At 45.1% G+C, this 242,601-nt stretch overlaps 1 protein-coding gene across 3 annotated transcripts; it reads right to left on the bottom strand.

The window, feature by feature from the left end:
• Positions 1–5,650: 5,650 nt before the first annotated feature.
• LOC115082041 (F-box/LRR-repeat protein 5-like) lies at positions 5,651–200,541 on the bottom strand. Of its 3 annotated transcripts, none has more exons than XM_029586305.1 (11): positions 200,281–200,541; positions 173,853–174,068; positions 146,817–146,912; positions 127,879–128,065; positions 103,905–104,087; positions 77,267–77,392; positions 68,020–68,168; positions 48,097–48,179; positions 44,687–45,397; positions 13,497–13,598; positions 5,651–5,945 (listed from the first exon to the last, which is right to left on the bottom strand). In XM_029586305.1, exons 1-11 carry the CDS (start codon positions 200,362–200,364, stop codon positions 5,666–5,668), a joined length of 2,217 nt encoding a protein of 738 aa, XP_029442165.1. In that variant the 5' UTR covers positions 200,365–200,541; the 3' UTR covers positions 5,651–5,665. The 3 variants fall into 3 exon arrangements, 2 of the variants coding, with proteins under 2 accessions (XP_029442165.1, XP_029442166.1); XR_003854059.1 differs by lacking the exon at positions 13,497–13,598 and adding an exon at positions 28,961–29,038 and having other exon boundaries at positions 5,821–5,945; positions 200,281–200,537; XM_029586306.1 differs by lacking the exon at positions 13,497–13,598 and having other exon boundaries at positions 200,281–200,537.
• Between the last annotated feature and the right edge of the window lie 42,060 nt (positions 200,542–242,601).

Consider the following 242,601-nt stretch of genomic DNA (forward strand, 5'->3'; position numbering starts at 1 on the left):
GTTCTGAATAGATCGCAGTGACTTTGCACTGCTGAAATCCGGAGCATTTTATCTGCTGAAAGTGCTGCTGGACATAGTGTCGGTTTCTAAATGTTGTACCGTTCATAGGTTAACTTTACAACATTTTGATGAAGATTAGCATTCACTATGCAATACCCCTGATGCAGCCCTATTGAAAGAGGGCGAAACTCAGCTGGAGTCTGGCTCATTGCATATATTGATTCTACACAAATTTTCACAGATTGGACATCTGGCTGCTTATTGTGTATTTCTGCTCTCACGGGCGGATTCGGCCACCACTGACAGGTGGGGCAGCAGCTCCTTAAGGAGCTTGTGCACCAGGACCGCCACGATATCCTTAGGAGGCTCCACAAACTGGAGGATCTCAAGCACTTTTGTGCCATCCTCCTCCATTAATAACTGAAATGGGATGGCTTCCATCATCAGCTTCATGTACCCTGCGAAGGTCAAGCCCTCAGGCAGAGTCTTTCTTTGCTCCTCTAGAGGAGAATAGTCTTTTGGGAGACCCTCGGAAGAGGACTCCAAAGCATCATCCCCCCAGGGTCATAGGGGTCCTCATCCTCTGCCTGGAAGGGATAGACTGTGGTTGGTCTTCGTCGCCCCTATCTGCCAACAGCACCAACAGAACAGACGGTCTCACTGATTTTGATTGCTCTGCGTCCATCGGTGCGGCTCCTTGATCCTTCGATGCTGCTGCTAGTTCAGACTTCAACTGAAAGAGCTGTTCCATCTTGTCAAGTCAAAGCAGATGTTCCTTTGGGGTCATCTGGGTGCTTCAGCAGCAATCCCAGATGTCATGTGATGCCCCCAGGCAGAAGCACATATTTCATGCGGATCAGTGATGCACATGGTCATCGGGCACTGCATACATCTCCAAAAACCGAATGTGGCCATGTCAGACAAAGCAAAAGGGGCACAAATCAAAAAAGATGACAGCGGGCGTCGATGGCTGGTGGGCACAGAGGCACCGCTACCACTGGGAATCGACCTCGAAAGGAAACTTACCAGAATAACCAAAAACCTCGACTAGGAACAGTATGGGAATACACGAAAAATCTGCAAAAAACCATGAGACAAAGAAAAAGCTTTCCATAAGGCAAAACCAGCCAAAAGTAAGTTCACTCACACTGCGAGGCTTACAACTCCATGGAAAAGAGAGACTGGAGAGGGACCCTGCATGGATGTGTAGTATAGGGCATGCTGGGCATACTCAGTGTGTTTAGTCAAAGTTCTAGAAACTTTGACAAGTTTTATGCATCAAGGCGCCATCTGATGATGCCACCCATGTTTGAGGACTAAAAGTCCTGCTTGTCCTCAGAAAATCCTTTGATCCATTGCCTGGCTGCCTTCAGACTATGGAGATTCCCATTTCTCCCTTGGGCTATACATCAGTTTATTTTCATGCCAATAAGAAGATTCTGCAGGTGACTTAAATCTTCACATTCAAGTTTCTTGTTGGATATTCTTGAAACAGAAACAATGCTGCTGGGTGTAACTCCTCCCAGCCTTTTTTATGTTTGCCAGGCATGCTGCAAGCATAAAAACCAGCTGATTCTTCTAACCTAACAAGAACTAAGCATTCTTGCACTATGATGTCCACCCCTGTACTAGATTAACACTAACGAGATGTGCATTCCATTTACAATCTTTTATCATCACTGTACAAATTACTAGAACAGACATTTTACAAGCTAAAAGGAGCAACAAAAGTTAATCTGACCACTAATGCAGGTATGAGAGTGCCAAAACAGTGCCAATGCCAGGTCTGTTGGCTGCCTTCTGAGTGGGAAGCATTTCTTTTTAACATTTATTAGTTTGGATATGGATTCTTCTTTTTAAAATTCACATTAGAATTGGCTCTTAGGGCTGCCTTCTCAGCAATGTTTTGTTAAAATTAATTAACCTGGGTATGAATTTTATAAGATTTTCTTCACTTTTAAGATTCACATTTAAAAATTATAAAAAGTCCTTGGGTACATGATTATATGTAAGGAATCAATAGCACTGTAGGGAAAATGCCAGTGGACCTAAAGAGGATGTACTTTATGAACCTGAGGGCTAGTGCTATACAGTCTGAGTAAATGTGCAGGCTTAAGCAATGCAGACATGAAGTTTTTCAGTTATGCAATATTTTTGGCAACTTTATATGAAACTATTTTACACAAAGGAGAAAAGACCGTTTCTTCATATCAGAGAATTGTCATCACCTCCCAAATGATAGAACAATTTTGGTCCCCAACGAAGAAACTTTGTATCCTGCATGATACCAGCTATGAAATGGATATTGTTTTAATACTTGTTTAACTGATGGATGCTAATGAGCATGAGAATATTCATATGCATTGGTGCCCAGACATCATTTGCATACCACCAATCCTGTATATCCATAACAGGTGGCAATATCCATAAGAGGTAGCAATATCCAATCCGGATCAATGCTGGACCCTTATAGAACTGAATATTCAAGAGAGACTAGAGAAAACGACCAAGTTACCCAGATGGATTTGGGATGTCTGAGATTATCTGAATGGACATTATCCCAAAGAGCCTTTACTAAGGGCTTTTCCCCATGGCTTCTCCATGGATTCCCCAAGCTCTGCTTAGTCAGTTTTGTTAATAGAACTTATTGCAGGTCACTATAATCATGATTTGTCAGCTAAGACTGGGCTCCTAGCCTACTGGACACTACAGTGGACATTTCCAGGAGAAGAGGGAACCACATCTGTCTCGGCCAAAACAGTACTATGAACATTATGGATCCCCTGTCCCTTCTGAGTTTTACCAAGTTTTTGGCTAGCAGAGGTATGACAGAACACCCATACAGCAGACTTTTCCCCCAGTAAAAGGAATAAGCCTCTGCTGTTCGCCTGCCTTCTGATCTCCTCCTGAAGTGGAAGATTGATACCTTTCTGTACATTAAGACTGCAAACAAAGCCACCTCTTATAGTTCTAACTCAAAGCAGATTCTTTCAGCAAACAGACTAATCTGGGGTCCACTCATGGGGATCTAGAAGGTATCAACTTTGCTATGTTGCTTTCCTTTCCCATCAGGTATGTGACCCTTAGGAATATGTAATCAAATCCGAAGAGAGCTAGCTGTATCCCATTTCTTGACATATGAGGTGGAACCCATTTCTCCCACCTTGTTCAATTAATATGTGACCACCTTGCTGCCAGCCTGAACTAGGACAATTCTGCTGATCATCAATTTCTGAAAGCCTTTAGTGCATTCAGTATAGACTAATCTCCAAGTGGTCAATGTAGCATCTTTGGTCTTGGAAGGACCAAGCACCATGGGTAGAGTTTATCCAGGAGAGCTCCCAAGCCTAGGTCTGATTCATCTGGGACCCGACTGTGGAATCTGAAAGGGTACGCCTTTTATCTAACTGGAGAACCACAAATTGAGTTTTCTGTGGCCTTTATTTAGTCCTGGAGTCCCTGAGTGGCCAAGTATCATAGGGACTTTAGGTCAAATACCCTTGTATCATGAGCAGAAAAACAGGACATTTTCCAAACATCTTAACTAGTGAGCTAAAAGAGATAAAACAAGAAAAACCTGACTGTAAAATATCAAATTGCTGACAAGTCACATCATCTGAATAAACAACCAACATGGCAGCACCTTTGGCTTGGAGGGGATATCCTACTGCAATATGTACAAATCAAGCTGAGGAGGAATGGGTCCTGCCCTGCACAGGAAATCCCCACAAAAGCTTAAAAACAGTCCGAAGAAGCAATGAAAAGCACTCCAACCCAACAAAGTAGGTCACATGAGGCAGTGTGGCTCATTGTACTTGCCTGTCAAAGAAAAAAAGAGGCTTATATTCAGGCTTTAAAAGTAGGATAGAGGATGTCAAGAAAAATAAATTCTGGTGTACCTCAAGGCTCTTCTCGTCCATCTTGTTCAACATATATCTAATACTTCTCTGTTGATATGCAAGCCTTTTCTCTTCTGTTGGCAAACCACGGAAGCTGAAGGGCCTGCATCAGCACTCCTCACTGAAAGGCCTACATTAGCACTTTTTGCTGAGTTTGCATAAACAAACATTCTCAGTATTTTGCTTATCTCGTTCTGAACAGACACAGAGTCTGCATTTCTTAAGCTCTTGTTTTTACAGACTTTACTCTTAGCCTCTTGCCCTAGATACAGTATGCTTGCTTGACACAGAAACCGGCACAGCATGATAGATTGTAGCCATAGCAACGTAGGCATGCACGCAGACAACGTAGGCATGCATGCAGCATGTAGGACATATTAACCAATCATATACTGTATAGTAGATGCTGTGGAATTCTGTAACTCGATATAATAAAAACAACATCCTCAGACTGGGATCAGATGATGATCAGAGGATGATGGCCCCATAAGAATCCTGTCTGACGTGTCTCTCCTTTCCCTGCGTCGCTACACTTCTCTGTCATCTTCTCACCAATCTCAATATCCAATTCAAAATTTATGCAGATGATATCCAGTTTTTCATACCATATTCCATATCATTGTCAAATACTCTTGCAACTGTATGTCTCTATATCAAAACAATCAATTCATGGTTATCCCACCACCATCTTAAATTAAACACTGCCAAAACTGAAATCCTGCACTTATCAACCATCCCTCACTCTACCTGTAGTCCTCCCCCTCAATTACTCTTAGATGATGTACCAATTCTCATTGGGTCTAAAGCTCGAAATCTTGGGAGTAATTATCAATTCACGATTATCTATATCCCATCAAATCTCTGCCACAGTAAGAAATTATTTACAAACTTCACATGTTAAAACGTCTCCATCCTTTGCTATTTCCCAACAACTTCCATACTGTTCTCCAATCCCTCAATCTTACAGGAATTCATTACTGCAATGCCCTCCCCTCTATCTTGGTCTCCCTGACAATGCATTACACCAATTCAAAACAAAGCTGCACACATCCTGACAGGCACCTCCAGGAAAGAACACACATCCCCAGTTCTACACTCGCCTCACTGGCTTCCAGTCAAATATAGAATACAATACAAAATCCTGTTTGTTATACATAACCTAATTCATAATGACTCTTCAACGTGGCTATGCACATTTCTTCGTATTTATCAATCCAGCAGACAACTACGCTCTTTGCACAAAGCTCTCCTTGAAGTCCCATTTATCTGCCTTGCCATACTAGACATCACAACACGACACACATTCTCCGTTGCAGGCCGCTTAGTCTGGAATTTACTAACTGACCAGTTAAGGTAAATAGTATCACACAGAGATTTAAAAAAAACAAAAAAAAACAAAACTTAAAGACCTTATTCTCCAAAGCCTTCAGCTCCCTCCCTACTTCTCAATAGATCCCATCACTGACCCTCCTCCTCTGACCCGCTCCTCAGGTTTTTCCAATTTAAATAGTTTATCTCATTTAAGATTTTTGTTGCGTTTTTATGTTTCAATTTTTAATTATGTATATTTTTATATGTAAACCATTCTGACCGAACATTCTAGTTATAAAAGCGGTATATAAACCCTTTTAAATATATAAAATAAAAATAATGAATTTAAAATCAGATAAAAAAAATTTAGAAAGACTGAACTACAAATTCCAAAATCAAACGTAACAGAGAACAGACTGTTTTAGGCCTTTAGCAATTAGACATGTGTAATATAACTAAGTTGCCTTATGAACCAGAAATGAACTTGTAATAAACTGATAAAGTATTTTTAAGAAGAAATGAGGCATAGAACCATCCACTATTAAAAAATATTGCCCAAACAGCACATTCCATAATAAGGCATTACCATTAATATTGTCACAGTAGTAGAAGTGTTCATCATTTAGAGAAGGACATGCTGAAACCAAATCCTGCAGGCCTGCTCCAGTTACAATAAGACAACCAGAAAGATTAAGGTGTTCCAGATGAGGCAATCCTCCTCCCAGAGTCAACGCCCTGTTATTAGAGACACAAACAAAACCATGCATTGTTGTTACAAAGATCAAATGCTGCACGTATGTCACAAGCTAAGTCTTTAAAAATATGTTTCTCTAAAAAGTAGCCTTTCATGTTTCTCACTGGATGAGTTGTCAGCTAACCCATTTGACACCTGAAGTCAAAGTTAAATAAGAAAATCCTTTTGACATCCAGGCATTTATTTCCAAGCTGATCCCAGTTTTTGAGGAGTTTGATAAGTATTTTCTCTCCCAATTCCACTGTACATTTTTTCATTTCTACTTAACTGAATTACAATGTTACTATATTTGTAACAATACTGTGTTTTGTAATTGTTTTCTATAAAATATTCTATATAAAACTGCAGTGCATTGTATTATTCAGCATATACAAATTATAGTTAAGATCATTGTTAGCAAGTTTGCGCTGTCCAATTTGGATCAAAATACGTTTTTGCCATCATTAGGCTTTATGAAAAAACAAAAACAAATGATAGCAATGTAGGAATATTCTAGCATAGGGGAGGGGGGGTGATTTAAACTTTACAATAAAGTAAAACTCAAATCTCCAGGCCTGCCCCCATGCTCCTTACACCCACTCCTACAATCATGGTACAAACTCAGAAAAAATTCCATAAGTTAGATGCAAAGATAAGTTGCTTTCTTTTCGTATGTCAATGCATCCAAAAAGAAATGGAGGACTAGTCTAATGGTTAGAGCAGTTAGCTATGAACCAGGGAAAATCCCACTGCCGCTTCTTGTGACCTTGGGCAAGTCATGTCATCCTCCATTAGCTCAGGTACAAACAGAGTGTGAGCCCTCTAAGGATAGAGAAACACCTACAGTACCTGAATGTAATCTGCTTTAGAGTGCCAAAAAGTGGAATATAAATCAAATAAACAAACTTAAAAAATGCAGCTTACAGACTAATACTGTTTACTAAGAGAAAACTTTATGGTTACCAATGGTGACCAGAAATATGAAGAGGACTTGCTGGTGCCTCATACTTTCAAAAGACTACAGAGAGAACGCTTTCCACAGAAACTACCTCTCCACCTCCTCTCTACTGCCCCTTCCGGTTATCAACAAGAGTTATTCTCTCCAATCGGCAGCAGGAGAAAGTGGTAACAGCAGTACTTAATAGAAGTACTCCCTGCACTTGCTGGCATGATAGTGCAACAACTTTCAGTGTGAAAGGGAACACCAAAAAAATAAGCAAAGCCGAGGGAAACAACTAAAAGAGAAAAGGGTATTGGAGAAACAGAAAATGTGTTACTACATGTTACTGTATTTCAGGTGCCCCTACCTACACTACACTAGCTAACAATATTACCTGTTAGCTTGACCACCTACACTGTTTTACCTCTGGTCTTTACCTTTTCTTGCCCTATCATTTCCCATGGTGCTAAAGATATTTCCCATTTGTCACCTGTAGAAATATGACCGCAAGTAGAATATCATTCTGTACCTGTGAGGGAGAATATAAGAAACTCCCTCAGAACACCTTAAAGGACCAGCACAGCTAACTGTCCCAGTCTTCCTTAAGTCCCAAGCTAGCAAGGGGTTTATTTGTTATATTTGTATACCGTCATTCTATTATCAATCACAGCGGTTTACAGCAAAAACTTAAAAACATGTCAAAATAATAAAATCAATTAGTGAACAATCAGTTTACATAAAAAAGTTAGTAATATAACAATTTAAAACAAAGTCTCTAACTTTTCTGGATTTCTTAGTTAAAAGCTAATACAATACAAAATAGCATTTTTCAATTAGTTCTCTCTCTCTACATTGCCATATTTCTGATAATTCTCTTAGTTTGCATTACTTTTATAAGCCAGTTTGAACAGCCATGTTTTGAGTTTTTCTTGAATGCCGTAAAATTTCTCTGCGCTAACTCACTAGGGGGCCGATGTAATAAGACCTGCGACAAAACAGGCACTATTTATGAGCGCGAGTTTTGATCACCGCGCGGGGCTGAAGCTGCCGTTTCCATGGGATAGTAAAAAAAAATAAAAAATTATGCAAATGATTTGTGCACAGAAATCCGCGTACACACGAAGAAATGTGCATACCTAAGTGCAGTTAGGCCCAATGTAATAAGTGGCTGCATCCACGCTGAAAAGCCACGCCAATAATCCACACATAAAAGCGAGCAAGCGAGTCTCCCTATTAGTGAAAGTATGATCCTGGAATGTATTTTTAATTTTCTGAATAACTCTGTGCTGAAGAAAAAAAGAGAATTATTTTCATGGGTGGTAATATTGCATGGCAGCGAGACAGGTACTCAGCACCCAGATTCGCATCCAGCTGACCGCCTACCTCAATGCCCGAGCGGCCAGAGTCCTGCTTAGCTAGGCACCTGAGCACCCTGAAAAGTTAGCAAGTAGCACATTTAAGACTAATCGGAGAAAATTCTTTTTCACTCAATGCACAATAAAGCTCTGGAATTTGTTGCCAGAGGATGTGGTTAGTGCAGCTGGGTTCAAAAAAGGTTTGGATAAGTTCTTGGAGGAGAAGTCCATTAACTGCTATTAATCAAGTTTACTTAGGGAATAGCCACTGCTATTAATTGCATTAGTAGCATGGGATCTTCTTAGTGTTTGGGTAATTGCCAAGTTTCTAGTTGCCTGGTTTGGCCTCTGTTGGAAACAGGATGCTGGGCTTGATGGACCCTTGGTCTGACCCAGCATGGCAATTTCTTATGTTCTTATGAAAAGCACCTAGCTGAGTGCCTATCTCAGTTCCCAACCAGCAAGCTTAGCTAGAAGCCTTTCTGGGTGCCCAAGTGACCAGAAAGGTGCCTAGCTAATTGCCAATCTTGCCACTCGGGTGCTGAGCTAGGCGCTCTTCTGGCCATGAATCTGGCTGCTCGGGTGCTGAGATAGGCACTCAGCTGGTCACGAAACTGGCAGCTCAGACACCGAGAAAAGTGCCTAGCGATGCTGGCCATTTGGGAGCCCAGAAAACCGTCTACCTAAGCTGGCTACTAGGACACCGACATAGGCGCTTAGCTAGGTGCTTTTCACGCCACCACGGTCAGGATACTTAACTCGTGCCCTGACCGTGGTAGTTTAAAAAAAAAAAAAAAAAAAAAAACCTGCATTAAAAAATCCACACTAGCATTATCACTGCTCCCTGCATTGCCTATGATTAGATAATTGCCTCCTTTGCATGCCGTTAGCATGCATTCATGCAGGAAAAACCGCGGGTCAGTAAGCGCATTTGTATGCGCTTTTTTCCCTGCACACAGAATCCTTTTTTATTTATTTAATTCTTTTCTATACCGACATTCATGACATGTCATATCACATCGGTTCACATCAAACATGGGAGTTTAACTCAACAATAATCATAGCTAGAGAGCCATCGTCAGAGTTAAGGGAAGTGGTAAGTAGTAAGTTACAAAGAATAAGGGTTACAGGAACTTGGAGGTTGGAAGAGAGTAAGGAGAGAGGAACAGTTGAGTTACAGTAAATATATGGAACAATAACAGTAAATATATGGAATAACAATGGTAAGAAGAACAGTTAAATGATATATGTTATGACAATCTACTAAATAAGGGAGCCCTGACCGACGTGCCGCAAATTGCGCAGTAGAGAGCAGCTCTACCGCGCATAAGCGGGCGAGCACGTCGGCCAGAGTGCCCGAAAAAAAAAATGGCGCTGGGTCGCTAGGAGCAGGAGCGGCAGCGAGCAGGAGCGGGAGGAGCAGTATCAGCGGCGACGACGAGCAGGAGCGGTGGCGGCACACGAGGGAGGGAGGGAGGGAGGGAGGGACGGACAGCCCCCATCTGCTGGTTGTGGATGAGCTGAAAGGGGAGGGGAATGAGAGAGGGGGAGTGAGTGAGCTGAGGGGAGGGGAGGAGAGAGTGAGGGGAGGGGGGAGGCAGGAGAGAGTGAGCTGAGGGGAGGGGGATGGAGGAGAGAGTGAGGAGAGGGAGGGGGGAAGGTGAGAGGGAGGGAGAATAGAGGGGGGAGGGAGGGAGGGAGGGAGGAGAGAGTGAGGGGGAGGGGAGGGAGACTAGAGGGAGAGAGGGAGAATGAGGGGGAGGGAGTGGGAAGGAAATGGACCGAAAAATGTTTTTAAATGCGCCGGCGGCAGCGGCAACAACGAGCAGGAGCGGGAGGAGCAGTAGCAGCGGCAACGAGGAGCAGTAGTGGCGGCGCGCATGAGGGAGGGAGGGACAGCCCCCGTTATCGGTTGTGGATGAGCTGAAAAGGGAGGGGAATGAGAGAGTGAGGGGAGGGAGGAGAGAGTGAGGGGAGGGGGAGGGAGGAGAGGGGGGAAGGTGAGAGGAGGGAGAATAGAGGGGAGAGGTGGGAGGGAGGGAGGACAGAGTGAGGTGAGGGGAGGGGGGAGGGAGACTAGAGGGCGGGAGGGAGAATGAGGGGGAGGGAGTGGGAAGGAAATGGACCGAAAACATTTTTTTAAATGTAGCCCGTTGTTACGGGCTTAATGGCTAGTATTATATAAAATAAATATGTAGAACAATATATAAAATATAAAATAAAGAATACAGAATGTAACTTTACCGCTTATATGGTTATTGATAGTTTGTGCTAAATATAAAAAAAAGGAGATAGAGCAGCTTTTAAACTAGAACAAAGGGGAAAGCAGACAGTCGCTCAGCAGCGCATAGGTCGGAGAGAGGTATCTTTAAAGGATACTAATGATGCATTAGAATTAGGGCATCCCGACAGTGAGGTTCCAATAATTAGAAAAGTAGTCCAAGTGCCTGTAACTAAAAACTCACCTGAGCTAAAAAATTCTAACTTATCCCTATCAATTAAAAAGCAGAATGAAAATACAAACAAAAAACTAACTTTGAAAAGTTTGTATGCTAATGCCAGAAGTCTAAGAAGTAAGATGGGAGAATTAGAATGTATAGCAGTGAATGATGACAGACTTAATTGGCATCTCAGAGACATGGTGGAAAGAGGACAACCAATAGGACAGTGCTATACCGGGGTACAAATTATATCGCAATGACAGAGAGGAGCACTCGGGAGGCGGTGTGGCGCTTTATGTCTGGGATGGCATAGAGTCCAACAGGATAAACATCCTGCACGAGACTAAATACAAAATTGAATCTTTATGGGTAGAAATCCCTTGTGTGTCGGGGAAGACTATAGTAATAGGGGTATACTACCGTCCACCTGGTCAAGATGGTGAGACAGAGAGTGAAATGCTAAGAGAAATTAGGGAAGCTAGTGCAGTAATAATGGGAGACTTCAATTACCCAACAACAATGGTGCAGGAACAAATCTTCTATTCCACAGTGTTCTCAATATTTTATATCTTTATTAATTTCAAAGAAATATATACGGCAACTCCAAAGGTAAATCAAGGTAAATTTCTACAGGTCTACAGGGGAACCTGTAGAAATTTACCGTGATTTACCTTTGGAGTTGCCGTATATATTTCTTTGAAATTAATAAAGATATAAAATATTGAGAACACTGTGGAATAGAAGATTTGTTCCTGCACCATTGTTGTTGGACACTTGCTTATGTGCAAGGATTTTGCTTCGGGTCTTGTTTGGTTGTATACCTTATTTATTGAAGCATTAAATGGCTACTGATGATCAGACTTTTAGTTATTCTGAGGCAGCGGTGAATGCGGTGCTTACAGAGGTCCCGTTTTTCGCTGATTCATCTACAGAACCGCTTTCTGTGACTTCATGGACTGATGTTATAAATGTCCAAAAACGCCTGACACGGGCTGAACTTCACTCGTCTACACTCATAGAATACTGCCGTGTAAGACGAATTCCGAGAGGCCTCCGCATACAAAAAGAGCCTCGCCTCCACACTGAAAACTCTTCCTTCCTCACTCGCTGGAATCAGATTTTAAATAAATGTTCTTTGGACCTGATGGTGCTGATTATTGAGACTAACAAGGATCTACTGGAGTCCCTACAGGAGGAACTAACACAGAAATTGGAGTTGATTAAACATTCCGCCACAGTACAAGTTTTTGACCAACAGCATAAGGAGTTTCAGGAGAACCTCACGAAATTCCGTAGTGATTTGAAAGCTGTGAAATACAGCAAATTTCAACGTGACAAGCCTGATTACAGGACTGGTTACGTATATAAATGGATGCAAAAGAAGCCACAGAAGAAGGTAACGTTTGCACAGGACACCTCGTCCTCAGAAGATTCATCGGGAGAAGAGATACAACGTGGCCGTGGGCAAGGCCGAAGAAACCGCAATTTTCCAATGCCGGCCCCGGAAGACTCTTCATTACCATCTGCTCCCTCCTCTGCACGATATGCCTCTATTGCGGCTTCTTTTTTAGACTCTGGTCAGACATCCCGGGAAACTCGCAGCACGCGATCTCGTCCGGTCCAGTCATTTCAGAAAACTACACGAACACCTCGTCCTCCTCCGGATCCATGGCAGTAGTCCCTGAAACTGTTTTCAACCTGTCTGCACGCCAGCTAACGGACAGTGAACGGGGGGTTTTACATAAAGGATTATCCTTTGTTCCAACTAAGAAATGTGACTCTTTTGATGTACAGGTACATCTGCATCGTTTCTTGCGTACACTTAAACTGAAACTATTTTTCACTAATTTTCCTTCTCTTCCAGATGTGTCGGTAATTTCTAAAAAATCTCGGTGGATGCCTCCCGGGCCAGTGGACCCACTCGTAGAAGCCTTTGAATGTTTGGTTAGAAGAGATGCTCAAATGTTGGCATCTAGACAACAGTATATCCGATATTATTTGTCAAGACAGGAAGCCATTGCTATTAGTAACTTAGCCAATGATGACTCCATTGTGATAAAACCTGCGGACAAGGGGGGCGGGATTGTTATTTTAGACAGGACAGCATATGAAACTGAAGTATTACGGCAATTGAATGACTCTTCTTTCTACACATTATTGACTGAAGACCCCACTGACCAGCTTTTGAGGGAAATAAAAACGTTGGTTCAAGGGGCACTTGACTGTAACATCATTACCAATAGGGAAGGTAAATGTTTGGTAACACACCCGATTATGCCGGTTTTTTATACCCTCCCCAAAATCCATAAAACTTTAAATCACCCCCCTGGCCGCCCTATCGTTTCCGGTATAGGCTCTTTATTAGAGCCTTTATCCAAATTTGTGGACATCTTTCTAAAACCATTTGTGCCACACATTAGATCTTATCATATCATCACCATACTCTACTGTGTCATATTGATTCTCTTGTTTATATTACCGCTCATATTTATGTACCTTCACATTCATGCAAATAGGCTTATTTACTTACTCTGCTGCACTATCACTTTAATTGTGTTAAATGTAAATATTGCATTGTTTAACCTCTCCCCTCTTCCAGTTCCAAGTTAATTTTCCCTGTTATATTGTAACTTTCTCACACCTTTTAATTGATTCTCTGTATTTAAAGTTCAAATTTGTATTGGAAATATTTATTACGTTACGCTATACTTTGCACACATTGTTATTTGTAAACCGGGTTGATGTGATCCCTATCATGAAACTCGGTATAACAAAAATAATAAATAAATAAATAAATAAATGTGAGATTCATCGCACCTGATCTCCATCTTGTCCGAACTAAGAGTACCATCGGAGAAATTCTTTTTTGTTACTCTAGACGTCATTTCCTTATATTCTAACATTCCCCAAGCGGATGCCCTACGGGTTATAGAAAATGTGTTAGACTCACGCCCAGTACCCCACCGAGTCCCCACATCTTTTTTGTTAGAAATTTCAAAATTGGCACTTACAAAAATTTTTTTTAGTTTCAATAAATACTACCAGCAGATTAAAGGCACTGCAATGGGGGCCACTATGGCCCCCAGCCTAGCATGTCTGTATATGGACCATTTCAAGACCTCGTTAATCTACCCTTCAGAGTGGTCACCTTTCATATACCTGTGGCTCCGATTCATAGATGATGTGTTTTTATTATGGGTTGGTACTGATATTCAGTTTTATATGTTTGTGGACTGGGTCAACTCCCTTAATCCTCATTTACAATTCAACTTCTGTATCCATCCATTGGAAATTTCATTTTTGGATATACTTATTTCAGTGGCAGAGGATCATTTTGTGACCACCTTGTATCGGAAGGACACTGACCGTAACACATTATTGACATACTCCAGCTGTCATCCGAGGGCACTCCGCAATAATATTCCAACGGGCCAATTTCTACGTCTGCGTAGACTTTGCTCATCCAGGTCTGAATTTGTGATACAATCCAAATACATTACTGATAGATTCCTTCAGAGAGGCTATCCGGCCCGGATTGTCAAAAAAGCGTTTAAACTAGCTTTATATTCAAAGAGCTTTAATAATGTCCACACTACTAATTTTATTTAAAAGATTCTTATATACCGCATATACTCACAATGGTGGATCTAGGCGGTTTACAAAATTAACACACACAAAATCAATTAAAATTATATAAAGAAAGGACAATTATATAAAAAAGAATAGTGGGAAAATAACAAAAAAATACAAACCAGTTTAACAGTCGTTTACAAGAAATTAACTCTGGGGGTTTGGAAAAGCCAAAACAAAATAAGTAGGTTTTTATTGCTTTTTTGAAGTCATGCTTGTTAATAAGTTCACGGATATGGCTGGGTATAGAATTCCATAATTTGGGACCGGCAACAGAGAAAGCACAGTTTCTAGTTAAATCCAGACGAGCTGTTTTTTATAGTGGGTACTTGGAGAATAATTTTTTTCAGAGGAATGAAAATAGCGTGGTGGTTGGTACAGTCGAAGTGTGGAACATAACCATATGGAGGAAGTATTATGGAGCAAAGAGTGAATTATTGTCAGGATTTTATATTGAATTTGTTGTCGAATTGGTAACCAGTGAAGTTGTTTAAGTACAGGAGTTATGTGGGCTTTACGTATTGGTAAGGAGTCAGGCGGCACAGTTTTGAATTTGTTGAAGAGGTTGTATCAAGTATTCAGGGAGACCGATGTACAGAGAATTACAGTAATCAATTCATGTTAGGACTAGTGATTGTAGTACTGAGTGGAAATCATTGGGAAAAAGTAACTGTTTGAGATTCTTTAATAAGCAAATTTTGTAGAATGCTGATTTCATGACAGATGAAATGTGCATAAAGGTATGGTGTGGTTATGAAAAATGAAGACATGGGGTGGAGCACATGCAGAGTTAAGGACAGTAGATAAGTGTACAATCTCAGTTTTTGCTGCGTTGAGAGTGAGGCGATTATGTGTTAACCATGTATTGACTGTCTGTAAGTAGAGGGTTGCTAGGGAAAAAGTGTGTTTCCAAAATGTGTCATATGGGAGGATAAATTGAATGTCATCTGCATATATTTTGTAATTTATATTGAGACTTGATAAGAGGTGGCATAATGGAAGGAGACATATATTAAATAGAACTGCGGAGAGAGCAGATCCCTGTGGGATGCCAGAATTGGTAAAATACCAAGCGGTGCAATGCTGTTTAGATTAATCTATTGTGGACAATGATATATATAAGATCTAAACCAGTTGAGAACTTTGCCATTGATACCTATATTTTTGAGATTGGTACAGAGATTATTATGGTCTTGGGTATCAAAGGCAGCAGAGATGTCAAGAATGAGAATATAATCGTTAGAATCAAAGCCACGGATTAAAGAGGTTTCCGTATTGTGACCTTTCCGGAAACTGTATTAATTTGGGTGTAAGATATTATCCTCAATATATTTGTTCAGTTGGTGTAAAACAACAGATTCAATGATTTTGGCTGGTATGGTTAATGATGCGATTTGACGGTAATTATTTAGTACAGCTGAATTGATGGGTTTTTTCTTGGGGACTGGAAGAACTGAAGTTTTTTTTTAGGTTTGTTGGGAAGATGCCGGAAGACAGGGATAAGTTGATTAAGTGAGTTAAAGGTTAAAGATGGAGAAATTGATTCATGGATGTCTCAGAGTTTACCAGGACATGAATTGTAAGGGTTATTGGAAATTTTTAATCTTTGAGAGAATGTGAATTGTAGTGTCAACTGAAAAATTTGAAAATTCAGTCCAGGAGTAGGCAGGTGAGGGTTGGAATGGGTAAATGATCAAATTTTGATGAGAGATTTTGAATTTTGTTTTTGAAATAGTATGCAACACCATTACAAAAAGAATCAGATGGGGGGGGGAGGGTTGAGTGGTCATTTTTTATTGTAGTTGGTGATTTCACAATATTAAATAATATGTTACTGTTACCATTAACAGCAAATATTTTATTTGCATAAAATGTTTTATTGTAATTAATTTGTTTAGGCAGGGATTATAAGCATTTTTCCGCTCAGCGATGGGATTTTTCCTCCAGCGTTGCTCAAGACTGCGCAACGCTGGAGGAATTATGCGCAGGGATTATGCGCAGGGGAAGGTGTTGGAAAAGGCAGTCACTAAAAGATTTTCAGATGCCATAGGTCTGAAGTGTACAAAAGTGCGTGGGTACATGATCGTACAGGACAGAGTTTTATAGGGGCTATTCTATTGCAGTGATTCAATACAGTAGTTAACCAATTTTCAAATTCATTGTCTATCTCTATTTGGGATTCAGGGATTATGCGCAGGGGAAGGTGTTGGAAAAGGCAGTCACTAAAAGATTCTATGTCTATTTTTGTTCTTTTATGGATTAGATTTGTTGTAACATCTGAATGTATTTTATGTGATAGAAGGGATCCTTTCAGAGTTATGAGCGAATGGTCAGACCACGGGACTGCAGCAATATTAGCATCAAGAGAGACTAAGGAGGTGTTGTAAACAACTCAATCGAGGGTTTGGCCGAGTTTATGAGTGGGGTTGTTTATTAGTTGGGTCCAGCCTAGGCCGGAAAAGGTTTAAATAATACCCCAAATCAAGCCCTGAATGCCATCTTCTGACTTTCTGGTTCACAGAAGGTGGTTAACTGACAGGTCACAATGAACTGGTATATAGGCTTATGTGGCTATGAAGGACATCAGTTGACCATTCAGATTGCAAGGTAAGTTTGAACGAGAAAAATGTAGGTAATCTAGTGTAACAACTTTATACAGATATGAATAAAGCAAAGTTGCAAACCTACAACAGGTGCTCTCCATAGAAAGCAGAATAAATCAACCACTCAAGGGGATAAGACACTTAAAGGGATCTTGATTTTTATGTATGCAGACAGAAAATCTTTTCTATTGAAAGTTGTAAGATGTTCTATAGGAATATTTTCTTGATGCTAGAATTACTTTACAAACTGTCTATAGGCAAGGTATAGAAAGGACCAATTCCCTTTCAAGATCTAGGCAATGTGGTATATAAAAGAAAAGATTGCGAGTTCAGGTGGAAAAGATTCTCATTGTACTGAGTAACCAGGGGTGGGAATATTTTCAACTTTATTGGTTTTTGAACGGCTAAGCACCGATAGCAATGAAATCAAATTTGATGTGTCCAAAAAGGGGCCATCAAAATCATTAGGCTCTTTTCTCCTCTTAATTTTTGAATCTTGGCTATGAGAGGAATTGTGGGAAATACATAAAGAAGTCCTTGATTCCATGAGATTGAAAAACTATCCATCACTAGACTACTCTTTTCTGGTATTTTTGAACTGCAGGTGAAAAATAATGTTCAATGGGGCTGTAAAGAGATCTATTTGCAGTGTTCCTAAATTTGAAACAATTATTTGGCTATACATTGGTCCAACAACTATTCGTTCATATGGTTGTAGCTGGTGACTTTACATGTCTGCTATCTGGTTTTGGGTTCCAGTAAGATAGACAGCTATCAAATACATTCTTTAAGAAGATACCCATTTTAAAAATCTTGCAAGTGTTCAGAAGGATGAAAGAGCCTATTCCTTAGTGCACATTAACGTACTACATTGCTATTTGGCTATCTTCTATGAATTAATGTCACTCTCCCTTTTAACCAGGGACTGAACGTGTTTAAATCATTGAAAATTGCTCCACATAAATCAATTAGCATTGAGAATAATTTTTCCTATGGAGACAAAGTTCCCTGAGAACCAAGGTTGTTTAGATGGGATTACCATCCTGAATTGAAGTTATCGATTATTGTGAGCTGAAACTGAGGTTGGTGAAAAAAAACTTTCCTATCTGAGTTATAGGATTCATCCACCAAATTAGAAATTGAAGGTATTGGAAATATGTACTTTGCACAATAACGGCTGTAGATGCTGTGTTCACTGGAACGTTAAATGTCATTGAGTTTGTCTCACGTGGAGATGTGCAAATGATGTAACTATTGCTGCCATATGACCTAGCACTTATATGAAACTTTCCTTTGGATTATTTTGGTGAAGACATGTATTCTGTTGAGGGAGAAATGCTGCTCACTGTGCGGTATGCAGGCAAGCTCCTAAGAAGCCTATTATGTGTGCGAGTTGCATATTGTATTTCAGGAAATTGATGATGAGTCTTATGGACTGAAGCATGTTTATTGTACAAAGAATGGTGGCATGTGCTTCCTGAAGTGTACTGCTAGATATAAGCCAATCGTCCAAAAACTTGGATGCCACAGAGCCTGAAAGTAAGAACCCAATACTGATAATGCTTATTGACTATGGTGAAAAGTAGAAAATTCTTGTCATGCTTGTGGATTGAAATGTGTGTGTAGCCAACTCGTCCAGGGTGGTCAACCAGTTGTTTTCTAAATGAGGGAGAATGATTCCTAGAGTGTTCACCCTGAATTTTCTTTAGATGTTTGTTGAGATCTGAGGTCAAAACTGGATGAAGACCACATGTTTTCTTCAGAATGAGGACATATTTGAAATAGAATCTTGTGTTTCTTTGTGTTATTAGGACTGGCTCCACCATATTTCTTTTAAAGAGGGCTATTAGCTCTTGTTGAAGGAGCTGGAGCTGCTCTGCATTCATGGAGTGATTCTTTGGGGAACTGTTTGGAGGCAAGGTTTAGAAATGTGAACAATATTCCTGATGTATCAAATACCATAACGAACTGAAATGTTGATGCCTTCCCCTCCACTGGAAGGCTTTTCAAATCTAATTTGAGAGCTTTCTTGATATTGAAGACAAAAGCTGGAATTAGATTTTTTGAGGTTACTAAAAAAAAGAGGTAAGCTTGGTATCTTCTTTGTGAATAGAAATTACTGTCCTTTGTAATGGATGGAATCTAGAGCTTTCCGAAAAAGTGAAAAACCTTGTACTGGCTATGAGAAAGAGATCCCATGCTGCAAGGCAGCATTATTGGTCCCCTAGTTCCATTTATTTAGCTTTCATTAGAGGAAGAACTCAGAACAGGAGGTGGATGGGTTTTGTCTGACTGGTGACATCATCATCCCAAAACACCTGTTAAAGTTAAATAACTGCTTTCTTGGATGACAAGCAGCTTCACCTAGTTGCACAAGTGAGGATCCCTCGCTAAGGGTGGTCAACAAAAAGAGGAAACAAGAACTGACAACAAGCAGGATATATTTTTGTTATTTTTTTTACCTTTTTTTTTTTTTTTAAACAGGGAAGAGAAGAAGAAAAAGTGCACCTTGGGTTTTTGCTACTAGGGGTATATGGATACAGAAAAACTTTGCCCCAGTGAAGGTAGAACAGATTTGCTACTTGTCTGCCTTATGACCTCCCGAAATAAAATACAGACCAAATACTTCTTCAAAGATAATAGAGCAGGCAAAGGTGTTTTCCTCCATGAAACAACAATCTCACATCTGGCAGCAATTACAATCTGAGACAATTTTAGCTTGCCCAAAGAGATATTAGAAGGATATAAGGATAATAAATTTTAGGATTCAGTACTAACTCAATGTCCATTATCTGTTGAATCAGGCATGTTATCTCTTTCCAATATATCTAGACTGTATCACATGACCATCATTATGGAAAAAGGTACCAGTATGGCCAAATAGACACCAACATGAGCTATCAATTGTAGAATAAATTTTGTGGAGCTTCTCTGGAGTCAAGTCCCACTGTTAAAGTATTTTATATCCATTTTCCACTATAAGGGTAGATAAAGAACTTTTGGCAGTCCAAGTAAAACATTTATCCCAATCCCACTATCTCACCCCTCAGATTTCCTTCTGTAATATGCATAGGTTAAGTGGTTAATTCTGAGGTTTTTTTTAATCTGTGGAGTGTTTAGAGCAGAGAGCTTCAAATGTGGACAAACCATGTGACACCTCTAATCAAATAGTCTTGTTCATCAAGAAATTACATACTTGTATGTAATTGTGGAATAATTTTGAAATGCTGAACAGTTAACATTTTCCCCCGTCTCTGCTAGAGACCTCTGAAATAAGTCTCTCAGTGACAATCTCCAGCAGTTTCTTTAATCCACAGCTAATGACTTTGGAAAAACAACTTCATAATGGCAGTATTTTGGTGGTACCAAACTTTTTCCACTTTACAATGATGGCCCTGACAGTGTTCCAAGGGATATTCTAATAGACAGAAATTTTTCTTACCGCTTTCCCCTTTGAATAACATTCTGGAGTTCTTTCAGAAGCATCTTGTTCAACATGTTTTGACATTTGCTTCAAATTCAAGTCATACAACAGGAACAGCTTGATTCTTAAGAACATAAGACTTGTCACGCTTGGTCAGACCAAGGTCCACTGAGCCCAGCAACCTGTCTCTGACAGTGGCCAATCCAGGTCACAAGTACTTGGAAGATTCCATAAAGTAGATCTAATTTCTATTATTCACTCCTAGGGATAACAGCTTTTAGTTTACCTGGCTAAATGTATTATGAACCTTTCCTCCAGGAACTTCATTAAGGAGTATGTGAATCTGCTCAACTACTGTGAGTGGACACAGGGGCCGATGCAATAATCTTCGCTTCATGCAATATGTAAATTAGGGGGTCACGCTAGGAAGGAGGCGCTAGGGTCACTTGCGCAACCGTAGCTCTTCCTTGCTAACACGACCCGCCACGGCTGCTGGTTATGAAGACCGACGCCGGTAAACTCGGCGTTGGTTTTCATAACCTGCCTGTCTGCCAGTAATGAAAATGGCCGCACAGATAGGCTCTATTTAAATTATGAGCTTTGATAAAGCAATTCTTTTGAACTAGAGCTAATTTGGATTTGATATGACAGAGTGTAAAAATGTCTTTTATACAAAAAAGACATTTCTTTTTATTCTTTACTTTTAGAATATTTGTATAATTATTCATTCTGAATGAAAGTGTAGAGTATGTTGTGCAGATCAGTGAAAAACTCCTACTTTAATGCATTTTGATTTGTAATTTTTAGATACCAGAATGTGAAGGGTATGAAGAATTTTACAAGGCACTGTACAGCTACCAGTACTCCATCAGTAAGCGGAAGACAGAAGTAAAAGCATGTTATATTGATTACACAGAAATTGGACATAATTAATCATCTGGAGAAAGGAGAAAACAGAAGCAGGTTGATGCATGAATTCAACATCTGTTCATCTACATATTTTTCAAGCAGTGTGCCTTCAGACATGATGAGATGTTCCACAGGAAAAAAAATTACACTGCTATTTAATGTTCAGATCTAGACCAGCATCTGGACTCTGCTCTCAGCACCTCACAGCAACAAGATCATCAATGGTGGCTCAAACATGCAAGAGCTACTTTCTGAGAACAAATGTAATCAACGGGCGCGGAGACTTATGGATAAATGGGTGATAGGTAAATTGATGGGGTGATCTAGCTATTGGTTTTTTTTGGAAGAATTTGAGCCTCTTTCTTTATTAGTACTTAAACAGTTATTTAAGATCTATTAAGGCTTCATATTTTATGCTTGACCAATGTCCTTATCTTATTCTAAGCTTGCCTGATAAGGCTCTGGTGGGGCTCTTGAATTTGGTGAATTCATCTCTGAAGGCAGGAACTGTACCTGCTGTTTGGAAGAAAGGAGTAATCTCTCCAACTGTAAAGAATTCTAAGTTGGAGCCTGCAGCTTTGGTATTATAGGCCTGTATGTATTCTGTTACCAGATTTATCAAGTGCTTTTGATTTAGTTGATCATGCTATGTTGACTAAGATGTCGTGAGCTGGGAATGGGAGGAAAGGTATTGTGATGGATTTCTTTTTTTTTTTTTATATATATAAACAGGACAGATAGTATATAATTGTGATTCAAGGAGATAAATCTGAAACTAAAAAATTTTCACAGGAAGTTCCACAGGGTTCTTCTTTATCCCCTTTACTTTTTAACATCTATTTGTCCCCGTTAGATGCTTATTTTCATTATATTTGGTTTATGCTACATATATCTATGCGGATGATATTCTGTTTGTAGTCCCTTTGGGTTGAGACCTGTCTGGCACTATTTATTTATTTATTTAATACTTCTTATATCCTGCCTATAGCGAAGCAATTGTGCTAATATTCGGGTTAACAGGTGTCTAAAGTGGATGAATGATTGGCTAAAGACAAATAAATGCAAGTAAAAGTTGCTGCAACTTGAGTTGGGGGTTGCAGACTGCAAAGAAGGGAGATTGCTGGGGGTTATACTGGATTCACAGTTGGCAACTGATAAATAGATTGCCTTGATGACAAAGAAAGCTTCTTTGAGCTTAAGACTAGTTAAACAACTGAAACCTTTTTTTGCAATTGGATGCACTGAAAAAGTTTATTATGCTTTACTGTTGTCAGAACTCGATTACTGTAACGCACTTTATCAGGGGACTCTATAGCAGATTGCAGAGTATTCAGACTGTGGCAGCATGGATACTAACTGGTAATTCTTGGCAAACTCCAGCAATACCATTGTTATTCCAATTATATTGGCTACCTATTTCTTTGTGCTACCAATTTAAACGCTTTGTGCTAGGTTTTTAAGATTCTGAGAGGTTAATTGTCCACTGCATTTGAAGGGGCGATTACAGTGGTATAAAAGTGTGTTATTCAAACTAATCAAAGTCTTTATTAAAACTGTCATCAGTAAAGGCATTTCAGCATGCAAGGTTGCAAAACAGGGCTATTTCTACTGCTCCGCCTAGTCTTTGGAATCCTCCCCCCTCTGGCACTTAGAGAGAAAGATAATTTATTGCGATTCCGAAAGGGCATGAAGACTTGGTTGATATCTAGTATAAAGTGATGGGTGCAGATGAATTTTAAAGCAGTTTAATTATGCAAAGTTGTTATAGTTTGGGGATTTAAGTATGTGTGTTTTGTTTTAACTATTTTATATTTTGCTTTATGTATTTTATATATGATTTTTTTAATATTTTGTACATCGCTTTTGATGATTTTATCTGGAAAGCAGTTGATAAATTAAATCAAATCATGCATGTTTCTTCTTCCTAGCTACAGCATAAGCCTGGTTGTTTACCAAAGTCTTTCAAGACACACAATGACACTCCTGTATCACCCCCATCACTCCTTTTTTACAGAGCCATACCATTCTTGGTTATCTCAGCCGTGATCACCTGTGCATTCCTCTATTATCTTTATGCTTATTATATGTTATGTGAATTTTATGTTCTTAACTGTACTATCTCACTTTTATCACAATGTTTGTACCACATTTTTAAGATTGTCAACTAGATTGAAACTTGTAAACCATTGTGATGGCAAAACCGAGTGACGGTATATAAAACAACAAATAAATAAATAAGCAAGCCCTGGAGTGTGGTCATTTATATGCAGCATGCAAAACATGGATAGCAGAATTCCACTTTGTGAAGCACACAGAATGCACATAGCATCTTTCCCCTCCTAAGTCTCCCTCTTTGAGTCCTCCCACCCACTATTTTATCCTCCAGCAGAGTGTGAGAGACAGCATCCATGAAGGGCTGGATCTGACTCAGAGTGTTGAGAGGAACATTAGCAATAGAAAAGTTCTGACAATCACATCTGGCAAGCCAAGGTAACTGAGCCAGCTGCCTGTATCACACCAACTTTTCACTTGTCCTGCATTTGTGTATAGAGGGAACTGGCCCATTAGGATGAGTTCAAATGTGTCTCCACTCTGTTTTGGAATTCGGAAAAGGCACTAGTGGGTCTTTGTGCTTTCCTAACTTTACTTTTGACTATACGAGTCCTCTCTATGTCCGTCCTGCCTGACTCATGAAGGTTGGTGTGCCACACATTTTTATTAATGTATGCGTGCCCTAGGCTTTAAAAGTTTGGGAAACACAGAGTTTCTTTATGATCTAAGTACAATTGCATTTTTGTTCTATGGAGATATGCAATGGTAAGTTCAATAACTTTGTTAAAACAAGTAGAACAGAGCTAGTGAGAGTCACCTGATAATGAGCTAGTAGGCCATCACTGATTGTATAAGAATCAACTAGTATGGCATATCCTGCTTCACTCTTCAGTATGTTTGCCTGTGTGAATGGTAAACATTATAAAGACAGCAGGATCTCAGTTACACTCATGTCCTGCATTTTTACAGGAATGTTCTTGGGTGTGATCATAATTTTTTTTTGGGGGGGGGGGGAGGCAGCAAGAAGGAGAGAGAGGTAACACCATGGACAGTAGAAAGAGAACAGTAGATGGGAGAAGGTACAGGCAGATTGGGCATTGGAGTAGACTGAAAAAGGACCTGTGATTGGGATAGGGGTTTGAGAAAAAATAGAGGGGTACCTGGATTTGGGAGAAAGGAATCCTGGAAGATAATGGAGGAGGAAGGGGGTTGAGGGAATAGAGGGGAAAGGAGGAAGAAGAACAGGGAAAAGGAAAGCAGGCAGGAAAATGAGAAGGTCAAAACCAAAAGTAGACAGAAGAATTGAAGGAAGAGCAAGTATAGCAAGTTTGCTCACTTTAAACAAGGCTCTCCGTAGAGAGCAAGATAAATCAGCCATATCACGAGTGATATTATCTAATGACACTAAAACAGTCCCAGCTCTCAGAGCTCAGATAAAATGTTTCTGTGCATGTGTGGGAGCTCCCATGCTCAGTCACTACCTCATAAGTCCCTTAATCTTTTCAGATATAAAGCTTTAGTGATCTAGTCTATTCTCCAGGGAGGCATATGGGTATTAAGCATGGCTGAAACATCAAGTTGTCGATGGAGAATCCTATTCTGTCAACAAGCAGCCATAATGCATGGAGTCCCAAGATGAGAGATGCATAGCAGAGCAACTAGTCAGTCAATTCAGTGGAGTGGACTGGTACTGGGTGAACAGGCTGCGCAGAACTGCTTGTCCAAAATTACTGTCTCTGACATGCTGACCAAAGAGTAGAGTGATATAAAAGTGTGAACAGACAACCAAGCATAAGCTTTGCATATGTCTTCAACAGAAGTGCTTGTGAAATGAGCCACTGAAGCTACCGTGGCTCTCACTTGAGTTTTGACAGAGCATAAAAGTACACTATACAGTCTGCTAGCCTATTAGAGTTCTTTTGGCAATTGCCTCCAATTTATTGGGATCAAAGGACATGAACGGTTAAGAAATTTGATGGTAAAATCAAGTTTTCCTCAAAAAACAGACCAGGGCTCTTGTGCAGGAATATATGTTCCCTCTACAGGCTCCCCTTTTCGCAGCACATACAGTATAAAGTGGCGGTTATGCATAATCTGAAACAATTTATCTTTACCTTGGATCTCCTCTACACTTAGATCCTCCAATCAAGGCCTTCTAAATATCCCCTCAAAGGCTGCCTTTCTTAAAACTACAGAGTGGGCATTTTCAACTGCAGGCCCTATTGTGTGGAATTCTCTCCCAGCTGTTATCCAGAGTATAAAAGAACTGTAAAGCCTTTAAGAACTCTTAAGACGCATTTGTTTTAAGCAGGTGTACAGTAACGCAATGTAATCCAAAACCGCTTGCCTTTTTTTTTTTTTTTTTTAATTGTGATGTAATTTTATTTTTATGTTTTTATTTTATTAATGTCATCATGTTGCTTGCTGTATATTTTATGGATTTTGTATCCTGCCCTGAACTATGGAGTGGCGGGTAACATTTAAAATAAATAAAAAATAAGGAATGAACAGCCCATTCTCCTTTGTGTGCATGTAATCTCAGAAAGAAAGTTAGCAGCACAACAGCTTAATTAATATGGAATGCAGATACCACATTCAGAAGGAACTTAGGTTGAGTTCATAGAAAGATTCTGTTATGAAAGAACTATAGGTATGGCAAATAGGAAACTACAGATTGTAATTTGCTTTACTCTTTGTGCCGAGGTGACAGCTACAAGAAACACCACCTTCCAGGTGAAAAACTTGAATTTCACTGATTGAAAAGATTTAAATGGTCGTTTCATGAGTTGAATCAAGACCACACTGAAGTCCCAAGTCACTAGAAGTTTATTAATCGGAGGCCTGAAGTTCCACAATCTTTTCATTAACTTGATTCTAAAGGGTGGAGAGAAATTGGAGTCCCAGCCACCTACTGATGTAACACTACAATAGCACTAAGGTGTACTTTAACTGAAGAGGTGCTGAGGCCTGAGGACAATGGGGACAACAGATACTGAAGCAAGTACCTCAGATCACAAGAGAAGAAGGGATCCAACTACTGGTCCCGCAACACATAGTAAATTTCTTCTACTTGAAACTGTAGGATTTTCTGATTGAAGGTTTCCTGACTGAAATAAGTATGCTTCACCTCAATAGGAAGGCGTAAGATGGGACAATTACTATACATCTATTCTGTAAGGGTTAACAATAGCAGGTTCAGATAGCAGTCTCCCAGTCTCCTGGATGATGAGTACCTGCCAAGGGAATAAGAGGCTGAGCTGACTGATGGAGGATGGACGGATGCCACATTTGTACTGGCCAAGCCAGGCTATGAGGGATTACCCTTGCCTTAACCTGAAGGATCTTCTGGACTGTTCTGGCAACAAAAGGAATTGGTGGGTTGGCATAGAATAGACCAACACTCCAGTTTAGCATAAAAGCCTTGGGAACTAATTGGTAGTTACCTGGATGTATGGAGCAGAACTTCGAGCTTGCAATTGCCCTCCAAGTTGAACAGGTCAAACTGGTGCTCCCCAATGATGGAAAGAGTTGTTTAAAACCTCCTGGTCCAATGAACACTTGTTCAGTTGTAGAACTCTGATGAGATGGTCAGTGTATTCTGGATTCCCAGTAGGTAGGTCATCTGTAGATAAGTACTGTGACAATAGGCCCACGACCAGAATCAAAGAGCTTCATTGTGGAGAGCATATGAGCCCATGCCTCGATTGTTTACACAGAATATGGCCATCTGGTTGCCTGTCTGGATCAAGATTCTCTTGCCTGAGAGCAGGTGGGAGAAAGTTCTTGGAGTATAATGGGTGGTTTATAGTTAACTCTCCACTAGGGACCATATCTCTTGGGTCCCTGCTGCACCAGTGTGTGCTCCCCACCCTTTGACAGAGGCATCAATAGACAGGGTCACTTGATGTGCTGGGAGCACAGTTAAAGACTCACCATCAGAACTTCTGGATTGATTCACCACATGAGGGATATTCGCATCCCAGTTACTGAGATTTGGTGGGATAATGGTTGGACCAATTGATCCAACTGGTCTTGGAGGGTCCAAGACCTTGCATGTGCAGATAAGTCAGAGGAACCACATGCATGTGCCTACAAGAACAAGGATACACTTTCCTGATGTACAGTCTTGAGGTAGAAGGGACCTCACCAGGCAACTCCAGCTGTTTCGACAGAAGAAACCCCTTCCTCCTGAAGTGAGTTTATCCAGGCTTCTATGAACTGTGTCATTTGGCACGGAACCAAATTGGACTTTGAAAAATTGACCAGGAAACCCAGGGACCAGAGAAGCTGAATGTTCTGCTGAGGATGCCCGCCAGAGACACAGCCATCATCAACCAATCATCCAGATATGGGAACATGCAGACATCCTGCCAACGAATCTGTGCAGCTACAACTGCAAGATACTTTGTGAACACTGTCAGATCCACCAAGAAGCTGAATCCAAAAATCTTGTACTGATAGTGTATACCCTTCGTCATGAACCTGAGGAACTTTCAATAGGCAGGATGAATGGAAAAGTGTGCATAAGTGTTTTTCAGATCCAGTACACATCAAATCCCCTCAGATGGACAGAATTCATCTTAAACCTCTCTCGAACCAACAATCTGTTTATTTTTCACAAATCCAGAATGGACTTCAATCGCCCTGACTTCTGGAGGATTAAGAAGTACTCTTCCTCATATCCCTCTGACAGCTCCGACCCTGCAACACACAGTTCCCTTAACCCCTACCTATTCTCGGAACTGCATGCTGCTTATGCTATTTCCCTTCTTACTGTAAATATTTGCATACTGTATATAACTTGAATTGTAGGACAAACTTTTACATAGCTAATGCTCCTAATTTTAGTTCTCAACTGGTTAATTACCATTTCCCTGTAAAGCCATTCGCTGCATAGTTCTATATAAATGCCCTCTTCATTTTATCTCTTTGACAGTGCCTTACCCTCAACACACCCTTCCCTTAAACCCAACCCATCCTTAGAAATGCTTATGCTATGTCCTTTTACTGTAAATGTTTTGATACTATATATACACACCCTGAATTGTTTGACAAGCTTCTCACTCAGTTCCTGTTCTAAATTTTAGTTCTTAGCTGTTTAAATTCCAGTTCCCTGTAAAGCCTTTTGCTCCTTTTTGTTCTGTGTAAACCGATGTGATGTTCCCAACGAATGTCTATCTATAAAAAAAAATGTTAAATAAATAAATAAATAAAATAAATAGTAGAAACAGAACCCCTGGCCTCATTCCCAAAAAGGAATAAGCTCCATCGGCTTCTGCTAAAGAGAGGTTTCTTCCAGCTGTAGTTGAGTTGATTGAGAGGGTCAGAACTGAAAACTGATCTCTGTTGTGCCAGAGGTGGGTGACAGAAGCACAAGTGATAGCCATATGCCACAATTTTCAGAACATACTTGTCCTTGGTGATATAGATCCACACCAGAAGAATAATCTGGACTCCTCCATCCAACAGAAAGGACAGGCCTCAAGGTCATCAAAAACTGGCCCCAGGCTTAGGTTGCAATTGCTGCTGAGCTTTTGGCAGTCAGTTCTCCCTTTATTGTACCCTAGCAGGTAATTGCTGCAGCAGAGTCGGAGCAACTCACTGTCATGGAAAAGGACTGAAGGGCCACCTCTGGAGAAATGGACATTTGTAGAAGTACTGACCTCTGGCAGCAGCAGGATGATCTCCCGCTCCTGGAGAAGACTGCAGAGTGGAGTGATGCTCCTTAAGTCCATTGTGTCCTAAGAACATAAGAAATTGCCATACTGGGTTAGACCAAGGGTCCATCCTGTTTCCAACAGTGGCCAATCCAGGCTACAAGTACCTGGCAAGTACCCAAAAACTAAGTATATCCCATGCTACTGATGCTAGTAATAGCAGTGGCTATTTTCTAAGTCAACTTGATTAATAGTAGGCAATGGACTTCTCCTCCAAGAATTTATCCAAACCTTTTTTAAACCCAGCTACACTAACTGCACTAACCACGTCCTCTGGCAACAAATTCCAGAACTTAATTGTGAATTGAGTAAAAAAGAATTGTCTCCGATTAGCTTTAAATGTGCTACTCGCTAATTTCATGGAGTGCCCCCTAGTCCTTCTATTATCTGAAAGAGTAAATAATTGATTCACATTTACCCGTGCTACACCGCTCATGATTTTAAAGACCTCTATCATATCCCCCCTCAGCCATCTCTTCTCCAAGCTGAACAGCCCTAACCTCTTTAAGCCTTTCCTCATAGGGGAGCTGTTTCATCCCCTTTATCATTTTGGTCACACTTCTCTGTACCTTCTCCATTGCAACTATATCTTTTTTGAGATGCGATGACCAAAACTGTACACAGTACTCAAGGTGCCGTCTCACCATGGAGTGACACAGAGGCATGATGACATTTTCTGTTTTTTTTTCACCATTCCCTTTCTAATAATTCCTAATATTGTTTGCTTTTTTGACTGCTGCAGCACACTGAGCCAATGATTTCAATGTATTATCCATAATGACGCCTAGATCTTTCCTGGGTGGCAACTCCTAATATGGAACCTAACATCGTGTAACTACAGCATGGATTATTTTTCCCTATATGCATCACCTTGCACTTGTCCACATTAAATTTCATCTGCCATATGAATGCCCAATCTTCCAGTCTCGCAAGGTCCTCCTGTAATTTACAACAATCAGCTTGTGATTTAACTACTCTGAACAATTTTATAAACTCATTCCCACTGCTGGAAGTCCATGAGGCGAAGTCTGAAGCCTCCCAAGGGCTCCACTATATGGGAAAAGGTCTTCCATACTGGACAAGTGAAGCACCAACTTCCCTCTCTGGTCTCCTAGTCTTCAAAATGTAACAAAATTCTTCACCAGCTCCCAAAGGTGGGCTCCAACTGATTGAAAACCCTCTGCACTGGAGTAGAAGAGAGATCCTCTTTCACACATATATGCTCATCCTCTCTCAGTGCCACAGTAGCAGGTAGCACCAAGGCTGCAACTGCAGAAGCACTAGGCTCTGATGCATTTAGCACCAGCTACACCAATGTGTCCAGCTGATCAGTACTAGGTCTAATCATAGGTACCAGAAGGAATACTTTCTGTGCCAACATTCTATACGCCAAATTAGATAGATGCTTGTTCCACTGCGTTGCAGCACTCCACTCTGATATTACCAAAGGCACTGTGGAACTCAACATCAAGGGTGCTTACTGTGTCCTGGAATGCTCTGTGCCAATGAGACAAGACAACACAAAGATAAACATCCAAAAAGAAAAGGTTGCTTGGTGCCATGGGGGATCATCCGGGCCAGGAAGGACGAGGATAACTGCGCTAAGAGAACTACCTCATCTGTGCACAAAGAAAAAAAATCTGCCTTGGCGGAACCCTGTGCAAACAGTGCTGATTTCTTTGGCATTGAGGGAAACTGCATTAAAAGGGAACCCTCACTTCACTTGGATACTCTTCTTAGTACCTCATTCAGCACTATCTACTTCTGCACACCTTCTCAAACCCAGACCAGTAAAGGATTCAGAAGCCAGCGGCATGGTTGGGGAATCCTTCTCTGATCTGTGGGAAAAAGAGGAGGCAGAGTCCCAACATGACTGCTGTTTCTTATGGAGCCAGAAATACCTCACTCTAGAAAGCGAAGCAGCTATGCAAGGCTTCAAGATCTTATCGGACAGCATCTTTCAAAAAGCCTCCATCTTCCAGACTTGATACTGCTGTGCTAGCAGAGACATTCAACCACAACTATAACAGTTGGGAGCATCATGATCTCTGCCCAGGCAAAGTAACCAGACATCAGACAGAGGGAGTGTCTGTGACAGATATGTCAAGCTCACACCCACAGTCTTAAATTTGACTGCTGGCTTTTTTGCTTTGATTTTTTTTTCAAATATATCTTTATTGAAAGGTACATTATCTGTAACTCCTTTCAAGTCCACATCAAGGAAAAAGGATAAAGGTTTATTAACTATGCAAAATTAATATTTATTATGACCTCATGTTCCTCCCTTCTCATCTTATTCTATAGATTTTTGGAGATGGGTACTTTTGAGTTTGACCAGAATGTCAAGCCCAAAAAAAAATAAACCGTGCTTTCAGAGCTGAATTAAAGATATACACTTTCCTTGAAAGACCGTTTTCCTAATTGCATTAATCTCAATACCTCTAGTCTCCATAGGTAATGAAGGATTTATTTTGTGGTAAGACTTATTTGAAGGTCTCTGCGATAGCCCTAAACGGGGTAAGAAAGTGCTTTCTAAGTTGTATTTGTAATTACTAGAAAAGTTATCTTACAAACCAATGCACTTAGAGGCATGGGAGAGAGACTGGGGTGCCTCTGTAAGACTCCATCTGGGATTTATGAGTCTTATCTGTAGGGAAGAGCTCCATCTCATCTCTTTTGGTAGAACATGGTTACAAGCTTATCTATTGTTGGTATCTTACTCTGGAAAATTGCATAGGATATACAAGGGTGTTTCACTAGCTTGTTAACTGTAACATTCACAAGTATCCTAGGTATTTTCTGTTAAATGTACTATTTGCCAGATGTTTCTAAATCAACGCAGACTCTTTTTACTCAGTTTGCTCTAGCTGCCAGGTTGTCTATTGCATCAAATTGGGGAAAAAAGTGCAGTTGCTTACCCGTAACAGGAGTTCTCCTAGGACAGCAGGATGTTAGCCCTCACAGATGAGTGACATCATCAATGAAGCCCGGCACGGAAAACCTTTTGTCAAAGTTTCTAGAAGCTTTGACCAACAGACTGAGCACGCCCAGCCTACAGTTATCCGCACGTCAACGCAAAGTCCTCCTTCAGTCTCAGAGAAAAATACGAGCGAAAAAATAACACAAACTGGAGGAGAACCTAATTTCATAGGGAGGAGGGTGGGGTTCCTGAGGACTAACATCCTGCTGTCCCAGGAGAACACCTGTTACAGGTAAGCAACTGTGCTTTCTCCTAGGACAAGCAGGATGGTAGTCCTCACATGTGGGTGAGTATCAAGCTCCAGATTGTCCCTGTGAATAAGAGAGGCCAACAGCGACCGAACAAGGTGCTAACGGGCACAACAAAACTGCAGCGCTGTAGGCAACAGGGGACTGTCTGGTTCTCACAGAAGCACGAAGAGTTGGGTTCAGGTCTGGAACAGGTTGCGGAGGACGGATTGACCAAAGGACCTGTCTTGATGTCAGTCTTTGTCCAAGCTGTAATGAGCCGCAAACATGTGAAGAGAACTCTAGGTTGCGGCCTGGCAGATCTCAATGACGGGGACTGCACGCAAATGTGCCACCAATGTCGCCATAGCCCCTTTACTCTGCCGGCGAGCGGACGGCCTGCCTGCGCGTAACAGAAGGCGATGCAAATCGCCAGCCAGTTCAACAAGGTATGTTTACCCACTGCCAACCCCAGCTTGTTGGAATCAAAAGACATGAAGTGCTGGGTGGACTATCTGTGGCCAGCAGTGCGATAGAGGTAGAAAGCCAAGGCCCTTTTACAGTCCAAGGTGTTAAGAACCCGCTCCCCTGGGTGAGAATGGGGCCTCAGAAAGAAGGTGGGCAAAACAATGGACTGATTAATATGAATATCATTACTACCTTGGGTAGAAACTTCGGATGCGTACGCAAAACCACATGATCGTGAAAGAACTTAGTGTATGGTGCGTACATAACCAGAGCCTGAAGCTCACTCACCCTATGAGCCGAAGTAATCACCATCAGGAATGTTGAGATTACTTACCTGATAATCTCCTTTTCCTTAGTGTAGACAGATGGACTCAGAACGAATGGGATAGTATCCGCGTGCTAGCAGTTGAAGACGGATCTGACGTCAGTACGGGGTATATATATCCCCACAGGAAGCGTAGCAACTTAGTAATCTTCCTTGCAAAAGCTGTTATGGATGTGTGTTCTGACGCTCAGTGAAAAGTGAAACAGGATTCCCCTGACCGATTGACAGTGGCTGGAGACCGCCAGCATTCACAACCGGAAGGCGTTGACACCTGGTAGAGTGTACGCTCTTATGTAAACAAATGCCATGGCTTACCTTGAATCGGTGAAACCCATGTACACAGGCAGCTGGGCGGGATGCTGAGTCCATCTGTCTACACTAAGGAAAAGGAGATTATCAGGTAAGTAATCTCAACATTTCCTGGCGTGTAGCCAGATGGACTCAGAACGAATGGGATGTACAAAAGCTTTACTCCCAGCCTGGGCGGGAGGCTGCCTGAGGCCCATGTAGGACCGCCCTTGCAAATGCTGAGTCCTCCCTGGCCTGGACATCCAGATGGTAGAACCTGGAGAAGGTATGGAGGGAGGACCACGTCGCCGCTTTACAGATTTCTGCAGGCGACAGCATCCGGGATTCTGCCCAAGATGCCGCTTGTGCTCTGGTAGAATGAGCCTTGACTTGTAGAGGCGGAGACTTCCCAGCCTCCATGTAAGCTGCTCTGATAACTTCCTTAATCCAGCGGGGGATGGTGGGCCGCGAGGCCGCTTCACCTTGCTTCCTCCCGCTGTGCAGGACGAACAGATGGTCCGTCTTTCGCAGTTCTTGTGTCACTTCCAGATATCTGGGCAGCAATCTGCCAATGTCGAGATGGCGTAATAAACGCCCTTCTTCAGATTTCTTCAAACCCGCCGTGGTAGGCAAGGATATGGTTTGGTTAAGATGAAACTGTGAAACCACTTTAGGTAGAAAGGAGGGAACCGTACGAAGATGGATAGCCTCAGGAGTGATTCTGAGAAAGGGATCACGGCAGGACAGTGCCTGTAGCTCCGAGATGCGGCGTGCCGAACATACCGCCAGTAGGAACACCATCTTCATGGTTAGAGAACGGAGAGATAGTCCCCGAAGGGGTCTGAAGGTGGATCCCGCGAGGAAATCCAAAACAAGATTGAGGTTCCATAAGGGCACAGGCCACTTTAGTGGCGGACGAATATGCTTGACTCCTTTCAGGAAGCGAGAAACATCTGGGTGCTTGGCGATGGTCTTGCCATCCCCCCTGGGACCATAGCAAGACAGCGCAGCCACCTGAGCTTCAATGGAGCTGAGGGAGAGACCCTTCTGAAGTCCATCCTGCAGGAATTCCAACACAATAGGGATTGTGGTCGCATGTGGATTGGTGCCGTGAGTGTCGCACCATGCTTCAAATACTCTCCAGATCCTTACGTAGGTGAGGGACGTGGAAAACTTACAAGCTCGGAGGAGTGTATCACGGGCTCCAAGTAACCTCTTTTCTTCAGTCTAGCCCTCTCAATGGCCAGACCGTAAGAGAGAATTGAGCTGGATCCTCGTGGAGGATGGGACCTTGACGTAGAAGGTCCCGGAGAGGAGGCAGGGGAAGAGGCTCCCCTGCCAGTAGTCTTCTCATGTCTGCATACCAGGGTCTTCTTGGCCAGTCTGGTGCCACTAGAAGAACTAGGCCCCGGTGTTTCTGAATCTTGTGGATGATGGCGCCCAGCAAAGGCCACGGAGGAAAGGCGTATAGCAGAGTCCCTGGAGGCCATGGCTGGACCAGGGCATCGACTCCATGCGAGAACGGGTCGCGCTTGCGGCTGAAGTATCTGGGTACTTGAGCATTGGACTTGTCCGCCAATAAATCCATGTCCGGAATCCCCAGTGATCCACAATCATCTGGAAGGCTGTGGGTGACAGCTGCCACTCTCCTGGATTTAGGCTTTCTCTGCTGAGGAAGTCTGCTGTGGTATTGTCCTTCCCGGCAATGTGGACGGCGGAGATGTCCTGCAGATTCGCCTCTGCCCAAGCCATCAGTGGGGCGATCTCCAGAGATACTTGTCGGCTTCTGGTTCCGCCCTGTCGGTTGATGTATGCCACCGTGGTGGCGTTGTCGGACATCACTCTGACTGCTCTGTTCTTCAGTCTGTGCGCAAACCGAAGGCATGCAAATCGGACTGCCCGGGCCTCTAGACGCTGACTCTTCTCCGTTCCACCGCCCTTGTGCGGTGAGTTCTTCGCAGTGTGCTCCCCAGCCGCTCAGGCTGGCATCTGTGGTGAGCAAGATCCACGTGGGTGAGGACATCTTCGACCCCCTGCTCATGTGGTTGGACTGCAACCACCACCGCAACTGGGTCCGCACTCTGGCTGGCAGATGAAGGCACGTGGAATAGTTCCGTAGACGGGGGCTCCAGCGAGAGATCAGGGAGTGTTGTAGAGGTCTCATATGGGCCCTCGCCCAAGGCACCACTTCCAGGGTGGATGCCATGAGACCAAGAACCTGCAGATAATCCCAGGCTATGGGCCGACTGGCTCCCATCAAATACTGGATACGCTGCCGAAATTTCAACTGTCTCTTGGTAGTGAGACTGACTGTGTCTGCCCGGGTGTCGAACTGTACTCCCAGGTATTCCAGAGACTGGGAAGGCTGTAGGCAGCTCTTGCTGAGGTTGATTACCCAGCCCAAGCTTTCCAGAAGGGCAATCACTCTTTTGGTTGTCCGAAGGCTCTCCTCTCGAGATTTCGCCCTGATCAGCCAGTCGTCTAGATAGGGATGGACCAAAATTCCTTCCCGCCTGAGTGCCGCTGCTACCACTACGATCACCTTGGTGAATGTCCGTGGTGACGTGGCCAACCCGAAGGGCAGAGCCCGAAACTGGAAGTGGCGTCCTAGAACCTTGAAGCGTAGGTAGCGCTGATGATCCGGATGGATCGGTATATGCAGGTATGCCTCTGACAGGTCTAATGCCGTGAGGAATTCTCCTGGCTGTACTGCGGCCTTGACGGAGCGCAGAGTCTCCATGCGAAACCTCGGGACCCTTAAGTATCGATTGACTGACTTGAGGTCCAGTACTGGCCGAAAGGTGCCCCCTTTCTTGGGTACCATGAAATAAATGGAATAGTGTCCAGAATTCACTTCCCAGGCAGGTACTGGGATGATTGCTTTCAAGGACAGGAGCCTCGCCAGGGTAGCTTCCAATGCTGCCTTCTTGTGTATGGGACAGGACGACTCCACAAACTTGTCCGGAGGGAGGTGATGAAAGTCCAGATAATATCCCTCCCGGATAATGGCAAGGACCCACTGGTCCGACGTGATCTCGACCCATCTGGGGTAGAAGAGGGTTAACCTGCCCCCTATGGCTCCGTCCCCCAGATGAATCGGCGGATTCTCATTGGGAGGTGCGGCCGGGACCCGAGCCCGGGCCTGCTCCCCTCTTGTGCTGCTTGGTCCGAAAGGACTGATTCCTGGCCTGAGGACGTGGTGCCTGGTAGCGACCCCTGTAAGGAACAAAGCGCTGGGAACTCCTGCCCCTGGAGGGCCTTGGAAAGGCGTGCTGGCCCCTTCTGAACCGATCTTCCGGCAGTCTGGGCACAGGAGAGGCACCCCATCTACTGGCCAGTTTATCAAGGTCGCTGCCAAATAGGAAAGAGCCCTTAAAGGGCAATCTGGTGAGGCGTGTTTTGGAAGGCGCATCAGCTGACCATCTCCGGATCCAGAGCTGCCTCCTGGCAGCTACGGAGGATGAAATCCCCTTAGCTGTTGTCCGGACCAGGTCAGATGCAGCATCTGTGAGGAACGAAAGAGCTGACTCCATGTCTGCTGCTGGAGCGTTGTTCCTAACCTGTGACAAACAGGCACGCGTCACCACTGTGCAGCAGGTCGCGATCCGCAAAGATAGAGCTGCCACCTGAAAGGTCTGTTTCAGAATGGCGTCCAGTCGCCGGTCATGAGGCTCCTTGAGGGCCGTCCCCCCTTCAACTGGAATGGTAGTGTGCTTGACCACAGCGCTAATCAAGGCGTCCACCTGAGGGCACGCCAGCAGGTCCTGGATAGCCGGTGCCAATGGGTACATGCCCGTCAGGGCCCTGCCCCCTTTGAAGGAAGCCGCTGGTGCCGCCCATTCTAAATCTATCAGTTGTTGTGCCGCTTGCAAGAATGGAAATGGCGGGCTGTAGGACGAAGATCTTCCAACAGGGGGTTCTGCGCAGAGGGTACCGAAGCGCTGGGACCTGTAATATCCAACTCCGCCAGACACTGAGACACCAGGTCGGAGAGATCCTCCTTAGGGAAGAACCGCCTCATGGTTCTATATGGCTCAATCCCTGGGGGAAGTTCCCCCTCGTCCAGGAGTTCGGACTCGTCCGGTGAAACCTCCTGGTCTGATTGATCCGGACTGTCCAGCAGCGGGAGGTCCCGCTCACGATAAGGGCGTGAGGGTCCAGGAACAGGATCCGCAGGAGCCGCCACCGCAGCAGCAGCCGCAGCAGCCGCCGCAGTTGCAGCCACCGCAGGAACAACAGGAACAGCAGGAACCGCAGGGCCTGGAGAAGAAGCCGTTTGCATCTGTACAAAGGCATGAATCCCCTTAAAGAGATCCACCCAGAAAATTGAAGCAGCCTCTAATCTCCGGGGTACAAGATCCCCCGGGATTCCCGATTGGTCGAGACTGCCCCCTAAATCCGGGGTAGCCCCTGGGGAACTATCAACAAATCATGGCTGAGACCGGTCCTGGCCTGAGGGTCCCACGGCCTCCTCACATTGGGCACATAGGGAGTCTGGCTCTTCACTGCGCGTGGCTCTAAGCTGGCATGCAGAGCATAGGCCAAGGGCTTTAATGCCTGAGGCAGGCAGCGCCGCCGAAGACGCTGCTGCGTTCTGATCCATTGAAAAATATGCGCTGAATGCTTAATACAACAGGCGCGCAATAATAATAATATGCGGCAGCAATAGGCGCACAATAATAATAATATGCGGCAGCAATACGCACAATAATAATAATATGCGGCAGCAATAGGCGCTTAATACAACGGGCGCACAATAATAATAATATGTTCTCAGCAATAGGCGGCCAAGAAAACGGCTCAATTGTATGCAATATGCACTCAGCAATATGCAGTTAGCAATACACGCTCTATGGCTTTCAATAGGCTCTCAGCAATAAGCGGTCAGGAATACACGCTCAATGGCATTCAATAGGCTCTCAGCAATATGCGGTTAGCAATACACGCTTAATGGCATTCAATAGGCTCTCAGCAATAAGCGGGCAGGAATACACGCTCAATGGCATTCAACAGGCTCTCAGCAATATGCGGTTAGCAATACACGCTTAATGGCATTCAATAGGCTCTCAGCAATATGCGGGTAGCAATACACGCTTAATGGCATTCAATAGGCTCTCAGCAATATGCGGTTAGCAGTACACGCTCAGTGGCATTCAATATGCTCTCAGCAACAGGCGGTTTAGCAATACACGCTCAGTGGCACTCACAACAATAAGGCAATATACGCACAAGGAGGAATAGAGCCGCGCCTATTACGGGCGCTCAATACCTGAACAAGGCCCCAAAATGGCGTCCTCCACGGCGTGCCACGCCGCCGATCCTCTGCTCCTCGGAGACCAGAAATAAGAAATGTACGCCTTACCTGATCCTCGGCGCTTCCCGGCTGGAACCTGGGCAGTCTCCGGCTGCGGGGGGAGAGGGCAAGTACCTTCACCGCCGCGTTTGAGGATATGCACCCGCTGCCTCATCCACGCTGGGACAGAGGCGCCTCGAAGCCTCACCCGAACCTCGCCTGGGGGCTATGTCCCTGCCGCGATTCGGCCGGACTGAGGACTTACACCTCCGGGGTGATCACGGAAATCACCCCGGGAAACTCAACTGGGGGAGGGACCTTAGGGTATCACCGCAGGAGTGCGGGGCTCGATGCTATAGAAGTTTTAATAAGTAGAAAAAGAAAAGTAAAGTAGATTTGGAAAACACGCTCAGCTAGCGTGCAGGCTCTCCAAACTGCTTTGGAGACGGAAATTACTAAGTTGCTACGCTTCCTGTGGGGATATATATACCCCGTGCTGACGTCAGATCCGTCTCCAACTGCTAGCACGCGGATACTATCCCATTCGTTCTGAGTCCATCTGGCTACACGCCAGGAAATATGACTTTTCAGGTGAGGAACTTCAGGTCACAGGATTGCAGTGGCTTAAAGGGAGGTCGCATGAGCCATGCCAGGACCACGTTGGAGGTCCCAGGATGCAACCGGAGGCCAAAGAGGGGCTTCAGCTTGAGTAGGCCCCGCATGAAACGGCCCACTAAAGGATGGACAGAGACAGGCGTGCCCAGCAACAACTCAATGGTACTCGCTGACTGCGCTGAGATGCACCCTGACTAAGCTGGTCTGTAGCCCAGACTCGGATAGGTGGCATAGGTAGTCCAGCAGCCGAGGAAGGGGGCATGAGAAAGGATCTAAATCATGAGCCGCACACTAGATGGAAAATAGTTTCCACTTCAGGTTGTAGGACTTCCTGATGAAGGATTTGCAAGACGCCACCAGAACTTGGGAGACGCAGTCCAAGAGCGCCAAGGGCTGGAGGACTATGCACTCAACATTCAAGCCATGAGAACCAGCGCCCAGAGGTTCAGGTGGTGCAGTGTGCCCTGATGCTGCGAGATGAGATCGGGTGCCGTCCCCAGCCGAATGGGTGGCTGCATCGACAGATTCTGCAGCAGCATAGCCACACCTGTCAGGGCCAAGATGGTGCCACAAGTATCATGCTTTGAGACTAATTTCAAATCGAAAAGAGTTTAAGAAAGCATTAAAAACTCATCTGTTTAAGGAAGCATTTGTGAACATAGAAACTATGAATTAATAATTTTACAGCCATGAAATTAGCTCTTTCAACTACTACCCTTATTATAATACTTGCTTCTTCTTTTCTTTCTTTTAGTTTTGTAACGTAGCAGCCAATTAACTACTATTCTAGTTCATCAAAAAATTTTATGTTATTGATCATGTCACTAATTGTATTTTTATTCAAACTTTGGTTACATGTTGATTTTTACTTTATTTTATTTTATATTTTATTTTTATTTAGTTTAGTTTTATTTTAGTTTTTATAAATCTCTTCGATTATTAAATACACTGTTGTAAACCGTTTTGATCGATATCTGTATTGGTAAACGGTATATAAATACGCTAAATAAATAAATAAATGGTCCCCTGGTCCTGCTGAAGCTTTAGCAGGGTCCTTGAGAGGAGCAGTAAAGGGGGGATACGCATACAGAAGGCCCCTCCCCCAGTGGAGGAAGAAGGCATCGCAGGCAGGGTGGCCGTCCCCCAGCACCAGAACCTGCTCACCTTCAGATTGTGTGGGGAGGCGAAGAGGTCCACATCTGGTGTGCCCTATTTGCGAAAGATCCTGGCCGCTACCTCTGGATTGAGGGATCACTCGTGTGGCTGGAAGGAGCGGCTCAATCGGTCCACTAGCACGTTGAGATGGCCCGCAGGTAAGTCGCTCGCCCAGTTCCACACATGTACCGCTTCGTGGCAGAGGAGGAATGAGCCTTGCCACCCTGTTTTTTGACTTACCACATTGTAACCTGGTTGTCCGTCCAGATCAGAACCTCCTTGGATGACAACTGGTCTCTGAATGCCCACAAGGTGTATCGGATTACCCGAAGCTCCAGAAAATTTATCTGGCAGCAGGCTTCGGCGGCGGACCAGAGACCCTGCATGTGGAGTCCGTTCACATGGGCTCCCCAGTCCTGGGGGGCAGCATCGGTAGCGAGGATCACCTGAGGTGGAGAGGGCTGAAAGGCAAGTCCTTTTTCCAGGTTGGAAAGAACTTCCCACCAGGAAAGGGACACTCGTAGAGAATCCGTAATTTCGACAGGAACCTTGAGATCCTGAGATGCCTGCCGCCACTGGGACCCAGGGTCCACTGGGCTCTCCTCATGCAGAGGTGAGCCAGAGGAGTCACATGGATGGAGGCTGCCATATGGCTCAGTAGGAAGAGCAGAAGGCGGGCTGGTACCCTCCGACTGCTGCGGACAAGGGAAGCCAGCGAGGCAAGGGCGATCGCCTGGTCCCTGGGCAGAAAAGCTTTCTCTTGTGCCATGTCCAGCCTGGCGCCTATGAAGTCCAACTAAAGGGAGAGGCAGAGATGTGACTTGGGTAAGTTTATAACAAACACCCCACAGTCTGCAGGGTCTGCACCGTCAAGGCCAGAGCGTGCAAGGTTCCGGAGTGAGAATCACTTCTGTCCAGCCAGTCTTCCAGGTAGGGGAACACATGGACCAGGCGATGTCTGAGGTACGCGGCCACCACCACTAAGTATTTGGTGAAAACACCGGGGGCCAATGCCAGCACTTTGTACTGATAATGTGTTTTACCCACCATGAAGCAAAGGTACTTCTGGTGGCTGGGGATAAACGCAATGTGTGCGTAAGCCTTCTTGAGATCGAGGGAGCAAAGCCAGTCTCCACCTCTGAGAAGCGGGATCAGTGTGCACAGAGAAACCATCTTGAACTTTTCTTTTACGAGAAACTAGAAGCGTCGAACTGGAGAACCTCCAGCATTTTATGTCACGCATCCTCCTCTGTGAGAAGCTGAAAGGGGATGGCCTCGGCCATGGCCCTGACAAACCCTGCAAAAGACAAATCCTCGGGGAGATTGGCGCTGCTCCTCTGGAGGGGAGGGCTCCGAGAGGGGCTCGTATGAATACACGAAAGACGAGTCCATGGAGTCATCACCCCAAGGGTCAAAGGGCCCTTCCTCCTCACTGGGACCAGCATGCCGTGGATAAGGTCCATGAGGGGAATCAGCTCGGGGCTCCGATGTCCTCGAGGGCATCGATGGTTCCCCTGGCATCGAGGGGACCAGAGGCCGTAGAAGGCCGGAAGGGCCCGGTATGGGCTCGGGGAACCATGGTCTGGAAAACACGGTACCAGCCATATCTTCCTCGGAGGACCCGAGAATCGGGACGGCTCCGGTGGAGGGTAGCGGTGGCTGCTGGGGAACTGAAGGTCCCTCAGGCACTGGCTGCGTCGGAAGAGCGCCCAGGACGACATCCAGACACTCCAGCGGGGGCACTAGCATAGAGGGCGGAGGCTCAGGCATGGGGGTCAGTGGCGCAGGCAGCTCAATGCTCTGGAGGGTTTTAAGCACCGCAGATTAAGCACCGCAGGGCTTTAAGCACCGCAGATTGCAACTCCTCTTGAAAATCCGGGGTGGCCAGGACAGAGAGGAGGAAGAGGATTCGCCGGCCCTCTCGGGTCTCTGAGCCGGCTCGGTGCCCAGTACCAGTGGAGAACGCCTAGGATTACCACGGGCATCGAAGGATGGGGCTTCCGATGGCCAGTGTTGCTTCGATGGCAGCTCGGCAGCTGACAATGCTGCCCGGAACACTTGCCGATGCTTACGGGACTTCCTTTGGTGCTTGGCCCGGTCTTTCTCCTGCACTAAGGAAGCAGAAGATCTCGATGTCCGGGAGAGTGGTGAGACCATCGAGGATCAATCACAATCCCCTCGATCCTTGGAGGTACTAGTGAGGGGAATTGCCAGGGGAAGCGTGTCTGACAACTCCCCACGACCTCTTGGTGTCGATGGAACAGAAGCAGGAGTAGAAGGAGAAGATTTTGGAGCCCCAAAAAGTTTCTCCATTTTATTGAGGTGCACCTGACATCCTTTGGGGGTCATCAGATCGCACAGACGGCACCCACAGATGTCATGTGAGGCCCCCAGGTAGAGGTTGCAAACCTCATGCGGATCCGTGATGGACATGGTCCATGGGCACTGGAGGCACCGATGAAAGCCAGTCGACGCCATAAAATACCTGGTACGCAGTCCATGACCGCAGTCACCATGAGATGAGAGTCGGGAATTGATCGCAAAGGAGGAAAAATAAGAAAAAACCTACCAAGCCAAGGGGGCACCAACCGCGAAGAAGGACCTTACGAGGGAAACACCGAATTCGAAACTTGATTGATGAAAACAAGAAAAAGAGAAGAGCTCCACTACCGCAAGGCAACTACACCGCAGAAAAGAAGAGACTGAAGGAGGACCTTACAAGGAAGTGCAGATAACGGCAGGCTAGGCATGATCAGTCTTGTTGGTCAAAGCTTCTAGAAACTTTGACAGACGTTTTCCATGCTGGGCTCCATCGGATGATGTCACCCACATGTGAGGACTACCATCCTGCTTGTCCTAGGAGAAGCATGATTGTCCTACTTTGAAAATAATCAAAAAGAAATTACTTTTTTTTTTTTTTTTTTAAATTCGGATGCCTTACTGATACAGGACAGGAATTTCCATAAATGCTGGCTACCTTATTTATTATGGACACAAACAAAACAAAATTGACTCTTTGAAGATTCTTACAACTTACAGTTCTGTTAGGTTTCAGGCCCAATCTGCTAATAATAATAATAATGTGAGTAATAGAAAAGGGGGGTGGGAGGTACATACTGTGGGACAAACTGTAACCATTGACCTTTTGTTGCTGAATTGATGATATGCTGTTTGGAACATAATATGTTGAGGTCAATAAACTTTAAACTGAAAACAAAAGACACAAAAAAACTTTAAAAATGTGTTTAGGTATATTTTGAAAGTTGAATACTACAATGTTCCCTGGAGACAGTCCACTGGACTGGTGGGAATGGTGAACAAGTGTCCCAGATTCACTCACTAGAAGTTCTCCCTTCTTTCCACCAGCAGGAGAACAGCACCCATTACCGTGTGTTCCTCTGCTGATTTCAATCTACCACCTGAATGCACGGGAACCTGCTGGTTCTGCATGTTCAGATGTCAAAATAATTTCAACAGAATGAGGCACACAGAGGTAAGAAGCATTGGTATCCTCCTGCTATTGAGGATCATGCAAAATTTGACTCACTATGCCACAAGGACTGAGCAAACTTGAAAGTGTTCCATGAAATAAATGTGAAGAAGTGCTAGACCAGAAAACTAAGAGGCGAACGCCACCTGACTTTTTTGGGATTAGAAAATACCGAGAGTAGAATCTGAGGCCCTGTTGGGAGTAGGGCACTGGTTCTATCGCTCTGGACTGGAGGAGGAGGGAAATCTCCTTTCCAGGAGCGGTGAATGATCTGATATTCCCCACGTCAGTCGAGGTGGGGAGTCTGGTGGAACGGCAAGAAAGTTGAGATGATAACCTTGAGTTATTATAGTGAACACCCACTGGTCTGTGGTGACTGAGTGCCAGATGTGGCTGAAGTAGCACAATCAGCCTCCCACTGGTACATGGTTTAGTGGAGTCTGAATGCTGTTCTCTAGGAAAAAGTCAAAAACCAGATGCTGGACCTGGTTGAGGAGTTGTTTGAGGCTTTTGCCTGCGAGGTTGCCTGGACTGGCCTTTCTGATAAGGCTTAGTAGAGTGACCTTTGGACGGAGGAGAATAAGATTTCCTGGGCATGCCCAGTAGGTGCCAGTCAAAGTTCTAGAAACTTTGACAAAAGTGTTCCATGATTGCGTTCCATCCTGTGATGTCACCCATATGTGAGGACTACCATCCTGCTTGACCTGTGAGAAAAAATATTACCAGCTTTTACCACAACATCAGTTTACAATTATCCAAGCAACATTCTCTCATAAGACATTTATACAAACAATAAGATAATCTATAGATAAGAGCACTCAAACTACCTACCTGAGACCACTGTCCGTTATCTGATGACATCCAGACAGACTGAGGAACTTAAGCATACGTGCAGTCTCTTGGTCTGATTTTGCACTCCCAGAGCAAGCCAAGTCTTTTACCTCTGACTGCCGAGTCCTTGTTGCAATTTTACACAGCCGAGAGGTCTCTGGGAGTGCTTGTATAGTCCGTAGTGCTGTTCCAGCACAGCAATATGAATGACCACAATATGCCAAGGCGGTAGAAGTGCAATGCCGTTGCAAGCAGATACTAGTCCTTAGTCCAATTATGTCCTTATTGCAACAACCAGAGCCAAAACAATGGAGGCCAGATGTGGTTTCCACCACACAAAGTCCATCAGCATTTCTGTACCTCCATTCAGCAGCATCTTCAATATCAGCTAAATCTTCTGCATCTAGCATCCAGATGTAGGCAGAATTAAAATGTCCGGAATTAATAGGCTTTGTCCAGTGATGTTCATCATTTGCTCCCTTGATGGGGCTGTCATCAGTAATCTTATGCAAAGAATAGGTGGACTGAGTAGTAATGTCTTTGTTTTTGTTCTTTGTGATCTTGTTTCTGCAAGATGTCAGAATGCCTTTCTTGTGAGATGGTAGAATTCCCAAAGCTATGGACATCTTTTCTAAAGCCACATCTGTTATTTTCTCACAACCAGACAGATCAAGATGGCGGAGACTCTGGCAGCCACCAACTAAAGACCATCTGTAATACAATTCAAAAAGATTTAGTTAATGAGAGGTCGGGTAGGCTTCATGCCTGCCCGTCCAAGATAATATGGTGCCAGGGGGGAGGGGAGCCCCGAGATGGCCGGCCGGTCACCCGTGCTCCCTCATGTATTAGGATAGGTGGTTCTTTTGAACCACTCCGGGGTGGGAGCCGATTGGCTGGAAGAGAGACCAACTGATCCCTCGGGGTTCGTCTCTTTTTCCAGCCTTGCTTCTGGCGCTGCATCCCACCCGCCCGCCCTTGTTGCTATCGTTTGTTGTATGGGGCTTTATTGTTGTCGCAGCTTCAATGGGGGGGGGGGGGTTGGCAGGTAGCCCAAGCCGATTGGTGGGGGGTTGTGCTTTGGTAACTGGTGGCTGTCCTGACAGGGGGCAGGTCAGTGGTCCCTAGCCAAACAACTGGATGCAGTTGTGGCTGGTATGGCTCCTTGCTGAACGGTGGCTGGGATAGATTTATTCGGCTCCTTGCTCAACGGTGGTGGGGGTCGATTTATTCGGCTCCTTGCTTAATGGCGGCGGGAGTTTTGGGGGACATAAGAAAGGTGAGCACTTTATACAGGCTGGGATAGCCTGGGGGGCGCCCACCCAGCAGGCTGGGATAAGGCTGGGTTTGCACTATTGGCAGGCTGGGATAGCCTGCGCTGCCCATCTTGCTGGCTGGTGGCAGATGGGTGCAAATGGGGGAATTTCAAGATTATATGTGTACGGCTCAGGCTCCGGGGTTTTAATAAAGCTGTGGCCTGTTGACTCCCAAAATTGTGTTGTGTATTATGTGGTGGTAAAGGGGCAGGCTTGGGCAGAAGCGTCAGTCCTGGCTGCCCAGATGTTTAGGGATATCTATAAGAAAATCTAGAACTCCATGTCCATAAAGAGGAGTTCAACAATAGTATTCAATAAAAGTTTTGAAACAAAGGTGCATACAATACATTCACTATTTGAGTCCCTTCTGGTAACCTATGATAGGTAGACACTTTGAACCAATTAATTCCTTAGAGAGCTTTTGGGTCAGTTTTAATATTCACTTAAAGCATGGTGGTAACCAGCAGAGTAGCAGTTACTACCTTTAACCAATAAGCCTTAATGCTTTTGATGCAACTGCAACTTCGCTCTCTGCTTTGATGGCAGTGGAGTGGGTAGTTGGGTATTTATTTATTTTATTTAACAGTTTTTTATACCGACCTTCATAGTAAATAACCATATCGGATCGGTTTACATTTAACAAGGGTATAACTGGAGTAACAATTCAAATAAACGATAGATAACAATAGGTAGGAATAAGTCAAAGTTACAATCAACAGGGAAAGAGAACTTGGAAGCTTGCAACAAGCTGGAAAGAAGATAAGGCAGGAAATAAATGTAAAGTGTTACCATAGAGCGTACGGGTTAAAAGCTTAAAAGGTGCTTTAACCTGGAAGGGTAGAAGAGGAATTGGATTCAGACGACAACCAACAAGGGCCCTGACGTTTAAGGTCTGGGGTACAAATACGTAGACAAAGGGGAAAAGCACAGGACTGCTTCTAAGGCCAAGTCCATAAGCAAAGCATGTCAAGCAGCACTGTCTGAATTTTCAAGAGGAGTCATCAACCAGTAAAAATGTTGCTAGCAGTAAATTTTTATGGATTATCATAATGCTTGGGGATACTGCATGTTGTGGCAGTGGCTACCATAAGAACATTGCTGGGCAGACTGGATTGACCATTTGTCCTTTTCTGCCATCATTACTATGTTAAAGTAAAGCACAAATAATATAGCCTTATTTACTGTTATACAAGGTAATATCCATACCAGAGTGTTTTTACACACAAATTAAAAGGCCTAGACTGGACATAAGCCATAATTTGACTACATAATACTGAGTACCACATAGAAGACTAGGGCATTTGATGGAGGGCAGACTCCTCTTACTTCATCAGCAACACTGAAGGGCTGTCAAACCTCAGGAAACTGCTCCCTCTGCTCTGAATTCCCCAACATGGTAATTTCAAGACATTGAGGGCAAAGACAGAATATTTAAGTCAGGAATAAAAACAAAATCTCCTTGAGGCATTGTTTTGCTAGCTTGGACAGGTTATTTTACATACAAAAGTCATTCAGCACCTGCAAACTTATCAGAAAAACAAAGTAATCAAGATCTGATAACTAAAGGTGGTACTGGTTTACAAGGAAAATGATGTTATAAAAGATAGTGAGTCATAAGACCTCTCAGATGGCTCAGGCTGACTCCTGAGGGGGCATATTTAAAAACAGCTACACACTAAGTCCAGGAGATCATTTAATTCATTAAATGGTCACAGCTTAAATATTATGAAAAATGTTGGAAAAATAATACTCCCCTCTACCCAAATAACCCTAAAAAGCTACAGATTTGCTGACCAATGGCCTAATGATAGAAAGTGGTAGATAGTAGAAGTGGGTTTAATTCCTAGTCCCGCGAAGGACTGAGGATGTTATGACGGCATTAATCGCAGCCCATGGAGGAAAGGAATTCCAGCCATTGCACAAAAGGAACATGTAGGTTGGGATTCAGTGGGCATATATACCAAATTCCCAACGGAGTTGCAATATGTGGCCTCTTACCAGGACTGTCACCTTTAGTTACACAAACACACACATACACCTGTAGACTTAAGTCAGAACAATTCTAGAAAAAGAATAGTGCATCTTAGAACAACTAACCCATCAAAAGCAGAATCACAAACATTTGTTTGAGTGAGATCTAAATATTCCAAGTTAGGGCAAAGTTCCAGCATCTGTCGAACCTAGAAAAAGAAAAAAAATATACACTTAAGAAGATTAACACAATGCAAAAAAAGAAAAAGCAGGATGTCATTAAAAGTAAACTCAAAAGTTAGCTATGCTGAAAGGCTTTCAAAATATTATATAGCATTATATACCAAAGGAAAATGAAAAAAGTTATAATTCCAGAGCTATGGCATTCTCAGACTGTGTTACACCATATCAAGGAGTCTGTACAAAACATTTTGACCTCTTGATGTGGACCAGTAGGACTTTGGGTATGGCTGAGAGCACAGACATAAAAAAGGGTGAAAAATGTTAGAGATAAATTTCCTATACCTCCCTCCAAATTGCCAAATCGTCCCAGAAGGCACTACCTGGTATATCCCCTCCATCAAAGCAAAATTAGTATGAAAAGGGAAGAGAGCTTTTCATGTTAGCCTCCCCAAACTGTGGAATTCTCTTTCTCATTAAGTCTGTATGGAGACTAATCTGGCTTTCAAAGGTCTGATTAAAACATGATTATTCCATCAGACTTTTAGTTAAAATGTGTTGTATGTTTTTATTGTGCAATGCCTTTTAATAAACTGAATAAATGTACTTGGAAGGATGAGAGAACTATCAAAGATCGCTCAAGGCACTTTACAGTAAAATGTAGAAACAGTCAACATGCAAAAGAAAGACACACAAGACAGAACTTCTCAGCCTACCTCACTGCTATTCGTGGTCTAATGTCTAGTTAACATTTATGCTAAATGAGTAAAGCAGACTATATGCATTTGAAGAGCCAGAATGATTCATATTTACTTTACTACAAAAGAACTTCTATACCACCTTCTTGTTCACAAATATCATCCAAGGTGGTGTACAATCAGGATGCTACAAATATACGAACAATAACAAAAATGAACCCCCAAATATCCAATATTACTATAACATGTCTCATTTCTAGAGTCAAGAGCCTACTGGATGGAAAGATGGTTCCATAAAAGAAGGATACATGCAAATTTTATGTATTAGTGGATGAACATTTGTCGATGCAACTGCAAGTCCATTCAATAAGGGCCTGTTTTCATCAGTTAAAGGTCTTAATTGCCAAATAAACCTAATTTAGAACAGAGTGGACTGATTAAGATAGTACTTGCCTTAGACTCACAAGACTATGGCAATGCTCTAATAGTGGGTTTGCCAAAACATATGCCCATCCTTTGCAGTTAGCGCAAAAATCTGACAGGAGAGGATGATGCCAATTTTGAAAGCCCTTCACTGGCTATTGGTAGATTGCAGGGTTCAATTTAAGATTCTATGCCTTGCATTTAGATCTCTTTGGTCAGTGTTTTTTGTTCTAAAGCATATGGGGACAAGCTTAAAGATCTAAATATGTATACCCTAGAGCAGGGGTCAGGAACCTTTTTGGCTGAGAGAGCCATAAACGCCACATATTTTAAAATGTAATTCCATGAGAGCCATACAATATGTTTAAAACTAAATACAAGTAAATGTGTGCATTTTATGTAAGATCACACTTTTAATGTACATAAGTCTCTGAAAATATTACACCAGGCCTTAAGACACCAATACATCTCCTATTAGGAAAACGGACCAAGTCAGGCTGCTATAGAGTCCTACACAGAAACAACACGCCAGCAGAAAACCTCACCTGAATCACGTGCTGACCCTCACCTAACATAGAATAAAGAAACCAAAACGCATAACAAGAAGCATGCAGAAAAAACTGAATTGGAAACTGCAACAAGCCAGTGTAACAAAGGATAAAAAGAAACATCACCCATCCTTATAAAACAAATCAAGAAATATAAAATCATCAGCAGTAAAACTGTACTAACAAAAAGAACATATTTCGAAACAGCTGATGAGTGGAATATCCAATAATTAAAAACTCATAAAACATTTCCAGATACCAACAAAATATTTCAAAATAGCAGACACAAAGATCCAGTAATGAAAAATAATAAGGATACAAAAATGTTTTTGCTCTGCATACCTGGGAACGTTTGATATCCAGGTGTCCTGAGATTGTTCTGAATTAGCAGGAGGCGGGGTGGTTTGCTTGGAACTTTCTCCTCTCTCAGTCACATACCAGCGCTCTCTCTCACACTGGCTCTCAGTTACACACCTATACACACATGCTCTCAGTCACTCACATATACACATGCTTTTTCTCTCTCACTTATATAGGCTCTTAATTACACATTTACACACATGCTGTCTATCTTTTCACGCTTACACACACACACACACAGGCTTTCAATCACATAAATACATGCTGTCTTTTTCTCTCACACACAGACTCTCATTCACATGCTTACAAACATGTCCTCTCTTTCTCTCATTTACACACAGGCTCTCAATCACATACTCACATGCTCCCTCACCTAAACCAGCTCTCAATCAGACACAGACACACATGATCTCTCTCTTACTTATACACACAGGCTCTTAATCATACATACACATGATTTCTCTCACACACAAAGGATCTCAATCATACACACATACTCTTTCACACAAACAGGTTTTCAATCACAAACTTACACATACAGGTTCTCAATCATACACTTACATTCATGCTCTCTCTCTCACAGGCAGGCTCTCAATCACAGACATACTCTTTCACATATACAGGCTCTCAATCATTCACATACATGCAATCTCTCACTCACACACACAGGATCTCAAACACACATGCTTGCTCGCTCATTCACTCTCTCTCTCTCCCCCACCCCGGGAACTCGCGGCAGCAGCAGCCTCCTCCCAACGCTAACCTCCTTCATTTTCAGCCCTCGCGGAGGCGAAGGCGGAGTCCCATCGGCCTCGGTTGAAACTCTCCATTTTCCTCCGAGCCGCGCTGCAGTCTTCTTCCCGTTGGACACTAGCGTGGCCTCTTCTTCCCGCGCAGGCACCCGATGCTCACCACTTCCTCATCCGGGCCGCGGGAAGAAGAGGGCACCGGCGTGCTCTCTTCTTCCCGCGGCCCGGAAGAGGAAGTGGTGAGCATCGGGTGCCTGCGTGGGAAGAAGAGGCCCGCGCAGGCACCCGATGACTCCAGCGCTGGCACCCGGCTGACTCCAGACGTGCCGCTGCTGGCGTGCTCTCCTCCTCCCCCGCCCCCTGCGGCCCGGAAGAGGAAGTGGAGAGCATCGAGTGCCTGCGCGGGAAGAAGAGACCACACTAGCGTGGTCTCTTCTTCCGCGCAGGCACCCGATGCTCACCACTTCCTCTTCCGGGCCGCGGGGGGCGGGGAGAAGAGAGCACGCCGGTGCCGCTGACTCCAGCTGTCCTGCCGCGTTCCGCCCGGGCTGACAGCATTTTAAGCCCGGGCGGCGGAGGACCAGGGAGCAGCTGGGTCAGCGGGGAACCGCGAAGTGTGGCGACACTTGTCTGCGAGCCAGATGCAGCCCTCAAAAGAGCCATATCTGGTTCGCGAGCCATGGGTTCCCGACCCCTGCCCTAGAGGAAAGGCAAGATAGGAGGATGATAGACTTTTAAATACCTCCAAGGTTTCCATGCACAGGAGGCGAGCCTCTGAGCCTCTTTCACAGAAAGGGGGCATGAAATGAGGGTAAAGGGGGTAGACTCAGAAAACAGAGTTGCTTACTTGTAACAGGTGTTTTCCTAGGACAGCAGGATGTTAGTCCTCCCACATGGGTGACATCATCAAACGGAAAACGTCTGTCAAAATTTCTAGAACTGACTGGCACACTGAGCATTCTCAGCATGTCCTAATCCACACATCCATGCGGGGTCCCTAGTATCGTAACATAGAATTATGAAAACATAAAATAAAGACAAAACCCAACTCCACGGGGTGGTGGGCAGGTTTCATGAGGACTAACATCCTGCTGTTGTAGAACACCTGTTAGTAAAGGTGTCTGTTGGTCGTTATTGTCTTCAGGGACAGCCTGGAGCTAGGGATTCACCCATGTGTGAGGACTATCAATTCTGCTTGTCCTAGGTTAATAAACACAAGGAAAGATTGTGCAGCGACTGAAAGGAGGGCCCTGCCAAAAATTCCAGTACTAGATTAAGACTCCACAAGAGACCAGCCACTTTAGGGGTGGCCGAAGGTGCTTCACCCCTTTCAGAGAATGGTCCATGCCCCGATGAGCTGACAGGGAGGTTCCGTTCACCTCGCCCCTGAAACAGGAGAGAGCCGCTACCTGCACCTTCAAGAACTTAAGGGCCAAAACTTTATTCAAGCCATCCTGCAAAAATTCCAGAATAAGTGGGATTTTGACCACTCAAGGGGGGACATCGCATTCCTTGCACCAGGCCTCAAATACTCTCCAGACCCACACATAGAGAACTTCCAAGCGCTGAGTAAGGTGGCACTTACTGCTGCAGAATATCCTCGCTTTATCAGGCAAGCCCTCTCAAGGGCCAGACCGTAAGACAGAATGGAGTTGGATCCTCATGAAGGACTGGTCCCTGCTGTAGCAGGTTTCTGTGCAGTGGGAGGCACAGGGGGGGTCTCTACCAGGAGTCTCCGCATGTCTGCATACCATGGATGCCTGGGCCAATCTAGAGCTACTAGTAAGACTAATCTCCCGTGGTACTCGATTCAGCAAATGATCCTGCCCAGCAGGGGGTCACAGAGGGAAGATGTATAGCAACTCTTCTTCAAGCCAGGTCTGAACGAGAGAGTGTCGAACCCCAGGGATCACGGACCTCTTCTGTGACTGAAGAATTGGGGAACCTTCACATTGTGAGATGCAGCCATCAGGTTGATGGCGGGAGGCCCCAGCGATCTATCAGTTGAAAGACTTCGGCCAACACCACCCACTCTCCCTGCTTTAGAAAATCTGCTCGGATGTCTTTTCTTACGATGTGCGAGGCTGAGATAGACCTTCTTATGGAATGGGCAGAAATACATCTACAGACTATCTCCTGAGACACCTGCTGGCTCTTGGTTCCTCCCTGGCGGCTGATGTTGGCTACCATCATTGCGTTGTCCGACATTATGCAGACTGCTTGACCCTGGAGTCTGTGGCTGAATTGCAAACATGCTAGCGTCACTGCCTGGGCTTCCAGGTGATTGATGTTCCAGAGGGCCTCTTTCTCCATCCAATGTCCCTGGGCCATGAGTTCCTGACAGTGAGCTCCCCAGCCCCAGAGACTCACATACTTTGTAAGAACCAGCCTGTTTGGGGAGGCCAGGGATACCCCCCCTGCTCAGATGAGCCTCCTGCAACCATCACTTGAGGTGAGAGCAGACTCCAATCGGTAAGTGGAGCCAAATCAAATAGTCTTGAGACTGTGGGTTCCAACATGACAGCAGCGAGCATTGAAGTGGGCGCATGTATGCTCTCGCCCATGGTACTACTTCTAAGGTTGCCACCATCAAACCAAAAACTTGGAGATAGCTTTACACCATCGGGTATATTGTGTTCATCAAGTGACGTATCCGTATCTGTGCCTGGTGTCCAACCAGAATCCCAGATACTCCAACTGGGAAGGCTTGAGACTGCTCTTGTCCAGATTTACTACCCAACCGAGTCCCTGAAGAAAGAAGGTCACCCTGTTGGTCACCTGGAGACTTTCTTCCACAGACCTGGCCCAGATCAACCAGTCTTCCAAGTACGGGTGTACCAGGATTCCTTCTCTTCTCAAAGCTGCAGCCACGACCACCATAATCTTGGAAAATGATCTTGGGGCAGTGGCTAGGCCAAAGGGCAGTGCCTGGAACTGATAATGGTGACCCAGTACAGCAAAGTGTAGGAAGCGTTTGTGTTCTTGATGGATTGGAATATGTAGGTAGGCCTTGGATAGGTCCAGGGAGGTTAGGAACTCTCCCAGTTGTATGGCCATTATCATGAAGCGTAAGGTTTCCATGTGGAAATGATTCACTCATAGGTGACTGTTGACACTCTTGAGGTCCAGGATAGGGCAAAAGGAACTTCCTTCTTGGCTACGATGAATTAGAAGGAATAATGCAATGTATTTTCCTGGGGCCGAGACCTCTGAAATGTCGAGCTTCTGAAGGGGTGGATGCATTGGGGTGCCCTGGACCAGCCCCTCATAGGTTAGAGGCGCTGCAACTGCTTCCTCTTATCTTCCAGTAGCCAGAGTACTGGAAATTCGCCCCATTTACTGGCCAGTTTTTCCAATTCATTTCCAAATAGGCTTGATCCTTTAAAGGGCAACTTTGTAATATTGGCCTTGGAGGTTGTGTCAGCTGACCAATTCTGCAGCCATATCTGTCTTCTGGCCGCTACCTCTGAGGCCACTCCTCTGGCTGAAGTACGGACTAAATCCGAGCCCGCCTCTGCTAAAAAGGCAGCGGCGGGTTCCATAGCCACACTGGGGTTCACCCCTGAGTTATCCACCTCCTGAGAGAGAGAAGGTATGAACGAGCGACCAGGGCACAAGAAGAAGAAATCTGTAAGGTAATTGTTAATGAGTCAAAGGCTTGTTTAAAGATAGACTCCATCTATCCAGCGCATCCTTTAAAGCCGCTCCTCCCTCCAATGGGATAGTTCGCTTAGAGACCGTGCAAATGAGTGCATCCACTTTAGGGAAACACAAACGTTCTCTCACTGCTGGATCCAGCGGGTAGAGAGCTTCTAACACCCAGCCCCCTTTAAAACTTGCTTCTGGGGCATCCCATTCCAGGTCAATGAACTCCTGGATGGCTTCCAGTACTGGGAAGTAGCAAGAGGCTTTGCGCAAGGAAATCAGAATGGGATTCTTCTTTGATTCAGTCACAGATTCCACTCCAGGAACTCCCTGCATTTTTCAGGATCTTGGAAATCAAGACCGGCAATTCATCTCTATGAAAGAATCGTAAAATGGTTCAATACTGTTCTAATCCGGGGGGGGAATTTCCACTTCTTCCAAGGGATCTTGCTCTTCTCTGTATCATCAGGGTCCCCACTTGGTCAGGCGGGACATGCCTCAAAGTCTGTCAATAGGAATGGGAGAGGGGGCCGACTGGGGTTCCATCCGGACAGAGGCAAGCGAGGAAGTAGCCTGCAGTCCCTGGAAAAATTCCATCCAAGAAAAGGCGACCAGGTCCATGCCTAGCTCGGGGGGCAGGGGAACTGGGGTGGGCCCAACAGAGTTTCCCCTCTCCCATGGAAGACCCAGCCAAGGGGTTACTCAGATTTGGAGTACTTCCAGTTAAGGCTGAAAATCCATCATCTGAATAGGAAGAGTCGGGCTCAGCAAAGTCCAGAGAGGCCAAATCCCCTTGGGCTTCCCTACAGTGCTGACATACGTTGGAATCTAGATCAAGCTGGGAAGCCCTAGTATGACAAGCAGCATTGAGAGCAAGGCGCTTATGTTTACTGGCTGCTGGTGCCATTGGCAGCGGTAACTGTGTGTTCGATTGGCTCACGCTTAAAGATTTATGTGCACAAATTTTGAATGCCTAGGAGGGGCATGGCGAGACACACGCAGAATCTGTGCGCCCGGCTTTTCTTGTATCCTAAGCTTACTTTATTGTGTGCGTGTGCGCATATTATGCATGCAGTGCTTGCGCAAAGCCAATGCACTGCACATACTGACATCCTATGGTGGGCAATACGTACAAAGGCGCATGCAAGATGGCAGTTCCGGCCTACCACGCGGTGTGCAGACCAAGTTTGAAGCAAAGCCTAGCCCACCGGGAGGCTGCTCAACTCACTTGTAAGCCCACTTTCCTATGCCCCAACGGGATTGGGAACAATGTTGGTATGGCGCACCGAGCAAGGAGAGCAGAGGAAGGCTTACCGAAACCCCTCTTTTCTGAAGGTAAATCTTCTTCCTCTGGAAAAAAAAAAAAAAGTACCTGGACTCAGCGCTTACCGGCTGAGTACAGAGGTGGTCTCCGGCTGCGGGGGGGGAGGGGGCTTTAGCTGTCACCGCTGCACTCGGCTTCCTGCACCTGTTGTCTTTCAGCTGCTTAAGCAGCAAAGTTTACACTGGGAACCAGCTAACGGACCAAGGCACACCTCTGAGGGACCTCGGAAATCACCTCAGGAATTCTCAACTGGGGGAGGGCCCTTTAGGAATCACTGCAGGAGAGAGGGGCTCAATCTTTTCTCCAATTTAAAAGTAGAATTTCTTCTTCCAAAGGTACAGTGATCCCCATAGGGAAAGCATGTCTACATCTGCTGGAGACGGAGAAATATTGAAGGGCTGAGGTCATTGCAGGGGTGTATCTAGGGTGACATCACTTTTGAAACCTGACTCAGTCTCCATCTGCTGACAGGGGAGCACAACCCATTGGTCTAGAATCCATCTGGCTTCACGCTAGGAAAATGGTCTTTCATAAGAATCTTGTTTGAACCTTCTTTATGTCGAGTTTTGGTGAGATATGAGAAACTGCAGGGCTGTATTTTGATTTCTCATTGTTTCTACAGTCTCCTTTACCTTGTCCCCAAAGAGGCTTCTCATGCACAAGGTGTATCCACTTGATTTCGTGGACATCATCCCCAATGACTGAAGCCCTAAACCATGCTAGCCTCCTTACTGCTATGGCTGTCAGATACACCTGCTGTTGTACCAAAAGAATCTTAATGGTATATTGTGCTTTGCACAATCTTTTGTCATCTGCCATGATTTTGTTGTAAGAATGCTATTCTTCCTTTGGTAACTTCAAAGAACATTCCTGGAGTTTGAGGTTATTTTTGAGATATTGAATTATCCTGACCTGATATGCTGCAATTCAGGCCTGTAATGTTGTTCTTTAGTATGTCTTTATTTCCGACTGTATCTATAGTCCTTGGATTCTTACCTGGAGGCGTGTTTGAGTATGTTTTTGTCTTCTTGGCCTTCATCACTAATTCAACAATAATGGAATCATGAAAAAGCTGTACTTTCTCATGCTCTAGGCATTTCTGTATTCTGTACAGAAAAAGTAATTTCCAGATTTTGTTTTGCACTGTTATGAACATATCAGGCATAGGTAATGCTTTGTACTGTTTCGGAATCTGAATGAATCTTAATACATCTTGCAAGTCTGTTATATCTTCTGCATCCTCTTCTAAACTGAATGGGATGGCATCTGACAATTTTTGGAGAAAATTTAGGTATGAAGAGTCCTCTGGAGGCTTTAGACTTCTAGACTGAACCTGAAGACAGATCTGGGGACAGTATATCTGATTCTAATATGCAGAATTATTTTGAATAGTAAGCATCATCCAATATAATTTGTATATATATGAAATAGTTTCTCCAATCTTGTACTGTCATCTTCCTTTGGAAAATAAGATAATAATTTTGATTGTAGATGCTCACATTTCTCTAGTTCAGGTTGTGTTGAGTTTTTTTTGTTGTTCTGGTAGCCGTTTCATGTATGATCTTATGAAGTCAGTCAATCTTTGCACAAACACGTGACATTCTTGCACAGGTTCTTGTGGTAGAATGTCTGGTTGCTCAAGCTCTAATGATTTGGTTTGGAGTTCCAGTGTGAGTGGTGATGTCATACTTCCTTATGAATCTGCATGCTTTATCTTTGTGTGTTTCCTTCCTACTTGAATCTCTGGGGAACACTCTGATGAAGCACATGGAGCATAGAGTCGTGTATGTTGTTAATTTAATTTATAGACTGCACTTTTATCACTGAATAGGATGTCCATACGCTTTTGTTTGGGTGATAACGTTTTTCTGTGCTGGTACTTTGGCGCTAGAATTTTCTGCACTGTTGTTTAAGGCACTGGCAATTGTGCGTGCCAACATCTCTGTGCCAGGAAATCTGCGCTCTGTTTTGGCACCGGCAATTTTGTGCGCCAAAGCTTCAGCACCAGCAATTTCTCTTGGCTCTGTAGCTTCGGCTCTAATATCACAGGATGCTTTCTCTGCGCAGATGGCTCTTTGCTCTGACCTGGTTCAGTGCTATCTTGCTACAGCATAGTTGAGACCAGTTTCTTTGATGATATAGTACATTCTCAGCTTACCTAGACAGGATATGATTTTGCAATGGTCTTTGATGAGCTCCAGTACTTATATTTTAAGTGGATCTCTCTGTAAGAGTGCCTTCAAGGACATCTGTCTGCAAGGGCCATAATTTAGCATTTTAGACACAAGGAGTGCAGGTCTGTAACCGTCTCTAAAAGCCAGAAAGGAGGCCCAGACAACTGATCCGTAAAGATAGACTTTTATTGCCAGCAAGATGCAGCTAAGACAATGGCTTAGTACAACTGCATGCCCCTCCCCCTCGGGAGCAGGCTCTTATACATTCTACAATTCTTATCTTTCACACATGCGTTCTGCGCGATGCTGAGCAAGCATATTTCAACTGAGGATTTAAAGTAGGTGTAGCTTATAATCAGACTATTGTTTCGTCATTTAATTGACGGGACAGGTTAGACATTTTATAGCATCTATCGTATTAATACAATACAAATTATTATTTCAAAATGGAGGTGCGTTCCACTGAATGTCAGTACGTAACTACGTTACTACGTAATGCATGCCATTGCGTCCAAATGTTAGTACATTCAAGGTCCAGTACAGACATCTCATGACCACACTGTTGACCGTTTTTAAATGGACTCATCTCCTTTTTCTCAGCTGACATTATGGAAAAACTGCAGTGACTAAGAGAAATGGAGACATCAAGCCATTCGCCAAAGCAGATAAAAACAGACAGAGGAGACTTGTAGATGGGGACACTAATGTGGAAAGGACCGCACATGCTCAGAAAGCAAAACAAACTGAGCTATGAGAGAGAAACTGCCAGACTTAGCGCTGTCGGATTACGTCGCCCATCTGTGGAGCTGTTTGGGATACTTGTCCACGGAGAAAGAAGAGGAAGGGGAAGCCTCAACCTCCCAAGTGTCAAAGGGAGCATCCTCCTCACTCAAAGCGCCCAGGGACACCGGAGATGGAACCCCTATGCTGACCCTAAGCCTAGACTCCGAAGGCACCAGGAACCCCAAAGGTATGAATGCCGGCATCGGTAGCACCAAGGGAATCAAGAGGTCTATTGGCACCAAACCTGATGGTCCTTCCTCAATGGAGGAATCAGCCACCGGAATAGCCTCTGGTAGGGGCCACTTTAGTGCTCCATGCGGCATAGAGGGTGGCCGGGGCACCGGGATGGGCTGCATCAGCAAGGCACTGAGCAGTAAATCCAGTCGCTCTAGCAACAGTGCGAGCATTGATGGAGCCGGCTCTGGCAGCGATGGTGGCCCCCGAAGGAACCCGTGGCCGACTACCAACTGTACACTGCACTCCAACTCCTCCTCGAATGCTGACAATGAGAGGACAGTTTGAGGAGGATGTGGAACCGAATTCCCGGAGCCCTGACGGGGATAGCAAATGTTGCTTACCTGATGTAACACGTGTTCTCACAGGACAGCAGGAAGTTAGTCCTCACAAATGGGTGACATCGAGGATGGAGCCCACCACGGAAAACTTCTGTCAAAGTTTAAACAGAACTTTGACTGGCCCCTACTGGGCATGCCCAGCAAGGCACTGACCCTGCAGCCAGCAGGGGTCTCCCTTCAGTCTGATGTTCAAAGCTACAGGCAGTGCCTAGAAAGTAAAAACAAAACAAACCCAACACCGCGGGGTGGCGGGCGGGTTTCGTGAGGACTAACATCCTGCTGTCCTGTGAGAACACCTGTTACATCAGGTAAGCAACATTTGCTTTCTCACAGGACAAGCAGGATGGTTGTCCTCACAAATGGGTGAGTACCGAGCTGAGGATGTCCTGACTTGCACCAAATGCACCCAACGACGTGCAACAGGCACTACAACTGGGGTGGAATTTGGTAAAGGGCATCCGCACCCTACCGGGAAGGTGGAAGGGTGTTGGTACATCACGTTGGAAAAAGGTTACGCAAGACAGATTGGCCGAAGATGGAGTCCTGTCTTCCAGCTTTGTCCAAACAATAGTGGGCTGCAAAGGTATGGAGAGAACTCCAGGTTGCAGCCTTGCAGATGTCAGGAAGTGGCACCGATCGAAGGTGTGCCACTGACGTAGCCATGGCCCTCACAGAGTGTGCTTTGACACGGTCTTGAAAAGGGATGCCCGCTTGCTCATAGCAGAAAGCAATGCAGTCCGCCAACCAGGAGGAAAGAGCCTGCTTACCCACAGGTTGTCCTAACTTGTTAGGATGGAAAGAGACGAATAATTGAGTGCTCTTCCTGTGAGAAACTGTACGGTCTAGGTAAAAGGCTAGAGCCCGTTTACAGTCTAGGGTATGCAGGGTCTGTTCTCCAGAGTTGGAGTGGGGCCTGGGAAAAAAAGATAGGTAGTATGATGGATTGATTAATATGAAACTCAGAAACTACCTTAGGTAAAAATTTAGGGTGAGTGCGGAGTACCGCCCGGTCCTGCAGGAGCTTAGTGTAAGGCGGATAGGTAACTAGGGCCTGTAATTCACTAACCCTGCGAGCTGAAGTGATAGCCAAAAGGAATAACACTTTCCATGTGAGATACTTTAACTCACAGGAGTGCAGAGGTTCGAAAGGAGGTTTCATTAGACGACCAAGAACCAGATTAAGGTCCCAGGATGGGGCCGGAGGCCGTAAGGGTGGCTTCAGATGGAGCAAGCCTTTAAGAAAACGTGTTACTAGGGGTTGTACTGAAATAGGGACACCCTGTACACCTTTATGGAAGGCGGCTACCGCACTGACATGCATCCTAATGGAAGAGGTTTTAAGACCTGATTCAGAGAGATGCCATAAATAGTCCAAGAATTTGGAGATTGGACAGGAAAGGGGATCAAGGGACTGAGAAGTGCACCATGATGTGTACCTTTTCCATTTGTATGAGTAAGACTTTCTTGTGGAAGGCTTTCGTGAAGCTATCAGGACTCGAGAAACGGAATCTGAAAGGTTGAAAGGCTGAAGGACTAACCTTTCAACATCCATGCCGTCAGGGACAAGGCTTGGAGGTTGGGATGGAGGAGGCATCCGTCGTTTTGAGTGAGCAGATGCGGGTCCTTTCCCAGAGGAATGTGCCTGCGGATGGAGAGATCCTGGAGTATTGGAAACCATACTTGGCGTGGCCAGTAAGGTGCTATCAGGATCATGGTTCCTCCGTCCTGGCGTAGCTTCACGAGAGTCTTTGACACAAGAGGAAGTGGAGGGAATGCGTAGAGCAGACCGGTTGTCCACTTGAGGGAGAATGCATCCCTCGGCCGAGAGTGCTGGCTCCGAATGAGAGAGCAGTAATTGTCCACTTTGTGGTTCTGAGGGGACGCAAAGAGGTCTATGCGGGGAGAACCCCACTTGTGAAACAGAGAGGTCGCTATCAGAGGATCGAGTGACCACTCGTGCGGTCGGAAGACACGGCTCAGCCGGTCTGCCAATACATTGTCTACTCCCGGCAGGTAAGTGGCCCTGAGGTACATGGAGTGGGAGAGGGCTTCCGCCCAGATCTGCGCAGCTTCCTGACACAGAAGGAAGGAGCCTGTGCCTCCCTGCTTGTTTATGTACCACATGGCCACTTGGTTGTCCGTCTGGATTAAGATTATCTGATGAAAGAGATGATCTTTGAAAGTGCGGAGCGCATAGCGGATTGCTCGAAGTTCCAGGAAATTGATCTGGTGTTCGGCTTCCTCGTTGGACCATAACCCTTGGGTTTGAAAGTTGTCCACATGGGCTCCCCAACCGATGTGAGAAGCGTCGGTGGTTAGGATTACTTGCGGATCCGGTGGAAGAAAGGGTAAGCCCTGAAGGAGGTTGACCTGAGTCGTCCACCAGGTTAAGGATAGGCGCAGCGCTTGTGTGACTGTGACTATGGAGGACAGAGGCTGAAAAGCTTGAATCCATTGGTGTCGTAGAGTCCATTGTGTTACTCTCATGGCTAGTCGGGTCATGGGAGTGACTTGAACCGAGGATGCCATGTGTCCTAGGAGAATGAGGAACTGGCGAGCCGTGGCCGTATCTTGAGACTGGAGCTGGTGAGCTAGGGACATGAGAGTTTGGACCCGTTGAAGCGGAAGGTAGGCCTTTGCCTGTAAGGTGTCCAAGTCTGCCCCAATGAAAGATAAGGTTTGAGATGGGACGAAGCAAGATTTCTCGTAATTGACAAGAAACCCTAAGGAAAGGAGTGTGTTGATTGTCAATTGTAGGGAGGACCGGGCAATCTGAGGGGTGGAGGCCCTGATTAGCCAATCGTCCAGATAGGGGTATACGTGGACACCTTCCTTCCTGAGGAATGCTGCTACAACTACGAGGCATTTGGTGAAGACTCGTGGAGCAGATGCCAGACCGAAAGGTAGTACTCGGTATTGATAATGGTCGCGGCCTACTAGAAACCGCAGATATTTGCGATGGGATTGTGTTATCGCAATATGGGTATAAGCTTCCTTGAGGTCGAGGGAGCATAGCCAATCCCCTCTTTGCAGCAAAGGGAGTAACGTGCCCAGGGTTACCATCTTGAACTTTTCTTTTTGAAGGTACTTGTTGAGGGCCCGAAGGTCCAAAATTGGACGTAGCCCTCCTGACTTTTTTGGAATTAGGAAGTACCTGGAGTAAAATCCCTTGCCTCGTTGAGAGGGAGGGACAGGTTCTATAGCATTTGATTGCAAAAGAAGGGATACTTCCTGTTGTAATTGAGTCAAGTGGCTGGATAGACTCCATGCTTGAAGAGGCGGGGAGTCTGTCGGAAGAGTTATGAAATTGAGGTGGTAACCCTGTGCGATAATTGCCAGCACCCACTGGTCTGAGGTAATCCGTATCCAATGCTGCAAAAAGTGGCACAGACGACCCCTACAGGGATGTGGGGGAGTGGGATATGGCATGTGCTCCGTATCGGGAAGTCAAAGGCCTGCCGCAGGCCCGGGAGGTGGGGCTACAGCAGGTCTTTGTTTCCGAGGTTGGCGTAGCTGAGGTCTGGTGGAGGATCGAGCCGGACGAGGCCTAGTCGACGGAGGGTAATAACGACGTGGCCGAAAGAATGACTTTTTAGAGTCCTTCTTAGGTGGTGGTTTGGAGGATACCTCAGATGGAACAGACGAAAGTTGTTTCAACGTCTCGTGGTGATCCTTCAATTCCGCCACAATCTGTTGAATCTGTTCTCCGAACAGATTGTCCCCCAAGCAGGGTAAATCGGCTAGACGATCCTGGACCTCTGGGCGAAGGTTGGATGATTTTAACCAAGCCCAACGTCTGGCTGAGATGGCAGTAGCTGAGACTTTTGTGGAAGCATCGAAGATATCGTAGGCCGTTCTGATCTTGTGCTTCCCAGCTTCAAATCCTTTGTGAAGGAGGGCTTGAAGCTGTGGCTGGTATTGGTCCGGTAATGTGTCAGCGTAGTCCTGCATCTGTTTAAGGATAGCTCTGTTGTATTGAGTCATATAAAGTTGGTATGAAGCTATGCGAGATATCAACATAGCCCCATGATACACTTTCCTGCCCACACTATCAAGGAATTTGTTGTCCTTGATAGGGGGAGTGGAAGAGTGTGGTTTTAGGCGCTTGGCCTTCTTTTGCGCAGACTCAACTACAACAGAGCGATGATCCAGTTGAGACTTCTGAAATCCTGGTGCTGACTGAACGAGGTATGTTGAGTCAGCTTTTTTATTAACTGGTGACACAGATGAAGGTGATTCCCAGTTTTTCTTTAAAAGATCCAGAAATACCTGGTGAATGGGGATGGAAGCGATGATTTTTGGGGCATCCAGAAATTGGAGCAGCTCCATCATTTGGTGCCTGTCATCGGTCTCAGATTGCAGCTGAAAAGGCACAATTTCTGACATCTCCTTTACAAAATTTATAAAGGAGAGATCTTCAGGAGGAGATCGTTTTCTACTCTCTGTAGGAGATGGTGGGGATGGTAAATCTGTATCTGAAGATGTATCATCACCCCAGGTATCATAAGGATCATGTAGGGCTTGCAGTCCTGAAGGACCTGGTAGAGGATCCAAAGGCATCGATGGAATCGGTGCTGCAAGCGGAACTGTGAACGGCATCGAGGGCTTCGGGGGGTACCGATGGAATCGGTGCCGATCTTGGAATCGATGGAGCCGAAGGATAAATCGGTGGAAAGGTATGTGAAGGCACCGATGGAACGACACCGGACGGGGGAATCCGGAACGGTGTTTCTCCTGTCGATGAATGTCCTTCCGGAGATGATGGTGTAGTCGGTGCTACTGGAATCACCGATGGAAGGGCGCGCATGAGTGCCTCCATACGATTTAGTATCGGTGCCAACGCTTCCACTAGAGGCTCGGTGGTCGGTTCCCTCCTCGGTGGCAGAGTCGGTGCTGAGGTCGGTGCCTGAGGCGGTGCCGGAATCGGTGCCGGAGGCGGTGCCGGTGGAGGCTGGAATCTTCGCATCGCATTCTCGATGGCCTCCTGGACTAGCCGGTCCAGTTCTGCCCGGAGACCAGGGGTAACCATACCCGGCTCGACGGGAGAGGGAGGCTGAGGCAGGGCCGGAAGTACCACCGTAACCGGTGGGATCACGGCCCCCGCACCCCGGGAGGGGAAGGGTTTCCTCGGTGCCTGCGAACGAGACGTAGACGGTGCCAGGTCTGACCGAGGCTTTTTCGTCGGTGGCTCGGCCTGTTCAGAGGTCGATGGTTGTGGATCCTCGACGGGCCGAGACTTGTGCCGTCGATGGCGATGCTTATCCTTCCGATCTCCTCGCCCATCCGGGGAGGGGACAGGAGTCGACGGCCGAGAAGTCATCGGTGGAGGACGGTCACCGGAGGGTTGACGATGGTGGTGCAACTTCGACGGTGCCGGTTCCGATGACGTCGATGCTATCGATGGCGTTGGGGTGGGTGCATGGAAGAGGAGCCCCATCTTCTCCATCCTGGCTTTACGACCCTTAGGTGTCATTAGGGCACATTTAGTGCAAGTCAGGACATCATGCTCACTTCCCAAACATAGAACACAGACCCGATGGGGATCTGTGATTGACATAGTCCGGGTGCAATCCGGACAACGACGGAACCCCGTCGCCATGGCCTAGGGCCAAATTTAGCCGCGGGATTGGTAAGTGCCAACAGGCCTCTAGGGCCAAAATCGACGGCAGTCGATGAAAATCGGCAAAAAACTTACCGGCTTTCGCGGAGGTGACAAAAATTTGTCGAAGGGAGACCCCTGAGGGGCAAATTTTCTTCGGAAAGAAAAAAACCGAATTCCTGTCAGGAACGTGGTAAGAGAGCTCCTTTCACCGCGTGGCAACTGCTGCGCGGAAAAAAGAAGACTGAAGGGAGACCCCTGCTGGCTGCAGGGTCAGTGCCTTGCTGGGCATGCCCAGTAGGGGCCAGTCAAAGTTCTGTTTAAACTTTGACAGAAGTTTTCCGTGGTGGGCTCCATCCTCGATGTCACCCATTTGTGAGGACAACCATCCTGCTTGTCCTGTGAGAATGGTGACTATCACCAAAACCGAAGGGGATCGCCTCTGGCCCTCAGGCTCAATGGAGGATGGAGCCTGCTCGGACCCGGGCCGCTTCGGGGGCAACTCAGTGGATGCCGATGCCTTCCTGAGCTTGGAGCCATGGGAAGATGGCGATAGAAGGCAATGCTTTGACTTTTCTCGATGCTTGGCCCGGTCCTTCCCTGGAGCAGAGGGCGATGGCGAAGATCCAGACCTGGAACGAGAAGAAATAGAAAGCAGACGATCCCCTGCACCCAGTTCCACCTGAGAACTCAGCGGTGGAGAAAACGTGGGAACAGGGGCCCTTGACTCAAATTCCCTGGGGCGTCGATGCCCCCGATGCCGAAGTTGAGGGCTCTGACTTTTTGGTGCCAAAAAGTTTATCCATTTTGTCAGGACGCACGCAACGGCCCTCAGGAGTCATCTAGGCAAAGAAGGCGCATGCATCCCCAAACGTCGTGCGATGCCCCCAGGGCACAAAATACAGATCTCATGGGGGTCTGTGATGGACATGGTGAGGGGGCACTGAAGCATCGGCGAAACCCAGACGCCGCTTTAGGAAAAAGAACCCGGCGCATGATCGATGGCCAGCAGATACCGGGAAATGGCCCCGTCTGTAATCAACAGCGAACAACATAAAACATACTGTGATGCCTAGTCACTAACCCCAGGAGACAGAGGGACCCAGCATGAATGGGGGGGGAAAAAAAAAAAGGAGACACACATTTTTCCCTAAAAGTTGCCACAAGATCAACAGCAGCGATGCGAAAGCTTTACAGAAAAAGAGAATAAAGAGGGTCCCTGCGTGAATGTGTGGATAGTGGCATGCTGGGCATGCTCAGTGTGCCAAAGTTCTAGAAACTCTGACAACTCTTCCTTGCTAGGCTCCATCTGATGTCACCCATGTGTGAGGACTACCATACTGCTTGTCCTCTGAGGACTGTATTTTACTGTTCAAGGAGAAGAGATGCTTAAGAGGATAATTTTCTAGGAAGGGGAATTAGTGACTATCAAGGGGAAGTGGGGCATGAGAGCCAGCAGAAATTGGAGGCGAGACTCAGGGACTCTGGGTGGGGAGCTGAGGACTCCTGAAATAAATTGTGGGGTTTGGAGGGGAAGGGACTTGGGATGAATAACCAGGATCACAAGGGCAGACAAAAAGGGCTCTATTCTTTCTACACTTCTCTTCCTCCTTACTTCACTAACCCTCTATCTGCAGCCCCCAACAGTGTTCAACTGCCATTTGTCCTTCACCCACCAGTGCTTACTACTGAGCACAGATGGACTAAGAATGGCTGAGGTTTGAGCACTGGTGAGGGCTGGGGATGAAGAATCACTGGGATAAGGAGGAGAAAAAAAAGCATGTACGGGTGTGTTTTTCTTTAGAACAGGGAGTTCACACCAGGCCCTGGTCCTTATCCTCTCCTCCATGAACAAGTTGCTCCTTTCCCCAGCTGCACCCTCCCACTGCACCTTCCCTTCCCCCACCTAGTTTCACTTCCTGTTTATCTACAAATTAAGCCCTGCCCCCTGCCACACAGTCACACCAACTTCCCATAAACTCTCACTCAACTCCCACCCATACACATACTTCAATATCTTCATACATACATGGATATTTTATACCACACACCCACTACAAAATCACAATCCACAAGCTCCTATACTCCCCCCCCCCCCCGCGCAAACCAATTCACTACATACTCCATCAGTTGTCATGCACCTACATATGTTCACCCACCTATCTTCCTATTCTCTACAGCCACTCCACACACACACACCCCTAAACAAACCCATTTCTAAAATTCTTACACTCATGTCAGCGTACCCCCCCTACACATGCACGAAATCCTCCCCATACACAGCTCACATGCATCCCTACTTATATCCATAGCCCACAATTCTGCACCCCCCCCCTCCAAAAAACCCCCAAACATACACACCTTCACTGGAAATCTATGTTGGAAAGCATTCCCAAAGTTATGCCTCTGGTTGCTTTCCTTACTTATTTCTTAATTGAATAATTGTGTTTAATTTTATACTCTGAAACTGAGATACGTTAAGAGTATAATTTTGTATTTCTTTGTAGATTATATTATTTTCTGCTATTCATTGTTATATTTTTAATTTACTTTATAAGTATTTTTATGATTTTTTCAATGAAATTTGTTGTATCATGCCTTCAGCATCATAGTATAAAAATGACTTATAAATCAAAAAAACAAACAGCATTTACAACAGCTTCTTAATGAATTACCCCATCTGTGGATTTATAGCATTTATAATAGAAAGCACAAAGCAGAAGCTAGCACAACTAATGTACAGATCAGCTCTGACGAAATAGTGCTTCACTGTGAAGAGCGCATACAAATTCATGCATAATAAAATGCCCCATTTCTAACAAACCACCAAATATTATGAATTTAAGTCTCATCTCCATGTCTAAATGTAAACATTTCTCAGTGCTGTTTTTGTAAACCATTCTCTCAGTGCAAGGAAATCAATTAGATTAATACAAATTAAGAACTGCACAACCAGAGTCACTAGGTATAACTGATGCAGGCAATACATACCGTCTTGCTGCATACAGCAGAACTGTATGCCAGTACTAGGGATTTTACTGAAGTTCCCACATAGGGAAGGACATTATGTATCACACCATGAAGTAAGTGCTTCTCCCTCTGAGCAATGCTAATAGCTGATGATTCTTTCGTAGCATCTTCTGTTAAACAATCAAAGACATAAAATGACTGAATTTATATTTTTGTATTACTGAGCAGCAGAACAGCACTTTTCAGAGGACAAAAAAAAAAAAAAAAAAAAGAATAGCTAGTTTTCAATTTAAGAAAATACTTTATAAATTCAAATAAAATTTGTAATCAATAACCAAGAAAAATGAAAGGTAGATAAAATGAAGAAGTGCAGTTTATGGAATCCTACTTTCCCTGCTCTATCTGAAGGTTTCATAGAAGGCAGGGGTGTGAAAGTCTTCCTCCAATATTCTAGTTTACTAAGGGGCCAATTTTAAATGTTGTGCGCGCTACCCGGCGCGCACAAATGTACACCCTATTTTATAATATGCGTGCGCTGCCATGCGCGCATGTTATAAAATCCTGGGTCGGTGCGCGCCGAACCCAAGGGGAGCCCAGATGGCTTTCCCGGTTCCCTCCAAGGCCGCTCCGATTTCGTAGCGGCCTTGGAGGGAACTTTTTTTTTTTTTTTTTTTTTTTTTAGCTCCCCCCCCTTTCCCCCCCTTTCCCTTCCTTCCCCTATCTAACCCACCCCCCAACCCTACCTAAATCCACCCCCCCCCCAACCTTATCTTGCTGCGTTACGCCTGCCTCTGCCAGGCGTAACTTGCGCGCGCCGGCCAGCACCTGCTGTCCCTTGCTCCTACCATGTGACAGGGGCCGACCAATGGCACCCGGTAGCCCCTGTGACATAGTAAGGGCAAAGGCTATCGGCGCCATTTTGAATACTGGCAGCCGATGGCCGAAGTGCAGGAGATCGCTCCTGGATCTCCACTGGACCACCAGGGACTTTTGGCAAGTCTTGAGGGGGGGGGGGGGGTCAGGAGGGTTGGGGGTTGTAGTTAGTTTTTGGGGGTTTTTTTTATATTTGCTCCATAAGATGCACAGACATTTTCCCCGCACTTATGGGGGGGAAAAGTGCGTCTTATAGAGCGAAAAATACGTTACCTTTATGTGGCTAAGTAGCAGCAAACTGTGGCAGATAGCTGCATAAGTCAGTACTTATCCAGTTATCCAGCCGCCACTTTCCTGGATGCAACTTTCTGCATCAGCCTGCAACTTTCTTGCAGTTGGGGCACAGGAGATGGGGTTTTCCCACATTCTCATCCACAGCTGCTGTAGAATACTGTAAAACAGTATAACTGCCCGTTCCGCTGGCTATTCCAAAATTTGGAGGAAACTAAACATCTCTGTGCAAGGATCTTTATCTTTGTGCAAATGTACTCCAAGTGCTCTTCCTAGTTTATCCTTTAATTTTGAGTAAGAAAAGTCTTCCAGAGGGGAGGAATGTTCTGGAAGCTCAGGTATGGCAGTTAAAGGGAATTCCTGTCAATTCCTCTTCCAAACCTAAGGGTGTAGAAACACTAATCTGGGACCTCAATGATGAAGATGGTGACTTGGGAGGGGATGTCTTGGTCGCTTTGGAGGGGGAATAGTCCAGATGTTTGACACCTCTGTACTGCTGGACTCCAATGCAACTGAATTAGGTAAAGAAGAACTTCATGACGGGGTTCCAATGGCATTTTGATGAAGAAGCATTAACGCGCCTGCAATAGTGTGGAAGTGATCACTACAAGCCGGTACTAAGTGGATAGTGATGGTGGTGGTTCACACTTAGAAGTTGTGTATAAGTTAGGCATTTAAATATTTTGAGTTAGGTTGTTGACAATGGGATCATATTGATTGTATTACAGATATCGTTGTAACATGGTGGACTACTTTGTGCTATTAGATGATTGGTGATTATGAGAGTGGGCAGGAAGTTAATGTACATAGAAGCATTTGAGTGATAGATGTCCTTGAATTAGCCCTGAGTCACAGGGTGAAACGAGGCTCTCGTCTGATGAATGTACAGTATGAAAATATATTGAATACATCAAGTAAAATAATTATATTATCATTGTACAATACAACTGCACATTTTTCACACTGTTATAGCATCCCTGGAGTAAGAAGAATTGCAGAATACAATTGTATATTTGTTATATGGATTGTTGAAATATTCATATATTAAGAACAGCATGTGATATTGAGAATAAGATGTTTTAATAGGAATATGGTTATATATGTTATGTGTATGAATGGTATGAATGGAATGAGTGAAGGGTAATGCATGTATTGGGTTATAATGGGGAATTTTAGGCAAGAGGGTTAGATTAATGATAATTTCAGTACAATGTGGTCTTACGTAAAAATGTATGTTTGATAAAGGTTATAGTTGCATTATACAAAATAAAAAAATATATAATTGGCAGGTAAAGTTTCCTAGTACCTCTGATTCTATATGTGGATTTTTTCTTCAATGCCACACTACTCCAACCCCGATGTTCTGGCACGCTCTGCCAAAGGGGGAAATTTTGAGGAACTCCACCTCAACTCTTTTCCCAGTGAGGCAGATGACACAGCACTGAGGTAAGAGAAGTGATTGCATCTTCTAAGAGACTTATAGTTCAGCAAAATTGCTTACCTTGTAATAGGTGTTATCCCAGGACAGCAGGATGTAGTCCTCACATATGGGTGACATCAATAATGGAGCCCTGTACGGAAAAACTTCTGTCAAAGTTTCTAGAAACTTTTGACTGGCACTGTGTACCCACTAAGCATGCACAGCATGCCATGATCTTCCTGGCCACAGGGGTCTCCCTTCAGTCTCGTTTGTAGCAATGAGCGTTAGCCAAAAATAAAACAAAACGTATCGGACCCAACTCCGCGGGGTGGCGGGTGGGTTTCATGAGGACTACATCCTGCTGTCCTGGGATAACACCTATTACAAGGGTAGCAATTTTGCTTTATCCCAGGACAAGCAGGATACGTACTGTTGGGAAAAATGAGGCAGCCTGAAATCACGAAAGGTTGGATGTGGTAGGAGTTGGATTATGCTGGAAACAAGTTCTTTAAGACAGATTGTCCCATAGGCTGAATCTTGTCTTCCTTCCTTGTCGAGACAGTAGTGGGCCGCAAAGGTGTGACGAGAACTCCATGTTGTGGCTTTACAAATGTCAGCTATCGGTACTGAACGATAATGTGCTACTGAGGTTGACATTGCCCTTACTGAATGAGCCTTTACTCGACCTTGGAGAGGAAGGCCTGCTTTTTCATAGCAAAACTGTATGCAATCTGCTATCCAATTGGATAAAGTTTGTTTATCCACTGCTTTACCAGGTTTGTTTGGATCGTAAGATACAAAGAGTTGAGCGGATTTCCTGTGGACTGCAGTGCGGTTTATATAAAATGCTAGTGCACGCTTACAGTCCAAGGTATGTAAGGCTGTTTCTCCTGGATGGGAATGAAGCCTTGGAAAGAATGTGGGTAAAACTATGGATTGGTTTAAGTGGAATTCCGTAACTACCTTAGGAAGGAATTTTGGATGTGTACGGAGATCCACTCTGTTATGTAGGAATTTCGTGTAGGGTGAGTACGTGACAAGTGCTTGCAACTCACTAACCCTTCTAGCCGATGTAATGGCTATGAGAAAGATAGTTTTCCATGTGAGAAATTTGAGATCACAGGAATCTATGGGTTCAAAAGAATGCATGAGTCTTGTTAAAACCAGGTTTAGGTCCCGTTCTGTGACTAGTGGCCGAATTGGTGGTTTTATGTGCGTTAAACTTCTCATAAATCTGCTGATGAGAGTTTGCGTGGAAATTGGTGCATCTCCCATCTTATTATGGTAAGCTGAGATTGCACTTAAGTGGACTCTTACAGATGAAGTCTATAGGCCAGAGTCTGAAAGATGGTATAAGTATTCTAGTAGAGAAGTTATGGAGCAGGAGAAAGGATCAATACGTTTTTGCCTGCACCAGAAGGTAAACCTTTTCCATTTGGAAGAATAGTTCTTACGTGTTGAAGGTTTACGTGAAGCTAAAAGCACTTGAGATACATTAGTGGAAAGATTGAGTGGTTGTAAAATCAAGCTTTCAACATCCAAGCTGTCAGGGATAGGGATTGAAGGTTGGGGCGGCGCAACCGACCCTGATCCTGAGTTATGAGAGTGGGAGCTACTCCCAGACGAATTGGATCCCTGATCGAGAGGTCTAGAAGTGTGGGAAACCATACTTGTCAAGGCCAATATGGGGCCCCTTGTCCTGTTGTAGCTTCACTAGAGTTTTGGTGATGAGCGGTATCGGAGGATACACGTACAGTAGGCCTGAGTTCCAAGGGCGAGCAAAGGCGTCCTTGGCTGGTTGGTTTCTCTGTTTGTGTAGAGTGCAGAATTTGTCCACTTTGTGATTCACGTATGACGCAAAGAGGTCTATTGTTGGTTGTCCCAACGTTGAAATATCCTGGCTGCTACTGAGGGATCCAGGGACCATTCGTGTGGTTGGAATTGACGGCTGAGTCGATCCACTATCACATTGTGAATGCCTGCCAGATAAGTGGCCTGGAGAAACATTGAGTGTGTTAAGGCCCAGTCCCAAATCTGTGCAGCTTCTTGACAAAGGAGATACGAGCCCGTACCTCCTTGTTTGTTGATGTACCACATGGCAACTGTGTTGTCTGTCTGTATGAGGACAGTCTTGTGTGAAAGGCAGTCTTTGAACGTATGTAGCGCATAACGTATAGCTCGAAGCTCTAGGAAGTTTATCTGAAAAGTTGCTTCGAGTTTTGTCCAAGTACCTTGAGTCTGCAAATGGCCAATTTGTGCTCCCCATCCTGAGGTGGATGCATCTGTAGTCAATGTTACTTGCACAATTGGTTGTTGAAAAGGTAGGTCCTTGAGCAAGTTGTCCATATTTGTCCACCAGAGGAGCGAGGAGTGTAGTTCTTGAGTTACTCAGATAGGAAAAGATATTGGCTGAACGGCATCGGTGGACTTTTGAGTGTCCATTGAGTGAGTCTCATAGCTAATTTGGCCATAGGAGTGACGTGGACTGTGGAGGCCATGTGACCTAAGAGGGTGAGACATTGATGCGCTGTTATTTGTGTGCATGCTCGAAGAGAGGCGGTTAACGAGGCTAGTGTCTGTGCATGGTCCCTTGGTAGGAAGGCTTTTGCTGTTATGGTGTTTAACTCTGCTCCGATGAACTGTAACCTGTGAGATGGTGTGAGGTGGGATTTTTGGTAGTTGATGAGGAATCCCAAGGAATGGAGAAGATTTATTGTGAGCTGGAGAGAATTGAGAGTTCCTTGCTGTGATTGACTCCTGGTGAGCCAATTGTCTAGATAGGGAAACACGTGCACACCTTGCTTGTGTAGATGAGCCGCTGCCACTGCTAGACACTTTGTGAATACTTGAGGTGCTGAGGCAAGGCCGAATGGTAGTGTCCTGTATTGGTAATGTTGAGTACCCACGAGGAATCATAGATACTTGTGATGAGGCGGGAATATGGGAATGTGAGTGTAAGCGTCTTGAAGATCCAGAGAACAGAGCCAATCTCCCTTTTGAAGCAGTGGTAGCATGGTGCCTAGAGAAACCATCCTGAATTTTTCTTCTCTCAGGAATTTGTTGAGATTTCTGAGGTCTAGGATTGGACGTAGGCCTCCGGTTTTCTTTGGAATGAGGAAATAGCGGGAGTAGAATCCTCTGCCCTGCTGAGGTCGGGGAACTGGTTCCACGGCCCTGGCTCTCAGAAGGGTGGATAATTCTGTTTGTAGACTTGTGGATTGGTCTTTTATTGTCCAAAACGAAGTGGGAGGAGTGTTGTTTGGTATGGTGAGAAAATCCAAGTGGTAACCCTGAGATGTGATGGAAAGTACCCACTGGTCTGTGGTTATGAATTCCCAATTGTGATGGAAGAATGTGATCTGACCACCCACTGGTATGTGTTGTGCCGGATTGGGAGAGCAGCTGCTGTTCCCTGGAATCACTTCAAAACCCCGACGTGGACGCTGTCCGTGGAGGGGGTTGAGGTCTGGTTGTCCTGGATTGTCTAGGTTGTGAGCGTTGAGGAGGCCTAGATGAACGCCCACATGTAGGAGGAGGATAATATCTTCGCGGCCTGTAATAAGGACGCTTAGATTCCTTCCGTGGAAGTCTCTTAGATGATTAAGACTCTTGAGGTATAGCTGACAATTGTTTCAGAGTTTCGGAATGTTCCTTCAACAAAGAAACTGCTTCCTTAACTTTATCACCAAATAAGTTCTCCCCTACACAAGGGAGATCTGCTAGTTTGTCTTGTATTTCGGGCTTTAGGTCAGACGCCTTAAGCCAGGCCCATCCTCTAGCATTTATCCCAGTGGCCAACATCCTGGATGCAGTTTCAAATGAGTCATACGCTGCACGAACATCATGTTTGCCTGCTTCAAGGCCTTTATGAATAATAGTTGAGAAGGATTCCTGAAGTTGCTGGGGGAGATTCTCAGAGAGTTCCTGGATCTGTTTCCATAGGTTACGCTGGTATTGAGTCATATATAATTGGTAGGCAGCAATCCTGGATACCAACATAGAACCTTGAAACATTTTCCTACCAAGATTGTCTAGCAACCTATTATCTTTGCCTGGTGGGGTTGAAGAATGAGTTTTTACTCTTTTTGACTTTTTCTGTGCTGACTCAACTACCACTGAATGGTGAGGTAATTGAGTTTTTTGAAACCATGGGATGTGTTCGACCAAGTATGTTGCGTCCACTCTTTTGTTGACCCAGGGGTATGGAGCAGGGATGTTCCCATAACCTGTGCAATAACTCTACCAGGATTTTGTGGACTGGAACTGCCAAAACCTCCTTGGGTGGGTCCACAAATTGTAGTACTTCTAGTGTCTTTTGTCTGGAATCATCCTCAGTGTGTAATTGGAAAGGGATGGTGTCTGCCATCTCTGACAAAATTGGAGAATGAAAGGTCCTCCGGAGGAGAACGTCTTCACTCTTCTGGAGGTGATGGTTCAGAGAGGACTTCCTCTGAGGATGTGTCCGTATCTGTATCTTGCCAAGTGTCCGGTGTATGAGGATGAAGTGGAGTAGAAGGTGTGTACTCCTTTGGCCTGGATGGGTGTTCCAGCAGCTTAGATGGAAGCAATGGTGATATTGGTGGATGAGGGCGTGGAACCCCTGATGGACCGGGAATTGGCTCTGAAGGTGGAAGGTCCTTCGGGATATCCTCTCTAGTGGGTGGTGGCATTGTTGGTTCTGGAGATATTATTGGAATGGCACCGATAATAGTGTCTAGTTTGGCCAAAATTAGTGCAAAGAGAGACAAATCTGGTATTGGCATCGAGGGCGATGGTGCTATTGGTATCAACGGAGGTATTTATTTAACAGTTTTATATACCGAAGTTCTAGTAACAGAGTTACTAATCACTTTTTACATTACAACAGTTACAATGACAGTATATAGTATGTCTTACAATGGGCAAGGTTATGGGTTCTGGCATCGATGGTATCGGCAAGGATATGGGTACCGGCATCAGTGGAATTGGCGATGGCGGTATCGGCAGGTTCATGGGAACCGGAGTCGAAGGCATCGGTGGTGTCTATGGTTTTGGCGATGGCACCGCAGCTAGGAGTGCATCCTTTACTGCCTGGCGAATATATTCGTCCAGTTCCACCCACATAGCTGGTGAGACTAGAGCTGCTATGGGGGGAGGCGGTACTTCCCCAGGGCCCTGAGGAAGTACGGTTCCCGGCACCGATGGCGGTGGGGATCGCTGTGGTTTAGAAGGCCTTGGTGATGTTTCGGTCCTGCGAGGTTTCTTAGATTGGGACCCAGGAACCCTCGATGGATCACCGGGTATCGGGTCGATGTCCGGGTTGTGCGGCCTCCAATGCCGATGTTTCTGCTTACTTTCGGCGGTCTTTTCGATGATCGATACCGACCTGAACGACGATGTAGATGGGGTTGGCGATGCCCTATCCCCTGCCTCATCGGGTGTTTGCTTTTTTAACACGACCTTGTGGATCGCTCCAGCCGGAGACTATTGGGTGGATGTTGACGTCGAAGGCATCAATTGTAATTGGAACAAGTGTTCCATTTTCTCCATCCAGAGTTTTCTCCCTTTCGGCGTCATTTCAGCACATTTCACACAAGTTAACACGTCATGCTTTTCTCCCAGACACAACACACATTCTAAGTGCGGGTCTGTGATGGACATATTCCGCAACAGATCGGGCATTTTTTGAAACCCGAGGCCATAAGTAAGTCGGACAGCCGTCGACAACTTGAAGGCTGAAGTGCTGTTGGGGGTGCTACTGAGGCAGAGACACAATTTTATAGTGGAAAAAACAATGAAAACTGAAGAGAATTGAAGAAAAAAATACCGAGACCATACATGCGCGTGCTATGCTCACAAAAGACTGAGGAGGCTCACAAGTTAACACCTGCTTGTGAATTCCCATACTTGCTGAGTAGAGCTAAAAGCTCTACTAGCTAGGAGAGACGTGTCTATTCAGTCCCACTGGATGACATCACCATGTCATGGTTAATTCAGCTGTACATATCGACAGGAAAAAAAAAAAGATACTTATTAAGAGAAGGAAAAAAAAAGACAGAAAAACTTTGGCAAGTGACGAACAGAAAAAGCAAAATGCAGAAAAAAGTGGCAGAAAAAAAAAGTGATGAGATCTGAATGGTGGTGGCTACATGGGAGCACCTGCAGATTTTCAGAAAATCTATTCAGATTTTTTGAGCTCAGAGAGCATTTTTCTGCTTTGATGCCATCAAATGACATCACTTGAGTGGCCAATTACTGTACTGCTTATTATTTCAACCAAAATGTCAGTCTAAACAAAAGCATACCCAATACATTCTAGCATCACATTTAAGAGAAAATATTTGTCGTCACAACCTCTAAGTGTGAACCACAACCATCACTATCACTATTGCAGGCGCAGTAATGCTTCTTCATCAAAATGCCATTGGAACCCCCCCATTATGAAGTTCTTCTTTACCTAATTCAGTTGCATTAGAGTCCAGCAGTACAGAGGTGTCAAACATCTGGACTATTCCCCCTCCAAAGCGACCAAGACACCCCCTCCCAAGTCATCTTTCCAATTGAATTCATTTGCACAAGAGTATAACAGTTTACTGTTCTTCCTATAACATTTACTTCTAAAAGTAGTTCTGCAACATCTAGATGGGAAAAAGGCTCCAGAGATCTTTGTGAACAGGAGACAAATAGTATTTTGCTTTCTCTCACCAGACTCATCAATATCAGCATCTTCATCCCACTCTTGGTAAGCACGGCTCTCATCCTTTCTGCTCTCTACCCAATCCTCATCTGGTTCTGTCTCAAGGTCGGTAGCAGGTCCATTATACCAGTCACCTACCCATGCATAAAACAAGAATCAATCCTTTGAAAATATATTTCCCATTAAAATTTCACAACAATATATTAACGTTTAAGGATTGCTACAAATAATTGTATATATTCTAATGCTGCAAGACAGTATAACAACATTTGCTGGGTTTTTAAAAGTTCCAAACTACAGTACTATACTAGACTTAAAATTGGGAAGACAAGAAAGCTGTTAGGAGGTAAAATAAAAAAAAAAAAGCAGCAGAGAGAAAGGGCAAGAAGCAAAGATGGGGAAAAAAGCAGCAACAAGGCTGGAAATGAGGCAGAAAAAAAGTAGTAAATATAAAAAGGTGGCTGTCTACAGGAAAAAAACAGATTGGAGAGGAAGACAGAAGTGAAGAAAATGGGAGGGTGAAAAAAAAAGGAAGCACAGAGGAAAACCAGAGTGAAACAGGTTGAAGAAAATACACAGGTTGAAAGGGAAATAACATGTAGATTTTTTTTATATGGTTTAAAGTTTTATTATATTGTATTATTGTATGTTTTGAGTATAGAGAATCCTGTGGGTTCCTACTAAGAGAAATGTCTTATCTGTATAAGGGGAAAGGAGTAGCTTATTGTGGGTTGTAGCTCCCCCATATGGGAATCTGAGATGGTGAACTCCTAGACTATATAAACCTCTGCCACTATCTTAAGTTGTGAATCTTTTAGTTGACCCTCCTAGGGGCAGCATGTCCCTTTGCTGCTCTATTATGGTTCATTTATCCTAGGGGGTCTCTAGTATTGAGACCTAGGTGAAGTAAAGTAGATAGGATGCTTTCTGGAAACTTTTTGTTAAAAGGAAAAAGTTTTTCCATCCTTCTTTCCTCTGGTTTTGGTTTCTCTTTTTCTTAAGAATTTTCCTTTTGTATTTTACCTTAGACCCTAGGGCCCAGGGACTCAGCTTCTTTTTTTTTTTTTTTTTTTAATCATTTTGAGTAAGTGGTGTCTCTTACAAAGAGAGAACCAATGGACCATCAATGCCCTTTTGGAGGAATTAATTATTCATTCATTCCAAGGGTGAAGGAGTAGGATAAGTTGTAAGAAGACTAGTGATTCCATCATCAAATCAGGATGTAGCAGAGAGGAGCATGGAGGTACCATTCAGGTACAAACACAAAGAAGTGAAGAGAATATGGAGATACTGGATTAAAGGTATGAAAAAAATGGACCTTCACATTAACATCTACATTGGGTTAAAATCCTATCTGCCATCTATCAGGAAAAAGCTTAAAAACTATCCAAATGATTGGAAAAGACAAGGAACAAATTAAATAATTGGAATTAGCTTTAACCATTTAATAAGTTAACTGGAAAATTGGTTCTTACCTGCTAATTTTCATTCCTGTAATAACACAGATCAGTCCAGACAGTGGGTTTTGCATCCCTACCAGCAGATGGTGGCAGAGGACAAAACTTTGAGACACGGCTACATAACAGAGTGCCACCTGCAGTCCTCTCAGTATTGACCAGTATCCAAGCCAAGTTTTGTCTTAAAACCCCTTGCAAGGGCAAATAGATCTAAAGGGCTAGAAACCCCCCAAAACTGCAGACTTTACTCATCCACAAAAAAACCCACTGGAACACCACAGATCCTACCCAAAAAATAATTTATTTATTTTTTTTAAATAAAGGTAAAACTTTAGTATCAACATGGCAGGAAATTCAGTCTTTCGGCATCAAAGGGGTAGATCTCTGGACTGATCTGTGGTATTACAGGAACGAAAATTAGCAGGTAAGAACCAATTTTCCTTTCCTGAACATACCCAGATCAGTTCAGACAAGTGGGATGAGCCCAAGCACACCTAAACTGGGCAGGAACCCAAAATACCCACGTGTAGAACACTCAAAGGACGCCTCGTCTTGTGCCCTTACATCTAAGCGTGATGTCTGGTGAAAGTATGAATCGAGGACCACACTGCAGCCCTACAAATCTCCTGCCTGCGCCCTTGTGGAATGCACTCTCAAACCCACAGGAATCTGGTGACCTTTACAGATGTACGCTGAACAAATTGCCTCCTTCAGCCAATGAGAAATGGTAGCCTTAGAGGTTTTGTCCCCTTTCTTCATTCTGCCATATAAGACAGATGATCTGACCAGCAAAAAACATTCGTAACCTCCAAATAATGTAATAGGATCCGCCGCACTTCCAAGAGAGGTAACTCACTGTCCGGTGGAGACTCTCTCAACCACTCTGGAAACCCTGGTAGCTCCATCGTCTGCGATGACATGAAAAGACGACACCACTTTTGGCAAAAAGGAATGCACTGTGCGCAACATAACCCTGTCACTGTAAATCCGCAAAAACAGATCCCTACAAGATAGGCGGATTTTGGAGCTGCAGGCCCTTTCAGAATGGCCACCAGAAACATTGCCTTCAGCGTCACTCTCCTCAAAGGCTCAAACGAGGCTCCACAAAGGACCCAAAGAACTAAGTTTGGGCTCCAATCTGGGCAAATCCTTTGAACCGGGGGGCGCAAATGCTTAACCCCATTCAGAAACCTGACTACATCCAGATGAGCGCCATGTGTCAGACCACGACACCTGCCCCTGAGTGAACCCAACGCAGAGACCTGCATGTGAAGCGAGCTGTAAGCCCACTTACCCCCTTTGCCCTTCCTGGCCAGGAAGGCTTTTTGCATGAGAAGCACAAACTCCGGGGAAAAATCCCCAGGATCATCCCCAGGATCATCCCGCTCCGTGAATGCCACAGAGGCTTTCACGGAGCGGGATGCCAGTGGCCAGTAGTTGGTGTTCCACCTTCACGGAGCGGAAGGATGGAGGGCTGCTATTTCCAAAAATAAATAAATAAATAAATAAATAAATAAATAAATAAATAAAACAAAACAAAAAAATAAAAACAGGGGTGGGTAAGAGTATGGGGCAAGGAGGTGGCCTGCTTGTTGCAGCGGTTGCTACCCCCAATTGAGCTGGATGTCACTTGGATGCAGATACAGAGCTGCTCTCTAGATTGGGTGGAGGGGATTAGGGCTGGAGGGTACTGGAAGCCAATAGTAACAGGTGGGAGAGAGAAAAAGGGAAAAAAAATGGATAAAGTGTGTAGCTTGCTGGGCAGACTTGATGGGCCGTTTGGTCTTCTTCTGCCGTCATTTCTATGTTTCTGTTTCCCCGGTTCCGGGGAGCTGACATCCGAATCCTCCCTGCCCCACCGGGGAAAGGGGAGGAGGGGAATCACTGCCTCTCGTGGCTGAAATCTCCTGGTCTCCATTGCTTGGTCAGCTGCCGCTCGAGGAACCCCCGATCCCCTTAAAACGAGCCCGGCCAAACAGAGGCCTTGTTTTCCTTAGAGGTCCCCTGCCGAGGAACCCTCCCGTCCCAACCTGCATTCCACACAGAGGGACTGGGCATTCAGCCGTGCCACATACAAGCCACAAGCGTGGCACACTGCCACCCTTCTGCTTTGGAGCCATTTTGGCTCGCACTTGCCACGCGGCGCACAATCCAGCTAGGCCACATACATGGTGCCGGCGTCGCACAGCACACAATTCCAAACCCTCACAACTGCTGCTGCACCGAAGCTGGCTCCCACTGGCATGCTAACAGGGCTGCGGTCACTTCACCAGTCATTTGCCACCAGCCCTCTGAAGCCGCGAGGGAAAACACAGCGCACTCTTGGGGGGGGGGGCCCCGAACTTGTGCCTGTCGCCACACTCAACCGGGTCCCCAGGCTGTCGGCACACCAGTGAAAGCATTGCTCTCTCCTCCCAGCACAGACCAACAGCTCCCGCTGTCCAGTCCCACCACCATCAGGGTCAAAACAGCCTTCCTTCCCTGCTGCTACAGTACTGTTTTGTTTTTTTTAAAGAAAACTTTAATGATGGAAATACTTTCCTGGCAGGACCAGTGGCACCAGAAAGGGAAGAATAGAGGGAGCCAGACCCCTGGCTATCAGACCCTCCGGCACAATGCAGATGAAGTCCAGCCAGGGGTATCCAACCCCCTGGTCACCCGGCTCCACCTGAGGGATGGCCCACGAAGGCGCCCAATATCTCAGGGAGCTTCCATAGTTCTCTTCTGACCTAAAACCTATTTCTTTTTCCTTTTTTTTTGTTTTTTTGTTTTAACTAGACTGCAGGTTTGCACCTCTACCATCTGCTGGAGTCAGAGAAATACTGAGGGGACTGCAGGTGGCACTCTTATGTAGCCTCAAAGTTTTGTTCTGACGCCATTTGTTGGTTGGTGAGCAAAACCCACTTGTCTGGACTGATCTGGGTATGTTCAGGAAAGAAAGGTTACAAAAGAATTGGAGATTTGAAGCTGTATATATCAAGAGCTGTGAGGAGCCTGTTCATCAACTTTTTCATCTTTAATTAATACATGTTTAAGTTGGAAACCACATCAGTTTCCAGCATGATTATTCATGCTGTTTATGAGAGACTTTAATGCTCAAGGCGAAAACACACAGGACCTAGAAAAGAAGCTTTCCTCCGACAGGGAATCTTGGACATCAAATCTGAATTAACATCAGGAGAGGACTGTAACAAATTTTGACATGTTTTGAGGGTCCTGTGATGGGTCATTAGCCCAGGTATTATGTAAATATTGTAGGACTACCTAAAATGCATGCCTACCTAGGTGGAATAGAAATAAATTATAAATATAAATACAATAAAGTACAGCTAAAAATTAGATAAAGGCTGTAGAGGATTTAAAGATTTAAAAAAAAAAAATGGAGGCAGACAGGGCTGGAAAAATTCCCCCACACCAAGGCACTTGTTGCCTAAAAAACAACACGTAGACTCAGCCAGGGCCAGGGAGAGAGACTGCTGCCACCACTGTGGCTAGTCCAGGCTCAAGGAGGGATACAGCAAAGTTAGCAGAGATGATAGGAGATATGATCAGTCTAATCCCCAAGAGAGATGCCACTACGGCCTGAGCAATGAGTGGAGATGAGGCCAGGAGCTGCATTCTGCCATCAGCTGACATAAATTTGGAGAAATGGATATATGGCACGGGGGTGGAGAAGTGGGAAGGAAGAGGAAAGGAAATCAGAGGAAGGGAGAGCAAAGAAATTCCAAAAGAAGAGTAGTAAAATAAAACCATATAATGGGGCCAGCTTGCTGACTCAGTGGTAGCACTACCAAGTATAGGATATGGGTTTAATTCCCAGGTCAGGTCCTAAACATCCCAGGCTGTGGAAGCAGCATTCACAGCCTCAGTGAAAGAGTCCAGTCATTACACAACCGTGATACCTAGTAGCCAGATTTAGGGCCCATGAGTGCAGAGTTCCAGAAGCAGCCCTGGTGTATGGCACCTGGTCAAGGACTGTCCATGCAGTGACTGGGCTGAGTTTGTAGGGGTATCAAATAAGGTAAAACTCAATGGGTAATTGCAAATGAAGGCTCATGGTTCTGGATCAAAGACCTGATTCCAAATAGTTGCTGGGCTCCAAAAATGCAAGATTAAATGGAAAAAAAAAAGAAAAGAAAAGTAGGAGAGCATAAAAGCAAAAAAGGTAAAGAAAGAATTTTCTGGCAACTCAAACTTTTTGACTGACACAAATGTGGAGATTACTTACCTGATAATCTCGTTTTCCTTAGTGCATGCAGATGGACTCAAAACAAGTGGGTATAGCGTGCTCGTGCTAGCAGCTGGAGACGGATCTGACGTCAGCACAGGTACATATACCCCCACAGGAAGTGCAGCAAATCAGTAATTTTCCTTGCAAAAGCTTTATGGATATATGTGTGACTGACCAATCAATGAAATGAACAGGATTACCCTGACCGATTTGATAGTAGCTGGAGACCGCCAGTGTTCTCAACCGGAAGGCGTCGACACCCGGCAGGGTGGATGCCCTACATAAGAAAAACATGGCTTACCGTGAATCAGTGACTCTTCATGTATACCGGCAGCCGGGCGGGATGCTGAGTCCATCTGCATACACTAAGGAAAACGAGATTATCAGGTAAGTAATTTCCACATTTCCTTTCGTGTAGCAGATGGACTCGAAACAAGTGGGATGTACAAAAGCTACTCCTGGACTGGGCGGGAGGCTGCCCGAGGACAGTTTAGGATTGCCCTCGCAAATGCTGTGTCCTCCCTGGCCTGGACGTCCAGACGGTAGAATCTGGAGAAGGTATGGAGGGAGGACCAGGTCGCCCCTTTACATATCTCTGCAGGCGACAGCATCCTAGTTTCTGCCCAAGAGGCCGCTTGTGCTCTGGTAGAATGAGCCTTGACCCGTAGAGGCGGTGGTTTTCCTGCCTCTACGTAGGCCACCTTGATAACTTCTTTGATCCAGCGGGTGATGGTTGCCCGTGAGGCCGCTTCCCCTTGCTTCTTCCCGCTGTGAAGGATGAACAGGTGGTCCATCTTTCGTACTGCTTCTGACATTTCCAGGTATCAGGACAGCAGTCTGCCGATGTCGAGATGGCGTAGCATTCGGCCTTCTTCTGACTTCTTCAAACCTTCTGTGGTTGGCAAGGATATGGTTTGGTCGAGGTGAAATTGTGAGACTACTTTGGGTAAGAAGGAAGGAACCGTGCGAAGATGGATAGCCTCTGGAGTGATTCTGAGAAACGGATCACGGCAGGACAGTGCTTGTAGCTCTGAGATGTGGCGTGCTGAGCCTACGGCCAGCAGGAATACCATCTTCAAGGTTAACAAATGGAGGGACAGGCCTCGAAGGGGTCTGAAGGCGGGTCCCGCTAGAAATTCCAACACTAGGTTGAGGTTCCACAGGGGCACTGGCCACTTCAGTGGTGGGCGAATGTGTTTGACTCCTTTCAGGAAATGTGAAACGTCTGGGTGTGTGGCAATGCTGTTGCCGTCACTCCAGGGACCGTAGCAGGATAGTGCTGCCACCTGAACCTTGATGGAACTGAGGGACAGACCCTTCTGGAGTCCATCCTGCAAGAAATCCAAAATGATAGGGATTTTAGCGGCGTGTGGATTGGTGCTGTGAGCATCGCACCAGGCTTCAAATACTCTCCAGATCCTTATATATGTTAGCGATGTGGAGAACTTGCGTGCTCGGAGGAGTGTATCGATCACCGGTCCCGAGTATCCCCTCTTCTTCAGTCTAGCCCTCTCAATGACCGTAAGAGAGAATTGAGCTGGAGCCTTGTGGAGAATGGGACCCTGTCTCAGCAGGTCCCTGTGCGGAGGCAGGGGTAGTGGATTCCCTGCCAGCAGTCTTCTCATGTCTGCGTACCAGAGTCTTCTTGGCCAGTCCGGGGCCACTAGAAGAACTAGGCCTCTATGTCGCTGAATCTTGTATATAATGGCACCCAGCAGGGGCCAAGGAGGAAAGGCGTATAGCTGGATCCCCTGCGGCCATGGCTGGACTAGAGCGTCGATCCCGTGGGAGAGGGGATCTCGTCTGCGACTGAAGTATCTGGGTACTTGAGCGTTGGACCTGTCCGCTAGGAGGTCCATGCCCGGGGTCCCCCACTGATCCACAATCATCTGAAAAGCTGTGGGCGACAGTTGCCATTCCCCCGGGTTTATTTATTTATTTATTTATTTATTTAACAACTTTTAATATACCGACGTTCGTGAGGCACATCACGCCGGTTTACAAGTAACTCAGTTAAAGGAGGAAATTACAATGAACAGGGGGCCGGGGGATGGGAGCAGGCCAGAAAGGGGGGGGGGGTAAGGGAGACAGGAAGAAGAGAGGGAAAGATAGGTAGCATGAGTGAGAGTATAAAAAACAACCGTTAACATAAGAAATAAAAGGAACTTATTTACAGAAAAAGGAATATTTACATTAGTGACAATTAGCATAGGATTGATTATATCGGACTAAATTGAACAATTTTGTAAAATTGTGGGAAGATAAGAGGGGAAGGGCGGGCAAGGAGAGGCGAGAGGGAAAGCCTTGGGAGGGGGGGAAAAGCCTAAGGAGGGGGGAAAAAAGGGGGGGAAAAGCCTAAGGAGGGGGGAAAAAAGGCCTAAGGATGGGGAAAAGAGGGAAAGAAGGGGAAGCCTTAGGAGGGGGGGGGGGAAAGGGCGGGTGGGGTGGGGGGGATGGAGGCTGGGAATCTGAGTGGGGGGGGGGGGGGATTATGTGGGAATGTATAGGTTTGGTTGGTTTCGGGGTAGATTATGTGGAAATGTTTAGGTTTGGTTGGTTTCCGGGTAGGCCTTTCTGAAAAGCCACGTTTTTATGCCTTTTTTGAAGGTGGCCAGGCAGGGTTCAAGGCGGAGAAAGGTAGGGAGAGTATTCCAGAGTGAAGGGCCCGCTATGGTAAAGGCCCTTTCTCTCGTGGAGGTGAGATGGGCGATTTTGAGGGAGGGGGTATGTAGGGTACCTGCGTGGGAGGATCTGGTAGGACGGTTGGTTATGCGGAAGTGGGGTGAGTCCTTGAGCCAGGGGTTAGGTTTGTAGAGGAGGTTGTGTAGTATGGTGAGGGTTTTATACTGTATACGGAAAGAAATGGGTAACCAGTGAAGGTCCTTCAGTATGGGGGTGATGTGGTCTCTTTTTCGTGTGTTCGTTAGGATTCTTGCCATGGCGTTCTGCAGGATTTGTAGGGGTTTGATGGTCGACTCTGGAAGGCCAAGGAGGAGGGAATTGCAGTAATCCACTTTGGAAAGGATAGTGGTCTGCAAGACTAGACGGAAATCTTGTGTGTGGAGTAGTGGTTTTAGCTTTTTCATGATGTGAAGCTTGTAAAAGCCTCCCTTAAGAAGGGATTTAATGTGGGCTTTGAAATCGAGGCGCTGGTCAAGTTCGATGCCAAGGTCTCTGACAGTTGGAGATGAGACGTGGGGGGAGGATGTAATATTGGGGAGGGTAAGTTCAGGTTGATTAGATATTATGAGTATCTCAGTTTTAGAAGCATTGAGGGCAAGGTGGAGGTTGGAGAGGAGAGAATTGATGGATGTAAGATAGGAGTCCCATAGTTGAAGGGTTTCATTTAGAGTATTTTGGATAGGAATGAGGATTTGAACGTCGTCGGCATATAAGAAAAAGTTCAATCCTAGGTCAGAGAGCAGGTGGCAGAGGGGCAGTATATAAATATTGAACAGAGTAGAAGAGAGTGAGGACCCCTGAGGAACTTCTTGTGTGAGGGGGATGTGAGAAGACTCAGCTTTGTCAATTTTTACTATGTATTCTCTATTGGCGAGGTATGAGGAGAACCAAGATAAGGCAGTGCCTGCGATGCCTATTTCTGCTAGTAGGGAAAGTAGGATTTGGTGATTGACTGTATCGAAGGCAGCTGAGATATCAAGGATTGCGAGGAGAAAGGATGTCCCTTGGCCCATACCTATGAGTATGGTGTTGGTGATTGCTAGCAGGAGATTTTCTGTGTTACGCTCCTTGCGGAACCCAAATTGAGATGGATGTAAAATGTGGTGGTCCTCGAGGAAGTCTGAAATTTGGGAATTGACTACCTTCTCAAGTACTTTGGCAATCAGGGGGAGGTTGGATATAGGACGATAGTTTGCTGGGTCAGAGGGGTTGAGGGATGGTTTTTTGAGGAGGGGTTTGACGACCGCAATTTTGAGTGGGTCTGGGACCATGCCCGATGCTAACGAGCAGTTTATTATGTCAGCTAAGGATTTAGCAATAGAGGTGGGAATAGAGAGGAGGGTTTTTGTGGGGATAGTGTCTGCTATATGGGATGCTGGTTTTATCTTTTTTAGGATAGACACTATATCTGATATGGATGTAAGGTCTAGTGATTTCAGCATTGGGCCATTGTGGATAGGGAGCAAGGGGGTATGGATAGGCGTAGGGAGGAAGCGCTTGATGATGTTTGCAATTTTATTGTGGAAATACTTTGCGAGCTCTTCACATTTTTCCATGGGGTTGCTTTCATGGGGTGTGGGAAGGGAGGGCTTTGTGAGATCAGCAACATAGGAAAAGAGGGCACTTGAATTAAATTGATAGTCATGGATTCTAGCTGAATAGAAGTCACGTTTGGCTTTGAGGGTGGCTTGACGGTAGTTGTGTAGGGTCTGTTTGTATTTTGTAGTGTGTGTGTGTGTGGGTTGCCGACGCCAGATGCGCTCCTTGGATCTAAGGGTCTGCTTGAGTATTTTTAGATCATTGTTGTACCATGGTTTTTTATCTTTCTGAGGGGGGATTTCTTTGTGGATCAAAGGGCATAATTCCTCGGCTATGGTGGAGGTGATATTATTCCAAGAGTGGAGGGCTGCATCCGGACTTGAAAGGTCTAGGGTCTTGGTGGCTGTTTCGATCGCTTGGGATATGGCCTCAGGGGGGCAGGGTCTTCGAAAGGTGATCGTTTTTTTTTTGTGTGTGTGGGGTACAGGGGCGGGTGTTGAGTGTGCAGGTGGTATTAATGATATAGTGGTCGGACCAAGGGACAGGGGTGGCAATGGGGGAGTTGGGAATTGAGATGTGGGAATTGACAAAGATAAGGTCAAGGGTGTGACCTGCTTTGTGCGTCGGGGTAGTAATAGTCTGTTTGAATCCTAGTGCTGAGAGGGAGATCAGGAGGGCATCACAGGCAGAGGATTTGGGGTTAGCATCCATGTGGAGGTTGAAGTCTCCGAGGATAATTGCAGGGATATCAGGCTTGATATTGTCTACAAGGAGCTCAATAAGAGGAGAGGGGTCATGCTCCAGAAGGCCAGGGGGGGCATAAATGAGGCAGACTTGAAGGGTGTTGGATTTGAGTAACCCAATTTCCAGTTTAGGGGGTGGGGAGGTGGGTTGGAGTTTAAGGTTAAGGTGTTTTTTAGTGGCCAGGAGTAGCCCTCCACCTCGTTTCTTGGGTCTGGGGATAGAAATAATGTCGTAGGTTTGGTGGGGTAACTGGTTAAGGAAAACGTGGTCTGAATCTTTTAGCCATGATTCAGTAATGGCGCATATATCAGGATTGTCATCAGATAGCAGATCATGGAGAATGGGGGCTTTTTTGAGTATGGATTGTACATTGATTAAGGTAATAGCTAGAGATGCAAGGCCTAGAAATTGGGTGAAAGGGGAGATCATGATTGGAATTAATGATTTCCGGGAGATGGGGGGATGTGTATGGAAAGGGAAGGTTTTACGCAGGTGGGGGTGGTAAGATATAGGGATGGGAAGATGGCACATAGCACATATAAGGGAGACAATTTTACTAAAAAAAACAAACAAACTGCAATTGAGGAAAATATATCCCAGTGGGCAGTAGTAATAAGGCAATTCAAGCAAGAGTAGCACTTAAAAGAACAGGTACTGAAGCACATGTGATATAAATTTGTTCCAGTGTGAAGAAAGCAGAGGTGCGAATAGTACGATCAAAAAGTCCCGGTGTGTCCCGGTGTGTCCCAGAGTCAGTGTGTCACAGAGTGCAGTAGTGCCAGAAACAGTGTTAAAACGTGCAGATAGGTAGCTTACTGTGGGATGATGGGGAGATTATTTCTTTGATTTCCTTATTTGAATTAATATTGTATTGGATACAGTGGATTTAACTAGTAAGCCAGCTACTAGTGACAGGCTGAAGCTTTGCTGACTTCGCATTTTGCTCAGAGATGCTGGATTGGAAGATTGACAACAACGTATGGAGTCAGTTAAAATAGAGTACATTTGGAGTCTGTCTAGCAACCGGAGCTGAAGTCCTGGATATAGTCATTGCTGTAGTCATTGATTGGTTGGGTCAGAAATAACTCCAAAACAACTGTTTCTATAATAGAAAGGAACAACTGTTTCTATAGGGAAGAGCCATGCTAATAAGTGAATCTTAGTTGGCTGGGGCTATTCTGGCACAAAACCATATATGACAAGAGAACTTGGTTATTCTGGTACAAAACCATATTTGAGGAAAAGAGCTCCAATTTGTGACCAATCAGAAAAGAACATTCGTCTTGGATTTCACTTGGGACATTATAAAACAGGGTAAAACTTTATCATCGCTTTGGAGGCAGAGAGAGAGAAACACATGCCCAGAAGATATCCTGTATCACAGTGCTACATTCCCTCCCCACTGTGAGTATCAATAGCCTGGCCAGCTACAACTTACATCGTAAGTATTTGATACAATATTAATCAAGTATAGATATCAATGGGAAAGTCTCTACGTTTATTTCATTATCTCTGAAAAGATCCCTAGAGATAACTGGATAAGGAATTATATACTTTACTGTATATTCTAAGTGTATACTAAAGAAACATTAAAAAGGATATAGCAAATCAACTTTTACCAATTTGCTTATTAAAAATTATTATTAAATTGGTGTCTGTGAATTATTCCTTATCAAACTAAAACAGTTACAAATTGGTGGAGAATGCGGGCAGAGATAGGAATAAAGGCAGAGATGGGAATAAAAGCAGAGTTTTAAATAATTCTCTCTGATTGGTTGTATATTTGTATGTTTGTGTTATGTGGTGCACCATTAAATATTTTGGAAATTATTTAGACAAAGGAATTTGAGGAATTCTACTAGTAACACCTTGAGATGGTTGGGGCTTGTTGCTCTTTAATTAATCAAGGAAGGTTCTGGATCAGTTCCGTAAAGGTTACAGTAAGAAGGGGGAGTTATATGAAAGTAAGAGAGAATAAATAAGACCCCCCACCTATGTTCTAAATATAAGTAGTTCCTTGAAGGATATAAGGGGAACTTATGTTTGTCTAGGAGTTCTTTGAAGTATAAGGAGAACTTGTGTGTCTGGTGTTTCGTTTGAGTTAAAATTATTGTTAACTAATCATGTTTAAGCGTAAGAATCTTACAAAACAGGAACAAAAGTTAAATTATCCAGGAGTAGATTCGCCCCTCGCTCCTGAGACAGATTATACAGAATTCAGGTCCATGTCCATGGTCGGATTCATGCACCGACGTAATCAATTCAGTTTTTGATCTGGAATCACAGCTTGAAGCATATTGCAATCTGTATTCAGTAAAGAATAATCAGAAACAAACATCTAGCTGCTTATGGCTTCTGTGGAATTCGGCTAGTAAATTATTTAAAGAAAATGCAATATTAAAAGAGCAGGTGACAGCTTTAACACAGGAGACAAAAGATTTAAAAGATAAGCAGGAACACTGGAAATTACTTGCTCATTCTTCTCAAGCAAACGGAGAACATTTAAAAATAGCATACAGAGATGCACAAGCTCAGATTTCAAATTTAGAGCAAAAGACAGGGGATCAGGAAAAACTCCAGAATGAAAATTCTGTATTACAGGGACTTGTAAAGAAGTTATCTTTAGAACAGGGACGTAATCCTGTAGATCATGAGCGCTGTGAGTCTCGTCTTAAGAAATTGACTCAAGCAGTGAATATGCATAGAGCCCAAATAGCTGCTATCTCTTGTGAGGATGGCAATTGTGATGGTGATTTTGCAGACAAATGGAAGGGTGATATCTGGAGCTGGGATCCAGATAGTGCATGCCACCCTGTTGCAGTGGTCACCCGCACTTCTATTGCCACTACTCCAGGTGGAGATGGGGAGAATGATGCCCCCAGCACCACCACTACAACAACCACTCAGAGTTTGTCACCTGTAGATATGCAAGCCTTAGGGAAAGAACTAGGACCCCTTACAATTCGCACATGGTCAGATTGGTTAATAAAATTTATGGGAACTGTTTTTAGGGAGAATTTGGATAGTAAGGAAGTTCAACGTTTAATGTTAGCATGTGCAGATGATTCTATAAGGGGCATAGTGGAGAGAATTGCTGCAGTCCCTGGGCAACCATTGTTACAACTAATGACACAATTAGGATGTTCAATGGGTCAGAAAGATCTTAAAATTAAAGCAGCAACTCTAGTTCAGGGAGCAGAGGAAGACCCAGATAATTTTATCACCAAGTGGGGTCTTTTACAAGTTATGGCAGGGAATACCCGTCCAGTCAGGAACGGTGAAGGAAATGTTCCTGCAGAGAATTTAGATGAAGTAGCTTATGGCTTTTCTGCCTTAAGAGACTGTGTAGCTAGTTTGCATCCCCATTATAGTAATAGATTTTCTGTATGGGAGGATAATCATCCAGCTACAATGACAGAAGTGAGAGAAAAGGTACATCAGGTTCAGATGTACTATGGCTTACCAAAAGGGTGTAAGAAACAAGGTGTAGCTTCAGTTGGGACTACAGATATTACATATAGTAATGAGGGTGGATGGAGATCACAGTCAAGAGGCAGAAGTCGAGTCAGAAATAGAGGTGTGGTAGGAAGAGGCAGAGGAGATTTATATCCTTCTCTCAGTCAGTGGCAGGATAACAAAGTGTATGAAAATACTACACAGGAAAATGATAATAGAGTACAGGCTTGGAAAATTCTGATGCAGCATGGGGAGAATCGTGATTATTGGAATGGGAAACCCACTTCCAGTATCATTGCTCGAGCTCTCCATCTTAATTGTAAACAAATTCCAAATGCTGCTGTGGATTTTTCTAATTCTGTGGAGTATGGAAAAATTTTGAAAGAAGATTGAAATGAGGAACCTGAGAGTCATGATAGCACAAAATGTTGTAAGTGGATCCAGTTGTGCCAGTTACAGTGGGATCCTGGAGGCAGACCAAGAGTGACTCTCAGGCATGGAACTAAAGAAATAAATGCTTTACTAGACACTGGTGCAGCTATTACATTAATTCGTAGTAAACCAGAGGAAGGAATTAGAGTTAGATCAGTACATTTACGGAGTTTTCAGGGCCACGATTCAAAGGGTATTTTATGGGGAAAAGTACCAGTGAATATTGCAGGAAAACAATTAGTTGGTCCTACGGTTCAGAACCCTGATATGCAGGATGATATGATACTAGGAATAGATTGGCTTAAGAAACATCAATGCATAATAGATATTCCCAATCGGGTACTCTGGAAGATTAGTAACAGAAATGATTGGTTTCCAATTAAAGATGTAGATGAAGGGATTGATATTACTGAAGTATGTGGAATTATGTGTAAGGAAGATAGGGAATATTGGCAAAATAAATTTCCTAGTCTATGGACAATAAAACCCACAGATTGTGGTAAAATTGAAGCTTGTGTTAAAATTGTAGGAGATTTTGTGCCCCCACAAAAACAATATAGGTATCCCTCAGAAGCTCATAAAGGTCTAAAAGAAATTATTGATGACTTACTAGCACAAGGGGTAATTAGGAGAACAAATTCACCATTTAATTCACCTATTTGGCCTGTTAGAAAAGCTGATGGAATTAATTGGAGAATGACAGTTGATTACAGGAGAGTAAATAAAGGTACTCCTCAAATGGCACCAGTAGTAGCTAATATTACGGAATGGGTACAAAAGATTCAAGATCGATGTAAATGGTTTTCAGTGATAGATTTGGCAAACTGTTTTTTCAATATCCCAATTCAATATGAGAGTCAGGAGCGCTTTGCATTTCAATTTGAAGATAAACAATACACTTTTTGTAGAGTCCCTCAGGGATTTCATAATGCACCTGCAATAGCTCATGCACATGTAACTCAAATGCTGTCTAACTTAGAAGAGTCAGACAAAGATCATGTATATTCATATGTGGATGATATTATCATTACGGGTGTTAATAAACAGGAAGTACAAGAGAGGACAGAAAGGGTACTAGAGCTTATTCAAAAGACAGGATTTAAAGTTAACCTGGAGAAGGCTCAGCTAGTTCAAGAACAAGTGCAGTACTTAGGTACTCTTGTAGGTAAAGAAGGAAGAAAAGCTGATCAGAGAAAGGTCACAGCATTAGTGGAAGCTCCTGCTCCAACTGATGCTCATTCTCTTAGAGTTCTATTAGGAGGATTTAATTTTTTGAGATCGTACATTTTTCAATATGCACAAATAGCAGCCCCATTGTATAAACTGTTAAAGAAGAAATCTCAGTGGGAATGGGGTCCAGAACATGATCAAGCTTTATCTCAATTAAAACAAGCTGCGCTAAGAGCTCCAGCACTTAAATTCCCAGATAGTGCTAAGCCATTTAGTATTAGACTTGCAACATCTGATGTAGCTCTTGCTGCTGTACTTTTACAGAGAAATGAAGATGATAAATTGGTTCCAGTTGCATATGATTCAAGGAAGTTGCAGGGCACAGAATTAAATTTTAATCCTTGTGAAAGGGAATGTCTGGCTGCAGTGTGGGCAGTTCAGACTTTTGAACCACTGACAGGTACAGCTGCTATAACAATTCAGTGTCTGCATACTCCTTTGAAGTATATTTTGTCAGGACAGTTGGTAGGAGGTAGAGTTTCAGGAACTAGATTAGCACAATGGACTCTTATTTTGCTTAACAGAGGAGTTACTAGTGAAACAATAAGCAAACCTGATTTGATGGCACATGCACTTATTGAAAAAGGAAATGATCATAATTGTGGAGAATTGGAAGATACTCACATGTCACAGTGTAAAGTAGCTCCATTATTGTCAGAGATTGATTCTGCAGATTTACATCCACACATTTGGTTTACTGATGGTAGTTCATTATGGGAAAAAGGGGTGAGACATACTCAGTATGCAGCCATAAATTTGGCTGGAGCTGAGATAAAAGGAAAAATACACACACATGTATCTGCTCAAAATGCAGAAGTTGAAGCAGTTAAACAGGTTTTACAGTTCTATCCTAATCCACCTCCAGCAGTGTATGTATATACAGACAGTGATTATGTGGCTAAGGGCCTACAATATTGGATGTTAGATTGGGCAAAACATGGATGGCATACCATAGATGGGAAAGAATTAGCTCAGCGTAAACAATGGGAATATTTGTATACTTGGACAAGTAACCATCCAGGGATTTTACATGTTAGACATGTTAAGGCACATCAGAAGAATCAAGATAAGGAATCATATTGGAACAACAAGGTGGATAAACTAGCTAAGGAATTTATAGCAGCAGTTACCACAAGAAGGCAAGCACAAGATCAGTCACAAGAATCAGAGGAGCCTATATGGCATCCATCTACTATTGAAAGACAGGAGTTAATTTGTCTTGCACATTCTTACCTTCATGAGGGAATAGAGGGTACTTTATATAGAGTTAAACAAGTTGCACAGTGGCCTCAGATGAAAGATCAGATCAAAGAATGGGTAGCTAATTGTATACCCTGTGCTCAAGAAAAAGCTAGACAAGCTGTAACTTATGATAAATATCTTTATCATCAGAGACGTGTTGGTCCTTGGCATCGCTTACAAATTGATTTTATTGATGCACTCCCTATTTCTAAAGAGGGATATAAATATCTTTTAGTGATCATTGATGGTTTCTCGGGCTGGGTAGAAGCGTTTCCTACCAGAACTCACACCGCAGAAACCGCTGCTAAGAAACTGTTTGAGGAGGTAATTTGTAGGTTTGGTATACCACATATTATTGATTCAGATAGAGGTCCTGCATTTGTAGGTCAGATATTTACATCATTATTAAAAGCTTTAGGTATTACCCAAAAGCTACATATACCATACCATCCCCAGGCAGCAGGCCAAGTGGAGAGAATGAATCGTACTATTAAAGAAGCTCTTCGTAAAGTTGTTTGTGGTACTGGCAAAGATTGGCCTCAAAAGTTACCATTGATTTTGGCCTCTATTCGAAGTACTAATCGATTGCACACAGGTTATCAACCTTATCAAATTCTTTTTGGTCATGTTATGCCGCTAATAATTACTCAAGACTGGATGTGTGAAGGAGATGAACAAGCCATGGATTATCAGGTAATTCAGCATATTAAAGCCCTTTTACAAGATAAAACAACTATGCAGTTTCGAATGGATCAGGCTTTGCAATCTATTATAAAGGCACGAAACAAGAACAGCCCTGATCAAGACAAATCAGATGGATGGGATGTTGGTGAGCAGGTTATGTACCTTAATTTGAGTAAAAAGAAGCATGTTTTAGAATCTAAATGGTTGGGACCTTGTACGGTCACTAACCGTATTAGTCCAGTTGTTTATCAGATTGTTTTACCCAGTGATAAGCTTAAATGGGTACATATCTCACAATTAAAGAAATTTTCTTGAGTTTTCTTGTTACAGGATGGAGCCATGGAGACTTTTTTGTGGAGTGAAGCGTCCGCGTCAGAAAGTGATACTGCCTCCTCGAAGATCACCTTTCCAGCCTACCTGGCGTCTTTCCTGGAAGAAGATGTTTTGTCTATCTTATGTTTCCTGGTTGTTTGTGTTGTTTGTCCATTTATCATACACTCATGCTGAAGAGGTTTCTCTTCATCCTTATTGTTCAGATGAGTCACAATTGCAAGATGGTCAATATAGGAAAGTAAAGTGGAGTTCTACAAAACAAAGTGGAGCTATAGCTTGGCAATGTACATGTGAATATTTAGGTAGTCCTTCCCCCCAATATTATGTCTACAATGATAACACTACTCATTTTCAGAACTGTACTGTTTCACAAAGTGAGATGTATGCCCGTGATAATAGATTTCAGTTTGATGAAAGGATAGTTTACTGTGTTTCTTATTGTGTTCCATACACTATACGATGTGATCTGACATACCCTATTGAAACTGATAGTTGCTCCCATGATACACCTTTTGTCTTAAGTACACATCCTTTCCAAGTTAAATATGATGAACCCCATGATGTTTTATATCATGTAGATTATCATTTTGTTACGTGGCATTTACGCCCTCATTTATTTTTAGTGAGTTACACATATCCAAATTGCTCTAGTTTCGTTGCTAATCATGTTCAATTACTTGAATCTTGGTTTTCTCTTCAAACTACGTATTCTCCAGAGGAAACTATTCGACATAAACGTAGCATATTAAATACTATCTTAGGTGGTGCTAATACAGTACTAGGCACCGTGAATACAGTTAATTTAGAAGTACTTCGTAACAAAATGACTTCTACAGCTCGGCATAATGCTGATGGTTTTAGATCCCAATATAATATGAATGAAGCTTCCTCTCGTTTATCTAATGTTATTGTGGATACTACTAGTCTTGTATCATCCATTTTGGAGAAGAAAATACTTATGCTTGCTAAAAGTGAGTATGAACTTTCTAACGATGTATCTTGGGCATTAGCTTGTAGCCAAGTACAAATAGAACTTAACACTATTCTTAAAGAAATTCTAATTACTGCTCGTCTAGGTCATTGGCCCACTTCACTCATGCAACTTGCAAGTAAGCATATACCTCAATTTGCTCTTGAAAATTTAGACTGGTGGACCGTTAGTGTTCCTTCTTGTTCTTTTACTGGTTGTACAATTGGTACTTTGCTTCCATGGCAGGGTGAACATATTGTTATTTATCCTATAGTTAACATTGGTATTCAATTACATAATGTGGTTGTATATCCTCGTGATGTTTTGAATTGGATTTTACCTCTTGATAATGCATGGAATGAGTTTCAACCTATTGATCCAAGTTTATGTAAATCTTTTCCTTATCATTTCTCTTGTTTTGATGGTCAACTACTGAATATGTCATCACCTTGTTTACTTAATGTATCTCAGTGCTTTTTAGAGGCATCTGTAGAATACAATCCTAATGAAGATTTTATGGTGTATTATTTGGGTGCTGGACATTTCTGTTTTCACTTGTTTACACCACAAACTGTTTTCTTCACTACTACTCAAAGTTCTGTTCCATTTTCTGTGGACCTTACCAATGACACATGGTGTTCTAATCAGTCTCAAATTTTAACTTCGCTTCGTATCAATGGGACTGTATTTTCTACTCCTATCATCTTTAAGCAGTCTGTGGACATCACAAAGGACTTTCTTTCTTTTTCTGTTCATCCTTTACCATTGGGACTAGGTGAAGATATCTATCATCACCTTGTAAACTTTACTGCTCTTCATCACTACATTGCTTATTTGACATCAAATAATACTCAAGTCCAACACACTATTCAAATTGAAAATGAGAAAGTTTCACGCACTTTCTTAAATAAACCTGTTCATTTCTCTTGGTGGGACTCATTGTTCGGATTTTCCCCAACAGCCTCTCATGTTTTTGATTTTCTAATTCATCCAATTGTTATTATGTGTGTTGTGCAAGTTATATTCTTTTTCATTTTATTGTTTATGTGCTATTGGGTACGTAAAAAGACAACACAGCTTTCAGTTATGCTTGCAGATTTCCATTTACAATGGAAGTTTTATAAGAATGCATAATTTTGCTGTGCTATGTACTTAGTATGTGATTCCTTGTTCACTGATGAGTTCTCATGGAATCATTTGAGGGAAATGTGGGATGATGGGGAGATTATTTCTTTGATTTCCTTATTTGAATTAATATTGTATTGGATACAGTGGATTTAACTAGTAAGCCAGCTACTAGTGACAGGCTGAAGCTTTGCTGACTTCGCATTTTGCTCAGAGATGCTGGATTGGAAGATTGACAACAACGTATGGAGTCAGTTAAAATAGAGTACATTTGGAGTCTGTCTAGCAACCGGAGCTGAAGTCCTGGATATAGTCATTGCTGTAGTCATTGATTGGTTGGGTCAGAAATAACTCCAAAACAACTGTTTCTATAATAGAAAGGAACAACTGTTTCTATAGGGAAGAGCCATGCTAATAAGTGAATCTTAGTTGGCTGGGGCTATTCTGGCACAAAACCATATATGACAAGAGAACTTGGTTATTCTGGTACAAAACCATATTTGAGGAAAAGAGCTCCAATTTGTGACCAATCAGAAAAGAACATTCGTCTTGGATTTCACTTGGGACATTATAAAACAGGGTAAAACTTTATCATCGCTTTGGAGGCAGAGAGAGAGAAACACATGCCCAGAAGATATCCTGTATCACAGTGCTACATTCCCTCCCCACTGTGAGTATCAATAGCCTGGCCAGCTACAACTTACATCGTAAGTATTTGATACAATATTAATCAAGTATAGATATCAATGGGAAAGTCTCTACGTTTATTTCATTATCTCTGAAAAGATCCCTAGAGATAACTGGATAAGGAATTATATACTTTACTGTATATTCTAAGTGTATACTAAAGAAACATTAAAAAGGATATAGCAAATCAACTTTTACCAATTTGCTTATTAAAAATTATTATTAAATTGGTGTCTGTGAATTATTCCTTATCAAACTAAAACAGTTACATTACTTATTGGGATGATCCAACAAACACATCATGCTCATTCTCCGTTGCTCCGTTGCTGGGCACCTGTGATGGGGTATGCAATGCACTTTGCTGTCGTTGGTCTCTGGGCTATAAAAACGGACAGTGCCGGTCCACCTTGAGACTAGGCTTCGATAGTGTGGTTGTAGGCTGGTGAAGTTTCAGGTAGCTGTAGTTATGCCCAGGTGGGTGGTGTTGTCTGCATGGGGCTTTGTTAATTTGCAGGAACTCACTGGAAGGTTAACGGGGCTCCTCGGGGCTACGCCGAAGGGGCGAGACAAAGGGGCAAGCCCCTTTGTCGTGCTCCCCTTCGGCGTGCGACGCACGGCGTGCGACGCCTAGGCGTAGTGGTCGCTTTAAAGGGCTCCTGGCCCTGCTGCTATTGGCGGCTGTGCGGGCTGGGATTGGCTGCTTCGCGGCCCGGAGGAGGGCTGAGGGTGGTGCCTCAGATCGCGGCTCCGTGCCGCGTGGTCGGCGCTGGGGGCCGCCGGGGGCAAGGGTGCGATTAGGGCCTTACCCCGGTGGGTCTCGGCGCCGGCTGCGCAGGCCTCGCACGGTCGGGGACGCTGGCTGTAGCAGGTAAGAGGCTGATTCACGGCGTCGCGGTCGCTTTAAAGGGCTCCTGGCCCTGCTGCTATTGGCGGCTGTGCGGGCTGGGATTGGCTGCTTCGCGGCCCGGAGGAGGGCCGAGGGTGGCGCCTCAGATCGCGGCTCCGTGCCGCGTGGTCGGCGCTGGGGGCCGCCGGGGGCAAGGGTGCGATTAGGGCCTTACCCCGGTGGGTCTCGGCGCCGGCTGCGCAGGCCTCGCACGGTCGGGGACGCTGGCTGTAGCAGGTAAGAGGCTGATTCACGGCGTCGCGGTCGCTTTAAAGGGCTCCTGGCCCTGCTGCTATTGGCGGCTGTGCGGGCTGGGATTGGCTGCTTCGCGGCCCGGAGGAGGGCTGAGGGTGGCGCCTCAGATCGCGGCTCCGTGCCGCGTGGTCGGCGCTGGGGGCCGCCGGGGCAAGGGTGCGATTAGGGCCTTACCCCGGTGGGTCTCGGCGCCGGCTGCGCAGGCCTCGCACGGTCGGGGACGCTGGCTGTAGCAGGTAAGGTTTAGGCTGTAGCAGGTAAGGTTTAGGCTTTCTCTGCTGAGGAAGTCTGCCGTGGTGTTGTCCTTCCCGGCGATGTGGACGGCGGAGATGTCCTGTAGATTTACTTCTGCCCAAGACATCAGGGGGGCCATTTCTAGGGATACCTGTCGGCTTCTGGTTCCGCCTTGTCGGTTGATGTAGGCCACTGTGGTGGCGTTGTCAGACATCACTCTGACCGCTCTGTTTCAGAGTCTGTGGGCAAATCGCAGGCATGCTAACCTGACTGCCCGTGCCTCTAGTCGGTTGATGTTCCACCCCGACTCTTCTCTGTTCCACCGCCCTTGGGCGGTGAGTTCTTCGCAGTGTGCTCCCCATCCATTCAGGCTGGCATCTGTAGTGAGCAGGGTCCAGGTTGGGGAGGACATTCTTGACCCCTGGCTCATGTGGCCGGGCTGCAACCACCACCGTATCTGAGTCCGCAGCCTGGCTGGTAGAGGTAGGTGTACGGTGTAGTTCTGTGATCGTGGGCTCCACCGAGATAGGAGGGCGTGTTGTAATGGCCTCATATGAGCCCGCGCCCATGGTATCACCTCCATAGTGGATGCCATAAGGCCGAGGACCTGTAGGTAATCCCACGCTGTGGGCCGGGTGGCGCTCAGCAGGGCCTCCAGACGATTCCAGAGCTTTGCTCTCCTCTTGGCGGTCAGACTTACCCTGTCTTCCTGGGTGTCGAATCGGACTCCTAGGTATTCCAGCGACTGAGAAGGTTGTAGAGAACTCTTGTTCAAGTTTACTACCCATCCTAGGCTTTCCAAAAGAGCTATAACTCTCCTTCCTGAGGGACGCCGCCACTACTACTATGACCTTGGTGAAGGTCCGCGGCGCGATGGCTAACCCAAAGGGCAACGCTCTGAACTGGAAGTGTTGGTTCAGGACTTTGAAGCGTAAATAACGCTGGTGATCCCGATGGATTGGGATATGCAAGTAGGCTTCTGACAGATCTAGGGATGTGAGGAACTCCCCTGGCTGTATTGCATTTTTGACAGACCGCAGAGTTTCCATGCGAAAGCTGGGGACCCGTAGGTGTCGGTTGACTGACTTGAGGTCCAGGACGGGCCTGAAAGTGCCCTCCTTCTTGGGTACTATGAAATAAATGGAATAATGCCCAGAACTGATCTCCCCTGCAGGCACTGGGATTATGGCTTTTAGGGACAGGAGCCTCCGCAAGGTAACTTCTAGTGCCGTCCTCTTGAGGGGGGAACAAGGAGAGTCCACAAACTTGTCCGGCGGGAGCCGAAGAAAGTCCAGGTAATATGCTTCTCGGATGATGGCGAGGACCCACTGGTCCGAGGTAATCTCGACCCACCTGCGGTAGAAGAGGGTTAGCCTGCCCCCTATGGCTGCTACCTCCGGATGAGTCAGCTGATTGTCATTGTGGGGTGCGGCCGGGGCCGGAACCCGAGCCGGTTTTCTTCTTGTTGTGCCTGGTCCGAAAGGACTGGTTCCTGGTCTGAGAACAAGGTGCTTGATAGCGAGTCCTGTAGGGGTTGAAGCGTTGAGAGCCTCCACCTCTGGAAGGCCTAGGCAGAGGACGCTGGGTCCTTCTTGACCTGTCTTCTGGCAGACGGGGCAATGGAGAGGCGCCCCACTTGGTAGCCCAGTTCTCGAGGTCGCTGCCGAACAGAAGAGATCCCTTAAAAGGCATTCTGGTAAGGCGTGCCTTAGAAGAGGAGTCGGCCGCCCAATTCCGTAGCCAGAGCTGTCTCCTGGCTGCCACTGATGAGGGCACTCCCTTGGCTGCCGTACGCACTAAGTCGGAGGCAGCGTCAATGAGAAATGAGAGAGCTGATTCCATTTCTTCCCCCGGGGTGTTGTTTCTGGCTTATGACAAACAGGAACGCGTCACTACGGTGCAGCAGGTCGCAATTCGTAGGGACATAGCGGCCACCTCAAAAGCTTTCCTCAGGATGGCGTCCAGGCGCCGGTCATGCGCATCCCTGAGGGCCGCCCCTCCCTCAACTGGAATGGCCGTGCGCTTCACCATTGCGCAGACTATGGCGTCTACCCTAGGGCACGCCAGCAGCTCCTTAGTTGCCGGGTCCAGGGGGTACATGCCGGATAAGGCCCGCCCCCCTTTGAATGAGGCCTCTGGCGCATTCCATTCCAGATCGATTAACTGCTGTGCTGCTTGGAGGAGGGGAAAATGGTGGGTCGTCTGACGAAGGCCCTCTAACAGGGGGTTCTCATACAAGGTTCCCCTGGGGTGCCCTGGCCCGGGATAGCCAACTCCGACAGGTATTGAGAGACCAGGTCCAGGAGATCCTCCTTAACGAAGAAGCGTCTCATGGTTCGATACGGCTCAGCTTCCGAGGGAGGTTCACCGTACTCGGGAAGCTCACCTTCTTCCTCAGAGCAATCTGAATCCCTATAAATGGGGCTCCCGGGTGGCGAGTGGCCGTGCCTAGGCCTCGAAGGTCCAGGGGCCAGGTCAGCAGGTACATATGGGTCCGGTCGAGGAGCAACCTGCATTTGGACAAAGGCATGAATAATTCCACCCAGGAGAGGGAAGTAGGGTCTGGCCTCAGGGGCACCAGGTCTCTAGGATTCCCCGGCTGCTCCCTTCGGCCTGCTAGATACGGGGTGGTCCCTGAGGAACTGGCACTTAGCAGGGGCTGGGATCAGCCCTGCCCTGGAACTCTCAAGGCCTCCTCACATTGGGCACATAGGGAATCTGCTTCCTCGCTCTGTGTAGCTCTGAGATTGCATGCTGAGCAGAGGCCTAGAGCTCTAATGCCTGATTCTGGAGGCGCCAGCTCCGTGGGCGCCTGGGCTCTCATATGCTCCATTGCGTATCGTATCGCTATGCGCAAAAGCTGTGCGCCTATGAATGTGTGCCTGTCAGCGAGCGCCTAACCCAGTGGCGTGCGCGTAGAAACGTGCACCCAACTTTGTGCGTGTAGTAATGTGCGCGTAACAACGTGCGCGTAACTGCGTGCGCATAACTATGTGCGCACTACGGCCTGCGCCTAACCAAACGCTGTGCGTAACGATGTACGTGTAACAGCGTGCGCGTAACAACGTGCGCGTAACTATGTGTGCATAACACGGAAGTGAACAGGCAGGCAAAATGGCGGGCCGCAACGGAGGCCGACCCTGCTGATCCTCGTCCTCCAGAGACCAAAGAAAGATGTACGCCTTACCTGATCTTCGGCGCTTCCCGGTTGTGACCCGGGCGGTCTCCGGCCGCGGGGGGAGAGGGTAAGTACCTTCACCGCCACGCTCGAGGAAGTGCACCCGCTGCCTCTAAGCCGCGCCCGAGCCCTTCTCACTCGGGGGCTAAGTCCTCACCGCGCACGGGTCGGGACCGAGGCCGCCTCTACGCCGCGCCCGAGCCCTTCTCACCTGGGGGCTAGGTCCCTGCCACGATTCGGCCACCGGACCGAGGCTCTCACCTCCGAGGACCCACGGAAATCACCTCGGGAAACTCAACTGGGGGAGGGACCGTAGGGTATCACCGCAGGAGTGCGGGGCTCGATCTTCAAATGGAAGTCTTCAAGAATTTAGTCGAGTAGAATTTGGATGAACGCTCAGCGAGCGTTGCAAGCTCCAAACTGCTTTGGAGATGGAAATTGAGTTGCTGCACTTCCTGTGGGGGTAATATGTACCCGTGCTGACGTCAGATCCGTCTCCAACTGCTAGCACGAGCATGCTATATCCACTTGTTTTGAGTCCATCTGCTACACGAAAGGAAAGCTATTTTTTTTTGGTGGGGGGGGGGGGGGGGGGGGGGGGAAGGGGACAAATTAGTTTCCTTCTGCTCCTTTGTACTTTCAGTTAAGTTTAGAAACAGGGCTGGGATCTAGTTCTATAAGCCTTCAATCATTACAGGAGAGTTTTCCTTTATTTTATTTACCATCCAACATACCTAATCCGGTCATCGTCGCAACAATCTTGGGTCATGCACCTCTTTTTGGAGCCCTGCAATAAAGGGCCCTGAATGCAGCCACTAGTAGTCACCCTTAAGTAATGACCTAAGGCTCTCCTCCTCCTCCAAGCAGCTGTAAATGCTACTTCTACATTATCCTCAGCCCAGCCAAACTAGAAGCAGATGACCCGATTCAGGGATCAAACTATAGAGATTTCTGCAGAGCAATTCACAGCACTGCCACTTAGCCACAGCACACTAGTTTCCTTACTAATTTTACTTTACTGCAGGAGGACCAAGAAGAAAAGTATCAAAAACGAATTGCTTGTCACCTCAGTAAATGTACAGTTTTACAAATTTTGTGAATATTTGCATTTTTGTGTAGAAAACATTTGGAAAGACAAGCCCAAACATTTCCCCACCCATAAATAAAATACTTTTAGGTAGAATACATGGAGAAACAGGAAAAACAAGTTACCAGCGTGGAGCATGTACAATTTTTCAGATGGTATGTTTTAAAAACAGTTTAAAACCTAAGCCCTTCTACCTCTGGCCCAAAGAACAGGATAAAGATGTTTCCAAAGAGATCCAGTTTTAGTCAGTTGTGACCATTTAGTGTTTACTTGGCTGCAGCGACACAAGTCCTGAGGGTTTAGGTAGGTAAATATTTTCAACATTACTTCAGGAGGAAGATGGGAAATATATGTGGTATTGCTCGTCACCTCGATTTCTGTAAAATAAGATAATCAAAAGTCAAGATTCAGTGGAAATACCTTCATATATAAACATTTTATTAAGCAAAAGGCATAGGATGCATTACTACAGGAATAATGATAAAGCTGATGGAAAACTTTCAACAGTTAATGTCCTACCATTAGGGTTTAGTTTGACCTAAAATTCATTACATCCATCCCAAATCAAAATAAGGTAAAAATTATGAGCAGAGAAGCAAGAACTGAGGAACATTTTGGGGAAGGAGGAGCCTATTCTGGCGGATTGGGCTCCACCTTAACCAGGATGGTACTAATACTGAAAGAAGATAAAGCAACTTTTAAATTAGATCATGGGGGAAAGCTACAGTTGTTCAGGAGTTCATTGTTCAGAGTGAGGAATCTCCTAAAGATACTGCCAAAATAGGAAAGAGCAAGTCTGCTTACCATAAACGATGTTCTCCCTAGATAGCAGATGAATTAGCTGTGCTGTCTGGGACGTCCTCCGGGCGGCTAAGAGGCGGAGCTCTCTTAGAACACAGTCTTTTCAGTGTAGTGCACCTGCGTGGATCTTCCCGCCCTGCCCCAATCTCCCTTCAGTCCGTGTCCAAGCAAGAGGAAATGGAACAATAACTGACCAGGGAGGCGGGAGGATCAGCATGACTAATTCATCTGCTATCTATGGAGAACAGTTTACGGTAAGCAAACTTGCTCTTTTCCCGTAGATAAGCATTAGCCATGCTGTCTGGGAGTCCCCAGCTGATGTTTTGAGCGCAAAAATCTCTGATCAACTCCTAATGATGATTTGAGGTAGTGCGCTCAAGACAGTAGAGAAGATAGGCGGACAGTTCTTATCTGTTGTCTTCACAACTTTCAAGAAATGCCCGATCTGAGAACTGTTTTGCCCATGTATGTGTCAGCTGCGGTCTGCTTGTCTAAACAGTAGTGTGCTGTGAACATGTGCAGCGAGGACCCGGTAGCAGCTCTGCAAATGTCTAGAATGGGCACCTCATGAAGATAAGCTATTGAAGCAGCCATAGCACGGACTTGGTGAGCCTTAGGGGAGGCAGACAAGTTCTCCGAACGCTTCTGATAGCAGAACTATATGCAATTTGAGATCCAGGACGAAAGGGTTCTTTTGGAAACTGGAAGTCCTAGGGTGGCGTTTATAGTAAGCGAGTGCAGGTTACGCTCGCCCTCATTGCTATGTGGCTTTGGGTAAAAGGATGGAAGGGCAATGGATTGGTTGAGGTGGAAAACTGAAACCAATTTAGGAAAGAAGGCGGGATGCATACGCAGCATAACTGTCGTGATAGAATTCCAGATAGGGTGAGTACTGCACCAGGGCCTGCAACTCACTGACCAGTCTCGCAGAGGTGAGGATAAGCAGAATGAGGACCTTCCAGGAGAGGAACCTGAGATAGCAAGTGTCCAGTGGCTCAAATGGTGGTAGTATCAATTGCTCTAGCACTACATTTAAATCCCATGGAACTGGAGGTTTCTGAATTGGAGGCCGGAGGCATAAAACCCACTTCATGAATCTTGAGATGAGCGGGTGACAAGAGATTGGGGCTTCGTTGTGCAGAGAATAGTAGGCTGCTATGGCACTGAGGTGGACTCTGACAGAAGCTGTGGCTAGTCCCTTCTAGTAGAGCAGACGGAGGTAATCCAATATTCGCTCAGGTGGACAGGTGAATGGGTCCGTTCCGTTTTCTGAGCACCAGGAGGAATAATGGGCCCATTTCCTTTGTTAATTTTTTTCTTGTGGCGGATTTCCTGGAGGAAACTAAAATATCCTGAAGCTAAGGAGAAAGGTTCAGGCATGGAGTCCCAGCCTTTCAATCTCCACGCAGTGAGATTCAGAGATGAGTGAAGCGGATGAAGCAGGGAGCCTACCTCCTGGGTGAGGAGGCTTGAACTGCTGCCCAGGGGAATCGGTCAGTCCACCGATAGTCGAACTAGATATGCGTACCACACTGGAACGATGAGAATCAGGTCTGCATTGTCTGTGATGCATTTCTGGACTGTGCGAGAGATTAGAGATATGGGAAGGCGTAGAGTAGACGACCCCCCCCCCCCCCCCCGTCCAGTCGATGAGGAACGCGTACTGCGCTAGTCATTGGGACCTGGGATACACCGAGCAGGTAGTCTGTATCTTTCGATTTTGTTCTGTAGCAAAGAGATAGACTCGTGGAAGACCCCAGGTTTGAAAGAGTCTTTCCGCCACGTCCTGATTGAGTTCCCACTCATGGGGATGAAAGAATCTGCTCAGTCTGTTGGCTCTGGAGATGTTGATGCCGGTTAGGTATGTGGCCTGTAGAGTGATGGATCTGTTCTCTGCCCATTCTAGGATCCCCACAGCCTCCCTGCAAAGGTTCCAGGAACTGACCCTCCTTCCTTGTTGATGTAAAATATGGCAACTTGGTTGTGTGTGGACCATGACAGTCTACCCTTTGAGTGCTTATTCGAAGGTTCGAAGAGCGTTTTGAATGGCACAGTGCTCCAGGAGGTTGATCTGTTGCGATGGTTCCCAGGCAGACCACAGGGCTCGAGTCTGAAGGTGGACTAGGTGAGTGCCCCACCCCTTGGTGGAAGAGTCTGTGGTGAAGACGGTGTGATGTACTGGGTCCCGCAGAGGTGCTCCTATTGTGAGAGCAGATGGTGTCAGCCACCACTCCAAATCCCATTTCATGCTGGACGTGAGGGTGATAGGAGTGGAGAGAGGATTGGAGAACTGGTTCCATTGTGACTTCAGTCCCCGTTGTAAACAATGAATGTGAAAGCAAGTGTGGGGAACGACAGGGATGCTGCCATGTGACAGAGGACGGTCAGGATCTGGCAAGCAGGAGCAGTGGTGGCTTCTTGGAGGCGGCCGGCGAGGGATTCAGGGCAAGGGCCCAAGATTCCGGGAGGAAGGCTCTATCCTGAATGGTGACGATATGAGCCCCAATGAGTTGTAAGACCTGAGTGAGTTACAGATTCAATTTCTCGTAGTTGACAATCAGTCCTAGGTTGTCCAGAAAGTATATGGTTGCGAGAAGATTGTTCTGTAGGAGGGACAGGTTGGGGGCCACCAGCAGCCAATCGTTCAGGTAGAGGAATATTTGAATACCCCATCGGAGGTGAGCCACTGTTACCTCTAGGCATTTCGTAAAAACTCTGGGGGCTGAAGAGAGGCCAAATGGGAGCACCTTGTATTGGAAGTGGCGGCCAGTGGCCGTGAAGCATAGGTACCGCCAGGACATGAGATGCATCGGTATGTGCAATTAGACATCCTTGAGGTCCAGTGAGCACATCCAATCGTTGGGGCAAAGGAAGGGAAGGATGGACTTGAGTGACTTCATTTTGAATTTTTCCCTAGTCAGGTGTCTGTTGAGAGAACATATCTATAATGGGTCTTAAGGCTCCCGACTTCTTGGGTATGAGGAAGTATTGGGAGTAGAAGCCCTGGTGGAACTGTGCAGAGGGTAGCTCGCGAATGCACTGTTGAAGCAAGTTGTTGTTTTCCTGTTGCAGGGGTCCGCAGCGTGCAGTCAGGTGTTTCAGGTGCACCAGGTGTGGAATGGATGGGATAGCCTTCCTGTATGATTTGTAAAATCCAAAGGTCGGATGTGATCGCCTTCCTTGCTGGAAAAAGGTGGGAGACCCTGCCCCCCACTGGAAACGGTAGAAATGGGTTCACCCACCCTAAAAACCCTGAGGGGGCTTAGGGGATACAGCTTTACAAATTTTGTCCTGAGGTGGACGAGGCTGCCGAGGAAGGCATTGGCGTTGTCGAGTCCCCTGTTGTTGGGAAGGCTGAGGACAACTTGGTATGTATTGTGCAGGCCGGTAGGATGGGTAAGGCTGCTAAGAACGTCGTTGATAATAAGGCTTCCTATAGAAGGAGAAATATCGTCTAGAGCAGCGCTTCTCAACCGGTGTGTCGCGAAACACTAGTGTGTCGCCAAACACTGGCAGGTGTGTCACGTCTCCTGGTATCCCACTACCCCGTTCTATTTTCCTTTTGCCTTTTTCCAGCCCCCACGGGCCAATTGGAAGCCTCCTTTCTTCCTACCCCCACTGCCCAATGGGAAGCCTCCTTCATTCTGCCTGCCCCTGCGCAGGCCAAGTGGAAGCCTCCTCCCTACCAGTGGGAGTAGGAAGAAGGGAGGAAGCCTTTGATAGGCCGGTGAGGGGGAGGAATAGAAGTTTTTGAACTCAGACGAAGCAAGGCCACGCGGAAGAGGAAACCCGACCCCCGAAGCAAAGCCGCCGTGGGAGCCCATTCCCATGGCGGCGAAGAGGAAACCCGACCACGACCAAACAAGGCTGTCACAGCACGTGGCGGCAAGGAGAAAACCCGACCCTGACTGAGGCCACCCACGGGAGCCCATTCCCGTGGTGGCAAAAAAGTAAGGCCCGCTGGAGTAAAGCCGCGGCGGAACTGGAGCCCATCCCTGCAGTGAAGAAAGAAGTTTTTGGTGAGAGCGTGTGGGTGCGAGCGTGTGCGTGTGAATGGGTGCGAGTGTGAATGGGTGCGAGCGTGAGTGTGAATGGGTGCCTGGGTGAGAGCGTGTGTGAGTGATGGGTGCGAGCGTGTGTGTGTGTGTGAATGGGTGCCTGGGTGAGAGCTTGTGTGTGTGGGTGTGAGTGAATGGGTGCCTGGGTGAGAGCTTGTGTGGGTGGGTGTGTGGGTGTGTGTGAATGGGTGCCTGGGTGAGAGCTTGTGTGGGGTGTGTGTGTGTGTGTGTGTGTGTGTGTGTGAATGGGTGCCTGGGTGAGAGCTTGTGTGGGTGTGTGTGTGTGAATGGGTGCCTGGGTGAGAGCTTGTGTGGGGGGGGGGGTGTGGGGGGGTGAAAGGGTGCCTGGGCGAGAGCTTGTGGGGGTGAATGGGTGCCTGGGCGAGAGCTTGTGTGTGTGTGGGGGGGTGAATGGGTGCGAGCTTGTGTGTGTGGGGTGGGGGTGAATGGGTGCCTGGGTGAGAGCGTGTGTGTGGGTGTGTGTGAATGGGTGCCTGGGTGAGAGCTTGTGTGTGTGTGTGTGTGAATGGGTGCCTGGGTGAGAGCTTGTGTGTGTGTGTGTGTTTGCGTGTGGGTGTGAATGGGTGCCTGGGTGAGAGCGTGTGTGTGTGTTTGCGTGTGGGTGTGAATGGGTGCCTGGGTGAGAGCGTGTGTGTGTGTGTTTTGCGTGTGGGTGTGAATGGGTGCCTGGGTGAGAGCGTGTGTGTGTGTGTTTGCGTGTGGGTGTGAATGGGTGCCTGGGTGAGAGCGTGTGTGTGTGTGTTTGCGTGTGGGTGTGAATGGGTGCCTGGGTGAGAGCTTGTGTGTGTGTGTTTGCGTGTGGGTGTGAATGGGTGCCTGGGTGCGAGCTTGTGTGTGTGTGTTTGCGTGTGGGTGTGAATGGGTGCCTGGGTGCGAGCTTGTATGTGTGTGTTTGCGTGTGGGTGTGAATGGGTGCCTGGGTGAGAGCTTGTGTGGGTGGGTGTGAGCTTTTTTGTGTGTGTGTGGGTGCCTGGGTGAGAGCTTGCCTGTGTGTGTGTGTGGGTGTGAATGGGTGTGTGGGTGAGAGCTTGTGTGTGGGTGTGAATGGGTGCCTGAGCTTGTGGGTGTGAATGGGTGCCAGGATGAGAGCTTGTGGGTGTGAATGGGTGCCAGGATGAGAGCTGGTGTGAATGGGTGCGAGAGCATTTGTGTGTGATTATAAGAGACCATGAGTGTGACAGAGAGAGACTGGTCAGGAAGATGACTGGTGTGAGAGAGAGACCGAGACTGGTCGTGGGGTCCTGTTTGGGGGGGGGGGGGCGGTGAGGACAGAGCTTCAGCAGCCCTTGCTGCTTCTGGCGAGTGCTATTGGCCTGGAAGGGAAAGGAGTAGGAGAGTTGCTGGAGAGGGAAAGTAAAGTTGGCTTTTTAAGGTTATTTTTCTTGATTGACTGACATTTTAATTATTGGGTATTATGCGATGTCTGCTCTTTTGAAATATTTATTGATATTTGGACATGTTTTAATAATTTATGAGTTTTTAATTGTTGGATATTATTCTGTTCAGCAGCTGTTTTGTAACATTTTTAGTATAGCTTTACAATTATTTCTGTGTGGGGCTCTATAGCAGCTTGGCTTATTCTGTTTTCCCAATAGGAAATGTATTAGTGTTTAAGGCAGGGGTTGGGAACCCATGGCTCGTGAGCCAGATATGGCTCTTTTGATGGCTGCATCTGGCTCGCAGACAAATCTAAATCAGTGTGTCGCCACACTTTCCAGTCCCCCGCTGACCCAGCTGCTCCCCGGTCCTCCTCCGCCCGGGCTTAAAATGCTGTCAGCCTGGGCGGAACGCGGCAGAATAGCTGAGTCGGCGGCACCGGCATGCTCTCTTCTTCCCACCCCCCCCCCCCCCCCCCCGCGGCCCGGAAGCGGAAGTGGTGAGCATCGGGTGCGTGCGCGGGAAGAAGAGACCACGCTAGTGTGATCAGCGTCGGTCCGACGAAAAGAAGAGGTGCGGTCTGAAGAATGTGCAGCGCAGCTCGGAGGAAAATGAAGAAGAGCTTCAACCGCGGCCGATGGGACTCCTCCGCGAGGGCTGAAAATGAAGGAGGTTAGCGTTGGGAGGAGGCTGCTGCCGCTGCGAGTTCCCGGGTGGGGGTGAGAGTGAATGAGCGAGCAAGCATGTGTGTTTGAAATCCTGTGTGTGTGAGTGAGAGATTGCATGTATGTGAATGATTGAGAGCCTGTATATGTGAAAGAGAGTATGTGTGTGATCGAGAGCCTGCGTAAGAGAGAGAGCATGAATGTAAGTTTACGATTGGGAACCTGTATGTGTAAAGTTTGTGATTGAAAACCTGTTTGTGTGAAAGAGTATGTGTGTATGATTGAGATCCTTTGTGTGTGAGAGAAATCATGTGTATGTATGATTAAGAGCCTGTGTGTATAAGTAAGAGAGAGCATGTGTGTCTGTGTGTGATTGAGAGCTGGTTTAGGTGATGGAGCATGTGAGTATGTGATTGAGAGCCTGTGTGTAAATGAGAGAAAGAGAGGACATGTTTGTAAGCATGTGAATGAGAGTCTGTGTGTGAGAGAAAAAGACAGCATGTATTTATGTGATTGAAAGCCTGTGTGTGTAAGCGTGAAAAGATAGACAGCATGTGTGTAAATGTGTAATTAAGAGCCTATATAACGGCTCGATACTGTAAGGCCGCGGTAGAAACAGTGCGGCAGTGTCAGGCGCACCCTTCCTCCCCGCACACACAGTTCTCTTGACCTAGTGCCTGATACTCTCTTCTAATTGCATGCAAATGCATGCCGCGGCTGTAAAGCGTTAGGGAAGGGTTATGCCCGCGCAACCCATTTTACTGCATAGGCGCTTAATACAGCGCCTATACAGTAACCTGGGTGCGCTGGTACCTGTCATTTCAAATGTCATTTCAAATGATATTTGAAATGACAGGCACCAGGAAGTGTAAAAAACAAAATTTTTAAATACCTGTCGGAGGGCCGCGTGGGTCCAGGCGGCGGGATCCGGGGGGCGGGTGGTCGCGTGTTAAATCTAGGCCGCGGACGGGTGGGCGCCTGTTCCAGGCGGCGGCGGGGGGAGGGGGCGGGTGGACGCGCGTTAGTTTCAGACGACCGGCGGCAGCGGGAGCCGGGGGGCGGGTGGTCGCGTGTTAAATCTAGGCCGGGTCGCACAGACGCGCATTCATCCAGGTGGAGGAGCCGGCGGCGAAAACGGCCTGCTCCTCCGCCTGGATGAATGAATGCGCGCCTGTGCGACCCCTGCGATTCGGCGCTCAAGGCGTGACGTCACGGCATGTGACTGCCTTGAGCACCGAATCGCAGGGGTCGCACAGGCGCGCATTCATTCATCCAGGCGGAGGAGCCGGCGGCTTTTGCCGCCGGCTCCTCCGCCTGGATGAATGCGCGCCTGTGCGACCCGGCCTAGATTTAACACGCGACCACCCGCCCCCCGGCTCCCGCCGCCGGTCGTCTGAAACTAACGCGCGTCCACCCGCCCCCTCGCCGCCGCCTGGAACAGGCGCCCACCCACCTGCGGCCTAGATTTAACACGCGACCACCTGCCCCCCGGATCCCGCCGCCCGCCTGGACCCACGCAGCCCTCCGACAGGTATTTAAAAATTTTTATTTTTTTTTCTGACAGGTTTTGTGTGTCCCACAGCATTACATTTTCTCGATCATCTCTGTATCGCTTTTTTTTTTTTATTGTGTTTTATTGTTTTTGAGTATCTTAAGCGGTGTCGATGGATTTGTTACTAGACTCACAGTCCTAACACCTACTAGGGGAAGGCGGTAAACTAACACGTTAAGGCCGCGGCAAAACAGCGGGTTACTAAGGAGATAATATCAGCGCCCGTTACAGTATCGGAGGGGAATAGCTAATTCCTTCATTATACAGCTAATTCGTTCATTTACACATCATATACATGCTGCGTGCGGAAAGGGTTATGTGTCTATTTTACGAAGCGCTAAGGACGCGTGAAACTGGAGACTGTATCGCTGGATCGCCTTACTCGTCTGTATTGTGCGCTCCCAGCACGTTACAGACGGGGAATCTTTAACCGCACGTTACTGTATCAACCCGTAAGTGAGAGAGAAAAAGCATGTGTATATGTGAGTGACTGAGAGCATGTGTGTAAAGGTGTGAAATTGAGAGCCAGTGTGAGAGAGAGCGCTGGTATGTGACAGAGAGGAGAAAGTTCCAAGCAAACCACCCCTCCCTCCTGCTAATTCAGAACAGTCTCAGGACACCTGGATATCAAACGTTCCCAGGTATGCAGAGCAAAAAAATTTTTTGTATCCTTATTATTTTTCATTACTGGGTCTTTGTGTCTGCTATTTTGAAATATTTTGTTGGTATCTGGAAATTTTTTGAGTTTTTAATTATTGGATATTCCACTCATCAGCTGTTTCAAAATATGTTTTTTGTTAGTACAGTTTTACTGCTGATGATTTTATATTTCTTGATTTGTTTTATAAGGATGGGTGATGTTTCTTTTTTCCTTTGTTACATTGCATACAGAGACTCTGGCTTGTTGCAGTTTCCAATTCAGTTTTTTCTGCATGCTTCTAGTTATGCGTTTTGGTCTCTTTATTCTATGTTAGGTGAGGGTCAGCACGTGATTCAGGTGAGGTTTTCTGCTGGCGTGTAGTTTCTGTTTAGGACTCTATAGCAGCCTGACTTGGTCCGTTTTCCTAATAGGAGATGTATTGGTGTCTTAAGGCCTGGTGTAATATTTTCAGAGACTTATTGTACTTTAAAAGTGTGATCTTACATAAAATGCACACATTTACTTGTATCTAGTTTTAAACATATTGTATCGCTCTCATGGAATTACATTTTAAAATATGTGGCGTTCATGGCTCTCTCAGCCAAAAAGGTTCCTGACCGCTGGTTTAAGGCCTGGTTTAATAGTTGTATTTCTTAGATAGGGTTGTTACTGTTGAGTGTGTTCCGTAATACAGGTGTAACTTTGTGCGGGTTCGTTTGTGTGAGTCTGTTAGGTGCTATATTTCTCTTTCCATTTCTCCAGGTTTGCACTGCATGCAGAGTAGCTTTTTTGGTTTTCCATTCCAGTTTCTGTTTCCATATTTATAATTTGTGGTTTTTCTGTACTTGCTGAAGGGTATGTGACCGAGGTGAGGTATTTAACTAGCATGTAGGCATTTGTATCAATCTTATTTGTTGTGTTTTCTCAATAGGATATGAATTAGTGGTAAATTACTGTCTTTTCATAAGGAAGGCTATTTTGCCTGGTAGTAAAAGATGTTTCTTTTGCTTTTACTGGGATGTCATCAGAACCAGAATATCTTTTTTGTATGGCGAGTTGTGCAGGGTAATGCCCTAGATCTGCTCTGTACTCATTGCTGGGAGTTGAGAGGATTCCTGTGGATGCAGAGTGCATGTTTACATTTAGCCCCATGATGGTCACATGTTCAGTGTGCCACGCATGTGAGAACCATCTGTCAGGTGTCTAGACCAGTGGTTGAGAACCACTGGTCTAGAGGAAGCAGTATCAGAAGGAGTGGTCAGTGACATGACGGCCACCTTCTGCTCCTTAAGCTGGGCTACAGTCTCTCTCAACTTGTCTCCAAAAGAGATTAGCCGGGAGACAGGGGAGGTCGGCAAGTTTTTCGTGGCCATCTTTGCGAATGGCGCTCACTCAAAGCCATGATAATTGTTGGGCAGCGATAGCTTTGGCCGTGAACTTGGCCGAAGTATCGAACCCTTCATAAACAGTTAGGAGGAGGTGCCTTAACCCTTCCTCTAAGTCGTGGAATTGTTCAGGAGGTCGGTGGTCTGGGAACGCCTCCTGAAGCAGGGGCTTTAGATTGGAGACATTCATACAGGTACTGTGTAATATAGAACTGGTGCTGTTGAATTTTTGCATTTAGCATACTAGATTGGAAACTCCTTTTCCCGAAATCATCCAAGTATTTGGAATCTTTCCCAGGTGGAGTGTTTGAGTGTAGACATGATTTTTTGGCATCCTGCATAGTTGACTCCAATACCATTGAGGCATGAGGAAGATGCACTGTGGAATAAAATTGTGACTGCCACATACGGAATTTCAAGTCTGTTTTTCGAGAGGTTGGTGGTCCCGCAAAGGGAGATTCCCAGGCCCTGGTCATGACCGCGTGTCCAGGACAGCATGAGAGGGCAAGGCCGTGGGTTCCGAAGGCGATTCAAAGATTTTAAGGATACCCTGGACTTCTGCTCTTGGGTCAGGAATTTTCCTAGTCTCAATGTTGAGACGTTGCCCCACTTTCGCCACGAACTTGGAATACGATAGATCCTCCAGTGGAGAGACAGGGTCTGGTTGTTCTTCCGCAGGGTCAGAAGGATACCGTGTAGAGGCTCCTGGTGAAGTGGAAAGGTTGGGGGGAAACATCCCCAGGAGGAGAAGTCGGTGGAGGTGGGCCAGGAGGAGAAGGATCTGGACTGAGGCTTTTCTGCGATGGAGGGACTTCCAGGGGTATCACGGCTGGACGTTTCCCCCGTTGCTCAACAGTAGTAAGAAATTGAGAAAGAATAAGGGAAATCTTTGACATTGCCTGAGAGGCCAAGGTGTCCTGAGGGACTGGCATAGGCTCTCTGTGAGCATCGCTGGGTACTGGTCTCGGTTCCCTGTGAGCACCGCTGGGTGGTACTGCAGCCAACAGGATGTCAGTGTCTGGACCTCTTGGTTGAAGTGGGTCCGTAGGAGGCCGCTTGTCTCTCTTTTGCAAGGGTTCCTGGAGGCCTGATTTTTTCCTATGCTGTGAGGCAGTGGACAGGCCAGAGTAAACCCTGGATGAGGCCAAGAACTGTGAGAGGCAGCTGGAGAAGAAGGCGCCACATCAGAGTCCACCACTAAGAGTGGGGAAGGTTCCCTGGGTCATTTGTGCCCCGACGTGTGCTTTTTTGGTGTTTTAGTAACACTGTACGTCGCGGGCATCAACTTCGGCATCGACTTGCTTCGGTGTGTCGTCTATGCCTTGTGCTCCTGCTTCGGTGTTGAATCGTGCGGTCGGCTCCTCAAGTCAGATGCGTCGGGGCTCAACACTGTTCGGCGCAGATGGCGTCTTCGGCGCCAGACGCATCCCCTGCGGACAAACCGGGAGGCCCTACAGAGGAAGCTCGATGATGTGTTGATGCTTTGGAGGTCTAGGAGGGTCCCGGAGAAGACTTAGTCAAGTCTTCGGAAGGGGCATACAATCCTGATGCCGCTTCCCACAGTTTGGCGATCCTTGCAGCCCTTTGTTGCTGGGCTCGGGGGGACATGCGTCCGCAGTCCCTGCAGGTCGTCTGGTCATGTTCTGGTACGAGGCAGATGTAACATCTAGCGTGTCCGGTTACCGACATAATTTTGCCACATTGGCAAAATCTGAACCCTGGTGGCCGCGGCATCTCAGCGAAAAAACAAGTTTTCCTGTCAGCAGAAAAAAAAGTAATGAGGAGAGCTCCGCGTGCAGGTAGGCGCGCCGAAAATAACGGACTGAAGGAGATCGGGGCAGCGCAGGAAGATCCAAGCAGGCGCACTACACTGAAAAGACTCCGTGTTCGAAGAGAGCTCCGCCACCTAACCGCCCATAGGACGTCCCAGACAGCATGGCTAATTCATGCTGCTTATCTACGGGAAAAGTTATGGTATCCTAATACAGAGGTTGTAGTAAGTGCTGAAGTAGCTCAGGTGTACTAAAATACAAATGATTTCCAAACTACCTGTACCAATGGCTAATAAGCAGGTTGCTAATATAAATAAAAAGCGAACTTTTGTATGCAAGCAAATGCCAGAAATCTAAAAATTTCAACTGGAGAGTTAGAATGCATGGCACTAAATGAAGATATATACATATTAAGTTAATAAAACTGGCAATTTTGTTTTAATTTTTACTTTTTAAATTTTGTTTTTATTGCTAGATGTGTTTTTATTTTACAGTTAAATGGGCAAAGTTTGTGAACTGCATTGGGCAACCTGTGGTATAGAAAATTGAATGGATAAATGGAGGATTTCAATTACTCCAATACTGACTGGGTAAATGTCTAATCAGAGTATGCTAGGATGGTAAAGTTCTTAGATGCTATTAATACATAGCATAGTAACATAGTAATGATGTTCTTATGTTGGCAGATAAAGACCTGATGATCTATTCAGTGTGCCCAGCGATTTGCTTATGATAGTAACTACTACTCCATGCAGGTTACCACCATGTGCTCTGTTAAGGGTAATAACTGCTTCATGGAGCAGCTGATCCTAAAAACAATGGGGTGGGGGGGGGGGGAAGAGCAGGAACTACTTTGGATCACATTCTCAGTAACATGCAGGACCTGGTACAAAGGGTTAAAGATGGTAGAGCTACTTGACAATAGTAATGATCATAACACAATCAAATCTGACATTACTGGAAGGAAGATAAATGCTATTGCGGTTTTTTTACACCAGGTCCAGAGACCACTCGTGGGACCAAAAAGCCTGACTGAGCTGGTCTGCTACTACATTATCTGTCCTACTAAGTACATAAGAACATAAGAAATTGCCATGCTGGGTCAGACCAAGGGTCCATCAAGCCCAGCATCCTGTTTCCAAAAGAGGCCAAACCAGGTCACAAGAACCTGGCAAGTACCTATGGCTCGAAGAAACATGTTCTGAGAGCGGGCCCAGGACCAAATCTGTACCATCTCCTGTTACAGGAGGAACGATCCCATGCCTGTTTGTTGATGTACCACATCGTTACCTGATTGTCGGTCAGGATGAGGACCGATTTGGACACCAAGCGGTCCGGGAACGCCCACAGGCTATAATGGATTGCTCGGAGCTCCAAGAAGCTGATCTGGTACTGAGCATCCTGAACCGACCACAGGCCCTGGGTGCGGAGCCTTTCCATGTAGACACTCCATCCCAACGTGGATGCATCAGTGGTGAGGACAACTTGGAAAGAGGGTGACCGAAAAAGAGCCCCCTGCTCCAGTTTGGTTAGGTCCTCCTACCAGAACAAGGAAATCTGGAACGGCGGGGTGACACATACGCACATTGAAGTCCTGGGAGGTTTGCCGCCAATGAGACCGAAGGGTCTACTGACCCCTGCGCAGCTGTAAGCGGGCAAAGGGTGTGACATGGACCATAGCCGCCATGTGGCCCAAAAGGCGCACAAAACTCGCCAAGTCCACCAAGGTGAGTTCTCAGTTGGGAGGGAGATAGGCCTTGCCCTCTACTGTATTTAGGTGGGCACTGATGAAATCCAGGTGCAGGGATGGAATCAGATGGGATTTCAGGTAGTTGATGACAAACCAAGAGACTCCAACACCTGTACGGTTAAGCGCAGAGACCAAAGCGCTCTCTTGTTGAGAGCTGCTCTTGATGAGCCAGTCGTCTAAGGTCTAAGCAAGGGAACACTTGCGCCCCTAGATGGCTCAGATGCACTGTTATTGGTGCTAAGCATTTGGTGAAGATGCGCGGCGCTGAGTCAAAGCTAAATGGCAGCACCCTGTATTGGAAATGCCTGGAGCCCACCAAGAAGCGGCGATATCTCCGGTGACTGCGTGAGATCTCGACGTGTGCGTAGGTGCTCTTGAGATCGAGGGAGCAAAGACAGTCTCCTCCCTGCAGGAGAGGGATCAAAGTGCCGAGGGAGACCATTTTGAACTTCTCTCGTTTGAGAAAACAATTCAGAGCCCTCAGGTCCACAATGGGACAGAGTCCCCCTGTCCTCTTGGGGATAAGGAAGTATCGGGAATAAAACCCCGTCCCCTGTTGCTGCAAAAGAACTGGCTCGACTGTCCTGAAAAGAATGAGGGCAGAGAGCTCGGAGAACAAGATCTCCTGATGGGGAGACTGACCCCAAGAGGGGCACAGGGGGGCAGTCACCGGGCGTACTCACGAAGTTTGAACAATACCCTCAGCAAATGATTGATAGGACTCACTGATCTGACGCAATCGCTAACCAGCATAAGAACATGCCATACTAGGTCAGACCAAGGGTCCATCAAGCCCAGCATCCCGCCTCCAACAGTGGCCAATCCAGGCCATAAGAACCTGGCAAGTACCCAAAATCTAAGTCGATTCCATGCTACTGTTGCCAGTAATAGTAGTGGCCATTTTCCAAGCCAACTTAATTAATAGCAGGTAATGGACTTCTCCTCCAAGAAATTATCCAATCTTTTTTTAAATACAGCTTCACTAACCACATCCTCTGGCAACAAATTCTAGAGTTTAATTGTGCGCCGAGTGAAAAAGAACTTTCTACGATTACTTTTAAATATGCCACATGTTAACTTCATGGAGTGCCCCCTAGTCTATTATCAGAAAGAGTAAATAACCGATTCACATTTACCCATTCTAGACCTCTCATGATTTTAAACACTTCTATCATATCCCCCCTCAGCCATCTATTCTCCAAGCTGAAAAGTCCTAACCTCTTTAGTCTTTCCTCATAGGGGAGCTGTTCCATTCCCTTTATCATTTTGGTCGCCCTTCTCTGTACCTTCTCCATCACAACTATATCTTTTTTTGAGATACAGCGACCAGAATTGTACACAGTATTCAAGGTGCAGTCTCACCATGGAGCGATACAGAGGCATTATGACATTTTCTGTTTTATTCACCGTTCCCTAATAATTCCCAACATTCTGCTTGCCTTTTTTTTTTTTTTTTTTACTTCCACAGCACATTGAACTGATGTTTTCAATGTGTTATCCACTATGACGACTAGATCTCTTTCTTGGATGGTAGCTCCTAATATGGAACCTAACATTGTGTAACTATAGCATGGGTTACTTTTCCCTTTATGCATCACCTTGCACTTATCCACATTAAATTTCATCTGCCATTTGGATGCCCAATTTTCCAGTCTCACAAGGTCTGCAATTTATCACAATCTGCTTGTGATTTAACTATTCTGAACAATTTTGTATCGTCTGCAAATATGATTACCTCACTTGTCCTATTTCTTTCCACATCATTTATAAATATATTGAAAAGTACGGGTATCAATACAGATCCCTGAGGCACTCCACTGCCCATTCCCTTCAGCTGAGAAAATTGTCCATTTAATCCTACTCTGTTTCCTGTCTTTTAACTAGTTTGCAATCCACAAAAGGACATCGCCACCTATCCCATGACATTTTACTTTTCCTAGAAGCCTCTCATGAGGAACTTTGTCAAATGCCTTCTGAAAATCCAAATATACTACATCCACCGGTTCACCTTTATCTACATGTTTATTAACTCCTTCAAAAAAGTGAAGCAGATTTGTGAGGCAAGACTTGCCTTGGGTAAAGCCATGCTGACTTTGTTCCAGTAAACCATATGTTCTGTGATTTTGATGTTTAGAACACTTTCCACTATTTTTCTTGGCACTGAAGTCAGGCTAACTGGTCTGCAGTTTCCCGGATCGCCCCTGGAGCCCTTTTTAAATATTGGGGTTACATTAGCCACCCTCCAGTCTTCAGGTACAATGGATGATTTTAATGATAAGTTACAAATTTTTACTAATAGGTCTGAAATTTCATTTTTTAGTTCCTTCAGAACCCTGGGGTGTATACCATCCAGTCCAGGTGATTTACTACTCTGCAGTTTGTCAATCTTCTATGTTCACCGTGATTTGGTTCAGTTCATCTGAATCACCCATGAAAACCTTCTCTGGTACGGGTATCTCCCCAACATCCTCTTCAGTAAACACCTAAGCAAAGAAATCATTTAATCTTTCTGCGATGGCCTTATCTTCGCTAAGTGCCCCTTTAACCCCTTAATCATCTAACGCTCCAACTGACTCCCTCACAGGCTTTCTGCTTCGGATATATTTTAAAAAGCTTTTACTGTGAGTTTTTGCCTCTACGGCCAACTTCTTTTCAAATTCTCTCTTAGCCTATCTTATTAACGTCTTACATTTAACTTGCCAATGGTTATGCATTATCCTATTTTCTTCTGTTGGATCCTTCTTCCAATTTTTGAATGATGATCTTTTGGCTAAAATAGCTTCTTTCACCTCCCCTTTTAACCTTGCCAGTTATTGTTTTGCCTTCTTTCCACCTTTAAGTGTGGAATACATCTGGACTGTGCTTCCAGGATGTTTTTTTTTTTTTAAATATGACCACGCCTCTTGCACACTTTTTACCTTTGTAGCTGCTCCTTTCAGTTTTTTTCTATTTTTCTCATTTTATCAAAGTTTCCCTTTTGAAAGTTTAGCATGAGAGCCATGGATTTGCTTACTGTCCCCTTCCAGTCATTAATTCAAATTTGATCATATTGGGGCAGATTTAAAACCTGTGCACGCTACCCGGCGCGTACAAATATACGTCCGATTTTATAACATGCACGCACATGTTAAAAAAATCAGGGGTCGGTGCGCAAGGGAGTGAATACTAGCGCGATCTCCCGGCCCTGCAGAGGCCTCTGGCCATGCCCCCACCCCACCAATTTTTTCAAGCCCGGGGACTTACACGCGCTGCCGGGCCCTTTTGAAAATAGGCCAAGCGCGCATAATCCACCTGGATTTACGCGGGTAAGTCTTTTAAAATCTGCCCCATTATGATCACTATTGTCAAGCGGCCCCACCACCGTTACCTCTCACCAAATCCTGTGCTCCACTGAGAATTACATCTAAAATTGCTCCCTCTCGTCAGAACCTGAAACAATTGCTCCATAAAACTGTCATTTATTCCATACAGGAACTTTATCTCTCTAGCATTTCCCGATGATACATTTACCCCGTCAATATCGGGGTAATTGAGATCTCCCATTATTACCGCACTACCAATTTGGTTAGCTTCCCTAATTTCTCTTAGCATTTCACTGTCCGTCTCACCATCTTGACCAGGTGGCTGATAGTATACTCCTACCACTATAGTCTTCCCCAACACACAAGGGATTTCTACCCATACAGATTCGATTGTGCATTTAGTCTCATGCAGAATGTTAATCCTGTTGGACTTTATGCCATCCCAGACATAAAGCGCTACACCGCCTCCCAGATGCTCCTCTCTGTCATTGCGATATAATTTGTACCCCGGTATAGCATTGTGCCATTGGTTATCCTCCTTCCACCATGTCTCTGAGATGTCAATTAAGTCTGTCATCATTCACTGCTATAGCGACTAGAAGAAAAAAGGATTAATGAACACCAGGAGTTCTTTATTGAGCACAGAATGTGATAAAAGCCCAACTCAGGCCGAGTTTCGCTCTATGAGCTGCTTCAGGGGCTAATAAAATGAAACATATATAGAAACATATAAATACAAATAAAAACATATACACCATACACAAATAATTAAATCATATAAAAATTAAATTAAATTTGATCTATGACACACTTAATCACAACACAAAAACTTGATCAAAACAGACATGGTCTATAAAGTCTTTAAGTGTAACTCATATGTCCACATAAAATTTATAGCACTGATTAATGATTTTATGTATAAATTTTATGTGGACATATATGAGTTACACTTCCTTGCACCATCATCTCATCCACACATTGAGACTCCGGAGCTCTGCCTGCCTCTGGGGACCTGTGCGTGGAACAGGGAGCATTTCAGAGAATGCTACCCTAGAAGCTCTGGATTTAAGCTTTCTACCTAAGAGCCTAAATTTGGCTTCCAGAACCTCCCTCCCACATTTTCTTATGTCGTTGGTGCCCACATGTACCATGACAGCCGGCTCCTCCCCAGCACCGTCTAAAATCCTATCTAGGTGACGCGTGAGGTCCGCCACCTTTGCACCAGGTAGGCATGTTACCAGGCGATCCTTATGTCCACCAGTTACCCGGCTGTCTACATTCCTAATAATCGAATCACCAACTATGATGGCCGACTTAACCCTTCCCTCCTGGGCAGTAGGCCTTGGAGAAACATCCTCGGTGCAACAGGACAATGCACCACCTGGAGAGCAGGTCCTTGCTACAGGATCCTTTCCTGCTACACCAGGTTGATGCTCTCCGATCTTGAGACCTTCTTCCTCCAAGGCAGCACCAGGGCAGGTCTGAAGTTGGGACTTGGTTACTATGACCCTGAAGGTTTTATCTATATACCTCTCTGTCTGCCTCAGCTCCTCCAGGTCTGCCACTCTAGCCTCCAGAGATCAGACTCGTTCTCTGAGAGACAGGAGCTCTTTGCATCGCATGCACATGTACAATTTCTCACCGGCGGGTAAAAAATCATACATGTGACACTCGATGCAAAATACTGGGAAGCCCCTCTCTTGCTGCTGGACTGCTGCCTTCATCTCAAATTTGTTCAGTTCCTAGTTAAGTTTTAGGTTGCTATGGGAGTAGGAATGCTCTAATTAACGTCCTTTAAATGTATTAGTGAATTCACTATGGGGCAGATTTTATAAATCTGCGCACATGCGTACTTTTGTTCGCGCACCAGGCGCGAACAAGAGTACGCAGGATTTCAATAGAAACGCGTGTAGCCGCGCGTATCCATTAGAATCCGGGGTCGGCGCGCAGCCTCCCTCCATTCCCTCCCAAACCCCCCCCCCCCCCGCACCTTCCCTTCCCCTAACTAACCCACCCCCCGGCCCTATCTAAACCCCCCCCCCCCTAACTTTGCGCGCGCCGGGCCGGCTGCTGCGGTCCATGTTCCGGTCCGGAGGTCGCGGCCACACCCCCGGAACACCCCTGGGACGAAACCACGCGTCACTCCCGACACGCCCCCGAAACGCCCCCCCCCCCCCCGATGCAAGCACCGGGACTTACGTGCGCCGCCGAGCCTATGCAAATAGGCTCGACGCACACAGGGGGGGGGGGGGGGGGAGGTACACGTGTATCTTACGCGCTTACCCCTTTGAAAATCTACCCCTATATGTCTGGTAGTGGCCTACAGGGGAATGATGAAACTCTCAAGTTGTTTTTTGTTTTTGTGCAAGTGGCAGCTGCCTATAAATTAAAGGATGAGCTAAGGGTGGGTGGGTGAGGTGTGAGAAGGTTGGGAAACACAAACAGTCTAACTGCAGTTAGTCAGCCAGAGTGACTCACTGCTCTCTTGATTAACAAATGTTGGTACCTAATCTAACCAAATCACACTACCTTAACACCTTTCCAAGGTGAGTAACTGAACTTTTCAACCTTTTTACTGTACATCGCTCCTAGCTTATTTCTTGCTTCTGGCTTTATTTTTTTTTTTTTTGGTTTTAAAATACAAACATTCTAACTTCTGTTTATTCGCTGCCTGACAATTGAAAGCACAAAACAAACACTAAATAATATTCCCAAATAGTTAACTTCGCCCCAATACTTTTAAAGAAGACAATGTCCCAAGCAAAAACTTACTGATTCCTTTCAGCCACCAGCAAGGTGATCCTCTCCTCTCAGTGCTCCCACAGGCGGCCTTCTACTGGGGCATCCGGCTCAGAGGGTATGGTGACTGGACATGTGCTCCCTCTTGCCAGTCAAAACCCTGTAGCAGGGCCCAGCTGAGGTGCTGGCCAGGCTCTTGGCATTTGTGGCTGCCTGGAGCGGCCTCTAGAGGGCACTCGCTGAGAACGCCCAAGGGAGACCGGAGGATAATATTTCTTCTGACAGTAAAGAGACCATCTGGGCCCTTGCCTTGCCAACCTTTTGGCCAAAAAGGTGGGATCCGAGGTGCTAGCGGAAAGATGCTGGAAGATCTCATGATGATCTTTTAGCTGAGCCACAGCATCCCGCACCGTATCTCCAAAATGGTTATCCCCCTGTACAGGGGAGGTCCGCAAATTTCTCCTGGACCTCTGGCCGGAGATCAAAGGCTCTGAGCCAGGCAATTCTGCGGGCTCTGATGCCCACTGCGGCCACTCAGGCTGACATCTCAAAAACATTGTACATGGAACGCACCTTGTGCCTACCACACACAAAGCCCTGCTGGATGAGCGATAAGAACGGACGTTGAGGGAGGTGTTCCACCAAGTCTTGAATCTGCTTCCAGAGGTTCTGGGAGTATTGAGCCATATATAACTAGTAGGAGGCAATACGGGCTATTAACACTGCCCCATGGAACACCTTCCTACCCAGCGCGTCCCATTCCCTATAGTCCCGGCCTGGAGGCGCGGACACATGGGTATGGGATCGCTTCACCTTTTTGAGAGCAGATTTCATTACCACCAACTGGTAGGGGAGTTAGTGCTGTTCAAACCCAAGGGACTTCTAAACAAAGTAGATGGTGTCAGCCTTCCTGTTTACCGGAGACAAGGAAACAGGATGTTCCCAAATATGCAGGAGCAACTCCTTGAAGATTTCATGCATGGGAACAGCCACCACCTCCTTTGGTGCATCCACAAACTGAAGCATCTCCAGCATGCAGTGCCTAGCATCCTCTTCTGTGAGGAGCTGAAACAGAATAGTATTGGTGCAGACGAAACCGGCAAAGGTCAAGTCCTCTGGGGGCTGACTGTTCCGAGAGGACACCCTCTGAAACATCGGAGGAGGACTCAGAAGTATCATCCCCCCAAGGGTCATATGGGGCTTCCTCCTCATGGGGGGGACCCGTGCTAACTGCCCATGGCCTGGGCCCAGGGAGTACTGGGGCACCAACAGCATTGACTGCACAGAGGTCCCTGAAGGGCCCAGTGCCAGAGCCAAGAGCGGTAGTCGAGGTGCCAGCAGCCCCTCAGAGGAACTGGTGATAGGTATAGCCTGAGGGGGGAGGCAACAATGGCCGCTGGAGGACAGAGGTACCCCCGGGAACCGGGTGCATAGGGAGAGTACCAAGTAATACATCAAGGCGTTCGAGCAGTGGTGTTAAGTTCGAGGGAGTGGGCTCCAGCATCTGTGAAGGCTCCGATGGGGCCTGCGGCTCAATAGCCCTAAGGAACTGGAACACCACCAACTGAACCCTACGATCTAGCTCCTCCTCGAAGGCCATCGTAGACAGGGTAGGTGGTAGAGGAGCAGATGCCACCAGATCGCCCTCGAAACGAGGGGGATTGGTGCCTGGCACTGTCATGGGAATCAGTGGAGATCGCCTCGGACTCCTGGATTCAACAGAGGGTGAAACCTCGTCTTAGTGGGGCCGCTTCAGGGCAACATGGCCAATGCCGGCGCCGTCCTGGAATTGGAGCCATGTCCAGATGGTGACCAGTGACAGTGCTTCCTCAATCTCCACTGCACGTCCGGTCTTTCCCCAGCACCGAGGAGGGCAAAGAATCCGAAGTCCTGGAACAGGAGGACACCAACAGCGGTCAATCTCCGGCGCCCCTCTCCAGAGGGGGAGCTTGAGTGGGGATGGACACCGAAGGTTCATTGTCCAAGGGGTCCCCTCGACCTCGCAGCATCAACGTGACTGATGTTGGTGTGGAGGGCCCCAACTTCTTGGGGCCAAACAGTTTTTCCATTTTATCTAACTGCGCCCAGTAACCCTTGAGCATCATCTGGTCGCAAAAACTTCAACCCCAGACATCATGTGATGCTCCCAGGCAAAGAATACAGATCATGCGGATCAATCAAAGACATGGTCTGTGGGCACTAGGGGCATTGCTGGAAACCGAAGGCCACGCCTCGAGCCAACAAGCGGATGGTGCGGGACGGACACATACAAAAAAAAAAGTTAACTTACCGTGCCGCCCCACTGACTAGGGGGAAACCAGGAAAGGGGGACCCCATGTGAAGGCAGTGAAAAAATCTTGAAGAAAAAATGAAGAACTCTGAAGACAGAGCAGAGCACCACCACTGTGAGGCAACTGCACAGTGGAAAGAAACAGACTGAAGGGGGACCCTGCGTGGCCGCGCAGATAGTGGCATGCTGGCCAGATGTTTTCAGTGCCAGGCTCCATCTGATGATGTCACCCATATGTGAGGACTACCATCCTGCTTGTCCAAGGAGAAAAAAAGGGCTTCATGGGTGATCTGGGAAACTATAGACTCGTGAGCCTAACACTGGTGACCGGAAAAATGGCAGAAGCTATTCTTAAGAACAAAAATTACTGGTCAAAGGTACAGGCATGACTTAATGAGGAAAAGCCAGTGCAGATTTAGCAACAGGAAGTCTTGCCTTACCAATCTATTAGAGTTTTTGGAGGTATAAACAAACATTTAGATAACATTGAGCTTCTCAATACAGAGTATCTGGATTTTCAGGGGCATTTAACAAAGTCCCTCAGGATAATAAACTGTCATGGGATAGAAGGCAATGTCCTATTGTGGATGGTAACTGGTTAAAAAATAAGAAATGAGAGACTATATGGTCAGTTTTCCCAGTGTTGACTGGTGAATTATGGAGTGCCCTACGGACCTATACTAGGACTAATGCTGTTTAACATTCATAAATTATCTAGAAAAGGGAACTATGAGCAAGGTGGTCAAATGTGCAGATCACACAAAATTATTCAAAGTTGTTAAAACATAAGCTATGGAGAACTGAAGGACCTTGCAAGTCTGGTGACCTGGACATCTAAATGGCAGACAAAAAATTATTGTGAACAAGTGCAAAGTGATGCACACATAGGAAAAAGAATACCAACTACAGGTACACAATGCTGGGTTCCATATTAGAAATTACCACTCAGAAAAAGGATCTTAGAGTCAATATGGAAAATAAGTTAAAATTCTCATCTCAGCATGTGGGAGCAAATATATTAGAAATTATTCAGAAAGGAACGGAAAGTAAAAATCTTAGATCATCATAATGCTTCTCTATCAATCCATGGTGCAACTGCACCTTGCATACAGTTCTGGTCATCCTATCTCAAAAAAGATATAGCAGAACTAGAAAAGGTACAGAGAATTTTGGCAACAAAATTGATTATGGGAATAGAACAGCTCCCTTATGAAGAAGAGCTAAACAAGTTTGGATCTTCAGCTTGGAGAAGAGATGATAGAGGGGATATGGCAAATAATAAAATCATAAATTAGATGCAATAAGTAAACAGAGAGCAATTATAATACCCTTTCAAATATTACTAAATCTAGGGACACTCCATAAAACTAACAAGTAGCGTATTTTCATAAATGTAATGTAAAATAATCCAAGTGAGGAACTATTGATCCTTTTGATCGATAAAAATCTGATAAATCTCACAGAAGCATTAAATCATTTGTCCAAAAAATAGGAACAGGAGAGGGAAACAGCAGCATTAAATTTCCAACATATTTCATCCTACATAGGCTTCCTCTAGGGGTCTTTCTTACCACATATGCCCCAGCCGTATCACGGCTTCATAAAATGCCATGGTACAGCCAACGAAGTGAATAGTAGGCAGGACATCATTCTTGCAAAACAATCACAATTTGTATATCATACATACTTACATATTATATTTATCATATATAACTACATCTAGTCACTAACTCAGAGCCAAGCCCTTTCTGTGAACTAATGCCACAACCGACCTCAAAACTTCTAGTCGGTGAAACAGAACTGAAGAGTAACTCACCTTTATCTGCCTTCTCATCCACAGAATATTTATACACCTTCTGCAGTTCTTCAGCATGGTTCCAGAGACTCAGACCCTTGAGGAGTTCTGCAGTGTCCTTGTGGGAGCAATGTTGAGCAATTACTTTCTTTTTGATGTCCTTCAGTTCATCATAAGTAAAATATTCCATCAACATAGGCTGAAAAACCTGAGTCAAAAGAATTTCTGTTCTCAATTAATAGCCCCCAAGGAAGCATATGTATAACTTTACAATGACTATTTCAATTTATTTCACAAAATGCTAAACTTTCCTAAAATAATGTTCAATTCACCAAGAACTAATTACATTATATGTCTAATCACAAAACTATAATTTTAATTGAAATAACATTCACATAAAATTCACTAAATAAAAGTGACTAAATGGGGAGGACCTTCCCCAGAAAAGCAGAGTTGCTTACCTGTAACAGGTATTCTCCACGCCACTAGGATATTAGTCTTCACACATAGGTGATATGATCAGATGAAGCTTGGCACAGAAATCTGATTTCTAAATTTCCAGAAACTGAGCTCAGCATGCCTTATTGAGCATGTGCAGCATGTCATTCAGCAACATATAGCTTAAACCTGGAGAAACCAATTGCAAGGGAGGAATATTGTGGGGGAAGTCAGGTTCTGTGAGGACGGACATCTTGCCGTTCTCTGAAACCACTTGTTAGAGGTAAGCAGTTCTGCTTTCTCTGAGAACAAGAAATATAGCAGACCTCACACATAGGGAATGCCTAACTACAGCCCCAAATAAAAATGAAAATAAAGTCTGAAACAGTGCCAAGGGGGTGTAAAAAAAAAAAAAAAAAAAGTGTTACTGGGGTTGCAGCAAGCCATTATTTATTTTTTTTTGTACATATTTTCTGTCTTTTATAAGGGCAGCTTGAAACCAAATATACTCAAGGGAGAATGAAGTTGGGTTATACATCTCAAAGCGACTTCTAAGGACAGACTGGCCAAGGAATAGGCTAATGATTAGAGCAGCAGACTGCGAAAAATAACCCATACTATAGTTACACGATGTTATATTCCATATTATGCGTTACCACTCAGGAAAGAGATGTAGGCGTCATAGTGGATAATACATTGAAACAGTCGGCACAGTGTGCTGCGGCAGTCAAAAAAGCATCAGAATGTTAGGAATTATTAGGAAGGGAATGGTGAATAAAACGGAAAATGTCATAATGACTATCGCTCCATGGTAAAACCGCACCTTGAATACTGTGTACAATTCTGGTCATCGCATCTCAAAAAAGATATAGTTGCGATGGAGAAGGTACAGAGAAGGGCGATCAAAATGATAAAGGGGATGGAACAGCTCCCCTATGAGGAAAGACTAAAAAGGTTAGAACTGTTCAGCCTGGAGAAGAAACGGCTGAGGGGGGATATGATACAGGTGTTTAAATTATGAGAGGTCTAGAACAGGTAAATGTGAATCTGTTATTTAGTCTTTCAGATAACAGAAGGACTAGGGGGCACTCCATGAAGTTAGCATGTAGCACATTTAAAACTAATCTGAGAAAATTGGTTAGTGCAGTTAGTGTAGCTGGGTTTAAAAAAGGTTTGGATAAGTTCTTTGAGGAGAAATCCATTACCAGCTATTAATCAAGTTGACTTAGAAGATAGACACTGCTATTACTAGCATCAGTAGCATGGGATAGAATTAGTTTTTGGGTACCTGCCAGGTACTTATAGCCTGGATTGGCCACTGTTGGAAACAGGATGCTGGGCTTGATGGACCCTTGGTCTGACCCAGTATGGCATGTTATGTTCCCCCCCCCCCCCCCCCAAAGCTTCGACAGTCTTCGAGAGGAGCGGGAGAGTTGGGTACGCATGTTACGACCATGGCTGCTATACAGCTGCCTCACCACCAGAGGTCCCCCGTGAGCATGCTCTCCTGACTGGTTCCCCTTGTCTTCTCTATGTTCCACACTTTCCTTTATAGCCCTACTTAGCATTTCCATTGATGCTTCTGCATCGAGCTCTCTTGGGCTCCCTGCTCTAGCCTTCCTTGCCTTGCTGTGCGTGTGGCCTTCGGGCTCTCCGCCCCGCCGTGTGTGTGTGTGTGTGTGTGGCCTTCGGGCCCTCCGCCCCGCCGTGTGTGTGTGTGGCCTTCGGGCCCTCCGCCCCGCCGTGTGTGTGTGTGTGTGTGTGTGTGTGTGTGGGGCCTTCGGGCCCTCCGCCCCGCCGTGTGTGTGTGTGTGTGTGTGTGTGTGGGGCCTTCGGGCCCTCCGCCCCGCCGTGTGTGTGTGTGTGTGTGTGTGTGTGTGTGTGGGGCCTTCGGGCCCTCCGCCCCGCCGTGTGTGTGTGTGTGTGGGGCCTTCAGGCCCTCCGCCCCGCCGTGTGTGTGTGTGTGTGGGGCCTTCGGGCCCTCCGCCCCGCCATGTGTGTGTGTGTGTGGGGCCTTCGGGCCCTCCGCCCCGCCGTGTGTGTGTGTGTGTGTGTGGGGCCTTCGGGCCCTCCGCCCCGCCGTGTGTGTGTGTGTGTGTGTGTGTGGGGCCTTCGGGCCCTCCGCCCCGCCGTGTGTGTGTGTGCGTGTGTGTGTGGGGCCTTCGGGCCCTCCGCCCCGCCGTGTGTGTGCGTGTGTGTGTGGGGCCTTCGGGCCCTCCGCCCCGCCGTGTGTGGGCCTTCGGGCCCTCCGCCCCGCCGTGTGTGTGTGTGTGTGTGTGTGGGGCGCCTTCGGGCCCTCCGCCCCGCCGTGTGTGTGTGTGTGTGGGGCGCCTTCGGGCCCTCCGCCCCGCCGTGTGTGTGTGGGGCCTTCGGGCCTTCCGCCCCGCCGTGTGTGTGTGGGGCCTTCGGGCCCTCCGCCCCGCCGTGTGTGTGTGGGGCCTTCGGGCCCTCCGCCCCGCCGTGTGTGTGTGGGGCCTTCGGGCCCTCCGCCCCGCCGTGTGTGTGTGGGGCCTTCGGGCCCTCCGCCCCGCCGTGTGTGTGTGGGCCTTCGGGCCCTCCGCCCCGCCGTGTGTGTGTGGGGCCTTCGGGCCCTCCGCCCCGCCGTGTGTGTGTGGGGCCTTCGGGCCCTCCGCCCCGCCGTGTGTGTGGCCTTCGGGCCCTCCGCCCCGCCGTGTGGTGTGTGTGGCCCTCGGGCTCGCAGTCCTACCGTGTGTGTGTGGCCTTTGAGCTCCCTGCTTGTCTGCCTCCTGCCCTGACCCAGCCTGGATCTTGACACTGTTGCCTGCCGCCTGCCCTGACCCAGTCTGGAATTTGACACTGCTTTCAGCCTCTCTCTGCTCCACTATCACCATCATCCGAGACTTTCCAGCAATCCCAATCTCTCTCCACCTGGAGTCACTCCAGAAGGTGGTGTTCACTACACCAGAACACAGCCCAAGCGTAACACACATACAGGAGGCCCTGCCCCCAGTCAAGGGAGAAAGCATCGCAGGCCGGATTGGCCATTCCCTGTTACTAGGGAGCAGAATCTGCTCACCTTGTGATTGTGAGGGGAAGCAAACATGTCCACATCCGTCGTACCCTAGTGGCAGAACAGTTCAGCTGCTACCGCAGGGTTGAGGGAACCTCTTGAGCCTGGAAGGAGCAGCTGAGGCGGACTGCCAGCGTGCTGAGGTGACCTGGTAGGTAGGTCGCCCGCAGATACATCCCAAACCTGCACTGGTTCCTGGCAGAGGAGGAACGAGCCTGTGCCGCCCTGTTTGTTGATGAACCACATCGGGACCTGGTTGTCCGTCCTGATCAGAACTTCCTTGGATGACAAATCGACCCCGAAATGCCCACAGGGCGTACCCGAAGCTCCAGAAAGTTTATCTGGCCACGTGCTTCGGCAGCAGTTCAAAGGCCCTGAGAATGTAGGCCATCTGTGTGGGCTCCCCACCCCTGAGGAGATGATTGGTGGTGAGCGTCACCTGGTGCAGCACAGGCCGAAAGGGAAGACCGCGTTCTAGATTGGGGAGGGCTTCCCACCAGTCCAGAGATAGCTTGAGAGGGTCCGTGACCATGATCAGAGCCTCTAGATCCTGGGATGCTTGCTGCTACTGAGACCACAAGACCCATCGAGGGGTCCGCATGCGGAGGCGGAAGTCACATGGATGGAGGCCACCATGTGGCCCAGCAGGCAAAGTAGGAGACAGGCTAACACCCTCCCACTGTTGCAGATGAGGGTGGCCAGCGAGAAGGCAACCGCCTGATCCTTAGGCAAGAAAGCTTTCGCTTGTGCCGTGTACAACCTGGCGCCTCTGAAGTCCAGCTGCATGGACATACAGAGGTGCAACTTGGGGAAGTTGATAGTGAACCCCACAATCTGCAGGGTCTGAACCATCAGAGCTTGCAAGGCCCCGGAGCGGGAGTTGCTCCTGACCAGCCAGTTGTCCAGTTATAGGAACACATGGACCGAGCGATGCCTGCGGTAGGCAACCGCCACTGCCAGGCATTTGGTGAAAACATGGGGGGCTGATGCCAACCTAAAGGGCAGCATTCTGTACTGAAAATATGCATTCCCCACCATGAAGTGGAGATACTTCCTGTGGTCGGTGATGATAGCAATGTGTCCATATGCCTCCTTCAGGTTGAGGGGGCAAAGCCAGTCTCCTCTTTGGGGGGGGGGGGGAAGCAGCGTGCTCAGGGAGACCATCTTGAATTTTTCTCTTATAAGAAACTTGTTCAATGCTTTAGTTGAGGATGGGGAACAAGCAGTCATTCCTTTTTGGTAAGAGGAAATACCTCGAGTAGAACCCCTGGCCCCGCTGTGTGCAAGGGACCGGTTCCACTGCGCCCGCTATAAGAAGAGCGGAGAGTTTTTGTTGAAGAACGACCGAGTGGATGGATAAGCCCCACAATGGACATGGGGGAGAGGTCTCCAGGAGCCAGCTGAAGTGCAGACTGTACCCCTGGCGAACGATGGAAAGGGCCCAGAGGTCCGTGATCTCCTCTCAGTGCCGGGCGAAGCTGAGAAGCCTGCCATCGCCTGGAGGTTCGGGTGCCAGGGGAACTGCCAGCTGACTTTCACTCCCTCGCGTCAGTCAAAAGCCCAACGCTGGGGTGCCGGTTGGGGTCAGAGGGCACGTTGTTGGCGGGGGCGACCCCTAGAACTAGACGGGGCATGCAAGTCCGGGCGGCCGGAGGGTAATACTTTCTCTGCCGGCAGAAGGGCTTACGAGAGCCTTGCCTGCAGGATTTCCTGGCAGAGGATGGCCCCTCAGATCGGATATGGTATGGATCATGTTAGACATCACTACATGTATGGATTTCCCTTGTCCAAGAGTTTTCACTGAATACAAAAGAAATTGTTCCATTGCGGATTATCTATGAATCGCATTGAAATATATCATTTTCACTATCAAGTACCCAAGTGATTTTCTAAGCCCCTGAGGCAGCAGTTGTGAGAACGGCGAAACTCGGCCTGAGTCAGGCTGGTATTTTGTAACGTCTCCACCACAATAAAGAATTGGAAAAAAGACTTCTGGCATCTAATCTTTTGTTTACCTAACGGCTTTTTTAGATCACCTACCTTCCTGTTTCCTGGGTCTCTCTCTTTTAGGGCCATCAGGCAAAAAAAAAAAAAAAAAAAATCAAAAGAGAAAAATCAAACGACAATGTCTGAGACAAAAACACACTCATGCTGCCTCAATGCACCAATACTAGTGCACCACGCAGCCAAATTAAAAAAGAAACCCTTAGAAAGAGTGAAATACCTAATCTAGGTGACTAAAAAGAGACAAAATAAGACTGCAAGACTCCAAGAAAGATTACTGCTCTTTCAGCAGATTTCCTAAAAACAGAAGATACACAGAACTGAAACCTGTGGACTCAGTGGAAAAGATAAGACTGAAGATGACCCCATGTGGAATCGTAGCAGTATGGCATACTGCACATACCCAACAGGGAACACAAGTCTTTAGAAACTTTTAAATCAAATTTCCATTTCAGCTCTGATGTCACTCAAGTATGAGGACTGCTATCCTCTGAGAATAAATGCTATCACCAAAGGGTCTTAACTTTATTATGAATCATAAGGTATAAATCATAAAATCAGCAAGGGCAACAAATTAAGTGGACAGAACCCCCTGCAACGGGAATAATCATGAGGTAACCCATTACACGTTAGATTCCTTAAGATGATAGGATCTAATGAAACCATAAAGATAATTATCTGCTGTTGAGGGCACTATAACTATTACAAAACAGAATTTAAAAAACAAAATACCACCACATTTAAAAGCACCATGTTGGCAAGATATAACAGGCTTTTACTATCAATTAATGCTTTTACTATACATTAATGTCCAATAACATTCTTTTTTCTTCTAACTTTTGTAAATTGATATGTAATATATTTTTAGAAAATACTAAATTTTAATCTTAACATTATCAGAAACAAATTACAATTTAATTCCCCCGAAGAAATATTGATTCCTCATTGTAGGCAAGTAGTTCCATAAACAAACTGCTGTCATCTATAGGACTAGAAATGTAGAACTGCTATGTTGCCAGCAAGAGGTCCGCAGGGAAGCTATGAAAATATTGATGTCAGTTTCTGTGAATGGAACTTACCATACCATGGAGACCCAATCAGAATTTACTCAATTACTTCATTAGAAATATCTTCCAATACAGAGTTCTAATGGAGGTACATATACATTTATAAACATATTCCCAGACAGTTGAGCGCAGCCAACAACGCAAGGTCTCTGCAGTGGTTCAATTTCTGAAGAAACCTCTCCTGTCAACACAAACTTCAGTACTGTCAAAAGCACTTGCTGGTGAAATCAGGCTTTGTGAAAGGGTGAAGTAATAAGAGGGAAATGAGCAATTCCCCTCAAGTAATAGAGATTTCCTACTAGCTCTGTTAAAGGAACAGCTCCTCTATTCACGTGTCAGAGTTCTTCATCTGAAGTAACATTGTTGCTGGTTCAAATCCTGAAATTTTGGTTTGGAAAAGCAGGCTATAATGCTTATAGAACTTACCCAGGCTCAATATGTTTTACAAATTTATATTCCACTTATGACAAGTCATGCTGAGCAGAACTTCCTTCACAATGATTAATGTAGGTAAAGGTTTGTGCTCGACTTCAATTATCAGAGAATTCTATTTTAGGGCATTGGACACCTCAAAGGCCCTTTGATGTTCTGCTGAATTTCAATGAAAATCTTAAATGGTTATAAATATTTTTGGTATATTTAATCGTTTTTACCAAAATATTCTACAATATGCACAATATATTACTTTTAGAGCAAGATCACTTGGGTTTACATTTAAAGACAGAACCATGACATAGCAGCATTCAGATTTGTCTATCCTTACCAGTAGAAGCTAGCATCAAAGGGAAACTGCATGCCATTCCAATGTTTTAAAGTTTACAAGAATGGGTTTGTCACTGTAGTTGATTTGCACTATAAATCTGCAAATTCATTGTAAATGAAGACAAGAACAAGTTTGCATACTGTAAACAGGGTTTTCTATAGAAACTGGGATGAATTAGACATAACACATGGGTGAGGTCATCCACAATGTCAAATGGACCACTCTAAGCATGAGGACTGCCTCTTGAGCCCCTCAGTCTATGTGTAGAGTGTATCTTTAGCAATGTAGTAGACTCTCCAGAGAGGACAGCAGGTATTATCCATGGCTAAGTCATTCTGTTGTCTATAGAGAATCCCATTTACAGTAAGCAAACTCACTTTCTCCATAGAAAAGCAGGGTTGGATTAGCCATGACATGTGGGGAGTCCCAAGCTGAAGGTTGCACTGAGGAGCACTTACTGGATAAGCAACCCAACTCCCTCATGGAGACTGAACTACTGAGAGAATAGTTTATGCCAAACTGCTAGTCCAGATTTACTGCCGCTCCTTGAAAGCTTGTTCAGATAGTAGTGGAATATGAAGATATGCACAGATGACCAAGTTTATTCACAGATGTTTTAATAAGTATAGTTTTGAGATGAACCAGAGAGACTGCCATGGCTTTACCAGCTCTGTAATCTGGAGACCAGCTAGGGTACTGCAATGTATCCAACTGGAGAGAGTATGTTTAGCTACTGCTTACAAAAAGCTGGGAAGCTTGATGATGTGGTTGTATCCTTTGCAGTTAAGATATAGCCTTAAAGGTCCAGCCTTAAAGGTCCAGGCTCTCTCACCCCTGCGGGCGTGAAGCTTTGAGAGAAAAGTCGGTAAGACACTGGTTTGAATTATGTGAAAAATGGACACAATCTTTGGAAGAAGTTTTGAGTGAGTGAAAAAGTTGCAGATAAGGAGAGTAAGACACCAAGGCTTGTAACTTGCTTACTCTTCTTGCTGAAGTTATTGCCACTAGAAACATCTCCCAAACGAGGGATCAACAGTACAGATTCCAACAGTTCAAATAAATGTTTCATCAATTGTGCAAGGATCACACTGAAATTTGTGATTATGTTTAATGGGCTATTACATACTGTTGTATGATTATAGCGAAAATACCAGAAGTGACCATGGTGGGCTTGTTTGGTGACCAGGGGTTTCATATGCCATAAACCCTGTATGAACCATGAGAACAATGGGTGAACAGAGATCAGCTTTCTGTCTATGTAGGGATGGTAAGTCACAATGGCACTTAGGTGCACCCTCACTGAAGTCGTACAAAGGCCTAAGGAAGATAGGGATAATATGTATTGAAGATGATCTCTGGGTTGACAAGAGAAACATCTAAAGATGATGACTGGCACCAGTTAAAAACATATGACCTCCTGGTTGATGGTTTTCTTGCAGAAATCTAAATATCAGGACAGGAAATGTGGTTAATAACTTTGGATTTAAAATCCTTATATTCAAATATTCCTCAGAGAGAGACTTTATCTATAATCAAACTTTTTTGTCACAACGAACATCGCACATTAGGACTCCTACAGCGTTCATTTTCCAACTTGCACTTCTAGCATTGACCGAGAATGTTTTCAAGTTTGATGGGACTTTTACAAACAAATTCAAGGTACAGCAATGAGGGCCATGATAGCGCCGATGTTGCTTTCTTGTATGTGTCGTTTTTTGAAAAGCAGTTTGTATATCCTTCTGCATTTTGGTCTCATGTGTGTGCTTGGCTATGCTATATAAACCATGTGTTTTTGATTTAGAATGGTTCATAAGACTTTTTTCAATTTTTTTTTTATATTTGAATTCCTGGATCAAGAGCATGGGCCATTTCTAGATATGTGAGTAAAATCTACAGTGGCTGGTTTTGAAACTTCCATATTTAAAGAGAAGGATCATAATAATCTTACATTTTCATAGCTTTCATCCACACCGCTTATGAGAAAATATACTGGTGGCGTAGATCCTCCACCTTAGGATTTGTTCCTTTGTGTGGGATTTTAAATCTAATGGGTGGATATGTGAAAGCAGTTCTTGGATCGGGGTTATTCCGTTTCTGTAATAAAACATGCTCCTTCTGTAAATCGTGATGATTTATTTTTCCCTTCTCAATCTAAGAAACAGAACTGGGTGATATGTGTGCTGCCTTATACTGTGTTTACTCCTAAAGTGGTGGGGATTATTAAGAGGTTTTGGGTCTTATAGGAACATTCAGTTTTTGACCAACTTCCTATTTTTGCCTTCAAATGAGGGCATAATATTAGGGAATTGGTTGGTTTCATCTTGTTTTTCACTTGCTCACCACATATTTCTTCAGGTGGTCATCATAGATGTGGACATTCCAGGGTTTGTTCTTTATCATAGACTATTTAAAATTCTCAACATCCACTTTCAGGGGAAATGTTTCAGCTTAGATCTATGACCACCTATGATTTGGCATATACTGTGAAATGAGATCTTTTGTCCATGCAATCTTGTTGAAAAGACTGTATGCAAGGTAAATACTTGCATCATGGAACACTACAGTGCTATTAGGAATAAAATGGAAGCGCCTCTCACCCAACATTGGGTGCAACGGAATCATCCTGTAGACTCCCTATGTTTTTTTTTTGTTATATAGCAGATTAGGAGAACCCAGGGGGATGGGTGAATTGTTTGCTTTTGCAGTTTGAAAAACATTGGATTTATACATTGGGCTCCCTATCCCCGCATGGTTTGAATAACAGAATTAAATGGGGTGTCTTTCTTTGACCTAGCATGTTAATAAAAATTGACTGAATGGCATCATACATTGGGGGTTTAGAAGATTGGCTGAAGTGTGTTTAAATATATTTGATTGCTGGGTCACCATTTGAGTGGTGGTGTGAGTAGTTGGTGAGTTATGATATTTATTTTCTTAAGATATATAAATTTGTGATTATGTTTAATGTGCTATTACATACTGTTGTATGATTATAGCGAAAATACTAGAAGTGACCATGGTGGGTGATTAAGTCACTTGAAAATGCTTACAGTGTTCCTGTGATAAAATGTATACCCTTGAAGAAGCCAACTGGTGAAATATATTGGGTTGCCAGCTGTAAAATATGCTCTCCAGAAAATGTATACTTTAGCACTTTTGCTTAAGCGGATGCCCATGGCAATTCGCTAAAAGTGTGGCTGTTTTTGGATTTTGGAAGTAAAAGCTGCATTCACATATATGCTTGACTTTTGCTGAATTCATTTTGAATAGCTTTGAGCAATGAACTATTAAAACACGGGTCATGAATTTGTTTGGTGACTTTATTGAAGATTAAGATGTGTGGCTGATATCTGGTGAAGATTTTTATTCTGAAAAAATGACATTGGATATCTTTACTTTTTTGGTGGCACAGATTGCTTTTTAGGGGAAGTTTGAGTGGTCGTGTGAGTATGTATGGCCTCTTTTTGTTTTTTGCTCATGATTGAAGTTGATTTAGTTTTAAAATGATTTCTTGAATTGTATTTTGCATAGAAATAAAATGATCTTTTGTATTATGATTTAAGTATAATTTTGTTTTGAAATATTTAAATATGATAAAGGGTTCTGTATTGACAGATGTTATATAAGTTTTTTTGATTATGATGTATCTTTTTTGTTCTGACTGAAATCAAAATATCCTCCATGTTCTTGGGTAGTTCACTTGGTCAGATTAACAAGCACTCAATCCTCATGCAGTCAAGTTGAGATGAAGTAATTTTGGATAGTCTGAATGATGGAGATGACCTCCCTTCTGGGTCAGGAAAAATGGTGAGGCTCCCAATAAAACTGGAGAATGCACCAAAAGTTGAACCAGGTACAAGAATTATATCTGTCTGGACCAGGCTGGTGCAATGAGGGCCATTTCTGCTCGATCCTGAATTACCTTTTGAATTGTTCTGGTGACTAAAAGGTAGTGATGAAAAAGTGTACAGAAGACAGACATCCCATCTGAACAGAAAAGCACCTGGTGCAAATCTGAACTTGCATGGAAGAATGTAACAAAAACTCTCCATTTTTCAATTTACCTCTGAAGCAAACAGATCCATGATCAGCAGATCCCATAGAACAAGTAAACTGTTTGCCACTTCATGGTCCAGTAACCCTCTCATGCAGTTGAAAAATCTGTCAGAGGTTGTCCACCAGAATGTTGGCCATGCCTTGGAGGTACATCGCTTGAAGGTGGGTTCCATGACTAAAAGTTCATGCCCAAATCTTTTAGGTTTCCTAAAATCCAGGAACTTATCCCAACTTGCTTTACATAAAACACTGTCACTTGATTGTTTGCATTAGAATCCGCCTACCCTGCAGCAAGTCAGCAAACACTCGCAGATCATAACAAATTTCTCAGAGTTCCAAAAGGTTCAGCTGACAGTGGCACTCTGGTCAAAGACAATGTCCCTTGAGTTTAATGGGGCCCTATGTATACTCTCCAGCCCATGGTGGAGATATCCATTGCCAGTGTTACTTGATGCGGGCAAATTCTCAGGGGAGGCCTATGGTGAGGACTTCCGGCTTCAACTACCATCAAAAGGATGACTTCACCTGTCGGTACCTTGATAGTTGGTCTCACTGGAGAGGAATTACATGAAGATGAATGCATTTTTACCATGTGAGCAGTTACTGCCATGTGACAGACAATGATTAGCGCAGACTGAGCAGTTGATTGATTCTGGTGTACAAAGCTTTGTACCAGCATTGACAAGCAGATGTCCTTTCCTCTAGAAGGAATGCCCTCTCTTATTGAGTCTATCCAGAACTCTAGGAACTGGATTCTCTAAGCAGGAACTAGATTTTATTTACTGAAGTTGATGACAAACCCCAGAAGCTGTATTTGGCCTCACGATGTCAAGACTCCTGTCCTGGAAGGATCTGTCACTGGCCAGTTGTCCAGGCAGGAAAATACAGATATGTCCTGATGATGAAGCTGTGCCACTACCACTGCCAGGCATTTAGTTAATACTCTTGGAGCTACTAATAGGACAAAGGGTGAAACCTTGTACTGATAGTGCTGACAGTCTACCCTGAATCTCAGATGTCACCAATGAGACAAGTGAATTGGAAGGTAGGTGTAAGCTTTTTCAGGTTCAGACTGCACATCCAGGTCTCTGGATGAAGGGAAGGAGAGTGTGGAGAGAGTTAATCTTGAATTTCTTTTTCCTTCAGGTACATGTTTAAGAGTTGTAAGTCTAGGATGGGTCTCAGACAACCCCCTCCCCCGATCTCTTGGGGATAAGTATCAGGAGTAAAACCCCTCGCCATCAGGACTCTTCAATAGCAGGACCCAAATTTACTGGCAGAACACATAAGATATCACTTTAAGCAGATGACGTCCTGATATCTCTCAAGATGTCTGCTCCTAGATTGCTCAAAGTCCTTGCTGAATATGGTAGGGCTTCTGGTTATAAAGTTAACCATCAAAAATTGGAAATCTTGCTAAATCCCGGAGTTATAGGTGAAGGAATCAAATCTAACCTACTCTTTCAACAAGCTAATAACAGATTTCACTATCTGGGAATCTTTATCCCACACCACTGGGGAAAATACACAAATCGAATTACAACTCTGTAGTCAGCAGGGTACAAGCTGATCTTGCAGACTGGAATAATTTGTTGCTCTCCTGGGTGGGTAGAAGTACTCAAAATGAATGTCTTGCAAGGATTGATTTATGTATTCTAACATGTTCAATATTCTCTTCCCAAGGCTTCATCACAGTTTTTGAAAGCAGCATTTTCAGATTTGGAGGGGTAAAACCCCAGGATTAAAATGGCAACCCTGCACCAACCCAAGGAAGAGGGAAGATTGGCGCTGCCTAATCTCTAGGGGTACTACTGGGCAGCAAGGTTGAGTTGTTTTAAGGGGTGGTTAGGCCAGGACCCTACTACAGCATGGCTCTGCCTCGAGAGTGGCACAACTGAGGGATTGGATTTAGCTAATTTACTCGTCTCCCTAAAACTTCTATAAGGGTTTGAAAACTGGCTAGATCTAATCTGGTGATAGCCTCACATATTGAGAGTGTGGAAGAAAGTATGCAAATACCCGCAGCTTCCGAGGTGGTGGGGTTTATTTTTATTTATTTATTTGCGTGTTTTATATACCCGCAACGGACGGGTTTAGAGATACCTTGGAAAGTTATATTTCGTCTTGTGAGTAACAGTTTAATAGGGTGCATTATTAAGAAGTTGCAAGTATATAATATTTGAATGTACGCGTTTGCCTTGCTTTGTAGGTGTTGAGACTATGTGGTCCGTGAAGTTGGTAAATTTTTGAGTTTGTGAATCTATTTTTTGTGTAGAGGTAGGTAAATATATTTTGATATTAGTTGGTACCGGGAGAATATGGAAATGTACCATGCGGTTAGAATCTTTAAATGTATATATTACAGCTTGATGAAAAGGCTATAGAAATATTTGGAACGGCATGGACTCTATCGTTGAAGGATATATTGTTTTTTGTTGATTTTATTTATCACTCTCCAATTGTTATAGTTTAAAATCTGTCCTGTCTTCCTTCTTCCATGTTTTTTACGCTCCCTGTTTAATGTAACTTTACCTTCTATCTAGATGTTAATTGGTTCCCCCTGTTCTATTGTAAACCAGTACGATAAGACCTGGTCTTGAGTATCTGTATAGTAAAAGTTAAATAAATAAATAAATAAATAAACGAAAGATAATGAAGGCCCCTTGCTGATTTAAGAAGTTTAAATATTGATTCCACTGAGGAAGCTTAATCAGGGTGAAACGAGGGACCTCGGGAGATTCATTTTGGAAGTGATTGATCTAACGGGAGATCCATGGGAGATTCATCTAGGAATTGAATTGATTGGATTCATACCATTCAACTATTGGGAACCGGAATCCATTTGGGACTTATGATTTAAGATAGGTTGTTTGAGATAATGTAATATTGAACCCATTAGTTCTGAGTGTATTATTGGCAACATATTTTAGGGGTAATATATATTTTAAGCAAATGTTTCAGGGAATTTTTCCTTTTCTGTAATGTATGTATTTTATGTGTGAGTGTTATGGTGTATGTATGGGTATGTGTGGGTTGAGATATGAATGATAGGTAAAGCATGTGTGTTGTTAATATGGGGCTATGATACTGTATGGGTTTGAAATTTGATACCATGTGGGGTACATAAGTGGATACTATATTTGATATTGAATAGTGTATTAGAATAAAGTTTTTGATAAAAAAAAAATGTTGCAAATAAATAGAATAAAAGTGTTTGTAATAATTGTGGTTAGTTACTTTCCTCTGATCAGTATATGATACTTATTTACTCCAGAATAAATCTTCATTATTCGACAGAATTTGGGGCCCTTATGGAGCCTCTTGCTCATTGTAGGAAATACCTTGGTTTTTTATATGTATATGCTGGTACCATGCTACAAAGGCTTGGTTTGTTTTGTGTGCACAGAAGTGTTGTTCAATTCATTATTCAGTATGTATTTCAAATACTTGTTGCCTTGTCTGTTCTTGGAATAAAAACCCTTGCCATGCTCTGGAGGGGGTGGGAGGAACCAGCTCTGAAACAGCATGTCTACCTCGAAACAAAGTTGGGTCAAGTGAGACGGATCGGAATTGAAGGAGCAGTGTTGTAACACTCCACAATCCTAAGTACCCAGATGTCCCTGGTGATCTTCTTTCATTCCTGAAGGAACAAGCAAATTCTCCCTTCCATGGGAGAAACAGAAAAGCTTTAGCCCCTTCAAAAACTGGGCTGTGCTCTCATTTGGGGCTGCTGGGTCGCCTTCAGCTGGCGCCGCTTCCATGGTTGTCCTCTGGGTGGAAGAAGTGGCTTCACTTGAATGGGCTGGTAGCACCGGTATACGTACAAGAGATGACTCCAAAAGTACACCCACTTATAGGAGAAATATGGATGTCTAGGTTGAGAGTTGATCAGTGGGTGTTCGATGAAGACTGAAGAGCCATGTGTTGTTCCTCGATTTATGCCATGGTTTCCCTGACCTTGTCACCAAAGAGGTTGTCTCCCAGGCACGGAACATCCGAAGGGTATGGCTGTGAGCTAGCATTAATCAAGCCCCGATAGCAGTAGCTGAACTTCTAGCTGCAAATCAAAGGACTCTTGGAACGAGCAAATGAGGTGAAATTCACATTCTTTGCTTCCAGGAATAACTTCACTCAGGGAGTCTATGACTGTTACAATACTGTTGATGTAATTATGCAAATATTCATCTGAAATTGCCAGAAGTTAAAGGCAATTTCCACAAGTGACTAGAGAGAAAGTCTGCTGAATATAACAGTGGTCTTTGATTTGATCCATCTTACCACTGAAGAGATTATCTCCCTTTCAGGGAACATCAGCAAGCCCGAGGGGCACATTTCATTTAAGGCTAGAAGCCCATAGCCATGAGAGTCTACAGGCACCCATACATATGGCAGAGGCTCTCACTGCCATCTCGGAAACACTTAATGACGACACCCACCTATAAAGGACAAAATATACTGCTTGTCCTTGGAGAATGCAAGTTAAATCACATTGTATAGGAGTATTATTGGATTTAAGTTTGAAACAAAAGAACAATTGACTACAAGGAAATTTTTTCCTGCCATGTACAGTAATATGCCAACTGTCATTTTACTGTAGTGAGTAACACTGGCATACTGCACTGTGCTAGTTTGGTAAGGAGAGAAGCAAAGAGCCAAATGAATGATTTGGCAGGGCGACCATGTCTGGAAATTATAAATTAGGGCTTCTGATTTTCAGTTAAAACTGAAATACTCTCCCACCCACATCCCATCCCCTGATAAAAAAAAAACAAACAAAAAAAAAAACCAACTCTAACTGGAAATACCCGAAAAATAGAACTATCACAGAAGTGCTCTCATAATGTCATCGAAGCAGGCTGGCAGGAGGTCAAAGCATGAGTGAACCAGCAGGACATCTAAGCCTTCTTGACCAAATAAAGCAAAGTTGCTTACCTGTAACAGGTGTTCTCCTAGGACAGCAGAATGTTAGTCCTCACACAAGGACTTCTGGCTTCACTTGAATGGGCTGGTAGCACCGGTATACGTACAAGAGATGACTCTGCATGAAACTGACTGAGCACGCCCAGCACACCCTATTCCACGCGTCCATGCAGGGTCCCTCTTCAGTCTCATAACATAGAATTAAGATAACAACTAAACAAAAAAATAGGAGAAACTAGACTCCAAGGGGGTGGCGGGCGGGTTTCGTGAGGACAGGAGATACTGTGAGGGGGTGGCTCCCAGATCCTCAACAGTAACTCCTTAAAGATAGTGTGCACTGGAACGCCACGATCTCTTTAGTGGCCTCCACGAACTAGAGGATTTCCAGCATCTTATGCCTGGCATCCGCTTCTGTCATTAACTGAAAAGAGATGGCATCCGCCATTGCCCGTACAAAACCTGTGAAGGTCAGGTCCTCTGGAGGAGACTGTTCTGAAGACAAACCCTCTGAGTCCTCTGAGGATTCTGCACTGTCATCCCGCCAGGGGTCATACGGTGCCTCATCCTCACTGTAGTCCACAGGGGATGGGGCCCTGGGTGCTCAGCTTTCATCCAGAGGCACGAGCATCGGTGGCACTGGTGCCGGCCCCAGTAAAGCTGGATGGGGAGGGGGGCTGCAAGCCTCGGTGTCTCTGCCATCCTTGATGGCGCTTCCTCCTCAGAGGAACTGGCAACAGGCACTGTATAGGTCAGGGGAAGCATTAGTGCCCCACCTGGCATCGATGGCCTCCCGGGAACCAATGCCAACTGGGTTGGTAACACACCGATAAGCACGTTGAGACACTCCAGCAGCGGTTCCAGCAGGGCATGTGCCGGCACCGGCACACTCTGTGCCGCAGTTTTGATACCCTGCAACGCCACCTGGTCCCTGCGCTCCAGTTCCTCTTCAAAAGTTGCCAATGCCAAAACAGACTGGGAGTCAGGAGGGGTGGCCAAATCTTCCTCAGATCTCAGAGGTGGATCAGCGACTGGCACCAGGACCAGAGGAGACAGTCGCAGGCCCCCAGCATCGATGGAGGATGGCCACTCCTCACCGTAGGGTCACTTCAGGGGCATCACGGCATGAGCCAGCGCCTTCCTGAGCCCGGCACCATGCATCAAGGGTGACTGATGCATCCTTGGCTTCCCTTGGTGCTCAGCCCAGTCCTTCCCCCAGTTGAGAGGTATATGACCATGACCTCGACATCCTCGACTTGGAAGAGATCACCATGGGCCGGTCTCTGGTGCCCCTATATGCTGGTGTCGACGGAACAGACAGCCCCACCGATGCCGATGGCTCAGTGTCCAGCATTGGCGGCATTTGCACAGATGATGACTCGGACTGCCTCGACCCAAAGAGCCTCTGCATCTTGTCGAGCCAAAAACACGACATCCCTTGGGGGGCATCTGGATGCACATATAGCAACCCTAGACATTGTGCGATGCCCCCAGGCAGAGGAGAGATACACCTCGTGGGGTCCGTGATGGACATGGCCTTGAGACACTGGGGGCACCGACAAAAAACAAACAAGGCCATGACAAACGAAAAGAAAAGGGAAAAAAAATCAAGACAGTAACAGCGGGTACTGCCAAACCGCCTAAAAACCTGACTGTGGAAACTAGAGGGAACCCAGAGCGATCAGTGTTCAATTAATTCACGAGAAATCCAGAAAAGGACAGTGAAAATGTTTCCAAAGGCAATTTCTAAGGAAAAGCCATGAGCTCACTCTACCACGAGGCGAAAGCTCCACGGAAAGAGGGAGCCTATATGGACGCGTGGAATAGAGCATGCTGGACATGCTCAAACAAACAACTTGTGATCACAAGTGACCCATACATCTACAGAATACTACACAAATATGCACCTTATTCATGAGCATTCAGAACAATTAGGCAACCACATTAGAACATTCTCTGAATAGCAAGATTTCATGAACAGAATATTCAAGTTTCAGTATAATAATCACAGGTCATGGGATAGCCAGGTTGGAATCAGCAAGCTACAACTCCCCACAAATCAACTGGGTTGGTGCCAGTAGGTTGGTGGCATCTGGGTATTGTACAGCAAGGTGAAAAAGGAAAAGAAGGATAAATAAAGAAAGCATGACTTACTTAGCAACACCACAAGCCAAAGGATATTCAAGGCTGGTACAAACAGGTAGTAATGTTAAATTAGTAGATAGTTGGCAATAGCTGGGTACCATTCAGCACAGCCATGGGACCAAGGGAGCTATATGTTCACGCAGCAGCCTCACTAGTTTTGGTAGCTGTTCAGATTACAGATAATGGAACTGGGTGTTAATTATAGGAACTTGTATGCTCATCTACCCCAGCTGGTAGGATGTCAAAGAGGACAACAAAACATGACTTGGGTAAAGAGTAGTACCCCCACAAGCAGTCAAAATTCCTACAACTGGCAATTAGGTTATATCCTTAGCAATGTAGACTAGAACAACTGTGCAAATTGGCTGGGCCCTTTGGTCTTTATCAGCTATCATATGCTATGTTAATGGTATATACTTAACTCTCATTCACATTCTCAGTACACAAATTCCAAGGTAAAATACAGACCAATTTTCAGACATAACAGGTAATAATTATGACCCAGGGCAAAATTAGAAGAATCAAAAATATTTCCTACCTCCTCCTCCTCCTTCATATGAGGAAGGAAATCGCTGGTAAAAGCTTCCAGGCGTTCTTTAAGCTGTTTAGCATAGTTCAGCTGCTCATACTCATTCTGAGAAGAGAAAGTAAAGATGAAACTGCAGGATTTCATAGTGCTCACTTTGGACATACTGCACTGGGCTCATAGTAACCATTATTAATACAACACAAGTATGGACCAGTTTATCTATACACCAAAAAAACAAATTCCATAAACAGTAATACAATGATAGCACAAAATGTGAATGTAGCTGACTAAGCACTAATTTTTTGTGCAATATATATTTGAACCTTGGGCATCATTCTTGAGCATTGATATGTTTGTTGTAAAAAGGGTAAGGCTGAAAGATAATCAGTTTGATTATTGTATTTTTCGCTCCATAAGACACACCTAACCATAAGACGCACCTAGGATTCAGAGGGGGGGAATTAAAAAAAAAAAAAAATGGTGTGCTAAACCGGCTCTGTTCCCAGGAGTGCATAACATTTTTTTTGTCCCCATTTCGTTTTCAGGTCTGGGGAGGGCCATTTCGATCCACTCCCCAGATCAGAAAACTTATCGTTCTCTCTGTGTGTGTCTGTGTGTGTGGAGGGGGGGGGGGGGGGGGGGGGGGGAGGAGACACTATCCCAACCCTTTTAAATTGAACTACAACCCCCCACCCTCCTGACCCCCCCCCCCCCCCAAGACCTGCCAAAAGTCCCTGGTGGTCCAGCAGAGGTCCAGGAGTGATCTCATGCACTTGGTCCGTCGGCTGCCAGTAATCAAAATGGCGCCGAAGGCCCTTACTATGTCACAGGGGGTAGCCCTGTGACAGGATAGCCCCTGTGACATAGTAAGGGCAAAGGGCCGTCGGCACCAGACGGCCCAAGTGCAGGAGATCGCTCCCGGACCCCCACTGGACTACCAGGGACTTTTGGCAGGTCTTTGGGGGGGGGGTGAGGTTAATTTTTGTTTTGTTTATATTCGCTCCATAAGACATTTCCCCCCCCCCCCCCCCCACTTTTGGGGGGGAAAAAAAGTGCATCTTATGGAGCAAAAAATATGGTATATGAAATATACGCTTACAATGCATGTCTTTCAGAGAAAAAGAACTTGAGGGCAGATAAAGACTGCAAGACCCCTTTTCCCATTTCTAGTACAACAATATGGACTCTTCTTCTCTACCGATTTATTTATAGACATTTTACATTCTGCTTTCTACCAAGTATGGTCTCAAGGCAAATTACAACAAATTTAACAAAAGACAATAGCATTATGTTCTTATGTAATTCTTTGAAGGTGCAGGTTGTGGCTCTTGCTTGTTTCAGGGGTCTGGTGAACTGCGATTCCTTGTCCTATCCTGATGTGGTCTGTTTTTTTGGAAAGAAGTGAAGAATCTTAGGCCTCCTTTGAGTTTACTAATCCCCATGTGGAGTCTTATCTTGGTGCTGGATTTCTTGGCAGGCCCTACGTTCTGACCATTGTGTAGCTTTTCCTTGCGCTTATTGACCTTGAAGATTATGTTCCTGGTGGCTTTATGTTCTGCGCGTCGAATTTCTGAGCTGCAGGCCTTGTCTTGCCGGGAGCCTTTCCTTCAGGTGACTCCAAGAGCATTACAGTTGCGTACTGTTCCCTCTTTCTTGCCGGTTCACCAGACCCCTGAAACAGGCAAGAGCCACAACCTGCACCTTCAAGGAATTAAGGGTCATTCCTTTATTCAACCCATCCTACAAAACATCCAGAACAAGCAGGATCTTAACTGAATAAGGAAGAATACCACATTCCTCACACCAGGCCTCAAATACTCTCCAAACCTGCACATAGGCTAAGGAAATGGAGAACTTCTGAGAGTGGAGTAAGGTGGAAATTATCGCAGAAGAATACCATGCTTCAACAGTACACATCTACTGGTTCACCTTTCTCCAGATGTTTATTCACCCCTTCAAAAAATGTAGGAGATTTGTGAGGCAAGACTTCTCTTGGGTAAATCCATGCTGGCTGGGTCCCTTTAAACCATGTCTATCTAAATGTTTTGTGATTTTATTCTTTATAGCAGTTTCCACCAACCAGGTCAGGGAGAACAAGGAAACTCCTTTTCTCAGATGAGCCTCCTGTAACCACTACTGGAGGAGAGAGCGGACATCCATCAGCAAGTGAAGCTGAAACAAATAGTCCTGAGACTGCAGGTTCCAACGAGACAGTAGCAAGCGCTGAAGAGAACGCGTATGTGCCCTTGCCCAAGGAACTACTTCCAGGATTGCAGACATCAAGCCGAGCACCTGTACATAGGACCACACTGATTGGGAGTATAGTGTTCACCTTGTCCTGTCCCGTGTCGAACCGTACCCCCAGATACTTCGACTGGGATGGCTGAAGACTAATCTTGCAACATGTAATTAAGGAAAACACCAGTATCTAATAACAATCATCAAAATGAAATGGCTGTTGTAATTAATATGGTTGCTATTAACAACACTTGAAATTTAATGGAAATGTGTTAAATTATTAAATATCTTTCAAAAGAGAGGAAAAGACCTCAGCACTGATTTCCACTGAATATTTCATCAGATTTTTATACCAGTAGGTGGAATCATGGGTCTAGAAAAACCTAATTTTTATTCCGTTTTTATTTTACCAAAAAACTCTGGGGTAGATTTTATAAAAGTACGCCCACGCGTACTTTTGTTCACGCACCAGGTGCAAACAAAAGTATGCCGGATTTTAATAGATACGCGCGTAGCTGCGCGTATCCTTTAAAATCCGGGGTCGGCGAGCGCGCAAGGCTGCCCAAAAATCGGCAGCCTGCGCGCACCAAGCCGCGCAGCCTGCCTCCGTTCCCTCCACCCCCCGCACCTTCCCCTCCCTTCTCCTACCTAACCCACCCCCCCCCAGCCCTATCTAAACCCCGGCCCTGCCCCCGAAACGCCCCTGGGCCGGAACCACGCCAGTGGCCCCACCCCCGAATGACGTGCCACCGCAACACATGCCCCCGACACACCCCCAGGAAAGCCCCGGGACTTACACACGTACCCCCTTTGAAAATCTGCCCCTTTATTTTTATTAAAAAATTCTTCACTGGTTTCCTGCTTCCTTTATATTTGTTTGATAACAATTATGTAGATAAACCAGACTCAGAATAATTATGTATAACACATACTTTCTATTTATAGCAACATATTCGCCCATTGGAAAAAATAATAAGGGTTATTTTGAACTTATCTCAAACAGAGATTTTCATAAGAATCTTTAGTCCCTTTAAATCGCAAAATGTTCTCGATTTGCAAAAGACTGAAGGTGGTGCTGATAGCACGTTGACAACATTTCGCCAATGCTGCGTCAGGGCTATATGGTTTCCATTTCTCTTTTAAACCTCTCTTATACACATTCAACAGCTTAGCAAATTTATATTACTGAAAAGCAATAAAAATATTAACTTGGAAGTTATACAGATTGAAAGAGTTCATAGAGCACTGGGTCCGAAGCACAACAACTTGCCAAGGGACATTGTAGTTTGCTACCAGAGTTTTCCAGTGAAGGAACAAATTCTTTAAGTAGCAAGAAAAGACAATTTAATACAATGGCAAAAAAAATAATATCACAGTTTTTGTGGGTTTATGTCAGATGACCCTACAAAAAAGAAGAAGCTTCCATGTGATTACAGAAGCCCTGCGACAGGAAAACAAAATAGAAATGGCTTTTCCCTTTTGGCGTGTCATTCACAATCAGCAGGACCGCATCAAAAGATTAAGACCTATAACAAAGCTGTACAGATCCTTAAAGAAAGCTGAGATAACTTTACCTTCCTCATCAGAATCTCAACAACTACCACAAGATCTACCCAAAAGCACGCCATGGTGGCAGAAAGTAGTTGGAGGAAGACTACGACTGCGGAGCAATTCTGGAGAATCCTCGTCCTCCAAATTATCTGAAACCTAAAGAATGACTATTTCTTGATGGGTAACGGTAGTGAATGAGTATATGCTGTGGTATATAGCAATAGCCTTCTATTGATTAAAAGTGGGAAGGTCAGGTAACAAATGCAAGAACTTGATGTACTTGTGGTTAAAATTTTTATTTTTATTTTTTTTAAGTTTTACTTTAGATGTCAAACAGATGTAAAAGCTGTCAGACATGGTTCATGCTTAGCAAACGTAATATTGTATTTGATGACAAGGTTAAATACCAAATTATTTATGAGTCTTAAAGGTTTGGGGGTTTTTTTTTTGAGTCTACAATTATATTATTATTTTTATATACCGAAGTTCTTGTAGGGACTACAAATCACTCCGGTTTACATAAAACGAAGAACTGCTCAACAGAGAGCGGAGCTTTACATGGAACCGTAGAACATATGGAACAGTATAACTGGTTGACAATTTAACATAATACTAAATAAAGTGATAATAGTTTAACTGGAAATAAATAAAGAAATATAATATTTTATATATAAGAAGTATAACTATTTAACATAGCAATAAATATAAAAATAAGCAATGCCAAATAAATATATGAAATAAAGTGAATTTTTGAGCTCCAAGATAATTGTCCAGTTGCAGATTATATAAAGTAATTGTCCAGTTGCAATTATATAAAGTAATAGGCTGTGGTGGGATGGTGGAGATTCATGAGTGGCGTCACTTCTACCACTCCTTTCAGACCGGTGAAGTAATAGCCGGATATGGAAGATAGGGGAGGGGGGTAAGAGGGTGGGGGATTCTAATTCAGGGGGAATATTTGGTCATCCAGCTTTTTAGGCCTAGCAATTTCAGTAATAGGAGTGGAGGAGAAGAGACAGCTAGGAAGGGTGGGACAGAATGACTCATGGGAGGTTGAGGCACGCACTGGAGGTAATTTAGGTTTTTATTTAGATATTGGTGAGCTGAGAGCTGATCACCATTACACATGGCATCTCTTAGATTAGTATCTAGTAACACTAAGAGACTGAACTCACCATATGAGAAGTTTACTCTTCAAGGAAGCAGGGCGTCTCCAAGCTGACATATTTATACAAGAAACACATTTGAGGATTCGGGATGGGGGCTTGCTCAGGGGTAATCTTCGTTATCCAAAAGGTATTCCTAGCTCCTAACTCCCTTACTAATAGATATGGAGGTGTGGGAATTTTAATATCTCATAAGATATGTGCTGACTTCCAAATATTATTCCAGGAAGGGGGGGATATTTGATAGTACAAATGAATACACCCTAGGGAAATTATATACTAGTGAATATATATGGCCCCAACTCTAACCACACAATGTTCTATCAGAATCTCAAAGCGCAACTGGATACAATAAGCAGCGATTACCTTAATTGTAGGCGGGAACTTTAACTTAACTCTGGACATTGTTTTAGTCATCACTGGGGAGGAGCTCTGTAACCCAAATTCAACGCAAAGAGCTAAAAGACTTAATACGTCATTTTGGGATAGTGGATATATGGCGATTTCTTAATACTAATAAATGGGATTACACATTTTATTCAACTGCTCATAATTCCTATTCTAGAATTGATATGTTTCTTATAGATAAGCTAATGGGCTCGAAGACTTCGGTGGTATCTATTGGAATCATATCATGGTCTGATCATGCTCCCATAACGTGCGACATTAATCTACCATCAGATGACACAAGCAAAGACCTTTGGCGTTGTAATGATTCTTTATTTCAAGACAAAACATTTAATACCCAGATACAAAACGGCAATCAAGGAATATATCCAGATAAATGACAATGGCAAAGTTTCTGCTGTGTCAATCTGGGAAGTTCTTAAAGCAGTTATACAGGGCCATTTAACTGCACAAGCTTCTTATAAAAAAAGAATTAAATATCAATTATGGCGTGAACTGGAAGCATGCATTAGCATTTTGGAAAATACACACTCTCAAAAAACTAGCGGATCTGCAAAAATTATATGCTGCTGGTCAGGAGTTGCAGAATCTAAATTTATCAGAAATTTCGTATCATTTAGACCTGGTAAAACGACGCCATTCTGAGGGTGGGAACAAAGCTGGGAAACTTAACACAATCCCTAAAAAAGCAGAGTGGTTGCTCAAATCCTGAAAGTCAGAAATTAGGTTTATGCAAAAAATCCCCCATCTCATCAGATTAGGGAGCGATTTGTACAATTTTATACTGTCCTCTATAAGACAGATACTTCAATACCTCTAGCAGAAGTAGATAAATATCTAGCTACAGTGACCTTACCTTTTACTGATAAGCAGAGGGAAATTTTGAATAAAGAAATCACAATTCACGAAGTACTACAAGCCATTAAAGAATTACAAACAGGTAAGGCCCCAGGGCTTGATGGCTTCATAGGCAAATTCTATAAACTCTTCAATAGTTGGGTAGCACCTCTACTAACTAAAGCTAGAAGAATCCTCTTTAGCTCCGCATATGTATCTTGCAGGTATTACTATTTTACCTAAACCAGGGAAAGATGCCACTCAATGTAGCTCATACTGCTCCATTTCCTTACTTAATATTGATTTTAAACTCTTAGCCAAGATTTTGGCTAATCGTTTGGGGGTAATATTGCCAATTTTGGTCATACAGATCAATCGGCGCTTCATACCTGGACGCATGGCATCAGATAACGTGCGAAGAGTGCTCAATTTAATCTGGGTATGCCAAAACTAAACAAATACCTTCCATTCTTATGTCAGTCGATGCTGAGAAGGCATTCATTTGAGTCCACTGAGACTTATTTCGCGTCCTAGAAAAGTATCAATTGGGAGCCAACTATTTGTTGGATTCGACAACTTGACAATAATCCAGAAGCAACTATAAAAGTTAGTGGTAGCTATTCACCAACATTCTGGGTCGGGAGAGGTACTAGGCAGGGGGTGTCCCTTCTCCCCTTTACTCTTCGCATTAGCCCTGGAGCCTTTTGCTACCAGAATACATGGTACACAGACTATAACAGGGATACAAGTAGGACAAACTTCTTACAAAATATCTATGTTCGCGGACACCATTTTATTTACCATAATCAAACCAGAGAGCTCCCTCTCCTTGATATCTGAGGAATTGCAATTATATGGCAAGGCCTCTGGATTTAAGATTAATATTGATAAAACTGAAATACTGTAGATATGGCTATTGAATGCAATTCAAAAACATATCTACTCCAAACTTTACCTACAGAGCTACCCGATACATTTTTGAAAATTCTACAGAAATTAATTTGATTTTATTTAGAAAAGGTGACCGTCACGGATCTCTCGGCGGGTACTTTACCAACCAAAGAACTAGGGAGGATTGGGAGTCCCAGATATTAAAAAGCATTATCTGGCAGCCCAACTAAAAGCAATAGTGGACCGGCATCTAATGGTAGACACAAAGCAATGGGTGGATATTGAACAGAATCTAGCAAACAATATCCCCTCAGCGAGCCAAATTTGGCTACCTAAGCACTAGAGAGTTCTCAAAGGGATTCTGTCTCCATATCAAGCTTTAGGACAGATGGAAAAACAGCACTTAGAGACACCCGTACTATCTATCTTTTTTGGTAGGCCTATTTGCTATAATAAAGGCTTTCCCCCTGGGCTCTCCCTAGGAGAGTTTCACAAGTGGCATAGATTGGGAATACAACTTTTGAGACACATATGGGAACAGGACCACATAGTAAGCTTCAATCAGCTTCATGACAAATTTAATATACAAAATTCGGATTATTTCATCTATTTACAGTTATCCCACTATGCATCTTTTCATCATATCAAAACAATTGCAATTAGAAAAATCACTATTTGAGGGTTTATGTTTTTCAGTGCGTAAGCATCAAAATCTGATATCTAAAATATATTTTATCTTCTTGGGGACTGGAAGACATCACCACCACACATACAAGCTTGGGAAACCGATTTGCGGGGAAACTTTGTAGAGGAGGAATGGGATGTCTCATCATACTATAAAACGGAGCTCTCTCTTCTGCTTGTATGGAAAATAGTTACAAGATGTTGTTTAAATGGTATTATACACCTTATTGGCTTCACAAGATTTATCCTGTTGTCTCTAGTCAATGCTGGAGGAAGTGTGGTTACGAGGGTACAATGTATCATATATGGTGGTCTTGCCCGGATATTTCTAGATTGTGGAATCAAGTGTTCCAGTTATTTTCTGAGATCATTGGGAGACAAGTAATCAAAAATTCTAAAAGTTGTTTATTAACATTTCCTATACCAGACATTAATAAACAAACAGATGATATTAGCAACCCAGATAATACTTCCAACACGCATGGTAGTCGCCGCCGCCTGGAAACAAGAAGCATGTCCATCCCTCACAGAGGTTCTGCAGAAAATAGCTAGTGTCCACTCCTTAAACTGACAATGATTCGCCTCAAAACTTTGGACAAATTTATTAGAGTCTGGCAATCTTATGAGGACTGGTTGATGAAAACTAACCAAATACATGATGTAACTAATTGAGGCTTGTGAAATATTTTCTGGTTTTTTTTTTTTTTTTTACTAGGTCGCTCTCATCTTTTATCATGTTTACCATCACATGTACAATTTATATCATCAATGTCAGATATTTTCTATAGTGCGTTGGATGATCAAATGGGGGGAGGGATGGAGGGGAAAGAAAACATTAAAATGTATGGTCTGTGTGTTACTTACACTCTTCAGATGTTTTGCTATTTGTTTCTGACCTTGATAACATTTTCAACGAAAAAAATTTTAAAAAAATGGAAGGAGCCAGGCTCAGCAAAACCCCAGGAAGACAACTCACCCTGAGCATCTGAACAGCAATGACACTTGTTAGAACAGTGGTTCTCAACCTTTTTTCTGTCGGGACACACCTGACAGATGGTTCTCACATGCGTGACACACTGAACATGTGACCATCACCAGGCTAAATGTAAACAAACACTCTGCATTCCACAGGAACCCCCAACAATGGGTGCAGAGCAGAATTAGGACATTCCCCATTCAATTTACCATACAAAAAAAAAGATATTTCTGGCGACATCTCAATAACAGCAACATAAAAACTCTCCCCTACCAGGTGCAATAACCCTCCTTATGAAAAAACAGTAATTTACCACCGATGCATGTTCTATTGAGAAAACACAACAAATAATATTGATACAAATATCAATCTTCACCAAGTACAGAAAGACCACAAATTACAAATATGGAAACAGAAACTGGAATGGAAACCCAAAAAAGCCACTCTGCATTCTGTGCAAAACAAAAATATAGCGCCTATCAGACTTCCAGGATCTGAAATAAGTTACACCTGCATTATAGAACTCAAACAGTAACAACCCTACCTATGAAAAGGAAGCATTGCAAAAATTACACCAGACCCTAAACACCAATACACCTTCTATTAGGAAAACAGAACAAGCCAAGCTGCTATAGATCCCTACCAAGAAACTACAAGCTCACAGAACACCCTTAGCTGGGTCACATGCAGAACACAGACAGACCCTCACCAAATACAGAATAAAGTGACCATAAAGATAATGTTTTTGTTTTTGCGTTGTTTTACTGCATACAGAGTTTGGCTTCTTGCTGTTTCCAGTTCAGTTTTTGTCTCCACATTTCTATTTATAAGAACATAAGAAAATGCCATACTGGGTCAGACCAAGGGTCCATCAAGCCCAGCATCCTGTTTCCAACAGTGGCCAATCCAGGCCATAAGAACCTGGCAAGTACCCAAAAACTAAGTCTATTCCATGTAACCATTGCTAATGGCAGTGGCTATTCTCTAAGTGAACTTAATAGCAGGTAATGGACTTCTCCTCCAAGAACTTATCCAATCCTTTTTTAAACACAGCTATACTAACCACATCCTCTGGCAACAAATTCCAGAGTTTAATTGTGCGTTGATTAAAAAAGAACTTTCTCCGATTAGTTTTAAATGTGCCACATGCTAACTTCATGGAGTGCCACCTAGTCTTTCTACTATCCGAAAGAGTAAATAACCGATTCACATCTACCCGTTCTAGACCTCTCATGATTTTAAACACCTCTATCATATCCCCCCCCTCAGTCGTCTCTTCTCCAAGCTGAAAAGTCCTAACCTCTTTAGTCTTTCCTCATAGGGGAGTTGTTCCATTCCCCTTATCATTTTGGTAGCCCTTCTCTGTACCTTCTCCATCGCAATTATATCTTTTTTGAGATGCGGCGACCAGAATTGTACACAATATTCAAGGTGCGGTCTCACCATGGAGCGATACAGAGGCATTATGACATTTTCTGTTTTATTCAGCATTCCCTTTCTAATAATTCCCAACATTCTGTTTGCTTTTTTGACTGCCGCAGCACACTGTACCGACGATTTCAATGTGTTATCCACTATGACACCTAGATCTCTTTCTTGGGTTGTAGCACCTAATATGGAACCCAACATTGTGTAATTATAGCATGGGTTATTTTTCCCTATATGCATCACCTTGCACTTATCCACATTAAATTTCATCTGCCATTTGGATGCCCAATTTTCCAGTCTCACAAGGTCTTCCTGCAATTTATCACAATCTGCTTGTGATTTAACTACTCTGAGCAATTTTGTGTCATCTGCAAATTTGATTATCTCACTCGTCGTATTTCTTTCCAGATCATTTATAAATATTGAAAAGTAAGGGTCCCAATACAGATCCCTGAGGCACTCCACTGTCCACTCCCTTCCACTGAGAAAATTGCCCATTTAATCCTACTCTCTGTTTCCTGTCTTTTAGCCAGTTTGCAATCCACGAAAGAACATCGCCACCTATCCCATGACTTTTTACTTTTCCTAGAAGCCTCTCATGAGGAACTTTGTCAAACGGCTTCTGAAAATCCAAGTATATTATATCTACCGGTTCACCTTTATCCACATGTTTATTAACTCCTTCAAAAAAGTGAAGCAGATTTGTGAGGCAAGACTTGCCCTGGGTAAAGCCATGCTGACTTTGTTCCATTAAACCATGTCTTTCTATATGTTCTGTGATTTTGATGTTTAGAACACTTTCCACTATTTGTCCTGGCACTGAAGTCAAGCTAACCGGTCTGTAGTTTCCCGGATTGCACCTGGAGCCCTTTTTAAATATTGGGGTTACATTTGCTATCCTCCAGTCTTCAGGAACAATGGATGATTTTAATGATAAGTTACAAATTTTTACTAATAGGTCTGAAATTTCATTTTTTAGTTCCTTCAGAACTCTGGGGTGTATACCATCCGGTCCAGGTGATTTACTACTCTTCAGTTTGTCAATCAGGCCTACCACATCTTCTAGGTTCACCGTGATTTGATTCAGTCCATCTGAATCATTACCCATGAAAACCTTCTCCATTACGGGTACCTCTCCAACATCCTCTTCAGTAAACACCGAAGCAAAGAAATAATTTAATCTTTCCGCGATGGCCTTATCTTCTCCAAGTGCCCCTTTAACCCCTCGATCATCTAACGGTCCAACTGACTCCCTCACAGGCTTTCTGCTTCGGATATATTTAAAAAAGTTTTTACTGTGAGTTTTTGCCTCTACAGCCAACTTCTTTTCAAATTCTCTCTTAGCCTGTCTTATCAATGTCTTACATTTAACTTGCCAATGTTTATGCTTTATCCTATTTTCTTCTGTTGGATCCTTCTTCCAATTTTTGAATGAAGATCTTTTGGCTAAAATAGCTTCTTTCACCTCCCCTTTTAACCATGCCGGTAATTGTTTTACCTTCTTTCCACCTTTCTTAATGTGTGGAATACATCTAGACTGTGCTTCTAGAATGGTATTTTTTAACAATGACCAAGCCTCTTGGACATTTTTTTTACTTTTGTAGCTGCTCCTTTCAGTTTTTTTCTAACAATTTTTCTCATTTTATCAAAGTTTCCCTTTTGAAAGTTTAGCACGAGAGCCCTGGATTTGCTTACTGTCCCCCTTCCAGTCATTAAATCAAATTTGATCATATTATGATCACTATTGCCAAGCGGCCCCACCACCGTTACCTCTCTCACCAAGTCCTGTGCTCCACTGAGAATTACCGTATTTTTCGCTCCATAAGACGCACCTGACCATAAGACGCACCTAGGATTCAGAGGGGGAAAATTAAAAAAAAAAAAAATTGTGCTAAACCGGCTCTGCGTCTGGGCGTCTTATGGAGCAAATTAGGGGAGTGCATAGCTTTTTTTTTTCTCCCCATTTTGTTTTCGGGTCTGGGGAGGGCCATTTCGGTCCACTCCCCAGATCAGAAAACTTTTCTTTCTCTGGGAACCCCCAAAACCCCCCCCCCCCATCCCAACCCTTTAAATTAACAACCTCCACCCCCCTGACCCCCCAAGACCTGCCGAATTAATTTCCTGCAACCCCCCACCCTCCTGACCCCCCCAAGACCTGCCAAACGTCCCTGGTGGTCCAGCGGGGGTCCAGGAGCGGTCTGGGAATGATCTCCTGGGCGTGAGCCGTCGGCTGCCAGTAAACAAAATGGCGCCGACGGCCCTATGCCCTCACTATGTCACTGAGACCGACCGCTGCTATTGGTCGGTCTCAGTGACATAGTGAGGGCATAGGGCCGTCGGCGCCATTTTGTTTACTGGCAGCCGACGGCCCTATGCCCTCACTATGTCACTGAGACCGACCGCTGCTATTGGTCGGTCTCAGTGACATAGTGAGGGCATAGGGCCGTCGGCGCCATTTTGTTTACTGGCAGCCGACGGCCCACACCCAGGAGATCATTCCCGGACCCCCGCTGGACCACCAGGGACGTTTGGCAGGTCTTGGGGGGGGGTCAGGAGGGTGGGGGGTTGTAGGAAATTAAGTCGGCAGGTCTTGGGGGAGTCGGGGGGGTTTGTTAGATTTTTGTTTGGTTTTTTTTTATATTCGCTCCATAAGACGCACATACATTTTCCCCCCACCTTTGGGGGAAAAAAAGTGCGTCTTATGGAGTGAAAAATACGGTAGATCTAAAATTGTTCCCTCTCTCGTCGGTTCCTGAACCAATTGCTCCATAAAGCTATCATTTATTCCATCTAGGAACGTTATCTCTCTAGCGTGACCCGATGATACATTTACCCAGTCTATATTGGGGTAATTGAAGTCTCCCATTATTTCTGCACTACCAATTTGGTTAGCTTCCCTAATTTCTCTTAGCATTTCACTGTCCATCTCACCATCTTGACCAGGTGGACGGTAATAAACCCCTATCACTATAGTCTTCCTTGACACACAAGGGATTTCTACCCATAAAGATTCAATTTTGTATTTAGTCTCATGCAGGATGTTTATCCTGTTGGACTCTAAGAAATCCCAGACATAAAGTGCCACACCTCCTCCCGAGTGCTTTTCTCTATCATTGCGATATAATTTGTACCCTGGTATAGCACTGTCCCATTGGTTATCCTCTTTCCACCATGTCTCTGAGATGCCAATTAAGTCTATGTCATCATTTACTGCTATACATTCTTATTCTCCCATCTTACTTCTTAGACTTCTGGCATTAGCATACAAATATTTCAAAGTTTGTTTTTTGTTTGTATTTTCGTTCTGCTTTTTAATTGATAGGGATAAGTTAGAATTTTTTAGCTCAGGGGAGTTTTTAGTTACAGGCACTTGGACTACTTTTCTAATTATTGGAACCTCACTGTCGGGATGCCCTAATTCTAATGCATCATTAGTATCCTTTAAAGATACCTCTCTCCGAACCATGCGCTGCTGAGCGACTGTCGGCTTTCCCCTTTGTTCTAGTTTAAAAGCTGCTCTATCTCCTTTTTAAAGGTTAGTGCCAGCAGTCTGGTTCCATCCTGGTTAAGGTGGAGCCTATCCCTTCGGAAGAGACTCCCCCTTCCCCAAAAGGTTCCCCAGTTCCTAACAAAACTGAATCCCTCTTCCTTGCACCATCGTCTCATCCACGCATTGAGACTCTGGAGCTCTGCCTGCCTCTGGTGACCTGCACGTGGAACAGGGAGCATTTCAGAGAATGCTACCCTGGAGGTTCTGGATTTAATCTTTCTACCTAAGAGCCTAAATTTGGCTTCCAGAACCTCCCTCCCACATTTTCCTATGTCGTTGGTGCCCACATGTACCACGACAGCCGGCTCCTCCCCAGCACCGTCTAAAATCCTATCTAGGTGACGCGTGAGGTCCACCACCTTCGCACCAGGTAGGCATGTTACCAGGCGATCCTCACGCCCAGCAGCCACCCAGCTATCTACATTCCTAATAATCAAATCACCAACTATGACGGCCGACCTAACCCTTCCCTCCTGGGCAGTAGGCCTTGGGGAGATATCCTCAGTGCGAAAGGACAATGCATCACCTAGAGAGCAGGTCCTTGCTACAGGATCCTTTCCTGCTACACCTGGTTGGTGCTCTCCCATCATGAGACCTTCTTCCTCCAAGGCAGCACCAGGGCTGCCAGTCTGAACTTGGGACTTGACTACTATGTCCCTGAAGGTCTCATCTATATACCCTCTCTGTCTGCCTCAGCTCCTCCAGGTCTACCACTCTAGCCTCCAGAGATCGGACTCGTTCTCTGAGAGCCAGGAGCTCTTTGCATCGAATGCACATGTACAACTTCTCACCGGTGGGTAAAAAATCGTACATGTGACATTTGATGCATTCTAAAACTAGAATATAATAAATGTTTCAAAACAACTAATAAATGGAACATCCAATCATTAAAATTTTCAAAATTATTAAAAATTCTCCAAACACCAATAAAATATTTCTAACAGCAGACACATCACATAATACCTAATAATTAAAATGGCAGTCAATCAAGAAAGATAAACTTAAAAAGCCACCTTTACTTACCCTCTCCAGTAACTCTCCTACTCCTTTCCCTTGTAGGCCAATAGAACATACCAGAAGCTGCAAGGGCTGCTGAAGCTCTGTCCACACGTTTTTCTTCCTTAGGGCCCATGACTAGTCTCTCACACACACACACACACCAGTCACCTGCCTGACCAATCTCTCTCTCTGAACACACCTGTGACTTTCCTGGGCAGTCTCTTGCTCTCACACATTTCTCTTACTTACACACACATTCTTTCATACACTTACACACATGCTGACTCACTCTGTCTCACTCACCCCCACCCACAGCACACATGGCAGCTTCAGCACAAGGTAGCCAGTATGCTGCTATTAAAAGCAGTGTCTTGACAGGCTGGAAACTAGCAGGAGTGACCTCCCCAGCCCCACAGCGCTAAGAAGGCAGCACTCAGCTGTTTGCTTTTGCTGCAATCGATCGCGGCACAGAGCAATCAGCTGATATTGTAAGTCTTTTCTCCCCACCCCAGCCTTTTTTTTTTTTTTGCAGTTTGATTATTATAATTTTATATTTTCTTGCTGTTGTCATGCTGGCGAGAGAAGGGGAGGTTGGAGCTTGGGGGGGGGGGGGGGGGGGGGGGGGCGGGGGCAGAAGAAAATTATTCCTCACCTGCTAATTTTCATTCCTGTAGTACCAAGGATCAGTCCAGACAGTGGGTTATGTCCCCTGTCCAGCAGATGGAGTCAGAACAAAAACTCCAGGGGGCGGTCCTATATGACCTCATCCCCTGTGACTCTATCCTCAGTAACTAGACTTACAAAGCCAGAAAGAGAAGAGAAGGAGGGATCAAGAACTGAGAACTATCAAGTAAAAACTGCAAAACCAGAACTTTGGTTAAGTTTAAGGTAACCACAAAATGGAACTTGCAAACGAAAACTGTTCAAGCGAAGAACCCTGGAGCCCCAGGGTAGCTTGAAAAAGACAGACAAGTAGAGATAACGAGCAGAGGCCTATCCCAAACACAAAAAACCCTCAAAAAACAGGGAGGGCGTCTGGACTGATCCTTGGTACTACAGGAACAAAAATTAGCAGGTGAGGAATAATTTTCTTTTCCCTGTACGTACCAGGATCAGTCCAGACAGTGGGATGTACCAAAGCTTCCCTACACTGGGTGGGCCGATGACAGCCCTGCTCGTAGAACACTATCTCCAAAGGACCCAAAAACAGGGGCCCGAACATCCAACCGATAGTGTCTAGAGAACGTGTGAAGAGACTTCCAGGTGGCCGCTCGGCAAATCTCTTGTGTTGAAACAGCCGAGTTTTCCGCCCAAGAAGTGGCCTGCGCCCGAAGGGAGTGAGCCTTAACCCCCATCGGTGGTTGACGTCCAACCCCAATGTATGCTGAAGAAATTGCAGTCTTCAGCCATCTTGCAATGGTGGCCTTGGACGCCATGCGACCCTTCCTAGGACCCGACCAGAGAACAAAAAGATGATCCGAGAGGCGAAATTCATTGGTGACTGTCAAGTATTGCATCAGACATCTCTTGACGTCCAGAACCCGGAGATTTCTGGGCTCCGTTGTGGCGAACGAGGGAAGTTCTACCGATTGATCTAGATGAAGATACGACCTTTGGAAGAAACGAAGGTACTGTTCGCAAAGAAACTCCGCCTTCAGAAAAGCGTAGAAAAGGTTCTCGGTAGGAAAGCGCTTGAAGTTCCGAGATACGACGGGCTGAGCTAATTGCCACCAGGAAAATTGACTTAAGTGTGAGATCCTTCAGGGTGGCCGACCGCAAAGGCTCGAAAGGTGCCTCGCCCAGAGCACCAAATTAAGACTCCAAGATGGGCAAGACAGTCTAGAGGGAGGCTTCAGCTGTTTTACACCCTTGAGAAAACGGGTAATATCCGGGTGCGAAGATAGGAGGGAGTCCTTACCTTTGTATAGTAAAGCACCCAACGCCGAGACCTGAAGCCTAATGGAGTTGTAGGCTAGGCCCATCTCCAGTCCAGTCTGTAGGAAATTCAAGATCTGGACCAGAGAGACTTTCCCCGGAACAATGGAGTGGGCAATACACCAATCCTCAAAAACCTTCCAGACCCTCACATAGGTGACGGAGGTAGACATTTTTCTGGCACGTAATAAGGTGGAAATCACCGATTCCGGATATCCCAGACGCCTTAGTTTGCGCCTCTCAAAAGCCATGCCGCAAGACAAAAGCCATCTGCCTCGTCGAAAAATATGGGACCCTGCCTGAGGAGTCGAGGTAGGTGACCGAGACGTAATGGTCCCTCGCGTGCTAAAAAGAGAAAATCCGCAAACCAGGGGCGCCGCGGCCACTCTGGAGCTACCAGAAATCACCGGCCCTGGATGAGTCTCTATACGTCGGAGCACCTTCCCCACTAGGGGCCATGGCGGGAAGACATACAGCAGGACCTCCCTTGGCCATGAAAGAACCAGAGCATCGACCCCTTCCGCGCCGTGTTCTCGTCTGCGACTGAAGAAGCGAGGAGCTTTTGCGTTCACCATTGTGGCCATTAGATCCATGTGAGGTTTCCCCCACCGGCGCTCTATCAGCTTCATCGCGTTCAAGGATAGTTCCCATTCTCCTGGATCTAGACGCTGTTGACTTAGGAAGTCTGCTTGCACGTTGTCTACGCCTGCTATGTGAGAGGCCGCTAGTCGAAGCAAGTGGCGTTCCGCCCACATCATCAGCTGATCTGCTTCCCACGTGACGAGTCGACTCCTCGTTCCTCCCTGCCGGTTGACGTACGATACTGTAGTTGCATTGTCCGACAGTATTCTGACAGCTTTCCGCCGAACTAACGGCAGGAAACCCTGCAGGGCAAGCCGAACCGCTCTGGTCTCCAGACGATTGATGGGCCACTGTCTCTGGTCGCTCGTCCACGTGCCCTGGATGGAGCTCGCTTGACAGACCGCTCCCCAACCGGAGAGGCTGGCATCTGTGGTAACCACTATCCAGTCTGGTGTCTCTAGGGAGACTCCCTTGGCTAGAGACTGGGGATCTAACCACCAACCGAGACTGAGCCGGGTTGCCGGAGGGATCGGAAGAACCGCATGATAATCCTGTGACACTGGCTTCCAACGGGACAGCAATGCCTTCTGCAAGGGTCGGAGATGAGAAAAGGCCCACGGAACTAGGTCGATCGTGGATGCCATTGTCCCCAGAACTTGCAGGTAGTCCCAGGCAGTTGGATCCGAGAGAGACATGAAACGCCGCACTTGCGTTCTCAATGCTTGTGCTCTCTCCATACGTAGGAACACTTTTCCTTCCCTCGTATCGAAGTGGGCGCCCAGATAGTCCAACGACTGAGATGGCGTGAGGTGACTTGTCGTAGTTGATGATCCAACCTAGAGACTGTAGAAGGGACACCACCCTGTTCACAGCTTGAAGCCCCTGACTTCGAGACTTTGCCCGTATGAGCCAATCGTCTAGGTACGGGTGAACCATGATCCCTTCCCGGCGTAGAGCCGCCGCCACCACAACCATTACCTTTGTAAAGACCCGCGGTGCTGTCGCTAGACCAAACGGTAGAGCCCGGAACTGAAAATGTTGTCCCAGAATCTTGAAGCGGAGATATCTTTGGTAATCTGGATGAATAGGGATGTGGAGATATGCCTCTGTTAGATCCAGAGAGGTGAGGAACTCTCCTTGATGAACCGCCGCTAACACAGATCGGAGGGTTTCCATACGGAAACGAGGGACCCGCAGCGCCTTGTTGATCGACTTGAGATCCAGTATGGGTCGGAACATACCCTCTTTCTTGGGAACCACGAAATAGATGGAGTAATGACCTCGACCCAACTCGTTGGCGGATACCCGTCTTATAGCTCCCAACAGTATCAGTCGCTGCAGGGTTTGACGGACAGCCGACTGCTTTTGAGCGGAGCCGCAAGGAGAGAAAAGGAACCTGTCTCTGGGGACGTGGACAAAATCCAACACGTAACCATGTCTTAGGATATCCAGGATCCACTGATCAGACGTAATGCAGGCCCATTCCCTGTAAAAAAGAGCGAGCCGGCCTCCCACCCGAGGGATCGGTTCGTGGGTCATCCTGGCATCATTGAGCTGGTTTCGAGGCAGAACGAGATCCTGTAGCCTCCTTTCCGGGCCGACGTCCACGAAAGGACCGATTCCAGCCCTGAGAACGATAAGAGGGAGTCCGTGGAGCTTGCTGCTGCCTATTCGTCCATGCACGACGCTGATTTCGAGAACGGTTTCTGGAAAAACTGAACGATCTAGAAGCACGGGGGTCTGTCTTCTGGAAGCTTATGTACCGCATTCTCATTCAGTGACTTAATAATTTGATCCAAGTCCTCCCCGAAAAGGAACTTACCCTTGAAAGGTAACGAACCTAGACGCGTTTTGGATGAAGAGTCCGCCGACCAGTTACGTAACCACAAAAGGCGACGCGCCGAGACAGCCGCCACCATGGAACGAGATAGGACCCGGAGGAGATCATACAGGGCGTCCGCCCCATAAGCCATCACAGACTCCAACCTGTCTGCCTGTTGAGCCTCAGAATCCGGGAGATCTTGCGAGGTGAGTAATTGTTGAACCCACCGGAGACCCGCTCTCTGTGCCAGAGCGCTACAGATGGCCGCTCGTACCCCAAGCGCCGAGACCTCAAAGATACGCTTAAGGTAGACTTCCAACTTCCGATCCTGCAGGTCCTTAAGGGCTGTGCCGCCTGTTACCGGAATGGTAGTACTCTTAGTAACTGCCGAAACCGCTGAATCCACTGCCGGGACCTTGAGGAGTTCCAGGAAGTCCACCGGGAGAGGATAAAGCTTCTCCATAGCTCTGCTAACTGAGAGAAGCTTCCGGCCTGTCCCATTCACCTGAGATCAATTGTAAGAAACTGGGATGTGTTGGAAACGCCTTGGCTTGGGGTCTAAGTCCCGCTAAGAGAGGGTCTCCCTTTCTTATCTTGGGATCCGAGGGCGTTGGGTCTGGAGGAGGGTCAATGTCCATCTCCTGAAGAATATGCGGGATGAGACCCTCCAATTCTTCAACCTGGAAGATGCGGAGGACCCTGGGATCATCACCTTCCATTTGGGTCGAGAGAGCGGGATCGTCCCCGGAAGGATCCTGAGACGTGTCGCCCTGCGGAAGCACCGGGGGTTCCCGCGGTGGTGCCATGAGAGCCTTAGTCGTAGACTGGGCTAAACTAATGGGCTGTCCGCCCCCCCGTGCTGGAGAGCCCCCCAAAGATATATCTAAACGGGGTAGTTTGGCGGGAGGGGGACCCATGCCCGACCCCAAAGCCTGGTTGGAGCTTTGGAGAAAAGCCCGGTGCATTAAAACCACAAACTCAGGTGAAAACGCGGGTAATCCCAGGGGGGGCCTCCTGGGACCTCTCCAGCCGAAGACTTGCCATCCTTATGGGCCAGGGACGGTAAAACCGCTGTTTGCCTCGGAATTAGAATTCCTGTGTCCTCCCCGTCTGAAATGTCAGCGTCTTCTTCTGACAACAAAATGGCCGCCGTTCCCGCGCTCTGCGGGAACGGGGCCTGCCACTGACTAAAACTAGCGTTGTCTGCCTGGTCTCCTGTGCCTTCTCCCTTCGACGGGCTGACTTCTCCAGCGGGGAAACAGTTCGGGCACCTGCCCTCATTAATGCGGCTTCCCTGACGGCCGCAGACCGCACAGCTGTGCGCTCGCGACATGAAGAAAAAAATTTACCCGCTCTTGGAGAGGCAGGAAACCAAAGGCGCGGCAGATGGAGGAAAAAAACCCCGGCGATTCCCATCCTCGACGCTCGAATCGCCTACCCTCCTTCCCACCGACCCAAGAAACACGCTGGTGGAAAGGCTCCCAACGGTCTGCGGCCCCCGGGAATGCGCTTCGCGGGACCGCGGGTCGGTACAGTCTCGATAGACTCTGAGGGAGGGGGTGAGAAGAACTAGTCAGGAACCCTGACAAAAATTTCTAAAACGGCAGCGTAGCCCTCCAGTGCCGAAAAACGGCAAGAGGGTGAAGAATAAAAATGACCTGTAAGTAAATAAAAACTTACCCACATAGAAGAGAATAAGGAGAGAAAGAAAGACTCAGGATACAGTCAGTCAGCAAGTCCCTCTAACTCCCCGGTTTCAGAAAAAAATATGAAACCTGAACTCCTGAAGTTTAAATTGAATATATATCTTTTCTATATTTTTTTTTTTTTTTTTTTTAAATTCTTGATCCCTCAAGTAAGCAGGAAAGGCCTAAAAAACCTAAATCCTGTGCTGGGGACTAGCTAGTCCCCTGCTCACATCTGCTGGAGTCAGAAAATACTGAGGATAGAGTCACAGGGGATGAGGTCATATAGGACCGCCCCCTGGAGTTTTTGTTCTGACTCCATCTGCTGGACAGGGGACATAACCCACTGTCTGGACTGATCCTGGTACGTACAGGGAACAGCGCTGTGCTCCTTCTGCAGCAGCAGCATGCATGGCCTTTTTCTTCTTCCCATGTGCCCGGTCAACATCATTTCCTCTTCCGGGCCACAGGGGCAGGAAGAAGAAAAGGTCACGTTCCTGTTGCCGGCTTCCACAAAACACTGCTGCCATTCCCCTCGGGGCTTGTAGGTGCCGATAGCCCGGGCAGGAACAGCAGCGGGTACACGAGACACCGGTTGAAAACCGCTGTGTTAGAAGACAGGTCAGGCTGAGAAGTCCTATTATGACAGGCAACACAGAGAAAGGCGCTTAGGCTTCTTGTTTACCGGCATCGTCGATGCTCAGTTCCCCAAAACCAATGGGAGCAGGAATGAATGCCGGGACGGCGCGCTGAACATAGAGAACAGAGGAAGTCCTAAAAACCCCTCTGTCTCTGTATCTGAAGGTAAAACGTTCACTTAAAACCTTATCCGAGCTCAGCGCTTACTGGCTGAGTACAAAGACAGTCTCCAGCTGCGGGGGGAGAGGGCATCTGCCATCACCGCTGCGCTCAGCCTCTTGCACCCACTGCCTTTCAGCTGAATGAGCAGCTAAGTCCACACCAGGAAACCCAGCTACCGGCCAAGGCACAACTCTGAGGACTACGGAAATCACCTCAGAAATTCTCAACTGGGGGGAGGGACTTTTTGGTTCACTGCAGGATAGCAGGGATCTTTTTTAAGTCAAATTTCTCCTTCCAATTAACTCAAAGCAATCCCCATAGGGTGATGCATGTCCTCCAGCTGCTGGAGACAGAGAATACTGGCAGGCTGCGGTCACTGCAGGAGTATATATATTTTGATGTCAGCTTGCTCTGTCTCCATCTGCTGGCAGGGGAGCATAACCCACTGGTCCTGAGTGTCTCCATGCTAGGAAAAAATATATTAAATAAATGAATGATGCACAAAAATCAAACCTTTTGCAATGGAAAGAAAGTTGTAGAACTAGGTCATGATATGAAACTCCAAGGGAAAGTAGACTCAATAACAATGCCAAACAATATTTCTTCATGGAAAGGACGGACGCAAGGAATGCCCTCTTGAAGGAGATGATAAAGACAAGAAAGATAATGGAATTCAAAAGGGCATGGGATAAACAGAAGATCTCTAATGGCTAGAGAATAGAAATGAGCTAACCTTTGTTAAATTTAGCTTTAACATTTGTGCATGGGAACGGCAGATATTACCCCCTTAACAGAAGGCATACGGGTAATCAGGACAAAGTGGCAGTTACTACCCTAAAGAATTTGTTAGGCAGAATGAATGGACCATGTGGGTCTCTAGCTGCTATCATTTACTATGTTATTATCGTACTTTAACCTATACATATTAAGGTTAAGGCTCAAATCAGGGTTTATGGTATAAACACTGCACTATTTTGACAGAATCCCTCCAGATGCTTCTTCATTCAAAGAACAATACCTGGAAAAGTACTTCTCTACCCAGGGCACAGGATCTAGATATAGGTTTTTACATAGCAAAATGCTTAATATTGTTTTGCTTACTGTTCATATATTTAATGTATTTTAGCACTTTACACCACCTTGGGTGGCCATTTGGCTAGGAAAGTGGTCTAGGAATTTTTTTTTTAATTACTAATAAAAAAATAATGTCAGGGCTGACCTCATGGCTCTGGTCTAGCACTTGAATCTGGATTTGAACATTTGTTAGATATATAGTGTTAGATATAGTGCACTCAAACCAAGGAAGGGAGGAATGATGGCTGCTGCCACTGTGACCATCCATTCCAGTCAATACGCGGTGCTGAGGGTGCACCTCAGAAGAGCCATCCCGCCAGAGTGGCTGGCATGGTTCTCCTGAGCATGCTATATGCAAAGAATAGAGAAATCAGGGAAAGTAAAAATTATATATATATGATTTCAACTATATGGTTAAACGAAAACCATTGAACATGGCTCAGGATTTGGCTCAAAGCTAAGCACCACTGATTAAGAGACTGTGTAATGTACTTTTTTAGAAACTTAAAAATAAAATCTTATTAGAAATATAAAACCAGTCTCCCACAAATGGTTTAGCGGATAAATCTATTACACACGCCCTAAAAATATAAGAACATATACAATCAATTGTTCAGATTTAAAGACGTAATATTCCAAGCTGTAGGTTTCCTTTGTCATGTCTTTGCATTATGAACATATGTTTAGAGATTATGTATGAATTACCCTTTGTAGTATATCATTCCACAGCTGATGGGGTGGGGATCTTTTTTCTTTTACAGTTTGTTAACTCTCTGAAGCTTCCTCATACAATATATCTATTATGAAATAAATACATGAAATTGTTCTAAAGATGTGGCTTACTTCCTCATTGACATCTCACACATTTCTTGCTAGCATCTGTATCTCTTAATAAGACTACCTCATGCTGGAGTCTGCCAAGACATTGCAACATCAAAGTTTCTCAAATCCTAACAGTAAATGGTTTATTTATTGATCAAACAGTGAAAAGTTGAATCATGAATGAGAAAGTTTGTTCAACATTTCACAACAGTTGGCTTTTCATCACTGTGAATATAAAGCTAAACTTTTAGTTGCCAGTCTTTTCAACATGCTAAACGCTGGCAATGATAAATGAAAGCCTTACCCCAAAATTCCTAATATTAGTTAAAGATATTAAATGTTGTTACATTAGCTCCTATACTATGTATTATTTGCACAGTATTTGTCTTCCTACTCTTTTTTGCTGCTAGCACCACCCACAGCTGATACTTTTGGCTCCATTTGGTTTTAGTGAGTTTGAGCCATAAGATACTCATACTCTAGCACTATCACCACAAAAAAAAAAAGCTACTTATAAGAAAGAAAATACTATATACTTGCACTGTTGCACTTGTAAGCACTGCTATTCCACTGGTAGAGCTTTACTAAAAATATCCTCAGGAGCTATGTATTTCCACTAAACATAAAACAAAATTGATTATCTGTATTCACCATTCTGATACAAACAGAATAATGAATAACACAGATGAGTCGCATGATCTGTCACATGTATTAGCCAGAGTTTTGTAGTTTTCTTGCATGAATTTTTTTTTTTTTTAATTACTAATAAACATACTTTACCAGTTTTGATGTAAACCGGCATGATGTCCACAACTAATGCCGGTATATAAAAATGTTTAAATAAATAAATAAATGAAATGCTTAACTTGTGCTGCCTGAACTGATGCTCATTAATTGACTACATATCCTAATTATACAACACACACTAGTAACTCCTCCCCACCCCTGAAAACAGGGAGGTAGGTGGGTTATGTGGCTCTATGTTCTGTTGCTATTAGAGAATGGCAATTACAGGTAAGCACTTATACTTCCTCTGACAAAAAGAAGGAATAATGATCCACACAGAAAGGTCTACTTATTTAAGACTAATCTTCAATAAAAAGAAAGGCAAGATATCAGTAACATCAAAAGAATGAACATAAAAAAGAAGCTGTTTTTATCCTTTTCATTTTTGTTTAAACTATAAAACATGGCACATGAAAACAGGAAGGCAACCCTGGATATCAGCAGAAAGGGACCCTGGGGAGGCAAAATTTTATACTCTTTTCTGCAAACAGACCTCAAAGAATGAATACTCAAACTAGAATCCTGACAGAAGGTCATGTCAGCCAACTGACTGGGAAATATGTGGACAAACAAAACTCCATTCTGCAGTGTCAATGAAACAGACTGGCAGGGGAGGGGGGGGGTGCAATTTTCATATTACTTGCATAGTTGCAAAGTCCATATTCTTTGTACCAATTTTCTAACTGAAAATATACATATACTTTCACTCTGGAGATTGCCCATGGAAGAAGTACCCAGAGCCTTGCACCCTCCCCCCACCCCCTCCCTCGGCTCTTTCCACTTTGACAGCGGGGGAGGAGGGGAGTGGAAAGAGGTATTGGATTCAGACAACAGCCAACGTTGGGCCCCAAATTTTATGGTCTGGGGTACTGATATGCTGACATTAGGGATAATCTATGGTCAAGTCAAAAAGCAAAGTACATTCAAACAGCATTGTCTGAATTATCAAGAAGACAGCTCACCACATAAAAATGTTGCTAGCTGTAATTGTTACGGGTTTGACAGTTATTTGGTTTTGATTGTAAGTATTACTATCCTTAACATAAGGCATGGGGGTAACCTGCACGAAGCAGCAATTACTACCATAAGAAATTTGCTGGGCTTCCTGGGTTAACTGGTTTCCCCCCCCCGTTTATTGTAAACCGGTACGATAAGACCTCGTCTTGAGCATCGGTATATTAAAAGAACTTAAATAAATAAATAAGATTTATTTATTTCGTTTATTTATATACCGTTTTACCAGTATAGCACTGACCAAAGCGGTTTACAATAATAAAACAAATATTATAAACAAAGCACAATTTAAAATTAAGTTTAAATTGTTTAAGTAAAATACTAAAATAAAAATAAAATTAGAAATGAATAAAAATACAGCATATTATATGATCAATTAAAATTAAAGTGTCAAAAAATAAAAGTTGGCTATTATATTTAAAAACGTAAAGGTCAGAAGCAAAGCAGACAAGTCAACAGATACTTTAAAATTCAATAATTCCTTAATTGACATTAAATATGATACATACCTAACCTTATTTACTCTGGCTAGAAAGTTCAATATCCCTAAAAGCTTCCTGAAAAAGATGGGTTTTCAGAGCCTTCAGAGCCATTTAGTACAGTCGGCAGAAAAGGACCATGTTTTGTTACTATGTAGGTATTTCTTCATGTTTTATCAATGTGCTTAATTCTGAAAAACCAAAACTTCATGCAGCATTTTCTCCCCGACTTACCCTGCCCCAAAACACCTCCATTACAAAGCAGATAAAAGCATACATGTTGTGGAGCTATGCATGTACTTCTACCCACACATTAATTTATATATATAGGGCCGTCGGCTGCCAGTAAACAAAATGGCGCCGACGGCCCTATGCCCTCACTATGTCACTGAGACCGACCAATAGCAGCGGTCGGTCTCAGTGACATAGTGAGGGCATAGGGCCGTCGGCGCCATTTTGTTTACTGGCAGCCGACGGCTCACGCCCAGGAGATCGTTCCCGGACCGCTCCTGGACCCCCGCTGGACCACCAGGGACGTTTGGCAGGTCTTGGGGGGGTCAGGAGGGTGGGGGGTTGCAGGAAATTAATTCGGCAGGTCTTGGGGGGGTCAGGAGGGTGGGGGGTTGCAGGAAATTAATTCGGCAGGTCTTGGGGGGGGTCAGGGGGGTGGAGGTTGTTAATTTAAAGGGTTGGGATGGGGGGGGGGGGGTGGTTTTGGGGGTTCCCACAGAAAGAAAAATTTTCTGATCTGGGGAGTGGACCGAAATGGCCCTCCCCAGACCCGAAAACAAAATGGGGAGAAAAAAAAAAACTATGCACTCCCCTAATTTGCTCCATAAGACGCCCAGACGCAGAGCCGGTTTAGCACAAATTTTTTTTTTTTAAATTTTCCCCCTCTGAATCCTAGGTGCGTCTTATGGTCAGGTGCGTCTTATGGAGCGAAAAATACGGTATATATATTTTTTTTTTTTTTTAAATTTCATAGTGTTGTATATTTATAACTAAGATACCGTAAAAGTGAATGCTGACCAGAGCTTTTCTTCTATTAACACTGGAAAGATAAGGAATATGTTCAAGTAAGTCACTTGGCAGTGACACAAACCAGCGTGAGCTGAACTTCCAGCTCTCCTTGACAGTAAAGCTTTCAGCAACATTACAATATAACTCTAGACTTTCAAATTTTAAAATTCCTTGTCAAATAGATCTAGGAACAAGCCAATTAATCTGGGCTGTGAAATCCCAGCAAATAACTTCTTGTGATGTGACCTAAGGCAATGCAAGTATTTGTTTAATTCGAGCTATTTCCTGGCAGCTTACCTTCACATTCCTCAAGCCCTTCTCAAAGAGGCTGAGCATCTCAGATAGCTTGTTGTCAGAGTGAACATTGTACACTGTCTGGCTACGTTGTTGCAGCAAGCCAATAATATATTCATTTTCAATCTGTTCGTGCATTTTGAATTCTTTGAATGTAGCATAGAGAGACTGTAGTAGAGCTCGGAAATCACTGTTGTTGGAAAAGTTGGTCTTTGACAGCTGTTTGAAAAAGAAAAAGAAAAACCAGAAAAAGTTAAAATCTAAAAGCAATAAACACTGTTTCTGAAAATTAAAGACAGCTCAGAAAAATGTGTGTGTGTATCATTTGGACCTCTTTAGCTACTTTCCTAATCCATGCTTTACACAGAAACATAGAAATGACAGCAGAAAAGGACCAAATGGTTCATCCAGTCTGCCCAGCAAGCTTATGGTAGTATCTGCTGTGCAGGTTATAAAAGTTTTCCAGACCGTAAAAGTCAGGGCCCTTGTTGGTTGCTGTCTGAATCCAGTTCCCCGTTACCTCTTGCCTTTGCAGCAGATATTGTTGAAGCTGCATCAAAAGTATCAGGCTTATTAGTTAAAGGTAGTTAGCCACATCAGCAAGTTACTTCCATGCTTGTTTTCCCAAAACATAAAAATTGGTGCCCTGTTGATTGCTGTCTGACTCCCAATTCCCCTTTTCCCCCTGCTGTTGAAGCAGAGCGCAATGATGGGGTTGCATCACCAGTATGAAGGCTTATTGGTTAAGGGTAGTAACCACAGCACCAGCAAGTTACCCCATGTACTTTCTTCATTTCCATCTTCTAGTCTTTAGGGATCCATAGTGTTTATCTCATTACCCTTTGAATTATTTCATTGTTTTCTTCATCACCACCTCTGGAAGGGCATTCCAGGAATTCACCACACTCTCCATGAAGAAATATTTCCTTATGTTGGTTCTGAGTCATCCTCTCCCTGAAGTTTCATTTTGTGACCCTTATTTTCTACTGATCTCTTTCCAATAGAAAAAGTTTGTCAAATGTGCATCACTAAAACCTTTCAGGTATCTAAAGGTCTGTATCATATCTCCCCTGCATTTCCTCTTCTCTAGGGTATATATATTTAGATCCTTCAGCCTCTTCTCATAAGTCATTTGATGGAGACGCCCCACCATTTTGATTGCCCTTCTCAGGACCACCTCCATCCTGTCTCGGTCTCTTTTTAGATACAATCTCCAGAACTGAAAACAGTACTCCAGCTGAGGTTTCACAAAGAACCTACATAAGGGGATTTTCACCTCCTTTTTCTTACTGGTTATTCCTCTCACTATGCAGCCCAGCATTTTTCTGGCTTTAGATTTCGCCTTGTCACATTGCTTCACCGTCTTCAGATCACTAGACACTATCACCCGGTCCCTCTCTTGGTCTGTACACAACAGCCTTTCACCCTCCATCACATACAGTTCCTTTGGATTACCGCACCCCAGATGCATGACTTTACACTTCTTAGCATTGAATCCCAGCTACCTTATCTTCGACCACTGTTCAAGCTTCCTTAAATCACATTTCATTCTCTCTACTCCTTCCAGTGTATCCACTCTGTTGAAGATATTAGTATCATCTGCAAATAGACAAACTTTACCTTCCATCCCTTCCACAATGTCACTCAATAAAATCATTAAGCTCTATATCAGTGGTTCCCAAACTTTTGTTTTGTGGCACACCACTCACTTCCCCATCACTTTCTCTTATTTTCTCTCTCCCCCTACCCCTTGGCATCTTCACCTTCTCCCGTCCCCCAGCATCATAATCATTCCTGTCCCCTGCTATCAACTTCTTCCCTTCGCTATCCCCCACCCCCCTGGCATCATCACCTTCCCTCTCCCAGCATCTCTTCCCCCTCCCCTCGCATCATTACCATCTTCCCTTTCCTTCTACCCCCTCCCTCACTCTGACATCATCACCTTCCCTCTCCTACAACCTCTTCCCCCACCTTTGCATCATCCTCAGCTGCCCTTTAAGAACATGCCGTGCTGGGTCAGACCATGGGCCCATCAAGCCCAGCATCCTGTTTCCAACAGTGGCCAATCCAGGCCATAAGAACCTAGCAAGTACCCAAAATAAGTTTATTCCATGTTACTGTTGCTAGTAATAGCAGTGGCTATTTTCTAAGTCAAATTAATTAATAGCAGGTAATGGACTTCTCCTCCAAGAACTTATCCAATCCTTTTTTAAACACAGCTACACTAACTGCACTAACCACATCCTCTGGCAACAAATTCCAGAGTTTAATTGTGCGTTGAATGAAAAAGAACTTTCTCCAATTAGTTTTAAATGTGCCACATGCTAACTTCATGGAGTGCCCCCTAGTCTTTCTATTATCCGAAAGAGTAAATAACCGATTCACATCTACCCGTTCTAGACCTCTCATAATTTTAAACATCTCTATCATATCCCCCCCTCAGCCTTCTCTTCTCCAAGCTGAAAAGTCCTAACCTCTTTAGTCTTTCCTCACAGGGGAGCTGTTCCATCCCCTTTATCATTTTGGTTGCCCTTCTCTGTACTTTCTCCATCACAATGATATCTTTTTTGTGATGTGGCGACCAGAATTGTACACAGTATTCAAGGTGCAGTCTCACTCTCCTGCAAGCCCTAGTATTATCACCTTTCTCCACCTCCTCACCCCTGACATCATCATCACTACCTTCCCTTCTACCCCTCTCCTCACTCCTTAGCATCATCTTCTCTCTCCCTTCTCCTCACCTCCAGTGTCATTATCACCTCTCTCCCTCCATCCCTCTCCTCCACCCTCTGGCATCAAAATCACCTTCCCTCTCCTTTCACCCCTTTCCCCCACCCTGAGGCATCATCACCACCTCTTCCCCACCCCTCACACCATCATCATCACCTTCCCTCTCCCCCATCCCCAGGCATCACCACCTCATTACCTTCTCTCCCCATCTCCTTCCTTTCACCTTCACACCTCTCCCTCACCTCTTGCATCACCACTACCTTCCCTCTTTCTCCAGCCCTCTCCCTCACCCTATGGCATCAACAATTTCCTTCCCTCTCCATCCCCTGGCATCATCACATTTTCTTCCCTCTCCCCATGCCAATCAACTTCTGTTCCATTTCCCATCAACCCTGGCATCACTTGCCCTCTCCTTCACTTCCTGGCATCATCATCTTCCCTCCCCCTCACCTCCTGGCATCACCACCTTCCCTCTCTTTCCACTCCTCTCCACCACTATCATCAATCTTCCATTTCTTCCATACCCTGGCATCACATCCTGGCATCATCAACTTCCCTCTCCTTTCACCTTATCTCCCCACCCCCTTGAATCATCATTTTCCCTCTCCGTCCACCCTTCTCCCCCATCTCCTGGCATCATCAACTTCCCTTTCCTCTCCCACCACACACACTGTGGCACATTCATCTGTCCCCTTTCCCCACTCCACCCCAATCCCTGAACAGCGAAATTCTGCGAGCAGGTTTACCAAGTGCTGCTTCTTCCTCCTTTTCCAGCCTCCCTCTGCAATCTGAACTGTATGAGGCCAGCAGATTTCACAAGCCTACAGAGCCCGTGCAGTTTGTGTTGCACAGGAGAAGCAGGAGCAGCTGCCAATAAGCGCTGCTCAACAACGCTCACTGCTGGAAGGAGGACATTTTGCAGGCCAGGAAGGAAACAGGAAATGAGACTGCAGCACATCAGTTGGGAAACGCTGCTCTGTACAACAATCCTTAATGGGCTCTGCTGCTTTGCCTCCAGTTCACTAAATGCATGTGTACAACTGAGCCACATTATGCTGGCCCAGCCATAGAATATTAAATCAAACTACAGTGTTTATGAGAGTCAAAGGTCAGATATCCACGAGGAAAGAAGATAATGTAGCTGGCAAACTTTCAAAAATTACAACTTAAACAGGTCATAGCCAGGGCCGCCAGTCTCCTGCATTTTGCAGCTGTAGAACTGCCCAGTCCTGGCCAAAATTGCTGTGGGAGACTGGGATCCCTTTCAAAACAAAAGCATTGGTGGCAATATATGACATTTCCTCTCTCCTTCCTGCCCCAGAAGAAAACACAATGGTGGTAGTGGACAGTGCCTGTCCCGCCTGTATTCCCCTCACTCACCCTTACGCAGCTCCTCCAGCACATCCTCCCTCCTCCCCTGCCAGAACCTGAATGGTGCGCTTTAAACTAGGTGGTCCAAAGCATGATGCTCGGCAGGGGAGGAGCGAGGCCCGCCAGAAGTACTGCTGTTCTCTTCCTGTTTCCAAATGATAGGAGGCAATGAGTAAGAGGATATAGAAAGGGCAGGCAGTAAATAAAACAGGTATCGCTGGGGCGGGATGGGGTAGGGGGGTGTGAATGAACTGGGTAAAGTGAGGTGTTCATGGGGTGGGGAGAAGAAGAGAACCAGTGGGAGGGACTAAGTGAGTGAGACATTTCTGGAGAGGCGGAAATGAACCATGACGAGACTGAAGTGGAAGGAGGGAACCAGAGTGAGGGGTTCACAGAGGGCAGGAAAGAAGCAGAGCCAGTGCAACCCACTGTGAAAGACGTGCACTTGCACAGGGCAGCAGTAGCCTGGGAGGAACCGGGCCCCAAAGGCAAGAGAAAGCCGCAGGGCTAGCAGCCAAAATGAAAAAATGCTGCCGGCTATTAACTGCAATCCACCAAGCGCCCGAGATGAGAAAGAGGCCGCTGCCTACCTGGCAGGAACCTGCCAGGCGGTCTGAAGAAGCTAATGCTGCGAAGCTGCCCAGCTGAGATGAGAGCACTACAGGGCCACCCGGAGGTTGTCAACTCGCCACACAGCCAAGATGAGAGAGCTGTGTGACTGCTCGGTGGTTCCCAACCCACCACAGGGCTGAGAAGAGAAAACTGCATGGCCGCCTGGTGGTTCCCAGTGAGCCGCGGAGCCGCTCAGCGATTCCCAGTCAGCCTCATGACCAGAAGAAAAAAACCCACCACGAGGCAGTTCCCAACCTGCCCCTCATCAGAAGTAAAGAAGAGAAGGGCTCTGGGCCGCCAAGAGAGACCTTTGGTGTGTGTGTAAGAGAGACGCTGTTTGTGTCTGTCTGAGCGTCATAGCATGTGTATGAGAGAGGAACTGAAACAAGCGCAGAGACCATGCTATACGGAGATGGAGTAAGAGGTCTAAATAGTAAGTAGCAAGTTCTTTTGAGCAGTAAATTATGCAGTTTATATCAGGAAATGTTGTGGTATTGAAGCTTAGGGTGTTCTCAGAGTCCAGGCCTGCCACTTTTCGTGTGTATGCATGTATATGTCTGAGCATGTGTATGTGAGAGGAAATGTGTATGAGCATGTGTATGAGAAAGAGTGATCTTATGTGTATATATATGTGCATGTTAAGAGGGAGTATGTGCGAGTATGTATTTCTGAGCAAGTGTGCGAGGGTGTGTGAGCATTTGAGTGCGTGTAAGTGTGAGCACGTGTGTGTATAAGATCATATATATGCATGTGTGTGGGAGAATAAGGGTATGTGTGGATGCATAGATATATGAGGGAAGAGAAAGTTTGTGTATTCCTCTCCCACTTATCCATGATAAATCTCAGGAATGGAGAACGTGAATTATTTTATCCTTATTAGTTTTAATTTTTAGGTTTATTTGCTGTTTTGAAATATTTTAAAGGTGTGGATCTTCCTTTCATCAGCTGTTTCAAAATATTCGTATTAGTATGCTTATGCTATTATGATTAATATATTTATATTTCTTGATTTTATTGTTTAATGGCTGAGGATTGATAGTTCTGTTTTTCCAATGTTGCACTGCATACAGAGTCTGATGTAGCGGTTTCCAGTTCAGTTTTTGCCTGCATGTCTCTCATACTTTGTGGTTTCTGTATTTGGTGAGGGTCTGCCTGTGTTCTTGTATGTATAACAGAGGAAATGTCTTCTGCTAGCATGTAGGAATCTATAGAAGCTTGGTTTGTTCTGTTTTCCTAATAGAAGGTATATTGGTCTTTAGGGCTTGGTGCAATATTTGCAGTGTTGCCTTTTCACAGGTAAGCTTGTTACTTTTTAATTGCTGGAAGTTAGTAGTGTTTTGGTGTGGTAGGTTGTTTTTTTTTTGTATTTTAATTGTAATTTACTCATGGCTTTCAGAGGGTGCCCACACCTGCCATGTATTACAATAACCCTAATGCCTTATATGTTCCAAGTGTCTTTTTTGGTGGCTTTTCTAGTTGCCCCCATAAGTAATATGTATATATAATAGGGATGTGAATCGTTTTAGGACGATTAAAATTATCGTCCGATAATTTTAATATCGTCTTAAACCGTTATGGAACACAATACAATACAGATTCTAACGATTTATCGTTATAAATCGTTAGAATCGTGAGCCGGCACACTAAAACCCCCTAAAACCCACCCCCGACCCTTTAAATTAAATCCCCCACCCTCCCGAACCCCCCCCCAAATAACTTAAATAACCTGCGGGTCCAGCGGCGGTCCGGAACGGCAGCGGTCCGGAACGGGCTCCTGCTCCTGCATCTTGTCGTCTTCGGCCGGCGCCATTTTCCAAAATGGCGCCGAAAAATGGCGGCGGCCATAGACGAAAAAGATTGGACGGCAGGAGGTCCTTCCGGACCCCCGCTGGACTTTTGGCAAGTCTCGTGGGGGTCAGGAGGCCCCCCACAAGCTGGCCAAAAGTTCCTGGAGGTCCAGCGGGGGTCAGGGAGCGATTTCCCGCCGCGAATCGTTTTCGTACGGAAAATGGCGCCGGCAGGAGATCGACTGCAGGAGGTCGTTCAGCGAGGCGCCGGAACCCTCGCTGAACGACCTCCTGCAGTCGATCTCCTGCCGGCGCCATTTTCCGTACGAAAACGATTCGCGGCGGGAAATCGCTCCCTGACCCCCGCTGGACCTCCAGGAACTTTTGGCCAGCTTGTGGGGGGCCTCCTGACCCCCACGAGACTTGCCAAAAGTCCAGCGGGGGTCCGGAAGGACCTCCTGCCGTCCAATCTTTTTCGTCTATGGGCGCCGCCATTTTTCGGCGCCATTTTGGAAAATGGCGCCGGCCGAAGACGACAAGATGCAGGAGCAGGAGCCCGTTCCGGACCGCTGCCGTTCCGGACCGCCGCTGGACCCGCAGGTTATTTAAATTATTTGGGGGTGGGGGATTTAATTTAAAGGGTCGGGGGTGGGTTTTAGGGGGTTTTAATGTGCCGGTTTTTCGATTTTTCGATTTAACGATTTTCACGATTTTTCACGATATTTTACCCCCCCAAACGGCAACAATACGATTCCCTCCCCCTCCCAGCCGAAATCGATCGTTAAGACGATCGAGGACACGATTCACATCCCTAATATATAATATACATGTGACATTTTTATCCTGGAAGACTGTACTTTGAATATTCTTTTTCTTGTAAAATCTATTATAAATGGATAATTCTTAACTGTGTGCATGGTTTGGGGAGGCAATGCCAAGGGAATAAAGGACACAAAAAAAAGCTAGCCCAAGCCCTGGGAAGACATGAAAAAGGAAGGGGATTTTGGAAGGGAGGTTAAGGAAGAGAGATGGGAAGAGTTTGTGGTTTCTTCCTTCACACCCCCATTCCAATTTTCCTCCTTCAGCCCATCCCTATTCCTCTTTCTTCATCTTCTTCCCTTCCACCTATCCCCAATAATTTTTCCCACCTCCCACCTCCCTATCCCCAACCCTACTCCTGATCCCTCTCCTCCTCCTCTCATTCCTTACCCTTCCTGAAAGCCCCTCCTCTCCTCCCTCTGTCCTTCTCCATTCCTTACCTCTCTACCCCTCCCACCTAAGACTCTTCTGCATTTCCCTCCTTTGCAATCTTCCATCTCCCTATTCCCAGACTCTTTCCTCTGCAGCCCCGATCACTGAGATCCCTTTTCCTCTAGTAAAGAACCAAATATATTAACTGGACACAGAAATGTCAGAAAATGACGAAATCATTTATTTTTTACTTTATACACTTAGGGGCGGATTTTAAGAGCCCTGCTCGCCGGTGCGCCTATTTTACATAGGCCTACCGGCGCGCGCAGAGCCCCGGGACTCGCGTAAGTCCCGGGGTTTTCTGAGGAGGGCGTGTCGGGGGCGGACCCGATCCGCGTGGCGTTTTCGGGGCGTGTCGGGAGCGTTTCGGGGGCGGGCCCGGGGGCGTGGCCGTGCCCTCCGGACCTGCCCCCAGGTCGCGTCCCGGCGCGCGGGGATTTACGTCTCCCTCTGGGAGGCGTAAATCCCCCGACAAAGGTAAGGGGGGGGTTTAGACAGGGCCGGGCGGGTGGGTTAGGTAGGGGAAGGGAGGGGAAGGTGAGGGGAGGGCAAAAGAAAGTTCCCTCCGAGGCCGCTCCGATTTCGGAGCGGCCTCGGAGGGAACGGGGGTAGGCTGCGCGACTCGGCGCGCGCCGGCTATACGGAATCGATAGCCTTGCGCGCGCCGATCCCGGATTTTAGCGGCTATGCGCGTATCTACTAAAATCCTGCGTACTTTTGCTGGCGCATCAGGCGCCAGCAAAAGTACGCCAATTCGCGCGGTTTGAAAATCTACCCCTTAATCTGCAACTATACACAAAATTATTCAAATTTGTCACAGAATCTTGAAAACCCTGCCATAGGAAACCAGGGGTTCTGGTCATAATCTGTCTGTGGGGCACAAATGAACCTGAACGGAAAAGTTAAATACAAGGGAGATGGTGCATCAGCTGACATGGTGAATTAGCTGCTTAGCTGTTCCTCCTTTTTTTTTTTTTTTTTTAATTATCTCATTAATTTTTGACCAATACAAAATAAGGATTACATACCTTACAATTCAGGTATAGCATATTAGAGAGTAATAATACAACAATTTAAAAGAAAAGAGAAAAAAAAAAAGCAAAAGAGAAATTTAACATCTTACTCATATAATATGCTCTCGCCCTGTATATACTATGAAATTAGAGAGAACAAAATGGAGAAAAACATAGGAGCAGTAAAAATATATCTTTCCTTTTAAATAATATTAAAGAAAATAAAGGGTGGAGGGGATAGTACTTAATTAAATACCTGAGTATTCAGCTAGTTTGGGCTAATTCCTCTTTTGATTTCAGAAATAACTCCAACTGCTCTGGCTCCATGAAAATATACCTTGTATTTTCAAACATTAATATACATTTACAGGGAAATTTTATTAAAATTTGCGCACCTAAAGAGCGGGCTCTGGGACAAATTCAAAAATTTCTTCCTACGGATTTGGGTTGATTTAATAACATCCGGATACATCCATATCCTTTCACCCAGTTACACTAACTGCTGTAACCACATACTCTGGCAATGGAATTCCAGAGCTTAACTATGCGCTAAGTGAAAAAGAGTTTTCTTTGATTTCCTTTAAATGAGCTACTTGCTAACTTCATGGAGCACCCCCTGGTCCTTATATATCTGAGAGAGTAAATAACCAATGTACATAAACTTGTTCAAGTCCTTTATGATTTTGTAGACTTGTCATATTCCCCCTCAGTCATCTCTTCTCCAAAACTACAGCCCTAACTTCTTTAGCCTTTCCTCATAGGGCAGCCATTCCATGCCCCATATCATTTTGGTCGCCCTTCTCTGCATTTTCCAGTGCAGCTATATCCTTTTTGAGATACGGTGACCAGAACTGCACACAGTATAGAAGGTGCAGTCTCACCATGGAGCAATAAGAGGCATTATGACATCCTCCGTTTTATTTTCCATTCCCTTCCTAATAATTCCTAACATTGCTTGATTGCCACAGCACACTGGGCCAACAATTTCAATGTATTATCCACTATGATGCCTAGATCTCTTTTCTGGGTGGTAACTTCTAAGACAGAACATAACACTGTAACCACTTTGCACTTGTCCACATTAAACTTCATCTGCCATTTGGAAGGGCAATCTTCCAGTCTCACAAGGTCCTCCTGCAATTCATCACAATCCACTTGAGATTTAACTTCTCTGCATAATTTTGTGTTGTCCACAAAATTTCATCACCTCACTCATTGTGCCCCTTTCCAAATCATTTATAAATATATTAAAAAGCACTGGTCCAAGTACAGATCCCTGAAGCACTCCACTGTTTACCTTTTTCCACAGTGAAAACTGACCATTTAATCCTACTCTCTGTTTCCTGTCTTTTAATCAACTTGCAATCCACAAAAAAATATCTCCTATTCCATGAATTTTTAGTTTTCTTAGAAGGCTCTCATGCAGGACTTTGCTGAATGCCTTCTGGAAATCCAAATATACCACATCTATCTGTTCACCTTTGTCCACATGTTTATTCACCCCTTCAAAAGAAAGAAAGTAGGAGATTTGTGAGGCAAGACTTCCCTTGGGTAAATCCATGTTGGCTGTGGCCCATCAAACCATGTCTATCTAAATGTTTTGTGATTTTATTCTTGATAACAGTTTCCAAGATTTTTCCTGGCACTGAAATCAGGCTCACCAGTCTATAGTTTCCTGGATCACCCCTGGATCCCTTTTTAAATATAGGGGTTACATTGGCCAACTTTAATTTTCAGGTACACTAGATGATTTTAATGGTAGATTACAAATTTTTACTAATAGTTCTGAAATTTCATTTTTTAGTTCTTTCAGAACCCTGGGGTGTACACCATCCGGTCCAGGTGATTTACTACTCTTCAGTTTGTCAATCAGGCCTACCACATCTTGCAGATTCACCGTGATTTGGTTCAGTTGAAAACCTTCTCCGGAATGGGTCTCTCTCCAACATCCTATTCAGTAAACACTGAAGCAAAGAATTTGTTTAATCTTTCTGCAATGGTCTTATCTTGTCTAAGTACCCCTTTACCATCCAATGGTTCAACCTTGCAGGCTTTCTGCTTCAGATATTTTTAAGTTTTTATTTGAGTTTTTGCCTCTATGGCCAACTTCTTTTCAAATGGAGAAATTACTTACCTGATAATTTCGTTTTCCTTAGTGTAGACAGATGGTCTCAGGACCAATGGGTATTGTGCTCTCCTGATAGCAGATGGGAGACTGAGACAGATTTCAAAGCTGACGTCAGCCTACATATACCCGTGCAGCATGCTTAGTTCTTCAGTATTCTCTTCGAAAAGCCAGTGTGGATATATGTTGCTTAATACTTGATTAACCTTGAACTGTTAAGACACCCGCAGTTACCTAGGTGTCGGCGTTTATTGCTTCAGTGCACAGGCGGTCTCCAGTGCCAAAAAGTGTATATGTATATATACATGGGTGAGAGGCTATGCTGTCGCCCTCGCTCTTGGAGCCGTAGCATGACAGTGCAGCCACCTGTACCTTGATGGAGTTGAGGGACAGTCCCTTCTGTAGCTCGTTCTGTAGGAATTCCAGGATCATGGGAACTTTAAATGAGCGTGGCTTGATGTTGGTTGTCTTCACACCAGGCTTCAAATACTCTCCAAATCCTTATGTACGTTAATGATGTGGAGAACTTGCGTGCTTGGAGGAGGGTGTCTATTACAGCCCCCGGGTATCCGCTCTCTCAGGCGGGCCTTCTCAGGGGCCAGACCGTAAGAGAACTGAGCTGGGTCCTTGTGGAGGATCGGACCTTGTTGTGGCAGGTCCTTGTGTGGAGGCAGGGGTAGGGGGTTCCCTGCCAGCAGCCTTCTCATATCTGGGTACCAGGGTCTTCTTGGCCAATCTGGAGCCACCAGAAGAACTAGTCCACTGTGTAGTTGTATCTTGTGAATGATTGCGCCCAATAGGGGCCACGGTGGAAAGGCGTATAGCAGGGTCCCCGGTGGCCAGGTCTGTACCAGGGCATCGATCCCGTGGGACTGCGGTTTCCGCCTGAGGCTGAAGTATCTGGATACCTGGGTGTTGGATCTGTTTGCCAGAAGGTCCATGTCCGGTGTCCCCCACCGATTCACTATCATTTGGAAGGCTGCGGGCGACAGCCTCCATTCTCCTGGGTCTAGACTTTCCCTGTTGAGAAAGTTTGCCGTGATGTTGTCTTTCACGGCAATGTGGACGGCGGAGATCTCCTGGAGATTTGCTTCTGCCCACGCCATCAGGGGGTCTATTTCTAGGGACACTTTTTGGCTTCTGGTTCCCCCCCCCCCCGTCGGTTGATGTAGGCCACTGTTGTGGCGTTGTCTGACATTACTCTGACCGCTTTGTCTCGGAGTCTTTGAGCGAACCGTAGACAGGCTAGTCTGACTGCCCGTGCTTCTAGGCGATTGATGTTCCATCCCGCCTCTTCTGCGTTCCACTGCCCTTGGGTGGTTAACTCCTCACAGTGTGCTCCCCAGCCTCGTAGAATGGCATCTGTCGTGAGTAGGGTCCAGGTTGGAGAGGACAGTCTTGATCCTTGGCTCATGTGGTTGGCCTGCAGCCACCACTGTAGCTGGTTCCAGACTCTGCCCGGGAGCGATAGATGTACGGTGTTGTTCTGGGACCGTGGGCTCCACCATGATAGAAGTGAGTGCTGTAGGGGCCTCATGTGGGCTCACGCCCATGGCACAACTTCCAGTGTAGATGCCATCAGCCCGAAGACTTGCAGGTAATCCCATGCTGTGAGACAAGGATTGTTCAGCAAGGTCTGTAGCCGGTTCCACAGTTTTAATCTCCTTGTGGGTGACAGGCGTGTCTTCTTTGGTGTCGAATCGGACTCCTAGGTATTCCAGCAACTGTGAGGGTTGTAGGGAACTTTTGTTTGTGTTGACCACCCACATCCTAGGCTCTCCAGTAGAGATATGACTCTGCTGGTTGCTTGGTGGATTTCCTTTGGTGACTTTGCCCTGATCAGCCAGTCGTCTAGGTAAGGGTGGATGATGATTCCTTCCTTCCTCAGGGTTGCTGCCACCACTACTATTACCTTGGTGAACATCCGGGGTGCTGTGGCTAACCCGAAAGGTAGTGCCCGGAACTGGAAGTGATGGCTCAGGACTTTGAAGCGTAGGTAGCGCTGGTGTTACTGCTGAATTGGAATGTGTAGGTAGGCCTCCGAAAGATCCAGGGATGTGAGAAACTCTCCCGGTTGTATCGCCCTTATTACAGATCGCAGGGTTTCCATGAGGAAGCGGGGAATCCTCAGGTGGCGGTTGACAGACTTGAGGTCCAGGATGGGCCTGAATGTTCCCTCTTTCTTGAAGACGATTATTCCATCTATTTTATGTCCAGTATTTATTTCTTGTGGAGGCACTGGAGTTATGGCCTCGGGGGCCTTCCACTGCCACCCTCTTGAAGAGGTCGTAGCAGGGGGACTCCACGAACTTGTCTGGAGGGGTACGTAGAAAATCCAGGTAGAACCCCTCCTGAATGATGGCTAGGACCCACTTGTCCGAAGTTATCTCAACCCAGCTGTGGCAGAATAGGGCTAGTTTGCCCCCTATGGCTTCTTCCCTTGGACGGGTCGGCTGAATCTCATTGTGTGGTGCGGCTGGGGCCTGTACTCGAGCTGGTACCCCTCTTGTTGTGCTTGTTCCAAAAGGACTGGTTCCTGCTCATAGGACGGGGTGCTTGATAGCTGTTTCTGTAAGGATTGAAGCGCTGTGAACTTCTGCCTCTGGAGGGCCTGGGAAAGAGTCGCTGGTTTCTCTTCGTTTTCTCCTCCGGCAGACACGGCACTGGGGACTCGCCCCATTTGTCAGCTAAGTTCTCTAGTTCGCTGCCAAACAGGTGGGATCCTTTGAAGGGCATCCTTGTGAGGCGCGTTTTGGAAGATGCGTCGGCTGACCAGCTTCAGAGCCAGAGTTGCCTTCTGGCCGCCACCGCAGATGACACTCCTCTGGCCGCTGTACGCACTAGGTCGGAGGCAGCGTCCGCGAGGAATGATACTGCTGGCTCCATGTCTTCTCCCGGGGTGTTGTTCCTGGTATGGGATAAGCAGGCACGTGTCACCACTGTGCAGCAGGCCGCAATTTGTAGAGACATAGCAGCAACGTCAAATGACTGTTTGAGGATGGATTCTAGATGCCGGTCGTGTGCATCCTTGAGCGCTGCTCCTCCCTCTACTGGAATAGTGGTGCACTTAGAAATCGCGCAGACCATGGCATCAACTCTTGGGCATGCAAGAAGATCTTTGGTCACTGGGTCCAGGGGGTACATGGCTGCCAAAGCTCGTCCCCCTTTGAATGTGGACTCCGGGGCATTCCATTCCAGGTCAATCAGCTGTTGTGCTGCTTGTAACAGAGGAAAATGGCAAGAGGTCTGACAAAGACCCTCCAGTAGGGGGTTCAGTTTAGGTTCCCCCGAAGTACCTGGGCCCGGGATAGCGAGCTCCGTCAGGCATTGGGTGACCAGGTCCGGGAGCTCGTCCTTTGTGAAGAAGCGTCTCATGGTTCGGTGAGGCTCTGCCCCCGGGGGGAGCTCCCCCTCTTCTAGGGGCTCAGCTTCCTTTTCAGAGATGTCAGAGTCCCCATAGGTGGGGCTTCTGGGTAGTGGAAGCCTGTGCCTGGGCCTTGAAGGACCTGGGGCCTGAGGGTCCCCCGGCGAAGCATGTTGCTGACCAGCTGGAGGTTCAGTTTGCATTTGAACAAAGGCGTGAATCCCCTTGAAAAACTCCACCCATGAGATTGACGCTGGATCTAAGCTAAGGGGCGCTGGTTCCCTAGGGGTCCCCGTCTGCGGGGAGGTCCCACTGGGATCTGCTAGGTCCGGGGTACTCCCTAAGGAGCTAGTACTCGGCCCTTGGTGGGACTGGCCCGGAACTGGATCTCCCAGGGCCTCCTCACACTGCATGCACAGGGCATCTGCCTCCTCACTTTGTGCGGCTCTGATGTGGCATGCTGGGCAGAGGCCTTGGGCTTTTATCCCTGATTCTGGTGGTGCCATGGCTGTCGGCACGTAAACTCTTATGCGCTCCGGTGCGCTTAAGATGAGCATGTGAGTTGTGCGCGCAGCTGTGCATCCAGCTGTATATATGCGCCCAGCTCTGTGCGTGCAACTTATGCGCACAAGGTTTTGTGTGTGTGTAAATCTATGCAAACAAGTGCTTTGTGCGCCTAGCTCGGTTTTGTGCACTCGGGGCGAACGGCGCGGCGAATAGGGCCAAATGGCGACAGCGAGCACACAGGCAATATGGCGACCCCCTCGGAGGGTCTCCATGTGGGTAGACTCTTGGAAATAGCCAGGGCCTGGCCCTGCTAGGGCAGATCAACCCGGTGGCACTGGTCCCGGCCGGTGACCTGTGCTCTTCCTCGATCCTCGGAGACCGGATTTAAGCAGAAGATTTCTACCTTACTTTGTCTTCGGCGCTTCCCGGTTTCGTCCTGGGCAGTCTCCGGCTACGGGGGGAGAGGGCAAATACCTTCACCGCCGCGCTCGAGGGTGCACCCGCTGCCTCTCAGCCGCGCCTGAGGATTGGGGGCTAGGTCCTCGCAGCGATTCTGCCGCCAGACCGAGGGACCACGGAAATCACCTCGGGAATCTCACCTGGGGGAGGGACCCAAGGGTATCACCGCAGGAGAGCGGAGCTTGTCTTCAGGTAGGTTTCTTCTTTAAAATTTGATTTTCTTTTTTGAATTTGGTTCTAACGCTGTGAGAGCGTGCAGATAGTCCCTAACTGCTATGGAAACGGAACATACTGAAGAGCTGCACATCCTGCAGGGGTATATGTACTAAGGGCTGACGACAGATTGAAATCTGATCCATCTCCAACTGCTAGCAGGAGTACACTATACCCATTGGTCCTGAGTCCATCTGCTACACGCTAGGAAATTAATATTGGTGTGGCCAATTGTATTGATATAAAGAGTTACCAGCAAACCATTTTTGATATTTTATTATTTTGGCAGTACATGTAAAGTGGTCATGCCAATAAAGTTATTGAATTAGAAGCTGAAGAACAGGGACAGCATGAGCCGAGGCAGGACAAGCTTCACTATACTACTCTGCCAATGAGCCTTAATCCTGCTCTGGAGGAATCACTTCTAAGGTGAAAAGTCCAGATACATGTGCAATTAATTGTTGGCCTTGCTGCTGAGATTACAGACAGTGATGCCAATTAATGATGAATTGTGATTTTTTTTTTTTTAGTGATGTGATCCACTAGGTGACTAGACAGACCACTGACTCATTCCACATGGACTATCTTTTTAAATCCCTACCAACCCAGGCAGTCTTTGAATGGTGACCTGGCAAAAGGCTTTCTAATGCTGTGCAAATTCTCTTCAGTCACACAGTGCCCCTTTGTTCAGTACAACTAACTGAACTAAGTTCACTGATCATTAAAATAATCTGACATGTGCTTAGAATGAATCTTGGCTGAGTAAACTGTAATGATTGTTATTAATGGAGAATTTAAATGTAGCAGCTTTCAACCAACCAAGAACCCCACACATTTCATAATTAAGCACTTCAGAAACAGGATGTAGCTACCTTCAAAGGTGATGGGCTGCCAACACATTTGTGAGATGTATTAGGGTAAATTCCAGTCTTATGTCCCACATGCTTGCATGAAAGAAATATTTAATTGATGTTTTCTGAAGACACCAGCAGAGTCTGACCTACACTGTCATAGAATTACAATGAGCATAGGCTGCTGACACTGATTATATGAGTTACACTTTACTTTGCAAACACTGAGCATGTTGCATCATAGAAAATGCAATCTAGATGACAGGGTTGTGGACTAGTGGTGTCTTGGGATGGAACATTTTTTTTCTCCTAATACTAATTGTGTCACCTTGGAATTTCTTCTTCCGTGTTTTACTAGATTAAAATTGTTATTAAAAGGTTGCTCTTTATTTCTTTTGCCCATTTGAAAGTTTCATATAATGTATTCAAACCCACTGGATTTCAAAGTAGCACATGATAAAATCACAGAAAATGGTAACACTTAAAATACAGAAATAATTTAGCTAGGACTGCACAGAACTATTAAATTATACAGAAAATGCATTCCCTAAATCATTTCCTTTAATAAAGGTAACACAAAATTGTTCCGAGTAGTTAAATCACAAGCAGACTGTGATAAATTGCAGGAAGACCTTGTGAGACTGGAAAATTGGGCATCCAAATGGCAGATGAAATTTAATGTGGATAAGTGCAAGGTGATGCCTATAGGGAAAAATAACCCATGCTATAATTACACAATGTTGGGTTCCATATTAGGTGCTACAACCCAAGAAAGATCTAGGTGTCATAGTGGATAACACATTGAAATTGTCGGTTCAGTGTGCTGCGGCAGTCAAAAAACCAAACAGAATGTTGGGAATTATTAGAAAGGGAATGGTGAATAAAACGGAAAATGTCATAATGCCTCTATCGCTCCATGGTGAGACCGCACCTTGAATACTGTGTACAATTCTGGTCGCCGCATCTCAAAAAAGATATAATTGCGATGGAGAAGGTACAGAGAAGGGCTACCAAAATGATAAAGGGAATGGAACAACTCCCCTATGAGAAAAGACTAAAGAGGTTAGGACTTTTCAGCTTGGAGAAGAGACGACTGAGGGGGGATACGATAGAGGTGTTTAAAATCATGAGAGGTCTAGAACGGGTAGATGTGAATCGGTTATTTACCCTTTCGGATAGTAGAAAGACTAGGGGGCACTCCATGACATTAGCATGGGGCACATTTAAAACTAATCGGAGAAAGTTCTTTTTTACTCAACGCACAATTAAACTCTGGAATTTGTTGCCAGAGGATGTGGTTAGTGCAGTTAGTACAGCTGTGTTTAAAAAAGGATTGGATAAGTTCTTGGAGGAGAAGTCCATTACCTGCTATTAAGTTCACTTAGAGAATAGCCACTGCCATTAGCAATGGTAACATGGACTAGACTTAGTTTTTGGGTACTTGCCAGGTTCTTATGGCCTGGATTGGCCACTGTTGGAAACAGGATGTTGGGCTTGATGGACCCTTGGTCTGACCCAGTATGGCATTTTCTTATGTTCTTAATTAAAAGTTCAAGACCAATTCAAGGAGTTAGGAAGAAGTCTTGAACAGCTAGCTAAATTTACAAACTTCTCAAAACAGGGAAATAGACAATTGTACCCACAAAGAAAATCAATTCTTGGATCAAATATTATGCAGGGAAGAAGGTTCTGTGTATATTATGGACTGGGCCATGCAGAAGGAAAAAAAAAACACAAACAAGGAAAGGTCTCTTATGTGGTTTGTGCAGCTAACAGATGGGAAATAGCCTTAGTTATAGAAGTGAAAAAGGAACAACTAAGAAATGTGGGTAGGCCAAATGGTCCTTATCTCTAGACATCAACTATGTAACCTGGTCTCAGGACTTCCCAAGTCTTAACATTTAAAATCTTTTATTAAAACTGCAAGTTGAAATATATCTGCCTGGTCCAAGATGGTCGCCGCATAGCTTGGACACTTACAACCTCACTCCGGAGTTTTTGCTATTTGCTTAGTTTCCTGTATTACTTCAATCTTTTTCCTTTTTTGCCATGCCTCATACAAAGAGGAAGGCAAAAGTGAGAATGTCTTCTACTTCGACACAGATTTTAGACAGCCGCAAATTGAATCGTTGTTAGCAGGACCCATGAAACATTTGCCAGTGGGAGAAGCCACAGGGATACTCGACGGGAAGCAGACGCCGAGACCCCAGGCCGAGAAAACATCCCTCAGTCCCGACGCACCGATCACCCTGGAGCCACCATCAAGAATCCTCAGCTTGTCTGGAGAGGCGATGGCAGAGAAAGCGGTCTTAGTAAAAACGACAACCCTGAGAAAAAACATGGAGGCCGCAAGCATTGCGGGTAAATCGTCCATTTTGGAGAGCCTGATCACTCTAGGGTCCAAGGGTATGGAGACAGAGGAACATCAGCAGCGTGGAGAAGAAGGCGACCCTGAAGTCACAGGGAGAAGCGAACCTGAGGTACACATTTTCTGTAATTTACCGCTGGTTAAACCTCAAGTAATAACGTTGGACATTATATGGAAGGTATTGGTCTCAATGGACAGTTCTATAAAAGCCCTGACGGGCATGTTGAAAGATAATCTACAAAACACCAAGAAGTTAGATTCTAAGATATCGGTTTTAGAAAATACAGTGAAAGAGATCTAACAAAAAGTAGAAAAAAAAACTGAAGTACAGCATAATCTAATAAAATCAGATATAATCTGTTCAAATAGAATGGAGAAATTGGAAAATGAACAAAGAGCTAATATGAGAATAATAAATTTCCCAAGGATGAGAGCAGTATCCCCAAGAGATGTTTAAAAGCTATTTAAAGGATATTTTGAATTTTCCTGAAGAGGGGATACCTGCTATCTCCAAGATTTACTATATACCTGGATCTAAAGAAAGGAAGGAAGAACAATTACTACAACAAGGAGGACAAGAAGTTTCATCGTTAAATGTTTCTGCTTTGCTGGATTTGACTCTAGATACAGTCATTGATACAAGGAAAACCTTATTTGTATCATTCGTGTTCATTACCGAGAGAGACGCAGTACTAAGATTTTTTCTGCATAATCAAGATCGTGGTTTTCATGGACACAGAGTCTGGATATTTCCGGATGTAACTAAGGCTACGCAAGAAAAAAGGAAAAAATTTCTACAGATGAGGCCTGAAGTATCTAGGGAGGCAAAATTTATTTTACCTTTTCCCTGAAAATGTATAGTGATATATCAAGGCTCCAGATACATCTTTTTTGAACCTGCACAATTGCGAGTATACCTAGATTCGCATTCCTGAAAGGATCATCTGGGATTTGGTATTAGAGAATTAATTATGGGTTGCACTCTATGTGGCTAATGTTTATTAATGAACAATATTTCTTTTCAATACTGCTTGTATTATCTTGGACCCCCTATTACTTATAAATTATCAGATAGGTATACTATCACTATGTTAAAGTTGCATTCATATCTGGTATAAGAATATTGGATATACCTGTTTTTCTCTGAACATATAGTTCTGTTATATATTTGAAATTTCAATAAAAATAAAATTAAAAAAAAAAAAGAAAAATATCCGCTTTAGAATTCATTAAGTGCAAGTGATCATGATAGGTTTCAATGTGGAAATGTCATATGCAAAAGAGGGCAAGTTGATAAAAATGCTGCACTTTATGGCACATTTCAGTTTTATGATTCTGGTATGCCAACAGCTCATTTTTGCACAAATTCTTACTGAAATAGTTTATCTGAATCAGAAATGCAATGCCTCAATGCGACTTACACCTAAAATCGTGCTAATGCAGGGTTTCCCAAACCTGTCCTGTGGACCCCATAGCCAGTTGGATTTTCAGGATACCCTCAATGAATATGTATGAGATTTGCATATCATGGAGACTTGGTGTATGCAAATTTATCTCATGCATATTCATATGTAAAAGTACTGTAGGTATTTTCCTATCCCCAGAGAGCTTACAATCTAAATTTTGTTCCTGAGGGTATTCTGAAAAACTGACTGGCTTGGAATCCCCAGATCAGGTTTAGGAAACCCTGTGCTAAAGTGCTTTCCCAGTCTCCAAATGTCTGTGGAAGTCAGGAAGAAAAAAAAAAAAAATCATGTTTGTGTTGGCCCAAAGGACTCATTGGAATTTCAGTGTCCAAACACATAGATGTTATTTAACAAGTACTGGCTTGAAAATACATAACACACATGCCAGCCTGTGCCAAAAATCAATATGACAATCATAACAGAGAAGCAGAAATTATATCCTGCTTGGGGCTGCCAACATAGCACAGAAATATTTTTGACTTTCCAGTTTCCCTCCTGTTTCTTTATACCTTCAGCTCAATCAGAATCAGGACTTGGATCTAGTACTATGAGCCTTCATTTGCAACTACCTAGGGATATTTTCCCTTATGCTATATTTCCTCCCAGCTAGTTTTAGTCCAATCACTGCCATGATGGTCCAGGACACGAGGCCATGCACAAAGACTCCTTTGAGAACCCTACCACCATAGACCTTGACTCTGGCCACTAGCTGTCACCCTTAAACAATGACCATGACTAAACCCTCTGGGATCTGTGATGGCTGCTTCTGCAGTATTCCCAATCTTAGCTGACAGTCAGGCCGATTCAGTAAAAGTCGCGGGAGAGCAGGCGAGCGCCCGCTCTCCTGGCGCGCGCACAGGCCACTCTCCTGGGCACGCAATTCAGGGGGGGAAGAAGATGCAAATTAGGGCCCGCAGTAAAAAGAGGCGCTAGGGACACTAGCGCCTCCTTTTTGACTGGAGCAGCAGCTGTCAGCAGGTTTGACAGCCGATGCTCAATTTTTCCAGCATCGGTTCTCGAGCCCGCTGACAACCATGGGTTCGGAAAACGGACGCCAGCTAAATTGAGCATCTGTCTTCCAACCCGGGGGCCGCTGGCCAATTTTAAATTTTTAAATTTTTGACTTTTTTTTTAAATTTTGGGGCCTCCGACTTAATATTGCTATGATATTAAGTCGGAGGGTGTACAGAAAAGCAGTTTTTTTCTGCTTTTCTGTACACTTCTCCGGTGCCGGCAGAAATCAGCGCCTGCCTTTGGGCAGGCGTTAATTTCTGAAAGTAAAATGTGCGGGGTTGGACGCGTGTTTTCAACGTATAAGGGGTAAAAGCTAGCACGTTGAAAACGTGCGTCCAAACCCGGGCTGATACAGTACAGTGCGCTCCACCGGAGCGCACTGTATTGTATCGGCCCATCAGAAAGCAGACAACCTGACCCGGAAATTGAACAAAGGTCGTTTCACATAGCAGTACACAAGTCTTACCTCACTGAGTCACCAGGCCAGTCTATAAATGCATTTTTCAAGCCTCATGTCGCATCTGAATCAATAATTTTAAAGGTCTAACACAATTGGTTTTAAAAAAAATACAAAAAAAAAAAAACAAAACACCTCACCTTCTAGATCACTAGTACTCAAACTGGTCCTTGGGCACACCTCCCAATCAATAGTAAATATACATGACATATCTACATACACTGGAGGCAGTGCATACAAATCTATCCATGATATTCATTAAGAATAACCTAAAAAAAGGTAATTTTATTTATATTTATCTTTTTATATTCTGCTTTTTGGCACTTCAAAGGAGATTATTCAGGTACTGTAGGTATTTTCCTATCCCCAGAGGGCATACAATCTAAATTTTGTACCTGAGGCAACAGAGGGTAAGATAACTAGCCCAAGGTCACAAGGAGCCTGCTGCTGTAACCATTAGGCTACTCTTCCATTCATTGGGAAGGGGGGGAGGGGGGGGTGTCAGGGGGCACAGAGGAGATCAGTATGAGCACCAGTGCTTTAGGTTGTAAATCCAGAAAAAGGGCAAAAAAACCTACCATGTATCTCTTATCAATACCAAGCCAAGGTAGAGGTGCATTACTACTACTACTTAATCGCTTCTAGTGTGCTACTCAACATACAATCTCTGTACAAAAACAGTCCCTGCTCTGTAGAGCTTACAATCTAATCAAAGCAAACATACGGGCCGATACAGTAAACCATGTGGGAGAGCAGGCGAGTGCCCACTCTCCTGTGCGCGCGATTCAGTAACTCAATTTATTTAAATTAGGGCCCGCAGTAAAAAAAAAAAAAAAGAGGCGCTAGGGACACTAGCGCGTCCCTAGCGCCTCTTTTTTGACGGAAGCGGTGGCTGTCAGTGAGTTTGACAGCTGACACTCAATTTTGCCGGCGTCGGTTCTCCAACCCACTGACAGCCACGGGTTCAGAAACCGGCAAAATTGAGCGTCCAGTTTTCTACCCGCGGGCCCATTTAAAAAAAATTTTTTTTTTAATTATTTTTAACTTTTTTTTTTTTTAAACTTTTGGGGCCTCCGACTTAATATCACCATGATATTAAGTCGGAGAGTGCGCAGAAAAGCAGTTTTTACTGCTTTTCTGTGCACTTCCCTGGCGCCGGCAGAAATTAACGCCTACCTTTGGGTAAGCGCTAATTACTTAAAGTAAATGTGCGGCTTGGCTGCACATTTTACTTACTGTATTGCGCGGGAATGACTAATAGGGCCATCAACATGCATTTACATGTTGCGGGCGCTATTAGTCTCGGTGGGGTGGGGGGGGGTGTGGGACGCGCGTTTTCGATGCGCTATTACCCCTTACTGAATAAGGGGTAAAGCTAGCGTGTCGAAAACGCACGTCCAAATGCCGGTTAACAGTGAGCTCCACTGTATATTGGCCTGATACAGAGCAAAAGAGACTTTGGGAATTTCATTTATTAAGAAAATGGTAATCAATAAGGCTGTAAGCAGAATATTGGAGGTTAGGATTTAAAAACAGCCTCAAAAAGGTGGGTTTTTAGACTAGATTTGATTAACACAAGTGAGGGAACATGACACAGCAATTCAGAAAGCTTATTCCAAGCATATGGTGCAGCCAGGTGAAAAACACGGAGAAAGGAGTTGACAGTATGTATTTATTTATTTATTTAAAACATACTTATAGTCCATGAGTTCCAACATAGTTCACCGAAGGGAAGGTCACAGATAAGAGTGACTTGTCTGATGAGCAGCATTCATGAAGAGGGGTGTAGGTAGAGAAGAGAGGATAGTTTTATTTATTTTATATTCCACTTTTTCAGACATATAAGGAACTGCAAAGTGAAGGCTTTTGTATGTAAGAGCTTAAACTCTATGAGGAAAGATTGGGAGCCATGCAATGACTTGAGAAGAAATTATGGGGGGTACAACGACTCTGGCAAAAGATAAGTCATGCAGCTGAATTTTGGATAAGAACATAAGAGATTGCCATGCTGGGTCAGACTAAGGGTCCATCAAGCCCAGCATCCTGTTTCCAATAGAGGCCAAACCAGGCCACAAGAACCTGACAAGTACCCAAACACTAAAGAGAGATTGTTCACTGGGAGACCTGTGAAGAGCAGGTTGCAGTAGTTTAAGTGGGACAATTGGAGAAAGTGAATAAGGGTTTTGATAGTGTGATTCACAAAGAAAGGAGCAGATGTTTTGGTGATGTTATAAAGAAAAACAATTTAACAATGTTGTAGATATGTGAAAACAGAGAGGAGTTGAAGATGACCCCAGGGGGACTGGGAGAATGGCAGAGTTATTCACTGAAAATGGGGAGAAGAGAGGTAATGGGTTTGGGTGAAAGATAAGGAGTTCTATCTTGGCCATGTTGACTTTTAAGATGGTAGTGGGACATCCAAGCAGCAATGTCAATTAGGCTGAAATCTGGATTCCTGATGAAATTTCTGGTGTAGAGAGGTAAATCTGGGAATTAGCAGCTTAAAGATGGTACTAAAAAACAAGTATCAGCACCAAGGGAATTAGTATACAAAACGTTAAGAAGATCCAGGACAGAGCCCAATGGTATATCAATTCATAGTGGGATGGCAGCTAGAAGAGAATCCACCAGAGGACATATTAAAAGTGTGATGGGAGAGGCAAGAGAACCAAAACAGGGTGGAGTCCCAAAATCCAAATGAGGACAGAGTATCAAGGAGTAGGTAGTGCTCAACAATATCAAAAACAGTAGCCTGGTCAAGGAGAAAAAAAGATCAAGTTTAGTTTTATCCATAAACATCACCAAAAACTTTGGCAACAGCTGGTTCTGTGAAAAATATAGGTGAAAATCACTCTGAAGTAGACTAAGAATGACTTGAGTTGAAAGAAAGTCAAGACAGTGAAGATGGGAAGGTTGGATGTAAAAAAAAGGAGAAGATGGGATGAAAGCACAGCAAATAAAGTCCAGTGAGGGTTTTTTGAGGAATGGTGTGATCACAACTTGTTTGAAGGCAAGCATAATTGCAATGGAAAGTGATATACTGAAGGTATGACAGATGGGCTGAATGACTGCAAAGGAAATAGAGCTGAGAAGCTGGGAGGGAATGGGGTCAAAGGCACTGATAGTGAGTTTAGAATAAAAGAGAAAATATGCAGTTTCCTCCACCACAATTTCAGAAAAAGTGAAGGTAAAAGGGGAAAGGAATGAAGTGGGTGAGTTGATCTGTCCAGAGAGTTGGCAGGGGAGATGTAAGAGGTGGAGGCAGTTTGAAGAGAGAAACACAGGCAAGAATTGGAAAATTTGTCAGATGATCATAGTAGCCTTGCTTGGTAAATGCAAGAGTGGAAGGAGGTCAGCATGAATTTGAAATGCATGAGCCAGCATGGGAATTTTAGCCAGAGATGCTCTGCTGAGCAGGTACAAGAAGTGACTCCTGGATTCTAGCAATAATCTAGTACTGAAAAGTGTGGCTACAGGGACTTAAGTCAACAAGGAACACTTGCCTAACCCTAAACTGTTCCTAATCACTCTTCTGTGGATACATCTGTACTACGATGAGATAAAAAAAATGCTCTCAGGACAAACACTGTGTTGAACTTTGGAAACTTGTTTATCAAGTGAAGAACAGTATCAGCAGGGCTTAAGCAGGTGGTTGTGGGGGTCAGTAGCTTATCTGTGCCTGGGACCTGACTCAACAGCCTGGGAACCTTCATGTCCTACACTGGACATGAAGGTTCCCAGGCTCGAGCAGTAGCTTGTCTACAAGTACACTTGTTTACAAAGCCCTATAAAAGTTCAGGGTTCTCCAGTGGGAGGCCAGAGCCTCACCTGTGCACTGACGAGTGGCACAGGATTTTTCCCATTGAAGCTGTGTGCTCCTGTTTTTCGGTTGCACCGGGGTTCCACGACCTGAGTGGCAGGATGCTCATTTGGTATGTATTATAATCACGGGAAATGAAGTATGTGTGCTGTAAATAATGCTGTATTTTATTATTACTGTTGATGCATTATTTTACTGTAATTATTGCACATTATATTATAGTGTGTATTCTTGTGTGTGATCTGCTTATCTCTCACTCGGGCAACCTGTTATAACATCAACGCAACCTTTTAACCCTCCAAACACCAGTCTAAAACTCTATTAAACTCCGTTCTCTTATAGTCGCAGCCACAAACAGCCCAGTACCAAATAAGCTGAGATTGTTAGAGTCAACGATCCTACCCTCACTTGGGAGAAAGGTTAAATCTGAAACCCTGCAGTCAGGCTCATTCCTCCCCCACCCCTTGCTCTCTGGTATCTTTATTGCCCAGGCTAAACTCTGACAGCCCAACCTTTCATCACCTACAGGAAGTCGCCATCGCTTGACCAAAGATCGCTCCGGGAGCCCTACACCCAGTTACGACTGCTGCCGCCTTCCCACAGAGCAGGTAAGAAAAGCACCGAGAAACAGGGCGAGCGCCGGAGAGAAGGAAAGGAAGCGCTGGACGGACGCGCACTGATGAGAATTCACCAGAACAAAACAAAAACACACGCGCGCGCGCGCCCCTCTCCCAGGCCGCACAGCGACAACCATCCCGTCCCTCGCCTTGCGAACAGGGCTGAGCTTCGGCTCCGCTAGATACACATCACGGAAGGAGCGTTGCCCAACCTTTCCAGCGTGGGAGATAAGGGAGGGAGACCAGCGCTGTATATCAGTAGAAAGGGACGCGGGAGTGGACGAGTAATAGCGCGCCGGTATTGCTATAGGGGGGTGGAGCTTGGCGCGCGGCTCCTGACAGCTACGCAGCAAGAATAGAAGCAGCAGCAGTAGCACTGCCCCCCCCGCCGCCGCCGCCGCCTCACCTTGTCGCAATAGCGCCCGACCAGTTGCTTCATCCGCCAGTGCGGCGCCGTGAACACGTCCACCTCGTCCGGGAAAGGAGCCATTCTCGCCTCCCCATAGAGAGAGAGAGCCACTCGCCCGCTGACTGAGGAAGGCGCACAACCGCCGTCTCCAAATTACACCCACTACCTTTTCTCTAACCGCGCCTGCGCTGCGAGCGTCACCGAAGTCACGTGGCGAGGGAGGACGCGAAGTCGCTTCCGGGACGGCCTGGGTTCGTCCTAATCGCGTGATACTGGCGGCGCTCGCTTTAGGACGTCTTTTGATTACACTGAAACGTAGCTTGCGTGGTGCGAGCCGAGCAAGATAGTTAAGTAGCGTCCGGGATGTCCAACAGTGCTAATGCTCTAACGAGTCCTGCATCCTATCTCTACGATAGTGGACAGTCGTGATACTTGGAAGTGTTCGTCAGACTCCAAATACACAATTGCGCCATATTTTGATTAAAAAGTTGGGTTCGCTTAGAAACTGTCGTTTGATTTTTCAGTACAAGTGTTTACAACTCTTGCTGAAAAATCAAGCATTAACTCATCAAGTAATTTTTTTAAAATGTATGTTCCGCCTTTCGGCACTTTGAAGTGGATTACATTCAGGTACTATAGGTAATGATGGGCACTGTGCTTACTTCCAACAGGGAGCTGCAACTGATTCTGTATATATAATGCATAAATATAAAGCATGGGTAAATTATATTTTATGATTTTAATTTAATATTAAATTAGCAACATCAATACTAACAAAATTCTGTTTCAATTCTGAAAACCATATAAAATTGGGTAACAAGTTATAAATTGTAGAAACAAGGGAGGGAAGTTCCTATTGCATTTTTTGCTTTGTTTTATTCTAAACTATTTTTGTTACAAAATTCCAGTCTCAACCATGATCCGCAAAAGGAACGTGGTCAAAAGTACTCAGCTCTTGGCCAATCCTAGGATCAGGATGATCACAAGCAACACACTTGTCCTTCTCTAATAAAACATAATAAAAGAAAATTGGGGTTGCATTGTTGGGGCGCGAGTTATCTGCCTTAAGACCAGTAGAAACAGGGAGAGTACAGAAGGGAAAACAGCAGTCACTGAGAAATCTTTGTGGTCTTTAACAGTGCCTTTCACAACAGAGTGAAAAAGAATGGTCATTGGATGGTGTAGTTCAGTATTAGAATGCAGGCAGATAAGCTTTATTCAAAAGGTGAGGGTCCTAGACTTCAGGAAAACTTATTGTGTTAAATGGGAGAGTACCACATGGAGTCGCTAGCTGAATGGGAAAATCTAAGGGAAGTGGAAGAACAGTGGGCAGAACAAAAAGGAGATATTATAAGGAAAGATAATATTTTTGTTAGGAAAGTAAATAAAAGTAAGAAGAAAAAAGGGCATTATGCTTTTCCAAAGAAGTAGCTGAAAAGGTAATGGAGAACAGGTTAGCATTCATAAACTACAAGACATTGCAGAAAGAGTAAGATAGGCAACAATATCTAGAACAGCTAAGAGAAGCTGAGAAAGTAATCATGGGCGTGAAGATGCAAATGGAAGAAAAATATGGTAAAACATTTGAAGATGTTAGTGCTAGGAGGAAGTGCAAAAGTGGCATTGTAAGACTCTTCAGGTGAGAAATATTTAGAGGCTGATGAGAAAGTGGAATTTACAAATATTTCTGTTTGTTCACTGAGGAAGGGTCAGGAATAGTGCCACAGAAATGGATACAATAGGATAAAAAGGTAAATGTCGATTTTCAGAGGACTGTGCTTTTGAGAAGCTAATTAAACTAAAAATAGATAAAACAATGAGGCTGGACACCTAGGCCCAGCTCCGAGGCCTAGCCCTCCAAACCAGGTCCAATGCCAAGGCCTGACCCTCCAGCCAGGCCTGGCACTAGGGCCTGCCTAGAGAGGGCCAGGATCAGGTCCTTCACAAGTGCTGGGACCAGGGATCTCCAACCCCAGCCCCCTCTTACACCCTTCATGAATACAGTGTTGAAATGGGTAGGATTGATGTCCAGTTATTCCTGCCTGGGTCTCGACACTTTAAAAATGGCGCTGTCCATCTAGAGATGGTGCCAAAGTGACATCACTTTGGTGCCTTCCACTGGTGCGGCTAGTGCCATTTTGATATATAGCTGTACATTTCTATGACTGTACAACAAAATGGTGCCAGCTGCACTAGAGGAAGGCGACAAAGTGATCACACGGCACTGTCCCCAGGCAGACCACCATTTTTAAAGCACCGGGACCCAAGTGTGAGTGACTGAGTATTGCTTCTGCATATTTCAATGCTGTATTTGGCAAGACGGGAAGAGGGGCCAGGGTCGGAGCTTCCTGACCCCTGCACTTGTAAAGGACCCGGCACACTCTTGACAGGGTCAGAGGCAGGCCTTGGTGCAAGGCCCCACCACCAGGGGTAGGCCTCAGCATGGGCCAATTTTTTAGAGCAGTAAAGCTAACCAGGGGCACTGGAAGACCTTTTTTTTTTTTTTTTTTTTTTAATAGCGGTTCAGGAGTTTTTTTGTTTTGAGTGGGCTTTTTTGTTTAATTTTTTTTTTTTTTACTTTGGCAAATGAACCAAACAAAAAAAAATTAAACAAACTGAGTAAAAAAAAACCCTCCCCAAAAAAACAACAAAATTTTGAGGCTGCACATCCCTAGAAATTGGTGTAATTGGAACCTCTAACAAGTTTCCAGAGAGGGTGGACACAGAGAAACGAGGGAGAGTTAAAGAAGCAGGGGAGGTTGCATGGGAATTTCTCTGGTTCAGTCATTCCAGAGAAGTCTGGAGGGAAACTTGGATTTCAGCATAAACCCTTGCTCCTGCGGCAGAAGACAGGCCTTCCTGTTCAGAATGATCTTTGTCTGCAGGATCATTCTGTGGAATTGTGACTGGAAACCCATCTACCTGGAATAGCAAATCCGGTGGAAACTGCTTTAATGGAGCATGTGAGCAGAGGACAGCTATGCCTTTGTTACTGGAACTGGTCTTTTCCCAGCACAGCTTCAGGATCTTAGTCCTTGGAAATTTTATCTCACTACCAACAGAATGCCACCAGACAATAAAAACAACAAACTAAAAGTGCAATAACAAGTGTGTGTACTTTTATTTTGTATAATCATCACCACTAAAAGCAAAAGAGCTTCCAAAACCAAAAAGGAAACTTGTATGTTTTTCTCACCAAGTCTTGTTTGTACAATGCCAATGGCCAGTTTAATGCTATTCTTTTCCCAGTCCTTACTCCTGGATGTTGGCAGTGTTTGCCCTTCTCCTGTTCTCTTTTCTTTGCCTTTTCTCCTCAGCATTCTGTTCGCGGGAGTTATGTTTTGTTCGATAAGGGATTCTACAGTTATGGATTATCTGAACTTAAAATAAGATAATAAGCAATCCAAGTTCAGGTAAAAGGAAACAATATCTACACCTTCTATTGATAAAATTATGAAATTTTTATTACAGCAGTATAAAATATACATTGGTTTTATAAATAGTAGATTTTGTTTAGGTGTCTGGTTTAACAGAGCAAATTACTCTTGTTACAAAGGCTATGAAAACACCTGCAATTAACTCCAAGTTAACTTGCACTTGACAAATGCAGTGCCAATTAAACTATCCCAGTTTAAAGAAGTCATTTAGATAGTTATCTCACCCTCTGCAGCAGTAGGGTTGACCCTCTGGAGAATCAAGATCCTGTCTCAGCATGGAGGATAGCGAGCTCGACCTCTGGCAGGCAAAGGACAAGTTAACACCACAATCTCAGGGCAACAGACCCAGAGTGCTTACAGATACCTCTGCAAGTTATTTGGCAAGGGCAGGGCGATGATGGCACAGCTTTCCAGGGCTTAGGCAAGGATGAGGTTGGCAAGTACTCAACGGTTAATGGAGCAAGACTGGGCTGTGCTAACCCAATCTTGAAGCTTAGTTTCAGCTTTGTGAAAAGTCTTGGTTGCCAAGTTCACAGGTATAGAATTTGTGTGAACAGTAGCAAGTCATGTGGCACGGTGCAGTAGTGCAGTCTGGCAAATCCAAAGTCCTTTTCTTCCCCAGACTTCATACGTATGCAGATGATCCAAAAGTTAATCTTGATTGGATGTAGGGTTGCCAACTGGATCCATATTATCAGTACAGACTAATCCGGTCTTGATTTTACCCCACTGCCTAAATAAACCTTTCTCGGGAATCAAAAGGAGCACCAGAGTTACTAATCTGTGCAGGAAATACAGTAAAACTAGGACTGGATCAAACTGTCCTGAAAATCTGCATTAAATTGGCAACCCTAATTGGATGTTACCACAGTCCATTGGCATACGATTGGTGAACTTCCAATATGACTTCATTTTAACTGGTACATGTATGCATATTCTCATGACGATGCTGGCATGAGTCAGAAGATATCTGTGAATAATACTGAGCTTCATGGCCAGGGACAAAGTTAGTCAAGACCACAGCTTAGCAAGTTTGTGTTCAGCGATATCAGCAAAATTGTAAGGTGAAGACAGATTACTTGATATGAAGAACAATAGTAGCTTCTTAATGTAGTTCCCACAGGCATTAAAACTGCAAAGGCCATCACATGGCTTGACGTTCCTCTTGCATTGCTAAAGTCTGCAGAGTTTGGTTAAGTTGCACCTTCCTTTTTAGGATGACTGGCTTATTACTACAGCTACATTGCCTTTAGAATAAGAATCGCCATTAAGGCTTGCCATACTGGGTCAGACCAAGGGTCCATGAAGCCCACTATTCTGTTTCCAACAGTGGCCAAGCCAGGTCACAAATACCTGTCAGGATCCCAAGGGGTAGATAGATTCCAAGCTGCTTATCCCAAGAATAAACAGTGGATTTCTGCAACTCTACCTTAATAATTGTTAATGCACTTTTCTTCCAGGAATTTGTCCAAACCTTTTTTAAACGCAGCTATACTAATAGCTTTTACCACATCCTCTGGCAACAAATTCCAGAATTTAATCACACCTTATGAATGGCTGTACTCTAATTACTGATTACTTCTACAGTTTCTATTGGTGTATATGTTACAACCTAAAGTTTACTTGTGGTTATTATATTTTGTTATAAACATGGTTTTTTTTTCTAGACTAGGTAAAGGCTGATACATTTGGCTTAAGTTAAAACTGTAGCTTGGTTTATACTTTGGTATGAGCTTCATTTTTTCTGACCCATACAAACTACTTCTAAGAGAATATAAGACACATTACAGTTACACTCTTATGATAAGAGTTCATGCCATTTTCAGCCTATCCTCCACCAGCCTACATGCTCTTAACTTTTTTTGTGTTCAAGATTACAGGTCTTTTCATCTTTTTTCAGGGCTTTTTTGCATCTTGCTGAACTTTGATTATGCTTGCAGTAATGTAGAAATTCAGAGTTGCTTTTTTCAGAAGATTCTGAGAGATTCAGGACTCTCTAGCAGAAGTTTTTGAAGTTTAGGAATGCTCTAGATTATACCTGACCTGCAGAAACTACTGGTATTAGCTCTGAAATAGGAAAATAGCAACAGCCCTAGTGTTGGCTTGGAGGTCCAATGGCAACACACTTCTGGACTAGAATCTGTGTACTATTTTATTTTTCTTCTGCATTACTCTTGTTAGGGTTTGTGGACCCTTGGCCAGAGGTGGGGTTGACGCAACCTGTGGAGGATGTGCCCCACAGGTCCCCACCATCGGCAGGCTGGACAGGCGGGCCTCTGTGTGGCTGGTCCCGGGAACGGCCAGAGGATGGCAGTGTCGGGTCTTGGGCGCTGGACGATGCAGGCGGCAGCTAGGCGAAGGAGAGGTCAGGTCCAGTCCGAGGTCAGAGGTGGGCAGCAGGAGGCAAAGGTCAGGTCCGGTCAGAGGCAGGCAGCAAGAGCAAAGGTCAGTTCTGGTCCGAGGTCAAGGCCAACAGCAGCAGGCATAGGTGAAGCCCAGGCCGAAGCCCCAGGAGGAGCCAGAGCCGAGACAGGGGTCCGGCAGCTGTCACCCCAAAGGGAATAGAAGGCTGCTGAGGCTGGAAGGCTGAAGTGGGAACTTCAGAGCAGGAACCTCCGAAGTAGGAATGCCGAGCAGGGACCTCCGAAGTAGGAATGCTGAGACAGGAATCACCGAAGCAGGAACCTCCGAAGTAGGAACGCTGAGACAGGAATCACCGAAGCAGGAACCTAGAAACTCGTTACCAAGTCAGTCAGCTGGAGCTGGGGTGGTCCTTATATAGGTCGGAGGGCCAGACGTCAACATCACGGGCCGGAGCCTGGTTTCCCACTGTTGGCCCTTTAAAAGGAGTCAAGGCGGCATGCGTGCATACCTAGGGAGGGCCCGGAAGGAAGCGGCGGTCGGCGGTGTCTCAGCCGCCACGCAGAGTGCCAGAGGCCAGGATGGAGACGGAGTATGGCGGCAGCAGCTGGCTGCTGCTGCAAGTGCGCCGGGAGCAGGAGAGGGCGAGAGCTGGCAGGTGAGTGGTGCCAGCCTCTGGTTGCCGTGGCCAGTGAGCGTAACAACTCTGCCACTGGTGTAACTTCCTCTTGGTTTGAGGTCCCTAATGCAAGGGTCACACTGTCCCAGACTGCTCACTCATTTCTCCAACTACTCTTCCACTGGGAAGCCAGAGTCCAACTGGTAGTAAGAAGGACAAATATCCGGGACCTTAGGCTCTTAAGGGTGAGTACCTAGTACAATCTCTTTTACCACTCAACTACTTTCCCAGTAGTACTCACAATTGCAGATCTTAGCAGACCAGTAGACAATCTCCAGTTGAAAGAAAACAGGCAGAGACTTGGAGTGGTGTTCAAACAAAAAATATTTTGCTGCAACTTAAAAAATAGAATTTAGGCAAGAATAGCATAAGGAAAAGAAGTATGATAACTTCACCTACAGTTTCTCTATCCATATCCAGCCTCTGAAGTCTACAGAATAAATTGTTGTGCTTCTAGTAGACTCAAAAGTTGTGGCAGTGATCTCTCTCTGAGGTGTTTCACATCAGTTCAGGTTTACCAGACTTGCAATGATCCAGTGCACTGGTGGTATCTATAAATGAGATTTAATAAAAAAAATCGGGTAGGCATTTCTTATCAACATGAGGTGAAGGAGATCTGGAGGTTCTCCCCTGGAAAGTACTAGTACTCAGATGCTCATGATCTGGGCCACTTTGACTGGACCTTTCTGGGATCCTTTGTCAGTGTCAGTAGATTGGGCAGCACTTTCTGTATTTAAAATCTGGAATGCAGCTTGGATTTCTCCTGGCATGCCGTCAGGAGACTGGATCCTTTTCCAGCTTCAGTTTTTTTTTATTCAGACCATTGGATCACTGGCTGGGCATCTGAATACTCAGATGCCTCTGCTGGTTCACTAATAAGAACTATTCACAGCATTGAAAACTTGTTTTTGTACTGAAGACTGAGTACTGCTATGTCTGCTTTTAGCAAAAAATCACATGGACTCTGGGCTTTAACACAGTTCATTCCATATGCAGCCTGTCTGTCACATGTGGAATTGCATATTGCCTATATGGTTGTTTTAGGATCTATTCTAGAGAAGCCAGACATGCCTGAGAATTTTCTCTAAAATCCATCATAAATATATGGCAAGAATCAGGATTTCTTTGTTCTAGAGTTCCCTCCTGTGATGACAGGTGGAATACTTTATCAGGGTCTGGGTGAACACATCTCCCTCACATCTTCTTTTTGGCTGGACGCCCAGACTTAGGCATGGCCAGTATCTGGATAGGGGGGTGGTCACCCTCAGTCTTCAGAGCATCTGAGAACTCCAAACTGGACTCCAAATTAGAGGATCCAGGGTCAGATGACAATTCCAATATATAGAGAGAACTATCTTGTCTAATGAGACTCCTGTGTCTGATCATGAGGCTCAAAAGCATCAAATTCTGCATACACTCTTTTTAGATCTGCATGCAACAATGCATTCCTTTCCTTATTTATTATTTATTTATTTACAATTTTTTTTGACACCTAGAGGAACAAGCATTCTAAGTGGTATACAGTAACATACACAGTATTAAATCACATATTACAGCTTAAAAATATACAACTTATACAAAAGCATCATAAAATAAGTAATTTTTTATGAAACTGCTTGTAGTCCATACTGGAATGAAGGGCGAGAGGTAAGTTGTTCCACACTGTTGGCCCAGCAATTCTACAAATACATGAACAGATGCACTGCAATCAGACATTTTTATAGAAAGGGACTTCCAACAAGGATTGAGACATGGAATGCAAAACTCTGGATGGTCTATATTTGGTGAGACTCTTAGATAAAATGGAAGAACTTTCCTCGTTATTCCTTGTAAACTAAAACAGCAACTTTAAAATTAATTCGTGGAGACACAGGAAGCCAGTGGAGCTGCTGGAGTAATATGCTTTCTAAATAGGCAAGAAGTAATCAAATGAATGGCAGCATTTTGCAAAAGCTGTAAGACACTAAGTATGTATTTTTGAAGGCCTATATATAGGAGCAGATTTTCAAAGGGTTATACGCCTAAGATATGCGGTCATTTGCCGCTGTGCCCAGGATCGCGGGCCAGACGTCGGCAATGACGAAATATATTCAGGAAAATCTTGCAAAGAGATTCATTTGCCTGACTACGTCTCCTGCCGGGGTGCACTTACATCAACGACCGACAAGATAATTGGTCAGACCTCTTATCCTGGGCAGACTTTTCACACAACTCTCACATCGTCACTGCTACTGGAATGTCTCCATTTTTAGTTGTTTATGGGAAACAACCACAACCACCACTACTCATACCTCTATCAGTGCCATCCCCTGCGGCACAGGCTACTGCGGATGCCCTTAAAATGCTATGGGAACAAATCTCCGCTTGCGTCAGGCCACCTCCCAGGCCAAGAGAACTGCTGACAGTTGACGTCGCTCAGCTCCTGAATTCCTCCCTGGCCAGAAAGTCTGGTTAAGTATCAATATATCCGACTTTGAATTCCGTCTTAGAGATTTGCTCTTAGATACATCGGTCCTTTCGCTGTTACCCGATGCATCGGCCCTGTTACATACCAGCTTTGGCTGCCTCCTATGCTGGGAATACATATTTCCTAGCGTGTAGCAGATGGACTCAGGACCAATGGGTATAGTGTAGGGATGTGAATCGTTTTAGGACGATTAAAATTATCGTCCGATAATTTTAATATCGTCTTAAACCGTTATGGAACACAATACAATAGAGATTCTAACGATTTATCGTTATAAATCGTTAGAATCGTGAGCCGGCACACTAAAACCCCCTAAAACCCACCCCCGACCCTTTAAATTAAATCCCCCACCCTCCCGAACCCCCCCCAAATGAGTTAAATAACCTGCGGGTCCAGCGGCGGTCCGGAACGGCAGCGGTCCGGAATGGGCTCCTGCTCCTCAATCTTGTTGTCTTCAGCCGGCGCCATTTTCCAAAATGGCGGCAAAAAATGGCGGCGGCCATAGACGAACACGATTGGACGGCAGGAGGTCCTTCCGGACCCCCGCTGGACTTTTGGCAAGTCTCGTGGGGGTCAGGAGGCCCCCCACAAGCTGGCCAAAAGTTCCTGGAGGTCCAGCGGGGGTCAGGGAGCGATTTCCCGCCGCGAATCGTTTTCGTACGGAAAATGGCGCTGGCCATACGCGTCTGGCCGGCGCCATTTTCCGTATGGAAAATGGCGCCGGCAGGAGATCGACTGCAGGAGGTCGTTCAGCGAGGGTTCCGGCGCCTCGCTGAACGACCTCCTGCGTATGGCCGGCGCCATTTTCCGTACGAAAACGATTCGCGGCGGGAAATCGCTCCCTGACCCCCGCTGGACCTCCAGGAACTTTTGGCCAGCTTGTGGGGGGCCTCCTGACCCCCACGAGACTTGCCAAAAGTCCAGCGGGGGTCCGGAAGGACCTCCTGCCGTCCAATCGTGTTCGTCTATGGCCGCCGCCATTTTTCGCCGCCATTTTGGAAAATGGCGCCGGCTGAACACAACAAGATTGAGGAGCAGGAGCCCGTTCCGGACCGCTGCCGTTCCGGACCGCCGCTGGACCCGCAGGTTATTTAAGTCATTGGGGGGGGTTCGGGAGGGTGGGGGATTTAATTTAAAGGGTCGGGGGTGGGTTTTAGGGGGTTTTAATGTGCCGGTTTTGCGATTTTTCGATTTTTCACGATTTTTCACGATTTTTCACGATATTTTACCCCCCCAAACGGCAACAATACGATTCCCTCCCCCTCCCAGCCGAAATCGATCGTTAAGACGATCGAGGACACGATTCACATCCCTAGTATAGTGTACTCCTGATAGCAGTTGGAGACGGATCAGATTTCAATCTGACGTCAGCCCTTAGTACATATACCCCTGCAGGAAGTGCAGCTCTTCAATATTTTCCGTCTCCATAGCAGTTAGGGACTCTATGCACGCTCGCACAGCGTTAGAGTAATTTTACCAAAGAAAACCAAAATAAGAAGAAATCTTACCTCTACAGACAAGCCCCGCTCTCCTGCGGTGACACCCATTGGGTCCCTCCCCCAGTTGAGAATTCCCTAGGTGATTTCCGCGATCCCTCGGAGGTAAACCTCGGACTGGCGGCCGACCCTCGGCAGGGACCTAGCCCCCGACATCAGGTGAGGCTGAGAGGCAGCGGGTGCAACTTCGAGTGCGGCAGTGAAGGTATTTTCCCTCTCCCCTGCAGCCGGAGACCGCCCGGAACGAGACCGGGAAGCGCCGAGACAAGGTAAGGTAGAAATCTATTTAAGTCTCCGGTCTCCGAAGCTAGAGGAGTCGCACAGGTCGCCAGCCGGCACCAGTGCCACCAGGTTGATCTGCCCTAGCAGATCAAGACCCCGGTCAGATCTGAGGATCCTCCCAGGTGGTCGCCATATTGTCCGCGTGGTCGCCATGACCATTTTGATCTGTTTGCCGCCCTGTCCGCTGTTCCGATCCGTGCGCACAAATACCTTGGGGCGGAATTTAAATGCCCTGCGCGCGTAAATCCGGCTGGATTTACGTGCGCATGGCCCTCGCGCGCCTATTTTGCATAGGCTGCCGGCGCGCGCAGAGCTCCGGGATGCGCGTACGTCCCGGGGCTTCGTAAAAGGGCCGGGGAGGGGGCGTTCCCGAAATGATGCGGCGTTTTGGGGGCTTGGCACTGGCCCGGGGGCATGGTCAAGGTCTCCGGACCAGCCCCCGGGTCGGGTGATGGCGTGCCAGCTGCTCGCTGGCGCGCCAGATTTACGCCTGCTTTTAGCAGGCGTAAATCATGCAACAACGGTAAGGGGGGGGTTAGATTTGTAGATTTGTGACCTGAGTCCAAATTTATTTATTTATTTATAATCATTTATATGCTGCACAATTAAATGATCAATGTGATTTAGAATGGCAACATACATAATTAAAATTCAACACAGTACGTAATGTCAAATCATTAAATGTAATTAATAATTAACATGTCTAAAATCATAAAATTCTATAAAAACAGACATCATATCATAACTGAGGGTCCAGCTAGAGCTGGGAAACTTCCTCACAGCACAGGACTTCAAGGCATGGCAGAAAGGAACTTCCACCTTAACCTGCCACCTCCCCCGCAGGTTGAGCCCTTGGGTTCTAGCGGCCGGCAGGACTTAGGCTGAAAAGTTATCTGTCTAAATGGAAAAACAGCAATATTAGAAGCCATATACATCTAAATTCTAGCCACATAAGCCAGGGGCATTCTGGGGGCAGGTGGGAGATGTTTTGGGGAGGAGCGGAGCTAGCCAATAAATTGAGTTAGCTGCTTAACTTATGTGGCTAACTCTGATCTCGCCATAGGGCGATAAATGGAATTCACTTTGAGGAAAGGGACTTTACTAATGGAAGCAGTCCTTGGACCAGTTCTTTTGAACACGTTTGTGAGCAACATTGCAAAATAGATTATCGGGAAAGATTTTTGCCGATGATACCAAACTTTGCAACAGAGTAGACAGCCAGGAAGATGTGTAAAACTTGAGAATTGATCTAGTGAAGTTTGAAGAATGGTCTAGGGTCTGGCAGCTAAGATTAAATGCTAAAAAAATGCAGAGTTATGCATTCAGGACGTAAAAAGCCCAGAGGGAGAGGTATTGTATAGGGGTGAAATTCTAAGCATGAAAGAAGAGGGGGACCTGGGGGTAATTGTATAAGTTGATGTCAAAGTGGCCAAACAAGTGGATAAGGCCATAGCCAAAGCCAGAAAGATGTTTGGGCACATAGAGAGAGGAATGGTCAGCAGAAAAAGAGGAGGTCATATTGCTTCTATATAAATCCCTGCTGAGACCTCATTTGGAATACTGTGTACAGTTCTGGAGACCGCACCTTCAAAAAGATATAAACGGCTGGAGTCAGTCCAGAGGTGGCTACTAAAAGGGTCAGTGGTCTTCGTTCTAAAGCATATGGGGACAGATTTAAAGATCTAAATATTTATACCCTAAAGGAAAGATGAGATAGTGAAGATACGATAGAGACATTTAAATACCTCTATGGTTTCCATGCAGAGGAGGCAGGCCTGTTTCAAAGGAAAGGAAGCTCTGGGATGAAGGTGAAAGGGGATAGACTCAGGAGTAATCTAAGGAAATACTTCTTTATAGAGAGTATAGTGGATGCATAGAACAGCCTCCATATGGCGATGATGGAGAAAAGGACAGCATCTGAATTCAAAAAAGCATGAGATAAACACTAGGAGGTCGATATTCAAAAGCCATTTAGACGGATAACTGAAAAGTTATCCGTCTAAATGGAAAAACGGCAATATTAGAAGCCATATACATCTAAATTCTAGCCACATAAGCCAGGGGCATTCTGGGGGCAGGTGGGAGGTGTTTTGGGGAGGAGCAGAGTTAGCCAATATATTGAGTTAGCTGCTTAACTTATGTGGTTAACTCTGATCTCGCCATAGGGCTGACCTAAAGTTTGCCGGATATACTTATCTGGCTAACTTTATGATAGCCAGGTATATTCAGCGCCACTGAATATCCCAGTTCAATTAGCTGGATTGATGTATCCAGCTAACTTAACTAGCTGCTCCGTGGCTGAATATCGACCCCAGAAGGTCTCTGAGGAAATGGTAGGGATTATAAATCTGAATAGTTGGTGCGGATAGGCCATAATAATCTATATAGGCCATAACAGTATCTTTCTATGTTTCTATAATAAACTGTGGTTGCATAGCAATGGCAGCGATGTTAACATGACAACGGTGGATCATCATTATAAACACAACATAAATGATGATTATCATACAGAAACACATCATTGGATCAGAAGACCATTATCCTGTGGCATGGTTTGGATAAACAGAATCAGTTTAGTTTAGTTTTGCTTTCTGATTCCACAGTGCATACATGCAGTATTGACTGTCATTGTTCATATGGTAATCACAAAAAAGAGAGTACAGACCCCCTACTCTGTAAACAATACACACATAAATAGGGGATCCAATAGCATCAGTATGTAAACTGTAATACATCACATGATCAGTTAACAATTTGTCAATAAATTTTTAGTATATATTAATACAGGTACATACACATCATCTTCCTAGGTGTATCCATTAACACATCAGTTATACATCAATAATGCAAAAACATGTGTAACCCGATATACATCCCAACCCACCCTAGCAGCAATATCTTAAAAATAACCCATCACACATACACATACATTCAACCACACACACTCCCCACCCACTAAAACCACCCCACCTCTAAGACCACAAAAACTCTAAAGGTTGAGATTGTCTTCATCTGGGTATGCTCAACCACACAATATTTTTCTTTTATTATCACGTCCCTTTTCATATGGGAGCACTCCACTTCGTCCCAACAAGGATCCCTGTTTCGCCGCAGCTTCTTCAGGGGACGATTTTACTCCCGGTTCAACCGGAGCTCAGCAAAGGCTTCCAGCCCTCCAACCTCTGAGTCACCACACCTTCACATGCACGTCGGCTGAAAATTCCTTCAGGGAATTAACACAAACACAACAATTATCATATCAAAATATAAAAATGAATACCTCACAACCCTTCCTGACCCTCCTTGTCACCCACAACATATGTATCTGGAAACTCACTTCCTCCATAGATTTACTCAGAGAAACCGCAACACACCACAACTATAGAACATAAGAACATAAGAAAATGCCATACTGGGTCAGACCAAGGGTCCATCAAGCCCAGCATCCTGTTTCCAACAGTGGCCAATCCAGGCCATAAGAACCTGGCAAGTACCCAAAAAAAGTCTATTCCATGTTACCATTGCTAATGGCAGTGGCTATTCTCTGTGGGGTAGATTTTTTAAAATGGCGCGTTCGCGTACTTTTGTTCGCGCTCCAGGCGCAAACAAAAGTACGCTGGATTTTAGTAGATACGCACTTAGCCACGCGTATCTTCTAAAATCCAGGATCGGCGCGCGCAAGGCTGCCGATTTTGGGCAGCCGGCACGCGCCGAGCCGCGCAGCCTGCCTCCATTCCCTCCCCTCACCTTCCCCTCCCTTCCTCTACCTAACCCACCCCCCCCAGCCCTATCTAAACCCCCCCCCCCTACCTTTATCTGTGGATTTACGCCTCCCGGAGGGAGACGTAAATCCACGCGCGCCAGCGGGCTGCTGGCGCACCGAGACGCAATCCGGGGGCGGTTCCGGAGGGCGTGGCCACGTGCCCGAACCGCCCGGCCCGAAACCATGCCCCCGGGCCCGCCCCCGAAATGCTGCGTCCCGCCCCCAAAACGCCGCGCCGATCAGCCCCGCCCCCGACACGCCCCCGACACCCCCCCGACACCCCCCCGACTGAAAACCCCGGTACTTACGTGAGTCCCGGGGATCTGTGCGCGCCGGCGGCCTATCGAAAATAGGCGTGCCGGCGAGCAGGGCTTTTAAAATCCGCCCCTAAGTGAACTTAATAGCAGGTAATGGACTTCTTCTCCAAGAACTTATCCAATCTTTTTTTAAACACAGCTATACTAACTGCACTAACCACATCCTCTGGCAACAAATTCCAGAGTTTAATTGTGCGTTGAGTAAAAAAGAACTTTCTCCGATTAGTTTTAAATGTGCCCCATGCTAACTTCATGGAGTGCCCCCTAGTCTTTCTACTATCCGAAAGAGTAAATAACTGATTCACATCTACCCGTTCTAGACCTCTCATGATTTTAAACACCTCTATCATATCCCCCCTCAGTCGTCTCTTCTCCAAGCTGAAAAGTCCTAACCTCTTTAGTCTTTCCTCATAGGGGAGTTCCATTCCCCTTATCATTTTGGTAGCCCTTCTCTGTACCTTCTCTATCGCAATTATATCTTTTTTGAGATGCGGTGACCAGAATTGTACGCAGTATTCAAGGTGCGGTCTCACCATGGAGCGATACAGAGGCATTATGACATTTTCCGTTTTATTCACCATTCCCTTTCTAATAATTCCCAACATTCTGTTTGCTTTTTTGACTGCCGCAGCACACTGTACCGACGATTTCAATGTGTTATCCACTATGACACCTAGATCTCTTTCTTGGGTTGTAGCACCTAATATGGAACCCAACATTGTGTAATTATAGCATGGGTTATTTTTCCCTATATGCATCACCTTGCACTTATCCACATTAAATTTAATCTGCCATTTGGATGCCAAATTTTCCAGTCTCACAAGGTCTTCCTGCAATTTATCATAATCTGCTTGTGATTTAACTACTCTGAACAATTTTGTGTCATCTGCAAATTTGATTATCTCACTCGTCGTATTTCATTCCAGATCATTTATAAATATATTGAAAAGTAAGGGTCCCAATACAGATCCCTGAGGCACTCCACTGTCCACTCCCTTCCACTGAGAAAATTGCCCATTTAATCCTACTCTCTGTTTCCTGTCTTTTAGCCAGTTTGCAATCCACGAAAGGACATCGCCACCTATCCCATGACTTTTTACTTTTCCTAGAAGCCTCTCATGAAGAACTTTGTCAAATGCCTTCTGAAAATCCAAGTATACTATATCTACTGGTTCACCTTTATCCACATGTTTATTAACTCCTTCAAAAAAGTGAAGCAGATTTGTGAGGCAAGAATCCCCACCTAAAATAAAAAAGGAACTCATGATACTTCTAAATTGTTTAATACACAATCACCTAAGCACAAATGTAGTTGAATCACGTAAGCTAACCTTATTTTAAATTCTTCAGCACACTTCCTACATATTAATATACTACTTCCTTCTTCTCTCACCTAATCCGCCTTACGTATACCTATTAAAAAACAAGGTACACAATACACACACATCACTTTCCCAAATTTCAATAAAGCTCAAGTTGACAAAAAAACAAAATTCAAACCCATTCTTACCTCACAAATTATCCAGATGATTTTAAGAAAACCACAACTCTTCTCCACACATCAAAGGTACGTCAAATACAGGTACCGACCCTCTCTCAACCCAGCACAACTTCAGAACAAGGCACAGCTCCCCGCACGGCGAAAACACTCCACTTTTAAGTAACAACCTCCAACAACCACACCCGAAACATCCCCCATACTACGCGCATCATACAGCCAATGAAATAACACCCACTACCCTCACTACGTACCATATCGTGACCAATCACAACCAACCATGCACACAATGACGTAACCTCAAAACACCATACATCACACTCTCGCCATCACAAAACAGCAATGTATTATTTACGCTCACAAAATACATTAACATATCCATACCAACGCCAACCTCCATTGAACATCCATACAACCACAATCAAACAACACAGACAAAACGACTCGAACCAATCATAAACAACCACTCTGAATCACCCGCACCATTCCATATCCCAATCACACCCCCACTACTCACAACTCACACATGAACCCCCATATATGCCCAATACATCACAATTATACATGAAGCATACAAAATAAACCTCACAAAATACATACCCACATGCACTCACATCCAAACAGCACACATACCACACCATACTCTGCATACACACTATTTGTAAAATGCTTCCCAATGAACCCCCACATTCAAACCATGTGGTTGAACTGTTTGCCCCCAAAATATAAATTTCTGTTCAAGCTTCCATAGCATGCTAGTCACATCACCTGACCTGAGTAATTAGACCTGACCTGAGTAATGACAAAAATCTTTAATTGATCATCCCCATGTTTGATTAAGTTCCAGTGTGCCACCAATGGTGCTCCATCCTTTTTGATCCTTAAATTACTTTTATGTTCAATAATGCGAGATCTAATTTGGCGCTTCGTATGGCCAATATATAATAATTGGCAAGGGCACAATATTCCATACACGACCCTCCTCGCAGTACATGTATAGACCTCACTAAATATATATGGATCCCGATGTTTATCATACTGATAACTCTCTAATTGTAACCTATTGGGGCACACTGAACACCCAGAACATGCTTCATCTATATCCGTGACCACAAGCTGTCTATCTACCGTTTTGGTCAAACGGGACCTCAAATTTGGCCTTTAGAAAATGAATACATGGACATTCCTCACAACCTGGAATAGAACTCAACAAATTCTAGTGTCTATTTATAATTTTTTGGATAGAGGCACATCTTGCAGAATACGGCAACACACAGACAATCCTCTCCACCAGTTCTTTCTTAGCCTTCAACAATAAATTGTCCCTATGAGCATAGAGACTGCGCTTGAATGCCCGTTTAACAACTTTTTTAGGGTACCCCCGTGCCAGAAAATTTACGGGATAAGGTTTCAGCTTTTACCTTATATTCAGAGACAGAAGAACAAATTCTCCTATATCTGAGGAACTGGCTGACAGGCACACTCTCTCTAAGTCTCCTAGGATGGAAACTCTCGAAATGTAAAATAGAATTTCTGTCTGTTTTTTTTACAAACACTGTGGTCTCAATCTTCTGATTGACACACCATACCCTAACATCAAGGAAACTGATGTCCTCTTCACTATGGTGAAAAGTAAATTGAAGGTTAGTATCCGCAGAATTTAACCACAGCTCAAATTCCTGTAAAGATGCTAGATCACCCACCCAATCCAAAACAGGTCATCAATAAATCTCTTGTAACATTTAATCTGGGAGAAGAAACGACTAGAATAGATACACCTCTCCTCAAATTGTGTCATATAAAGGCAGGCAATAAATGGCACCACTGGAGATCCCATAGGGATCCCAGTGATCTGTTTTGTAAAAAGTCCCCCTGAAATGTGAAATAAAATTCACACAGAAAAACTTCTGCCAACTGCACCAGATAATCCATCTTAACTGAAGAAATTTCATTTTTCTCTACTTTCTCAGTCAAGCACCTGAATAACCACTTTCATGGCCTCAATCTGGGGTATATTAGTGTAAAGTGCGGTAACATCCGCCGTAACAAACAGTTGATCAGAATCCATATCACACATCTCATTTAAGCAACCCAAAAACTGGGTGGAATCTCTAATGTAAGATTTGATATTAACAACTTTATCCTGCAAGAAATTATCTAGCACTTTGGCTATAGGTTCAAAAATAGAGCCTATGCCTGACACAATAGGCCGACCAGGCGGTGAGGAAAGAGATTTGTGGATTTTTGGAAGGAAATATATATATGGAGCCACTGGATGGTCAGGTAACATATATGTATATTCCTTTCTAGAGATAACTTTGCGACGTATGGCATCCTCCAATATATCCTTAACTTGAACACTCAAGTTGATAAATGGATCCGTAGGACAAACACTATAACACTTATTATCGGTTAATTGTCTGAACGCCTCTCTATCATAATCACATTTATTCTGCACCACCACCTGCATCCACATATACACATACCCCGTGGTATAATCTCTCTCATCTCGGTGATATTTCTGCACCTTCAACTTTTTTATTTCCAAGCGAAGTGAGGTTGATGCTAATCAAGTTTTGAAACTGGATGACACATTGGTGTTGAGCTCTGCTGACAAAGGTGGGGTGGTTTAACTGATCATGTGATGTATTAAAGTTTTACATATTGATGTTATTGGATCCCCTATTTATGTGTGTATTGTATTGTTCATAGCCATTTCTTACAGGACACACTAAAGTAAATGATGCACCTGCCCCTAAAAAAGGTCATCCACCTCTAGAGAGAAGTTTAGGGGGAAAGTTTCAAGGAATTCACCTAGGAACTTGTACCTAATTTTCAAAGAGAAAAACGTTGCGTACTTTTCCTTTCAAAACTGCCCATGGGACCTGTTGACTTCACAGCTTTTTCTAGGGGAGCAGATTTTTTAAGGAAATAACGCAGATAGGTTTGAAAATCCAATCTGCACGCGTTTTCCAATCCTGCTCACAACATCCCTCAAGCTGGCTAAAAGCACGAGCTATGGCGCTCCCTGCATTACGTTTTGCCAGATTAAGGAATGGTCAATTTCATATAACCGAGTTACATAGGTTTATAACTTTGAAAATTGTTAACTTTAAGTACCAGAGAAGTCTTTATTAATGTCTTGGTATAAGTATCACTTTTCATAGAACCAGGAGAATCTCATTCAACACCTCCCCTTCCTTACAAAGGAAAACTTGTTTCTTTATTTGCTCAATTGCATTGTTCTAGCTGACCTGCAAATACAAAGCGTACTTTGAACTGGAACATAAATATTCATAGACTCCATAGTCATTCAAGCACAAATAGTTCCAGCATTTGTTTTAAGTTCTTTCAAGAAGCAAAACTGATCCTCAGCCACATGTTTCTGTTACTGCTGCTGCTCCCCACTAGATGGCAGACGTGGCACATCTAGCCCATGGATGTTTCCTAATCTTATCTCTTACCGAGGAAGCATTTCAGAAGTGAGGATTCAAGCTCAGATTCCATTTTTGGGCCCTTAGCCCAAAATAATCCAGACCCCCTTCACCCTTCTGTGGTAACAGGTATGGTCTGTTTTCTTATTACGTTTCTTTCTATCTATTTTGGAACTCCTCTTGGTAGCTGAGTAGGTTTAGCTCTTGCCTCTGCACTGTATATGTATATATGGATATATATGTGTAAGCACCTCAGTTCCTTGTGGAGGCTTCTCACATCTCTCAGCAAGGTGAAGAAACACTTCTGGACTCTCTCTTATTCAGACGTAGAACAAGATAGAAGTACACCAACAGATAATCTGCTCACTAATTGCTTCATGTAATACAAACTGCCTGTCTTGGCTATGAAACATCTTGGGTCACTCTGATATGAGACTTAAGTTTTAGATTTAGGGTGTTCATGTAAGTTCTATAAACACAGTTGCTATAGCTGCGAGTTTATATATTAAGATATCACCATTTTCCGGCGGAAACCTACGTTAGTGGAGAACTGAAGGCTGATGTCTTTTTGGGAGACATGGTTATGAGTCAAGTAAGCTAAACAGCTAATTAGGTTATGTAGTTGCCTTCTTAGCAGATTGGACAAAATGGGCCAGTGCAACACTGGAAATGTGGCAATAGAGGATGAAGAATGAAAGAAGAAACTTTTGATGATGAGAGAAGAACATAACCTGAGCAGTAAAGGATACAGACTTTGCTGAATGTTTTTGGCCTGTCAGCATAATTTATGCTCTGGTTATTCCATCTCTGCTTTTCACTTATTTTTTACTTATAAGTTTTTCAAGTACTCACACCTGAAGGAGAACAATCTCCCTACTTTCTGCTGGTGGATAGAAAATCCTGGTTCCCCTCCTGTCTTGCCAGTAGAAGCTTTTCCCTTGTCTTCCACTGATTTCATAAACTGGAAACCAGGCCAGGCCATAGCCATTGCCAGCATTAAAACACACTACAACTCAGGTCTTTCAACTTCAAAATTCTTCACATAACTCCTTCAACAAACTTCCTCAAGACTCCGCCCATGCTTCGTGGGAGTCAGCTTTATACTCACCCTTTGGAGGAAGAACCACCCTGTCACTCCAGTTAAGACATATACATCCCCTTGAACTGCCTCTGAACCTTCTTTGCCAGAAGTGTCCCCATGTTAAGGAACATACTCCATAGAACCTCTGAACTTTTAGTGACCTTTCCACTGCTATAAGATGCTTCATTTTAAATCATAGCTCCACTCCAGTACACAGAGAGTTCAACTCTAGTGGAAATTCAGAGGCCACAATTATGTAACCCCAATTCAGGGTATTTGCGGAATTCTAATGGGGCCATAAAAATCCTAGGGGCTGTGTCCCAATGGTATAGTCACTAGTCCTTTTGCCCTAGGGTAATGGGTGCTTGATCTCTGGGGGGAGGAATGTTCTTCTAGGCCCAGGACATGTGAGTGGAATTCCCTTCCCTGTATGTCACTGGTAGCTCTTTGGGGAAGGTACACTGAAAGAACAGGCTGGGACTTACTGGTGGGGTATTCAAATTACTGTGATTTAGTGCAGAATAATCAAGGTGCATAAACAAAGTGGTTCCCAGTTTCACCCAGGTTTAAATTGTTCTCTTGGAGTACAGGTTTGATGTCTCTATCTCTCTCTGTGTGTGTGGAAGTGTCTCTCAGTGCTGGGACCTGAGAATGGCTTACTCTCCAGAATGGAAAGATAAGTGTCCTAGGAGGGCTGGGGTGTTTCCTGAGTGTGGATGGATTCCCTTCCCCACAGTAATTGAGGTCTATTGCTCTCCAGATCTTAAAAAAAAAAAATCTGATAGTGTCCTGACTCCTGGGAGTCTCAAGATGTCATGACTACTCTCTCTCTCTCTCTCTCTCTCTCTCTGTCTCAATCTCTTTCACAAACAGATGTAGCAGACCTCCCTGAGGAAAGGCCTCTCACTGGAAAGTCAGTTCTTAATTATTCCCAGGCTTAGGGTAAGGAAAGGTGGCTCAATACTTCTCCTCCAAAAACCAAGGTAGAATAAGATAAACTGTGGAAAAATGTTCCTTGTCTTTCTCTGCTCACTTTAGGCCCTGGCTCCTCTTCTTGAACTAGGTTGAAAAGGGTTTGCAGGACCTCTTGGCCTTCCAAAGCAGGAGAAATAAGCACAAGTGTTGAAAGACAAAAACTAAAAAAAAATCTCTTCATCCAAGCACTCCCTCCAAACCTGTGAAGGAGTGGCAAGGGCAGCACCACTCCCAGGTTTCAGGCTTGGGGCCTAAAATAGGAAGAATACAAAAAACACTTCTGACTCTTTCAACTGAAACTCAAGACTGCCACACTGCTCTTCTACTCCCCCTTCCTTTGTCACTCAGGAGCTCACCACTCCAGGAAGCCTATGGGGATGTGCTGATTAAATAGTACGCTCCTCTCCTAATCTCTTTAACCCCAGGATTGTACTAGGGTCAACTAGTGGAGACCCTAGTGGGTCTCTACATTATAATGATGGAGATGATCTAGACTGTTAACAAATTTGGTTAGGTTGGCAATTTTGCATTATTTTCTGTGTTATTTTATTTAATATTATTTATCATTTGTTGTATACTGAAAGACCTTGCTTATTGTGATTTTGAGATGTTTGTTGCTTGTTGTAACCCATTCTGAGTATAGTAATGTGAATGTCTCAATAAATAAAATAATTAAAAGCTGACAGAAGTACATGCGCCCTCCTTAGCTTCCTCTCTGGGATTCCCACAGAAAATCAGTTTAGATACTCCTAGGGGTCCAACACAAAACACTTAAGGGTTGACCCAAAAGGCTTAAAAGCACGCACACACCCTTGTAAAAGGCACGGTCCATAAAATGTATAGAAGCATCTGGTCACACTATACTAATGGGACTTGTATTTTGTCAATTTATTTTTTATATGCAATTAAATTGAATGCAAATCAGCACGTCTTAGTCTCAAATTCAGAACTACTATGCATTTTTACACAATCTATATATAGATTTCTATAGTTTTCAAGACTTAACCAAGCTTTGCAATATGAGAAAACAATCCGCTGGATTACAATGTCATTTCAGACTATTATTTATGTAAGTGTAATATATGAAACTTGGTAATTAAGAAGACTCTGAATCATTTTACAATATTCTCATCTCTAGATTTTGCATTGAACCTGCCTTTTCAGCTTAAGGACTTCACAATGAACACACTGTTATTCAGGGTCCCTTGTAAGTATTTTTTCAGCCTCCTAAATGCCGCACAGATGCAGGTTCTAGAAAGAAAGCAATGGAATGGTGCAGGCACGACTCCCAACCTGGAGAGCATTGTGACAGGAAGGTGCTATGATTATATGGAAATTGTGAATCCTACGGTCAGGTGAGTACTTGGTAAAATTCTGTCCTCTCTTGCAAGGCCTGTTTTCTTCTTACTCCATTAGATCTGAACTTTACCTCCTTTCCCTCTGTGACTTATAGTTGTAAACCTCTACTACCTATGGGAGGGGCCTCATAAATAACTCCACCTCTCAGCTGTATGATTTAGAATAAGCATGTGTAGCAAGCACACAATTAAAGTTCTCCCAAGGGTGGGGAGCAGAGGCTGGAATAGAAAGTAAAAATAGGAAAAAAATAAAACAAATACACAATGTATGTATTACTATTGCAAGTAATATAAAAAAATTCAGTGCATGCACATTTAAATAACATATTTAGAGTATATTTAATTTATAGGAAACAGAAGCATATGGCATTATAGTGAAAAGAATTTCTTTGCATAGGAAAATAAAGAAAATTAGCTTTTTGTAAATTATCACAGAAAATCATTAACCCTACCCTATATCTCAGTTTAACTAACAAGAAAAAATCACTTAGACCTAGATTCATCATTTTGCTATTAAATATCATGGGGAGAGAGAGAGAGAGAGAGAGAGAGAGAGAGAGAGAGAGAGAGAGAGAGAGAGAGAGACGAGAGAGAGAGAGAGAGATACTCTTTATAAGGCTCTCATATTAGTGAACTATTTATACCACTGTAAGAGGGGCAACTAGTAACTCAGGGTGAGGTTTTGATGGTGGTCTAGATTTTGGGGGGCAGTTTTATATGCACAGAGATATGAACAGTAGACATCAGTGAAATTTTTATGTGATTTGGAGTGATGAAATGTACACAAAAATGAGATTTGTATATTGTACTCTCCTCTATGTATCTTTCATCACACCAAATCACATAAAATCTTCACTGATGTCTACTGTGTTCGTATCTCTGACTGTGCATGTAAAACTGCCCCCCAAAACCTAGGCTACAATCTAAACCTCACTCCGAATTCAGAATAGCCCCTCTTACAGTGGTATAAAAGTTGCCTAATATGTGTGCCTCCCAGAGGTTCTCTGTCTTTCTCTCCTCCCCTCCCCTCTCCCTGCCCAAAATGGGATTTTGCGATTTTTATCGCAAATCCCGTTTCGGGCAAAATGCATAGCATAATGCCAGGAAAAAAGGTGTAGTTGTTTTCAGCGTTAAATCATGCGATAGCATGCGTTACACTATTCCCTGCCATGTTAAACACCCCTCATTTTCATAAACTCTGCCCAAACTCCTCCTTTTTGAATAAATTTAAAAAATTTGCATACACATCTCATGATGCGTTATTTATCACATGCGTTATGGCCAGCATTAGGGCCCTAACACCTGCGATTAGGACCTAACGCAATTTGATGAATGAGCCTGTCAATTACTTAAACACAACAAAGAAGTTCTGATTGTTTCAGCTGGCTGAATACGGGAGCACCCAAATGGCAAATTCCCCACAGCAAAAGAAAGAAAATTCCTTTCTACACATCTCGGCCCAGGGGTCCACCTCCCCACGTAACAGTTTGCAGAGGCCATGGACCTGGCGTATCTTTCAGGCCCCCAGGCTATTCCAGGCTTAGCTTTGAAGATTTAGCAGCAGCAGCAGCAGCAGCAATTTTTGGAGACACTGGTGGCCTCCCTACAATGCTTGAATGCCCGCCTCGACGCCTCCACAGCCACGGGTACACCTCCCTCTTCAGTGGCACCCGCAGTATCCTCCCTCTGATTACTGGCTCCTCCCAGGTATGCGGGTGACCCCAAGCAGTGCCGAGGATTTCTCAACCAGTGTTTCATGCACTTCACGCTACAGTCTGCACAGTTCTCCTCAGTTGCCGTGAAGACCACCTTTATCCTCTCCCTCTTTGATGGCAAGGCATTGGCCTGGGCATCCTCCCTATGGGAACAAGGGGACCCGCTCTTCCAGGACCTACAATGCTTTGTCCAGGTTTTCAAGCAGATCTTCGATGCGCCTGGTCGACTGGCCACCACCGGCTCCGATATCTTACACCTCCGCCAAGGAGCATAGCCATTGTCGGACTACGCCATAGAGTTCTGAACCATGACCACTGAACGGAATTGGCGGGAAGACGGCCTGAGAAGTATCTTCCTGGAGGTTCTGTCCTTGAGCATCAAAGACAAGCTGGCAGCCCGGGATCTCCCAAAATCCCTGGATGCTTTCATCGACCTAGCCAGCAGGATAGATCGCCACCTCCAACAGCAAGCCCGGGAGTTGCAGGTACCTCGTAGACCTGTCTCTTTGGCACCGTCCTTTTCCAGTCCACTGGTGATACCACCTCTGGCATCTGGAACAACATGTCAGGAAGAGCCCATGCAGCTGGGACGAAGCCCTCTGACACCTGAAGAAAAGCAGCACTGCTGACCATGGGACTGTGCGGGGAAGGGGCATTTCCTGGCCCAATGTCCTGCGAAGCCAGGAAACGTCTGGGCCTAGAACCAACTGGGGAGGTGGTTCTAGGTTTCACAAGACCTGCTCTGCAACTCGTGCTCCCAGTGGCCCTTCTCACGAATCAGCAAGAGTTCTCCACCTTGGCTCTTCTAAATCGGGTGCAGGAGGAAACTTTATTTAAAGAACCTGGTTGACCATCTAAACCTGTCCACAGTACTATGCAACACCCCGCTGGTGATCGCCTCAATCTGGGGGACCCTCTTCTAGGGCGGGTCACCAGGGTCTCCCCATATGCCTTCTGACCAGCATACTGCATTTGAAGAACTAACGTTTCAAGTAATTGAGAAGGCCGTCCATCCAATTGTCCTTGAGTTACCATGGCTACAGCAGCACTTCCCCATTATTGATTGGGACACACTCAACTGGCCAAATGATGTTCCCAATGCCACCAGGAGTGCCTTCTTCCTATTAGGTGCTTCCCCTCAATACTTCTTGCTGCAGCCTCCCTGGATTTGTCTCCACAGTATGCCAGCTACACCGATGTTTTCTCCAAGGAGAACGCAGAAATCCTGCCAGACATCGTCCATTTGACTGCATCATCAATTTAGATCCCAGAACCACCACTCCTCAGGGAAGGGTGTCCCCCCTATCCCTTCCCAAGACCGAGGACATGGCCAAATACATTCGGGAGAACTTGAAAGGGGATTCATTCACCCTTCTACGTTGCCGACAGGGGCCGGCTTCTTCTTTGTAGCCAAGAAAGATGGCATCTTTCGCCCCATGCATCGACTACCAGGGGCTTAACGCCACAACCAAGAAAGACCGATACCCCTTGCCCCTCATCCTGGAGCTATTGGACCATCTGCAGGGAGCCTGAATCTTTACCAGGTTAGACCTCCGAGGGGCATACAACCTGGTTCAGATTAAACCTGGAGACGAGTGGAAAACCGCTTTTAATACTCGGGACAGCCACTATGAGTACCTGGTGATGCCATTCGGATTATGTAATGCCTCTACGGTGTTCCAATATAAGATGAATGAAATCTTTCGGGACCTAGTATATACCAGTGTAATGGTCTATCTTGATGATGTTCTTGACTTCTCAAAGGACCTCTAGTCTCACCGTTGTGATGTTCGACATGTTCTCTAATGCCTGCGTGCCAAACTCTATGCGAAACTGGAGAAATGCATATTTGAAGAAGTCTCTCTTCCCTTCCTGGGGTACATTATCTCCAGTACAGGCTTTAGAATGGATCCGGAGAAGGTAGCCTGCATCCCGGACTGGCCCATCCTGGCTTCGATCCTTACAATGATTTCTGGGTTTTGCCAACTTCTGTTCTGTTCTTTGGAAACCGATGTGATGTTATTAACGAATGTCGGTATATAAAAACGTTAAATAAATAAAATAAATAAATAAACTTCTATAAACATTTCATTCCCCAATATTCTCAATTGGTCACCCCTCTTACATCCCTCACAAGGAAAGGAGTCAATACTAGACAGTGGCCTGCAGAAGCGCTAAACACCTTTACCAACTTGAAGCAAACCTTTCTCCGCAAACTCTGCCTCCGCCATCCAGATCCCACGCACGCCTTCATCCTGGGGGTTGACGCCTCCTCCATCGCAGTCGGGGCAGTCCTGGGCCAGCTCACGCTAAGGGGATTGTAGTTATCACATGTGTTTTAGTGGATCCTTGGGAGCTGTGGAGATGACCACGCCCATGGGGAGAAGCCCCGTGAGGAGCCACAGCACTGGGCTAGACTCTATACACAAACACTGGAATTGAACTCTTTTATTATACAGCTTGAAGATAGCCACCAGATGGCAGTGGTGAGTTGTAGTCCCAGGGACCTCGGCAGAGGGATCCCTTCTCTCCTAGGTGATGCCAGGAGGTTCCGCAGCTAGAAGTTACTGTGGATGAGACAGATGAGATGTTAGAGTACTCACTTGGTGTTAGCTGTTATGGAAGCGATTCCACTAGATAGTAGTTGATGGTACAGGCACTGAGGCAGGGAGAGCAGGCCCTCGAGGAGCGAGTACCCAAGTTAGTAGAGCAGCAGAATAGCGCAGACAGGAACAATGCGTGACCATTCGAGACTTTGCCAACTCAATGAGCTAGCAATCTTGAGAAGTAGATATACCCGGATTGGTGTGACGTCAGATGAGGGAACGCCCTCGAGGTTCCGCCACTGGGCGTACTTAGACGTGGGTTTCGCACGTGCGCGCAGCCTAGCAGGTACCTGGGAGGAGCAACAGTGTACGGCTGCACCATAGCCGTTCTGCGGATGCCAGAGAAGTCGGCTTGACGATGCTGTGGTAGCCATCTTGCCCAGGTAAGTGGGAGGAGCCAAGATAGGGGTGCAACAAGTGGGGCGAAGCCGAAGACCGACGGACGCAACAGGGATCTTCCATCCCTGCTCCTATTTTTCCTGTAAGTTCTCTCCAGCGGAAAGAGATTATGGCATCAGGGATAAGGAGCTCCTGGCCATAAAATTGGCCTTTGAAAAATGGCGGCAGTGGTTGGAAGGGGCACAGCATACTATCACTGTCTATACCGACCACAAGAACTTGGAGCACCTTCGCCATGCCCAGCATCTAAATGCCCGCCAAGACCTCTGGTCCCTGTTTTTTAGCAGCTTCAATTTTGTGGTGAAGTACAGGCCAGCCGCCAAGAACATCAGGGCCAATGCCTTCTCTCGGTCATTGGAGCTTGAAGACAACCCAGAGCCTCCCGGTTACATCATTGACCCGGTATGTATCCTGCTGGCCACCTCCCAAATAGTTCCTCCAGGAAAGACAGTGGTCCCAGCCCGACTCTGACAACGAGTGCTAGAATGGGCCCATGACTCCAAGTAGCAGATCACCCTGATCATGCGCCGACCCTCTCTCTGCTCAAGCAGTACTATTGGTGTCCATTGATGGACAAGGATGTGAAGGTCTATGTGGACTCGTGTCCCACCTGTGCTCAACAAAAACCCTTGGTAGGATGATCTTGTGGGCTGTTACAGCCGCTGCCGGCCCCCAAGGAACCCTGGACCCACATATCTACCGATTTTGTGGTAGATCTCCCCTCTTCTACCAGCAACCGGGTAATTTGGGTCGTCACTAACCGCTTTTCCAAGATGGTTCATTTTGCTGCACTCCCGGCACTTCCATTTGCTCCAGCGTTGGTAAAGCTGTTCACCTCCCATATTTTCCGCCTCCATGGACTACCTCGTCACATCATCCCCGACAATGGGGTCCAATTCACTGCTAAATACTGGCAATCCCTTTGTCACAAGTTTAAAATCAAACTAGATTTCACCATGGCCTACCACCCCCAGGCAACTGCCAAGCAGAAAGGACTAACCATATGTTGAAGACCTTCCTGCTGGCCTTTGTAAATGAGCAACAGGACAACTGGGCCAACCTCCTTTCATGGACGGAGTTCTCACAACTCGCACTTCAATGCTTCCACTGGATTGTCGCCCTTCCTCTTCGTGTATGGGAGAAACCGCTTCCTGTACCCTTGTCTGTCCCGTCTCTGGCAGCTCAGTTAACTGCACATGAAGTTCAGGTACTATGGTCTCAAACTGAGACTATGATCTGCAGAACCGCCCAGGGAGCGAAGGCCACTACCCACAGACATTGACGTCCTGCTCTGCAGTTCAAACCTGGGACAAGATAAGGCTAAGCACTCACAATATACAACTTCGGGTACCCTCCATGAGGCTGGCACCCCATTACATTGGCCCCTTCTCCATCCAGTGACAGATTACTCCAGTCACTTATCAGCTCCGCCTCTCCACATCATTGAGAATCCACAATGTCTTTCATGTTCCATGCTGAAACCAGTGATCCTGTCTTGGCCAACCCGGAGACTGCCCGACCTACAAAGGGACTCCACTGAGGAAGATGAAACATACCAGGTGAAGGAGAAATTGGATATCTGTCGCTGAAACAAGAAGTGGGAGTACCTAATAGTCTGGGAAGGGTATGGCCCAGAAGAGAACTCTTGGGAACCTGCATCCAACATCCTGGACAAAAAGCTCCTCAAGAAGTTTCATACCACTCACCTGAAGAAACCCAAGTCCTTGGGAAGGGGACTTAAAAGGGGAGGGTTACTATTGCGGTGGCTGGCGCGGAGACTCACGACCAGCCACACTCACCCTCGAGCTGGTCCGGGCCTCCCACGTGGCCCCATGAGCCACTACCATCGCTTCCCTCCAGCACAGCAGGGAGCCGATCCTGCCGCTGGCCTCTGCCGCTACTAGACATGCGTGCGCGGCTCTCAATTAGATTTAAAGGGGCCACGGCGGGAAAAACCACCCGTGGCCCCGGATATTGACACCGACCTTGGGCCCTATTTAAGGCAGCTCTTGCTGCCCCATCCTTGCCTCAGCAACAGGTCCCGCTCTGCTCAGAGCTGCTGGTTGCTCCTGCTCCATGCATTCCTGGTCCTGGTCCTGCTCTGGGTGTTCTTGCTCCGTGTGTTCCTGTTCCTGCTCTGTTGCTCCTCGTCCCTTGGCTTGCTCTTCTGGTTTTGGCTTGTCCCTGGATTCTGCATTGTCTGCTGCCTGACCTGACCACTTGCCTGCTCACCGACTGCTCTGACCTCTGGTACACCCAACCTTGCTTCCTTCTTCTATTTTCAGGATCGTCTTCATCTGGAGACCCATTCCTCAGTCCTGCTGGCCCCGGCATCCAAGGGCTCCACCTGTGGGGAATGAGGGCTGGTTTGGTGAAGGTCCAGTTGGGTCTCTACTACCTGTGTCCACCTCCCGACGATGAGGACCTATAGGAGCCCCCTTCTATAGGTGGTACCAACCTCGTCTTGGCCCAGGGATCCACCTCTCCGCGTAGCATTATGCTTCTGTCTTTCTCTTTAAAAGATCTCTCAGCTCCTCAGACAAACAAGGAAATTTTACATCTTTCAGGAAAGCATCTATATGAGTATCCTGAATATGAATGTCTGGGGCATATAAATCAGCATAAAATTGAACAAATCTTTGTGAGATCAAATGGTTCTCATATAGAAACTTTCCCTCTATAGAATATGATTTTGCATATCCCTTGATTTCAATCTCCAATATTTTTGCTTTACTCCATCCATCTGCATGACTATCTCAGCCAAGTCTAAGTTATGAAGATCTTGTTTCACTGAGTCAAGCAAAGTCAAAGTATGCCTTTTATGGCTAAGCTCAAGTTTAGCTATTTTATTCCTTAAAGAAATCCTGAATTTAGCCTTCTCTTTCTTCAAGAATGCAGATCTAGAAATAAATTGACCCCTCAAAACTGCCTTCAGGCCCTCCCAGAATTCAGCCGGAGTGACTTTCCCATCATCATTAATAGCTAAATATTCTTCAATGGCAGATACAATTTCCACTACAAATGATTTACAGGTCAAAAAATCTTTGTTTAATCTCCAAAAAATGTTTACCGGCACCGTCCCTTCCAAACTGGAGCTCCGCCCAGACCGGGGCATGGTCAGAACAAGTGATATTGCCAATCCCAGATCCTAACGAGTGACACACAGAAACTTATCTAGTAAGATAAATCTATCCTGGAATATGAGGCGTGCGCTTTAAAATAAAAGGAATAATCTTTCTCTGTTGGATGTTGTAACCTCCATATATCTACCAAGTTCCAATCCGTGAGCAAAGATTTGAGCTTGCCCTTTGAGCTTTAGGTACCCCATTCACCCCACCAGAATTATCCAAAAATGAGTATCTGGACATATTAAAGTCTCCCCCAATAATCAAATGACCTTCCGCCCAACCATCTAGAGTTCTTGATAAAGAGGCGAGAAAATCCCTCTGAGAAACATTGGGGGCGTATACATTAACCAGAGTGAAAAGTTCCCCTTGGATAGTTGCTGTTAGAATTAGAAATCTCCCATTTGCATCCCTAACAGCCAGCTTCACTCTACCACTAATTGTATGGAGAACAGAATCCCCACCCCCATATTTATTATCTTTTGTGGCTGAGGTAAAGTATTGATTGGGTAGGCTCTCGTCTGCATCAGTCTTTCATACCGTGCTTTCAAGTACATCTCTTGACAGAAGATCACATTGGCCTTCATGTTCCCAGCTTCTTTCACCAAGAACTTTCTCTTTAAGGGGGCATTTAGACCTTAAACATTCATTGGCATTATTTTTAAATGTACCATCAGAAAAACTTCCTCCCCTCACCTACTAGATAATTAAACTGACCAGTCTCCCCCTCTTCCCTGTCAGAGTGAACTATCCAACTCCAGCATGACTCTGTAGGTCTAGCCCATCTCTTCCAACCCAAAAGCTGTCTCCCTAACCCCCTGCCTCCCCAACCCACCCCCCCCCCACTCTGAATGGTGTTAGAAGGTGGACCCTTGGGCCGAGACGAGGTTGACGCCACCTGCAAAAGGAGCCCCCTGCAGGTCCTCATCGTCGGCAGGCGGTACTAGGTGATGCAGAGACCCAACTGACCTTCACCAAGGTTGAGCCCTTGGGTACCAGGGCCAGCTGGACTTAGGCGCAGTTCCTGGGCTTGCTGCTGAAGACGGCAGTCCATTCTCCCGGTTAGGTCTATTAAAGCATCTAGGGATTCCGGGAGTTCCCAGACCGTCAGTTTGTCTTTATGCACAGGGATAAACCTTCCAAAAAGATGCTCCTCAAGCTCTCCTCCTCCAATTCTGTGGCCATTGTATTAAATTCTATGGCATAAACTACCAACAGCCGTGTTCCTTGGCGGAGGTGCAGGGTGTCTGACCCGATGGCAGCCAAACGGCCAGGCTCGTCAAAGGTTTGTTTGAACACCTGAATGAACCTGTTGCGTCCCTCGGTCTTCGAAGGCTTCGTCCCGCTTGTTGCACCCCTATCTTGGCTCCTCCCGCTTACCTGGGCAAGATGGCTACCGCAGTGTCATCAAGCCGACTTCCCTGGCGTCCCTGGAATGGCTGTGGTGCAGCCGTATGTCATTGCTCCTCCCAGGTACCTGCTAGGGTGCGCGCAACCCACGTCTAAGTACGCCCAGTGGCATGAACCTTGAGAGTGTTCCCTCTTCTGATGTCATGCCAATCTGGGTATATCTACTTCTCAAGATTGCTAGCTCATTGAGTTGGCAAAGGCTCGAATAGACTCGAATGGACACAACTGTTCCTGTCTGCGCTACTCTGCCGCTTCTCTGCTGCCTGCAGGAAGCTTTCCTCTTGCCCTTCGGGGTTTACTACTAACTTGGGTACCCGCTCCTCGGGGGCCCTCTATTCTATTTTCAGGTGCCATTTAGGGAACAGGTACTCGCTCCTCGATGGCCTGCTCTCTCTGCCTCACTGCCTGTACCATCGACAACTATCTGGTGGAATCGCATCCATAACAGCTAACACTGAGTGAGTACTCTAACATCTCATCTGTCTCATCCACAGTAACTCATACCTGCGGAACCTCATGGTGTCACCTAGGAGAGAAGGGCTCCCTCTGCTGAGGTCCCTGGGACTACAACTCACCACTGCCACCTGGTGGCTATCTTCAAGCTGTATAATAAAAAAGTTCAATTCCGGTGTTTGTATAGAGTCTAGCCTAGTGCTGTGGCTCCTCACGGGGCTCCTCCCCGTGGGTGTGGTCATCTCCACAGCACCCAAGGATCCACTAAAACATACATAATAACAGATTGCCAACTCCATGGATCCGGCTCAGCTCACGGCATTGCAGGCCATTCCAGGCCAGGTCCAGCGGATCGCCGAACAGAAGACTGCGCTGGAAGGACTGACCGCTGCATTTAACTTGTTACACAAACAGATGAACTCCCCTTCCACCTCAGGTAAAGAGGCTGAACCATTGGAGGTGACGGACAAGACAACTGTACCTCTAGCAGCTCCTACCCGCTTTTCGGGAGAAGTATGGAGATGCAGAGACTTCATTAACCAGTGCTGCATGCATTTTGCGTTACAACCTGGACATTTCCCCACAGCTTATGCGAAGACTACGTATATCCTATCATACCTAGATGGACGAGCCCTGTCCTGGGCATCTTCGCTGTGGGAACGCAAGACCCGATCCTTCACGACATTGAAGGATTCCTTGAACTGTTTAAATCAGTTTTGATGACCCTGCTCAATATTCTGTGCAGGATCTTCCTTGGTTCACCTAAAGCAAGGGAACAAACCCTAGCTGACTTCGCTATTGAATTCAAGGACACGGCATCTGAATTATCCTGTGACCCAAGATGCCTGAAGATGCTTCTTCAAAGGACTGAACACTTGCCTGAAGAATGAACTCTCAGCCAGAGAGATGCCTGAAACCTTGGCTGAACTGGTGAAACTGGCAACTAGAATCGATCGCCGGCTTCGAGATAAAGTTCAAGAAACCAAGACTTCCAGGAGACCCTTTCTGAGTGAAGTCGAGTCAAGACTGCATCCAGGGCTGCCCTATGGTCCCAGCAGCCGGCGAAGAGGAACCGATGCAATTAGGCCGCAGCCACCTGACGTCAAAGGAGAGAAGAACGTGGAAGAAATTAGGGCTGTGTATGTACTGTGGACAAGCTGGCCATGCTGTCCAAATTGCCCTATATGTCCGGGAAACGGACAGACCTAAGTCCTGCGGAGGACTCTTCTTAGGTCTCACCACTCCTTCTCCTCCGCTCTCTCCTGTATCTCTCATCTGCGGTCCTCTACAGTACAGACCTTGCCCTAGTGGACTCGGGGCAGGAGGCAACTTATTCTTCAATGACTAGTGGAACATTATGGATCCCCACTTCTTGTGCCTCCTCTACTTCTTTCATCCATCCATGGAGAACCCTTGCGGGAGAAGTAACACTACGTACCGAACCAGTGTGTCTACGTACCGGTGCTCTCCATACGGAGACCATCTCCTTCTTTATTTTAGAGAAGGCTATGCACCCATAGTACTGGGATTACCGTGGCTACAACAGCATATGCCCCAATTCGATTGGGTCACTCTGGAACTGTCAAGTTGGGGTCCAGACTGCCATAGGCGATGCCTGACTGAGGTTAAGCCATTACCTTGTATGCCTACCACCCCAGTAATGCCGGGCTTCCGCCTCAATATGCATCTTTTCAAGATGTCTTTTCAAAAGAAGCTGCAGATATACTTCCACCTCACAGACTTTATGACTGCGCCATTCATCTGAAGCCGAATACGGAGCCACCCAAGGGCAGAGTGTACCCCTTGTCTGTGGCAGAGAACAAAGCCATGTCTGAATACATTCAGGAGAATCTCAACAAGGGCTTCATTAGACCATCCAAGTCTCCTGCGGGCGCAGGCTTCTTCTTTGTGGGCAAAAAGGATGGCACATTGCATCCTTGCATAGATTACAGAGGCCTTAACGAAATAACTATTAAGGACCGTTATCCCCTGCCTCTGATTTCAGAACTTTTTGATAGACTACAAGGAGCCCAGATCTTTTCAAAACTGGATCTGAAAGGAGCATACAACCTGCTTCGCATTAAAGCTGGCGATGAATAGAAGACGGCCTTCAACACTCGAGATGGCCACTTCGAGTACTTAGTGATGCCGTTCAGCCTATGCAATGCTCCGGCTGTCTTTCAAAATTTAATGAACGACATCTTCCGAGACCTCCTCTACAAATGTGTTGTTATCTACTTAGATGACATCTTAATCTTCTCACAAAACATCACCACTCACCAAGAAGATGTCAAGAGAGTACTACAGAGGCTTCGTGAGAACCATCTCTACGCCAAGCTATCTAAATGTGAATTTCATAAGGAATCAGTGCCTTTCCTAGGCTAATGTCTCCAAAGAAGGTTTTCAAATGGACCCACAGAAGCTGGAGAGTATCAAGAAATGGGCACAACCCACCGGGTTAAAGGCTCTCAGATGCTTCTTAGGTTTCACCAACTTTAGGACCTTCATCAAGAATTACTCCTCACTCACCGTACCGCTGACCGCTATGACAAGAAAAGGTGCCAACGTGGCTAATTGGTCTCCCGAAGCGATTGCTGCATTCCAAAAGCTGAAGGATGCCTTTTCAACAAGCCATGCCTTCGACATCCAGACCCCTCAAAACCTTTCATGTAGAGGTCGATGCCTCAGACCTTGGCATAGGGGCAGTACTAAGCCAGGCTGGCGATTCTAAGGTCCCACATCCATGCTCATTTTTCTCCCATCGCTTTTTCCTGCCGAGAGAAATTATGGAGTTGGAGACAAGGAACTTCTGGCATAAAGATGGCATTCGAAGAATGGGCCCTTGCTCGAAGGAGCGCAACATCAAGTAACGGTCTTCACAGACCATAAGAACTTGGAGTATCTCTGCCACGCAGAGCGCCTGAACCATAGACAAGCAAGATGGTCGCTGTTTTTCAACAGATTCAACTTCGTGCTCAAGTATTGTCCAGGAGACAAGAATATCAGAGCTGATGCTCTTTCATTCTCCTTCCTCTCCGAGGACGTACCCAAAGAGCCACAACATATCATTGACCCTGAGAAGATCATATTGGCAGCTACCCATTCGGTGCCTGCAGGAAAGACGATCGTACCCAAGAACCTCAGGAAAAAGCTATTGGCTTGGGCCCATGACTCCAAACTCTCAGGACACCCTGGGCAATGAAGGACGTTGTCTAAACTGCAAACCTTTTATTGGTGGCCCACCATGAAAGAGGACATGTTTGTCTACGTCACTTCCTGCACAAACTGTGCTAAATAGAAAACACAGCCAGGACATCCATAGGGTCTCCTCCAACACTTGCCGGTCCCTGAAAAACCGTGGACACATATTGCCACTGGCTTTGTGATAGATTTACCATCATCAGGAGGGAACAACACCATTTGGGTAACTGTTGACAGGTTCTCGAAGATGGCACATTTTGTGGCTCTCCCAGGCTTACCCACCGCCATGGAGCTCGCCCGATTGTTCATCACGCACATCTTCCACCTGCATGGCTTGCCTAAGCACATAGTCTCTGATTGCGGAGTTCAGTTTACAGCTAACTTCTGAAAGGCATTATGTAGAATATATTAACCATATCTTTCCAATATGTATGAGGTTCATCATACCTTTCTTAGACGTATAAATTCACTTTGATGACATTGGACCCATACAGCAAAACTGGAAGAAGCACCCTGAACATGCTCAAGGAATGATGTCAGTGTGCTGTAAAGAGCAAGAAGCCAAAAACACTTGCACTCCAGTCACAGCTTAGCCTCATTTAAATATGATCTGAAATACGTATGTGGCCTTACTCCATAGGACAAACCAGGCACGTATTGAAAATGCCTTGTGACTATCCAAACCTCCATCCCCTCAGGCTGAAATTTGCCTGGCTCAAGTTTGACCTTGAATTATTCACACATCTTTCATCTTTGATACAGCAGAGCTCTCGTTGGGATATTATGTTTTACAATCCAGAATCATCATCTTCTTCTGAAGATCTTAATGTCCAACCTTTCAAAAATGATGAAAAAATAATTTGAAAGCAATGTGTGGGAAATATGCGCTTGCCAGCAAGCCATTTCATCAGGTTTAAACACTAACTTCCCTTCTCCCTGACCTTTGCCTGAATAAAAGCATCACTTGTGCTTAAGCCTCTCTGCCTAGGAGAGGATACCTGACTTCATGTATTTCTCTGGCCTATAATTAATCCTGTTAGCCTGAAAGAAGGGCTGGGTTTTCCCTAGTCAGAGGCAGGACAAAGTCAGGAGGTATAGATTTCAGCAGCCAATGAAATGATCCGTGCACACCCCCTGAGCCAAAGCCAATGGTGTAATGACTCTTCTGTTGCTATGGGAAAGTAGCCAATCATGTAATGACACATCATCTGCCTTTGTATGAATGTACAATAAAAGGAAGAGGCTCGGGAGGACAAACCCTCTTTGCCTCTTTGCCTTCTCTCTTCCTGCCTGCCATGAAAGCTGTCTGATGCCTATTCATTACTGCTATATCTGGTGACCCGCGACAGTGATGATAAACTCCATGCTTATTTCGGCTGGTCATAGCTTAAAGGTACGTACCATTCAACAGATTTGCTATCGTAATATTTTTAACAAAAAGTACTTCTTAGTAATTTTTAAAAGTATTTCTCAGCAAGTTTGTTCCCCACACTCGTAAGCATGGGCAATGATTTGACTATACAGCAGAGGCTACATGCCAGGAAGCTGCAGCAAATCATCAATAATCATTATTTCATCACCAGAAGAAAAATAGCGCAAGTCAGCCTGGGGGACTTAGAAAAATTAATAAGTGAAATAGCTTGCCGTTGCCCTTGGTATTCGATGGAGTCTGGAACTCTAAATACCCAGAATTGGATCTCAATCGGCAATTATCTTCATACGGCTCCCAGAGCTCCCATAAAGCAAAGATTAATCTGGCAAAAATGTACAGAAGCCATTGAACACATGGTAGAAAAAAAGGTTTAAAAACAGCAGTTTCAAACCATGTGCTTTTAGAAGCAGGCAGACATACCCTTCCCCCATCTTCTCAGTCTTCCTCAGAGACAGCAAATTCTTTGTATCCTCAGCTCCCCATACCTACACCCAAAGCACAAGCAATTCACACCTTCCCCATTTCTTTAGAAAACCAACCCTTGAGAACAATAGAGCCACCACCTGGCCTGGGTGGGGCGATTAGCATTGAATTTCAGCAGAAACTGCAGAAGAAAACCTTACAGAAACAGAATTATTAGAAGGACTTCAAGCCTTCCCCATCACAGAAAAGAACCATGAACAAAGGGGGACAGAAAATGAAATAGAACATCTGGGGACACAATCACATGGCTCCTGTGGCTTCCTCTGCATCCACCTCAGAGAAAAGACCCCAGGAAATAGAAAACACTGAGGTCAGAAAAACTAGCCTTCCTCCATCTTGCCTGCAAACCCCTTCCCCCACTAACCACTCCCTGAACATTCATTTGCCATTGCCTGAGACAGTCATTAATTCTGCATCACCAATTTGTGCAGGTAAATTACTATCTCAAACCACTGCTCCCGGTAACAATTTATGTGCAGCGGTCAGCATGGGATTCCACCTAGAACATGGAAATCTCACAAGGGAGGAATTATTGAAAGGGATTCAAGCCTTTCCCATTACAGAAAGAAACAAAGAACTAGGTGTGGCAGCAAGTGCCATGTGCAGTGGCTTTGCCCCCAGGTCTTCAAAGAAATCAGCATGTAAGACCTTGGGCCAGGCAGCTGCACTCCTGTGTTACAAGCAAAGAAAATATCATTATGAAAAAAAGGATTTAATTAGACTCCTGCGTTACAAGCAAAGAAAATATCACTATGAAAAAATTGATTTAATTATACACTTCAATGACCTCTTGCAGACCAGATTAGGCAAAGTAACTGTGCAGACAGTACAAATTTGGAAAAAATGGTTTCTCCTGGTCTTCGATGTTCAGTTGCAGAGGGACTGCATACTTAAGGAGTAGTTTCTATTTGAAATTCAGTTACAAAAAATCTGCATACTTTGAGAGTATTTTCCCCCACAAAGTGAATGCTGAACCTTATGTTACAAACTGTACTGAAATTTGAATAATATACTGTATAAATTACATGTGAAAATTTCCCTTTTGCAAAGTTTATTTGGCTCACATTTAAAATGACTCCATTCTCTGAGATTTAAGTTTATAAGCAATTGCTTGAATTGCCAGCGCACAGATTTTTAAAAAAAGTGGTGTCTGTCTGCAAAGAATCAGCCAGCCATTGTCTGTGGTTGATGGTATCTATTGTTAAACAAAGCTATCTTTAAGTTCCTATTGACTGAAGGATTAACTCCTTGGGTGCAGTTCTTTTCTTTTGAGAAACACTGCTCCTCCCCCCCCTTTTCTGTAACTCTTGCTAGCCACTCATGGGGAGGGTGGGAGAACTTTTGAAAAGAAAAAAACTGGACTTAGTACTGCAGTTTCTCTCTCTAGTTTATATATGTTATAACTCAGACAGTTCAGATATCCTGCTGATCCAAATCTTTTCCTCAACTTTCAATGCATTACTACACTAGCCCTTCATCTGTTATTAATCTTTTAATACTTTCAAACATACTTTCAAACTTGTTAATACTGAACTGAGGTTACTGACAAGGACATTTAATAGTAGTTACAGTCACTTTAGCATGCAGCAGACAGAGCTGAGCAAACAGCGTGTTTAATTTCCTATTCTAATAATTATAAGAAGAAATTCTATTCTGATATTCCACATTGAAAGTAAGCTCAGAGTATTATTGATTGCAACCTGGAACAATAGTTGCAATCTATAAAGTAATGATGGTGTCTCCACTAGGAGGCGCTATGTTATTCTACAAGTTATATTATATTATTGTTTTAATAATTCTGTTGTATAATAGTTTTTATTTTTCAGGCCTACAGACCTTCTGTATTAAGGACACTTCAGTTTTATTTTCTTTTTCACAAATTTATACAAAATTCTGAACCTTAAAATTTTTACTGACAGAGGTTGCTACATCTAAAGCAATCCCTCCCAAGCCTTTTCTTGCAAATCCAAATTGATTTTATTAAATTGAATGATAGAATTGATTCTCCAAGGTTAAAAAAGTAAGAATTTCACTTTAATCTTACCTTAGTAATTTTTTGCTGTATGCCAGTTTTAATATTTTCCAGATTTACAGCCTTCCTGCCATGAAGAGATGTGAAGATGAACACTTTGCAGTTTATTTTAACATTTTTCTAACACCTTTTGACTTTTGACTTTTGATCCTTGATCTAATTTTGTTTTTGATAACTTTTTGATAAGATTTTTAGCTCATATTATGTGTTATCTGTTGTCTGTCTTGATGCCAAGAAGACTATGAATGAACATTTTGCAGGATGGATGAATATGTGTCAGTTTTGTGTAAATTAATATTTGCAAGATGAATGAATATATGTCAGTCTTGTGTAACATATGTTTAATGTAATGTCTAATATACTTGTCATTTGATCCTGCTTACTGCTGCAAATGACTTTCCTTTAAACGATTAATTTACATTTATTGCTATTTTACTGAATGAAAATTGATCACTGCATAAAAACTTTCTTGATAATGGGGTTACGTTCTGAAAACTAAAATGGCTCTGCTTACTGCAGCCATTCCTTTGCATGAATTTTGTCAATAATTGAACATTAAATACTTATTTGGCATCCCCTACAACACCACAGGGCAAGCCATTGTGGAGAGAGCCAACCATACGCTTAAGAGCTCTGGACCAAACAAAAAGAAAAAAGGGGGATTGCCCCTGGATTTTCCCCTAAGAAGGACTGGCTGAACAAAGTAATTCCCACTAAGAAGGATTGGCTGAACAAAGTATTGTTTACTTTAAATCATCTAAACATATCAGGTTCACATAAGAACACAGCCATGAGTAATCATTATGGGACTAGGGTTAGTCACCCACAGCCATCAGTTTTGTATAATATTTAATGTCTGGTACGATCCCGTTCCCTTAAAATGGGGAACGAGGATATGTTTCTCTGCTTGCTTCCACAGATATCAAGCCGTGGAAAGATGGAAAGGTGTCCAGGTCTACAGGACCCGATCCCAAACTTCTCCCTGAGCCTCCACAGCCCTCAGAAGGACAGAGACCGGACTCCTCGCAAAAAGCAGCACCACATGACCTGGGGACAGATCAAGGCCCTATCCGACCAAACTGCACAACTCTTAGAACAGCAAGGCCTTGAGAAAACTCCAGAGAACTTGTTAGCCGTCTTTTCTTGCCTGAATGCCAACTCATTAACAATTGTGTTCTGCATCCTCCTCCTTTGCCTTATTTCTCCAGCTATGGCGAATTCAGAACAAGGACTCTGACAGAACAACATGTACATCCTCGATGCACAGAACTTTTCACACCTGTTGAATCGAACAGACTGTTGGATCTGCGCACACATGCCAACCCAAGCCTGCGGAGAACGACTGATGCATGCTGTACCATTTAACCTTACAGTATGGACTGATTATCCTTTACAGAGAGGTTTTCATTAACTCTCCAGTTAATAATACCATACTACACATTGGTAGCTGTATTCAAGAGACTGCCGCTCTTTGTTGGGACTATGATACAGGGGATGGGAAAGGGATTCAGGTGGGAAATATCCATATTGTAACTGAAACATTTGTATTAATCACTGAACACTTACATAATTATACCACATATATGTATGCAATTGGCAGATTCAGGATGTGCAGTGGGAGACCCAAGCAAGTACAGAAAGTATAGAGGGGATGAAGGATTTACCTTTTGTAGTTATATAGCCCAAATGATAACCAATGACATGTCCACTAATCTGTTAGGAAACATATGGATGTTATGTGGGTGTAGAGCATATATGTACATTTCCCCAAGATGGAGAGACAGATGCACTTTAGGCTACATCCTCCCCTCATACTATGCAGTCAAACATTTACCCAAAGCAAGGCTCCGTAACAAAAGGGAGGCGATAATAATCCCATAGAAAAGTATACAGAAACTCAGATAGCTAGAAGCCTGTTTCCTCCAATGGGAACAGCTATGAATTACAGAGACTTACACATCCTAGCTAACTGGACGACTGCCATATTTAATCAGACAGTCCATGCATTAAAACTACTCACAACAAAAGTCTCTCAGATTAGAGAAGTAGCATTACAGAACAGCTATACCTTACAAACCATTTTAGCCTTAAAGGTGGTGTTTGTGCATTAATTGGATCTCATTGCTGTGTGTACATATCAGACTATAAAGCAAACCTCACACATACCATAGAGCAGATAGAAACCATGGTTGCTGATGCACCATTTTCAGACAGAATACCAACTTCTCCATGGGACTGGCTATGGTCCTGGCTCCCTGATATTCTGGTCTCAAAAGGGTGATTTCTATTATAATTACTGTAATTATCTTAATTA

This window comes from Rhinatrema bivittatum, unplaced genomic scaffold (genome assembly GCF_901001135.1).
Source record: "Rhinatrema bivittatum unplaced genomic scaffold, aRhiBiv1.1, whole genome shotgun sequence".
Classification (NCBI taxonomy): domain Eukaryota; kingdom Metazoa; phylum Chordata; class Amphibia; order Gymnophiona; family Rhinatrematidae; genus Rhinatrema; species Rhinatrema bivittatum.

Coding starts and splice junctions, on each gene's coding strand:
- LOC115082041 (XM_029586305.1), bottom strand. CDS start 200,364: ATGGCTCCTTTCCCGGACGAGGTGGACGTGTTCACGGCGCCGCACTGG. Junction 77,393..103,904: donor TCCTGTTCTTTGGGCCAGAG/GTAGAAGGGCTT, acceptor ATGCATGGGTAG/GTGACTGGTATAATGGACCT. Junction 68,169..77,266: donor TGCTGATATTGATGAGTCTG/GTGAGAGAAAGC, acceptor ATTGTTTAACAG/AAGATGCTACGAAAGAATCA.